This window comes from Trichosurus vulpecula, chromosome 3, assembly GCF_011100635.1.
Source record: "Trichosurus vulpecula isolate mTriVul1 chromosome 3, mTriVul1.pri, whole genome shotgun sequence".
Classification (NCBI taxonomy): Eukaryota; Metazoa; Chordata; class Mammalia; order Diprotodontia; family Phalangeridae; genus Trichosurus; species Trichosurus vulpecula.
In genome coordinates, this window is record NC_050575.1 from 240,688,009 (window position 1) to 240,958,557 (window position 270,549).

At 39.1% G+C, this 270,549-nt stretch overlaps 2 protein-coding genes across 6 annotated transcripts; both read right to left on the minus strand.

Annotated features, from left to right (window-relative positions):
• Positions 1 to 5,021: 5,021 nt before the first annotated feature.
• DCDC2C (doublecortin domain containing 2C) lies at positions 5,022 to 201,278 on the minus strand. 3 transcript variants are annotated; one of them, XM_036752673.1, is made up of 15 exons: positions 200,455 to 201,278; positions 196,087 to 196,138; positions 163,950 to 164,026; positions 152,729 to 152,860; positions 143,532 to 143,669; positions 129,485 to 129,527; positions 98,244 to 98,285; positions 97,950 to 98,076; positions 92,051 to 92,151; positions 81,029 to 81,094; positions 69,801 to 69,842; positions 44,125 to 44,185; positions 27,578 to 27,634; positions 10,906 to 11,158; positions 5,025 to 5,329 (listed from the first exon to the last, which is right to left on the minus strand). In XM_036752673.1, coding segments are annotated over exons 1-14 (1,236 nt in total). In that variant the 5' UTR covers positions 200,751 to 201,278; the 3' UTR covers positions 5,025 to 5,329; positions 10,906 to 11,156. The 3 variants fall into 3 exon arrangements, with proteins under 3 accessions (XP_036608569.1, XP_036608568.1, XP_036608567.1); XM_036752672.1 differs by lacking the exon at positions 27,578 to 27,634 and adding an exon at positions 7,702 to 7,805 and having other exon boundaries at positions 200,455 to 201,255; XM_036752674.1 differs by lacking the exon at positions 27,578 to 27,634 and having other exon boundaries at positions 5,022 to 5,329; positions 44,121 to 44,185; positions 200,455 to 201,254.
• Positions 201,279 to 205,760: 4,482 nt separating this feature from the next.
• ALLC (allantoicase) lies at positions 205,761 to 255,828 on the minus strand. Of its 3 annotated transcripts, none has more exons than XM_036749143.1 (12): positions 255,733 to 255,828; positions 250,759 to 250,853; positions 240,888 to 240,938; positions 239,596 to 239,683; positions 232,730 to 232,855; positions 230,051 to 230,130; positions 228,541 to 228,673; positions 221,131 to 221,286; positions 216,484 to 216,557; positions 213,669 to 213,777; positions 207,870 to 207,994; positions 205,761 to 206,145 (listed from the first exon to the last, which is right to left on the minus strand). In XM_036749143.1, exons 2-12 carry the CDS (start codon positions 250,846 to 250,848, stop codon positions 205,915 to 205,917), a joined length of 1,263 nt encoding a protein of 420 aa, XP_036605038.1. In that variant the 5' UTR covers positions 250,849 to 250,853; positions 255,733 to 255,828; the 3' UTR covers positions 205,761 to 205,914. The 3 variants fall into 3 exon arrangements, with proteins under 3 accessions (XP_036605038.1, XP_036605036.1, XP_036605037.1); XM_036749141.1 differs by lacking the exon at positions 255,733 to 255,828 and adding an exon at positions 251,160 to 251,243; XM_036749142.1 differs by lacking the exon at positions 255,733 to 255,828 and having other exon boundaries at positions 250,759 to 251,066.
• Between the last annotated feature and the right edge of the window lie 14,721 nt (positions 255,829 to 270,549).

A 270,549-nucleotide genomic window follows, 5' to 3' on the forward strand; every position in this document is an offset into this window, starting at 1 on the left:
TTCAGTTGTGATCTCCGTTAGTCAGTCAATCACAAACATTTATTATTTACTATATGCTATGCACTGTACTAAACACTGGAGATTTTTAAAAAAGCAAAAGTCCCTAACCAAAAGAAGATCACATCCTAATAGGGAGACAATTGCCGATAAATAGATATTTATAAGCTATATACAGGATTGATGGAAAGTAGCCTGAAAGGAAAAGGCAGCACTAGCAGCTGAGAGGACTGAGAAAAGCTTCCAGGAGAAGGTGGAATTTGAACCGAACACCAAAGGAAGCCAGGGAAACTAAGGCGGAGATGAGGAGAGAGAACATTCCGTGCATAGAAGACAATCAGTGAAAAGACATGGAGTCAGATGAAAGATTGCATTTGAGGAACCCAAAGTAGGCCAGTGCAGCTGGATTATAGAGTGCATGGAGGGGCATAAAGTATAAGAAAATTGTAAAAGTAGGAAGGAAGTTGGTTATAAAGAATTATAAATGCCAAAAAATACTTGATATTTGAACCTAGAGGTAAAAGGAGCTTTTCTATTTATCAAAGAGGGATGTGATATGATCAGACCTATGCTTTAGGACCATCACTTGGACAACAGTATGGAAGATGGATTGAAGTGAGAAAAGGCATAGGCAAAGACATCGCTTAGAAAGTTACTGCAATAATCCAGCTGAACAGTGATAATGACTTGAACTAGATGGTATCTGTGTGAGTGGAAAGAAGGGGATGTATGTAAGACATGTTGTGGATATAAAAACAACAAGGATTAGCAATAGATTGAATATTAGATGGAGTTAAGATTTGAAGATGACCGTGAAGATGACCTTATGACCCTGAGTGGTACCTAGGATGGAAGATGGTGGCACCCTTGTCAATAATAGGGAAGTTCAAGAAGAAGTGAGGTTTGGGGGGGGGAATATAATGACACTTTTCATCTGGATTCTCAGTTCTGTTTTGGACATGCTAACTTTGAGATGACCATTGGGCATTTCTAGTAATCAATATCCAAAAAGCAATTGCTAATGTGGAACTGGAGCTGAAAAGAGACTTGTTGCTCAGTTTCTCAGTCGTGTCCAAAACTTCATGACTCTATTTGAGGTTTTCTTGGCAAAGACACTGGAGTTGTTTGCCATTTCTTTTTCCAGTTCATTTTACAGATGAAGAAACTGAGGTAAACATGGTTAAATGACTTGCCCAGGGTCACATAGCTAGTAAGTGTCTAAGGCCAAATTTGAACTCAGATCTTCCTGACTCCAAGCCTGGCACTCTATCCACTGTACCACCTAACTGCCCTGGAGAGAGATTAAGGTTAGATAACTAGATCAGGGAATCAGCTACATGGAGATAGATGGAAACTAATGGATTTACCAAGTGAAGGTAAAAGTGATGAGGGCCCAGGAAAGAACCTTACAGGCTCACCCACAATTGGTAGGCATTTAGATGGAGGAGCAAAGGATACTGAGACCATTCATATAGGTAGGAAGAGAATTCATGGACAGCAGTATCAGGAAAACCTAAAAGAAAATAGTACCATGAAGGAGAAGGTGATCAGCCGTGTCACATGCTGCGGAGAAGTCAAGAAGGATGAGGACTGAGAAAAGGCTACCAGATTTAGCAATTAAGAGCATTAGTAAATTTTCAGAGATCAAGGCCAGACTGTAGAGCATTAAGAAGAGGGTGAGAGGAGAAGAATAGGCAACTAGTGTGGCTGTCTTTCTGAAAAGATGGAGGATAAAGCACTTAAGTGTTTGCTATGTGCCAGACACTGTGCTAGGCAATGGGAATACAAATACAAAAAAGTAAGGTAGCACCTGCACTCAGGAACCTCAAATTCCAACAAGAAAAGACAAAATGTAATGGAGAACTATGAAAGGATGACAGGGGGTATGCCCACAGAGACATTATTAGAAAATGGACAGGAAGTGACATGAAAGTCTAAGATGAGGCAAAAGCTTACCTGTACAGGAGTCCAGGGTAAACCCAAGAGCCAAGTTCAAGCTTCTCATGGGACAGGATAAAGAGGACAAAGATGTCCCAAATACAGGAGGCATCAATAGGGAATGCTGGCAAGTTTTGCTAAGAAAAGGAAGTGGGATATGAAGCGATAACTACTATGAATGGACAACTCAAATAAGAAATTTTTAAGGATGGGGGAGACATGGGCCTGATTGCTGGAGCTTCTACACTGATTAAGGTGTTAGCATATCTCGGGTGAAAGCAACTCAGAGAATTAAAGGAAAGGAAACTGAGACACAGAATAATAGAAAGAGACTTAAAGGTCATCTAGTCCAGTGGTATCAAACTCAAATAGAAAGGGATCCATACCTGCAGGCCACATAATTTTTTAGAATACCACAAATCAACATTATCTATGTTGTACAGTTTTTATTTATTTTGTTAAACATTTCCCAGTTACATTTTAATCTGGTTTAGGTAGCACTAGAAAGTTTTGCTGATGAGTTTGACATCTCTGATCTAGTTTGACCTCTTGTCATTAACAAATAATTTTCTATTAAAAATGAAATTGGGTGGAGGGGGGGGAATCCACATTTGACATTGGATAGAGATTTATTTTTATTAAGTACGTTATTACTAGTGATATTTTCCAAGCTTCCAAAAAAATACACAATAATTGTACTTTCCAGTAGATACTATTAATAAGTATTAATTAAGTCAACAAGCATATATGAAGTGTTTAATATATGCCAGGCACTGGGCCAACTGCTAGAGATAAGTAGGACTTCCTGTCTACTGGGTGATTCCCTACTACCTACTACAAGCACTCCCATTTTCTCCCCCATCCTCAAAAAATCCTTATTTGATCCACCCATTACTGCTAGCTAGTGATCTTTTTTCTTGTCTTTTCTCCTGTTTGTACCTGAATTCCTTGAGAAGGCCATCTACAATCAATACCTACACTTTCTTTCCTCTCTTCTTAGCTCTCTGAAGGCTGGCCTTTGAACTCATCATCAACCAGAACTGCTATCTCTAAAATTATTAATGAACTCTTAATTGCTGAAATTAGGGGCCTTTTCTCAATTCCCCATTCTTGTTGGCTTTGCTACACCCTCTAACACTTGATCACACTCTCATCCTTAATACTCTTTTCTTTAGGTTTTCATGACACTTTCTCCTGGTTCTCTTCCTCCCACCCCTTCTCTGTTTCCTGTGCTTGATTTCATCTCCATAAGGCCCACCAACCATGAGTATCCTTCAAGGCTCTCTCTTGTACCCTATTTCTATACTATACTAATTCACTTAAGTGATATTATCAGCTCCCATGAATCCAACTGCCATCTCTACACTGATTCTCAGATCTATTTGTCCAGCCCTAACCTTTCTCCTCACCTCCAGCCTCACGTATCCAAATGCCTAGTGGGCATCTCAAACTGGATGTCATGTAAACATCTTAAACATGACATGTCCAAAACTGACCTTATTACCTTTACCCCCAAACCCTCTCCTCTTCCTAACTTCCCTATTACTCTTGAGGTTACCACCATCATCTCAGTCACTCAGACTCATAGCCCCTAGGTGTTTATCCTTGATGCCTCACTCTCTCTCTCTCACCCTCCATATCCAGTCAGTTTTCAAGTCCTATCATTTCCATCTTCTCAATGTCTCTCACATGCCTTCTTCTCTCCTATGACCATAAAAACATCCTGATGGAAGTTCTAATCACGTCAAGCATAGATGACTCCAATAGCCTGCTGGTTATTCTGGCTGCCTCAAGTCTCTCTCTAGTCCATCATCCACTCAGCTATCAAATTGACCTTCCTGAAGTTCAAGTCTGACCATGTCATACTCTCCTCTCTCCCCCATTCAATCAACTCCTGTGGCTTCCTATTGCCTCCAGGGTCAACTATAAAATCGTCTGTTTGACTTTTATAGCCTTCCATAACTTGGCCCTTCTCTATCTTTCCAGCCTTCTTTTAACTTATTCCTTCCCTTTCAACATGCTCTACAGTCAAGTAACACTGGACTTCCTGCTGTTCCTTGCACACAGTATTGGGCTGCCCCCATACCTGGAATTCTCTCCCTCCTTTTCTCTGCTTCTTGGCTTCCTTCAAGTCTCAGCAAAGTTCTGCCCTCTACAGTTGGCCTTTCCCAGTCTTCCTTAATCTTAGCACCTTCCTTTCTAAGCTAATCTTCAATTTAATATACATATATATATATATATATATATATATATATATATATATATAAAATGGACAGACAAACTTGTTTGTAAGATAATTTCCAATTTATGAGAGAGAGAGAGAGAGAGAGAGATTTTCAGTCATTTCAATTGTGTCCAACTCTTCATGACCCCATTTAGATTTTCTTGGCAAAATACTGGAATGGTTTGCCATTTTCTTCTCAAGCTCATTTTACATATGAGGAAACGGAGGCAAACAGAGTTAAGTTACATGCCAGGCACTTTGCTAAGTACTGGGGACACAAAGAGAAACAAAAAATCCAAACCCTCCACAAAACCCAACCCCCGTTACCCATCGCCCCTCAGAAAACAAAACAAACAAAAAACAAAACAAAACAAAAAACCAGTCCTTGGTCACAAGAAGCTCACAATCTAATGGGAAAGGCATGCAAACAGCAATATACAAAGAAGTTTGTCTCTCCGTATAGATGGCATAGCGGATTAGAGTGCTGGGCCTGGAATCAGGAAGACCTGAGTTCAAATCCAACCTCAGACACTTACTAGCTGTGTGATCCCAAGCAAGTCACTTAATAAGTACTTCTTCACGCCACACATACTGATAATAGGAATCCTCTCTCAAAATTTAAATCCCAGCCAATTATATGCAATATATTTGTATAGAGAGAGAAATGAAATGTATGTGTCCTGATAACAAAAATCCTAAGCATTTTCACATACTTATACAAGATATAACAGGAAATAATGGAAGCCCCTTTGTGAGAACATGGAAAATCCAAAGTGACGTGAAGTGATACCTCACCCATAACATACCTCCTGGAAGAAGAATGAGGTGTGGAGTTCAATAAAGTTCAATACACATTGGTAGTTTTCTGGAAGAGTTTTCTGGAGTTTAATTATAGTGACCGACATTTCATTCTTTTAAATGTTTGGTAAAAAGAAATATTACCAAGGAAGAGAATTAGAGTGATTTGGGACATGAAAAATCTGAAACCCTCCTTGTAAGCTGAAACTACTGCTTTGGGGCTCGTTTCCCCCCAGGCATGATTTCCTTGCTGTTAAGATGTCTGAATGTGAGATGGAAGCAACTATGATAGGAGAAAAATTGGCTTCAAGTAGATTTAAAGATGATTTTTGTTGTTGTTGAAAAACACTGGTTTCTCATTCCCAAGGCCACCTGAAAGACACAAATAGAAGCAGATGCCAAAAAATTCTTGAAGGGTCATATAAGGCAACCCACCCCCTTCCCTTCTGCTGCTCCTTGGAAGAAGAATGCTTGGCTCTAATGACATGTTGCCTGTATCAAAGACTATTAGACCTGCGAGGGACTTCGGAAGTTATGTGGTCCAAATGCCTCATTTTACAGATGGGTAAACTGAAGCCCAGAGAGGATAATAACAGTCATAATAGTAATAAACAGCTACCACTTATATAGCATTTACTACGGGCCCGGCACTGTGCTGAGCATTTTACAATTGTTATCTCGTTTGATCACAACACTGAAAGGTAGGTACCATTATTATCCCCATTTTACAGATGAGGAAACTGAGGCAAACCGAGGTTAAGTGACTTGCCCAGGGTCACAAAGCTAGCAGGTGTCTGAGGCCAGGTTTGAACTCAAGCCATCCCAACTTTATGCTCAGCATTCTATACACCTTGCTACAAAGTCACACAGGTAGTAAGTAAGCGTTTGAACCCAGGACCATTTGATTCTCTCTAGATTATCTAACCCTTAATTAAACAGACATCCCCTTTAAAACACTGCTGGAAAAAAAACTATGAAATACCTATAGTTATGGGAAATCCACTACCTCCCAAAAGCGAACTATTCTACTTCTGACTTCAATACATCTTATATTCTTCGTTCTCCAACCTAGTGCTGTATTGTGGATGTGGGACACAATCCTGAAGTTCTGCTTCAGTCCAAAGCATGGTTAAGTCTTCTACACCCACATGATCATAGAATCAAAGCCAGAAGAGACCTTCAAGGTCATCTAGTCTAGAAATGGTAACCAAGGCCCAGAGAGATGAAGTGACTTCCTTGCCTAAAGTCACATAAGTAAAAAGCATCAGAGGTAAGATTTGAATCCAGGCCCTCTGACTCCAAATATAGAACACTTTCCACTGTACCATACCATTTCTCTCACTTAATTAAAGTACTTGGGTATTTAATTAAGTTTGGTTAAGGTACATTCAAGGAGAGATAGTATGATGTAGTGGATAAAGAGATGACCTCAGAGTTCTAGAGACCTGTATTGAAATTTCACCTCTGATGATTTCTTTGGATGTGACTGAGCCAGTCACATAATCTCACAGTGCCCCCCAGGTCACTTTCTGAGACTAATTTGCAGACCAGAGACTGACTTGAATTGATAAGAGGAAATTTCCTCATTGAGCGTTCCCAAAATCAATGAAATCATGTGTCAGGTTGGAGAAGAAAAGGTGCAATCTACATCTGAAGCATGTAATAAATCTCACAAATTCAGATGTGTAAAAAACTTGAGGGGGCCTCCCAAATCAGAAATACAAATTTTCTATTTAAAGCAAATTGAATTATAATATCTAATGGTCCCTCCTCACATACCATATTATTATTATTATTATTGTTAAAATCTGACTTCATTTGTTTAAAGTTTTTTGTAATCATGTTTGTATAGTTCCTGTGTTTGATAAATCATCTTAAGAGGCAGCATTTCATAGTGGAAAGAACAAGGGAGTTACATTCTGAAGGCGTGGCTCTGCCATTTACCAGCTGTATGATTTTGGGTAAATCACTCCCCTTGATAGTACAGTGAAAAAGTACTGAATTTCGAGTCTGAGGACCTGGATTTCTTCTCCTCCACTGCTTGGAGGGCTTTAAGCACAGGTTGGATAATTTGCTGTTGTTGCTGTTCAGTCATTTTCAGTTGTATCCAACTCTTTGTGACTGCATTTGGCAAAGATACTGCATTTGGCCAACCACTCCAGAAACTTAATGGTTTGCCATTTCTTTCTCCAGTTCTTTTTACAGATGAGGAAACTGAGGCAAACAGGGTGAAGTGACTTGCCCCAGGATTGCACATCTAATAAGTATCTGAGGCCAGATTTGAACTCAGAAAGGTGAGTCTTCCTGACTCCAAGCCCAGCAGTCTATCCCCTGAACCACCTAGATGCCTCAAATATCAACTAGCTCTGCTTTCAATGAGCTCACAGTCTAATGGGGGAGTCAGCATGTAAACAATTATATTGTTGCTATTTTTGAGTCATGTCCAACTCCTCATGACCCCATTTGGGGTTTTCTTGGCAAAGATCCTGGAGCAATTTGCCGTTTCCTTCTCTAGCTCATTTTACAGATGAGGAAACTGAGACAAACAGGGTGAAGTGATTTGCCCAGGGTCATACAACTAGTAAGTGCCTGATGCCAACTTGAACTCGTGAAGATGACTCTTCCTGATTCCAAGCCCGGAGCTCTACCAACTGTATCACCTAGATGCCCCAGAATACTTATCTGGTATGTTATATCAGGGATTCCTTGTAAGTATAGATTAGACTGGATGCCAGCTGAGGTACCTTCCAAACGGCAAATTCTGTGGCTCTGAAGTTTCAAATTCTGACTCCATCACTGTACAACCATGGGCAAGACGCTTAACCTATCTGGGCCCCAGTTTCCTCATCTGTGAAATAAAGCATTAGACTAAATGACTTTTGAGGACCCTTTTAGCTCTAAATCTATGATCTATGATCACTCCTTGAGTTTCAGCTTCCTTACTATAAGATAGTAATATTAATGCTGCCACCATGTATGAGGAAAGCAACTAGCACATAGTAAAGCCATACAGATGCTAGTTCTGTTGGAGAATAACTCAACTTACTGATGGAGAGGCAGCATGCAATAGTAAAAAGAATGCTATACTTGCAATCAAGAACATCTTGGTTATTAAGACCTCCAAATCACACTTATTAATAAAGAAATAATCCGTAATCCCCAAGAGAGGTAAAGCTAAACAAGGGGTCTTGAAAGTTTATTGACTGAATTTTTGAGATATAATAAAAGCTAAAATATTTTTGAGGAAGTTGACTCTTTAAGAGGTTCTATCCTGAAAAAAAAGGCATTTCATTTTTACCATATGCTGACAGACAATATGGTATGGTAGAAAGAGAACCAGAGGGAGCCAAGAGAGAATTGTGTCAAAATCCTATCTCTGATATAATTTTTGTGGGCCTATGTAAGTCACTTAATTAGCCTAACCCTCAGTTTTTGAATCTGTAAAATGGAAATAATCAGACTTGCCCTATCTGATCACAGGGTTGCCATGAGGAAAGCAAGGGCTTTATGTAAGCCATAAAATGTAAAAAAAATGTGAGTTATTATTACTTGACCATTATAAACAGGATCCAAATCTAAGACATTGATGATTACCTGAACAGAAGGAAAAGTGAAACAGAAATCTCATTTCATTCATATGAGGTTTTTCCAAGCACTAAAAAAAGTTAAGCATCACACAGAACACTTTGTTCCAAGCTAGAACTTTGTGAATTGACCAAATAAAACCAGGTTTAGGATGTAAACTGAAGGTGACAAGAGGAAATTTCTTACTTTGTTCTCCATTAGGAAGCTCTTTAAAGAGTGACACAAGTTGTCAAGAAGAGACCAACAGCTAGCACAAAACCAAGAGAAACCTGAATATTTTTCCTTTCTTTCACCATTTGTGCCAAATAGGTATGAGTCATTTTTCCCTGAAGCACCTTCTCTGATAGCTCTAAGAATTATAATTCAGGTCTGAAACAAAGTATAGAGAAAGTTCCAGTTATCAGTATCCACGATCAGAGGCAGCTAGGTGGTTCAACAGACAGAGCACTGGGGGGAGAGTCGGGAAACTCCACGTTCAAATTTGACCCTCAGACACTCACTAGCTGTGTGACCCTGGGCAAGTCACTTAACCCCTGTTTGCCTTGGAAGTAGCTAGGTGGCCCAGTGGATTCAGTGCAGGGCCTAGAGTCAGGAAAACCTGAGTTCAAATCCAGCTTCAGACACTCACTAGCTGTATGGTTTTAGATGAATCATTTAATCTCTGTGTTTGTCTTAATCTACTGGAGAAGGGAATGGCCAACCACTCCAGAATCTTTCCCAAAGAAAACCTCCTACGGGTTCACAAAGATTCAAACATAACTGAATGACTAAACGGCAAAACCATGGCTTCATTGCTTTAAAACTAGAAGAAACCTTAGAGGCAACTAAATTCGATCCTTTTATTTTACCGATTAGGAAACTGATGTCTAGACATGTTAAGTGTCATACAGCTAGCTAGTAGGCAGTAGAGCCAAGATTTGAACCCAGGTCCCCTGACTCCAAATCCAATATCCTTTCACCTAAGGAAACCAATTCTTCTCCCAACAGAGAGATGGGGGTCTTCCTCAAGTATTTCCAGAAGCATTCTGATACACTGCAGATGCTATTCAGTTGAAGACAGCTCACATTCATGAATATTGGCATTTGTTTGGCCCCTGCCCAGGTCACCTAAGATGGAGAGATGAAGACACCGATGAGGGAAACACTAAGGACCTACTTCTAGAAGACAGGAAAATAGGTACAGGTATGGATATTCTTCACTGGTTTACCGCATGGCAAGGAGCATCCTCTTTTCACTGGCTGCATATCCAAAACCGTCTGCAATTTTAAAACCACCTGACTGGGACATTCCTTTTTTTCTGGTAAGATCCAGGAATGAAGGATTGATGCACTCACAGAGGAGACATAATGAAGTAAGCCAGGAAGGGTGTGACAGCCAATTTTCCCTCCCCTTAGACCATGTGCCAGAGAAATAGTCTTGGGTTTTGAGTCTCTTTTGTTTGTCCTTTTCAGTTGCAGGTGGAGGAAGGAGAGTTCAAGCTGTGGGGATCTTGGTTATAAGTCAGTTGCAATAAGCCCAGCAGGGAATCCCTGAGAAGCTAGGGCCCCAGGGCCAATCCCAGACTTGAATTTGGTGGTGCTAATGCTATGTAGGAGTTAAATTAATCTATGAATCTAATTTCCCTCCAGTCCCCAGAGACGAGTAGAGTAAGATAAGGGAGATGATTATGGTCCTGAGGCATTTGGGGGAAATATTTGTATGTATCTTCTGATTATGCCTTTGAAGTAAATAATCTGATTGTTAAATGGAACTGGGATGCTCAGACTCCAAAAACTGGGGGGCCACAATCAGTGGGAGCTTAAACCAATAGTAGAGATAAGAGAGTACTCCTAGACCCTTAAGGGTATCAGAAAACTTTAGAAGAAGAGTGAAATGTAGCATACCTGGCCTTCGGGCAATGGGGAAGGGGAAAGACCAGAGAATCCCTGTTACATATGTATCACACTTTAAGGATTATAAAGCTTTTTCCTCAAAACAACCTGGCCAACAAGCAGAACTAGGTTTTTTATACCCATTTTACTCATATGAAAATTGAGGCTAAGAGAGGCTTGCTAAGAGTCAAAGAAATCTCAGAATTCTAGCAGTGAGAAGGATCTCGGCATTTATCTAGTCTAACCCGTTCCTGGACAAGAATCCCCTCTCCAGTGCCCCAACAAGTGATCATCCTTTGCTCTAAGACTTCCAGTGAGGGGGCCTCCACCCCCTCCCAGGGCATTCCATTCCACTACTTGGATAGCTGTGTTTGGTTAACAATAAAGTATCAAGCCAGGATTCAAACCAAGTCAATTTCCACTTTCATAAAAACCACAATAAGCTACAATTATAAACTATAATTCCAGGAGAGAAAATTCTGATGTCATACCTCTTTAGCTGGTACAATATGAGGTCGAGTGTCAAGTTGTCTTGTCAGTTGTTTTGTGATTATTTTCTGTCCCACGGCCAATGTGCCTGGTAAAGCAGCTCTTTTTTGCCACAGTACGGTTTTCCTTGGTACTTTGTCTGTTGTCCAGGGTGTCTTGGTCCCTTTGTTAGTTGTGATTCTTGGTATTGTATTTGGTCACGTGGTTGCTTCAATAGTCTTTCTTTTGCCTTGAGGGAGGTATCAGACTTGGCTTCTAATTTGGAGTAAAGAAAATAAAACAAAGCCCACATTAGCAATGTTTTAAGACTGAAACACATAATACTTTGTAAGAATGTCCTAGAATTTGACTACGAAGTAAGAAATAATAAATATTGGGCATTCAGAGGAAAATGAAAAGGTTTGCATGAACTGATGTCTTGCAAACTAAGTGGAACCCGGGCAACACTATAGACAGTGACTACACCAACATCAGTGAAAAGGTCACCAAGAGAAATTGGGTTTGGAATAACAGAAAAAGACAGTGAAGGTCCTAGAAAAGAAATCTTAAAAAGATAGCTCATCCCTGGTGGCATCACAGTGGGGGAACTAGTACGATGGACTATTATATATACTGTCAAAGTTTTTGACACTGATAAGCTTTTGTTTAACTTGATGGTGATCTGACTCTTTCCTGCCCAGCTTCTGATTCTATGAAAGAGATTGCTAGAAGAGGAATAACCTCAAAAGTTACCTTGGTTGGGAAAATACTAGGTAGACACTAACTTAAAGTTTGAGCCCATTCTCCCAAGGGATCGAAGTGGTGGTATAGGGGAGGATGTACTCACAGATGCTAGAGGGAAGGTGTTTGTACTTCTGTTCTTGCTATATCTTTGTAGGAAATATTCCTTTGTGAAAGCTAATTGATATTAATTGGCTGAATAATTTTTATGAACTCAACTCTTACAGCAGAAGAATGAAATGATCTGTTCATCTCCCTTTCCTTCTCTCAAAAAACAGTTTTTGTTAAATTAAAGCACTTTCTGACAGTGGGGGGTGGGGCAAGGAGGGTGTCAAGCTGATGATATTAGAGAAAAGACATCACTCAGGGGTACCTTGGGACCCTCAGGGCCCTGTGTTAACTCTAGCCTTGCTCTGATAGAGGGAGTCCAGAGTCTTCCTGAACATTATGCTCCATTTCCCATCTCTCTCCTTTGTGCACACTGCCTCCCCCACCATTCATGGAATGCACTCCTTCCTCATCTCTGCCTCTTAGAATCCCTATTTCCTTCAAGTCAACTCATATACTACCTTTTTATGTGAACCCTTTTGTGATTCCCCCTAGATGGTAATGCCCCATCTTAAAAAATTACCCAGTATTTATTTTGTGTAATATATAGGACTATGTAAATTATAAGCTAAAATATTATGTCATGTATATATATGAAATGATATCGTGTAAATATGTGTGTATATGTACATATATGTGTGCAATAGGCATATCTATTATAGAATGAAAACTTCTTGAGGGCAGAAACTATTTCACTTTTGTCTTTGAAAACCCAATGCAATGCGCAGTATTCAATAATACGAACATAGCACTTCATACTTATTGATTACCTAATTGGTGCATATTCCATAGTGAATAAAGAGCCAACTTGGAAGTCAAGAAGATCTGGGTTCAAGTCCTGCCTCTGACATACTGGCTCTGTGACCTTGAGTAAATCACTTAATCTCTCAGTCCGTTAATACAACTTTCTAAATTGCTCAACAGTTGCCAACACGTATTGTTAGAGACACCTTCCCCCCAAACATTCCCTGAAATGATGAAATCACAAATTGGAGAAAATATACATATATAATTTGGACACATAGATAAAAAAGTTCTGGAAATTTGAGGATACAAACGTGCCATGGCAATTACTGTGATTTGTGTTAGCAGTCATTCAACAAATATTGTAATTACAAGATTCCCATAAGGCCAGATCTGGAGGAGGCCTTAGAGAACATTTAGTCTGATCCCTTTATGTTGCAGAAAAGGAAACTAATATCCAGAAAGATCACATGACTTACTAAGAATCACATAAGATTAGGAACAGAGTAGAGACTCAATGGGGTCTTCTGATCCAAGACTCATGTTCTTTCCACTACACCACAGTGAGATCTCTTCTCCCAACAAAAAGTCACAAGGTGGGCTTCCTACAAGTAGTAGATAATTCCTATCCCCAAGGACTTTACCTGAGGAAAAGGAAAACCCAACACATGGTATAGGGGGCAAGTGTTGGAAGCCCAACATCCCAAGACCCAAGGGTTGGCCTTCATCAGTGTGCATATACACATATATACACGCATGCATGCATGCATGCATACATACATACTTACATACACATTTTCATTCATTTGGGGTTTTCTTTCTAGAATAGGTCAGAATAATATGTTGCTATAGGAAGCCATTAATCAAACAATGAAAAGCAGAGCTCTGAGTGATAACTACACAATTCTTTGATAAGAGCCCATAGACACCAAAGAATCTCAGAGGGCTCAATCATTAAATATGTATTAAGCACAATAAATGTAGAGGAGATACATCATCCTGGGACAACCTATGATAGAACCATAGAAATTCTGAGGTGAAAAGGACTTTAATAATTATGTAGTTGAAGTATACAAGAAAGGACATTGAGATAGCCCAGCAAAACTAAGCAATTTACCTTGGTTCACACAGCTCTTCAAATGATGAGCTGAGATCCACACTCAGTTCTCATGACTCTTAATTCAAGTGCTCAACTCATAACACCATCCTCCCCAGGCCCAAAGAGGAAAATCAAGCAGTAGTGTACTTACTAAAACATGAGTAAAATTGCTAAGACAAAACAGTTGAAGAAAATTACAAACTTTCACAAATCCCAAAATAAAAAAATGCATAATCAAAAAAGGGACAGAGAACAATACAGTGAGTGATGGAGGAAATAAGAATTTTTGTTGTTCAGTCATCTCCAAGTCTTCATGACACCATTTGGGGTTTTCTTAGCAAAGACCCTGGAGTAATCGGTCGTTTCCTTTCTCTAGTTCATTTCACAGATGAGGAAACTGAGGCAAGCAGGGTTAAATGACTTGTCCAGCATTACACAGCTGGTTAAGTGTTTAAGGCCAGATTTAAACTCAAGAAGACGAGTCTTCCTGACTCCAGGCACTGTGCCCTATCTACTGTACCACCTCGCTCTCTTAGGAATAAGAATAACTTACATAGTTTATAGTAGTATAGTTTATATAGGTACTTTGGTTTACCAAACGTTCTGTGTATAGTAGTCAATCAATCAATAAACATTTGTTAAGTGCCTGCTATGTGCCAGGCACCCTTATTTTCTCTTCAAAACAACACTCTAAGGGAAGTACTACAGGAATTATCACCCCCATTTTAAAGAAGAGGAGACTGAATTTCAGAGATATTTGGCCTGCCTCTTGTCAAACAGCTAGTATTGTAGCTTTCGAGTTGGAAGGGACCTGAGAGGCCTTCTAATCCTACCACTACATCTTACAAATGAGGAAAGACAGACCAAGCGGTTAAGTAACAAAGATAGAATTCGAACCCAGATTCTTCAACCCCAAGCCCAACATTCCTTCTACCATCTCTATCTTGCCCTGAATTCCCACCAGAGCAAAGAGGCAATAGCCCCTCTGCAGAATGACCAGGGATAGATACATATATTTACAGAAGTTTGGCAGAGAGAATGAAGAAGAGGTCGGCTTTTAATATGCATCACACACACACACACACACCACACACACCACACACACCCCCTACACTCACACACACACAAAATCTGTTAGAATCTCTTAATGAGGAAGGTGCCATAGAAAAGCAACTCTCTCTTTTCCCATGAGTCATGATGTGGTTAGAGTGTTTTCAGTAAAGTGAAGAAAACAGATGCCAGAGTGGAGGAGATCCAGGAATAGAAACAGGAGCCCAGTTGTATAAAATCAGAGCAGGAGATCAGTTCCAAAGAACCCGACAGATCCAATAAAATTTCCACATACCTAGAACAAAAACCCGATTTGCCAAAATCACCACCTAGCCTAACAACCATCTATATTCCCTCAGGCTGGAAATACAAGACCTACCGCACTGATGAAGTTTTCTTAGGCCAACTGTCCAGTTCCTTTGAGGACAAGAATATCTGGGAAAAGCTGCTTTTCAAGGTTGGTGGCAAATGTAGGAAATAGAAAGAGGCCTGGACTTGGCATCCAAGGACTTGGGTTCAAATCCCAGCTCTTATTGATTACTAGCTCTATGACCTTGGACATGTGACCCTCTTCTCTGGGCTTTAGTTTCTTTCTCTGTAAAGGAATACCTGTACTATACTCACCTTGTAAATTTTTTATGAGAATCAAATGAGATAATGTATATAAAGTACTGACAGTCTAGTGCAGTACAGGGCAAGCTGGTCTTAGACTTTAGAAGGCCTGGATTCAAGTCCTGTTTGTGACCCTGTGACTGTGTAATTCTCAACTTCTAAGTGTCACAGAAATTCTCTAACACCGTACTCTACAGAGGAGTTGTTAATCTGCAGGTGTAGGAATTCCTCATACCAATGAAGAACAGTGCCTGGCACATAGGTGTTGTTTTTTTTTCAGTTGTCTCAGTTGCATCCAACTCTTTGTGGACTAATTTTGGATTTTCACGGTCAAAGATATTGGAGTGTTTGCCAGGTCATTTTGCAGATGAAAAAATTGATGGTTAAATGGCTTGTCCAGGGTCATACAGCTAGTAAGTGTCTGAGGCTGGATTTGAACTCAGGAAGGTGAGTCTTTCTGACTTTAGGTCTAGCACTCTATCCACTGTGCCACCTAGCTACCGTGGCACATAGTAGGCTCTTAATAAATGTTGACTGATTGATTCAATGATTAAAATCAAAGCTCCAGTCCAAAATAAATATATAGGCAAGTCCAGAGTCCATATAATAGCCAGCTATACAACTAGGATTGAGGCCCCAAACACGGGTTGGGGAAAATGCGTAAATTTTCCAGGGTCCAGAAAGCCAGGGGAATTAACTCATGGTACAGTCTATTACCATGAGAAGAAAATTAAAATGTTGGCTAAACTTCAGGCAAAGTGATATATAATATAACCGATATGAGGCCTGTGAGCCTGGAGTCACTCAGAAGCAGGGTAAACACCATTTCAACAAAGTTACTGCCTTGTCTGAGGGTTTGTAAGGCTCTAGGGGGCATTCAAAGATGAGACACATAGCTCCTGCCTGGGAGGAGCCTACACTGTAACTAAGGAACAAAACATATCCACAGAATAGAGAATACAGAGTCTGATGGAGCAAAGAGGAGATTCTGGGGGGAGGGGGAATGAAAGAGCACTAGCAACTGGAGGGGTCATCAGGGAAATCTTCATAGAGAAGGTGATAGCTCCGCTGACGCATAAAGGACAAGAAAGATTCTGAAACGCAATAATATGGAAGGAATTCCATTCTAGGTATTGGGTACAGCTTGTGTAAGTACAGGGACACAAGAGTTGGAATAACAAGTTCAGAGTGTAGCTAATAATCCCAATTAGCTGGAATAGATAGTTCAAGGAACTAAGACCACAAGGGTAGATTAGAACCATATTGTTCAGTGTATCAGGCTAAGGAGTTTGTATTTTTATAGGATCTTAGGTTTAGAGCTGGAAGGGACTTTAGAGATAAACCATCTAGTCCAATCCCACTTTCTTCATAAATCAGAACTCACAAAACTTGGAACTGATGGGAAATAAGAAATGGAAGAATCAAAGATTGATCCTGAGGTTTCAGGAGAACTGTGGAATAATCAATAAAAATAGCAACACTGGAAAGAGGGACAGGGTTAGGAGAAAAGATAATGAGTTTATCTTGGGACATGTTACATTTGAGCTGCTGTAGAGACAACCAGGTGAAGATATGACCAGCAAATAGTAAGAGACATGGGACTAAAGCTCAGGAAAGAGATTATTTGGAGGTAAAACATACAGACGCGGGGGGCGGAGCCAAGATGGCGGCTGGTAAGCAGGGACTAGCGTGAGCTCCCTGCTGAGTCCCTCCAAAAACCTATAAAAATGACTCTGAACCAATTCTAGAACTGCAGAACCCACAAAACAGCAGAGGGAAGCAGGGCTCCAGCCCAGGATAGCCTGGATGTTCTCTGGGTGAGGTCTATCCCACACGGAGCTGAGAGCTGGGAGCTAGGAGCTGGGAATGGAGTGGAGCAGAGCCCAGCCTGAGCGGCGTGGACCAACAAGACCAGCAACCGGGCAGAGCATGCCCTAGCGCCCTGAATCAGTGAACTGCGGCACTTACGAGACTTCTCAACCCACAAACACCAAAGACAAAAGAGAAGGTTAGTGGGAAAAGCTGCGGGAGTGGAAGGAGTTCGCGGTTCGGCTTCCAGCCCCGGGGGGGCAGCGGAGATGGGGCAGCTACGGCTGTTGCTGCTTCCAGCTCCAGGCCCATCTGGTGGGAGGAATTAAGTGGCGGATCAGAGCAGGGGTGCACAGCCTGCTGAAGATCTAAGCCCAGTTCGGGTTGGGGGTTCTTGGGGAAGGAGCAGTGCTGGTGTGGCAGAGCTGGCACCTCCCCCCCAAACATGAAACATAGAACTCTCTAGTCTACAAGCAGTCATACCCCACCAAAAAACTCAAAGGTCAAGTTAGTTGGCTGGGAATATGGCCAGGCAGCAAAAACGCACCCAGATTCAGACTTTGCATTCTTTCTTTGCTGACAAAGAAGACCAAAACATACAGACAGAAGAAGTTAATAAAGTCAAAGAGCCTACAACAGAAACCTCCAAGAAAAACATGAACTGGTCCCAGGCCATGGAAGAGCTCAAAAAGGATTTGGAAAAGCAAGTTAGAGAAGTAGAGGAAAAATTGGGAAGAGAAATGAGAAGGATGCGAGAAAACCATGAAAAACAAGTTAATGACTTGCTAAAGGAGACCCAAAAAAATACCGAAAAATACACTGAAGAAAACAACACCTTAAAAAACAGACTAACTCAAATGGCAAAAGAGCTCCAAAAAGCCAATGAGGAGAAGAATGCCTTGAAAGGCAGAATTAGCCAAATGGAAAAGGAGGTCCAAAAGACCACTAAGAAAATACTACTTTAAAAATTAGATTGGAGCAAGTGGAAGCTAGTGACTTTATGAGAAACCAAGATATTATAAAACAGAACCAAAGGAATGAAAAAATGGAAGACAACGTCAAATATCTCATTGGAAAAACCACTGACCTGGAAAATAGATCCAGGAGAGAGAATTTAAAAATTCTTGGACTTCCTGAAAGCCATGATCAAAAAAAGAGCCTAGATATCATCTTTTAAGAAATTATCAAGGAGAACTGCCCTGATATTCTAGAGCCACAGGGCAAAATAGAAATTGAAAGAATCCACCGATCGCCTTCTCAAATAGATCCCAAAAAGAAATCTCCCAGGAATATTGTCACCAAATTCCAGAGCTCCCAGATCAAGGAGAAAATACTGCAAGCAGCCAGAAAGAAACAATTTGAGTATTTTGGAAACCCAATCAGAATAACCCAAGATCTGGCAGCCTCTACATTAAGAGATCGAAGGGCTTGGAATACGATATTCCGGAGGTCAATGGAGCTAGGATTAAAACCTAGAATCACCTACCCAACAAAGCCGAGTATCCTGCTCCAAGGCAAAATATGGATTTTCAATAAAATAGAGGACTTTCAAGCTTTCTCAGTGAAAAGACCAGAACTGAATAGAAAATTTGACTTTCAAACACAATAATCAAGAGAAGCATGAAAAGGTAATCAAGAAAAAGAACAAGAAAAAGAAATTGCAAGGGACTTACTAAAGGTGAACTGTTTTGCTGACATTCCTACATGGAAAGATGACGAGTATGATTCATGAGACCTCAGTATTAGGGTAGCTGAAGGGAGTATGCATACATATATGTTTATGTATATATATGGGTGAATGTGTATGTATGTATATATCTATGTGTGTGTGTGTATATATACAGAAAGAGACAGAGAGAGAGAGAGAGAGAGAGAGAGAGAGAGAGCAGATACAGGGTGAGTTGAAGATGAAGGGAAGATATCTAAAATAAATAAAATCAAATTAAGGGATGAGAGAGGAACATACTGAGAGAGGGAGATAAGGAGAGATAGAATGGGGTGGATTATCTCGCATAAAGGTGGCAAGAGGAAGCAGTTCTGTGGGAGGAGGGGAGAGGGCAGGTGAGGGGGGAATGAGTGAACATTGCTCTCATCAGATTTGGCTTAAGGAGGGAATACCATACATACCCAATTGGGAATCTTACCCCACAGGAAAGAAGAGGGAAGAAGATAAAAAAAATGGGGAGGATGATGGAGGGGAGGGCTGATGGGGGTGGAGGTAGTCAAAAACAAACACTTTTGAAAGGGGACAGGGTCAAGAGAGAAAATTCAATAAAGGGGGATGGGTTGGGAAGGAGCAAAATATAGTTAGTCTTTCACAACATGAGTATTGTGGAAGGGTTATACATAATGATACACATATGGCCTATGTTGAATTGCTTGACTTCCTAGGGAGTGTGGGAGGGAAGGGAAGAGAGGAGAGAATTTGGAACTCAAAGTTTTAAAAACAGATGTTCAAAAACCAAAAAAAAAGTTTTTGCATACAACTAGAAAATAAGATACACAGGCAATGCGGTGTAGAAATTTATCTTGCCCTACAAGAAAGGAAGGGAAAAGGGAATGGGAGGGGAGTGGGGTGACAGAGCGGAGGGCTGACTGGGGAGCAGGGCAACCAGAATATATGCCATCTTGGAGTGGGGGGAGGGTAGAAATGTGGAGAAAATTTGTAATTCAAACTCTTGTGAAAATCAATGCTGAAAACTAAATATGTTAAATAAAAAAAACATACACACACACACATGTATGTGTATATACATATACATACACACATGTACATATGTATGTATATATGTGTGTAGACAGATAGATAGATAGATAGATACTGGATATAACAGAGATAATATTTCAACTCATTAGAGGAAATGAGATCGCCAGAGTAATGTGTGGGTAATGAATAGGTCCCAAGGAACCAGCTTGGCGGAACACATTTAGGAGGAAAAGAAAGAGAATAATGAACCAGTTAAGGAAATGGAAAATATTAAGTTCAACACGTAGGAAGACCAGGAGAGAGCAGGGCCATTGAAACCAAGAGTGAAGAGAACACTCAGGAAGAGGAAACAGTCAACAACTATGCTAAATTCTACAGAAATGTTAAGAATAAAAACTGAGAAAAAGGTAATATATTTTTTAATTTATTAAATAAAATGTAAATATATCCTAGGAACAGACATGGGGATTTATATTTCCCTACACAATATGTACTCGTATATACTCCTTGGGTACTTGCTACCACCAACACTAACCATTGACCAATTATTATCAATATGTTGACAATATTAAGTCCAACAGCCCTGAGACTACCAGTGCCCCCTCCCACAGACCACTGGTCCTGCTTCCAACCTGGCCCTGGAACCCATCTTCCAGGGAAGCTTCTCCTATGGAGATGGAGCTTACCAGCCCCAACAACTGCTACTCATAAGATGGGAAAACCAGCCTAAGAGAAGCAGCAAAGCACTCTGAGGGAGAGAAAGAAAGCAGCATGGGATAGGCAAGTCCAATAGCCATGGCCATTTTCCATAGACTTTTATGTTGAAAACCTGGGCACAAGAGCCAAGGGGGAAAAAACTACCAACTCTACCTCCTGCCCAGCCCCCAAAAGCCATTAGCCAGAGAACCAACCCTTGTGAGTATGAGATGGGGCAACTGCTTCTATAGGTGCTCTAACCCTGCCTCCTCAGCAGCCAAAGCTACTAAAGACCTGAAAAATAAAGTTCTTCCCACCAAAATCCTTGGCACTATTAAACTGTTCAGCTTCAGAAATGGAAATAGTTTTTTCAGCTGTTCAATTACATGAAAGATGATATATTATGGAATTTCTGTGGCATATGATGAACAAGATGGAGGACCAGTAACTTTCCTCTTTACGATCTCACAAACCTCTCCTAAACAGGAATTACATGTAAGACACAAAGCAATTTCAGCTATCTCCACTCTCTAAGACACCAAGAACCTTAATGAGGTAAAAACCCAATGAACTAATAGTGGAGAAGACTAATCCCTAACCCCTCATTGGCTCTTTCAGTATTTCCTTGTCTACCACCAGCCACTACTTACTAGTAGATTTAGAATCCAAGATAGTTAACAGATATATATGACCAAAAGTCATATCTCAATAGATAAATGGTCAAAGGATATGAAAAAACAGTTATCAAAAGAATTGCAAACTATTAACAATTACACGAATGTTCCAAATCACTAATAAAAAGAAAAATTCAAATCAGAACCACCCTGAGATTGAACCTAACTCATTGCTAATCAGCAAACATGATTAAAGATAGGAATAGTCAATGTTGAAAAGATTAGGGGAACACAAGAACACTACTACAATATTGTAGAACTGTTACTCATTTTGAAAAATAATTTGAATTATGCAAATAAGGTGACTATAATATCCATACCTTTTGACCCACAGATTACATTACTAGGCTTATACATACACCTCCCCTCCAAAAAAATTTACAGCACCACTTCTTGTGAAAACAAAATAAATGCCTATCAATTGGGGAATGGCTAAACAAATTTTAATATATGATGTAATGAAATATTATCATACTATAAGAAATTAGGAATGTGATGAGTACAAAGAAGCATGGAAAGATCTGCATGTACTGACACGAAATGGAGTAAGCAAAACCAAGAAAAGTAATATGTACAATGACTACAACAATGAAAATGAAAAAAAAAACTACCAAAAAAAGCAAATACTACAAAATTGCAAAGGACAAGTATGGTTTGAAAAAAGAGCTATAAAAAGACACATCTACTCTATCCCAATGCAGAGGAGTTCATGACTAGGATACACTGCATTTTAGACTTTTTTGACATATTGATCCATTATAGGCAGTTATATTCACATATAGACTATATGTATATGTGTGTACGTAAATGTATGCATGTATACAAACAGACTCTGAGAGTGTATGACTGTAAGTGTATCTCACAGTCAGGTGGAACAGTGAATACAGCACTGGACTTGGGAGTCATGAATCTCTGAATCCAGTCTCAGACAATTACTAGCTGCATGACCCTGGGCAAGTCATTCAACCTCTGCCTGTTTCCTTATCTGCAAAACGAAGCTAATAATAACGCCTAAGTCCCAGGGTTGTTATAAGGATAAAATGAGACAATATTTGTAAAGCATTTCCTAACTTCAAAGCACTACTATAAATGCTAGGTATTTTTTTTCTCGTCTTGTTTCATCTTTTAAAATATTTATTATGTGGTATGACTCTCCAGGAGGGTGAACTTGAAGGTACTGAGGTCAATTATGGGAAGGGAAAGGAAAGGGGAAAATGGGAAGGAAGGAAACAAATGTAAGGGAGGGGAAGGGAAGGAGGACATAAATAAAAACCTAAAAAAAAAAAAGATAATGCCACCATCTGCTTTGCTCCTGAACTCTAACAACGGTGCCTTTCCATCTAAATGGCAACTGAAAGCCCTTGAGATTAGAATTGTCTTACTTTGTCATTTGTAAACACAATGCTTAGCACAGTGCTTTGCATTTAATAATCATTTAATTTATTTATATTCATCTGTTACATTTATCTATTCATAGGATCAAATTATCCTTGGGGAAGGACCCAATACATTCACTCAAGATTTTACTAAGCACCTACTGTGTGAAAACCACTATGCTAGTCCAGTTGGATAACATCTAGTCCCAAAAGTCAGTAGGCTTACAAATCAAATAGACTCTATGTAATCAGTACTAAGCAAAGTCTTTGAAGATTCCACATTACTTTCTCCTTTTTTAATGGGGAAAACATTTTTAACATTTAAACTTCTAATAACTTCCATATGACAATGACATAAGCCAACCAAAGCATGAGTCTAGTTTCAATGTGAAATGAGTAATTCCAAAATCTTCAGCTCTTTTCTTTTTCTTTTCTATAGTGTGTTGGACATCTGATCTTTATGATCTGAGCAGGGTTATGTTGATATGTTGGCAGTGTTATATCAGGACTGTCATTGACTTGACATCATGGACCATCAAATGCAAATATCTCTGAAAGGGTAAAATTCAATGTATGCATAAGAACTCTTATAGGACAGTGACCAGAACAAAACTACACAGAGCATTTAATGCAACAGTAGACCTCAGATTTTTACAGGAGTGGGGCCATGTGTTGCCCACTAGGTCCTCAAGTGAGACCCTTATTCTGAATCCAAACTTCTCAGAACAAATCCCCTTAATAGAAGGATTTGTTCCGTAAAATGTGGACTCAGTCAAAAGGCCATACCCAAAGACCTAAAAGGCCACAAGTGTCCTCAAGGCCGCAGGTTACCTACTCCTGCCTCAGAACAATTAGTAGCTACTGCCCAATGAAAGAGAAGGGGCAAGAATGGTATCTTCTATGTGAAAAGTTAATATGGGGCCACTATCCTATAATTTCTACTTGGGAAAAAATTGGCTACATTCTCCAGCACCAATTTACAATTCTTTATTAAATTAAGTCTCTCAAAAAGACTATTTATTTTTGCCAAGGGGAATTTGAGGAAAATATATATATCTGCCCCCCTGTACATGCATAAATACTTCACATATATGCATGTACGCATTAATGATGATAAAAGTAATGATAATAGTAATAGCTAACATTTATATAGTGCTTACTATATACATCAGGCACTATGCTAAGTGCTTTACAATTATTATCTTGTATGATCCTTACAACCACCCTGGGAGAGAGATGCTATTATTTTCCCATTTTACAGATGAGGGAATTGAGGCAAAGAGAAGTTAAACAACTTGTCCAGAGTCACAATCAAGTAAGTGTCTAAGGCTGGATTTGAACTCAGGTCTTCCTTCCTTACTCCAGGGCCTGGTATTCTATCCACTGCTATACATAGCTACCTAGTACATATGTACACATATACAAACAACATAGGGTTCAGAGTCCTAAAAATCAGCTTGTTTTAGAGGGACATGATTTGGATAATTTTTTAAGTTCCTCAGAAGTAATAAACTAAATATACAGAATGAGACACACATTTTTTGATATGGCTAATGTGGGAATTTGTTTTTCTTGACTATGCTTACTTTTTACAAGGGTTTTTTGTTTTGTTTCATTATGTTTTCCATTAGGGAGGGAAGGGAAGTAGGTGGGAAAGAATATAAATGCTTGTAGATTTTAAAAATAATAATTTTTAAAAGTTTTTCAAGGAATTATTTTAGCTGGGAAAAACAAAATGGCAAAACACAATAATCCATGACATGTTAAAAGATGTAAACAAATCATCCTGGGTAAGTTTTGCTCTAACTTCAGACTAGAAGTTTTGTTTTTGTTTTGCATAGGGTCAATTCTTACATTTGAGTGCTCTGATAATCCAAACTGGGCAAAAAATTAAGGCATTTATTCTTTTTTCTTCTTTTCTGGTGTTTAACCTATTTTCTATTCTATTCTAGTATTCTGTTACCATTTGCTCCTGCTTCTCTTTCCCCACTCCCTTTTTGGTGTGTACCAGAGTCCTCTCTACCACAGTTCTGTTTACCTGATACCCAAACAAAACCTGTCTCTTCTGGGAAGGAGCATTCAGGTATCCGTTGTCAGCAGGGTGTCTAACCTGCTTCTCAAGCAGGCTGATCATTTTGACAAGTGCCTAGCACTCCATTCTTCCCCTACCACCTTCTCTTGGGGGCCAGCTTGGGGAGGGGGGAGGAGAGAGAATGTCTTGCCCTTATGTTTGTCCTAGACTCCCAAATGGATAGCTTCTATTTTTCCTTTTCCTATTTAGTCTTTTTCTCTTAAAGAGGCTCAGTCTGATCAGAACTTATATGTGACTGTTGACTTTTTCTTCCAGCCTGACGCTGGTTTGGCAAAATACAGATCACTGTGGTAGCAGCTTTCTTTCTCATTTGCAGTGATGGAGCTGGGATCTTCCTTAGAAATCTTCTTACCCTATTTCTTTTTTCTAAAAGTACAATCCAAATCTGTTTTGCTCAAAAAAGAAAAATCCTCCCCTTTTTAAATTTCATATAGCTAATATTTTTGAGGACTTGGTCTTCTCTTGCAAGCTAAATTATCTTTTCTCCTTGTGCTCTGAGGAATCTTTTGCTTCTTGTCCATGGTAATTATTCATTTCAACAAGAAGTGGATTAAATTCATCTTGGTGAGCAAGCCAGTTGTCTCATAGTTAGCTGATGCTCCAAACCCAAGTTGGTTGTTTTTAACTTGAATTATAATATATTCCATGGCCTTTTTGAGTCCTGGCCTAGACCCATTCTCTTGGACCATCCTATCTTTTCCAAGAGTTTTTGGCCCAATTTGGAATTATTATTCCACACCACATTCCTTGGACCCATAGACCACTTCTGCTTTTTTGGTGAAGTTACAGCCCCCAAAATGAAATAAGAGTTCGGACTGACGGTCCACATGTTGTGAAGTGAAATGAAACAAAACTGAGATAGAACTAGTCCAAAGGGAAGGAAAGGTCACATCTATACATATGCACATCTAGGTCCTCCATGATGTATAACTATAAGCATTATGATACTTGAATAATATAAATGTAATCACATGGCTGGAATTGTAAATAAAACAAGGAAAAATCAAAGGAACCAAGTAAAGAGAAATAAAATGGCACCTGTCCAACTTTTCTAATCCAAACAAATACCTAACAACTGGTAATGAAAAAAGTTGGTGCCAGACATGTCATATAAAAATTTCACTGATCTTAGAATCCTAGAATCATAGCGTGAATGAGTTAGAAGAGATCTCACTTAGCATCTTCAAAAAGATAGTCACATAATATCACCAAGAGCAGAAGACTAGTTTATAAAAGTGGAGAAAGTAAAAGTATTAGTCTGACACTTCCCAATTCCCACATTGGTACAGATTGAGCCTAGAGGCTTGAAATGATAATGGAAGGACTTAGGCAGACATGAGATCAGTCTTCAAGTAATTAGAAAGAAGAGACTGGAATTGTTCTGATTAGCATTGAACGTAGACCCAGGAGCAATGGAAAGATGTTACAAAGGGACAAATTTAGGTTCACTACCATGAAAAGCTTCCTGGCAATTAAACGAATGAGCTGCTTCAGAAAGTAGTGAGTTCTGGCTTACTTAGAGTCTTCAAGCAAAATCTGCATAACATCTTGACAGGCGTGTCCTAGAGGACATCATTTTTAGGTATGGGTTAGATTTTCAGTTCTGGAGGTCCTTTCTAACTCTGAAATTCTGATTCTGTCCAACCAAAAATTGTACTATTTGATGTCCTTTTAAATCTCCTCCTCCTGAAAACCACCCTATTCAGCAGGACTCAGCTCAATGATCATGTCTTCAATGAAGCCTTCCTTGATCTGCTCCTCCAGTGAAAATTAATCTTTTTTCCTTAAACCTTTCACAGTATTTTTCTTATAAGAGTAACTACTCAGATTTACATAGTACTTTAAAGTTTACATAATGGTTTCCTCATGACAGCCCTAGGAGGTTGGTAGTCACACTTTCATGTACTCTTGTATTGTATTATATAGTTATATGCATATATTCATCTCCCTTATTAAACGTAAGCTCTTTGAAGACATAGAAAGAGTGCTGGATTTGAAGCCAAAGGTTCAGAATCCACATCTAACATCACTATCTATGGAATCATGGCAGATCATTTAACTTCTCTGGGCCTCAGTTTCCTCACCAATAAAATTAGGGTGATGGTAGGAAATAGATAATCCCTAAGTTCCCTTCCAGCACTAAATTATGTTCCAACTTTATACACCTAACAGCCAACTCAGTGCTTTGCAGAGATTAGAGGTTTATTAAATGTTTGTAGAATTAAATAAGTGTGGAATCTCCCAAAGTGAATTCATCTATAAAATGTATGTGGACATGTTGGTCCATTAAAAAAATCAAAGCATCAAAAGGAGGAGAAGCAAGACCAATAATTTAAAAGTCCCCCAAAATATAGAAAAGTAAATAAAAATAGAAAGCTTTCATGATTTGTGATCTTTTGTGCATGGAATGGGATTTTGGAGAGATTGCACATTATCTTACAAATCATGGCTTTGGGCTAGGAAGGGTGGGAAGAGGAAGAGCCCAAAGACATGACACTGGTCCAAATATATAGTAGTTTATATTATAACCAGATACATGACTTTAAAAAACCAAATAAAAATAAATGCAATATAAGAATATAAATAATGAATATAATAGTTGATATTAAATCCAGAAAATGGCATTTTGGCACTGGGAGCAGGGAGCCTGCTAAAGGAGGCATATTCATTTTTCATGAGAATTGAGAGCCATCAATGTACATAATAATGGGCTCTGGGCTGTGGTTAGAATATAAACATTTCTGTCAGAACTCTTCTGTAGCTCCAATAACTAAAGCCTGAGAAAGTTTCTCCATATGGAACTGAGCAAGAAACAAGAACAATTTACATCTTCCCTTCCCCTTCCTGCCTCATCTCTGATGACCATCCTCAATTTCTTTCTCCCGTCCATTGGTCCTATGATTATGACTTTATATTGAAGTAGTAGAGAAAGTGCTAGCCTCTGAGTTAGAAGGAATGTGGGTTCAAATCTTGCCTCAGATACTTACAGTACATGTCACCACGGGCAAATCGCTTATTCTCTCTGTGCTGCAGAATTTTCTTATCTGTAAACCAAGGATAATAATACCAGTAGGCCTTATCTTACAAGGTTATCAATGAGATCATGTACATAAACAGTTTACAAACCCTAAAGTGCCAGATCAATTTTAGCTTTTATTATTGTCCCCTATTCTTACATAACAGCTATGTGCATATGTATCTTTCTTTCCTATTAGTTTGTAAACTCCTTGAAAGTTAGGTTTGTATTGTACATATTTTTATATTCCCCAGTATCCTGGGTACTCAAGAAATATTTGTTGAATGAATGCATATAATTAGAGAAATATTATATGTGCACCTACAGGGTTAACTCAGTTCAACAAACAGTGCTGTATGTTACAGGGCATTATGCTAAGAGCTCAGAATGGAAAGATGAGTGAAACAAGATCCCTGTCCTCAAAGACTTTATATATAATCTATCAGAGAGAGATAAAATGGGTCCACAAGTAACTATAATCCAATGGATAGCCCTAAAGAGTACGGCAGGAATGAAATGCTAGGAGAATTCACAGAAGGGAAGAATTATTTCTGTATAAGGAAGAATCAGAAATTTTTTCTTTCTCCAAACTCCCAAAAGTCTCTTTGGTAACTCTCATATTCATTGATTATACACAGTCATCTGTGCGGTCATCTCTCTCACCAGACTTAAGATCTTTGAGGGCAGGGACTCAGTCCAATTTCATCAGAATCATGGATTCTCCCCTCGGGGTTAGAAAGAATCTGTAGTCATTTAGTCTAGCCCATTATAAGATCGTGTCACAGAACATGTTGTTGCTTTTGACTCATATGGAGCTTGCAGTCCAATAAATCTCCCAAATCTTTTTTTCTCTTTCTAGCCGTACTTCCCCCATTTTGTTCTTATGAGGTTGATTTTTGAATTCCAGTGCTGGACTTTACATTTATCCCTGTTAAAGTTATCATATTAGGTTTGATCTGACACTATTTTCACCTTTTGAAATCCATCTCAATTTCAACCATCCTTGGTACTGTAGGCCAGGGTGTTTCAACCATCTGGGTCCTGAAGGCTTGGTGTTACTGTCAAATAAAAGTCAGTAAAGGATTTTCATTTTTGCTTATGTCCCTGACTGCCATGATATACAATAGCTGCTAGTTATGAATTTAGATGTCCTGCACATACTTGAGGAAACAAATAAATTGTAACTGACTTGTCAAAGTCAGTAATACCTATGCAAATATAGGCCACCCTAAGACAACATGTTTACTAAATAATTAGAAACAAATTGGGAATCCATTATAAATTAATGTTTTTTTATAAAGCCCAAAAGCTACACCACACTACAAATATATGGACCTTTTCCACCACAATAATAAAATTCTTCACCCTGGAAGTATTGAAGCATATAGATGTTTATATCCCCATATATACATGCACATTAAAATAGGAAAACAGTTGTTCTCTTGGAGCTGCACATTCCCAAGTCGTATGCATGACAAAATTCTCCTTGACACAGTCTGCACACTTAGAAATATTTTAGCTAATAAGTATTTGCGTTTAAACTACACTCAAAAGCAAAATAAAGAGACTCAAACTCTTTTGAAGGCTAGACTTTCTGGCATACAAAAAGAACAAGATGGGCAAGAGCAGCTGGGGGAGCTCACAGTCACTGAAGGAAGAAATTCAAGAAGTGGTTAGAAGAGTTGATTGGAAAGATTAAACCGCTAACAGGAGCAGCTGGGGGAATTTTAAAATTGGAGCAAGGAGAAGGGAATGGGAACCAAGAGTTTTAAGACAAGGCAGATTTTGATTAGAATAAGATTTTGTCAAGGGGCCGCCAAGAACCTGCCTGAACGGCAACAGCTGAATGAGGTCAGGAAAGCTTCTACTTTGTACCCACCATGGATTACACCAATTGGGCATTTTCAAATGTACCCTAATTTGCACATGCTAGAAGGAAAGCATTCAACACCAGGCTTAAGACATGGATTTTCATTTTTGCTTATGTCTCTGACTGCCACGATACACAACAGCTGCTCGTTATGAATTAAGACATCATGTAGAAACTTGAGGCAACAAATTCTATATTTTGGCTTAAGGTATAATTAGTTTTGAAATTTTAGAAGCACAGTGTGGGGTAGCATTTTTCTTTTGTATTTGGTAATAATTACCTAGCAATGATTTGTCAGCAGGCTAGAAATATGAAAAGTTGTTTCACAAAATTAAAAAATTCAGTAAGAAAGGGATTGGATCAATATTAAAAGATTAGCCATAGGATCATAAGAGAACTAGAAGGGAGTTTAGAGATTACCTACCCTACCATTATTTTACAGATGAGGAAGACTATAGAGATTAGATGATTTGCCCAAAGGGAAGAGAAGGGAATAAGCATTATATAATACCTTTCATGTGCCAGGCACCAAGGGAAACACTTTTGCAAACATTATGCCATTTGATGCTGGGAGGTAGGGGCTATTATGAGCCCCATTTCACAGCTGAGGAAACTGAGGTGGACAAAGGGTAAAATGATGCTGCCTCAAAAAAAATCTTTTAAAAATGATTATAGAACTTATCAAGGCATCTAGGTGGCTCAGTGGAGATAGAGTAGCAGGCCTGCAGTCAGGAAGACCTGAGATCAAATATGACCTCAGATACTAGCTGTATGACCCTGGGCAAGTCACTTCACTCTGTTTATTTCAGTTTCCTCCCCTGTAAAATGAGCTGGAGAAGGAAACGGAAAACCACTCCAGTATCTTTGCCAAGAAAAACCCCAGACAGAGTCATGGAGAGTCTGATACAAGTGAACAACAATAACAAACAGAACTTATCAAACCCTTCATTCTACCTCTTTATTTTTCCTCTTATAGGTCATAGGATAGTAGTTTTAGAGATAGAAAAGATCTTAGAGGCCACTGAGTGCAACCCCTTCATTTGACAGATAAGAAAACTGAGGCTGAGTATAGTTGAGTGACTTTGACCAGGGTCACAGACATAACAAGTATCTTGAAAGCCCATTCATCTGGTCCTGAGTCCAGCACTCTCTCCAATGTTGTGCCTAGCTGTTTCTTGGGATAGTAAGTTACACAATCCTGTCGCTCACTATATGAAGCAATTATTATACTTTTCCTAAACCAGGGGTGGGAAACCTATTACCTCAAGGCTACATGTGGCCTTCTAGGTCCTTTAGTATGGCCTTTTGACCGAGTCCAAGTTTTACAGAACAAATCCTTTTATTAGGGGGATTTGTTTTGTGAAGTTTCGATTTAGTCAAAGGGCTGCACTTGAGGACCTAGAAGGCCACATCTGGCCTTGAGGTTGCAGGGTCCCCACCCTACCCTTGTCCTAAACCTTTCCCCCTCCATAACTGCCCTACGTTGATGCCTCACTGTGTCATAAAGGAGACACTGGGTTTTCAAAGGCAAGGATAGCAGAGGACAAACCCTGGAAGGTTCTACCTATCTGGAAAGGCTTCAAGAACAGTCTCAGTGACAGAATTTGTCTGCTTTCCAAGGACCAGTTTAGCTAAGGATAGAAGGCTCAGCTCCAGTTGGACATGAGGTGATGGATTATTTGGTCATGGCAACTCACAAAACAAAGAAAAATTTCAAATGACCCTCTTCAATCTACTCCCACTTTTCTTCAGTCACAGTGGTGGAAGAGAAGGCAGAGGATTCTAAAAATCAAGTAGCCAACCATCTATCAGCAGTAATTTAACTTTCGGTACACTAAATGTGAGATCCTTATCCAATTACCAAGTACTTGATCTACTGCTAAAGGTGGTGAAGTGTATTAATGTTGATATTCTCACTATGAATGAAATCAGAAGATATAAGGAAATAAATAGAAGAATATCTTAAAGGTTCTCATTAGGAAGGCAAAAAAAAATTAGTTAGGAAAGTCAGTTTCATTGGGCATCCAAAGACAACAGGAAACACCATTTCATGAGACATTTGGTCATTTTTCAATACAGTGTGTTATAGGGTCCACTAAACTATGACTGCCATAATTCGTTTCATAATAGCCAGCTTATATACAAGGATATATTTGTTTCTTAGAATTTTGCAATTGCCAATGCTATCATTCATCTAAGAAATATAATTGAACTGCTTGCTACGAAATGTACATATGCATATACATATTTAGACAACTCATAATAATTAAGATCTTTCTCCTATGTTATTATCTTGTGTAACAGAAGTTTATTCTCCCTTCTTAACAGAATCTGAATCAGTATCAATATGTAGAATCTGAGGGGAAAGGAATGAGGGGAAAGGCTTTTGATCCTTATGCTGAGAGGCCAACTCAAGACTACCCTCCTGGCACTGAACAAGCAATTTAGAATTAGCTAATATCCTTTGAAGTTGTAATAGCTTATTGTCTTCCTTTGTTTTCACCCCTAAGACCAGCCAACAAAGTCTTGTCACTTCCCCAATTCTAATTTCATAAATAGCTATCTATTTAGGTCCAAATGGCCCTTGTACAACTTGGGATTATAGATAAGATCCTCCTTATTCCCCCTGTTAACCAACTTTTGGTAAATGAGGAAATATTCCAATCCCATATTCTCACATCCTTCAACCAATTACTGTACTCAAAAGAGCCCAAAAATAGATCTGGAAGTAAAAGTAATAAATGGCACCCTGTTCCACACCAATCACATCCTGGAACCACTAAAAAAGATGGAGTATCTCTTTACACATCTCAAAGATGAGATTTTTTCCTATACAAAAGAGAAAGTTGGGAAGCCATCCAAAGGAAGCTGCCATACCACTATCCTCCTTTGAATGGAGGTCTGATAGTCCACAACACCCCCCTTCTGATCTCCAGCCAGTTGGAATATCCTCAAATAAATCTCTTTTGGGCATATAAGTTGTATGGAAGTTTTCTCCTTTGTCTTTTTTAGGTGCATATTGTGGACAACCACAAAAACACTCATTTGGAGAAGCATTTGCCTCCAGAGGAACTGAAATGGGACGAAGTTGATCAAGCCTTCTCATCTTTAATATTCTTTGAACTCTCAAAGAGAGACCTCATCCTAATTACTGCAATGATTGGTCTTAATTTAAAATGTTCATGATAAGCATGCGCCACCAAAAAAAGGCATGTGGTACATGATAAGAGCCTGTAAAGTCAGCATATATGTTTTATAGTTAATAACTTCAATGTGAAGACGGGAACAGGTGAAAACCAAATAGCTGTTGAAAATATGGTTCAAGAATAAGAATGAAAGAAATCAAAGGTTACTCAGAGGACACATTCCTATAATATTATGAATAGCCCCTTCAGAAAGAAAGTTCATAGAATATCATTTTAGATCTGAAAGGGACCTTGTTCAACCTCCTCATTTGCCAATGAGGAAATTGAGGCCCAGAGATATTAAATTAAAATCAACACTAAATTAGGAAAATGAGAAGGAACAGAAGACGCTTCTTGTGATGATAACATCTCCAAACTGACCTACTGAAAAAATCATGGATACTTTAAAATGATTCATGGATAAAGAGAAAGACCTTAACTCTGATTATCACAGTTTCCTGCAGAAGCTTTCCGTAGCAGACCAAACCTTCAGAGTTGAGATGAACTGTCTAGAATAGGGCTGTCCAAAATGTGCCCCCCGCCACAAGCATGGAAATTTACATAAATACTTTAGTAAAGGAAGCCGAGCTACCACAGAGCTCTCACTAAAATGGCAAATCAAAATATGTTGTCTATTGTTTCAATGAAAACCTGAAGTTGGACAGCCCTGGTCTAGAGCTATGGTTGTTGTTGTTGATCAATCATTTCAATTGTGTCCTACTCTTCATCACCCCATTTGGGGTTTTCTTGGAAAAGATTCTGGAGTGGTTTGCCATTTCCTTCTCCAGTTCATTTTACAGATGAGGAAACTGAGGCAAACAGGGTTAAATGACTTGCCCAGGGTCACACAGCTGCTAAGTGTCTGAGGCCAGATTTGAATTCAGGAAGATGAGTCTTCCTGACTCCAGGCCCTGTACTCTATCCACTGTACCACCTAGCTACCCTATGGAGCAGTGATGCCAAACTCAAATAGAAATGGGGGCCATCAAACTATACAAAAGATCCCTTTGGAATGCATATTGACTTAGAAAACCACATATTCAAATGATCTATATTTTATTATATATATTTTATTTATTTTGTTAAATATTTCCCAATGATATTTTAATCGAGCTCAGGCTGCACACTAGTATTACAGGCAGCTGCCTGCATATCTGATGCCTCTGATGTAAAGGATACAATTTACAACCGGGTTTGGTGACTATAAAAAAACATTCGACTTAGGAGAGCAAAATGCAGTCTTAAAGGCTCTTCTTCAACAACATATTTAGATCATACAAGGTGATCTTAAGATAGCTGCAACCATAAATATGATTTTAGCAACCTTCTTATTAACAAGAAAAATAAAGGTATAAAATAGAGACAGGCTCACCAAAGGTGTTCAACATTGTCATGGAGCATAGCACATCTAGAATTAAAGCAGAAGAGGAATTCTCTATAAATTGTGAGGTACCCCAGGTGCTCCTGTTTGCGGATTTTACAATGCTGATTTCATTAAACCCAGGAGACTGTATACATCCTACTAAAGGAGATACCTGTCAACTAGAAAGCAATCAATCAAAAATGTATTAAGCGCTTACAAATGCCAAGCACCATACTAAACTCTAGGGCTACAAAAACAAAACAAAATAAAACAAAACAAAAAGATACCTGTTCTCAAGCAGCTTATTTTCTAACAAGAGAGAGCAGATGGAAGGAAACCTTAGAGGGGTTGGGTATTAGCATTTGGGGGACCAGGAAAGGCCTCCCAGAGGAGGTGGCCCTTAAGCTGAATTTTAGAGGAAGCCAGGAATTTTAAGAGTTGGAAGCCGGGGAAAAGAGTGTTTCAGGCATGGGAAGACATCATTGAAAAGGCACAAAAATTGGAAATATGCAAGGAACAGGAAGTAGGCCAGCATGGATGAATTGTAGAATAGAGGAAAAAAGTATAAAAAGTTTATAAAGAATGAAAAGACAAAGCTTGTGAAAAGCTTTAATGTCAAACAAATGCCCTTATATTGGAAATGAGAGATAATTGAAGGCTATTGGAGTTCAGTTGGGAGGAAGGTGATACCATCAGCTCTGTGATTTAGGAAAATCACTCCAGTCACTATTTAAAGGATGACTTGCAATTGGGAATCATGAAGGAGGAAAAACAATTAGAGAGCTATTGTAATATTCCAAACAGGAGGAGATGAGGACCTTAACTTGAGTAGTAGCTGTATGTGGGAGAAGGGGATAGATGCAAGAAATGTAGGGGGGGGAAATCAAAATGATTTGGAGAGTGATTAGATATGTAGAATGGGACAGGGAGGAGCTGAAGATGACACTGAGTTTTCAAATCTGGGTAATTGAATGATAGGGCAGCTAGGTGGTGTAGTGGATAAAGCACGGGGCTTGCAATGAGGAAGTCTCGTCTTAATGAGGTCATATCTGGCCTCAGACACTTACTAGCTGTGCGACCCTGCACAAGTCACTTAACCCTGTTTGCCTCAGCTTCCTCATCTGCAGAATGAGCTGGAGAAGGAAATGGCAAACCACTCCAGTATCTCTGCCAAGAAAACCCCAAAATGTGGTCACAGAGAACAGGACAAAATTGAACAAACAACAGCAAACTGTGTAATGGCGCCTTTGACAGTAAAAGGGTAGTTCATGAGGAGAGGGGATCTACAATGTTCCAGGTAAATGATAAACCAGCTTCTCTTTATGCTAGCTACTCTGTATAAACATTTCTAGTAACTGGAAATTCATTCCTTTGAGCCACGGTTCATTCCATTGTTGGACAAATCTAAATGTTGAGAAATTACTGTTTATGTAGAATCAAAATCGGCCTCCCTGCACTTTATAGTGTGTTAAGATTTGGGCCTAGAAGGAAATCTAGGCCCAGCCCCCTTATTTTATAGATAAGGACATTGAGAGATAAAGTCAACTTGCTCAAAGTCACACAACTAACAAATAGAAAAGCTATTTCCACTTTGTGCCCCTCCCCCAGTCCCACTGCTTTGGACCACATTGAATAAATATAGGGTGTCCCAGAAGTCATAGTATAGTTTTAAGACAGATCACAGAAGCCCCCTAACAATTAGAAATGCCCAAAGGCAAAATGGACTGCCTCATGAGGTAGTGAGCTCACAGACACTCAGTCTTCAAGTGGACTTTGGATAACAACTGGTCAAAGATATTGCAAAAAGGATTTCTACCTAGGTGTGGGTTAAATGAGGTGGCCTCTGAGGATCTTTATAAGCTATAAGATTCTGTGATTCTGTGACTAGGCACAAAACCCGTCTGCATCACAATTATGCCTCAGGCAACCTTGATAAAGGCTGTCAAGGGACATCAAGGAAAATGGGCACAACGTGACTTGGGCCCGTCACCGTAAATTCACAGAAAGACAGAAGGAAAAGGAGAGCTTGAGAACATTATAATTAATTTTGCTTGGAGTAGGCTGCTTCTGCATGTCACAGGAGGCTGTCAAAATAGACAGCATTTATAGGAAAGAACAACAAAGCCATGATGTGCTTTTTGAACTAGAATCAAAAAGGAAGTCAGCCTCATTATGTGAATGCCTCACTGGTTACAACAGGCCTCTCACTGCCTGTTGGGCCCAAAGAGTTAACAACTGGCTCCCTGAGTGACAGTCTCCCATCCAGGCCTCAGAACACCAAATGGATTGGAAATTGCAAAAGCTGTTGAAAACACATCTTTCGTTTCACCACTCCCTGGGTTCTCAGTCTGGCTGAAATCAGAGCAAAAAGATAAATAAATGAGAAGAATGACAAGACATGAAGGTAGAAAAAGGATACTATGTTGGTATTAGGGCTCCTCTGAGAGCTCATGGCACTATCTGGCACTCGGGCTTATGACTCCACGAGGAACAGAAACAGAATGGAAAGACTCACTTGCACCTGTTCAGGAAGAGAGAAGCAGGTTGGTGAAAAGGACAGAAACACACAGGCCACAGGGCATCATGCAACCTCATCTGTCTAACCTCACCTTTGCCCCACAGCTGCCTTCATGGAGTAGTGACAACATCCCCAGAGTCAGAGCCAGGAAACCTGAATGTGAATTCTGGCTCTGCTTCTTACTACTTATGTAACCTTGAGTACCTCACTCTATTTCTCATTGCCCCAGTTTTCTCATCTCTAAGTCCTATTATCAAGAGCCATAACTAGAAACTGTTGCACCTGGAGCAAATGCACAGGCGTTTGCTACAGCCCACAGTTTCAGAATTTTCTAGTTGGACTAATTATTATTGCTAACTTGGTGCAACCCTGTGCTGATGCTAATCTATTGAAGGGCTGCAAGTAGTCAGCATCCTTTAAATTTGTCACCCTTAGGAAAAGTTCAGGCCTCTCTCCACCCTAGTTACAGCTCCGCTTAGAATTCTAATTTCCCTAGTCACTATAGGCACAATCACAATGGAACAAGGAGAAATTAGTGGAAAACACAATAAAAAAAACTATGGACTTGTTTCTTGGCTAAGAACAAATTGGTTTTGGGTTTTTTTTCCTTTTCTTTCTCTCCCCTCTCCCCATCCCCAACACACATAATGCTAAATAAGACGGGAGAAAAAAATCCCTCCTAGTCAGCAGAATAACTCACTACAATTGAAGGATGTAACTTTAAAATGCCTTATTTTCCCTGACAAATTACACCTGAAGTATCAGAAGGCATTTTTAACGATATTCCTATGGTAAAATCAAGGATTTTACAGTCCTTTGGATGAATATAATAGAAAGAACTCTGTACTTGATTTTAGAAGACCTGGGTTTAAAACTAAGTAGCACAGTGGGAAAAAGTCTGACCTGAGAATCAGAATGCCTGGGTTACAGTTTGACTATAACCCTATCACCCCCCACCCCACCCCATATAGCTGGGTGCTCTTGGGCGAGTTACCTAACCTTTCTGAAATTCGGCTTCTTTGTCTGTAAAATAAAGGGTCCTCAGAGGTCATCTAGTCCAGACCCATCATTTTTCAGTTAAGGAAACTCAGGCCCAGAGAAGGAAAGTAAGCTGTCTAAAGTTATACAAGTAGTATGTATCAGAGATAGGATTTGAACCCAGAGCCTCTGACTCCCTATACCACACTGCCTCCCCTATTATAATATTTGTACTATCTCATAGAGTCGTTGTGAAAAACCATAGATTAAAACTGATCAGTTGAGGTAATTTAGGTAAAGGTAAAACAGTTTTTAAAAGTAAAGTTTTACATAAATGTTATTGATCATTATAGCATTTCAGAGGTCATGTGGTCAATTGTGGTTATATACTTCAAGAGAAAAAACTCATTCATTCACATGGTTGTTACTGAAATGCTGCTCAAAGATCTAGCAGGCTGAAATTGTACTACTTGTAAATGACACTGTGGGGTTTTCTTACTCAAAAGGCAACCAGATCACTAAAAAAGCTCAGGAAAAGTCAGAGTGGAAAATAATGTAGAATTCAATTTAAAAGGGCAGCAGCATCCATGAGTTTTGAAGGAAGGTAAGAGTATGAGTTGTAACCTCTGTGGGTCTTGTTTTGGTTTGGCTTTTTTTCCATCTTTCATCTAAGAGGATATGACTAGATGACCTCAAAGTGAGACAAGGAAAAGTCTGAGAGATAGAGTTTCTGGGTAATTAATAATCAATTTATTAATTATGCTAGCTGATAATAAATAAATCGATGGTCAGTGGCCTCTCTCAGTAACCAAAGACATCTAATGAAGATATTAAATGCCTTTATGTGCTTTTAGAAAAGGGGGTGCGCCTGACAGGTGAAAACCAACCCTGATTGGAGAACAATTAATGCGTGGGTAGACGCCTTCAGCTCCTCCTGCTGAGAGCATGGCTTGTTCATGAGGTTCCACAATCTGGACAAAGGAATCCATCTCTACCCAGACCATTCTGGTTAGTTTTCTCCTTCATTAGCTGGGTTACCCTAAACTCCAATGGAAGGGTACAATGACATGGGCATAACACTTTGGGGCTGGAATTCACCTAAATTTGATTCTGTTTACACTCAAAACAGAAATAAGATCTCCTAGATGGGTGGGGTCCTGCCCAAGATCTAGGAGCATGTTCGCAATTTGGGCAATCTCACCTATCAGCAATGTCCTTCAGAGACTTATTTATAGGGGCTGGTCCCTGAATGAGGAAATAGAGAGAAAAAGCCCTTAATTCTAATTTAATAATTGCTTATTAATATAATATAAAATAATTTCTCCCAAAAGCTTTCCAACCCTATGAAGAATAAGACATTTTACGATGGAATTCTATTATGTTATAGTGTTTTTGCTTTTTAAAAATGTATACTATAGAGTGCTGATAGATTTTGTTTCTCACAAAAGTTAGGTGACTGACAGCCTGCAAAGAGGGGCCTGGATTGGAACGTCTGGCCTCTTCCAAGCTTAGAGTAAGCACGGGCAACTCCCTATGAGCAGAAAGCCCTCTTACCATACTCTCACTTATTCACATGTGATCTGTAGCAGAGCTGCATCCTAAAGCTTGGAATTTATAGCATGATAAGTACTCCTTAAGGGAGGCAGTGAAAAGACCCCATAAGTCAAAGGACTTGGGTTCAAATACCTCCTCTTCTCCTTAGTACCTTTGTTAAACTTGGAGTGAGTCACTTAAATTGCATTAGCCTCAGTTTCCTCATCTGAAAAATGAGGGTGTTGGGTTGGACGGAGCCTCTGAGGTCCTTTCCAGATTATGTGTATTCTGTCCAGCACTGGGAAAAGAGCTCTGGACACAGAGTGGGAAGAACTGGGCCATAGTCCTAGCTTTGGCACATCCTAGAGTCTTTTGTAAAACTCATCTATAAAATGAGGGTTTTAACACTTCTGTTCACCTACTTCATAAGTTTATTCTGAGAATCAGATGAGATACTATGTGCAAAGTCCTCTATCTTTACAATGTGCTTTATAGGGACAGTGTATTAATATGATGACCCCAGGTTAACCTATCTGATTAGTTTTGAGAATCATGCTCTGGGGCCTGGGTCTATCAATTCTAATGAGAAGACAGCACAAGGAAGGACACCCAGAAGTCTCTTCTAAAAGCCCAGAGGTTCTTTGATCTAAAATGGAAATCAAACATCTTCTGAAATATCCAAAAAGTGTTCCACCAGATCAGGGCAGAGTAACCCAGTGGAATGAACCCTGAACAGAGATTCAAAGCAACCATGGTTCTATTCTTCATGCTGCCACTAGTTGCCTGTGTAATGTTGAGTAGGTCATTCTCTCTCTGTGCCCCAGTTTCCCTAGGTATGAAGTGATGGGGCTAGTTAGATCAGGTGACCTCTAAGGTCCCTTCTTGCCCTAATACTCTATTAATCCACTGCTAAAGCTCGTTTGGTACCAATTCGCTCATTCTCGCATCACTAGATGGTGCTGTGGAGCTGAAATGTGATTCTGCTCACATAGGGTGACAAGCTTCCTGGATCACTGCTTCAAGGTCATTACACTGATTACGAAATTATTTGATAAACTTCCCTTGCCATCAAAGTGGTTTCATTTTTAATTCTCCAATATTCTTGTTAGGAGCTCTCAGGATGGAAGGATGAAAGTGTTGCCGGCTACCCAGTAATAAGTGGAAAATCAGTTACAGGCCTTCCAAGTAGGATGTTAATGAGCAGTCCAAATCCCCAGCCATCCCAGGCATAGACTAGAGCCTGAAGAATGCAGAAAGATCCTGAGAGGTTAAGAATCGAACATAGGAAGGAAAGTTAGAGACTGGAGTCTGGAATACCCATGGATCCAGGAGGACCCCAATTAGGCTCATTGCAATTCATAGGTGATTTTTCACCCAAAACTGAAGAGAGAAATGCTGCTGACCCTAATGTCATCTTCCCAGAGTCAATCCTCAGTTCTGCCTTCTCTATTTACAAGTTTTCTGTTTTCTTTTAGGGAGATGAACACACTTCAGTGTATTACAAAGGCAAAAAGGAGTGGAAGAGGATACATTACAAGCACTCCTCAAACTCCTACTTGGAATTCAACTTGACCATATAATTCCCAAGGCTTTGAAAGTCAAAGTAGATGACTTCCCTAGGCTTTCAAACACACCATGTACTCTCCAGCCTGTGCCACCGCTACAGATGTCTCTTATGCCTAGAATCTCCTGACTCACTTCTATTTATCTATTATTCCTTTAGGGGAATCCTCTTTTTCACCCTTGGCCTACTAATGAAATGGAAGGCCAATGCCTCGCATGTAAAAGACAGACAACAAATATTTGTTGACTGAAAGCAGGAAAATCTATCTGGCCCTTTTTCCTTGCAGTGCTGTGCCATATAGGTCCTGAGCAGTCAGGAGTCAGTCTCCCACAGCTAGCTAGCATCTTAATGACCTCATTATAAAAAGACAAATTGTATTCTTAGGACAATATCATAATTAAAATGCAAACAATACAGACAAAAACCTAATCTATTAATCTATACAGGAATGTAGATCGCTATCAGTTTATCTATATCTATCTAGACATTCAATGATCCTTAGACTACAGGGCAATATACAGATGCATGAATTCAAGTTCAAAATATTAAAACACAAGTAACTATTTTTTTAAAAACAGGTGTTGTTAAATAGATATGTGTCCTTGAAGAAGCTATTTCTTCTCCTTGAACCTCTGATTCATCTGTAAAATGAAAGGTTTGACTAGATAGTGTTTATTTCTCTTTACATTCAGTCAGTTAGTGACCTTGTTCACCGCTGTGGCATCAATAGCCACTTCTATACAAATGACATTTCAACCTATCTATCCAAGCCCAGCCTCTTCTCTCTGGTTCAACTGCCAGCTGGACATCTCTCCCTAGATGTTTTGCTGGCACATCCCATTGAACATATTCAAAGCCTGCCCCTCCTCACAATGTCCTGTTTCTCTTGATAGCAATTCAATTCTCCCAGTCATCCAGGCTGGAAACTTTGAAGTCCTAGTTGATTCTTCCCTCTTTGTCATCACCCATACCCAGGCAGATGCCAAGTCAATCAACCAGGAGTTATTAACTTGCTGCAAAGACAGTAAGTTAAAGGAAAAGGTAAAAGTCAATTAATCCATTTATTAAGTGCCTATTATGTGTCAGGCTCTCTGTTTGGCACTGGGAATATAAAGACAAAAAAAGAAGCTTACGTTCTGTCAGAGGAGATACTTTGTACATAAAAATACACATACAAAATAGAGAGAGACTAGACCTATTATTTCTTTCATGTAGGGAGCACTTGGTGAAGAACTTTCTCTAAAAATCTAGGTCAACACCTTCTCTTCAACTTATAAAAAGCTGCCTAGATTCTGGAGGGCAATTTGGAACTCTGCCCAAAGGGCTACAAAGTTGTACATACCCTCTGACCCAGCAATACTACTACTAGGTCTGTACCCCAAAGATATCGAAGGAAAGGGAAAAGGACCTACATGTACAAAAATATTATAGCAGCTCTTTTCATGGTGGCAAAGAATTGGATACTGAGGGGATGCTCGTCAAATGAGGGATGGCTGAACAAGTTGTGGTATATGATTGTGATGGAGTACTATTGCACTATAAGAAATGATGGGCAGGAGGCTCTCAAAAAACCTGGGAAGATTTTTGTGAACTGATACAAAGTGAAATGAGCAGACCCAAGAGACCACTGTGTACAGTACATACTATAGTATGTACAGCAATACTATATGATGATCAACTGTGAATGATGTAGCTATTCTCAGCAATACAATGATCCGAGAATCCTAAAAGGACTCATGATGAAAAATGCTACCTCCACAGAAAGAACTTATGGAGTCTGAATGCAGACTGAAGCAAACTTTTTTTTACTTTATTATTCTTGGGGATTTTTTTAGTCTGCATTTTCTTTTGCAACATGGCTAAGACAGAAATGTTTTGCATGACTGTACATGTATAATCTATGTTGAACTGCTTGCCTCCTCAAGGAGGGGGAAGGGATGGAGGGAAGGAGAAACTATGGAACTCAAAAATTTTTTAATGGATGCTAAAATGTTTGTTTACATGTAATTGAGAAAAATAAAATAAAACTTTAATGTAAAAAATTTAAAAACATAAAATGGGCAACCCCATTCTAAAAATGAAAATAAAAAGTTGCCTAGAGCACTAAGAAGTTAAGAGACTTGCCCTGGGTCACACAGCCAGTGTGTGTCAGAGGTGGAACTTGAACCTGAGTCTTCCCTGGCTCTGGGTTCAGCCCTCTGTTCACTCTACTACACTGGGAGAGACAGAAAGAAAAAAAAAGGAGAGGGAGAGAAGAAGGGAGGGAGGGAAAGAGGGAAGGAGGGAGGGGGAAAGGAAGGAAGGAAGGAAGGAAGGAAGGAAGGAAGGAAGGAAGGAAGGAAGGAAGGAAGGAAGGAAGGAAGGAAAGAATGGGTGGACAGATAGATTGCTAGATGGATAGATAGATACAGAAAGATAAAGAATGAAAGCTATCTTTTTCTCTATATCTATGCAACAGATATAAGGTAAGTTTTTGAGGAGAAGCAGCTAGAGGGATCAGGAAAGATTTCATATAGAATCTATAGGTTTGACCACCACATCTCCCTATTCAAAAATCTTTAATGACTCTACTGCTTACAAAATAAAATGCAAACTCCCTAGCCTAGCATTCAAGACCTTCCACATTCTGATTCTAACCTTCTTTTCCATCTTTTAGCATTTCCTTTTATACATTCAAATAGAACTGTTCACTTTTCCCCAATCTCATAATACCCCACCTAACTTTCATCTTTCTGGCCATGCTGCCTCTCATAGAGAGAAGAGACCCACCCATCCCCTGTGAAAAATCCTTCCCATCCTTAAGAATCCCAACTTATATTCTACCTCTTCAATTAATCAATCAACAAGCATGTATTAAGTATCTACAATGTGCCAAGCACAAGTAGAGATGATGATGATGATGATGATGGTGATGGTGATGGTGATGGTGATGATACTAATAAATAATATTTATATAGGAGATTAATATTTGGAAATCCCTTTAAATATATGTCCTCATTTGGAAACACTAAAGGATTTGGAGCTACACATTTTAATTTCAAATCCTGAGTACCTTCTATTGCTTCCTGTGTGGGCTTACACACATCATTTAACCATTCTGGGCCTCAATTTCCTCATCTGTAAAATGAGGAAATTGGCTAGATGACCTCAAAGAATCTTTCCAATTCTCATATTCTATAATCACATGAACTCCAATGTTTATAAGGTACTTGAGGGCAGAAATCACATCTAGATTTAATTATGTACTTCCCCTATCCCCTAGCATGTGCCTTATGCATTTAACCAATACTTGTTGAATGCAGGGAAAGGATGAATGAATACAGTAACTGTGTTTCAGGAGATGAAATCTGAACTGAATAATAACCAAATTGCTTATAGTTAATTATATCATCACTCTATCATTATTATGTCATCATGTCTCAAAAAGCATTCTAACCCACATTTATATTTCATTAAATTACTAGGGAAATAAGTACACTCCAATTCTTTACCATCTATATAACATACCTTTGACTTTTGGTCTGAAAAAAAAGCCAAACATCTTTAACGGCCATCCTTTTTTGTTTCCCTGCAATAGAAATCATCGAGGTTAATAACTGATTTCATCTTTTAACTCTTAGAAATTTGAATTTTCAGGATTATAATATTCAGCTATAATTGGATCCTGGGAAATGAGATATAATAATATAAAAATTGGCATTAATATAGCACTTGAAGGTCTATGAAGTGCCATATGTACAATGCACAAGTTTCACTTGTATTTATATACATTATTTCATTGTGATATAATTATTACAGTTGTCATCTCCATTTTGAAAATGAAGAAACAGGCTGAGATTAAGCATTTCAATCATAGTCACATAGCTAGTAGGTATCTGAGGTGGGACTGAAACCCAAGGTCTCTCTGACTCTATGTTCAGTGCTCTGCCCACCATGCCATGCTACTTTCTCTTGTAAGGAAGGTTAGAGCCCATTAAAGACAGTAAATTAATTTATAACAAGAGAGAGTGTGTCAGTTACCTCTCTATTCCACTGCTACAGCAGTCTAGTTCTGACTCAGAATGAAGGGAAGAAGGTGAATTCTAAGACAAAAATAATATTCATCATCTTAGGTCACATGTCTATATGTGCTTTCCTAATAACCCTGCAAGGTTTATAACAATACCAATATTATTGGTACCAGTTGGTACCAATACCAATACCAGTACCAATATTGGCACTAATATGATAATACCAATATTATTATCATCCCGATTTTATAGAGAAGGAAACTGAAACTCTTAGGCTTTAAACTATTTGTCCATGTTCACATAGTAAATTGCAGAGATGGGATTTGAACCCGTCTCCTGACTCCAAGTCTATTACTCTTTTCCACCTGACCATGCTTCCTAGATAATGAAGCATTTGAGTACCATATTCCAGTCCAGAGTGGCCCTGAGAGGTCTAATCTGGTCTCTACCACTGATCCCTTTTTTAAAAGGTCAGGGAAATTGCACAGCTCCAGGATTAAAACAATGTTTGGGACCCAATAGAACAACTGGGTCTATGGATTCAATTCTGACTGAGTCCCTGGGGTCTACCTAGAACACCCTACAAACATTATCTCCCCACTCCACCCCTCCCCAGGCAACTTCATGTTCAAAGATGACCTAGAGCAAAACCAAAGGTCAGGGGTAACTCAAATCATATCAGCTTCTGACTCACCAAAGGCTCAGCCCAAACTGTAACCATCTCCAGAGGTTTGAGGAGAGGCAGCATGAACCCAGGATGCTATGGTAAAAACTCATTCATCTGACATTCATGCAGCAAGAATTTATTTTTTTAGATTGTTCTAGAAGTTAAAATTTATTATTTATCATTGTTAAAGCCATACAGAACATATTAAAGATATGCAAACAGTATATAAAATCAGCCTTCTATAAAAAACACAAACTATGAAGTAAAGCTATGCAGTAAAACTATGCGAAAAGCTGCAAGTGCCATTGTTTTTAGAAATAATTAAATATCTAACGTATATTTATGTACTTCTGAAAGTTTAACCTATTCATTTAAGCTGCAACATAGGATCAAGAAAATGGCGATCTTTAGCATCATCATACATCTTCAGCAAACATTTATTAAATACCCATAATGGAGGTGCCTTAGCGTAAGTACTAAATACCTATCGTAAGTGCTAGCAAATATACAAAGATAAATAAGACATAGTTCCTGCCCTCAAGGAACTTTGTTGCTGTTGTTGTTGTCGAGTTGTTTCAATTGTGTCCAACTCTTCGTGACCCCATTTGGGGTTTTCTTCGCAAAGATACTGGAGTGATTTGCCATTTCCTTCTCTAGCTCATTTTACAGATGAGAAAACTGAGGGAAACAGGGTTAAGTGACTTACCCAGGGTCACACAGCTAGTAAGTGTATAAGGCTGGATTTGAATTCGGGTCCTCCTGACTTCAGCCCCTGCACTCTATCTACCGTACCACTTAGCTGCCCTCAAGGAACTTAGAATTGAATAAAGGGAGTAAAACACATACCAACAAGACATTAAGAATACTTGATAATAAGAGAGACCATTTCCACCTTGAGGGGAGGAAGAATCAGGGCAGGTTTTACAAAGGAAGTAACATTGGAGTTGGATTTTAAAGATGGGTATGATTTGAATGTGGAACTGGGAAAAACAAAGGGAGAGAAGTGGCTGGGTAAGGACAGAGGGCAGAAGGCTACTTACCTAGCAACCTCAACTATAAGAAGCAATCTGGAAACAAAAGCAACTTCTCTGAAGAACCAAAACAGATATTACAAAAACTATATATGCAAGTATAGTCCCTTTATTCAAAGGAGAGCCCCTAGTCCTTCATTCTTATGATGTAGTTCTACCAAACAACTCATTTCTCTAGCACTTTGAACTTTACAGGATTTTCCTCACAACAACTCTATGATGTAGTACACAAATTTTTGTTATTTAGTCAATTAGTTATGTCCAACTTTTTGTGACCCCATTTGGGGTTTTCTTGGCAAAGATACTGGAGTGGTTTGCCATTATTTTCAATCACTATTCATTGGAAAGAAAAGCCATCCACCAATCAACCACTAAGTATAGATCTATAAGGTAAATCTTTGAGGCAAAACAGCTAAAGGAAAGATTTCATATAGAACATACAGGATTTGAACCTGGGGATTTTAGAAGACCTGAACTGAATCCCATCTTACTGCTTCAGATAGAACTTTAAAAGAGTTTCCTCACAAAAAAGTTCTAAGAATACAAACCAGATAAAACTGAGAAGGGTAAGAGGTGGCTATCTGCTTACATGTAGCGCCTTGTTGCCCAAGAAGGCTGGATAAATGAGCTGTGGCTATATTTTCATATGACCAAATCATCCCAACTGGCACAGGATGCCCTTTGAAAGCTTTTGCAAAGCAATTTGTAAGCCCTGAATTCCAACCACTTAAAATTAAATACTAGGAGGGCTATTAGTTACAAACCAGTCACTTCCTTTAGTGTGTCATAAAAGAGTTTTCTAAAACATTCCACAAAAGCAGTGGGCTGCAAAGATGGACATCCGATGACAGAATGGTGCTTTATGGGCTTTTCAGGGGCCAACAGCAGCAGTTCTTATTCAGAATTGACAAATGGTCTTTTTTGCCTCTGATCAACAAAGTATTGTGGCTCTGAACTAATAAAAGATCTCCTGAGACATAAGGCCACAGATCTAGGGTGGTAATGGATCAGAGAGGACATCTAATCCAGCCTTCTCATTTTACAGAGAAGGAAACTGAGGCCGGAAACATAACTTGCCCAAGGTCACAGAGAGAGAAAACATCAGAGCTGAGATGTGAACTTCTGACTCCTGGTTCAGCAAGCACGTTTTCCACTGGACCAGCCTGAAGCCAGTGCTTTACTTCCCAGATTTTAGCCATGCTTAACATAGGAGGGATTATAAAGGATGAAATTATGTAGACAAACTAATTTCTTCTTGTTGTTCATCCCAAACCATGAACTGATCAAAACATTCACTCCTAACTTCCTCTTCCACTTCTACCATAGTGAGCTCTGACCCTGACACACAGTCTTAGCAGCTTCAGTGAGGAGAGTGACCATCTACATCCAAGCCATAGCTAGGACAGGGCAAGTGGGGATTTGTCCCAGAATACACAAATTTCAAAGATGTTGACAGAGCGTACAGATAGATTATAGCAGCATTATCAATCAAAAAATGCTTATTAAACCTGACTCATTAAATATCTATGTACCAGGTACTAGGCTCTATTCCAGACATATAAAGACAGATGCAAAATAGTTCCCTCCCCCAAGTCCTCGAGTTTACATTCTAATGGAGATACAATAGATACACACAAACACACACACACACACATACACACACACACACACACACACACACACACACACACGAATGTGTGTCTATATATTACGTGTAGGTATGTGTATGTTTGTATATATGTATGTGTTGTGTATCTGTGTATATATACAAATATATGTGAATGTGTATATATACTATTATAATAGTTAACATTTATATAGCACTTACTATGTGAACTAGGTGCTGTTACAGTTAAAGAAACTGAGGCACACAAAGGTTAAGTGACTTGCCCAGGGCCACATAGCTACTAAGCTTTTGAGGCTAGATTTGAACTCAGATCTTCCTAACTCCAGACCTGGTGCTCTATCCACTGCACTACCTAGCTGCCCCAGTGTGTGTGTGTGTGTGTGTGTGTATCAGAGACAGAAAGCAAGAGAAAGAAAAAGAGGGACAGAGAGAGAAAGAGAAAGAGAAATGGTGCTTAGACTGAGTCTTGATGTAAACCAGGAATTCCAAGAGCTGGAGAATAGCAGAGAATGTGCTCTAGGCATGGAAGACAAGAAACATGCAGAAAGGAGAGATGGAGTGTCACAGGTGAAGAGCTACCAAAGGGCAGATTGGCTGGATCATCGAGCACTTAGAGTGGAGTAATGTGTAATAATGAAGAAAGGTAGTTTACAAAAAAAGGCAGAAAGGCGGTGCAGCAGATAGAGCCCTGAGCCTGGACCCAAGAAGTTTTTATTGTTGTTCAGTCACTTCAGTCACATCTAACTCTTCATCACCCCATTTGGGGTTTTTTTGGCAGAGATACTGGAGGGGTTTGCCATTTTCTTCTCCAGCTCATTTTGCAGGTGAGGAAACTGAGGAAAACAGGGCTAAGTGACTTGCCCAGGGTCACACAGCTGGTAATTATCTGGGGCCAGATTTGAACTCAGGAAGAGTCTTCCTGACTTCAGGCCTGGCTTTCTTCCACTGGAGTCAGGAAGACCTGAATTCAAATCTAAGCTCAAACACTTACTAGATGTGTGACCTTGTGCAAGTCACTTAACCGCTGTCTGCCTCAGTTTCCTCATCTGTAAAATGAGGAGAATAATTGTACCTACCTCCCAGGGTTATTGTGAGGATCATAAGAGTTAGTAATTGTAAAATGTTTTGTGAATGTTAAAGTGCTATATGAATGCTAGCTTTTATCATTATTATTAATAGTATTATTAGAACTAGAAAGATCAGATGGGGCAAAGCTGTGACAAACTTCGCAATAACAAGGAGGAGTTGATATGTTATCCTGGAGGCGATAGGGAGTCAATAGTGTTTATCAGGAAGAGAGTTGATATGATCAGATATGTGCTTTAGGAATATCAATTTCACTTGGGCAGCAGCTATGTGGACACAGCTAGGACTAGAGCAAGGATATTTTGTACTATTTGCCCTAGGTGCAAAATGTGCCAGTGATGGCTCTGGTTCTTATCATACTTACAGTCTAACTTGCAATTCCCATGTAGCTCCTGGGTACCCCTAATCCTCTATTGCTTTCTCTCTATTTCTTACGCTGGGTGAGAAGGAAATTGAGAATGAGATAAGACTCCAACCAATAAATAGGTATTTTTATAATAAAACTCTGGTAAATGCTTTGGCTTAAGAGGAAATTAATCATTTCAATTTATAAAAAATTTTATATTATTTATTCATTTTACCCTCAAAAGAACCCTGTGAGTTCAGCATGTAAGCAATTAATAGGCATTTTTTCACATAAACAAACTGAGGTTTTTGAGAGGTGACATGATTTACCCAAAGTCACCTGTTAAATAAATGGTGGACCACCACCAGTCAGAACACCAGATTCCAAATCCTGTGTTTGTCCTTCTCCAAATACCACTATACCACAGCAACATATGTACCACAACAACCTTCCTACTTGGAGCTAGCAACCTAAATGAAATTGTTCTAGGATTATAGATTTCAATTAGTCTTTTTTTTCTACAACATAAGTTCTTACAATTATAAGTTAACTATTTATTTGTCAATCTGCTGCCAATGTCCTCCTTCTCCCTCCCAAACTACCTTTTATTTAACTGCTTTGTGTGTGTTTGTATACATGTATATTTATTTGTTTTCTATTGATGCTAAGTATTTTATACGTACTTATTATCTCTCCCATTAGAATCCAAGATCTTTGTAAGTAGGGATTGTTTCATTCATTATACTTGTAATATCTCCAAGACCTAGCACCATACCTTGTACACAGCAGGTACTTAATAAATATTTGCTAACTGTTAGTTATTGGGTTTTGGCCTTTGTGTTCATATTTCTAAACAGTACAATGTGACCATCTTATCAAAAAAGGCCCATGAAGCATACATCACCAATTGCTACTGTCATTAAATGATTTACTATAAAAAATATTCTATTATAAGCATCTATTCCAGTAGATGTATTTTTAAATAGTACAAGGGTTGCTTCTAAGATACCTTTGGTACAAAAAGATTCTTGCTTGTGCTTCATGTATTCTAATGGCTGTGAGTCTTCCCCTTTATTTTTCTTTAAGGTAGATGAACTTAGATCTTTTTACAGTCAAAGTCCTCACTTCAGATAGCCAAATTATTTGCTGTGGAAATGACAAGAGCTCAGTAAATATTAATTGATGATAATGGATGACTATGTCCTCTTGGGAAATTGGTGACAGGAGCAATAAGAAAAACGTTTCTGAAAAAAAAATGTATCTGTTCCCACTGCTGAGTCTTTCCTTTTATAGATAGACTTTCATCCTGAGAGTAGAATTTTTAAAAAAAATCAGAAACCAGAAAAGAAAAAGCAGGAAATGAGATAATGTGTGAGGCCTAGAGAGAAATGGCAAATGACTGCTTAAATACATTAGGCACAAAGGAAGGATTAAGGAAAACACTGCTTCTTTGTGAAACATGAGAAAAATGTTCGGTTTCATGGACACTGAAAGAACAAAGTCTTGAAAGGAAATGAGAGAGAGAACATGGAAGGGAAAATTACAAAGAAGACCTGGATTCAAGGCCTAGTTCTGCCATCTATCTACTAATGTGACCTTGAGCAACTCACTTAATCTCACTGAGACTGGGTTTCATCCTCTTTAAAATGGGGATAATAATATCTACTCTATCTATCTACCTGCACTATCTACCTCATAAGAATTTTTTGTGGGAATGAACTTCAATCTCTTCCATTTTACAATGAGGTGTTTAGACTAGATGACCTCTGAGGTCCTTTCCCACTTCGAATCCTATAGTATGATATGTAACCACCAAGCACTACATACCTAGAAGCTACTATTAGTCTTGTTTTCCATCATTATTCATTGGAAAGAAGAGTCATCCACCAATCAACCAGTGTCTGTTGTGGAAGACTGTGTTTGACAAAATGGAATATTGTTTCTGACCACATGGTTAATAAGACATGACTGATACAAAACAAGTAACAAACAGTATATAATTAAGTGCTAAACTGTAGGATCACTGAAACTTCAAGTAGCCCAAGAAGCCTTCATGACTCAAACTGAACCTTGAGGACAGGATTGGCATAAGAGGAGAAAAGAAGGAAATACATTCCAGGTAAAAAGATCATAAGCCGAGGTTCTGAAGGAAATACATCCCAGGTAAAAAGATCATGAGCCAAGGTTCTGAAAGTGAGAATGAGCACTGTATATTGACGGAACAGAGAGAAGAACTGCTTGATTAGAGCAGAGTTCCCATTAGGGAACTGTGAGAAGTACCGTTAAATTGATAGGTTGAGAGGAAATTACAGAGGCTTGGCCAGCCCAGAAGAGGAGATTACAGAATCAAAGAACCAGAATCACAGAAACTCAGAGATGGAAGAGAACTCAGAGGCTATCTATTCCAACATAGACCCAAACAAGAACACTCGCTGAAGGATTGTTGACAAGTGGTGATCCAACCTCTACGTAAAGACCTCAAATGAGATCTCTTAAAGCAGCCCTTTTCGTATTTGGAGAGGTCTAATTATTAGTAACTCTTTCTTTACATCAAGCTGAAGTGTTATTCTTTGCAACTATTACTGATTGCTAAGAGTTCTCCCCTCTGGAGCCAAGCAGAACAAGTCTAACCTCTCTTAAGAATAACAATTTTTCAAATACTTGAAGACAAGGTGTTATGCACAGCATCACCCCCTTCTTGTCTTCCCTTTCCAAGATTAAACATCTCCATTTCCTTTAAATGACTCTCACAAGGCACTGTTTTGAGGCCCTTCATTATCCTGATTGCCTGATATGTCCCCAAAAGACTATATTGTCATAGAATATCTGACCTACCCCAATTTCAAGGAGGAGTTTGAGAATAAGCAAGGAACATAAAGAAGGAAAGCAAAGTAATGAAGAGAAAGGTCTAGATATCTTGTCTGCCTCTCCCTTATGGTAACAGAGGATCATAAATTTAGAGCCGGAAGAAGTAGCAGAGGTCCATCTAACTTCCTCAATTTACATCACAGGATATTGAGGGATGTCACATTTGATAAAGCACACAAAGGCATGTGACCAGAAAACCAATAGGAGATATAAAATTTAATGTGAAATGTGACCCTTGATTCAAATAAAATAAGCACAGATTCATGTTTCTTGGCTCTACACAGAGACAAGGTAGCATTGTATCTCAGACTTAGTGAAGCTTTCTTTGTTCTTTTGACTTGAAGGCTTCTTAAAGCCTCTAGGCCTGACAACCGTCCATCAGGACCATATTTATCTAAACCAGGAGTTCTTAACCAAGAGTCCACATACTGCCACGGGGTCCATAGACAGATTTCTGGGAGGTCCGTGAACTTGGAACTTTTAATATTTTGGTAAATGCATTTGAATGTCATTGGTTTCCACTGTAATACTAGACATTTTATTTTATGCATTTAATAACATTATTTTGAGAAGTCTTCAGCAGATTGCCAAAGGGATCTATAACATAAAAAAGGCTAAGAAACCCCTGATCTAAAGGATATGAATACTTGGTATCAATGGATTTCCAAGATTTTATATTAAGATTAAACTCTCTTTATGAAGAAATTATTTCAAAACGTTGGCATGTTGTTTTTCAGCTAATATTTCCCCCAAAGGAGTGAATTTATGTTTTAGTCCAGTGTGTTTCATTAAATATGGAATTTGATTCAACATATTTATTAAGTGTCTATTATGTTTACGGTGCTAAGAATGCAATGTGTTAGGCCCTGAAAATACAAAAATGAAAAATTACAAAGTCCTTGCCCCCAAGTCCCTATTTACAATGAAAAATCTCCATGTGAGATTTTTCAGGATAAAATCTATCAAAATGTGTCCTTTCCAGTGTCCAAAGGCCTCTTCTACATTTAGAAGATCATTTATGCTAAAGAATATGGAGAGTAATTTGGAAGAGATTCCTGGAAAGACTTAAGCAGTTTTCAAAACATGGTACCTAGAGATAGCGTAAGAAGGAAAAGGATAAATCCAAAATGAAACTATGATTTTAGGCTTGAGCAACCTATGAATGACATCACAACAAAGTCAGGGAAGTTGATAAGGGGAACTCATTTTGTAGTAAACAGTAAAGATGATGAGTTCAGATTAGAACATACTATATTTAAGTAAAATTCTAATCCCACTTCTGACATTTAACTCCTTTGTGTCTTAAACCCTAGAACAATGTCCCTGAGAGGTGAATCTGCTCATGTAGATCTTTTTATTCTATGACCCACAGAAGGGGCCCCCACGAAGGGGAGTTTTGCCATCATTTCAAAGTAATAGATCTTTCAAATATTCCTGTATCTAACAACAACATAGTATGAAACACAGGACTGGTGCCAGACAGGACTGAAGATAATAGATCTAGGAGTCATCAACATAGATGGGTTATCTGAAGCCTTGAGACTACAAGGGTTCTCTGAGAGAGAGAAAATTAACCCTGAGGAATAAGCCATGGGAAATACCAAAGCTAAGGAGACAGAAGAGTTAAAAAAGATCAAGAGGAAAAACCAAAGCAGTCAGAGAAATAGGATGAGAACCAATATAATATAGAATCATGCTACAGAAGAAGAAACCTCAAGAAATGGGAGCAGGGATGGTGAACAATATCAAAGGTGGCAGAGGGTTCAAGAAGAATGAGGATAAAGGAGAGGCCACTGGACTTGATAACAAGTCACACATCCAAATCTTTACCAAATCTTCTCATTTCTATCTCTACCTCCCTCATATACACCCCCTCCTTTCCTACCCCTGACACAGGTATCAACCTTGTTCAAGCCCCTGTTACCTCTTACCTGGATGACTCTGATAGTTTTCTAATTGGTCTCCCTAGCTCGAGTCTCTCTCTACTTCAATTCACCCTCCATTTGCCTATCAAAGTAATTTTCCAAAAGTTCAGGTCTGACTATGTCACCCACCTACCACTCAAAAAAAAAATCCAGTAGTTCCCTATTATATCAAAGATTAAATATAATCTCCTCTGTCATCTAAAGCTTTTAATAATCTAGCCCCTTGCTCCACTCCCAGTTTTTTACACTTTACTTCTCTCATATAGTCTATAGCATAGCCATACTGGCCTACTTCTTGTTCCTTACACTCAGCAGTCCATCTCTCACCCCTGTGCCTTTCTATACTGACTCATCCTTCATACCTAGAATGCTCTCCTTGCTCATATCCACACCTTTACTATCCTGGGTTCTTTCAAAACTCACCTCAAATCTTACCCTCTCCAAGAGGCCTTTTCTGGTCCCTTTCACCCCAGCTGTGATCTCACATTCCATTTACTCTGTGTGTATCTTCTATGTTATTTTCATGTTGTCTTCCATATTATAATATGAGTCCTTTGAGGATAGGAAATATTCTTTACCTATCTTTATATTCTTGGTGTAATAATAAATAGCTGGTAACCATACAGAAAGTTCAGTTTCAGGAGAATGGTGGATATGAAAGCCAGCAAGGAGTTAAATGAGTGAATAGGTAGAAAAATGGAGGTAGAGTACTACTACATTGGCAAAGTTTGGCAGCCTAAATATCCAGCACAGAATCTAGCACATAGTAGGTGATCATTTAATATCTATGGAAGGAAGGAGGGGAAGGTTTAAAAATAGGGAGGAAATAAGAGTGGATTACAAGGTTCAGTAAGTTTTTGTGGATTTAGGAATCCAAATTTGCTGAAAACTAGATGATGGAAACCAGTTGAGAAGGAAAGATTGAAGATGTTGACCAGGGTGAGATAAATGAGAAAGAATCAACTCTCTTAAGAATCAGAAATACGATCTAGGGTTGATATAGATAAGTTAGCTCTTAGGAGGAAAAAGGATGGCCCTTCCTCTGAGACTAGGGAAAAGATCCAACTACCGGAATAGGCAAAACCTAAGAAGGGAAAGCAAGAAGCCACCCCCACCAAAAAGAAATATCCTTGAAGTTACCAATGACCTGAACAAAGGGAATCTGTCTAAATCTGCAGGGTCAGATTTATATCAAAAGATGCTGAAAGATCTGTCCAAAATCAATCAAAAGGTACCATTATATAGCCCTAAGAACTTCTAGCAGACAAGTGATATGACTGAAGGTTGGAGGAAAAGTCATACAGAACACCTATCCTTCAAGAAAGAGGGGGGAAGAGACATCCCTGGAAATTGGGGACATGTCACTTTGAGTTGTGTTACCAGAAAGAGAAAAATCATAGGGCAGTATCAAAAAACATTATGATTGAAAGTCTTTGAAAACTCACAATTTGAGAGCAAATACCAACATGGCTTTGTTAAGGATAAATCCGGCCAGATTAATCTAATGAGATAAATTAATTTCTGAGATAAAATGGTAGATTGATGGAAAAACAATACCTCTAACTTTTCTCTAAGAACTCTTTTGATTTGCTCCTAAAATCAAGAAAACAAGGAATTTACACTTGAGGGCTTACTTTTAAAAAACATAAGAATGATTTCTGAGTTCTGAAATCTTTGTAACTGACTAGCCACATGAACTTAGACAAGAACCTCTCTGAGGCTCGCTTTCTCCCTCTGCAAAATGATAGGATTAGATTCTATCATTTCAAAGTCCTCATTTCAAAATTCTACTAATCTATCATCATTTATATATTAAGTTCTTATTGTGTACTCTATAGCAATGAAATCACAGGTCCATTCTTTATTCTCTATCCTACTGTGTACTTGGTACTGTGGGGTGTGCATGTGTGTGTGTGTATATGCATACAGACATACACACACATATAGATATATACACACATATTCGTATGTATATACATACATATATGTATGTCATGTATTCACGTGTATATATTGTGTGCATGTGTACTGTGTGTATGCATATGCACATTATATATAATAGTAATTAAATTGATAAAAAATAATAAAAATAAAAACATGGGAAAATGTTAAAACTTCTATGAATATATGTATGCATGTGTGTACATATTATGTTTTAACCCATTTTTCCATGTTTTTATTTTATTAATTTGATGGGGGGAGAGAACCTGAATTGTGACTTGATTTGGTATAGGAAATCCCCACTACCAATACAGAATGGCAACTGCTATGCAAATTAATGTCTTAGAAAGTTGCCTGGGGGCAGCTAGGTAGCGCAGTGGATAGAACTCAGCCCTGAAGTCAGAAGGACCTGAGTTCCAATCTGGCCTCAGACTCACTAACTTTGTGGACCCTGCTCAAGTCACTTAACTCCAATTGCCTCCAAAAAAGAAAGAAAGAAAGAAAGTTGTCTGGGGACGCTGAGGGGCTACATTAATTTGTCCAGAGGCATACATGTATCAGAGACAAGACTTCAACAAAGGTCCTCCTTATTCTAAGGCCAATTGTCCATCCACTCAAGCCTCTAAGGGCTTGCTTTAAATAACATATACCTTTCTTGGAAAAGTCACCTGTGCATCAAATGGAGTCATTTTTCCATTAACCCAGTGCATTTGAAGTTCTGCATTCTCATTTCTGATTCATCCTCATTTAGAAAAGTTTCCTAACAATCAAGTCTCTGTCAAGTAGTTAATGATCTGTAATATAAACATTTATATGTATCAGGAAATCTACTACATCAAAGACCTTGGATAAATTGTCATGTTGAAAGAAAAATGACCTTTTCCTATGCCTTCCTTTACAACGTATCTATTTCATAATTTTCAAACCTGACCTATGGCAAAGTCTGAATTAAGAAAATTTTCCACCAGAGGAGGAAGCACCATAAATTAAGTGTATTCATCCCAGGGGCAAACAGCACAAAACTTGCCCCAAACTAGGGGAGGGAGAAAGAGACCCCAGGACACAAGATTGTGGCTAAGGAAAGAAGAGAGAAACCCGAGCAAGGTGAGGGAGGAGTTCACAGTAGCTTCCTATTTTAATTAATTTGTCCTACTAAATAGGTGCTAAACTCTGCTTAGCTTGCTTCTACTCTGTGCAAAGGTTCCCAGCACCCTCTAAATTCATCACCTTGGAGCAACGCCCACAGTCTCCCTGCCCTAGTTTTGATAGTATAGGTATTTACTATATGTGTCTGTTTCTATAGAGAGAGAATATATGTATGGATGTGTGGGTATGTGTATTTATTTATTATATATTCATATATATTTATATGTGTTTCTATACAAATTACATCTATATATATATACACATATACACACAGGATGTCCCAAAAGTCTTAGTGCAATTTAAAACTTTAACACACACATAGATGAGGTGCAGCTTGGTGGAAGGGATAGATAGTTGGCCATAAAGCCCAAAAGACATATATATGTGGTGTGTATGTATATATGTATGTATGTATATATGTACATATACATATATACAAATACTTGGTGGGGGGTGGGGGTTTGGTGGTCATTTGTTTTTTTAACAGGAGAAGCAGACTATGTGATTTGAGTCATCCAGCCTGCTCTGTTAATCAGATTCAATAGGCCTGGAAGCCAGCTGCTATTCTAACACAACTTATTCATTAGGTCCAAGTACACAGGTTACGGTTAGCCAGACGGATGAGATAAATGCAAGGATCTCTGTGCACAAGGTCTTCCTCTCGGAAGAATGAGCACTCCATTTGGGCTAATCACAGACAGGAAATGAAACCAAAGCATAATTTAAAAGCATCTTCATGCCAACATCCTCCAGAATAACAAAAAAAAATCCTAATTTTGGAAAAAAAAATCCACGTTCAGGCTATGCCTACAATATGTTCATCAAATTTTAGGTGTGTTTCTGAATGACTATAAACAAGCAGCTCACATTTCCTGCAGCCACTATGGCAGTTTCTAAAGGACAGTCTATTTTTCATTCCAGCTTAATGGGCCAACAATGTAATCTGCTTTCATAAGGCTACTTTTTTGCACAGGCCTAGAGTTTTTTTCCCCCTTCACCTTCAAATATCAATATAGACAAACCCTAATGATTAAAAAATGGGAAAATGAATGCCTTGGCTGGGGTAGGATATTATATGGCTCCATGTTATAGAATCTTGGTGCATTCTGAAGAGCAGAGAGAGACCCCCAGTCCCTGCTTACCACAGCGCTGCTATTTCTCATCTTGGCTTTCTCTGGGGGGAAGACTGCCAAGTTCATAGAAGATATGTGCAATGAAGAAAAAGGGCTCCTGAAAAATCTAATTTGTCAATTCTGAGTGCCTGTGGACCTTCAAGCCTCTTTCCGCCTCATGTTTCTGATTTTCTTTTCCTCGAAACTACTCAAGGGAAGGAATTTTTTTTCACCAAAATGTGGCTGTCAATTTAGAGAAACCAAGTAATCAATTCACCTAAAATACCCTCCCAGAGTGGGATCCAGCCTGCCTATCCAAACTTCTCATAAGCCACACAAGTCGCAAATTTGAAGGATTTATTTCTTTTCATCTCTTACTAAAAATTCTATTTTAGGTTCCAGTGACATGTCAGAAACCCGAAACCTAAGTTGTTTGGTCCCAGGAACATAAATAGTTCTCTGTGTGTGCACGTGTGTGTGTACGTGTGCATGAGTGTGTATGTGTGCGTGTGCCCACGGGCACATGTGCACGTGTCCATTGGATTGGGCTGGACCTTTGTTACCCTTGCTATGCAATCTCCCAGGTAAGGAAACTTCCTGAACTAATGCAAGACAGCACTGTCTCTGAAACCTCAAGTCTTAGAGAAGCCGCTAGGTGGCACAGTCGCTAAGATGACCTGGAGCAAGGAAGACCTGAGTTTGAATCCCACCTCAAACACCTGCTAGCTGTGTGACCCTGAGCAAGTCACTTAACCTCAGCCTGCCTCATTTTCCTCATCTATAAAATGGGGGTAATGATAGCACCTACCTCCCAGGGTTATTATGGGGATAAAAAAAATCAGATAACATTTTATTATTATTAATATTAACATTAGAAGGTTGCCTTGAACACTGAGTGGTTAAGGTCCTTAACCAGGGGATCACACAGCCAATACATATCGGAGGCAGGACTTAAATTCAGGTGTTTCAAGCTTCAAGGCCAACTATCTATCCCACCACCAAGCTCTATGTGTGTATGTGTGTACATGTATATGTGTAAATACATACATATATGTATATTGTATGTATGTATGTATGTATACATATACATGTATAGTTGTTTTTCAATCATTTCAGTCATGTCTGACTCTTCATGACCCCAGTTGGGTTTTCTTGGCAAAGATACAGGAATAATTTGCCATTTCCTTCTCCAGCTCATTTTACCAATGAGGAAACTGAAGCAAAGAGGGTTAAGTGACTTGCTCAGGGTCACACAGCTATTAAGTTTCTGAGGGCAGATTTGAACTCATGGAGATGAGCTCTAGCCACTGTGCCACCTAGCCACCCAAATATGTGTGTGTTACATAGATAGATAGACAGACAGATAGATAGATACAGATATAGATACATACACCCATATATACATACAGAGAGATATGAAGGCATGTGTATGTATATACAAATGTACATAAGTACAGACATATAGATACATGGCACTTATGATTTCATAGGTATAAGCAACTCTCAGGGTAGAAAGTCCTTCCACCAATGCTGACCTCTAACACATAGCCTGGAAATGCTGCCTGGAGCAGTGAAAGGAAAATAGGACACAGGTAAACTGTCAGAGGCAGAAGCCTGAACTCAGGTCCTCCCCATATCAAGACTGGCCCTCTACCCAAGCTGCACCTTAAAAGATCCAAATGACTGAAAATGTTTCATGTTTCTATCATATGGTAGGTATCAGGTATCATATTTCTAACTAGATCTCTGCTTAAGTTTTGGCTTAGACTTTTTCGAGAGTCAAGGTTTATTTTCCTACGCATTAAAAATGGCATGACCAACCCACTGGATCCCAGGAATGGGTCAGAGGAGAACACGACGTTTATATCAGGCAGATGTGGGTGGCCAATGCATTTTTATTCAAAATCTGGTGAGCTATAGTTTGGGTTGTTCAATGAAAACAATGTTTGAATACAAATCTGACCGTAGGTGCAAGTGGCTAAAGGAATATGAGGATATTACTACTCAGTGGAATTAGGAATATGAATTCAGCTACCCTCAAAGAAGACAGGATAAACCCGACTAGACTAAAGCATCTCCTATAAGTCAAAAAGTGGGCATTGAGGTGAATTAAAGTACTCTTTCCATTCCCCTGTGCCCTATTCTAACTCCTTGGATATAACAAATTGGTCACAACATTCTAGAAATATTTTAATATGCAATATACACACCCCACCCCAGTGATCCTAGAGGAATTTCTTAATAGGGGTATATTCAATTTCCATATAGACAGAATACTACTATGGTCCTATACATGCTTTGACATGGGTTAAAATAGATGACCGAGAGTGACAGAAATGTGTTGGTCTAGTTACAAGGACAGCAGCTAGGTGGGTGCAATGGTTAGAGAGTTGGGCCTGAAGTCAGAAATACTCATCTCCCTGAGTTCAACAGACACTTACAGGCTATATGAGCCTGGCAAGTCACTTAACCCTGTTTGCCTTAGTTTCCTCATCTGCAAAATGAGCTGGAAAAGGAAATGATGAATCACTTTGCCAAGAAAACTCCAAATGGGGTCGTAAAGAGTCATACACGAATGAAATGACTGAACAGCAACAACTGTTACATGGAATTTTCAACAAATACTCCTATACATAATGAGTCGGGAAACTTTGATCTGTGACAAGTATGACCATACCTCTGCTTATTTAATCTAGTTTCCTAAAATTAGAGGTAGGTGGGAAGGTAAGGAGATACTCTAAGTCACATGCCCTTGCCCTCCTTTCGTCAAGATCAATTCTAATGCTTTTTATGTGTATACTACTTTGAAATGTATTCCAATTTTACATCCATTACCTTATACAGAACACAAATTATCAACCCCATTTTACAACTGAAGAAACTGAGGATAAATTGCACAAGTTCCTAGAATCACAGGGTATAGTAAGTAGTAGAACAAGGAGAACCTAGATCACCTAGTGGACTTTTAAGTCCACAGTTTCTTTTCTCTAAAGAGGAGTTCCAGTGGTAAAAAAGTCAGGTTCAAATGCCAATGATGACCCTTACTAGCCCTTACCAGAACATATTTCTTTTGCTCTAAGATGGCAATGATATCTTCACTATCTACCTCATAGATAGGTAGAGAGTTGTTGTGAGGGAACTGCTATGAAGTCCAGGGTGTTATTTTTGTTTGTTTGTTGTTGTGGTACTGACCATTTTGAACAATTGACATGCCACACAGATTTTGCTGCAATGGAGCACTCTCTTGTGCTACTAGATGTCCCACTCATGCCAGTTCAATAATGCAGCATCATTTAAGTAGTTTAAATATCTTACAGCTGAACTTTGCATAGACTTCTATATTATGTACCATTTTGAACTTTCGAGGGAAAAATTTTATGAATAATTTACATAATATCCTAAGTCTGAGTAATGGAATTCATGTCTTATTTTTCTGGTGACTTGTAATCTCTAAGACTTTCATTACTTAATACTTAATTCACCAAGATCCCACTTAGCATTATCGATGACTTACACTTAGCTTTTTGAGTCTCCTACCTTGATCAATATTGACCTTGCTTCTAAAGGAAGTCATAAAATACTTAGCTGTGGTGACAGGATAGTATCAAGATAATAAAAAGAGGGAAATAGTAAAGATATTGTGCAGGCAATGAATTTTAAAAATCAATACAGGGATCAATGTCGCTATCATTTTTATCACAAAAATCCTAAGCCAGAGACAATACTCCATCACAAAGAAGCCTGGTTTTATTGGCAGTTCTGGCAATGCTAATTAAATGGAAACCCTCTACTGACTGACTGATAAGGCATCCAAGAAGAATAAATTATTGTTATAGGCTTTTGTATATATTTTAATTCACTAAGTTGCTGTAACCAACTTTTCCATCAGTATTGGCAAACACTGGAAAATTTTCATTTATTCACTCCATCACCATGTCTTTATTGACTGTCTATTCCATGCAGAATGATGTGCTGGGCAATGGGAGAGATACTAAGATCATGAATGACCTTTTTCTAAACATCATCCTTCTTGAACTCCCTGTGATTTTTGACACCGTTGACCATCTCCTCCTTCTGCATACTGATTTCTCTTGGTTTCACTCTCAGCTATCTGGTATCCTTGTCAATCCCCTTGACTAAATCATCATATTCTTCCCTGTCTACTAAGTGTGGACAGCTTACAAGGCTTCATCCTGGATCCTCTTATCTTCTCTAATCCCCATGACTTCAATTACCATTATTATATAAATGGCTAACAAACCTAGAATGGTAGCCTTAATCTCTCTCCTGAACTGCAATCTTGTATTACCACTACACATCTGTAGGCATTTCAACTCAACATGTCCAAAAAGTTGCTCATCAGATGCTCCCTCAAATTCATTCCTCCTCCTAAGTTCCCCATTTCTATTAATGGCAACAAAATCCTTCCGGTCACCTAGACAAACTTGAAATCATTCTTAACTCTCCTACAAACCTCCTATCCCATCAATTACCAAGTCTCACCAATTCTACCTTTGTACCATTTCCTGTACCCACCCCCTTCTCCACACCCAGAGTCTCTACCTTAGTGGAGACTCTCATCACCTCTCAGAAGGAATATCTAAATGACCTCCCAGTTAGCCTCCATCCTCTTCCTTTTGCCATCCATCCTACACACAGCTACAAAATTAATATTTCTAAAACACAGGTCTGGCTATTTCACCCAACTAATAAAAAAAACATTCAGTACTCCTACGAAATACAAAATCCTCAACCAGATTTCTATGGGCTGGAACAAATTCCAACTTTCAGAAAAGTAAAAAAACTGAAACATTTCTCTTGCTTAGAAAAGGCACCAAAGAATGAATGAAAAACTGGAAGTAACCTACATGTTCAGCATTTGGGGAACAATAATAGCTAATAATTACTAGCATTTATATAGTGTTTTAAGGATTGCAAAGTACTTTACAAATATTATCTCATTTTATCCTTGCAACAGCCCTGGTAAGTAAGTGTTATTATTATCTCTGTTTTACAGATGAGGAAACTGAGGCTCAGAGAGGTTCAATAACTTGCTCAGGGTCACATTGCTACTGTCTGGGGTGGGGCTTTAACTCAGGTCTTCTTGACCCCAGGTCCAGCATTCTATGCCAAGTGCCCCTCAACTTCCTGAATGTCTGAACAAATCAATTGCGTGAAATTAAAAAAATATGAGGGATAGAAAGACATTAAAAAACACAAATACAAGAAAACAAAACAAAGAAAGCAGAACTAGAATAGCACAGTATAAGCCTATAGTAGAAAAATAAAAGGTTTTCATGTATACAGTGATAAATGTAAGCAGATCCAGAGAGGCAATAGATTGGATTAGTTCTTATGGTATATTTTGTATACTAGAGCATAATTTTTTAATGCCAAAGTATATTTTGTTGTGAATAGGTCTGTGTATATATTCAAATTAGTTTTTTATTCATTTTTAAATTTGTAACAAAAACATTTTTAACTAAGAAAAATAACACAGCACGTATTTTAAGACTTCAAAAACCTATGATTGATTTCCTCAGTATGAGAACTCATTACACAGATGGAAGTTTAGTAGATGGTGTTGGAGAATAACTGTGGCCAAAAATGTTTTCCTCCCAAAGTCAACCTTGTTATAAGGTTCTCTGTACTTAGTAAGTCAAGTCAAAAAACATTTATTAAGGACCTACTATGAGCCAGGCACTATATAAAGGTGGAAAGCCCATCCACAAAGTCTTTTCTTCTAATCAGGGGCTGACAAAGCTTGGGCTCCACTGGTACTTCAAAAACCCTGGGTGATTTGCAAACTGTGATGAAACATCAGGACAGAAATTTAGTCTGGAGAACTTCCCAGCAATAACTCATTTCCTGTTAGATGAGGGAAATTCATTGCTGGTGATTTTTTTAACAACACACATAATACTAAGCAGGGGTCAGGAACCTGTACAAAGAAATTCAGTAGCCAAAATCTTGGGATCATCCAGTATTCCTCATACTAAAATCCTTGCTTTAAATCTCCATCTTAGGTGTAATTGTGTGTGTTGTGTCTTTTGTATATGTATGCATGTTGGAGTAAGGGAAGAAGAGGAAGCAGATTAGGAAAGAAGCTTTCCTGAAGGGGATGTTTCTATGGCACTGAAGAGAGAGTGAAAAGCAGAGATGCAACAAGCATTTTTCATGTCCTGGGCAATATTCACAAAACATACCAGGGACAAGCTATAATAAAAGCACCCTCAAATCAATCTTTTAAGACAAATTCAGTTTGGGAAGATGTAACAGCAAGCACCCTGGCATACCCAGGAAGGCCTTCTAGCACAGGCTCTTTGATCTACTTTTCTAAAGGCAAACATTAAAAGGGTCAACAATCTTACTTTAATCATATTCACTAGTTCAGGGGAAGGGTCAGCACCCTGAACATGGAGAAAATACAAGCAGAGAAATTAGTACAAAGATCAACAGACAGGACTCCAACTGTCTGAACAAAGTAATACAACCACCTACACACACCATTAGATGGGGGAGCACTAATATCTGAGTAGTCGGGGCAGGGGGGGTCTTAACAAAACAGCTACTCAGAGTCCCCCGTCTAGGGAATCAAAAGGTCCTTCTCATGAATAACCTCCCAAAGCAAAATACCAACCTCATAATATATATACACTTCTCAGAGCCAGATGGTATTACAACCCTTGTGACTCAGCGCCTAATTGGATTAGTACCAAAAGGTGTGAAAGCCTTCCTACAAGCAAGACTCCCCTAAGCAAGCTTCCTTTTAGGCAAGTTCCTACCCCAATGGGCTCTATGTGACTCAGGATGTGATGGAACACATGTGGTCACATAGGCCTATTAATAGACAAGAAAGATCTTCCTATTCCACTAATATTACAGAGGGGACCAGGAAACAGAGACTCCAGAACACAGGAGGTCTACTCCACTCAAGAGTTAGGAAAGCTCAGCCTGGTGTGAGGCTATTAGTGAGGACGAATCAAGAGCCTTCATGTCCCTCAATAGTTTAATTATTCCTTCTAATGAGGTACTAAACTAAGTTATTTCTTTTCTACTGAAGGAATGTAAATGTTGTCAGCATCCTCTCTGTTTGGATATCCAAGGTCAATGCCCCACTCACGCCACCCTAGCTACAGTTCCAGTGAACCATCAGGGCTAGAAAGCCAGTTTGTGAAATAAGAGACTACAAAGGCTAGTATGAAACATAAGAGTTAATAAGCACCCCAAAGAGTTTGTGAAGAAAGATCAGGGCCAAAGACTGATCCCATTCCCTGGGAGAGTCTCCCTAATAAAAAGGGGAGCCATATGAGGAATCCTGGGTTCTTGTAAAGTACACCTCAACAGCTAAGGAACCAACTTACCCCTCTATTTATCTATTCACTCCTTTTTCATAAAACTGATACTGTCTGTTCCAGTTTAGATACCCAGAACTACTTGATCAAGAATTTCTCCGGATCAATAAAATTGAATCAGGAATTTGTCAGCTCATGCTTGGTATATCACGATGTGTAGGAGAAGATATACAAGACTCACCACTTCAAGTATGTCTCCCATTAGTCCTAGAGCAAATAACCTGGAACCTACAATCAAGAATGTATCTCAATGCTTCATCGCTAAAGCATTCAAGGCCCAAATCTGAATAAAGACCAGAGAGGAGGTACCATCAGAACAAGAGGCACACAACTATACACTTAGACACAAAGTAACTTTACTCAAAGGACAAGGCTCACTAATTGGCACAAGTAATTATCACCATTGCTTCAAAGTCATCTTTTATCATTCCTCAAAGGCAAGGGTCAAATCTTTATTTCCATCTCCAAGTATGATGCAATGGAAAGGCCACTGAACTTGAGAGTCAAGAGGACCTGAGTTCTAATCCCAACCATGCTACTTCCTACATATGGAACCATGGGTAAATACTTAAATTTCTCTGGGCCTCAGCCTCCTAATAAAATTAAAGGGAGTAGGTAGCCTAGAAGACCTATAAAGGTCTCTGTTAACTGTAAATCCATGATCCAATGATCCGAGCCTTTATTCCCCCAATTATGTCCCTAGGACACTTAGACTATTATTATATACATAGAAGTTACTCAATAAATGTTTAGTGTTCAATCCTAAAGATGAAAAATTTTTTGCTATAGTCTCATTCCTGTGTCTACATATTTAATATATTTTGCTTTGATTTCATTTTAATTATCTTTAATATCATCATGAAACTTGCAAAAAGTAACTCTAAAAGGTAATATAATGCTTCATACTTTCATGCTCAATGCAAATGCTAAAATCTTAAATTATGGGGCTTTATTACCTAATAGTATGCACATGATTAATCAGAATTATAATTGTTTTCTTAGCTTTGGCAAGAACTTTTTATAATTCACATTTCATTCCTATTATTTTTCATACATAACCTGGTACCTTTTGCAATGTCTCTCAACACTTGGAAGTCAGAAATGATTTATATATAAGAACATTAACTATCATAGAAACAATTGAATATCCCAAAATATTCCTAATGTTCTTTTGTTAGCAAATGTTCTAGCTGCTGAAGGTGACAGTCTAACATTAAGTACAATACTTTAACTTTGGGATTCATCCTTCCAAGTCTTAGCTCCCTGCAAAGCCTTTTTATAAATATGTAAGGATAGCATATATGAAAACCCTTCATAACCACAAAGTACCATATAAATATGCAATTATTATCATTACCATTATTCTCTTCACTTTCATCAGCTATAAAATGGAACTCCACTTAATAACTCTCGAGATCAGACTCGTTCACAATAATCAAGTTAAATATTTGCTACCAAGTTGTCAAGCTGTAGTTTTCTATGCATTAAGAGAGCCATGAATCTGCTGACGGACCACAGAAGAGCATCTGAAACACGTGAAGCCAGTAGTAGTTTGGGCTCAAAAACAGTTCCACTAATAATACAATTTGTTTTGAAGGTTTTGTGAGTTTTATCTATTGTCAGTGGTGATGGGTTGAGTTTTTTGTTTTTGTTTTTTTGTTTAGTTTTTAGTTTTTTTTAGTTTCTGCTTAGCAATTTTCAAGCCAATTCAACTGGATATAATGTACATTTTGAAATACATCAAAAAATAAGAATTTTTAAAAGTATGTTTCATATTGATTCAAGGTGTTTATTCTACTTCAGGAGGTAATTTTTAGCCTCCATATGTCAAAGAGCTATAATAGTTTAAGATGCTACACAGACAGGTAATGAAAGATTCATGACCAACAAATCGTCAGATCAACAAATATTTCTTTATGGTGAGGCTACTGTGCATGATGCACAAAGAGTGGGCTAAGGGATTAGGGAGGAGGGACAGAAATGAAATGTACTTAAGTATATAGTACAAACTCCAGAAGAGCTTACCATTTAGTTGATATCAAGATAAATTCTCCTATACCTTCTTTTTCAAAGAAAGAAGGACAACTTCATCAAAATTTCTGATTAATAGATAGCTACTGTACCTATCTTATACAACTTATCCACTTCCCCTAAAATTTCTTCAGTTATTCAATAAGCATTTATTAAGAGCTACTTTGTGCCAGACACTGTGCTAACTTCTAGGGAGACAAAGAAAAGCAAAACAAAGCAAAACAAGACAGATTCTGCTCTGAAGGAGCTCACAGTTTAGTGTATAGCATATAATGTTCTAAAAATCACATTCCCATTAAGGATCTCCTTTAATCCCCGCAATGACCTTGTGAGGTAATCAGGGCCAGTATTATCTTAATTTTACAGAGGAGAAAACTAAAGCATAGAAAGTTTATAATTACTTTCCTAAGGACACTGAGTAAGTTAGTGGAAGAACAAAAACTAGACCCTGCTGTCTTCTCTCTGATCATGGTCCAGTTCTCTTTGTAGTGCCTCCCACTTACTAAACATGTGTTTGTATGTGTATATATGCGTATGTATATATGTATGTATGTACACACAAATATATGCATATACACATATGTGTATATATGTATGTGTATATACGTGTATATGTGTATGTTTGTGTATATGTGTGTGTGTGTGTGTGTATATATATATATATATATATATATATATATATGTAAATGGAGCCAGGAAATAATACTATGTTTTAGTTCTGTGACAATAACCAAAAATGTCAACAAAAAATCATAAATAAGTATGATTATAATTTTCTGAAATAGTACTACTGACTAGGCTTAGGGGAGGAAAGGGCAAAGTACAGGGAGAAGATAATTATCATCACCTTATTATTAAATAAGTCCCTGTTTCAGTTTCATCAGGTTCAAGGTTTCCTGCAGAACTGCTCGAAGCAGCATTTTAAAAACGGAAATCTGCCCAGTGTGTTTTTAATCTACTGCTATAGAACATAGCTACCTAGCTGCAGCCATCATCCTCCCCCAAGGGTACCATAACCCCTGAGAGCTATATGGCAATCTATTTCCCAAAGCTTAGTCCATTCAAATGCCCTTAGCATGATGGAGAGTTCTGGAGTTCAGGTTTTATGACTACCCTAAACATGGCTACCACAATGATGGGGATCCCATCATTGGGACTATTACTCCATGAGATGCTGAGCTTGGGCATAACTTATGGTGATGGCTGTTTAATGCACTATGTAGGAAGGTTTCCACTTTTCTGCTTTTCATTCCCCTTCAGAGTGAATTGGCCTGCCCATTTTAAATGCTTTAGCTTTCCTTCAAGTTCACTTGCTAATTCAGGAGAAACCAGATGCCAGATTTAGGATGAAAGTGCGGAAGATTATACACATAATGTGTTCCTGGCTATTGTCAGTCACCCACAGATTAACAACAGCAACAACAACCACAAAATAATCATAATGATAATGTATTTGGTTCTGTTACAGAACATAGCTACCTCACTAGAGTTATCATCTTCTCCCAATGGTACCATAACCTTTATAACATATAATATGTAATATGAATATTGAGTATTAGTACTATCATCATCATCATCATCATCCTCCTCAAAATGCTTTTCTGGATCTGTGATTTCATTGGTATAGGAAACTGCCCATAAAGAAAGTCCTTCCACCAAAGCAGATCTTCAACAGTTCTACACCTTTATCTTAGAGAATTCCCCAGGGCACTAAGCAGTTTAGTGATTTGATCAGGGTCACAACCTGGTCACTGTGTGTGACAAAAGTGGGACTCAAACCCAGATTTTCCTGATTTTAAGGCCGTCTGTCTATCTGCTATAGTCCACTATATAATAATTAAGACAGTTATAATCATGAGAGCAATGAGAAAGATACTAGTGATAATAACAATGGCTCAAAATTATAGCATGCTTAACTCTCACAAAGTGCTTTTGTAGATATTACTCCATCTGACTATTCTACCATATACAGTTTAGAAACCCAAATCCCCCTCTTCAGTAGAGGAGAAACGAATCTGCAGAGTGCGTGAATACAAACCTTTCTTTCAATCTCTTCATATGCTCTTTCTTCTTCTGTTTCCTGTCACAGAAAAAAAAAAGTAGCAATCAACTATCTTGCAAAAGGTATGTTGGAAAAGGAGCAAAAGTTTTTATTTATTTATAAACACACATACACACACACACACACACACACACACAGCTTTCCTTTCTGTTTTCCCCTTGGGGATAGTAGAGCATTGACTATTTTTTCATGGCTCTGGTTGATCCTGCCCTTGCTACTGTCTGACCTCCTTGTTCTTGTTTAGTCCTTTTCAGTCACATCCTGGTCTTCATGACCCCATTTAGGGTTTTCTTGGCAAAGATACTGAGTGGTTTTGCCATTTCTTTCTCTAGCTCACTTTACAGATGAGGAAACTGAGGCAAATAGGGTTAAGTGACTTGCCCAGGGTCACACAGTTAGTATCTGAGGTTGGATTTAAACTCAGGTCTTTCTGACTCCAGGCCCAGGGCTCATAGCTGCCCTGTCTGACTCTTAGAACATTTTCTTCACTCTTCATGTTGCAAATACCCTTCCCTTCCTCTTCCATTCCTGATTGCTACTTAAACATATTTTTGAGAACTCTTTAACGATGAAATTTATTTCTAGCACTTCCAGTCCTACAGGGACTCTCAACCCTAAAATCAATGAGAATTTCAGAATATAGAAGTGACCTGGCTATAGATGTCTTCACATCCCTCCAGGAGTGTTGTAAAATTCCCAAGACAAAATTAAGTTTAAGTACATATGTATATGTATGTATGTGTCTGTGAGGGTATATACATATACATACATATACACATCCACATGCACCATTTTTAGAAATGGAAGGAAAAGGTACTTCAAAAGCCACAAATTCAAGTCCATTCAGTAAATATTTACAGAGTACATACTCTGGGCATCACCCTGTAGCAGATTCTATGGAGGACACAAATGATGAAAACCAACACAATTTCAACCTCAAGGAGTTCATGATCTAATAGAGGGGACACAGGTACACCAATAGCAACTGTGTAAGAGAAAATAAATTGTGCCAGAAGAAAAGTAAAAATTAAGTGAGCTCAGAGGAAGGATGGATCACATCTGTTCGAGGAAATTCAGGGAAGGCTTCATAGCAAATGTAAAGCTTGAACTGGATGGGTAGGCTGCTTTCCCCTGACACTGGAGAATCCAATAGAACGTTTGAGCTGTCCATCTGGCCTCCCTCTCTTGAATAGGCAAAGATTAGTGGGGCTTCAGGGGAGGGACAGTACTATAGGATCTAGAGCTGGAAGACATCATAATATCATAGATTTAGAGAAGAAAAGAATCTTAAAGGTCCTCTAATCCAACTCCCTCATTTTAAAAATGAGGAAACTGAGACCCAAAGAGTGATTTGCCCAAGCCCATATCATGATTTGGACCAGGGTTCTCTTATCCCAAATATAGTGTTCTTTTTTATTACATCACAGTGCCTCAGGAAAAGAGAATAGCATGAACCAAAGCATGGAGCCAAGAACGCAAGGAGTGTGTTTGAGCCATTCAGATTCATGAGAGTATATAGAATTCAAAAGGGATTAGTGAGAAACAAATCTAAAACCAATACCTTTACCTTTCCAAACTCACCCCTCTGCTTATCTTCCCTATTTCAGTCAAGTCTTTCAGGTTTGTGACCTTTTTTTATTTATTCCACATATCCAATCAGTTGCCAAATCTTGTCATTTCAACCTCTATAACATCTCTTACATCAAACTCCCTCTGTACTGACAGCCACCACCTTCATTCATCACCTCCTGCCTGTACCATGACAATGGCCTTCTAATGGTCTAGCCGAAGCCTCTTCCCTCTCTGATCAATACTCCACATTGCTGCCAAAGTAACCCTCCTTAAGTGTAGATGTTACCATGTCACTCCCCACATTGGGCAAGTCACAATCTCTCTAGGCCTCAGTTTCCTCAACTGTAAAATGAAGAGTTGAATTGGATGACCAATAGTGTCCTTTCCAATCTAAAATTATAATCCTGTTGTAGAGGGGATCGAATTCCATGGCATAAGATTTTCCTCATCATTGGAGTCTGATTATTCAGTGATCAATACCTGCATGATGGGTGAGCTATTGAGAGCTTGGGAAGAGAGAACTCTTGAACAACTTCTCTACAAGTCAGCTTTTCCCCAGAGTCATTCATCCAACTTGTCTGTCTGTCTGTCTGCTGTGTATCTCTCTCTCTCTCTGTATCTCTCTCTCTCTGTGTATCTCTCTCTCTCTCTGTGTATCTCTCTCTCTCTCTCTCTCTCTCTCTCTCTCTCTCTCTCTCTGTCTCTCTCTCTCCCCCCCCCGTAAAAATGTGCTGCTTGCTTGTTAGTTCAATTTCACAAATATCTACCTTTTCTTACATTCTGCAAAGTCAACAAATCTGAACACAAAGAATTAGAGGCTAACGAATTTCATCTCCTTTTCCTCCAATTTGTTTTCATGCATTCAATTAAATTGAAATTGTGTGTGGTTAATGCAATTAGAAATGAGTAAAAAAGGAAGAAACACAAATGTTTTCATTTTTATTACCTCACAGTTGTGTTGTTCAAATCAGTTAATTAATGAATGCTGATAACATTCAATTCAGAAGATGAAAAAAAGTGAATACTCACTTTTCCTCAATTTGAATTCCTCAAGCCCAGAGCACTATCAGAAGTTGCGAGGACGGGGTAATTCAATACTGAAGGCATTTTTTTTTATTTTTTTGGAGCAGGGAAGGCAGGGCAATTGGGGTTAAGTGACTTGCCTGAGGTCACACAGCTAGTAAGTGTGTCAAGTGTCTAAGGCCAGATTTGAACTCAGGTCCTCCTGACTTCAGGGCCAGTGCTCTACTCACTGCACAACTTAGCTGCCCCAAACTGAAGGCATTCTTAAGGTGAAAAGGTATCATGTGAAAAAATAAGGACTGTGTTTACTTCTCTAACTTCCGAAAAAAATCATTGTACTTTACCTGTGCCTGTGTTACAGACATACAGAGTAGTCAAAAAAAAAAAACACTTGCTGTTAGGTCCTGCTTTTTCTGATCACAACCTGGACTCCCATTTCAATAGTTCCTTTCTTCTGTAGAGCTTGAATATTGTCAAAGAATGACTGAACTGAAACATCTGGCTGACTCATTAGAAACATGATAAATAAATAAAAATTATCATCGTGGCACAACTCTACATGGTAGTTGTCATTATAGATCCATTGTACGAGTAAGTTGGGTGAGTTAAGCAACTTACTCAAAGTTGCATAAATCAATTTAATAAATATGTAAGTTTTCTCAGTGAAATACAAGCTTCTCACAGAAAGATACCAATTCCATTCTTGTCTTTGTAGCTGCAGAGACCAGCATAGTGCCACATAGCTCCTCAAATAAATCTATGATCTCATCGGTTTGGATGCTTGCTGCATAATGCACACAGGAAGTCTTATCTGCCTGTGCCTGTGTCTTCTCATAGTTCATGACAGGTGGTTCAACAATTGTACTTGAGAACATTCTCCCTTACTCCTGACATTGTGAAGACACCAGTGGGGCACTCAAACTGTCCATGTGTTACTTCTCTAACCAGAAATCCAGCTCCTCTTCTCTTCTTATCATACATTTTTCTGACATTATCTCTTATTCTTGATCTTCTTTGAAGTTCCTCAATGGTTATATGTTTCTCCTACCTACCATATACCTTTCCTTCACCTTTTATACCTTCAGAAATGGTTGTGTTCCAAGCCTTGAAGTCACGTACCACCACCGATAAAATATTGGTTTGAAAAGATGAGTCTTTGTTTCTGGAATGTAGTTTCCTTAAAGCAATCTGCTCACTGGCTCTTGTGTTTATTCTGGCACCAATTTATCATCTCTTTATACTATCCATCCCAGATAGATATATACATACACACACACACACACACACACACACACACACACACACATATATATATATACATATATATTATATATTATATATACATATATATTATATATATATATGCTGTTGGCTAAATTCTGTAGGTTTTTCATCTAATTTTATGCCATCATCTGGGTAATATATGTTCTTCATCCACTTGATCTTTCCTGGGTGGATGGCCAGGCAAAACTCTCTTCAGGCATTACAGATTATTCCCAGGAGGCTCCACAATGCTCTAGGGTTTGTTGCTACTAGCACAATGTCATCCGCAAACAAAAGCATGTGGAGGACCTACACTGAGAGTGGGCAGCTAGATTATACTACTTCCTATTACTCTGAGACCTTACTTCTTGCCCTAATGATTGGTAGGAAATCCCCCTTCAATTAGGACTACCATTCTGGATTTCCTCCACCCAGTGGCAAACACTTTTGTTGAACATAGATATCCCTCTTTTATACCTCTTCTGATATTTACGATAAGCTGTTGGTGTTCTGCGGTTCTTTACAACCCCATTTGGGGTTTTCTTGCCAAAAATACTGCAGTGGTTTGCCATTTCCTTCTCCAGCTCATTTTATAGATGAGGAAACTGAAACAAACAGGATTAAGCGACTTGTCCAGACCCACACAACTAGTAAGTGTCTGAGGCCAAATTTGAGCTTAGGTCTTCTGGACTCAAAGCCCAGTGTTCTATCCATTGTATCACCCAACTGTCCAAATTTATGATCAGAGGGTCATTGAATTCCTGATGTTATATCTTTCAAGTAAACTTAAATGATTATGATGTAGGAATGAAAGATACCTTGGAAGAGGTATTTTGCTCTATTGAATTAAATGGGATTTTTTCTATAATCAACAAAATAAATCTTTCAATAAATTGCATGATAGTAAAGTTGAGTTTGATTATTTTATATTACTCATAAAAGACTGCCTCTTTCCTACTAATATCTTCGTCAATTATGGCTCAGATTCATGTAGAAATGAGTCTCATAAAGACTCACATAAGGCATCTTGCACATAGTAGGTTTGCTGAATTGAATAGCTAGGCATTGTGGGAAATATTTATTCTTAAAAAAGGGTAGACAAGGTCCCTCTTTCCATTAATTCAGTCAGTCAAAAAAATCTTTATTAAACATAAATATTAAACATTCGCTATTTTCAGAAAATTATGCAAGACAATGAGAGAAATATACCTACTCTTGTGGAACTTGCAAGTATCATCATCATTATTGTTACAGGAGAATAAGACACAAACATTGGGTCACACTGCAGTACAAAATGTGCCCAAGAAGTGCTTTGTGAAGGTTATTACCACTAGGGGATGTGGTTCAGAATTAGATTTATGGAGGAAGTATCCCTAGAGCTGGCTTTAAAGGATAGGTAGATATCCAGCAGGCAAAGAGGGGAGCAAGGGGACACTCTGGGCCTCAGAAACAACATGAATAAAGATGAGCACAAGATTTGTCTGGAACAAAGAGTCCACTTTGGCTAGAGTATACAGTGCATGAAATAGAATGTTATAAAGCTAAAAGGGCATGATTGTGCCCTATTGTGGAGGTCTCAAATTTTAGACACAGGAGTTTGAACTGTACTAATGGGGAGTCACTAAAAAAGAATAATAGGACCAAACCCATGCATAAGGAAAATTAATATGGCACTGATATGAAGATGGAGTAGAAGAGGAAGAAACTAGAGGTGGGAAGACCTATGAGGAAACCTTGTACCAGAGTGGTAGGAGTGCAGATAGAAAGAAGGAGACAGATGTTAGAAGCGCTACAAGGATGGGATCAACATGAACTTGACAACTGATTACGAATGAAGGGTAAGGAGAAATGTAAGACTCAAAGACAACTCCAAGGTTTTAAACACAAAAGACTGAATACACCAAGAACCACTAACAAAGACAGTAGAGCAAGAAAAAAAAACAAAAAATAGTTTAGAGGGAAAGATTTATAAGCTTTGTTTCAGAGTGGAAAAGTTTTTGGTATATTTGAGATATCTAAGTGCAGGCAGTTGGAAACATGGAGCAGCTTGGTGATGCAGTAGATAGAGTGCTGGGCCTGGAATCAGAATGACCTGAGTTCAAACCTGACCTCAAATACTAGTAGCTGTGTGATCCTGGAAAAGTCACTTAACCCTGTTTGTCTCAGTTTCCTCTTCTATGAACTGGGGATAATAATAGCACCTACCTCCCAGAGTTGCTGTGAGAATCAAATGAATTAATAATTATAAAGTGCTTAGCACACTGCCTGGCACATAGCAAATACTACATAAATATTAGTTATTATTATCTTCATCATAATTATCATAGATTTAGAACTGGAAGGGACCTTAGGGCTGATCTAGAACAACTCCATCATTTTAGAAATAAAGAAACTAAAGTCCAGACCATCTAAGTGATTTTTCCGAAGTCATATATATATCATGTGGCATGGCCAAGATTTGAACCTAGTTCCTCAGATTCTAGATTTTGTGCTCTTCTCACAGTACTACATTGCTACCACAATAGATCTGGACCTTGAAAAAGCTAAGGGGTAGAAATACCAATTTGGAAGTCATTTACCTAGCAGGGACTGCTGGGGTAATGGGAACGAATAAGAAAGTGGAGGAAAAGAATATGAAGAGAAAATAAAAGGAGCCTGGGGACAGAGCCTTGGAGGACACTCACCTAAAGATGTCAGAAAGAAGATTAATAGGCAGAAAAAGAGGCAAAGAAGGGGAGAGTTCAGAGAACCAGAGAAATAAATTAACTCTGACGCTAAGAGAAGAAAGAGCATCCCAAAGGAAGAGTAGTCTGCCATTGTCAAATGTCTGAGTAGCCTAGAGCTTTGAGGACTTGGGCGGGTAAGTGGGGGTGGGGAGAGAGAAGACCATTGGTTTCACTATTGACAAACTATAAAGGAGCAATATTTAGTGGAATGATGGGACTAGAAACCATGAATGCATTAGACTGAGGATAGCAATGAGGAAATCAAGGCAGTGCGTGCAAATGATTTTTTCAAAAAGGCATTTGATAATAAAAGACTAAGTGGAGTTGAGAGATGAGACAGTGGTTGAAGGGGTTAGACAGATCAGAGGGACTGTGAGAAGGAACCTGTGGAGAAAGGAGGAATTGAAGATGTTTGAGAGAGGAAAACTGATTAATAGGACAGAATCCTAGAGAGAGAAGATGGAAATGAGATCAAGGGGACAGGGAAAACAATTAATCTTCAGAGGAAGTTTGGATACCTGTCTATTTTTAAATGTATTTATTTATTTTTACTTTAAAACATTCAGTTCCACAAGCTTTTGAGTTCCAAATTTTCTCCCCTTCCCTCCCCTCTCCTTTCTCCTCCCCAAGACAGCATGCAATCTGATACAGGCTCTACATTTTCACATTAGTCGTGTTGTAAAGAAGAATTATAAACAATGGAATGAACCACAAGAAAGAAAGCAAAAAAGAGACTGAGCAAACAGTATGCTTCCGTCTGCACTCTGACTCTGTAATTCTTTGTCTGGATGTGGATCATTTTCCATCATGAGCCTTTTGGAGTTGTCTTAGGATACCTGTCTCTTCTGTGACAAGAAGGAAGGATAAAAAGACTGGGTGCTGATACTAAGAAGTTTTAAGTGAAGGAATCTAAGGTTCTGCTAGATGGTTTCAGTTGGTGAAATGAGCTAAACCATCTATTAAGTGTAGGGATTGTATGTTGTACTTGGGGACTTGTAAACAGAGGGAAAAATTTGGAAAAGTTGTTCAGGATAATGAAATAAGGAGTTGATAAGAGTAGAGTAGGACTGTCAAGAAGCCTATGGCAGGAAAAACCATTGTTGTGCTTCAACTACAAAAACTAATGACTAACCTACCCAAAACCCATTGCAGTTGAGGGGCCAGCTAAGGTTCGCACCTTAAATCTGCATTGGACAAAATAACTTCAGTTCCACTATTTTCTCCAGCATGCTTAGCAATCCAATAGTTACTGTTGTTCAGTCATTTCCTCTTTGTGATCCTGTTTGGGGTTTTCTTGGCAAAGATACTGGAGTCATTTGCCATTTCCTTCTCCAGCTCATTTTACAGATCAGGAAACTGAGGCAAACAGGATTAAGTAACTTGCCCAGAATCACACAGCTAGTAAGTATCTGAGGCCAGATTTTAACTCAGGTTTTCCTAATTCCAGGCTCAGTGCTCTAGCCCCTGTGCCATCTAGTTGCCTTGCAACCCAGAAGTAGGAATGGAGAAATCAATCGCTTGGAATTACCCTGGGAACAAACATACATCATGCTCAAACTATGACTTCCCAGTCATCTCCACATAATATCTATATCCCACCAGAACCTTGAACTCTGTACATCAGCTGCTCCTGGGACTCCAGAGTCTGATAAGTGACCTTTCTTTCTTGCCAAGACCCAGGCCTTCAAGCCCCTTCCTGACTATTCCTACAACATGCTGCGGAATCTGTTTACCCCTCTTCCTCCTTTTCAGTTCACCTTTGTGCGTTGTCTTCCCCCATGTGAATGTAAGCTTTTTGAGGACAGGTCTTGATTTGCTTGCTTACATCTGCATTTCCAATGCACAGTGCCTGGTACATCCTTTCTCTCTATATATATAATATACAGTTGAATGGGCAGCTTATTGAGTTAGCCCATCAACATAACTTGAAGAACAGCAGATGGACAATGAGCTGAGCCCAGAACAGAGTAGGAGGGAAAGAATGAGATGGATTGCTTTGGGAAACTGTCCAGTGCATTCGATGATCACAAGCTGCTTGTTACCACAAATATATGTGTGTGTGTCTGAGTGTGTATATGTGTATATATATATATATATATATATATATATATATATATATATATATATATATGTATATATGTGTATGTGTGTGTGTATATATATATATATCTTGACACCACTAATCTTCTGGTGATGTTCTAGATGTTCTAAAGTAATAAAACATGGACCACCATGACATGAGAGAAACCAAAATTACAAATAACTCAAATGAAAATGCAAAGATGCATGGTGGAAATAACCAGGTTGTGTCATGCAACAATGATTTAGACTAGAGAAGCGGATTAAAAGACTTTATTAAGGGTGTGTGTCACCAGTAAAGGAGATGGAGCAGCTATGTAATGTCAATGAGAAACAGTAGATGGAACAGCCAAGTGGCATGCTGGAAGCCCTGAAATTCTAAAGGAATACTAAAGAGAAAGGCTTCCAGTGCTAGGTAGATAGCATATAGAGAATTTTGGGGGGAAATCCTCATGAAGATTATCTCCATAGGGTCCAGTTAGGGAAAAGGACATGGATGGTCTCTTTCTAACAGAATACCAGATAGGCATTTCATTTTATTAGCATACCAGAGATATTGCTCTCCTATCATGGAAGATGGTTGGTTTTTGGTCTCATATTCAAAAGTAAAAGACCAACCTTAAGAATCTTAGAAATAAAATAAGGAAAAAATAATATCCCAAGAAAAAAAATTCTAAAATTCTCTATCTATTTAAATAAAGCTATGTTTCGTCAAGAGCAGATCTTCACTGAAGGAAACAATTTGGTTTCATCATTTCATGGAATCTCACAGGAATTCTGTCAGTGACACACTGATGAGACTAAAATGCCTGGATTGGTAGCACAACTTTAAAAGATACAGACACATCAAACAAAACCATAAAGTATATGGTGAATTAGAAGTCTTTACACTTGCTTCTACTGCCACCTACAGAGCATATCCAATTCAGACTCAGGATGTCAGCTCCATTTACGCAGCCCTCTGTAACCACAAACCTAACTAAATATAGGACACTGGAAGGGAAGGACACTGGAGATCATCTTGTTAAACCCCCTCACCTTAAAAAGAGGGAAACTTCAGCTCAGAGTGGGAAAACGATTTGCTTAAGGTCACAGAGGGAGTGAGCAGCAGAATTAGTGTATGGGCCCATTTTTTGACACCAAAGCTGATACCTCAGTACACTACCTCCCTACATCTGTGCTAGACCACTAAGCCTGCAGGGATATTTCACCCATCCTGACTAAACAGGATGCAAAGGAGGGAGAGGGGACATAAAGAACAAGACCCAGACACAGTTGCTTGACCTTGAGTTTACAATCCAGTAGGAAACGTGAGAACATGGACGTGTACAAATACACTGTTATATAAAATAAATGATAAATGCCTAAGGAAGGAAAATCAGTGAACCCAACAGTCCTAAGACAGGGATGGCTCATTAGTGATGAGGGAAGCTCAAGGAAGACCACTGTAGATGTGTTATATTGGATCTGTGTCTTAGAGGATTTCTACAAAGATGGAAGGGGAAGGATTTTCAAATATAAGGAATAGCTTTGAACAAAGACATAGCCATGAAATACAGGAAAGACAGGTTGATGCTCATTAGTGAAAGGCTATGATTGCCAGGCTAAGGACTCTGGTTTTTATTCAGTAAGAATCACTGGAGGGTTTTGAGCATTACAGTTGCAATAATCTGGTCTGTGCGTTAGCAGGATAAATCTGGAAGGGGTGTAAATGACAGATTGGAGGTGGGGAGAGACTCTGGACAGAGCAACTAATTCAAAGAGAAAATGAGTCCAGGTGAGAAATAATGAGGACCTATGCTGGAATGATGACAGTGGGAATGGAAAGGAACAAATTCTAGAGATCTTTGGGAGATAAAATTGGCAGAACTTGACAAGAGATTGGATGAAAGTGGTAAAAAAAAAATAGGGACAATTCATCCAGAAGTTTTGATTGTGTGTAAGTGGTTGAAAATGATAACAATAGTTTCACAGATAATGTATATTTTAAGAAACAAAATCTGAGATTATTCAGAGAGGAACATAGTATGGGAAATGGTGAATCAGGAATACCTGGGTTTGCATCCTTCCTCAGATACTTACTAATGGTATAAATCTAGGAAAGTCACTTAACCTCTCTGTATTCATTTCCCCATCTGTGAAATGGGGATAATAATAGCACCTACCTCACAGAGTCATTGTGAAAATCAAATGAGATAATGTAAGTAAAGTGTTTTGTTAACTTTAAAGGACTATGTAAATGGGAGCTATTATTTTTGAAATTAAGACAGATTCCCTATGTCACTAAGGACTACTGATACATAGATATTTTATACACTAAAGGAGTTATGCCCTAGGAATCGAATTACCAAGGGCAAAAATATATGTAGAAATGAGATATTGGGTTTCCAATCCTATGCTAACTTTGATTCTCAGATCTGTAATTTGACTCTTACTCTTTCCCACCTTTTTCCTCCCCCATGCAGAGAAGTGTGTCTGATAATTAATAATTGATAAGGCATCCCCATACGCTCTAGAATGTCAAAAAGGACATAAACCTACTTTGGCATCGTGGTCACTGATTATGTCAAAAATATCTTCATCATCTTTAATCTCTTCAGCTGGTCTCTAGAGGGAAAAAAATGGTAATTAAAGTAAATACATGTATATTCAAAACGTCAATGTCCAAAAAAATCCAATAGAATTCACGATATAGCATGACTTAGGGGTTTTATTTTTGCTTTTAATTGAAGTTGTTACCTCAACTACACATTAGGATTATAGGATGCAGAATTAGAAGAGACCCTAAAGGTCTCCCAATCCTACCCCCCTTTCATTTTATAAAAACTGAAAGCCAGGGAGATCAAGTAACTTGCCCAAGGTCACATAGACAGTGACGGTGTCAGCATTTGAACTCGGGTCCTTGGACTTAGAATCCAGAATCTATTCTGCATCTGGTTCTACTGATGAATTATTGTCTGACAGAAATGTCTGAGGAAAATTTCAGGGGAAGTATTACATCAAGGCTTCCATAAAGGTAGGATTTAGGAAGTGAACAAATGACTAAGACGACATATCTTAAGAAGAGGACTTAACTTTCTTCAAATCATGATCCAAATACAGAAATGGCAGGTTGGAGCTTATTTAAGGAAGACTGAGAAGAAAGTATTTGCATGAAGATTGACTGATGTGACTTAAAAGGTGTCAAACTGAAATTGAGTGGCCAATGAGAGCAGCAAGGAAGAACAAGACCCAGGCACAGTTGCTAAATCAGATACCACACGGAGCAGCAGAATATGGCGCAAGCAGAAATAACGATGGAGCGTCTCAGTAATTCAAAGGATATAATGATATGGAAAAGCAGAAAGAATTCTTATCAATGCAATGACCATCCATGATTCCAGACGACTGATGATGGAGCCTGCTACCTACCTTCTGACAGAAAGGCGATGAATCTAGGGTGCAGAATGAGACATAATTTTTTAACATGGCTAATGAAAAGGATTTATTTCGCTTCATTATGTGTATTTATTACATGGAATTTGTTTTTTTCCCCAGTGGGGTCAGGGATAGGAGGGAGAGAAAATAGATTTATGCTAATCTTTAAATAAAAGTTAATTTTAAAAAAAAGAAATAGCATGTGAAGGAAAAGAGAACCAACCTGGGAATCAAATTATCTGGGTTCAAGTCCACAAGTTGCCCAAGGTCACGTGACTATCAAGTAGGGAAATCACTTCCCTCTTCCAGCCTCATGTCCCCTATCTATAAAATGAGTAAGTGGGACCAGATGGTTTCTAAGACACCTCACATCTCTAAAGGTTTATGAGCTTATTATAATTCTTTATCATTAATGATCAGATCAGAGCAGGAATTTCTGGTCAGCAAGTTATAACTTAGTTATTTCATTTAGTTTCTGCTTAGGAACTCAAGCAAGTAGCTTTGTTCTTTTCCTCCTTTACACAACATTTGCTGTGTCTTCCATCTTCGTGAAATACTTGGCTGATTGTATTACTCTCACACCAGTCTATCAATTCTCTCTTCATCGATTTTTCCCCATCCTTCATAGCTCTGTCAGGTGTTTCTGATGGCAAGAGAATGATGATGATAGACTTTTCTGGTACAACACAATGCAACTCCCTAACAGGGGAAACAACTCAACCTCCTCTGTTGGGATAAGCCTGGTGATCCCTTAGACAGAGCTACTGCTACCTACTCTATGACCCAAGTATTTTCTAGGAAATAACTAATTTTACATTTAAAAATAAAAGGAAAAACAGCCATAACCTATAAATTCTGGATGTCTGATCATTCAAACAGGACCAAACAGAAATATACTTGTAGCACATTGGTTGGCTGTTGTCCTTCATTCTCGAAGAAAACCAAAGTGACATCACTATTTTAGAGTCAAGTTACAATGTGTCTGACTACGGCTGATCAGAGCGATACAAGTTTAGAATGCTCTACCACAATCCATGTGAATTATTGGGGTGGATTCTCTAAATTTGTACATCTTGCATTTCTTTTGAGCTACTTCAATTCTGCTTTGCTCACAGAGCACACTACCTTCTTCAATGCGGGCACACCATGCTGGGCAGTCCTATGCTAGCAGGTACAAGGACAGCTCCCATGTCATGCAATCAATTCCAAAGTTCTTCAGAGAGACCTTGAGAGTGTCCTTGTATCACTTCCTCTAACCTTCATGTAAGCACTTGCCTTGTGTGAGTTCCCCGTAAAATAATCTTTCAGGCAAGCATACATCCGGCATTCAAACAAGGTGGCCATCCCATTGGAGTTGTACTCTCTGCAGTAGAGTTTGAATGCTTGGCAGTTTAATTTGAGAAAAGACCTCAATGTCTGTCTGGTACCTTACCAGGTGATCTTCAGAATCTTCCTAAGACAATTCAAATGGAAGTGATTCAGTTTCCTAGCATGGCACTGGTAGACTGTCCAGGTTTCACAGGCATATATCAATGAGGTCAGTACAACAACTCTGCAGACCTTCAGTTTGGTAGGCAATCTAATACGTACCTTCTGTGAGAAGGGGGAGTCTCTGTTACTTAATGCCTGTGTGACCTTGGGCATGTTACTTAATGGTCCCCACCTAGGGTTCAGTTTCCTTAGGAAAAAAATAAAAGGAGGAAACCTTCTAGCTCTCACTCCTTTGATTAAGGGAGGCATGGTATTAAGTGGAACAAGTCTTGGACCTGAAGTCAGGAGACACCTGGTTCTAAATCGCACTTCCAATACTCACTGGCTGGACATCCCTGAGCAAGTTACTTAACTATTATGACACTCACTGCCCGGAAGCCAACCTGGTGATGATGAGACTCCTTGAACTATATTTGTTTTCAAATGTAACACACCAGCACTGAGCCGACACTTAAGGTTTTCCCAACTTATTAGGATCTAACAGCATTTATATTCTTCTTGCATAGCCTTCAGCCCAGGGTTGCCTCTCTCTGCCTGTGCCACAGTGTCCTGATCCGTGAAATGAAGGAGTCAGACTAGATGGCCTCTGTGGTCTTTTTCAGCTTTACATTTATGACCCTATGTTACCAGAAGACATAGAAGCCCAATGTTACTCGAAGTTTATTAACATTAGAGGAAGATAAGCTAGTATCACTCTGGCCTTAAGGACTATCTAGCCTAATTCCCCTCAGTTTGCTGATGAGAAAAATGAGGACTCAGAATGTTAAGTGACTTGCCTAGTGTCACACAGCTAGTGAAAGGCAGAGCCATGATTTGAATCTAGTTCTTCTGACTCTAAGCCCCATGCTCTTTCTTCCCTACAATGGTATTTTTTTTAATTTAAATTTATTTATTTATTTATTTAACATGTTTGGTTTTCAGCATTGATTTTCACAACAGTTTGAATTACAAATTTTCTCCCCATTTCTACCCTCCCCCCCACTCCAAGATGGCTTATATTCTGGTTGCCCTGTTCCCCAGTCAGCCCTCCCCTCTATCAAATAAAAACTAAAACTAAATGTCATTGCTTAAAGAGAATAAAACCAGAAATAACGACCGATAACGTAATCTGCCTATATGAGTCTGTGATACTCCATACATCAAACAGTAATGATTAGCTTGAGGGGATGTAGAGAAGGGTAAGGAACCCCATATCAAGGCTAAAGACAGATGAAAGGCTAAAATAAACTGTTCTCCAGAAAGTTCTTTTTTAAAAGTGTAAAAGAATACAGCAGCTCAGAAACAGATGAAATTAAAGGCCAAGTATAATCAAAATCAAAGGAGATGACTGTGGAAAAAAAATATTCCCATCGTATAGAAGCAAAAGGACACATTCTATACTGATTTTGTAGCCAACAGTTTCAATCCCTAACAACTTCTCCATTTCACTTTCATTACATTTTCTAGGAAAACAAGATTTGTACCCCATCCGCCAAACAAAAAGGGACAAAAGGCCTTTGGTGTCTTTGAAGTTTTAGCACTGTTAGATGAACCACCAAGATTACTCAGTTGATGTAAGATGTAGTTTTGCTAAGAACAATTTCTACTCTCTCCATCATGGTGCGTTCTTCCTCAACGTATTATGAGCCTGAAAGTTATGGGATTATATGAGGCCCCACATAATTATCTGTTAATGTTAATTTATTTAGGAAGTTTGAGTGGGGAGGGGTTTACAGAATAAATTTATTTTCAGGGAATGGAAAGTTTTTCAGGAAACTTTCAGGAAAGTTTTCAAATTTATTTATAGCTTTTTGTATACCACCTACTTTTCCAAACACATCCCTCCCTCCTTCCCTACCTAGAAAGCTAAGCTATCCCTTGTAATAATAAAAAGTAGTAGTCAAAAAAAAGTTAAGTACAAATATCACAATATTAGCATTACTCTGCACCCTGAAGTCCCCCACCGATGCAAAGAGAGAAAGGAGGTGTGTTTTCTTACCTTTTCTTTGGGGCCAAGTTTGGTGATTATGATTATGCAGCATTCAGTTGAAGAGGTTTTTGCTCCTTCCGTTGATATTAGAACATTCATGGACATTGTTTTCCTGGTTGTGCTTAATTCATTTACTTTGTATCAACTCGTGTCTTCCCACACTTCTCTGTACTTTTCACAGTCATCCTTTCTTATGGTGGTAATATTCCACCCCATTCCCATACCACTGTTCATTTAGCCATTTCCCAAACAAAGGGCGTCATTCTGTTCCTAGTTCTTGGTTACTACAAAAAGTTACCACTGTATTTTGTTGTATCCATATACCCCACAGTGGGATTTAACTGACGTTAAAAGGAGACATTACCATCTGCTTTGCCACTTCACCCTAAGGACCATAGGACCTTTCCAACTACCTTGTAGCTGAAACAGTGTATATATGTGTGTATGTGTGTGTGTGTCACACACATATACACATACACACATATATACATACATGTGTGTGATGTGTGTATGTATGTATATGTGCATGTGTGTAAATATACATTACAATGTGAGCTCCCTGTCCCCAAAGCTTAACACAGTGTTTTACACAGAGAAAGAGCTTAATAAATTCTTTATTCAGTCATTCATCCATTCTGGATCAGGAGTATGAATGGGATTGGCTTTTAATACTGGGAACTCTCAAGCATTAGGGTGAATCTTCCAAAAATTGTGAGGAAAGCAAAGGTTATTATAGAATTCAACTATCAGTAGTAAGAGGTCTGTTGAGAGAAAGCTAAGTGACTAAAGCTTGAGGGAGATAGGAAAGGCTGAAATATTATACACACATACATATATGTATGTATATATATATATCGTTACTGACAATAAATGATTGATATATGTATAAAACATTTCAGTCTTTCCCTTCTTCCATATATATATATATATATATATATATATATACACATATACATATATATATATACACATATACATATATATGTATGGAAGGTAATTATATATATAATATTACTGCTGTAAGAAATGATATATGAAATATTTCAATCTTTCTATGTGTGTGTGTATAAAATAAAGACCTCCCATACCGTGAGTAGCTAGGGGAAAAACAATTTTATACCAGAACCAGAAAAATTGAGTAATTTTCAGAATCAGAGGTACAAGGTCAGAATTTATGATTAATAGGCATCCTGGAATGTCAGGGCAACTAATTCCTCCAGCTACTGATGACTGATCTGTAAAGGCAGAGTTTCTGACACCCTCTGCCCTCATGAGGCTAAGGAAACAGACACCAATGGGAGCTGACCCCCTCTTCTCTATAAGGCCACAAGTATTTCTGGAAATGACTTGAAGGTGTCAGGAGGAAAACTGTAAGGCCCTGGAGTTGAACGGGGGGTTGAGGTTGGGGGATGGGGGGGAGGGGATTGAGATGAGGGGAGGCAGAGCTAATGGCTGTAGATTTAATGCTTCAAAATAGAGCTATTTGCCATCTCAGATTAAACGTGAGATTGCAGGACTCAATTGAGCCTGGCTAGAGAAATGCAATCTGCTCTTTTTTGTTTAGAAAAACCTTAGCTTTGGCTCTTGTTCTTGTGCACTTCTAAAATGGGTGTTAAATCATTCTGATTTATGCTGTGATGGAAGAGTATAAGTATACTCCAACTTAAGTGTGCTCCTTACTGAGTACTGCAATCCTCTGGGCTTTGGTGTATATTATACATATTTATAATGTAACGTCAGCTGTTACACTGGCATATTGGATTTAGGGGAGATTCTGCCTTCTTGAGCTCCTTTCTTACAGTGCCTTGCATATAAGAAGCGCTCAATAAATATTTGCTGAATCTGAATTCTCTCTCGAAAGCCCTACTACTGGCTTCATAAATGTATTCTTTGGGTATTAAAAGTCCATAATATTGCATTACTGATAGGAGTCACAAAGCTGCACTTGAAAAAATGCTATCAGCTCCAGAGCTACAAGAGACCTTAGACCTTGGAACTAATTCCATCCTCGCTTGTACAGATGGGCAAATTGAGACCCCATCCGCTCAACGTTACATAGGTAAAAAAAATAGCATAGCCAGGATTAAAAACTGGGTCTTTTAGCTATAAGGTCAATGCTCTTTTGGCCCTATCTCACTATTCCTTTTATAGTACACTCATAATAAGACAATAAAACAAACTAATCTAAAAAAACTTCCCTCTCCTTCCCCTGCCCATTGTCTAAGTGGTAGAGCAATGTTATAAAATACTATGTTACCAGATTGTCTTCTTCAATAACCCCAGATAACAAATTCCTGGCTGCCTTTCTGATTATTTTGCCTTTCATAAGGTAGGAAAAGCAATCAGAGGAAGGCTACCCTGGGTCTGATGATCTAGTAAGGAGGAATTGGTTGGTACATTGGAAATAAAAAGAACTTGCCAGCTTAAAATTCATGATCAATAAGGAATGCCTCAGACATAATACAGATTACCCAAGACTTCAGGAAAACAGATTTCAGTGAGTTCAAAGAAATGATGGATAGGATCCAATGGTCTGAGACTCTAAAAGAAGTATAGATTCAAGAGAGATGGGAAGCTCTTAGTTCAAAAAGCAATTGTTAAGGCCCTACTGTGTGGGGCTGATTGTACTAGTTCTGGGAATACAAACACAAAACAAAAAAATAGTCCTGGCTCTCAAAGAGCTTACATTCTACTGGTGGATTATAATGGGCAATCAAAATACTCTTTATTAAGTTTGGTCACCTATGCTCAAAGGGCTATAAAATTGTGCATACCCTTTGACCCAGCGTTACCACTGCTAGGTCTATATCCCAAAGACATCAAAAAAAGGGAAAAGGACTTATTTGTACAAAAATATTTATTGCAGCCCTTTTTGTGGTGGCTAAGAATTGGAAATTGAAGCGATGTCCCTCAGTTGGGGAATGGCTAAATAAGATGTGCCATGTGATCTGCTATAAGAAATGACAAGCAGGATGATTTCAGAAAAATCTGGAAAGACTTACATGAACTGATGCATAAAGGAGTGAACAGAACCAAGAGAATGTTGTACACAGTAACAGCAATATTGTACAATGAAGAACTTCTCTATCCTCCGCAATATAATGATCCAAGACACTCTCAAAGGACTAAAGATGAAGCATACTATCTATCTCCAGAGAAAGAACTGATATTGTTTGAATACAGACTGAAGCAGCTGTTTTTCACTTTCTTTATTCTTTTTCTTTTATTCGAGTTTTCTTGTACAAAATGACTAACATGGAAATGTTTTACATGACTGCACATATATAACCTATATCTGATTACTTACTGTCTTAAGAGGGAGGGGAGGAGAGGAAGGAAGGGAGGAATAGATAGAATTTGGAAGTCAAAACAAAAAAAAATATTTAAAAATTGTTTTAACATGTAATTGTGGGAAAATGAAATATATTTTTAAAAAGTAGAGGGGAAATGTGCTACAGTTGTGAAATATTGTATGAACTTTTGGGTGCAGTCAATATATTATTAGTTTTAATTGACCATTCTATTTGTTACAAGAGACCTCTCATGAAGTAGAAGTAATCTGTAAACGTTTGTAATGTAAAAACAAAGCACCTCAATAAAACTCAAAGTGTTTAAAAAAAAAGTTTGGTCACCTCAATCATTTTGATGAGATTACAGGGTGAGGCCTTTAACACAGACCTTTGACTAAGACACAGATTCAGACACAAAGGGTTGGGACATGGCAGTGCTTGTGCTTTAGAAAGATTATTTTAGTATCGATAAGAAGGACAACAGCCCCTTGGTGGTGTGACACAGTTAATTCTGACTGGTCTCCTGAGATTGGGGCTGCTTCGTGATGACTGGTGACTGTCAGGGAAGCTGGATTATTATTGGAGGAACTGCCCTCCCACTGTGGTCTATAATAGTGAGTGATCAAACTGTTCAACCCTTTTTGAACCATTTTTAAGGCTCTTTAGGCCCCTGGGTTTCAGGACAAGAATGGAACAAAAAGGGGAGGGAAATTTTTTTGTCACCAATCCCCTCCCCCTGCTCAGGAGCAACGATGAGCCACATAGAAGCGTAAAAGGCCTGAGAAGGGAGTCTCTAGACCTCCCACTCCTAGATTCCTTCTTCTACCTTTCTGTTCCCTTTTCTGAGACTAGATCAGTGATTAACAGTCTCAAGAAATGGACCGTTAGACAGATAATACACAGGAGGCACTAGAGGCTTGGACTTCAGCCTCTAATAGTCAGACAGGAAAGACAGCTTCAAAGGGGTTAATAATAAGTTTTATTCTAGTCTAGTCTTCTCTAATACAGTATTGCTGATAATGGAAGCACTACAAACTCCCTTCTTGTAGGGGCCAGTGAGAAGGGAGGAGCAAGTACCCCTACGTCTCAATGGGGTCAGTCAAGACGGGCACAACTTGTGCATGCAACCTTTAAGGGTTCCCCTAAATCCCCTCAAGCCTCAATGGGGGCCAGTTGAGGCAAACACAGATCCCCCCCTCCCAAGCCTTGATGGGGGCTGATCAAGGAGCACAGCATTCCAGCTTGTGCATTCAACCATAAAGGCTCCCCAACTCACTGACCACTGACCACCTGTTTTATAGGGCATCAGACAAAGAAGGCATATTGCCAGCAGTAGCCTCACAAGTTTACTTCACCTCGTCCCTATATCTCACTGCGCAGTCGCAGTGGATGTTTACAGTTTCAGCACACACGTTTATATTATTTATCGTTATGTAATGCTGCACAAGTGTGGTGGAGATGTTTTGAACCAAGAGCCTGGAAATTCCTATCTAATAACTGGGAAACAGAGATTGTTATGGCCACAGATCCTGGGAAACTGAGGTTGTTATGGCCATAGATCCTGGAAACTGAACTCTAAGAAATAATAACAAAAATCCACTTTACACACACTAAAATCTACCTAACACTAAAATTTACCTTACTTACATGGACATTTCTAGTTTTGGGGATTACCTTGGGTATAATCCTAAATCTTACTGTTCCTAAATTTGAGTCAAGCATCAACCTCCCAGAGGCAAATTTCCTTAATAGCACATTTTAGCAGAGGGATTCTGCAGCTTAAAAACTAAAGCCGTGGCCTGTCTGCGCAAAAGATCTGCACTTTGCCAACCCTCCATTATAACTTCTCTGGGTTGCTTGAATAACTTGAGTCTGAGAGGAATGGTAAATATCTGCTCAGCAGTCCCAGAAAGTCTTTAACTTCTGGGGCAATATAATGAATGTCATGGGCAATCTGGGTGTTTTATTTTTCCTGCATTTAACCACGCACACAAATGAATCCTCTGCATTTTATATAGTTTCTGTGGTAGAGAAAATAAAAAGCTATCCTATAACTGATATCTGTGTGGTACGTTGAATGCCTTTGTGGAAAGAGACCTTATTAATCACTTTTAGAAAAATTCTAGACCCAAGCCTATGTTTTGTTTTAGACTTCTCTGATGTTTTACTCCAGGGTGGGAGTAAAACCAAAAAGATAACGTGACTACTTGGTGGTCAGACCCCCAGAACCAAACCCAGATCAAAATGAGCCTCTGGACTAGAATTCACATAAATACAATAAAATTTTAGGGGGAAAAGAATATTAACAAGTAGGAGACAGAGAAAAATCCTCCAATTTGAGTCCTGAGTCTGAGAAACGTACATGACAAGGTACACTCCTGACCTAGACAGCCAGGACAAAGACATGGCAGGAGGAGATGGAATGCTGATTTGGGATAATTAACAAGGAGGCTAATTTGGCTGGATCTGAGAGTGTGAAGGGTAGTGAAGTAAGTCTGGAAAGATAAGTTAGAACCAGATACATACTGAGGGGCTTTAAATTTTAAGCTGAAGACATTAGGTGACAAAGAAGTACAATTATTCAACATATGAAGCTCACAATTCCTTCTCTCAAATCAATTCAACAAACACTCAAGAGTCTACTATGTGAATTTTAATGAGCTACAGCAGTTATTTGTAATTATATCTTAATATCTAATATATTAGTCAATAAAAATCTAATATGTGATACTTGTATTAATTAGAAGTTAAAATAAGGATCTACTTATTTGAGACATTAGTAGGAGAAAATTCTATTACAGGTTATATCCCATTATAATAAATTTCAAAGGTACAAATTATTTGCAGGTACTATATGGTTTATGAAATATGGTGTAAATATGGTTGGCTACATAGCTAGATCTTGGGAATATTTTCACTGTAATTAAGCCCTCAGTAAAATGCTACCTGTTTTAATGAGATTTTGAGTGTCTATACTACCCTCAGTAGGTGGCAGAGCGAACAAGAGCACTGGACTTATCGTCTAGATGACCTAGGTTCACCTAAGTGTCTCAGACACTTCCTAGTTATGTGACCCTGGGCAAGTCACTTAACCCTGTTTGCCTCAGTTTCCTCATCTTTAAAATGACCTGGAGAAAGAATGGCAAACCCAGTATCTTTGCCAAGAAAACCCCAAATGGGGTCACAAAATTCAGACACAACTGAACAACAACGGTTTTCCACGTATAATCAGTGTCATGTTGCTTGCCTTCTCAACGGATAGGTAAAGGATTGGCAGGAGAGAATTTGGATCTCAAATTTTTTTTCAAATGAATGTTAGAAGAAGAAAAAAAAAGGAAACACATAATAAGACATTTCCCATCCATCCCTCCACCCATCTATTTCCATACGTATTACCTGATCAACCGGTAAATCTATTTTCACATTCTTATCATCTTTCACATAGAGTGCTCCTTGAGTTTCTTTTCTAGGGGTGCGTGCTTGATACACATCGCCTTCTGGAGTAAAAAAAAACATGCACATACACACACATACACATACACATTTAGGGAACTACATTAAGTCACTGAACTACATTTACATTTGCCTTAGAGAGGCAGCCTGACATTAGTGTAAAGCATGCCAGCCCTGGAGTCATCATGCCTGGGATCCTCAGCAAATCACTTAATCTTTCTAATTTTAAGTTTCTTCATTTGCAAAATGCAGATTGTACTTTCACTACCTACTTCACAGGGCTGTTGTAAGGAAAACACTTTGTTCAACTTAAAAATTTGATAATGTATGAAGTTACCATCGCGTTACTCCTTTAAATCGTAGTATAATAGGAAACGCACTTACTCTGAGGTTCAAATCCCACTCCTGATAATTATTACCTGTGTGACCTAAGGCAAATCACTTAACCCCCTTTGACCTCAGTTTCCTCATCTATTAAAAGAAGGGGCTAGACAAGATGGCCTCTGAAATCCTTTCCAGCCCTACATCTGTTGTTAATTAGTCATGACACAGAATAGCAAAATGTGCCTTCTTTTTTCTGTGAAGCAAACAATATAAATTATAGTATAATCTCACTAATTCAAAATAATTGAAGGGTAAGCTCATCAGACTAGGTCAAAATGTCATTTATAGATTATTTTAAAATAAATGCAGTTTTATTAGTTCCAAGTATATACAGAAACTCAAAGAGGCTTAAGAAGGGGTTACCCTGCTTTAATGAATGTTATCAGTAATGTGCAATTGCTGAGCACTGAGACCTAAGCCCTGGTCCTGTGCTGCCCCATAAAGACCCTGTCTTTGCTCCTGGAAGAGCTGAAATAAGGTATCTGCATACCCCAAGAGAGGTAAGAAAAGTAAGGCTCTTCAATGTTCCTGCCTCTATGAATCTATGAAATTTTTTTAAACATTTGGTACAGTGCAAAGAGTGACAGGTTTAGAGTCAGAGGATTTACGTTTGAATCCCAGCTTTGCCCACTTATTACCTGTGTGACAATGGACAAATTACTTAACCTCTCTGGGCTTCCATTTCCAGTCAAATGAGAAAAATAAACTAAATGACCTCTGACATTCCTTCCAGCACAAAATCTTCGATCTTATAAAGTTCTACTTAAAAATAGACTCCAGTGACCAAGCATGACCTCACAGGACTAATGATGAAGCGTGCTCCCATTCTTCTGACAGAGGGGTAATGGACCCAAGGTACAGAACGAGACATACGTTTTTAGACATGGCAAATGTGTGGATTTGTTTTGCTTGACTATACTTGTTATAATGATTTTCCCCCTTTTTTACTAGGGAAGGAAGGCTTGGGAGAAAGGGGAGCTATCAATAGTGTTGCAAAAAAAAAAGACAAAAAGAAAAATGAGTCATTGAAGCAAATTTTAAAATGTACAGAAGGGAAAAGAATGTAGTTCAAAGGGGAACACAGACAAGTAGGACAGCTTTGAAAGTAACATGCTGAATTTATTATATATATATATATATATGTATATATATATATATATATATTTTAAAACAAGCTATATATCAAAAGTTCACTGTTTCACATATAATTGTCATTTTCTATTCTACTTTCTATATGGAAATGCCCTTTTCTGAGGATTTGTTGAATTCAGAATAAACAAGCAAACAAATAAACAAATATAAATAAACTCCTACATGCCAGAGAGAGGGAAATTCTCTGATATCAAAAATAGGTACAACGTTGAGTAATTTTTTTAAAAAGTTCTTCTCTATGTTCTTTCCTGCTGCATGTTATATCCTGGGTAGCTTCTCATCTCGCCTAACCCTGGTTCTGTTCAGTAGATACTGAGCTCTCATAAAGCTCAGAATCCCCATGATAGTCAAAACAAAACTTTGTTATCAAGTTATGCCCCACTAACCAGTATCTACCCATTTTTTCTTGTCAAAGACTTCTCATTTGAGGAATGTGGCCTAAAATTAGGGGTATCCTACCATTGGATTAATAATGTCATTTCCCTACTGATGGCCTGCTGCGGATATGCCACCCAGACCTGAGAACACGAAGATTAAAAGAGTATAAAAAAAAACCTGATGAATTGTGAGTAGTGGTTAACCCTCTAATTAGCATATCTGAGGGCAATGCCAGTACTCTGAACTGCATCACTGCTGAAGTAAACAGTTAAGTGTACAAAATACAGTTTCCTAAAATTTCAGAGCCTGCTGAGCCACTTTTTTCTTCGCTACTTCTTTTGTTTCCGGAGTCAAGAAGACATGTCTTCATGAGTTCAAATCTGGCCTCAGTCATTTACTGGCTGTGCTACCCCGGGCAAGTCACTTAACTCTTATTCTCTCATCCTAGTTTCCTCATATGAAAAATGATCTGGAGAAAGGCATGGCAAAACACTCTATTATCTTTGCCAAGAAAATCCCAAATGGGGTCACAAAGAGTCAGACACAACTGAAACAACTAAACAACAACAAAATCCCTTCTTTTGTTCTCTTTTTTCCCATCTCTCTCTTTTCTTCCTTTTTCCCTCTATGTCTTTCTCTAATTACCCTTTACACCTTTCTCTCTCTTTCTCCCTAAACCCACCTCTCCTCATCACTTTCCTCCTTCTAACGAGGGCCCTGTCATCTTTGCATTCACCAAAGCTGACAACTTCCTTGACTCTTCATTTTCCTCTCTCGACCATAACTGATCAAAAGCCAAATCTCATAGAGTCTATCTACCTCTCTGATATCTCTCCACTTCATCTCTTTCCCTCCACTCACCCAGTCACATGCCAGATTTTGAGTTCAAAGATGTGGGTCTAAATACCTGTGTAACCTCTGGCAAATAACTTTCATCAATTCTTCATCAGTAGAATGAGTCAAATGTACTAGATGGCCTGTGAGGACCCTTCAACTGCTATTATCCTTCATTCTATGATTGTGTGGTCATCACAGTAGGTCAGGCCCTCATCACCTTTCACCTTCTGCTACAGCCTTCCTGCCTCAGGTCTCTTCTTTCTCAAATCTATCTTCCATGTACCTAAAACTGGTAATCCTTAGGTACAGATTTGATACCAAGTCAATCACTTATCCAAGAAACTTCAGCAGCGCCATATTACTTCTAGGAGAAATGACAAATTTCACTTTTTGGCATTAAGAGCCCTACCTTTCTGGCTCCAACGTTTCTTGTCATTCTGATTTCTCATGACTCCTCCTCAAAAACTCTATGTTCCAGTCAAATTGGCATACTTTCTCTTCCCTATGTATAACATTCCATCTCCCATCCTTTTGCATTTCCATAGACTATCCCCACTTCTGGAGATATTTTCCTTCTTCACCTCCACCTTCTTGGACACCCTTGGTTTCCTTCAAGACTCAGCTCAAGACTCATCTTCTACAAAAGGCCTTTTGTGTTTTCCCCAATTCTAACATCCCCTCAAAGAAATTTTCTAATTTTAATGTACTTTGATTTATTCGTCTGTGTACATGTTGTTTCTTCCCAGTAGAATGTAAGCTTCTTGAGGATAGCAATATATTTCCTCTTGTCTTTCCATCTCTAGTACCTAGTATAGTGCCTCATGTAGTAATAATAGCTACCATCTCTATAGCACTTTAAAGTTTGCAAAGGGCTTTACAATTATCTCATTTTATCCTCACAATAACCCTGAGAGTTAAGTGGTATGATTATTGCCATTTTACAGATAAGGAAACTGAGGCTGAGAAGATAAGTGACTTGCCCAAGGTCACACAGCTAGTAAGGATCCGAAGCAGAATTTGAACTCAGGTCTTCCTGATCTCAGGATCAGAGTTCTATGAATGGCATCACTTGGCTGTCTCCTATGGTGTACACAGCTGGTGCTTAATGAATGGTTTTTCTTGTTGCTTTTCCAATTCCTACCTCCTCCTTATAGATCATAAGTCATAGGATTTAGTGATGAAAGAGATCTTTGTGATCACCTTGCCCAATACCTTCTTGCTGTAGGTAAAGAAGAGCAGCTAGTGACTCAGTGGATAGAGCCTAGAATCAGGAAGACTCATCTTCCTGAGTTCCAATCTGGCCTCAGACACTTACTAGGTGTGTGATCCTAAGCAAGTCATTTAACCCCATTTGCCTCTGTTTCCTCTTCTATAAAATGAGGTAGAGTAGGAAATGGCAAACCACTCCAGTATCTCTGCCAAGAAAACCCCAAATGGGGCCATGAAAAGTATGATACAACTGAAGAACAACAAGGTTAAATAGGTTTATTTAAAAAGTGAAATAAAATTCAAAACTTGAGGACCAAAGAGGGCCAAAATTTACATGGCTAGTGAGCAACAGAGCAAAGATCCAAACCTAGATATTCTGAAATGAGAGACAGTACCTGATCTTTTCTTCTCCATCATGCTGCTTCTCTCTTAACTGGCCATGGTGTGGAATCAAAGTATGTTAGCAATATTATTTGTATTTAATTAATTGCTTCCAATTAGATAGTGTTATCAAACTCAAACAGAAACAAGGGCCACTGATCCCTACATAAAGACCTTGAATATTGACTAAGAAAACCACATATTAACATTATCTATGTTCTGTTATATTTTTATTTACTTTATTAAATATTTCCTAATTATATTTTCTTCTGGTTCAGACCACAACTGGGAGTATTACAGGTTACATGTTTGATACCTCTGACACAGAGGATAGAGTGCTGTACTTGAAGTTGTAATGACCTGAGTTCAAATTCTGCCCCTGGTGTTTCCTAGCTATGAGACTGAGCATGGCCCTTAACCTCTCTAAAATTCAGTTTCTTTCACTGGGAGAAGACAAAAGTAACCATAATGACAACACCTCATCAAAAATGTCACTTATATTTTCTATTCTTAATTAAAAAGGCAGATAAATTTAATCTTATAGATGTGTTTAAAAAAAAAAACCTTAGCTAATTGAATAAAATTTGTTTTCATCAACTGATTTTTCCTGTGGACTAATGGATGTGTGTGTGCATATGTGCATGTGCAGGAATGCACATGGTGTATACAGCTTTGAAGCTTAAAAGACCCAACACCCTGTACATGTATGTACATATGTATACATATGCACATCAATATAAACATATACTTATGTAGCCCCATTTTTATGTTTTTCGGTTGCTGAGTAATATAATAGAGAGAGTGCTGGACTAAAAGACAGAAAGTCTTTTAGAAATGCCTTAGGCATCTACCAACCAGATGATTCTAGGCAAGTCACTTATCTGCTTCTCAGCCTTAGCTCCCTTATCTGTAAAATGGATAATAACAGCACCATCTCCCAGGGTTGTTGTGAGGATTAACTGAGATAACATATGGTAAGTGCTTTGCAAACTTTAAAAAAGGTGAATAAATCCTAGCTGTTATTATATATAATAATTATACAGAATATGGTATAAACCTAAATTATCATGAAAATAATGATTTCAATTTAAGGTACATATAACTCCAAAAAACACCTCTTTTTGCTCATCATTAATGGCCAATAATGGAAAGCCAAATGTTGTTATAGAAATATTGTAAGTTTTATATGGTATTTTATATTAATATATTTTTATTTTCTTTTATATATTACTTTTGTATTCTCCTTCAGGCTGTTGAATGCCTCATCACTCCTTTCAGTCTCTTATTTAGAAGGCCTGTCCACATTTTTCAGTATTCATCTTGTGGCTTTCTGTTACCTGTGAAGGTCTAACTCTGGTTATTGGAATTTTTTCTCAAATAATACTGGAAATACACAACTAGAAATCTTATCAACATTTTTTTAAATTTATCTGATTGAAAATACCAAAAAAAAATACTAACATATTTGACTACATAAAGCAAATATAAGATTTCGCCTTACCTGCACCACGTAGAGTTAAAGGCTCTGTATAACTTGGCTTCTGCTCTATTTTTGCATAGTACACTGAATTCTTACTGTTTTTCTGTATTTCTTCATATAAGGGATGATCTACTACTTCTTTTAATTCCTGGTTAAAGCATACATTATAAATAAAATGGCATTAGGTAAACCTCATGGTCCAATAAGTCTATAAACAGTCAGTCTCACTGGTTTAGTTTGAGGTACGAGATTCATGAGAGTAAGCATTAGAAGTTGGGGGTTGGGGGGTGTCAGTCACCTCTGAGGAAACCTCACCTCCTCCACTGGCTTGATCCCAAAGGGCCTTGTACTTCCCACCTGTAAAATGACAATAATAATTCTGTCATCCCTTCCCTTCCAGAGATAATACAAGGGTTAGCTAATTACTAGAAGATACTCTACCTCTAGTCAGATCATGAGTGCCTCTAGAATCTAATATCTAGCTTGGATAAGAGAAGTTCTTTATGAAAACAAAAAAGTTAAGTGAGAGACTTCTCTCATTTTTCTGAGCCTCTCTTCAAATCAAAGTAACAAAACTGTTTAGAAAAGACCCAACAAGGAACTTCTCTCCAGGCATCTGAGTACAACAAGCATCTTTGGTACAGGAAAAAAATATGTGGCATATACATTTGGAGGTATACTGAAAAAGAATTAAGATGGTTTTTTAAAGATATTTATAGATATTAATATTCTTCTAGATATTTATAGAAAAGCATAATTCTTCATTATATTAATATGTAGTATATAATAAAACATATTAATCAGATAATATATTAATGGAGCTAATGTAATATTTTACCACATTCTGTTTTAAAAGGTTATCTAAAACTACCCTGCTGAATGTAAGTTCTTTGAGGGCAAAGACTATTCTATGTCTACCTCCGTATTCTCAGCACTAGCTCAAGGCTTGGTACATACTAGGTACTTAACAAATATTTCTTGATTCATTGTTTTTATTGTGGTCTTCATTAATACATTTAAGCACATAACATGACTTATGTGTGTATACCTAAATATAAGGCATGTGTTTGTTTCTTGAATTGCAGCTGTGATCCTATTGGGGAACTCCAGTAAAGAAATGACTTCTGCCAATGCTAATCAGTAACTTCCACACTTTGCATTCTTAAAAGAGTTGTCCAGATCACTGAGAGATTGAGCGATTTAGGGGGAGGATGTGAACTCAGGTCTTCCTAACTCCAAACTTGGCCCTCTGTCTGCTATGATGTGTTACCTCATGAATATGTACACATAAATGATGATAATGATGATGATGATGATGATGATGGTGATGGTGATGACAATAACTAGAATTCATATAGTACTTTAAGGTTTGCAAAGCTCTTTACGTGAATTGTCTTATTTGATCCTCACAACAACCCTGTGAGGTCTATTATTCTCCATTTTATATTTGAGGCTGAGACAAGTGATTAACCTAGGTCCAGTTCACAATTAGTAAGTGTTCTGAAGCAGGGTTCAAATTCAGGTCTACCTAACTTCAAGTCCAACACCCTATCCACTGTACAATAGACAGATAGACAGATAGACAGAAATATATACATATATACATATATTTCTCATATATATGCACATACAAATAATACCTATTTGTCTATATTATAAATGTATACACATATATGTGCATGTACATACATGTGATGGATTACACATTTATATCAACAAGTATTTATTATATACTTCCTTTGTGCCACATGCTGTGATAATTGCTAGGGATATAAAAACAAACTAGATTTTGCCCTCAAATGGCTTACATTCAATGGATATAAAATGTATGTGTCTAATATGCATATTAGACATATACTTCTGTATATGTGTATCAATACGTATAAATATAAGAATATATGAAATAGATACAATGAATACAGCTAACTGGGGGAGCCACTGTTAAGTGACTGAAGATATCAGGGGAGTCCCTACATACAAAGAAGCATTTGAGCTGAGATTTGGAAGAGGTAGACCCAAGATGAAAAGACAGGAATGCATCCAAATTCTCCCAAATTTCCCTCCAATCAACTTTAATGTAATTTGCCCCAAATCAAATTCTGGAGTGGCAGAACCAAGAACAGGTTGAGTTAAAGGTTGGGTTCCTAAATGTAGGAAGTCAGCAGGAAAGATGTCTCAGCAGGGTGATGGTCAGACCTGGAGTACAGTGCAGCGCAGGCTCCCAGCAAGCCAGCAGCAGACTTTGGAGATGGCTCCATCATCAATCAATAGCAGCAACTTCCGGAGCTCTTAGACCCCGGAAAAATGGGGGTGGTTGGACATCTGGTCAGAAGGAGATTACAGGGGACCCTTTACTGGCACTAGGTACAAGACCCTGTGGGAGACTATTTTCACTTTTGCATGCTTGATACATCCGGCATAAAGGATAGAGTGTCATACTTGAAGAGTTCAAATCCTGCCTCTGGTGTTTCCTAGCTGTGAGACTATGAAGAAGGCCCTTACCATCCCTGAAATTCATTTCTTTCACTGTAAGAAGAGGATAAAAATAACCATAACGATGACTGATACCTCACTGGAAAATGTCAGTTATTATATTTTCTTTTCTTAATAAAAAAGAAAGACAGTTATCTCTAATCTTGCAGATCTGTGTTTTAAAAAAAATCTTTGTCCATACACAGTTCCAGGTCAAAGTCCCAGGGCAAAGAGGAACACTAGAGCTTGCAACCACAGGTGAACAGGGATCCTGGTCACAGTTTCAGGGAGAAGAAGAGAGCTTGTGGTAACACTCAGGCTAGGAGATCAGTGACCACACATCTCCTTAGTTCATACTTCCTTGGAAGAACCAAAAACTTACAGATCCTCAGAACTAGCTCTGAAAACAGCAGGATGAAAAACCTGAAACTTCGGACAATGCCTCATCCACCCTGGAAGCAGTGCCCAACTTTAACATAAAGTTAAAAGTCAAGAAATAGGCTGGGAAAATGAGCAAACAAAAAAAATAACTGACCATAGAAAGTTACCATGGTGACAGGGAAAATCAAGACAGAAATTCTGAAGACAAAGAAGCTAAATGTGAAGTCCCAAAGAAAAATATGAATTGGACATAAGCCCAAAAAGAATTGCTGGAAGTGCTCAAAAAGGATTTTCAAAATCAAATAAGAGAGGTAGAGGAAAACTGGGGGGAAAATGAGAGTGACACAAGAAAATTATGAAATGAGAGTCACCAGCCTGATAAAAGAGGCACAAAAACTACTGAAGAAAATAATGCCTTAAAAAACACAAATTGGCCAAATGGTTTTTTAAAAAGTCACAAAAATCCACTGAAGAGAAGAATTACCTTTTTAAAAAAAGCTAAATTGGCTAAGTGGAAAAAAGAAGTACAAAAATTCACTGAGGAAAACAACTCTCTAAAAAATAAAATTGGCCAAATGGAAAAAGAGGCATAAAAGCTCACTGAAGAAAATAATTCCTTAAAAATTAGAACTGGACAAGTGGAAGCTAATGACATCAAGAAACAATAAAACAAAATCAAAAGAATGAAAAAATAGAAGACAATGTGAAATACCTCATTGGAAAAACAACTGACCTGAAAATAGATCAAGGAGAGATGATTTAAGAATTTTTGGACTACCTGAAAATGATCAAAAAAGGGGCCTAGACATCATCTTTCAAGAAATTATCAAGAAAAACTGCCCCAATATCTTACATCCAGAGGCAAAATAGAAATTGAAAGAATCCACTGATTACCTCCTAAAAGCAATCTCAAAATGAAAACACCCAGGAATATTATAGCCAAATTCCAGAACTCCCAGGTCAAGGAGAAAATATTGCAAGCAAACAGAAAGAAACAATTCAAATATCATGGAGTCACAGTCAGAATAACACAAGTTTCTACAGCTTCTACATTAAAGAATCTGAGGGTTTGGAATATGATTTTCTAGAAGGCAAAGGAGCTAGGATCACAATGAAGAATCACCCAGGAAAACTGATGATAATCTGGTGGGGGGGGGAGGGGAAATTGGAGGGAGGAGGAAGAATGGACATTTAATGAAATAGAGGACTTTCAAGCGTGCCTAATGAAAAGACCAGAGCTGAATAGAAAATTTGAATTTCAAAGACAAGACTCAAGAGAATCATAAAGAGATAAATACAAAAGAGAAATCATAAATGATTCAATAAGATTAAGCTATTTACATCCCTAATGGGAAGATGATATTTGTAAGTCCTAAGAACTTTCTCATTATTAGGGCAGTTAGGAGTATACGTAGACAAAGGGCATGGGTGGGAATTGACTATTATGGGATTATTTCAAAAAAATATAATTAAGGGGTAATGAGGGGAAAACATTGGGTAAATAGGGAAGGGAAAGGTAGAATGCGGAAAATTATCTCACAAAAAGAGGCACAAAAGGAAGTGGAGGGGAAGATGGGGGTGGGCAACACTTAAACCTTACTCTCATCAGAATTGACTCAAAGAGGAAATAACATACACACCTAAAGGGAAGTAAGAGCGGAAAGGGATGGGGCGGGGGCAACAGAAGGGAGGGATAATTAAGAGAGGCAGCAATCACAAGCAGAACTGAGATTTCAAGCAAACTAGGAATTTTAAGGTGAGGAAAGTGCGTGGTGAACAACTTATCCAAAAAGATAGAAACTAGAGATAGAATGTCTTATGTTAAGAAATAGCAAGATGGCCAGTTTAACTAAGCCTGAAAGGTGTAGAAAATGGTAAAATGTGTACTATGGCTGAAAAGACAGTTTGGATCCACATTGTAAAGATCTTTAAAGACCAAACAGAAGAGTTTGTATTTCATCTTAGAGGTAATAAGGAGCCACTAAAACTTATTAAGCAGGAACTGGTCAGACTAGTGTTTTAGAAATATCATATTATGTAGAAGATAGACTGAAAAGGAGAAAGACTGGGAGCAAGAAGAACAATTACAAAATTCTTGTAATCGTACAGTCAAGATGTGATGAGCACCTAAACTAGGGTGGGGGCCACGTGAAAGAAGAGAGGGGGATTATTGATTATAAGAGATGTAATGAGGTAGAATTAATAAGACTTGGAACCTAATTAGATATGTAAAGTAAGAATGAGGAGTTGAGGATGACACCAAAGTTATGAACCTATATGACTAGAAGGATGGTGGTACCTTGTACAGAAATTGAAAAATTAAAAAAAAAATGGGGGTTTGGGAAAAAATATGAGTTTTCTATTAGACACATTGTAGGCAGCTAGATGGTACAGTGGATAGAGTGCTGGGCTTGGAGCCAGGAAGACTCATCTTCCTGAGTTCGAATCCAGCTTCAGACACTTTCTAGCTATGTGACCCTGGGCAAGTCACTTGACCGTGTTTGCTTCAATTCCCTCACCTGGAAAATGAGCTGGAAAAGGAAATGTCAAACCACTCCAGTATCTTTGCCAAGAAAACCCCAAATGGGGTCACAAAAAGTCATACACGACTGAAAGACAACAAAAATTGGACGTATTATATTTGAGATGCCATGGGGACATCCAATCTAAATGCCTAATAAGCTGCTGCTATTGCAAGACTAGAAGTGAGAAGACAGACTAGGGGCTAGATATATAAGTCTGGGAACTTTCTGTGTACAGATTATAAGTGAGTCCATAGGAGTTGATGAAGTCACCAAAAGAGAATATAGACAGAAAAAAGACGAAGTTCCAGGACAGAACCTTATAATACACCCACAGTCAGCAGCAGTATTTGGAAGATGATTCATTACAGGAAGCTTAAAAGAAGTTATCAGGCAAGCAAGAGGAGAAACAAGAGAGTAATGTGATGAAAACCCAAAGAAGAGAAAGTATCAAGAAGGCAAGAGTGGTTCACAATGATAAGTGTTGCAGACAGGTCAGAAAGGATAAGGATTAAGACTAAGTCAATTAGACTGTTAAGAAACCATTAGTAACTTTGAAGAGAGCAATTTTAGTTGAGTGAATAGGCAGAGTTCAAAGGATTGAGAAGTAAATGAGAAATGTTGAGTCAATAAGTAGACACAGCTTTTTCTAGGAGTTTGCCTATGAAAGGGAGGAAAGATAAAAGATAGCTTAAACGGACGGTAGGATTAAGGAGGATCTCGTAAGGACGGGAAGACCTAGATGTTTGTAGGCAGCATGGAATGAATCAGTACATAGGGAGAAATCAGACTGGACAGAAGGGGATAATGGTGGGATGGGGCAGACAATCTGCTGGAGGTTAGTAGAGGGCATAGGATCAAGTATAAAGCTAGAAAGATCATGGAAAGGAAAAGGACCTACTCTTTGATAAAAGTAGGAGATGATACGAAAAAATTTATAGAGTAATCAAGAAGACTTCATCGTGAATGACCTCTCCACTAACTAAGGTATGAGGCAAGGTCTTTTGAGGAGGTGGAATAGTGCTTTAGTACAAGGATTAAGGTGAGAAAAGCAGGTCTGGAATGGACATTTGAGGGATTATGAATCAACTAGGAAGGAGCAAAAGGATTTCCTTGCTGCATTGAGGATCCAATTGAGATAAGATAGCAAAACTTTGCCGTAGACTCAGTCAGTATGGCATACCTTCCTCCAGCATCATTCAGGTGCTCACCAGTAGGATCAGAAAAGGCAGATAGTAGGAGGAATCCTGAGTTGAGGAGTAGCGAGGCATGAATAATAAGATAAATGGGCAAGAGATTCCAGAGCAAATGTCGGTGTTATGGTGAACTGGTTAATGACAGAATCAGGATTCATTAGGTAAGACAATGAAGCTAGAGTTAAGAACAATGGCCTAGAAGACTCCTGAGGGGTGGAGTTGTAGTTTACATGAGAAGGAATAATTGGTTTAGGAGGAATGAGATGGAGAGAGAATGTTAGGAGATTGTGGTCATATAAAGGAATTTCAGAATACTTGATCTGGAAATGGAACGCTTTATGAGCGATTTCAAGATCCAGAGAAGACTGTCCGTGTATATGCTTGAAGCAGAATGGAGCAGGTTGTGGCTACTTTTTTCAGTTGAAATATATACTGTAAAAAATAAAGTCACATCTACAATCAATCGTCGTATGCTTTTACCTTACAATGAGAATAAACTCAAATATGAAAGGATAAGGAATCCATAACGCAACAAGTTCAGACAGGCACTTGTCTTCCCCACTTCATTACTAGAAGCCACCCCTAAATTGCTTTCAGCAGTGACCACAAACAAAGCAGTAGTCAGTGAAAATTTAGTGATGGGACCATGAAGGTTAGTTCAATTTTCCATTTCACTCAATATTACATAGTCAAACATTATAAGCCATGAAATGCCTCATTTTTCTTATCTTACTGAACTCCTACAGTTAATGAAAATTATTACAAAATATTCAAACCTGTCCATTTTTTCTTATTTTTCTTCATTTTATTAGAGCACCAACAAAGATATTTTTAGAAAACCAAGTATCGTTTGTATATATGTGTACATGTTTGTATATTTCTCTCTCAAACTGTCCCTGTCACTTAAAACATCTAACAATCCCCCACCTTGTAGCATTAATATATACATATACCATGAAAAACCACCTCGTTTTTTTTTGCTTGCAAAAGTAGAGTGTGAAAACAGCCCTTCACCCTCATAAAACCAAGTCCAAACAAATCTATCTATGCTTAGATTTTACTGTAACATTTGGGAAATTTTCACACATACAGGAAACAAGATTTTAACAGAGCCTTTTATTTTTTTACAAACAGGAAATGGAATGTAGGTAGGTGTTTGTGTTTGTTGGTCTGGGGGAGGGTGTTGAGAGGAGAGACAGCAGTTTGGCTACGTATAGTGAATCCAAACCTTGCCAAATTTTGTCTGTGGTTGTGCAAATTTTTTCTATTCTTTACTTCAAAAACAAAGTCTAAAGACACCAAATATTTACCTCCTTGCCTATAAAATAAAATTAAAAGGACAATGACTCTCATTAAGAAGGGAAACCATGGCAGCCTAATTCATCTTAGTATGCAGTGCATAGTCTATGGGGAGTAAATATGTACAGACACAGATGAAGAGCACAGTTGTGCTACTGCTGCATCAGATATTTCATTCCAGTGTTAACTTACTATGAGTGCATGAAGTGCCTCAGAAATCTTCTCCCCCCGTCTGTCTCTCTTCTTCTCTCCCTACTCTCATACTCTCATTCCCACTCTTCCTCTCTTGTTTCCCTCCCTCCCTCCATCTCACCTTCCTCTCCTTTTCCCTTCTTTGTCTTTCTGATTCTCCCCCACCCTTTGTCTCTATGGTCCAATTTATCTCTCCTCTCTGCCCATCTTCTTTGTCTCTCAAGCCCTCATCCATCTCTCTCTGTCTCTCTCTCTGTCTCTCTCTGTTTCAGTCTCTCTCTCTCTGTCTCTCTCTCTCTCTCTCTCCCCTTTCCTTCCTTTCTCCCTTCCTTTTTCTCCCTTTCTCTTTTGTATCTGATCTCCAAGGACTAGTTTAGTTAAGAACAGAGAGGCTGAGCATCCCTTAAGTGATGAATTTTTTGACCATGTCAACACAACACAGACAAAAATTTTAAATGCTCTTTAATCTTGTATAAACACTTTCCACTTTTGCAGTCCTGGAGATCAATCAGTGCAAAAGGCAACAAAGGGTGCTCTGAACTTGCTGTTGCACATTGCACATACGTGACTCTATATCTCCCATTTCTATGCCTTTGTTCTGGCTAAGCCCACCCCCCAATGTTTGGAATATACTTCTTCCTCACCTCTGCTTCTCAGAATCCTTGGTTTTAAGACACAGTTCAAGCATCACCTTCCACATGAAACCTCTCTTGATCCCTGCCCCCAAGCTACTATTGCCCGACCTTGTATTCACTTCATATATATTATGTATAAATATGTGTGTGTATACACATTGTCTCCACTATTAGAATGCAAGTGCCTTGAGGAAAGAAACTTTTGTCTTGTTATGCTCAGTGGCTTAACAGTGCCTAGCACATAGTAAGTAGGTGTATAATACTATTGGTTGATTGTGAATTCCACAGTCTGATAGTCTGATTTACAGCAGTCTGATAAATATAAACTTAGCTCTTAATACTCTTAAATGTGAACGCCTTAGAACTTGACTGGCTTTTCTACTGGGAGAACTGAACTGTATCAGTATTGATACTCTAAGAATTTGCTTCTACATAGAAAGAAGGCTCACCGGTTCTTACATGCAAAGTGAATAAAGATGCTGGTAGACTTGGTTCCTTCACATGCACAAAGGAACAAAAAACGTCACTTAATGAGACACGATCACCTCATCCATAGTGCTTATGCTGCATATATGCAAAAAAGATCACCTATAAGATAATCACACTTTATATGCCAATTCCCTTCTGGAAAGGGTAAACAAATAGAGAAATTCAATGAAGAGCATAGAAGATCCTCCAAACCTAATCAACCTGATACACCTTGATAACTGGCCACTTCAGTATGAAGAAGAGTACAGAGGGAAATCATTTGGGGTAAAGAAATCGGGAAGTGGGTAGTTCATAAGCCTCATATCTATCAAGAATTATTTCTTTCAAGAGAATCAGAATGAGATGAACATGACAAGTACCAAACAATGACAGGCACACAGAATGAAATTGACTACATCTAAAAGATAGAAAAAGACAGGTTGTAGATGTGAGACTTATTCTAGAATCCGTTGTCATATCATTGACTAGTCAGAATAAAAGTCAACATTAACATCAAGGTAGAAGAAGGAATAAGTATTACAAGAAGCTCCAATACCTAATTAAACAAATTGTTGCCTAAAAGGTGGGAAATGTCAAAGGAAAAGATGCTGACTCTAATGATTACCATTTCTTGGAGGCACTGCAGGAGACCAAAAGAACCCCAAAACTGCCTCAACCGGCAAATATTTGATTTCCTTTTCAAAAGAAGTAGAAAGAGGAGCTGTCTATAGAGTGAATTCACAAGAAACCTACCCCCCAAAATAGATTTTTTAAAAAGGTACAGAGAATGGAAGCAAGGAAAGGTTAAGGCAGGTATAAGTTCCGAAGCATGACACAATCCTATAAGACTGTCAGGCAGAGAGATGGTGGACTCACAGTACAGAATGAGACATACCTGTACTTTTGGACATGGCTAATGAGAGAATTTGTTTTGCTTGACTTTACATCTTTATTCCAGAGATTTCATTTTTCTGTTTTTCAGTGGTGGAGAGATATGGGGGGAGGGGGATCAAATTTTAATTGAAAAGAAATTTTAATTAATATAGTCAGGAATATTAAAACAGCCTCCCTTCCAGAGCTACAAATGGCTACTTTAGAGAGGGAGAGACAGAGATGCGTTGCAGGCGCATATACTTTCAAGAATATGAACTTTTCGAAAGGAAAACATTTTGTTCAATAAGAGATGTCAATAATAGAAAATGGCAGAGCCTTCTCAACAATGTGGATCCAGAATAAGATTGAGCCACATGTTTCCACTCTTTAGAAAGAAGAGGGATGGGCGTTTCCTAGGCAGTTCTAGTAACTCAGGAAAAAATGGATCTAGAAGCCCAACCTTCTCCCATAGAAAAGGGAGAAAGTTTCTGGACAGAGCCAGACTCTTGAAGAAAAGAAAATCCAGAGATATTACCCTCTAGAGGGAAAAGGGAGTGTTCATGGACAGTACCAGCCTCATGGAGAAAAGAGAATAGAACATGCGATCCCAGAGTTAAAAGAACAGTCAGGGACTGAGACGTGATATACAACAAACATTTGAACTTTGCTTTCCACTATTACCCTAAGCTCTCTATACTTGGAGGTAGGGGGAGGGGTTAGCTAAGTGGCACAGTAGAGTGCCAGGCCCAGAGTCAGGAAGACTGATCTCCTTGAGTTCAAATCTAGCCTCAGACACTTACTGGCTACATGACCCTGGGCAAGTCACTTACCCCTATTTGCCTCAGTTCCTCATCTATGGAACGAGATGGAGAAGGAAATGGCAAACCATTACAGTATCTTTGCCAAGAAAACTCCAAATGGGATCACAAAGAGTCATATATGGAGCAGCTAGGTGGCACAGTGGATAGAGCACTGGCCCTGGAGTCAGGAGGACCTAAGTTCAAATCTGGCCTCAGATACTTGACACTTACTAGTTCTGTGACCCTGTCCAAGTCACTTAACCTCAACTGCCTAACAAAAAAAAAGTCATACATGACTGAACAACACAACACAAAATATCTATGCTATACTGGAAAGGAGGCAGCCTCTATAGCAACCCTCAGTTCCTTTCATTCTGTAGGAGTCCAAGACCTGATGGTAATAGCATGAGACCAGCAGCCTTTACAGATTCCTCAGGGAAGGTAGGACTTAACCTAAATGTTAAGGGTTGCCTCACATTCATTGCCTCAACTTCATTTTTCTTCTGGAAGATTCCAAACCTTTACGGTAGCAACATAAGGCTAGTAGTCAATGTAAATCTTCTTAAGGTGGAAAGTGAGACTTACCAAACAGAATGTGAGTACCTTGATGGTGTGTGGGCTCCTGTAAATTCTTTGTGTTCTCTGAATTCGTCTGTGGAGTAAAATAAAGGCCTTCCTGTACTCTATAAATTGTTGCCTTGAGTGCATACATTAGAACTGAAGATTTTACTCAGGTTCATGGAGGTCTAAATACAGCTTATACTTTTAGGTTTTCCAGAGGAAACCTTCAATTAGGACTACATGAAACAAAGAATGATTTTGGGACAATTTCCTAAGATTGCACTCAGTCAATGTAGTCCCCACAACTTTGGACCCTAGACTTTAGGTCCATAGACTATAGGGGAATGAGTCTGAAGAAAGTTTGGTGTTACACCAAACTAAGCTGGATTATTCCAAGAACATTTATAGATGAAAAAAAGAGGTCAACAAGTAGATGTCAATGAGAACAGATTGGTCTATTTCTATTAATATTTAGTCTCATAATTGACAACAGTGGAACCACTACCTTTGTACTCAGTACCCAATATAAGGAATTTAAAATGACATTCAAACAGCTGGATCTGAGCAAATAAACTCGGAGTGGGGGGAGGAGGGAGTGTTGGTAGATACTCCTTAGTGATTGCTTTTCAAGACATCTTAAAGAAAGAAAGATTCCGAAAGAAATTAAAAGATCCCAAACAGTATGAATAATGAAGACATTAGCAACTACTGGCCTACATGCATACTTTTCTCTACAAAGATCTTCCCTAAAGTGTCCTCAATGTTTCATAGGATCATAGATTTAGAATTAAAAGAGACCTTAAAGGCCATATAGTACAATTCCTCATTGTACAGTTGAGGAAACTAATGCCCAGAGAGGGCAAGTGGTTTGTTCAGTGTCACACAGGTGGCAAATGACAGGGGCCGAATTATAACCCAGGTCCTCTGACTCTAAAGTTAATGCTCTTTCCATTCTGCCTCTGCATGAATCAAGGGTGTCCCTGATGAGAATATGATAAGGGGACAGACAGGCCTTCACAAATGATTTTCCTAAGTAGACCAAACCCTTTAGAGTCACACAACTGGCTGAGAGGAGCACAGGATACATTATATCTGTGTCAATTACAAATAAAATTTTTTAAAATAAAGGTATTCAATACAGTAGAGCCAAGCATCTCTTTAAAAATCATACTGCACTGCAATAAGGATTATCCCATGCATGTGTTAAAATAAGAAGAGGGGAATATACATTTATTAAGTGCCTACTATGTACCAGGCACAATGGTAAGCACTTAAAATTATCTCATTTTTTCCTCACAACAATCCTAAGAAACAGATACTATTACTGGGTAACTGAGGCCGACAAAGGTTAAGTGACTTCCCCAAAGTCACATCTAGAAAGTGTGTGAGGGAGGATTTGAACTCAGGCCTTCCCAACTCCAGTCCTAGTACTCTTATCTCCTGTACCATTTAGCTGCCCAGGTATAGAATCTGTTATCACATTTAATATTTCTTTGATTATCAGTATCCGTCCTTGGCCCTGTTGGTATAGACAGAGCCTCTCCTAAGCATTTACTATGTGCTAGATACTATGCTAAGCAATGCAGATACAAATCTAGGGATTCTTCTGTCTTCTGTCCTCTGTCGTCAAGAAGCTTAGACTCTAATGAAGGAAGATACCCATAAAAGGGAACTGGAAAGAGTGAGCACATGAAGACATTCTAGACATCACATATTGTGATGATATGTAATGAGACCATCTAGGAGACAATTGAAGAAGATGACCTATATGTGCAGTGGAGATCTGGATCCAGGCAAAATAAAGCAAAAGCTGGCCCATAATAGCCCAGAATGGTTCCAGGGGACAGAATCCAAGGTTACGGAGGGAGGAAGTAATGAATGAAGATGACTAAGAAGCTCTTAACAAACTTGTAATAGCACAAGACTAGGAAGGACAGCTACCACTAGATTACATAAGATCAAAAGAAAATTTCAACAGACAAGAACAATGGGTTCTTGAATCTAATAAATCTAATGAATAAATCTAAATGAATTTAATAAAATGAAATTTAATCCAACAATCCAATTAAGAACAAGGAAAATGGATACAAATATGAAACAAAACCCTTTCCTGCCCCCAAGCAGTAAGTTACTTTCTACTGGGATTAATGTTTTTTGTTTTTGAGTAAATCACTGTGATTTCATCAGTGTTGAGAGCCCCCAGTGAGGAACTCCCTCAACTAATATAAATCAGCACCAGCTCTGCAATTTGTAACCTTAGATGGTTGCCTGTGGGCACTGAGGGGATAAGTGATTTGTCCAGGAACCCAAAGCTAGTATAGGAATAAATAGTAAAATGGTGAACAAAACAACTGAGGCTTACAGCCATAAAGTCACCTGCCCAACATCCCTCAGCTAACGTCACAGCCAAGAACTGAAGACAGGTCTCCTCACCCTAAGTCCACCATTCAACCCATTCCAACAAACACAAACCATTCTCAAAGCAGGCACACAAGAATTTGTTTTAATTGCTGGAATGAATTCAAAGTATTTCACATACACATATCCTTTGTTCTGGCAAAAATTTTCAGAGAGAATTAACCACTGTGAAGTAACACCCTGGTATTTTGCCACATACTTCATGGATGCCAAAAAATAGCATGATGATGTGTAATGAGGCTGTCTCAATTTGACTTGAAGGGAGATGAGAATAAATACACCTCTAGCATCTCCTCCTCAGACCCTTCTCTAAGGAGACTTTGGTTCCTGCCCTGAAGGGAAGCAGGAGACTAGGGCCAGAGGTTGTTCCACTCTCCTCAGAGTCTAGAATTATATCTGTTTCCTAGTACTAGCATAAGGGATGTAGGCTTTGGGTTCAAGCTAAACTCCTGATTGTTATATCTTAATAGGAAAAAGAGGCCCCTAAGCTTTATATCCAAAACTTAACCTTAGCCTGTGTGCTAGGCTCTGAGGATACCAAAACAAAAATAAAATAGCCTCTGCCTTCAAGGATTTTACATTGTCTATTTTCTTTCCATAGATAAGCAAGCCCCACGCCTTTCCAAAGAAGCAACATGGCATAGTCGATTTGGATTTTGGAAAATTTGAGGTTTGCATTCTTGCTCAGCTACTTACTGCCCGTGTAATCATTAAGCAATAAGCATTTATTAAGCACATACTATTTCCAGGAACTATACCAGGTGCATAAGATACAAACAATGAAAGAATTCCTCCTCTCAAGGAGCTTAGGGAAAACCACTAAACTTTTTTTATAAAAAAAAAAGAGCAGAAACTGCATGATCTCTAAGGTTCCTTGCAGCTTTAAATTTTATGATTTTATGAGCCTGTGGCCTTCCACTGCCATCAATGGTGGAATCAATTTCCATGACTTACAACCTTGAAGATATATTGGACTTCTCTCCTCTGATTCTCAGAGTCTATCTGTCCCACAAGTTGGGATGACTTTTTCCCTTTCTTCTGTCTGTTGAATTAGCCCCTTCCATTCAGTTTTTTAAACAACCCAATGGTAAGAGGTGGACTAAAGGACCTTTGAGGTCTTCACATCTCTGAAATTCTCCAACTTGACTTCCACCATTTCCCAAGAACTCCTCAATTTTGCTCCTGAGTGATTTCTTATAGCCCATAAGCTGGTTATTTTATCTATTCTTTTTATTTATTGACCAGTAGGCTCTCAAACCATCCCTATGGTTAGTGGAGCCAAGACTCAGACAGGAACTGTAATTAGAAAAGGTATCTCAAGCTCTTTAAGGAAGCTGCCTAATCATCATAAGCTTGCCTAATACCAAAAGATTGATTCCTGTCCCCACCCCCAAGTCAATTAGGAAGTAACAAGTACATCCATAACATACAAGACATATGGCAAGGGATATATTGAATCCCTCAGTAGAATGTAAACTCCTCAACAGCAGGGACTGCCTCATTTTTGCATCTGTATCCCCAGTGCCTAGTACAGTGGCTGACACATACTGTAGCAGGTGTTTAATAGGTACTTGTTGATTGATTGAGGGGGGAAATACAATACAAACTCACATACCACTCCCCTAGCTCCCTTCTTAGCGGTGGGTGGTCTGTGGAAAAATACAAAGTGAGGTGACAACATGTTTACAGGGTTACCAATCTCATTTGCATTTCCAATTAACTCTGCTATTTAGACTTGAGCTTATTATATAACACAGCTGACACACCAACAAGCCAGGCTGTCTGCCCCAGAGTCTACCCCCAAACCTCCAGGCTAGACAGGATAAAATAGATTATACCAGAAGGTGAAGGAAAAGGATTTCCCCTAAGATCAAAAGAAAGTAGAAATCCTAATACCTGGGAAAACTAGCCAAGCTAACTACTTAACCATTTTCCTTCCTGAGACAATGTGTGGAGTATAGTGGGAAAAATATTGGACTGGGAATTCAAAACCCAGCTCTGACGCTGACTCGTATTGTAACCAAGGGGAAAGTATTTAATATTGTAAGCCTCAGTTTCCTCTTATGCAAAATGGGGATATTAATACTTGTATCCCCTACCTCAAAGAGTTGTCATAAAGTACTTTGTAAATTTTAAAGTACTATAGAAATATGCATTGTTACTGTTATTGCTATTCAAGACTGCGGATTATAGACCTGCTGATCAACGTTAAATGCTCCATCTGCATATTCTAGCAAATATGTGAAGACTGCAGCAACAGAAAACCATAAATGGCTGAATCCAGTCTTAGTGGAATTAACAATGAAATAAGGTCATCCCAACTTACCAGGCCTGGAAGAGGCTGACCAGATCCAAGATGAATTCACCTAGGTAGGGATGACTATATAGCTCCATTCTAATCCCTCTTCCAAGTGAGAGGTCTTCAAATACTTCAAAATGACTATCATTTCATCTCCTAAATCTTCTCTTTCCTAACAATTTCAGTAACAGAGAGGAAAAGATATCTGGGGGAGGATTTATGTGCACATCTAAACTGTAATAAAAGGTGACATTGGAAGGTGAGCTTAGGGGCCCAGTGGACACAGAAGGGGTCTGTGGCAGATACTAAAGTGGTTTGCCATTTCCTTCTCTAGCTCATTTTACAAAGATGAGGAAACTGAGGCAAACAGGATTAAATGACTAGCCCAGGGTCACAAAGCTGAGGGCAGATTTGAACTCAGGATGATGAGTATTCCTCACTCCAGGCACAGCACTCTATCCACTATACTACCTAGCTGCCCTGTAGAAAAACATAGCTAGACAAAAATTCCAGTGAAAAGAAAAACCTAAAGAAATTTTAGTGGATTGTAAGAACAACATGAGTCAATGATGTGATATGGCAGCCCAAAAAGTCTAGGCTGCATTGAGTCAGTAAGGCAGTAAGCATTTATAAGCACTATCAGGTACTGTGTTAAGTGCTGGGGATAAAAATACAAGCAAAATCAAAAACCATCCCTGCCATCAAGGAGCTTATATTCTAATGGGGGAAGATAACACATAAAGGGAAGCTGAGCATTAGAGGTGACAGGAGAGAAAGTTTGCATGGGAACATATTAGGGGAGTGTCTAGAGAGTCAGAAACAGAACTGGGAAGGAAATGAAATATGGCCATCCTGAGCCCATCTCCAAAATGGTGGTTCCCAGAAGGAACTTACCAATGGGAGAAGGGGGCTGGCATTATGGAGTATGCTCCAAAGTGAAAAGTCCTAAGAAACAGATGGAAGTTCTGGGGTGAGAAGACAATTCTAAGTCATAGTAGTAAAGTCCAGAAGAGTCAAATGCATAGGTGGAAGGGAAATGTTTCTCTACATTAAGAGAATCATTCTGTCCAATACAAGAGAAGTGGTAGTATTAGTGGCATTTTCTGATCATACCATGTCTGGAATATTGCATTTAATTCTGGGTACCTTGTTATAGTAGGATCACAGATAAGGTGTACCAGATCCAGAAAAAGATGAATAGGATTATAGGAAGATTAGAGATCAACTGCTTGAATTTTCTTTCTGGGGGCGGAGCCAAGATGGCAGCTGGTAAGCAGAGACTAGAGTGAGCTCTGTACCTGAGTCCCTCCAAAAACCTATAAAAAATGGCTCTGAACCAATTCTAGAATGGCAGAACCTACAGAACAGCAGAGGGAAGCAGGGCTCCAGCCCAGGACAGCCTGGATGGTCTCTGGGTGAGGTCTATCCCACACGGAGCTCGGAGCTAGGGGCTGGGAGCTGGGAGCTGGGAACGGAGTGGAGCGGAGCCCAGCCTGAGCGGCATGGACCATCCAGACCAGAGGCCGGGCGGAGGGGGCCCTAGCGCCCTGAATATGTGAGCTGCGGCGGTTGCCAGACCCCTCAACCCACAAACACCAAGGACTGCGGGGAAGGTTAGTGGGAAAAGCTGCGGGAGTGGAAGGAGTTCCGGTTCGGCTTCCAGCCCCGGGGGCAGCGGAGGTGGGGCAGCTACAGCTGTTGTTACTTCCGGCTCCAGGCCCACCTGGTGGGAGGAATTAAGTGGCGGATCAGAGCAGGAGTTCAACAGCCTGCTGAAGATCTAAGCCCAGTCTGGACTGGGGGTTCTTGGGGAAGGAGGAGTGCGGGTCTGACAGAGCTGGCACCTCCCCCCCAAACGTGGAATATAGAACTCGTTAGTCTACAACCAGTCATACCCCACTGAAAAACTCAAGGGTCAAGTTAGTTGGTTGGGAATATGGCCAGGCAGCGAAAACGCGCCCAGATTCAGTCTCAGACTTTGGATTCTTTCTTTGGTGACAAAGACCAAAACATACAGCCTAAAGAAGACAACAAAGTCATAGAGCCTACAACCAAAGCCTCCAAGAAAAACATGAACTGGCCCCAGGCCATAGAAGAATTCAAAAAGGATTTGGAAAAGCAAGTTAGAGAAGTAGAGGAAAAATTGGGAAGAGAAATGAGAAGGATGCGAGAAAACCATGAAAAACAAGTCAATGACTTGCTAAAGGAGACCCAAAAAAATACTGAAAAATACACTGAAGAAAACAACACCTTAAAAAATAGACTAACTCAAATGGCAAAAGAGCTCCAAAAAGCCAATGAGGAGAAGAATGCCTTGAAAGGAAGAATTAGCCAAATGGAAAAGGAGGTCCAAAAGACCACTGAAGAAAATACTACTTTAAAAATTAGAGTGGAGCAAGTGGAAGCTAGTGATTTTATGAGAAATCAGGATATTATAAAACAGAACCAAAGGAATGAAAAAATGGAAGACAATGTGAAATATCTCATTGGAAAAACCACTGACCTGGAAAATAGATCCAGGAGAGATAATTTAAAAATTATTGGACTACCTGAAAGCCATGATCAAAAAAAGAGCCTAGATACCATCTTTCAAGAAATTATCAAGGAGAACTGCCCTGATATTCTAGAGCCACGGGGCAAAATAGAAATTGAAAGAATCCATCGATCTGCCTCCTCAAATAGATCCCAAAAAGAAATCTCTAGGAATATTGTCGCCAAATTCCAGAGCTCCCAGATCAAGGAGAAAATACTGCAAGCAGCCAGAAAGAAACAATTTGAGTATTGTGGAAACCCAATCAGAATAACCCAAGATCTGGCAGCTTCTACATTAAGAGATCGAAGGGCTTGGAATGTGATATTCCGGAGGTCAATGGAGCTAGGATTAAAACCTAGAATCACCTACCCAGCAAAACTGAGTATCATGTTCCAAGGCAAAATATGGATTTTCAATAAAATAGAGGACTTTCAAGCTTTCTCAGTGAAAAGACCAGAACTGAATAGAAAATTTGACTTTCAAACACAAGAATCAAGAGAAGCATGAAAAGGTAATCAAGAAATGGAAATTGCAAGGGATTTACTAAAGTTGAACTGTTATGTTTACATTCCTACATGGAAAGATGATGTGTATGATTCATGAGACCTTAGTATTAGGGTAGTTGAAGGGAATATGCATATATATGTATGTATATGTTTATGTATATATACAAGTGAATGTGTATGTATGTATATATCTATGTGTATATGTATGTATGTGTATGTGTATATATATGTGTGTGTGTGTTTATATATGTATATATATACATATATATGTAAAAGAGAGAGAGCAGACACAGGGTGAGTTGAAGATGAAGGGAAGATATCTAAAAGAAATAAAATGAAATTAAGGGATGAGAGAGCATCATACTGAGAGAGAGAGATAGAGAGAGATAGAATGGGGTGGATTATCTCGCATAAAGGTGGCAAGAGGAAGCAGTTCTGTGGGAGGAGGGGAGAGGGCAGGTGAGGGGGGAATGAGTGAACCTTGCTCTCATCAGATTTGGCCTGAGGGGGAATACCATACATACTCAGTTGGGTATCTTACCCCACAGGAAAGAAGAGGGAGGAAGATAAAAAAAAATAAACAAATAAAAGGGGGGGGATGATGGAGGGGAGGGCTGATGGGGGTGGAGGTAGTCAAAAACAAACACTTTGGAAAGGGGACAGGGTCAAGGGAGAAAATTCAATAAAGGGGGATGGGTTGGGATGGAGCAAAATGTAGTTAGCCTTTCACAACATGAGTATTGTGGAAGGGTTATACATAATGATACATGTGTAGCCTAGGTTGAATTGCTCGACTTCTTAGGGAGGGTGGGTGGGAAGGGAAGAGGGGAGAGAATTTGGAACTCAAAGTTTTAAAATCAGATGTTCAAAAACAAAAAAAGGTTTTTGCATGCAACTAAAAAATAAGATACACAGGCAATGGGGCATAGAAATTTATCTTGCCCTACAAGAAAGGAAGGGAAAAGGGGATGAGAGGGGAGGGGGATGATAGAGGGGAGGGTTGACTGGGGAACAGGGCAACCAGAATATAAGCCATTTTGGAGTGGGGGGGAGGGTAGAAATGGGGAGAAAAATTGTAATTCAAACTATTGTGAAAATCAATGCTGAAAACCAAATATGTTAAATAAATAAATTTAAATTAAAAAAATGTAAAAAAAAAAAGAGATCAACTGCTTGAGGATTATTTAAAGGAAAAGGGAGTGATTAGCCTAGAAGAGGTAGCCCTGAAGTGAGAAACACAATAGTCTTCAAATATAAAGTCTGTTCATGGAAAGGAGGAGGGAGGCAAAGAGAGGGTGAACCAGGAGCAAAGGTTAAAAGTTGCTGAGATTTAGGCTTTCTATATTGAAAAAAAAATCCAGACAATGCAGGGTTGTTCTTCCCATACTCTAGAGTCTTAACTAGGTCTTACTATTTCTCTACAAAAAATCCAGACTTCCAAAATGTCCAAAAGTGGGTCACCCTAATTAGATCAACCAGCTCTAATAACAGCCCTTCTTCCTTCTAGCTACCACCCAAACAGCTTGGTGCTGTCCACAGCTTCAGTGCTGAACCAGCTGGTTTTCTCAGCATTGCTACAACTGCTGGCTGTGATGATGAAACTTCTTTGATCACAACAGTGCTAACACACTTTTTCAAAATAACTTGGAATATATTAGATAATTTGTCTAATTACCAAGCAGACTACTTGGAAGCTGATCCATTCTCATATGTAAAGTTACCGAAGCTTTTGCCAGAGAAAGCATCAATCACCTCAATCTTGCTATGCTAGTAGAAATCAGGCACAAAAGAGTTAACTTTGATCCAGCTTCCAAATTGTATATTAAGACATTTACAATCATGAATTCAAAGCTGGTATACAGAGACTGGTAAAAATATTTTATTTATTTCCCATCCTTTTAGCTCAGTGGGAAATGCCTTTAGGTTCAACTTGGCATCACAAACAACTTTACAAATATTTGTACAACTAGCAAGGAATAATATCCCTATATTTTCCAATCAAATTTTAAAATCCAATTCATTTAGTTGTAAATAACCAGATAGAAAGATTTGATGAGCATGGATCACTTGCAAGTCTTCTTTGAAGATATTAATTATAATTACAATTTGCTTCCCCCAAAGGTAAATGAATTTTAGTTGGCCTATACTCTGGTAGACTAAAAAGCTCCAGGGATATCTTGAAGAACAGGATTCAAATTTCCTATTAATTTTACCTGGTCTCCAAGCAAGCAATCACTGCGGAATTCAGATAATTTTAAATCTAGCTTAGCCAGAGTATGCATAAATGAATCAAGATACACAGCACAGAAACATCCTGGAACCAAATCTGAGCCCTCTGCTTCAAAATTCTCTTTCAAATGTGCTTTCTTCCATATATACACAAGCAATTCTTTCAGCATTCTTTCTGTAATACTGTACCTCCTACATCCTACTTCATAAGAGTACTATGACACTAGTTATTTACTCCCCTGCTACCATAAATGTCTTGGTTCCAGCATTCCCACCCACCCCATGCTAGAATGCCTTCATCTCAGACCAGTCTCCATCAATGTCCAGCCTTTGACAATGTTCGATGAATAATTGATGTGATAGCCATGCCCATTGAATAATTTTGACTTGATATTAACCTGAGTGGACATGTCCCATAGGAGTTTAGTTTGAGGACTCATTCTACTCAGATTTTTAGAGTGGAAATTAATTGATTGGTTTATAATTGACTTCTTTAAATGGTTTGTCAATAATAACCATTACCATTTTTAAGTATTTTATTCTGAAATAGCACAGTCTTAAGATGCTATTTTTCATATAGAGAATAGTCCGGAAAGGCAGTGTTTCACATCAGAAAGGGCACCAGACTGGGAGCAAAGAAACCTGAGTTTTAGTCTCAGTTTTTTTGGCAAACCACTTAATGTTCTGGTTCTTAGTTTTCACATCTGTAAAATGAGGGCACTGGACTGTATCTCCATCAATTTTGTCATTTCCTGCCCAATATTTCTGAATTTGTATAATGCTTTAATGCAATTGAGTTTTGCTTATTGGTTACATATATAGTGCACAACAGTTCTCTAGGATCATTGTTAATTCCTCAACCTAGAAGCACTCTACATACATGATCCCTGGTACCATCAGCTGATATGTACTGTGGATTTGATACCTGAAATAGACAAAATAGAGAAAGAAAAGTTATAAAACTACCTTGATGGGAGAAATGCACAGGCAGAAATATATTCACCTTTGGAATCATTAACTTACATAACTTTGCCAGGGAAAAGATACTGATTCTTTCATATTCCAAAATCTCTCAGGGTCTAAAAAATATCACAGTTCAAGCCAAGTCAGTTCACCAAATGTTTATTAAGCCCTAAAGCAAAGCACTGTGCTGTGCCCTGGGATACAAAGATGAAAATGAGACAGTCTCAATTCACAGAGAGCTTACCTTGTGTAAGGAGTGAAACCATGTGTGCACAAATACATACACACACACACACACACACACACACACACACACACACGTGTGTGTGTGTGTGTGTGTGTGCGTGCCATAAAAGGCAGGGTATAGTGAAAGCAAAGGAGAGATTGACACAAAGTACTCTATGAAATTTGAGGAGGGAAAGAGTATGTTTTTCCATTTTCCTTCTGGGGACATAATTTACTGATTTTATTTCCTTGCTATTCCCTAAATCATACTTATTTAGTTCAGATAAAGAAGCTGGGAATCCAGGTAGATATCATTTGACTTTAAATTCCAAAGCATGTAGCTTTCATTTCCTATTTAAATAAAAATGTGGCTAACTTCCCTTTTGTCCTATTTTGTCTCAGAAAAGATTCATGCAAAGTTGCACTTCTTTCTCACCCCCAGAGACCCTGTTCAAACTTGAGTTAAGCAGGACACAGGTATTGAATTTTCTATGGTGCTTAGTAAGTAACAAGTAGAACAGGAAAGGGGAAAATTTTAATCCAAATGAAGTGAAATTTTATATTAGTGAATCAAATAGAATTACAGAGAAAGTCGATGCTTTAGAATGTGTTGGGAGGACCATGGTTTTTTTCATGTTGAGAACTCTAAGTATGACAATTCCTTCCAATGATGCAAACTAGGAACTAGCCTGTATTTTATACTATTAGAAAGTTGCCTGAGATAAGTTACTTTCCCATAGTCACATAAGTAGTATGTGTCAGATGCAGAAGTTAAATATATGTCTCCCAGACTCCAAGGCTACCTGTCTTTATTCACTACACCATGCTGTCCCTCATTTGTCTCTGTACCTCTGTTTACAAATTCTTTAAGATTGATATTATAGAATATAGAATATGACTGTCAGAAGAGGCCTTAGAACATAGAGTGTCAGGGCTGAAAGGGACCTTAAAACAGTAGCATCATACTCAAATAGGAATTGATCTCTGTTGGCTGCATATTGACTTAGAAAACCACAAATTAACAGTATCTATGTTATGCTGTATTTTTATCTACTTTGTTAAACATTTACCAATTGCATTTTAATCTGGTTCAGGTAGTTGTCTCCTTAGTTTGACACCTCTACCTTAAATCAAAGAATGTTAAAGCTGGAAGAGATCTTAGACTCTAAGGCTTAGAGGTTCTCTAATCCAACCCCCTTAATTTACACAGGAAGAAACTGAAGCCCAGAGAAGTTAAATAACTTGGCCAGAGTCACCCAATTAGTAAGTAGCAAAGCCAGGACTTGAACCTCATCCTATGATTCCAAGTCTGACTCCTCTCTTTCCACTATTCCATCCTATTCCTCATTCCCCTCTCGGCATCTGTGTTTATAACTGCCTGGGAAATTAAGTGTAAGTTCTACTTACAAAGGCAGAAAATTTGTTATTTTGTTGTGGTCTTTTAACTGCATTGTATTAACCTCCCACTCTCTATTTAAAACCTACCATTTACAGAAAATAAATCCAAGGAATGCTGTGTTTTGTTCTTTGTAGCACTCTAAGACATATTATTAATTTCTATCCTGAGCCTATTTCAATCAATCTTGTTATAGTTTAATGCTATTGTAATGGATTATCTTTCTCAGGCACATGAAAATCAGTTTCCCAAGATAATTTGGACTGAATTAGATCATTTGTCTAATTGAAGAATAGTAACAACCTATCATGGAATCAATCCATCCTCATGTATAAAATGACATGAGCTGCAGGCAAAAGGCATTTCGCTTTTCTCCCAAGTGGATCTGTTGATTCCAGAGGGATTTGTGAGATTCCAGTGCAGGATCTGAATATTTATTAAAGTGGAAGCTTGCTAACACTTGAACTCAGGCATTGCATCTTTATGCTGCCTGAAGATGACAAGGAACTCTTATTGTGAAGTACTGCTTCAGCCTTGGAATTATTAGCCTGAAAATGTCAATTGCAAAGTATTTGTTTTACCCTGAACTTTTTACATTGTATACTCCATTATTAAAGCATGGTTCTGTTTTTTTCACATACACTTTTAAGTGTATGTGTGCATATGCACTGGTGTGGTATTTAAAGGAAACCAGGAATCCAGTGGTGGCTATGAAGAGGAAGACCATACAAGGCATAAGGGACAGCCAGAAAAAAATTCCTAGAGATGGAATATCTCGTTTATAGAACAGCCAGGATGTCAGTATCACTGGATCAAAGAGTGTGTCGTAGGGAGTAAGGTGTAAGAAGACAGAGAAGGTAGGAGGGGGTTAGACAATGACAGGCACTGAAAAAACAAAGAGGATTTTGTATTTGATCCTGGAAACAACAGGGAACCACTGGAGTTTATTGAGTAGGAGGATAACATGGCCAGATCTGTGTTTTAAGAAATTCACTTTATTTTGGCTGAATGGAAGATGAATTAGAGTGAGGAGAGACTTAAGGCAGGCAGAACCACCAGCAAAATGTTGCAATAATTTAGGCATGATGTGATGAGAGCCTGCACTAGCATGGTGGCCATGTCAAAGGAGAGAAGAGGGCAAATTTGAGAAATGTTGCAAAAGATAAATTGACAGGCCTTGGCAACAGATTGGATACAGGAAGGGTGAGAGATAATAAGGAGTCCAGGATGACTCCTAGGTTACAAGCCAGGAGGAACTAGAAGGGAAGGTAAACAGCAGGAAGGGTTTAGGGGGAAAGATAATGGGTTGCATTTTCAATATGTTGAGTTTAAGTTGCCTACTGGACAACCAGTTCAAGATGTCTAAAAGGCAGTTGCAGGTGCAAACTAGAGATCAGCAGAGGCAGGGTAGGTAGTCTTGAGAATCTTCAGCATGGAGATATTAAATCTGTGGGAGCTGATGAGTTCACTCACTGAAATAGTAGAGAGGGAGAAGAGAGGAGTGACCAAGACAGAACCCTGTGGAATATCTACAGTTAGAAGAAATCTGAATGAAGATCCACCAAAGGAGACTGAGCAGGAGTTATCAGACAGGTAGAAGGAGAACCAGGAGAGAGTAGTGTCCCAAAAACCTAGAGAAAAGAGAGACTCATAGAGAGAGCTATCAACAATGTCAAAAACTGCAGAGAGATCAAAAAGAAAGCAGATTGAGAAAAGGACATTGGGTTTGGCTACTAAGAAATCATTGGTAACTTTGGAGTGGGCAGTTTTAGTGGAATGATAACATCAGAAGCTGGATTGTAAGGGGTTAAGAAGAGAGTCAGAGGACACAAAGCATAGGCCCCGAGTGTAAATGACCTTTTCAAGGAGTTAATGACCACAAAGGACAGAACAGAGATGAAACAACAGTTAGCGAGGATGGGAAGATCAAATGATGATTTTTTTTTCATGATGGGAGAGATACGCACATGTCTGTAAGCAGTAGGGAATGAGCCAGTAGGCAGGAAGAGATTGCAAATGAATGCCTGAGAGTGGCAGAAAGGGAAATCTATTAGAAGAGAAGGGGAGGAATTGGATCATTTGAGCAAGCACAGGCATTAGCCTTGGTAAGGAGTAAGGCCATTTCATGTGAGATAGAGTAAGAAGAGATAGCGGCAAAAGACGTCTGAGAGATATGAGATGAGGAAGTGGGGAAAAGAGCGGTCTCATAGAAAATGACTTCAATTTTTTTCTGTAAAATATGAGGCAAGGTTCTTAGCTGAGGGGGTTTATACCTCTGCAATCCTTCCAAGAATAACTAAGACTCCAGGTATTAGCCTAACTCCTAAAGCATACTTCATAAGAGCACTATGACCCCAGCTACTTGCTCCCCTGCCACTATGAATGCCTCAATTCCAACTTCCCCTCCAAGTCTAAGCTAGAATGTCCTAGCCTCAGACCAAGTTCCATCAGTGTCCAATCCTGGTTGAACTCCACCCTCCCCCTCAGTCTCACTCATTCACGGTCAGAATAGCAACCATTACAGCTCCCACTATTTTTGGGACATGTAGTATTAAGTCAAGCTCAGTTGTGGAGGTGGGCTAGAAAAAATGATAAATGACTGCTGACCTACCTTATCACCTCTTCTAGAAAAGCCCCACCTACCCTAATCCAGTCACAGAAAATGATACCTATACTTTGAAAGAATTAAAAACAATTTTTTTCAACAGTGAGGCATTCTTATTCTTATAGTCTAGTTTCTTCATTCAAATTCATTCTTAAAATATGTTTCACCTATTAAGTCCTTCTTTAAGTATGACTTTGATAGCTTTGACTTAGAAGGATTGCCTGATGTCAACTACTTCATTAGTAAAAGGCTATATTACCCATCTTTCTCTGGCAGCATTCTGAATTTCAGTAAGTAATGTATCTAGCTGTCTCTTCAACAGAGACTCAACCACCATCATTGTTGTGTTTGTCCTTCATTTTTGACGAGGACCATGACATCAGGGAAATGATGGCATGACTTGCAGTTGACTTTGATTTGAGTGAGGGAGGGCTGTGCAAAGTCACCAGCCTCACTTTCTCCTCCAGAGCCATCTGGGTCCAGTGACCAGATATTCATCAGGATGCCTGGGGATGACCAAGGATGCAATGGGAGATCCTGGCCCCTTTAGACTAAGGCCTTTCCATGTACTCACTTAGACTGAGGTAACACCTACATTAGATGTTGCCATGTATATATGATTTCATGATTCAGCCAATATTATGACTGTTTGTCATAACAACTCATGAATATTCTCTACCAAGGTATGAAGTTATGCTCTGAAATGGTAGAGGGAGGAGCCACACTGACAACATCACAGAATAGTACAGTGGAAAGCACAATGGATTTGAGGTCAGGGGACTCTAGTCCAAATCTTGCCACACACAATGCGTATGACGTCAGGCAAGCCTTACTTTCTCCAGGCCTTAATATTCTTACTTTAAAAAATGAAGTTAGACTAGATGACCTCTAAAGTCCATTCCATCTCTACATGTGTGATCTCATAGAGAAGTTTTATCTTTGAAAATATCAAAGTAAATAATCCTCTGGCAACCAGGCTTATGGTGTGGGGGAAGGGAAAGAGGAAGGGAAGAAGCATTTATTAAGCACTTGCTATGTGCCAGGCACTACGTTAAGTGCTTTACAAATATTGTCTCATCTGATCCTAACGACAGCCTATGAGGTAGGTGCTATTATATCCCCATTTTACAGCTGAGGAAACTGATACAGACAGAGGATGAGTGACTACCCAGGGTCACACTAGTAAGTGTCTGAGGTCACATTTGAACTCAGGTTTTCCTGACCCAGGGTCCAGCACATTATTCACTTATGCTATGTTAGCTCAGTGCGAGTACAAGCTATAAAGCACAAGGCATTTTCTCATTCCCCTGGTTGTTAGTGCTCTCCCCCAAACCCACCCCCCAAATTACTTGGTATTTACTTCTCTGTGTACATCTTATTTCTCCTAATAGACTGTAAACTCTTGGAGGATAGAGAAACTTTTATTTTTGTCTTTGTATCCCCCAGCACCTAACACAATGCACAAACTACTTTGGTACGTCATAGGCACCTAAGAAGAATTTGTTGAATTCAATTGAGATCATCTATTCAGAGTTTTTGTTTTGTTTTGTTTTTCTACCAATGTACGTTGGCAACTATTCTGAAACATGTAGTCTTAGAGTTGCCTGGGATACTGAAAAATCAAGTGACTCAGGTCTTATCTTGTCTCAAAGGATAGTTACCTATGTATTATGGTGCACTGGCTCTTACAAGTCTTCTTACATTTCTTACATTTCATTTTCTCCACAAGGTGCCTAATTCCTCATTTTTTCTCTTCTTCATCCAATTCTACCTTGGATTAGCTGTACGTCTTAAGCTCTTTCCCAGTCTTACACTTCAGAAATCTGATTGCTGATCATCTCCTTCCAATTCTATTCACTTAGTTACCATGACAGCAGCAAAAATAGTTATGAGGAAAAGGCATCATCATTCACTTGCAGGGGAAATTTGATCCAGTTCAAGTGCATCCAAGCATTAGCCCTCAGGGGTATCTTATTGTTTTATTCATAAAAGAATGCTTGGTGATGATGAAAGATTCATACTACAACAGGACTGCATTGGGCTATGTCTTCCCATAAAATCTGTATAATGCTAAAAGCAAACAAGGTATAAAAAGGCCATCTAGACTTAGTAAATGTTACATTTGTGATTTTTGCAAAAGAAAGGCCAAACTTGGTTTCAACCAAATATTTTCATCTGGACTTTGCATGGGAACTGAAAACAACCTTTATATATATATATATATACATATATATATATATATCTGTATCTGTATCTATACCTATATATATATATATATATATCTGTATCTGTATCTATATATATATATATCTGTATCTGTATCTATATATATCTGTATCTATATATATATATCTGTATCTATATATATATATATATATCTGTATCTGTATCTATATATATATATATATATATATTGCCGTAATTCAGAATCCCCAAATGTCTACATTTTCATAAATAATCTTCAAGACAGGAAGTCATAGAAACCTCAGCTTATACTTCTTCCCAGATACCTTTTTTTTGCACACACAAGACTTCCCTGAAAGAGGAGCCCATTCAGAGGTCACCTTGGCTTAGAACCACAACCCTCTCTATTCCCAAGAGCAGAGATTTTTAACCTGTGATCCACGGAGCCCCAAAGGATCACCAGAGAAATTTTGGGAGATCTGTAAACTTGGATGGGAAAAAACTAGATCTTTATTTTCACTAACCTCTAAATGAAACTTAGAATTCTGAGAAGCAGTCTATAAGTATCATCAAACAACCAATGTAGTCCTTGACTCAAAAAAGATTAAGAACCCTTGATCTATATGATATTTTTTTCATTTTTCATCAGATTAGGTGTGAAATATCCTGCAAAGACACTTGAAAAATTGGCAGCAGCTATCTTGAGTATAGTGTAGTTTGATATGTTTGCTTTGGATCTCGGAAGCAAATGAATTATTCAGGAAAGAGAAAATTAAAAATAGAAGGGTGGTAATGGGAGCAAGTTGCCATGTGGTAGTGGTTCTAAACCCTGAACCAAAAGTCAAATTAACGACACTGAGAGTCTAGGTCTACAAAAGGCTCAAGAAGGAGTTTCTGGAAAGTTTCAAAGAAGGAGGGATATCTGAATTAGATGTTTCCCGAGCCGTAAGTATAGCCAGCGGGAACCCTCTCCCAACTCCATCCATTTCCTTCTCCTCTCCATCTAGGGAGCAGAGTCCAAATCTAAGAGATTAGTCATGGTGGCATCTGGCCTTCCCAAAAGTCTCCTAGGTTAGCCTCTATGGTTTTGCATGGGGTCACAGCCTTGCAAAGATAAAGCTGGGAGTAAAGGGTAAAAGAAACAGAGTTTGATGAAAAAAAGAGTGAATTTGAAATCAGGATATCCTAGTTCAAATTATGAGTCCTGCCAATTACTAGCAATATAACTTTAAACAAGTCATTGTTACCTTCGTTGGCTTACCTCTCAGTTTTCTAATCTATGACCTTAGAGGATTAAACTAGATGATCTCTAAGGTCCCTTGAACTTATGGGGAATAGTAATGGATTTTCCGTCATCTTAGACATTTGGTATCTTTGTGACCATTGGCAAGTCACATAACATCTTCTCAGCCTCGGTTTGCTCATCTGTATGTACATAAAACTCTAACATGCAACATAAAAATTCTAACATACAATATTAGCTATCATGATTATTGCTGTTTCCCAAATTAGAGAGGCTGCTTTAAGCTCAATATTTGGAAAAACTTGATAATGACTAGAGCTGTCTAAAAGTGAAATGGTCTTCTTCAGGAGAAATGGATTTTCCATCACTGGAGGTCTTCACACAGACAGATGACTACTTATTAAAGATGTTATCAAAGGGATTCCTTTTCAGGTATGGGGTTAAATTAGATGAAATCTGAGGCCCTTATCACCTCTGAAAGTCTGTGGTTCTGTGAATGGCCACAGCTGGTTCTGTGGACTTCGAGTGGGATGCTCTTCTGTAGATTCAGATAAGATTGTAGGAAAAATACTAGCCACCACAATGAAACTTTTAAGTACCATGGAGACCCAGCAGCCAGGATTTGTTAAGCTATATACCAAAGTATAAACGATTGGCCTTCCGACTAACCTAGAGCTCAAATATCCATAATGTATAAGTTTAGCCTAACACTCTGACAATCAGCTTCATGTAGGAGATGGTGCCTGAGCTAGATCTTAGAATATGATCATGCACACTTCCATATTTTATATTTCCAGAACATTCTTCCTCTTCATAAAATATCTATAGTGTAATTTAAATTCTATTAATGTCTCCTTCTGTTGCCATCTCTTGGTGCAAGGGTGATCCTGGACCCTCAAAGGCTTTGGAGTAAGCACAAACTCTGGAAGGTGCTAATGTGCTAGAAAAGCTTTAAGTGTGTGTGTGGCTATGGCTATACATCGGCTGTGCAAAGAATAGCCTAGATAATTGTAGGGAGGTTCATTAACTGAAGAATTATTTTGGCCAGAGCAACTCATAAAACCACATACATATGTTAAGCCACTAAAGAGGTTGCAATCTCATCAGAAGAAGGAGTACCCACACAAGGAAATCATGGGTCTTTGAGATCTTAAAGTATGATTTAGTTGACTATAGCATGTTTCTCACTCTATTATAGATAACCCTTTAAATAGCACAGCCTTGATCATGAAAATCTATTCCTCTCCAACCAGGCAGTATTCCTCAAGGTCATATTAGATGGAACTAGGAAAACTACAATGATGGGAGCCCATTTTGAGGGATAAGGATGAACATAGAGTACATCTCAGCCTACAGAGTCTTAGAATGAATAAGCTAGTAACTTGCTCTGAGTCTCAAATGAAGTTAACAGCAAAAGGTTTATTATTGTCCGATTGTTTAACCAAAATGTTTAGTGATTCTCCTGAAGAAGCCAGATAGATTTGAGATAATGACAATGATGATTACAATGAAGACAGTGATAAGTACTTCGAAGAATTTTTTTTAATAATACTTACTTTTCTCTTTCTTCGTTGAATCTTTTCAAATTCAGCATACCTTCTAAAACACAAAGAATGTGTCAAATGGAAGTTCAGAATATCTTAAACATATCTTTTATAAAAGTGTTCACAAAAGCTCTTCCCTGGAACACTAACTTGACAGACATAATTATAATTAAATAGTGGCGGGGGGGATCCTCAGTGGTGCTGGTGTTTCAATGGTTGTTATGTTGTTATGTCCTCTTCTCCTCGTCTGATGGTCAAAGATACCATCAGACGAGGAGAAGAGGACATAACAACATGGAAAGCAAATATGCTTGACCATCTTCCTCAATCTTTGCAGGAAGCTCCATTGAGGGCAGTGAGACAAAAGGGGCTTAACTGTGGCGTAAAGGCTTTAGGATGGAAATAAGACATCACTACTTACAGAAACTGATAGAGAGTCTGAGAAAGTTGCTGAGGCAGTCAATGAAACCGTCTTTCTAGAGATTTGTCCAAATAGGATGGATTCTTATGACCAGAGGCTTTCTCATTTATAAAATAAGGGAACTGGACTAAATAGTCTCTGGGATCCTTCCCAGCTCCAAATCTTATTTAATAAAAACTTTTTAATAATTTAGGTATCATCTGGCCTAAAGACAGGGACAAGTCTATCTCAAGATCTCTTCCAATTCTAAAGTTCTCTCATTTTCCCTCATCAAAGTCCCACAAACACATTCTACACCTGGGAGAGATGCGAAGATGATCATCCTATATTATATATAAGGCTCTTATGTCCATAAGCACTGAAAATTTAGCTATAAACTTTTCTGAAATGAAAAAAAATTATACTATACCAGATTATAAAATTATAGATTTTTCTATAATGGACCTCAGAAAGAATCCAACCCAACCCCTTCGTTTTAATGCTTAGATAATCAAGGCATTTCAATAATACTTGTATATTACATATGAAACACTTTCTGCCACATGATACCCAACTAGAAGAGTAATTCTTTTGTCCTTTTTTCCCTTGAATATTAAATGTGCCTTAATCTCTTAATCATAGTGTTTGGTCACAAAAAGTCATCTCAATTTATGTCGACATCTATATTATCTCCTTTGGAGTGTAAGCTTTGTAAGGCTAGAGGTCTTAACTTTTTATTCATGCCTTCTCTCAATGATCATTTACTAAGTACCCACTATGTGTAAAACACTCTGATATGGACAAAAGAATCTACCAAAATAATTAAGATATGACTGACTCCTATGCTCATGTGGTTTATAATCCAGTAAGGGAGGTAGGGACTTGATACATATACAAATATGTAATAACTATATGAATGCCATCTATATGATCTATTTCCATATAACCTTAATCAATTCTAGAATATGCTCAGTAGTCTAAGATTTGTACTATACTGAACCCTGTGCTATGCTTTTAGCATGCATTAAGCATATTCATATGTCAGAAATAATTTTATTCACTTTACCTTGAGGTTGAATTTGATTCCCAGTGACTGACATTTATAATCTTCCCTATGGATTTACCATAGTTAAATGTGGGTTGTCCCTTTGTAGTATAGTCTGTCAGATGTATATGTGTGTGTATAATATCTTACAATGTAGGATATGCATATGCATATTTTATATATGTGTAATGTATGACATAATGTATGAGACATACCATGCATATTATACATGATGTATCATATATATTATTTACATATATATGTACATCATATCTCTAAGATGCAAGTGCATCTGACAAGCTATACATACAAGTGTGATTGTCTCTTGGAAGTATAGCATGTCAGACATATATGCATATACGTATATAGACATATAGATATTTAAAAGATGTATGTGTATATATACATATGAAAGATGCATATGTATATATTTATAAATATACCTCTCACAACCTATTCTGGAAAGAGACAATCACATTTGTGTGTATACTTGCCATATGAATATATATATATATATTTGTGTGTACATATATACACACATTAGTATGCACATACATATACCAAGTATATAAAGTAGTATTATTTACATCGTACAAAATGTTTTGAGATAATGTGGAAAGTGAGTGCTCCCAAATGCTTCCATCCTTGATAGTTACTTTTCTACCAAAGTTATGTGAGCTTAAAATCCAACTGTTTCCTCACCAAAACTTTATGCTTATCTGATCAATTCAATGTGATAAGTAATTATTAAGCACCTGCTATATGCAGTGCATCATGCTGAGCAGGCAGGGTACAAAGCAAAAATTAAATAGTCCCTGCTCTATAGGGACAAGGAACATTAACACAGAAAAGTAAATATCATTTCAAGAGATGGAGAGAGTACTAAGAACTTAGGAAAGGCCTCATGTCAGAAGTAGCACCTGGGCCAAGTCCTGAAGGAAGCTACATGCGATGGATAAGGGGCAGAGGTGAGAGTGCAATACCCTCACCTAAACATGAGGAACTAGACAAAGAGTGATGGCATGTCATGTCATGTACGTGTACGTGTGTGTGTACATATATATTATCTAATCCTCACAGCAATAGGCAGGCCAATTATTTTCATTTGTTTTTTGGTGTTTTTTTTTACAGACTCTAAAAATCAGGGAGGAGATTGTATCTGGACACAAGTTTTGTAGGTATTAGCAAAGCTGAGATTAGCACCTACCTACACTGTTTAAATCCCAACCTAAGGGTCAGTTCACTATACCACATCATCACTTGGAGAAATATGTCATAGTCATAAATTTAGAGCTGGAAGGAACCTTAAAGCCCATTAAGTCCAGCCCCCTTATTTTACAAATAAGGAAACTCAGCCCCAGAGAAGTTAAGTGGCTGGCCCAAGATCACACAGATAATAAATATTAGAGCCAGGATTTGGTGGAGGCTTCAGACTCCAAATCCGGGTGCTCTGCCACACAAGTAAGTGAAGGGAGGTGGCAAGCTCAATGTAGAGCAACTGAAAAGAGCAAGATAAGTTTTCTCTAGGAGTTAACTGGCATTTACCAAGTGCCTGCTGGGATAAAAATCATAGATACAAAGAAAGGTAAAAGACAGTCTCTGCTCATAAGAAGCTCATATTCTAGCAAAGGAGTGAGAAAGGAGGGGAGAAGAGTACATAGAGAAAGGACCATTTGACTTAATTCTACAACCTCAACTAATCCTGTAAGGATAGCATTTGCACACCACTATCCTATGACAGGAGAAGACGTAGTCAGCAATCAGCTAGTCAGTCAAGGCAATCAGCAGTTGACAAGACATATCTGAGCTTGTCAGGCAGGCTGGCAAGGGCCCCGACCACCTGGCTGGAAATCAGACTGCCAGAGGACTAACCATCAGGAGACGCACAGCACCAGGCTGCCTTAAAGAGATTTTATTGCAAAAATATTACCTAGCCTAAAGTAGATAACATAAAATAATGTAGGCCAACATGAGGACAGGATCTCCCGTGGAGAAACCAACCCTGGATACTGTGCCTACAGTGGCATTTCACACTTTCTAAATGTACTTTCCACCCCAGAGAAGGCCCTTCCTGAGCACAGCTGAGCTAAATAAATATATAAGCCAATCACCCACACACACTGACTATACTACAAATAGGCTGACCAACCTAAAATCATCCATCCATTGCCACAATCAGATGGAAAATGACAGATATTTTTCTTTCTTTGATAGAATGACCATTAAGAAACTTGACAGAAAAAATAGCCATAGGAAAAGGCTCCAGCAAACCCACTAATGCTTCCACTATATTTCAAACACACCAATCAAGGCCAAGCAATCTGCAGCCCACAATTCCACAGAGAGACTTTACAGGAACTGCTTAACTCAGCAGAGCCTGAAAGACATGAAAACCCATCACGGGGTGAGAATGGGGAGTCAGTGCCTATTTGTTCTAAATTACATGAGATACAGGCTAAAGCAAGGAACCCTCGGGCTTGGCCTCACCGGCCAGTTTGAGGCAGAAAGCTAAGAAGTGATCCAAGGATGCTGGTATTGCAAGATAGAGTCATAAAGGCAGAACTGTGGGGGAGGAGAAAGAGTACTGGCTTTCATGTCAGGAAGCCTAGATTCAAGTGCTGGCTCTGTTGTTAGACTTTGATACAATCTCTGGTCATCTTTATTCAGGCACCCCCTTCAATAATGCTGTTCACAACCCATCCCAACTCTTGTCCATGTCCTCCCCAAAATCCTTCGGAAGGCATTAAACCAACAATGTGCTAGAGGCTTTCCTCTTGACATTTTATGGATACCAGTGGTATCTCGACACTTAGCACAGTGCCTGGCACACAGTAGGTTGCTTAGTAAATGTGTATTGACTGACTGACCAATGGAACCTGCAGCTGTCCAGTGGTGACCCCTTGTTCTTAGAAACAGAAAAGTCCCCTTCTCTCTCTAGATCTTAGTTCCCTTATTTGTAAAGTGGAGATAAATATATTTCTATAAGCCAATTTATAAGGCTGATGTGAGGAAAATATTTGGTAAAGTGTCATGCAGTTTCTTCAATCAGACCTGCGATTTCACTGATATAAGGAACTCCCAGAAAGGAAATTCCCTTTGCCAACACAGATCAGCACTTGCTCTGCCACTTAAGAATTTGAGAGATTCCTGGGGCATTATGATGCAATGTCACTTGCCTAAGGTCACAAAGCCAATCAAGAGCTGAACCTAGATTTTCCTCTGAGGCCAGCTTCTCTATCCACTATTTGTCTGATTTGCCTCTTAAGAATAAAAATCCCACCATTCCAAAGTAGGTAAAATGTTAAAAGACTCTCAAGACAGATGCCCCTTCCATTATGTAAAGATATGGTTCCATTAAAATCCTACTCTAGCACCTTAGTGGAAATTACATCTGGTTTCTCCAAGACTCTACTAGCAAAAATAGAGGACATCCCAAATGTAGGCTATACCCCTGAAGTGAGGACTCTTGAAAAGAAAAAATCATATATAATCTGTCCCATTTAGGGTAAATGAATAATGTCTCTGAATGGATTGTATTATTTGAATTCTCACTGTATAGTTCCATTTGGCTGAAACTACTATGTTACAAATTTTTAACTTCAAATGATGCTGATTCAAATACATGTAACCATGGTAGAAAACTCATTATTCACACTAATCATGACCTAGCTATACAGAAGAGACAGAGTCCCAAATAAAGGCCACATTCAGGTTTTATACATACCAGATTTAGGAAGAAAGGCTACCCAACATTCAAACCAATACAATAGTAGGATCATACATTTCAAGCTTAGAAGGAGTCTTAGAGGTCATCTAGCTAGTTCAAGTCCCTTATTTTAGAGATGAGGTACTAAAGCCCATGGAGAGAAAATGACTTGCAAGGTCATACCAGTAATAAGGAGCCAGGATTCAAATCCAGGTGTTCTGACTCCCAATCATGTAACCTTCCTACTGCTTCCCAGTGCAGTATATTTAAAGTTATTTGACCAAAATGCATAGTGTAGGTGGCTAGTTTCTGTACTGTATGTGTCATTCAAGTTCCTGGTGTGAGTTTGACTCCCAATTAATTTTTTTAAAAAACAACCTCTTTCCTTGATGTGGGTCAACAAATCAGTTGAGATGAGGAGCCTTGTGACCCGTCTGGGATTATGAGCAATTCAAGGGTTTACTTTGGAATTTTCAAAGCTGACAGTTTTGTGCTGAAAACTGGCCTCACCTAAGATTAAATCAGTGAGTGGTTGTAAGGTTAATAGTGAATAAAATCTCCTCCACCCATCAATAGGCCTCATGTGGAACCCATTAAGGGAAGCTTGCTTGCTTGTAGGAAGGCTTACATACCTTTTGTTAATTTCTAATCGGGCACAAAGCCTAAAGAGTATATATTCTGAGAGGTGAGATTTTGCTTGGGGGGTGAGGTTCCTTATGAGAAAGATGTTGTGACTCCCTGGTTGAGACTCTGAGTGGCCATATGATATGTTCAGAGCTCCCCGACTCCTCAGAGGTAAAGGCTCTCTCGATTCAGTGGTGGATGTAAAGCTTTGATTCAGGCAGCAGAGCCCTATCTGTTAGTCTTTATTTCTCTTATCTGTATTTCCTGTGTTTGTATTTTATATGATTAAAAAAAGAAAGGTTGTTGACCCCTGAAACAGCTATCTTTCCTTAGTAAAGCAGATAAAAGAACCTGCACTACCAGCCATCCTGGGTATGCCAGTGTGGTTGCCATTACAGTGGTATAATTGTTTATTATTAAACATATTCTCATATGAAATTCAATTCAACCAACATTTATTATGCTCCTACCACATACCCAGCACTGTGCTAGGGGATGAAAACATTACAAATGGCACAGTCCTTGTCCTGAAGGAGCTTGCAATTGATGTGGTGGGCATGACTTTTTCAGAAATAAGTTTGAGACATTACCAGCAGAAATGCAATATGATCAAATAAAAAAGCCAGGCAGAGTGCTCTAGGAAAAATTCAGGAGAGAAAGAACACATCATCTTAGATTGATGAAGGAAAGCTTCATGGAGGAGGTGATCCATGAAGAGAAGCCTTTCAATAGGCCAAGATGAGAGGGGAGTGTACTACAGGCATGGGCAACATATGACCTTCATGAATTCAAGGCATTGAATAGAAGTTACTAGCGAACAGCTAACCATCAAGTCTGGCTGGAACAGGGTGGAGAAAGAATGATGGAATGAAGTATAGCTTGAAGAGCAGGTTAGAGCTAAATAGTGGGAAACCCTGAATGCTAAGCTAAGGAATCTGTATTTTACCCCATAGATTTTTTTAGAAGAAAGGTGGTATTATCAGTCCTATGCTTTAGGAAAATTGTATTAGTAGCTCTATAGAGAATAACTGGAGAAGAGAGAAAATGAAGACATGGAGGGAATAGGGATAAAGTCTGGATCTTTGATTTTGTTCGTACATGAAACTACTGAAGAAATGTCTTCTACCACTAGAGGCTAACATCTTCTCTGAAACATGAGGCATTAAGAGGTTAAGTGATTTCCTCAGGGTCACACAGCCAGTATGTGCAGGAAGTAGGACATAAACATCTTTCTGTTCCTGAGGCTAGCTCTCTGTCCACTATCCCACACTGCCTCCTGGTTGGAGACAGAGACTAGTCAAAAAGTTCTTACAAGGCAAACAACTCTGAAAGACTTAGGAACTCTGATCAATACAATGGAACCAAACACAGGTCCAAAGGACTCATGATAAAATGCACCATCCACCTCCTGATAGAGAAGTGATGGACTCAGATTGAAGCATACTTTTTTTTAGATTTGACTGATGCATTACTATATATATTTGTAACAAGTTTTGGTTTTTTTGCTTTCTCAATGGATGTGGGGAGGAAGTAGAAAGGAAAAATTCAGGATTAAAAATAAAAATTGAATTTTCAAAAGTTTTACAAATTTGAAAAGCAAAACAAAATTACAATAGTCCAGGAGACAAGTGATGAAAGAAAAGTTGTGACAGTCAGATAACTTCAATTATATTCTCACTAGCAGGGCCATAAATAGATTTTTTACTCGGAACAAGTAGGGGATAAGAAAGAAAAATAAAGCAGGATGAAGTCACCTAGGATGAAGCTCCCAGAGGTAGGAAATATACCCGAAGACAATGCTGAACTGCCCTCTAAATTTTGATCTCCTAAGAGAAAGTACCTGTTGCCCTGATCTGCTTATTCCTCTATTCAATAGGTACTGAAGCTCTTAAATTAACAAGGATAGAGTTTTTGTTTTCCTCTTGTTTTCCTAACCAGTTAATAGTCCAAAAAAAGAATAAATCAAAGAAGGAGTTTTCCAAGTTCATTTCCTTCTCCTTTGATAGATGAGATAAGGAAGATTGAAGTTTGTCCTCTGCTCAAAAGTCTATCATAGAAAGAAAGAGGGGACAAACAGGGCAGAAAATGTATTCTAAATTAAAGCATACTCTCTAGGAATCTATCTGCTTGGCTACAGTGAAATTTCCTTACAGATGCTTCATCTGTGATTCTGTCCTCATCCCATAAATCAAACTGCTTCATTACATTGCTTTCAAAGGACAGTTACTTTCAAGTAGGGCTCTTGGGAGACAGATGAGGAAACAGGCTCCTGGGTTACATGACTGCTAGTGCATGGCATTGGGGAAGCAACTCCAAGCTCAACTGGCTTAGCTTTTCTGCCTCAAGGTAAAACCATTAGGCATACCTCATGCATGACTTTATAAGAGGAACACTGACCATTACTCATACTTAATTACAAGCTCCTATTTGATCTAGTCTATAAGCTAAGCCTTAGAGTGACCGAGTTGTCAAAGAAAAGAAAAGGCAGTTGCCTTTCTCACAAACATTGGGATTGGAATTCCTTGCTGTGTGCCACCTATTCCCAGCACCTTCATTTCCATAAAGATTCTCATAAACCCTAACCAATGAAATCATTTGGCAAAGTCTAGCAACTACAATAAATCACAGCTTCATTCAGTATGAGCACTGTCAACCAGTGTAGGCTCAGAATTTTAGATAAAGTTAAGCAAGTCAACTTAAGAAGGCAGCATTTAAGGTAGAAGGAACATGAGAAAGAGAAAAGGAGTCTTGGGTTTTTGTCCTAATTCTGTTACAAACCAGTTATGTAACTTTAAGCAAATTATATCACCTCTCTAGCCTTCAATTTCCTTATCCATAAAATAAGTGGGTTAGAGTAGATGATCCCTAAGGATTCTGCAAGGTCTAAAATTATATTCTTGGCTATGGAAGTGGTATTTCCATTATCCTTTGGACCACCTGCAATTGTGATTCATCTCAGATTGTGGTGTTACATGATTCCCAGCTCTATAGCCATGCTAAGGAAATATTGATGTTAAACCATGGACTTATTTAGTTAGCAGCTTATCTTCATTGCTTTTACCTGTGCATGTTGTATGTTAGCAAGCTGCAGCATACTGCTACACATACTGATGTGTATAAGAAGTGGCACAAAGCAGCCTTGGTCCCAGAGAACAGAAGACAAAACACAAATCCCACCTCCCATAGAGAGTGAGGCTATAGGGCAGAATGTTATACATATCATCAAAATCATACCAGAGAACAGAAGATAAAACACAAATTCCTCCTCTCATAGAGTGAGATTACAGTGTAGAACATTGTAGACATCATCAAAATCAATCTTTTAAATTAACTATATTTTGCTTTTAAAAAAAGATAAGTTATATGGTGGGAGTGGGGGAAGAATGCCTGGAAACAATTATGGTGTAAAAAACAAAAGTCTTCAATAAATAAGGGACATGGCACAGGACTGGAGAAGGACAAAGTTGTCTTGATTTTCAAAAAAGGAAGAGTCTGCAAATTATAAGCCAGTAAGACTGACATCAATTTCTTGGGAAGATTTTTGACCAGGTTATTAAAGAGACAAGTAATGAACACATAGAAAATGAAGTGGTTTAAAAGAGCCTGTATTGCATTGCCCAAACAAATCAGTATAACCTCATTTCCTTTTTTTGACTGGTTACTTGATTGGTAGATAAGGGGAATAATATAGATATAGTTTACCTAAATTATAGTGATAAATTTAATAAAGAATTTCATGCTGTTATTGTGGACAAGATGGAGAAATGTGGACTATATAAGGATACAGCTAGATGAATTCAGAACTAGTGGAATGCTAGTCTCAGAGACCAATTAGTAATGGTTCAATGACAATTTGGAAGGCAGTCTCCAGTGGGGTGCTTCCGGAATCTAGGCTTGGCCCTATACCATATAGCATTTTTATCAGTAACTTAGATGAAGGCATGCTTTCAAATTTCCAAATGACACAAAGCTTGGACGGACAGCTTACATATTGAATCACAAAGTCAGAATCCAAAAAAAGAAATTAAACTAGAGGCATTATAGCTAAAGCCATAATCCTAAAACCCAAGTTTTTAAAACTGACCATGTCATTGTCCTGCACAAAAAGCTCCAGGGTTCCCATTGCCTCTATGATGAATGTGAATGTTTGAAGGGACATCGGAGATGACTGAGTCTGTAATCACTATGTGAATTATCCAATATTCATGGATTGTTTAACTTTTAGCAATTTTCACAAAGTTGGTCTCTTGGTGCTATTCTGAATTGTCCAAGTTAAGCATTTCAGTTCCTGCAGAAATTCAAAATGAAGGTTCTCACTTGGATTCTGGGGTTCTGCCTAAATGTTACTTTAAAAAAACATAAAGATGTAAAATTTCCTAAACCATCAGGAGAAGGTGACATTCAAAATAGATGTTTGTCAGATCTAAAACTTCCATCTCAAATATGTTTTTAAGAAAAAAACTGAATGGAAACTATAATAAACAAATTTGGCCTAAAAGAAATGAGAAGATACAGCTCCTTCCTTTCCTTGCAGGGGTGGAGAACTACAGACGTAGTACAGTGGGTATACTGCCAGATTCTGTTGATATGTTGGTTACTTGTTGGTTACTTTTTCTAACCTGCTTTTTCTTTCTTTCTTTTCAATTATTTATTACAAAAGATTACTTGATCTAAGGGATCAAGCAATCTAGAGGAGGAGAGAATATGTTTAGAAATGAATATGCTTTGAAAACAAAAAGGAATCAATAAGAAAATTTAAAATTGAACACAATATCATTTAACACCACCATTCTCCAAATAAGAATATTGAGAATCATTGAATACTATATCTAGATGAGCCAGAGTAAGTGGAGAGATGAACAGTGGATAAAATTACATAATACCAAAGTTAACTTATATTTTAAAAGTGATATAAAAGCCTACACTTGCAATAGACTCCTAATTGGTCTCCTCTGCCATTTGTCTATCCCTTCTCCAATCCATCCTCCAAACTTTTGGGACTGGGGCATGGAAGTAGGAAAACCTGAGTTCAAATATATTCTCAGAAACTTCCTAGCAATGTGGCCCTGGATGAGTCATTTAATCTGTCTGCTTCAGTATCTTCAACAGTAAAATGGGGCTCATAATAATAATCATAGTAATAGCACATCTAATAACCCAGAGTTGTTGTGAGGATCTCAAATGAGATATTTGTAATATGCTTAGCACAGTGCCTGGCAATGGTAAGTGCTTAATAAATGCTTATTTCACTCTTTTGCTTCTTAATTTCTCTGGTTTCCTGTAAGACTCAGCTCAAATCTCCCACTGTTGTAACAAGCTTTTCTCAGTTCCCTCCTCTTTCCCACCTACCCCCCTTCACTGTTAGTGCCTTCCCTCAGAGATGACCTTCCATCTACTCTGAATGTGTCTTTTGTAGACATAGTTTTTTGTCAGTTGTCTTCTCCCATCAATTATAAGCTCCTCGAGGGCAAGAGCTCTATTTGCCTATCCTCAAAGCTTATGGTATCTGTGGCTATTGTGGTGGTGGTTTTTGGTTTTGTTGTTGCTGCTGCTGCTGCTGCTGTTGTGGTTGAAATGTTGAGGCAGGTAGGAGGTGCAGTGGATAGAGGGCTGAACTGGAGTCAGAAAGATCTGAATTCAAATCCTGCCTCAGATCATTACTAGCTGTGTGAAATTGAGCAAGTCCCTTAACCAACTTCAGTCTAACTATACTTTATAGATGAGGATAATAATAGCACCTACCTTCCAAGGTTGTTGTGAGGGTAAAAGGAAATAATATTTGTAAAGTGCCTCACAAACTTTAAAATGCTAGATAAATGCTAGCTTTTATTGTTGTTATTTTATGCCTAGAAAATGGTGAGTCGAGCACGTAGTGAAAGCAAAGGATAACAGATGGATACTGTGGTGCAGTGGAAAGAATGCCGGCTTCAGAGTCAGAGATTCTCCACTAAAATGCTCACTACTTGGGAGTTATTGGATGAGTGACTTAATCTCCCTGGCCTTCAGGCTCCTTGCCCATAAAATGAGAGGCTTGACCTAGGAGACCATTAAGTCCCTTCCAGCTCTGAATCTCTGATGCTATGATACCCCTGCCTCCAGTGTGGCAGACTTCTCTCCAAAATATCAGAAAGAAGAGAGGAAATCATCCTATGTTCTAAGTGAATCCTCTCTGAAGGCTCTGTATGAGGATATGGAGGACAATCGCCCAAGGTGAGATACAGATGGACCATAATCTGTACCAGCGCTGTATGACCCCAAATCAATGAGTTCACAGACTCATATGAGCATCCATATGATGTTTTTAGCACCCTTCAGAGATCTAAAGTCACCTTTTTGGCTGAGAATGAAAAAGTATCATATATTTAGTCATAATTTTATCCTGTTTAATATGTGTAGAGGTATAAAATGACAGAAAAAAATCAGGAATATTTGAGGAACCATTTTGCCCACTCTATCCGTTCCCTCTTCAAAATTGAGAGTAGGGAGAAGAAATAAGGTCTTTGGGAGTAAAATGTAATTTTTTTCTGTTTTTTCCCATTGTTCCTAGGGCCTCCTGAGTGCTAGTCCTAGCTCTGCTACTTAACTTGTATGACTTGAGAAAGTCACTTCCTCTCTGTGGCTTCAGCTCCCTCCTCTTTCAAATAAGGGAGCTTGAATTAATGGTCTCTGAGGCTCCTTCCAACTTTTAACAATCTGTCCCTAGCCAAAGAGCAATAGTTTTCAATGATGACCTTAGATATGCACTAATAAAGTCAGTACAATGCTAACACTTACAAAAGATGTTTTTCTTGTACTCGATGAACACTAACAGATCAGAATTACTTATCCAAACAAAATGTCTTTTACACTCACTACACTATGTTGGATTTTATCGCTATGCATTACATTAAAAGGAAAATAATGAAAGCAGAAAAGCAGGGCAGAGATTTGAAGTTCGGTATTGCTTATTCATAAAAACATGTTCAGTTTGAATGCAAATTCATTCTTCCCTCACTATACACAAATAATCCAAAAACTGTCACAAATCACAGAATCTCAGAGGTGAAAGAGACCTCAGAGGACATCTAGCCAAACACACGTGACCAATTCAATCCACAAATATTTTGGACAATAAGAAAAACAGGATCCTTAATAGAAGGTTCAGGAATTAACTCTGAATCCATTTTCCTAAATAATTCTCAAACAGCAGGGGAAGGCAAGGTGTCAAGACCCCAAGAAATAATCACCCTGAGATTCCAAGGAAGTCAAATAGACGAAAATGTTAGAAGTTCCAAAGGCGACTTGCTGAATGGAATGACTGCTTCTTCGCTTCTTGAGCTTCCACCTTGCAGGTTCTTCCTCTCAGATTTAAGAGTTGCCAAAAGATAAAGAGAAGCATCATGGTATAGTGGCTGGGGGCCAGTCTCAGGGTCAAGAAAACTAGGGGTCCAGTGCTGCCTCAAGCACATTCCAGTCATGTGGCCATAGGCAAACCACTTGACCTCTAAGGTGAGTCTCTAGAACCAGATAGGTAGAGAGATTTTTCAGAAGGGTAGGTCCTTACTGATAAAATCATAGTTATAAACAGCCCCCCCCCAAAAAAAGATGTAAAGGAATATTAACATTAATTATTGATAGTAATACCTGTAAAACATACTACAGGCTTCTTCAGTTGTCATGGTAACCACTGGACTAGCCTAAGAGCAGATGAAACTGGTCATAGGATCATAGATTTCAAGCTAGGAAAGGCTTCAGAGTTCATCCAGTCCAGCCTCCTCATTTCACAAATGAGGAACTGGGACCCAGAGAGATTAAGTGATTTGTCCAATGTCACACAAGAAGCAGAGCGAACATTTGAACTAAGATCTTCAGACTCCAAATCCAGTGCTCTTTTCGTTATATTATCCTACCTGTGTAAATAAGGAGCAATGAACTCTGGGTCACTTCATGTTTTGATTTTTATCTAATACCACAATAAGAATAAGTTGAGGGCATCTGATTTCATTTCAGTCTTGGAAATCTATCTCTGGACTCTAGATACTAACATTCATGGACACTTAGCAAGTCATTAAGGAGACCAGAGACATATTCAAGCCCTTCCTACCATACTCATGAGAAGACAAAAGAAATTTCCCTCAACTCCTGCCAATAGAGTCACTCCATTCCTCATCCCTAAAATTTAAGAAATCCAAACTACCATTATTTGCCAAAGCAGATCATCACATTCCAGTCCAAAGAATTTCAAATAATCCTGAAAACAATTTTTTGCTAGACACCAAAAAACAGAAGAGTAAAATGTTCTTACTTTTTGATGTCATGAGGAACCTTCTGTGTTTCCCAGTAGGGCAAATGTTTAAAGGCCTCCAGTCCTGATGCAACATAGTAATGGTGGTCAATCAACTCACTCGAGCCATCCAGAAGAAGTCCATCCATTGTATACAGTCTATAAGCAGAAAAAGTAGAAAAAAGCCATTATCTCTTGCTATAATATTCAGTGTAATATAGTTTTGATATTCTAGTATTTAATGCAACTATTATTTATGTCAAGGAAATTATATATTCTCATACAAGCAAACTTGAAATGGGAGCAATTATGATGGTATAGTGGCTGCTATTCTATAAGGTGGTTTTATTTTCCCTGATGCTACCCCTCTTAATTTTTAATTATTTTTTAAATCACATACAAAGGCAAAAGGCTCTTGGGAACATTTTTAAATCTCACAGTTGGTGCTCAGTAAATGTTAAATAATAATAGCTAAAATTCATATAAATTGTCTTATGTTATTATTAATACTTGTTTGATAGAGTAATACAAATTAAAATAACTCTGAAGTATCACCTCATACCTATCAGATTGGCTAATAAGACAGAAAAGGAAAATGACAAATGTTGGAGGGGATGTGGGGAAATTGAGACACTAATACATTGTCAGCGGAGTTGGGAACTAATCCTACCATTCTACAGAGCAATTTGGAACTATGCCCAAAGGGCTATAATACTGTGCATGCCCTTTGGCTCAGCAATAACACTTCTAGGTCTGTACCCCCAAAGAGTTCAAAGGAAAAGGACCTATGTGTACAAAAAATATTTATAGCAGCTCTTTTTGTGGTGGTAAAGTATTGGAAATTGAGGGGATACTTGTGTAACGAGTTGTGGTACATGATTGTGATAGAATATTATTGCATCATAAGAAATTATGAGAGGGTGGCTTCAGGAAAACCTGGTAAGATTTATATGAAGCTGATGCAAAGTGAAGTGAGCAGAACCAGGAGAACATTGTACACAGTAACAGCAATAGCATAATGATGATCAACTGTGAGTGACTTGGCTATTCTCAGCAATACAATTCAAATATAATGATCCAAAACAATTCTGAAGGACTTATCATGAAAGATGCTATCCCCCTCCAGAGAAAGAAGTGATAGATTCTGAATGCAGATTGAAGCATTTTTTAACTTTATTATTCTTGGATTTCTTTGACTGTGTTTTCTTTTGCAACATGGCTAATATGGAAATGTTCTGCATGACTGCACATGTATAATCTATATCAAATTGCTTGCGTTCTCAAAGAGGGGAAGGGAAGAGAAGGAGACAACTTGGAACTCAGAATTTTTAAAAACACATGCTGGATGGAGGGCGGAGCCAAGATGGCAGCTGGAAAGCAGGGACTAGCGTGAGCTTCCCACCAAGTCCCTCCAAAAACCTATAAAAAATGGCTCTGAACCAATTCTAGAACTGCAGAACCCACAAAATAGCAGAGGGAAGCAGGGCTCCAGCCCAGGACAGCCTGGATGGTTGCTGGGTGAAGTCTATCCCGCACAGAGCTGGGAGCAGAGCAGAGCCCAGTGTGGGCTGCGCGGACCAACCAGACCAGGAGCCAGGTGGAGTGTGCCCTAGTGCCCTGAATCAGTGAGCTGCAGCAGTTACTAGACTTCTCAACCCACAAACACCAAAGACAAAAGAGAAGGTTAGTGGGAAAAGCTGCTGGGGACAGAGTAAAAGAAGGAGTTCATGGTTTGGCCACCGCCCCACGGGCAGTGGAGGTGGGGCAGCTACAGAACTGCAGCTGCAGTTGCTTCTGGCCCCAGGCCCACCTGGTGGGAGGAATTAAGAGGCAGATCAGAGCAGAAGTGAAGAGCCTGCTGAAGATCTAAGTCCAGTCCAGGTTGGGGGTTCTTGAGGAAGGAGGAGTGCTGGTGTGGTAGAATTGGCACATCCCCCCCCCAAGCTTGGAACATAATTCTCTTTACTCTACAAGCAGTCATACCCCGCTGAAAAACTCAAGGGTCAAGTAAGTTGGCTGGGAACATGGCCAGGCAGCAAAAACGGACCCAGATTCAGTCTCAGACTTTGGAATCTTTCTTTGGTGACAAAGAAGACCAAAACATACAACCAGAAGAAGTCAAGAAAGTGCAAGAGCCTACACCAAAAGCCTCCAAGAAAAACATGAACTGGTCTCAGGCCATGGAAGAGCTCAAAAAGGATTTGGAAAAGAAAGTTAGAGAAGTAGAGGAAAAATTGGGAAGAGAAATGAGAAGGATGCGAGAAAACCATGAAAAACAAGTCAATGACTTGATAAAGGAGACCCAAAAAAATACTGAAAAATACACTGAAGAAAACAACACCTTAAAAAATAGACTAACTCAAATGGCAAAAGAGCTCCAAAAAGCCAATGAGGAGAAGAATGCCTTGAAAGGAAGAATTAGCCAAATGGAAAAGGAGGTCCAAAAGACCACTGAAGAAAATACTACTTTAAAAATTAGATTGGAGCAAGTGGAAGCTAGTGACTTGATGAGAAATCAAGTTATTATAAAACAGAACCAAAGGAATGAAAAAATGGAAGACAATGTGAAATATCTCATTGGAAAAACCACTGACCTGGAAAATAGATCCAGGAGAGAGAATTTAAAAATTCTTGGACTACCTGAAAGCCATGATCAAAAAAAGAGCCTAGACATCATCTTTCAAGAAATTATCAAGGACAACTACCCTGATATTCTAGAGCCACAGGGAAAAATAGAAATTGAAAGAATCCACCGATCACTTTCTCAAATAGATCCCAAAAAGAAATCTCCTAGGAATATTGTTGCCAAATTCCAGAGCTCCCAGATCAAGGAGAAAATACTGCAAGGAGCCAGAAAGAAACAATTTGAGTATTGTGGAAACCCAATCAGAATAACCCAAGATCTGGCAGCCTCTACATTAAGAGATCGAAGGGCTTGGAATACAATATTCCGGAGGTCAATGGAGCTAGGATTAAAACCTAGAATCACCTACCCAGCAAAGCCGAGTATCATGCTCCAAGGCAAAATATGGATTTTCAATAAAATAGAGGACTTTCAAGCTTTCTCAGTGAAAAGACCAGAACTGAATAGAAAATTTGACTTTCAAACACAAGAATCAAGAGAAGCATGAAAAGGTAATCAAGAAAAAGAACAAGAAAAAGAAATTGCAAGGGACTTACTAAAGTTGAACTGTTTTGTTTACATTCCTACATGGAAAGATGATGTGTATGATTCATGAGACCTCAGTATTAGGGTAGCTGAAGGGAATACGCATATATATATGAGTATGTATTTATGTGTATATGTATGTGTATATATATAGAGAGAGAGGGCACAGGGTGAGTTGAAGATGAAGGGAAGATATCTAAAAGAAATAAAATCAAATTAAGGGATGAGAGAGGAATATATTGAGAGAGGGAGATAGGGAAATATAGAATGGGGTGGATTATCTCACATAAAGGTGGCAAGAGGAAGCAGTTCTGTAGGAAGAGAAGAGAAGGCAGGTGAGGGGGAATGAGTGAATCTTGCTCTCATCAGATTTAACCTGAGGAGGGAATACCATACATACTCAATTGGGTACCTTACCCCACAGGAAAGAAGGAGGAAGAAGATAAAAAAGGGGAGGATGATAAAAGGGAGGGCAGATGGGGGTAGAGGTAATCAAAAACAAACACTTTCAAAAAGGGACAGGGTCAAGGGAGAAAATTCAATAAAGGGAGATAGGTTAGGAAGGAGCAGAATATAGTTAGTCTTTCACAACATGAGTATTGTGGAAGGGTTATACATAATGATATGCATGTTGCCTATGTTGAATTGCTTGACTTCTTAGGGAGGGTGGGTGGGAAGGGAAGAGGGGAGAGCATTTGGAACTCAAAGTTTTAAAAACAGATGTTCAAAAACAAACAAAAAAAGTTTTTGCATGCAACTAGAAAATAAGATACACAGGCAATGGGGCACAGAAATTTATCTTGCCCTACAAGAAAGGAAGGGAAAAGGGGATGGAAGGGGAGTGGGGTGACAGAAGGGAGGGCTGACCAGGGAACAGGGCAACCAAAATATATGCCATCTTGGAGTGGGGGGGGAGGGCAGAAATGGGGAGAAAATTTGTAATTCAAACTCTTGTGAAAATCAAGGCTGAAAACTAAATATATTAAATAAGAAAATTTACTAAAACAAATGTTAAATTGTTTTTTTACATGTAATTGAGAAAAATAAAATTAAAGGTCAAAAAAATTATTCAATTTTAAAAGATATTTATATGACAAACTAATTTCTGTCAACACAATGTACTTTTCATAAACTCTGATGAAATCACATCATTCTCAATTTCACTCAGGAATTTTTCCCCTAATAAATTATTCATTCATTCACACAGTCTGTGTAAAATGGATTGTACTCATTGCTGAGTGAAATATAAAAATGAACATAAGTACCTTTTGTCAAGGAACATACACTGTAGTTTTAAAAACAAAACTGAAAATACAAGTAACTCTAGAACGCAAAGTGCCATCAACACTATACAAAGTACTGCTAGGAATCAAAGAATGGGGCAATCACATCCAGTTGGGAGACAATCAGAGAAGGAGGTAGTATGTGAGCTAAACCATAAAAGATGAAGAAGATTTCAATAGGTAACATATGGCAGGGAAAGGAAGAAAAAACACTTCAATTTAATTCAATAAGCATCCAATAAGTATAAGTCCTGTTTCTGGCATGTAATGGTTAAGTGACCAGGTACAATTCACTTAAGCTCAGGCAACTCCCTAGGATTATAAGGTACAGATAAGCTGCTAATCTGCACTGGCGGAAGCAGCATCCACACTGGAAGTTTCCCACACAGACGAAATCATAGGTTCAGATTTTTTTAAAGATAGTATACTAGGTTTGGAGAATACAAAGACAAGGATAAATTCCCTTACCTCAAAGTCCTTCTATAGTTCCTTCTACAGGTACATATAAGTAAATACAACATGATTTAATGAAGGATGAAGCACTAACAATTGGGGAGGGGGTCAGAGGAGCAGGTGAGGTCTGAGATAAACTCTGAAGAAAGTTAAGGATTCCAGGAGGTAGAGAAAAAGAAAGTATTATATTCCAGGCATAGGGATAATACAGGATGTACTCACATACATCCAAATTGCAGCCCACTCAATATGATGGGGCTACCAATGATCTGGAGTTGGGAGGAGGGGTAGGGGAAAACCATACAGATTGGGGAAAGGTTTTCCCAGTTTCTGTGGACTGCCAGTTGCTTCAAAAACTACAACTTCCTTCCTCAGCTTTCCATTCCTTTCCCCTCTTTTACTTCCAAGAGATGCTGGTGCAAGAGGAAGGAGGAGGCACCTCAAGTGCAGTCCAGAACTCCTCTATAAGCCTCTTCCAGGCACTCTCCATGGTGCTGCCTCACCTTCTCCAGTGACATTTCTTTTTGGTGAAGCCATTTCTGTCAGGGTCATCTGGGTTGGTTTCCATACTTCTTCCTACCCCCAGGAGAACTTGAGTCTACTGCTTCCCAGGCAGGGAAAAATCAAAACATTTTTGTTCCCCTTTGACTCCTCTGACCACTTTGCTTTCCATGATTCAGCTCATGCTAAGTGGCCCTTGTTGGGATGCATGAGAAAAGCAAAAAGGTTAAAATTTTACATCTTAAAAATATGTGTAGTCATTGTTCCTTAAACACTACCACTGATGCCTCATGTCAAAGTGCAGGGTTAGAGTGCAGAATATGGCTGAAAAAAATTTTGAGCCAATTAGATAAGATAGAAAAGGTTGTTCTATATTTTAGGGGAAGAGTATGATCTAGATTAACAGGAGCCCTTTGTAAAGTTTCTATTTTTAAGTATCCTAATTGTTCATTTTTTAAAATTGTTTAGCTAAGTTTGCAGTTAGAAAAAAAATTTTTTTAAACGGGAAGATACAGCTGAAAAAGTTTTTCCATATTTTTAGGAGAAAGGAAAGGATTTGATTAACAGTGTCTCTTTGTAAAGTTTTATTTTTAATTAGTTAAGTTGTTAGATTTTTTTTAAGTTACTTAGCTGTCTTAGTTTTTTTTAAATAAAAATATTTTACATGTTTAAAAATAAGATATCATGGATGCATATCCTAATGAAAATGCCATGCATGTGTCCATGATTTTAGGCTTTGAGAATGGTCTTTACAATGTCCCAAAGGTAGGAGGTGGGAACTTTGGGATTCTGGCACTGACACTAGCTAAGTGATTATGAACAAGTTACTTTGCTTTCCTGGGCCTTAGTTCCCTTATCTGTAAAATGAGGATGTTGACCTAGTTCGGGGAATGGGACATCTTCAGAGGAATCATGATCTAGAGCTGGCCAAAAGTGTAATGGGATGCTTCAAAAAGTAGTGGGATTGCTACCCAAAATCTCCTTAGAATTCTTCAAGACTGCTATAGGGCAGGCAAGTCAGCCTAGCTAAAGTAGCAAGGTTCCCAGAGCAAGAGACAACCAGGCAATACCAATGCCAACTGCTAACCAACTACAAAGCACCCTATGAAAGAGAGAGAAGGTAGCATGTGCCAAGTGGGTAGAATCGTTGCAATCACCACATCCTATCAGATCCTGGTAGAGACCGTACAATACCCTAAAACAAATGGATCAAATCACCACAATAATAATTATTATTGTTAATTCTTAATTAATAATGTATATTATATAATTATACTGACTAATATGTTAATATTGTTATGCACTAAGGTTTGCAAAATATCATTAATTCCATCTCCTCTCAGCCCCCGGTGGAGGCAGTTCAGGACCCTAAGCCCAAGAGTCCCAAAAATCACAGTGCCTTCCAGATCACCCTTGTGCAGAAATACATTACCAACACATACATACCATCTAATCAATAGTGACTGACAGGCAGGTAAGCCCAAGAACTCCAGGAACAGTAGTATACCCAGAGCAATGACCCTGCTTTCAGTCTGGCTCCAGCAATCACCATCCAGGGGAACAACTCTTGTGAAGAAAGGGCTTGTCATTCCTTTCATTGATACCAATGCCAACTGCTAACCAACTACAAAGCACCCTATGAAAGAGAGAGAAGGTAGCATGTGCCAAGTGGGTAGAATCGTTGCAATTACCACATCCTATCAGATCCTGGTAGAGACAGTACAATACCCTCAAACAAAAGTCCCTGGAATAGCAGGGTCAGCTAGACCACTGGCCCTGCTTCCAACTTCACCCTTATAGCCATCATCAAGTGGAGTAATCCTTATATACAGAGAACCTACCATCCCCGCCACCACCACCCAACTGCCACTGATGGATAAGTACAAACACAAGAGTCCTGGGAGCAGCAGCACCCCAATACCACTAGCAGCCCTAATTTTAGTCTAGCCCTTACAGTTTGGGGAAGCAACCCTTGGAGAAATTGTGCCCGGCAACTTCCTTCCTCTGCAAGTGCTGCAATCCCCATTTCTTGAGCAGCCACATCTAAGGAAGACCCAGTTAGGCCTTTCTTGACACAAAAGTCCTTGGAGCTGTCAAATGATTCAACATCAGAAAATTATATGGATTTATTAATGGAGATGATATTTAAGAGACATATTATCATCTGTTTTGCCACTTTGTGGGCTTACTGGTGCATAGACTGTCTTGCTTTTCTATTTGTATACCCTGCACTTAAGGCAGTGCTTTGTGCATACTAAACACTTGAGAAATTATTTTTTATTCAATCATTCAAGCAGAAACTGAAAAACCACTTGCCAGGGATATTATAGGAGGGATTCTTTTTGTGTATAGATGGAAGTGCCTTCCATCAAATTCTGTGATTCTATAATTCTGTGATACTGGGGTCAGAACATGGAAGTCTTTAAAAGTCGGGAAAAGGAGTTTGAATTTGATCTGGTAGGCAATGGAAAGCCATTGAAGATTTTGAAGTGTGAGGGGAGGAAGAAAGACATGATCCAAACTGTTCCTAGGAAGATAAATCTGGAAGTTGTGTGAAGGATGGATAGGGACAAGACTGGAGTCAGGAGGTTGTTATAATCAACAGAAAAGAGATTCCACAATACTATGAAAAAGCATCAAGGGGACTCAGGAAACCTGGTTTCTAATCTTAACTCTTTTACTATTTTTAATTATCTCCCCATTTCCCTATGCCTAACTAGTTCTTCCTCCCAGATTCCAAGTGGGTATTACTAGCACCACTGTTCTCTCAGGCTTTCAGGTTCTAAACTTTAACGTTCTCTTCTAAGAGTGCTAGTCCTAGGGAGAAGACAGAGTTTTGGATCCTGGCACTGATACTAGCTAAGTGATTATCAACAAGTTACTGTGCTTCCCTGTGTCTTTGTTGACTTATCTGTAAAATGAGGATGTTGACCTAGACAACTTTTTTTTAAATCTGGACCTGTGATTTCGTTTTTTGTAGGAAATTCCTAACCAAGAGGTAAAACCCAAATTCAAGTCTAGCTGTATGACCACTACACTATGTCACTTTTCCTTGTGTCTTAAGAATTATTCATGAAAGTATATGTATATATATATACATATATATACACATACATATATACACATACATATATGTATGTATACGTACATACGTATGTATAGAATTAATGAAAGAATCTTGATTGTAAATCAATTTTGCCTGCTTCCTTTTTATCCCTAGGAGGACCTTGCATGACAAAAACAAAGAGAAATAGTATTTACTGCTTTGGAGACTAATTCAAGAGAAATAGAGGGCTAATTCAAGAAATTCAAGAAAAAGCATTGTGTATACATATATGTGTGTATGTATGTATACACACATACATATATATTCTATATATACATACATATTTTATATATATATATTCTATACAATGGGAACTATATATACATATATATATATATATTAGTATATAGAACTAAAGGGAACTAATCTCTTTAGTTCCAATGTCCTCACTCTGAGATTATCCCCAGTTTATCCTATATATAGCTTGTTTGCATGTTGTCTCCCACCCCTGCCCCCTCCCAATGAGACTGTAAGCTCCTTGACAGTGGAGACTGTCTTTTACCTTTCTTTGTAACCCTAGCACTTAGCACAGTCCCTGGAATATAGCAGGCAATTAATAAATGCTAACTGACTGATTGACCAAAAGACCCGTCTCCAAGATTACATGACAAAGATATTTTAACCTATGCAGGAGAGTCTTTCATAGAAACATGAAGACAATTCCTCTGAGCTTTGGGTGGCCCTATGGGGTCAGTACTTTCCTTACCTTCGAACACCCCCTGAGTGGGGGTGAACTTTTTCTCCAATCATGGCCAGGACATTATCCCAATCATATAGAGTGAATCTGGGTATAATTAATTTTGCAGGTGGAATGAACAGATTCCCATTTGTGAAAACACTGTCAAAAGACAAAAATATGCACATGCATCAAGAGGGTACACTATAGAGAAAAGGGGGAAATTGTGGCTCGGAGAGGAAAAAATTAAATACTTCAACTAGAGAACAATACAAAGTTACAGTGTCAATTGGTAACATTCTGTCATGGGTCCTCGGGGAGCTGCACTGCAGATTTTTCAATGTTATAATTTTTAAACACTTTTAACCTAATTTCCCATAAAATATAAAATGCCTATACACACAAACACATTTACAGCTGACATGATAGGTGAGTCAGAAGTAAATTTTGTCCACTTGGAGAGCACAGGAAAAATTTGGTACTTGAAAATGCAGTTCTTTATCCAAGACATCCTCACAACTCCCTGAGGAAATAATGTGCCATCCTTTTAAAAAAATGGAATTGATTGGGTTTTCCTGACACTACTTTTTGAAGGCAGTTTCTGCTTGACCTTGGCAGGTTTGTTTGCTTATTCCTTGCTTTTCCTGGGCATTTTGGATTGATAGGTTTTACTTTTGTCCGAATTCCATGTAAAGATACTGGTGCTCTCTCCACCTGATACATCACGTCCTGGCACTCAACACCACCTGAGAAAGGGGCGCCACTTTTGCCTTCTCATAGGATCATAAAGAGATCCTAGATTTAGAGCTGGAAGGGATGTTGCCATCCCATCCAACTCTTTCATTGTACTAATGAAGAAACTGAGGCACAGAGGAATGATCTGTTCAAGGGTTACACAGGATTCCAACCCAGCTCTTCTGACTCTAGGTTCAGTATTCTGTCCAAAGTACAATTCTAACTCTTCCAACAAATGATATAAAAGGAAAGAGAGTTGCATAACTCCAAAATGTCTACTGAGCTCATCAGTTTGGCTTCAACAATGTATGTTTGATTACTCATAAGACCCCATTTGGCTTCTCAGGGCTTTCTAATACACATTTGTCACTGTTTGCATCTTCTCATCCCCTCTTTGAGTCTGAACTCACTAACTTGAGATCCTGAAAATATAGCTTGCAGCAATCACAAATTAATTCTTTTCTCTCCATCCAGCATTAAAATACAAGAATATAAGAAGAGTCTATGATTTTGTCACAATAGGAAGCATCTATTGTGGGAACTCCTTTCAACATAGATCCTACTGAGAGAATCCAATCTATGACTATAAGACCTAGAAAGTTATTTCAGTTATAGAGAGGTTTAGTGACTTGCCCAGGATCACACATATCTTCAGCAGGATTTGAACCCAAATATTCCTGATGCTAAGCTCAACACTAAATCCATTCTAATAAGAGCATAATGATAGAGAATTCAGATTTGAAATAAATGTGACTAGATATCTATGCTGACTAAAACTTTCATTTAAACAGCTACTGCCACTAAGTCAAATAGTTTACTCCTTACTTATCCTCACCACCACCCCAGGATCATAGAGGTAGAAAGAACCTTAGAGTCCCACCCCCTCATTTTACAGGTGAAAAGACTGAGAAGTAAACAGAAGTGGCCTGGACAAAGCCATATTGATATTAAGTAACTTAACTAGAATTTGAACCCATGTCTCTGACCTACATAGGATCATTTCTAAGAGCCCATAACACCACATCCATAACCAAGTATTAAAAACTTTTCATCAAAGCAAATTTTTTAAAACTACCATTCCTATAGAAAATAACAGGGCCATTAACTACCTTTAGAACACTGATATGACTTTTTGTTTCTTTCCAGTTAGTATCAAAATTTGAAGATTTTAAAACTCAAACTCTGTGTGAAAAGGGGAAAATTTATCTTCACTTTACACTTCAATAAATTATATTTTCAAGAGGTAGAGAGGTCCCTTATTGCCCACAATTATTAATAGATGAGGAGAGGAAGGGGCATCAATCTCCATTTATTTTTTAAAATATTTTAAAATAAATTTTATTGACATCCTTTGTTTTTATTTAACCTAGATTTTCTGCTATATTTCTCCTCCTTAACTGCCCCCCTCCTCCAGAACCATCTTATAATAAATAATTTGTTTTTATAAAGAAAAAAAAGGAAGGAAAAAAATCAGTAAAGTAGATCAATATATTGAAAAAAAATCTGATGTTACATGTAATGTTCCATATCCATGGATGCAACCCCTGCAAAGGAGCAGAAAAATCTTTTCATGTCTCTTCTTTGAAGTCAAGCTTATACTTCACAATTTTCCAGCATTCAGTTTCAACTGTTTTGTGGTTGATTCTCTTTACATTTACATTGTTAAAGACATTGTGTACATTGTTATCCTGAACTCTGGCTACTTTCTTTTGTATCCATTCATTTGAGTGTTTCCATGTACCTTTGTTCATCATATATCATGTCTTACCACACAGAAAGCTTCCATCACATTCATATTCCACAATTTATTTAGCCATTCCTGAATTGATGGGCATCTACTTTCTTTCCAATTCTTTGCTACCATAAAAAGTGTTTTGTAAATATTTTGGCGTATGTGGGTACTGTCTTTTTATCAACGATCTCCTTTGGATAGAAGTCTAGTAATGACATCTCTGGGTCAAAATATGAACATAGTCTCTTTGCATAATTCCGAATTGTTTTCTGGCATTTTAACCCTTATTCTTCTACCATATTACATCTCCTTCATAGGAAAGTGACCAGATATACTCCTTTCTACAGAACAATCCTAGTTTGTGAATTTGGGCCTAGAAAAGAAAAACAAATGTGGAGTGTCATAAGGCCTGTAGCACCAGGTAAACAGATGGACCAAAAGAGATGGTAACAGACGGGAGTGAGTAAGAATATGGGGCTAGAAAGGAGAAAGAATGGTCAAGAATCCTCAGGTAACAGGGCAGGTTTTGAGGGAAGGGGTCGGAGTTCCATGAAGAAGGGAATACCAACACTGAGCCTTGAAGAAAGGGGGAAGAGTATTAAAGTATTAGAGACCAGGGGTGGGGAATCTGCAGCCTCGAGGCCATATGTGGCCCTCTAGGTCCTCAAGTGCAGCCCTTTGACTGAATCCAAACTTCACAGAACACCCCTTAATAAAAGGATTTGTTCTGTAAAAGCTGGACTCCATCAAAAGGCCACACCCAAGGACCTAGAAGGCCATATGTGGCTTCGAGGCCACAAGTTCCCCACTCCTGTAAAGCGGCATATAATTTAAGGTACTATTTTTATTTTAATAGCCTATGATTTAATCAAGGGGGTGAATTTTGTAAATAAGCACCTACTAAGTACAAGGCAAAAAGCAGGACAGCACAGTAGATAAGAGTTCTGGACTCAAGTGGGGTTTCAAATTCTTTCTCCGTAAACATGAGCAAACAACACTGTCTGAGCCTCAGGCAACTCTCTGAGACTCAAAGTTATAGAATGGTTTTGATTTTCATCAACAGAGAGAATTCCCCACCCCCAGAACTGCCACAACAAAATCACCACAGGCCTTAACATGCGTGCAATGCATTGGGCAACATACAAAGATAGAATTTATAAATATTGTTCTCAAGGAACTTACAATTTCATTTTCCCTTAAAAAGAGACAGAGTAGTCCAGTTTGGCTAGAATATAAAATACATGAAAAGAAACGGTCAGTCCACAAACACTTATTAAGTGTCCCAACTATGTGCCAGAAACTATGCTAAGTGTTGAGGATACAAAGAAAGGCAAAAACATGGCCCTTGTCCTCAAGAAATTCACATTCTATCAATCAATCAATAAACATTTATTAAGTGCTACTATGTGCCAGGCACGAATGGGGGTGAGGATGTACATCATGAATACATGTAGGTATATAAAAGAGATATACAGAGGAGCAAAAATATCTTAGAAGGGAAGGTCCTAACTCCTGAGGGAACCAGGAAAGAAGACCTGCCTTTTTAGGGGCTGGTAGGGGCATAGTGAATTGAGCCCTGGGTCTGGAGCCAGGAAAACCTGAGTTCAAATCCAGACTCAGATACTTATTAGCTGTGTGACCTTGGGCAAGCCACTTAACCTCTTGTTTGTCTCCATTTCCTCAACTGAAAATGGGGATAATAACAGTACCTACATGCCAGAGTTGTTATGAAGCTCAAATGAGATAATACTTGTAAAGTGCTTAGCACGGTGCCAGGGTAGGCACTATATAAATGTTAGCTATTATTATTATTCTTGCAGATAATGGAATTTGAGCTGAGGCTTAAAGGAAGCCAGAGAAACCATGTGACTGACTGTTTCAGGACTGGGGGACAGGCAATGCAAGAGACTGGAGATAAGAAATTTGAGTGTAGGGGGCAGCTAGGTGGCACAGTGAGTAGAGTACTGGGCCTGAAGTCAGGAGGACCTGAGTTCAAATTCTGCCTCAGACACTTGTCACACAAACTCTGTGACCTTGGGCAAATCACTTAACCCCAATTGCCCTGCCTTCCCTCCTCCAAAAAAAATTTGAGAAATTTGAGTGTCATATATAAGAAACAGCAATTAGGCCAATATTTTAAATCATAGAGCTCATGGAAAGGAATAAAGAATAAGAAAACTGGGAAGATAGGAAGGAGCCAGATTATAAATATCTTCAAAGGACAAACAGAGCCCTTTCTATTTGATCCAAAGGATAAGAGAGAGGACTAGGAGTGTACAGAGTGGGAGGATGGGGTGACACTGTGAACCTACACTTAAAGAAAATACTTTGGTAGCTGAGTGGAGAATAGATTGGAGAGAGGAAAGACTTCAGGCAAGGAGACCAATTAGGCTGCTGTTGTAATGGGCCAAGCAAGAGATGATGAGGACCTGAGCCAGAGCAGAGGCTATATAAGTAGAAAGAAGATGGCATATATCCTAGATGACATGAAGGTAGAAAGGACAAGATTTGGCAGAGGATTGAATATATGGGCCGAGTGAGGATGGCGAGTAGAAGATGACAGTGAGATTGAGAGCAGTAGACTAGGAAACTGGTGGTACCCTAGACAAAAACAGGGAAGTTCAGAAAAAGAAATGGGTTTGGGGCAGGGGGGAGATAATTAATTTTGTTTTAGATAATTGAATTTGAGATGCCTTTGGAACATCCAGTTCAAGAGCAGAAGATAAGTGTAGAAACCAGGCTGGAGTCAGAATGTAGAAAGCTTTGAATGCTAGGGTTGTGACTACCCATCTTATCTGATTCCTAATGTGGAACCACTAAAGGGTTTTTTTGCATAGTTGCATGACAAAATGAGAGCACAATGTAGGAAGATCAGTTAGATAGTAATTTGAAAGATGGATTGGAATGGGACTATCCTAGAAGCAAGAAGACCAATTAGGATGCTATTAGGAATCTAAGCAAGAGGTAATGAGAGTCTGAACTAGGGTGGATACATCAGGAGTGGGAAGAAGAGGATGGATTTGAGACATATTGCACAGGCAGAATCAGTAAGACATTGCAATTGATTAGATGTGAAGACTGAGAAATGACTCTGAGCTCGTGAGCCTGGAAGACTGTAAAGATGGATAGTGGTGCTATCAATAGAAAGAAATTAGGGGGAGGGTCAGATTTTAGGGAGAAAGGTAATGAGTTCCATTTTAAGTATGTTGACCTTGAGGTGCTAGTGGTTCACCTAATGGAAAGAACCAGCAAGCAGTTAAAAATACAGACCTGGAGATTTCAGAAGGTAGCACAGTATACCAAAGAGCAATGGATTTGAAGTCAGAGGTTCTGGCCTTGAATCTCAGCTCTGCCATTTACTGAGAGAACTTGAGTTGGAATTAATAATCTCATCTGAGGCTCAGTATGCTCACCTGGAAAATAAATGGCATTGGACTAGTTGGTCTGTTCCATTTCTAAATCCTATAATCTTATATTATTATAATCAAAGCTACAGGAGTAAATGAAGTTATAAAGGAAGACAAATGAAGAGAGAGAAAAGACAAAACTGTAGACAAAACCATAGTGTATAGCTATATCTAAGGGATAGGAGGATGATTAGGGAAAAAAACTAACAAAAGTAGTGGAGAAAGTGCTGTCAATGAAATGGGAGAACAAAGAGAGCATAATGTCATGGAGAAGAGAAATAGCAAGAAAGACTATCTACTAAAGAAAAGGAAGTCAACACTGTCAAATGCCACAAGTCAATTCACTTTATGGAAACTATTTTCCCTGCTGTAAGATCAAAAAGGTGATTCTGAATGGTTTACAGGTCAGGACTACATCAAACTTCTTATCCTAACAGCAGGCTTCTTATCCAACAAATTTGGTGGGAAGAAAATGGTACACGGGGCCTGAAAAGGACAGGCACACACAGAAACAGGGCAGCCATTTCTGCCTGTCCCGTTTCATAGCTGACTACTGATTGAAAAACAGATGGTGGAAGGAGTCAGTGCTCTATTGTTGTCAGGTAAATTAGAGGCAGAGAGAAATGCTAGATCAGCATGGCTGCTCTATATCTACTCACACCTCTTACCAGGACCTGGCTTTTGACTATAACAAGGCAGGAATGTGGAGTAGAGAAGCTGGTTGTGACTGCTTAGCTTGGATGATCCATCACCACCTCTCTTCAAGTTCACTCGTGCTCAAGAACTAGCTTGCATGAGATCCAGAGCTACCAAGCAATAATGGCTTTAGTTATTACCCAAATTAAGCTAAAAAAATCTGCTAGGCAGTCAGGAAATTTTGGTTCTTACCCAAGTTCTGTAAGCAGCTAGGTAGCACAGTACATAGACAGTAGTCCGGAAGACTCATCTTCCTGAGTTCAAATATGGCCTCGGACATTTTGTAGTTGCGTGACCCTAGGAAAGTCACTTAACCATATTTGCCTCAGTTTCTTCATCTGTAAAATGAGCTGGAGAAGGAAATGGCAAACCACTCTAGTATCTTTGCCAAGAAAACACCAAATGGGACCATGAAGAATTGGACACGATTGAAAGAACTGAACAACAATAAATTGATTCTGTCATCAGCTCACTGACACCCTTCCCTAGTGTCCATTTCCCATCTGTACAATAGGAAATTTACAATATTTTCCTTCTTTACTTAACCAGGGTGTTTTGAGGATAATATTAGATAATAGCTAGAATGTTTGCTTAAAGAAAAAATGTGTTTGTAGATGTTCATCAAAATGGTAGTTGTTATATATGCATTATTGTAATACTAGTTTTATTAAAGGAAAAAATTTGTATTGAGGGAAAGCTTCCTCTGAGCTGTGATTTTCAGGCAATGTAGATCAAAACTGGAAGCAATTTAAGTTGACATTTCATTCTGGTCTTGATCATTACTCATCTTTGAAATGAGAAAGTTGGGCCTGAATGAATGAATGAATGAAAAATCATGTTTTAAATATTTATCAAGGTCCCTTCTACCCTTTTATGATTGGAACCAGTATCCACCAGGACATTCCGGCAGCAGGCAGGGCTTTAGAGGTGTTTTTCCACCCCTAATATAGTTCTTGGGCCTCAGTTGCCTTCCTTGTATTGATTATTCCAATTTATCCTGTGTAAATCTTGTGTGTTCAGAGTTGTTTTATGCTGTCCCCCCATTAGACTGTGAGCTTCCTTAAGAACAGGATTGGTTTTTTTTTTTGCTTTTCTTTGTATCCCCAGCACTTGGCACAGTGCCTGGTACATAGTAGGCCCTCAAAAAATGCTTACTGACTGAGAGAATGACTGATGAGAAACTGAAAAACCCCGGGCCAAGCTACCCACTATGACACATGCATTCTAAAGGAATGGACAAGTGACTATTTCTGAAAGATATTTAAATAAAAACAGTTTACATCCCAAAAATTGTAATCATATCTTATATGTCTTTTTTGGAACTCTCAAGGAACATCTTCCTCTACCAATGTACCTTCTTTGGCAACTTTTCATCAAGAGCTGTCTAGGGAACTAAGATATTGAGTGAACTGCCCAGGGTCATATGGCCAGTATGTATCCTAAGCAGGACTTGAATGCAGGTCTTTCTGACTCTGAGGTCAGCTCTCTATCCATACCACATTGCATTTTTTTAAAGCATCCTGCTAGAGCCAGTGTGGTATAGTATATAGAGGGCTAGCCTTAGGAGTTAAAAGACCTAGGTTCAAATTCCACCTTCAAAACCTCTAACCAAAGTTAAGCTGATGAACTTCTCATTGCCTTAAGTAACTCTCTAAGACTTTAAGTTAAAGAGGAGGTACTGATCAGCATCAGCAGGGGAATTGCCACACAGGGAATTTCCCCACACCAGTGGCACCACTGATCTAGGTATCTTACAAGGAGTTTAAAAAAAAATAAGCACTTCCACAGCCATTATCTCATCTTTTATACAACTTTGGATAGGAATTATCCATTTGACAGGTGAAGAAAATGAGATTGAGAGGGGAAATGAATTGCCTGAGGTCATGCAAACCATTTTTTTCAATCCTTTAGCACATAGTTCAGACAAGTTAAACTATGACAATTTACAATTCAAAACAAGCTAATGTTGTCATCTGGACAATTAGCCCACCATTAGGTTCCACTTTTGCCTATACTCCTGCCTTAACACTTAACCTAAGTCAAGTTATTTCCCTTAGTGAAGTTTTCCATATATAAAGTAGAAGCAATAATTCTACATCCCTCTTAATGTCTTAGCTTATTAGAACTAACATAACCAGTTTGGGGTTGTGTACTTAGGATGTCAAGTCTCGAGATTGTAAGAAATTGGATTTGGATGGCTATTTGGGTCCATCTAGTGGAATTTTCAGGGCACTTTTATAAAGCAAGGACCACACAACATAATAGTTCATTATTTTATGCGTATGGGGGCAGGTTATAAGGAAAGGAACCCCAATCATGCAATATTTTTAAGTTATCAGTCTTCAGTTTTTATGCATAAAAATGAGGCATCATGAATATGCTAACTTGTGAGCAAGAACCCATAGTTTGTCTTGAAAGTTCCAATATTTATTCTCAATCAGAAAAGGGTCTTTTTTTAGTTCAGTAAGAAAAATTTTATCTATTTCCCAGCAGAATATTAATCCCTTGAGGACAAGGACTATGTTTATGTTTTCCTTTTGAATCCCCAGTATATATCAGAGTGCTTTGCACATAATAGGCACTTAAATGATGGTTAGACTGGTTTGAATTTGTTTTAGAATGGCTTGGTATTTCTGCATGTTTAAGGGTCCTATAACCATACTTTCCATGCATTAAGTGAAACACACAGGAATTTCAGCCAAAGTTTAACATAACAAACTGGTGATATTTGTCAATAAAATCCTTCTGATACAAAATTAACTGGTCCACAGAGCAGATCAATATTTTTCAGTCTTATATAAACCTTGTCAAAAATCTGATTTCACTAAACTTTGACCTTGGCATTTCAAGGAGAGCGCATTCTCTATAGAATATTTCTTATGTCTGCCTCAGTCTTTCCACTCACAAGGCTTTACCACCTTAATTCAAGCCAAGAATGACACAAAGGTTGCAAACTTGAATGTCCAGAAAGATGGTGTTGCCCTTGACAGGAGAAAAAGTTCCGAAGACTTATGGATTCGGGGGAAAGATAATGAGTTCTGTTCTGATCTGTTGAGTTTTAGAGGCCTATAGGACATCCAGATGGAATATTTCAATTCACATTTGGTGATGTGGGGCCTAAAGAAAAAGAATAAGGTTGGATATATCAAAGTGGGAGATATCTGGGGCACCTAGGTGGTGTAGTGAGTAGAACACCAGCCCTGGAGTCAGGAGGACCTGAGTTCAAATCCTGCCTCAGACACTTGACACACTTAGTAGCTGTGTGACCTTGGGCAAGTCACTTAACCCCAATTGCCCTGCCCTCCCCCTTCCAAAAAAAAGTGGAAGATATCATCAGAGAGATGGTATTTGAACTCCTGGGAATTTGTTCTGACAGCCAAGGAGAGTCCAGCTTCACTCTATAAAGAGCCCAGCAGAAAAACTACTACATACCTAAGGTGAATGTCCTGAGAACTACAGCAAAATGATTTCCAGGGACTGTGAGTAGCTTTGTAGCTTTGCTACATGTTCTCTCCAAGCCTGAAGCCCACTTTCCCTTGGACTCTATGTTCTTATGGAAAAACGTGTCACAGACATATTCAGATGTTTGTACCAATTGTTCTTAGACCTCAGTAAATCTTCCATCCTAAAAATCTGTCTAAGCTAATTGATATCAGCTGATAATTATGGCAGGCAGCACACTGCTGGGGGCTTGGGAGTTGTATTTCTAGAAAAAATACCCCTGAACTCCTTAGGATTACCCCTGGAACCCTAAGGGAGATGTAGCAGTTATGCTGATTCATCAGTGGCAGTGAGAGTTAGGATTGTGGCTCCAAAGTGCATGCTACATAAAGTAACAGATACAGAATTCAAACTCAGGCTGCTATCACCATTCCTTCTACCCTTTCTTACTGCCTTACAGAGGTAGTGTTGTCAAAGAGATGTTGCTCACAATAAGACATCTCTTGATAATGAAAGCTCCTATACATTTAAAAAAACTTCCTTTTGACATCAATAGATACAGCCACTAGATGTGAAATTTAAAGGAACCAACAAAAGCCACCAAGTATTTATTAAATACCTCTTAGAAACAAAGTCCCATTCGCTCCTGCCCTCATCTTTTCCTCTCTTCACAAATGCTATTAAACAAACATTTATTGTCTATAATGAGCACTGTGCTAGGTACTGGCTAATGGTCTACTGAAAGGATGCCTGATTATGATGGTATTTTAGAAGAATAACTTTTCAAAAGGCCAGAATGGGGAATAATCATGGTTCTTCATTGGGAGAAATAAAAGGAAATGTGCACTGATCAAGAGATAACAAATATCAGAGAACTGAGAGGGAGCTCAGAAGTGATCTATTATTCCAAACCCCTACCAAATACAGGAATTCCATTGAGCACTGGGTTTAGAATTGGAGGACCTAAAGTCAAATCATAGCTCTACTGCTTGCTTCCTGTGTTGGCTTTTCTGAGTCTCAGTTTCCTCATTTGTAAAATAAGGAGGCTGGACTAGGTGATTTCTAAGGTCTAAATCTATGCTCCTACTAATATCCCCAATGAGTGGTCAGTCATTCAGCTTCCCCCTTAAAAGAGCTATTGAGGAAAATGAGGAAAACATGCAGGAGTTTTTGCCAGATGAGAGACAGTCACTTTTCGAGAACCACAAGTCCTCACAATCACAAATAACAATATACTTACCTTATATGGCGTGGCTTTCGATGAAATATTTGCCACCTAGAAGGCACAATCATGTCACTGTGCACAACTGGTCTGATCTGAAAAGGTGGGAAAAGCACAGAATCAGGGAATATTTCAAATACTTCTAATTTCTCTCAAGAGTTCCTAGTAACTTCAAAAACTCAGTATCCGAAGTGAGAACACAAAGTAGAGAGTGTTATTCATGTGTGTCTGAGGAAATTATAGGATCATAAATGTAAAACTGAAAGGAGTCTTAAGAGATCTAATCAAATCTCCTCATTTTTCAGACAAGGAAACTGGGTTAGAAGACCTTGGCTCTCACATATACTCACTATATGACCTTGAGCAGTTCACTTAACTTCTGACCATCTTAAGCAACTGTCTAAGTCACTAATGAGTTGCTAATCTACAACTGTGGAGAGTTTTTCCCCCACTAAGGAGTTCCCTCCACTGATGAAATCACAGGTCTTGACCACACTGTGGCCTACCCCCAACAGCGACGATAATAAAAATGTTGTTTTGTTGTTATGTAGGATATCAACCACAGGCAAAAACAATTTTTTTTCTCCTTGTTACTCCCCATGGGGACATGATTAAGGAAAGAAATGTTTCTAAAAAGGGACCAGGGAATACAAGAAGCTAAAGAGAGAATGACCCCAAGGCAGTCAGTAACAGAACAAGGAAGCTGTCATCCAGAAGAGAATCTGCAGCTAAGGGTATCTTCCTACATAATCACCTCTCTGTTCTGATGCTGGGGGTGCTTGTACTGATGATTTTTCTTTTAAAGCTGAAGATGCATTTCTGAGGTTCAGTTTTCTCTTTAGTGATATTCACCTACTTATAAAACTTTTCCGGTCTACTACCAGGATCATAGGAAGGAACCTTACAGCACAGAATATTATAGCTAAAAAGTCCTTAGAAATCTAGTTCCCACTCCCTCATTCTACAGATGAGGAAATAGAGGCCTGGGACAACCAGACCAAAATCACAAAGGTGCTGAGAGGAAAAGCCAGAATCTAAGTCCAGGTCTCTGAACTCAAAATCCAGCACTTTTCCACGAAAAGAAAAAAGAAGTACCTGTGATTTTAGGGGTCCTAGAAAATCCTCCCAAGTCTAGCCCCATCTCCATAAAAACCTTTGACACTGTCTCATTCCTACTTCCTAAAATTTTACTTAGGAAAATAATTTCTTCAGCTTATCAGGAGTGGCCACAGCTTAGCAGCCTCAAGGCCACATGTGTCGCAGGTTCCACACCCCAGTGTAAGGCTTTGCTTTGTCCTCTGTTAAAATGTGAATGGTGGGGGGAGGAAAACGGAGGGGGCAAGGAAAAGGGAGTGGGGGAGGCCGGGAAGTCTCACATAAACAAGAAGGGAAACTAGACATTTTTCCAGTTCTCCAGAACTCTCATAACTCTTGAAAATAAGAATTACACTCAGGAAGTAAGCAATTAAAGCTGTCTCCACAAGCTGAGACACCAAGAGCCCTAACAAAGTAACAAACTGAAATATTATCAGCAGAGAAAGCTAATCCCCAATGGTTCACACCAAGCACCCTCCCCCCCACTCCATAAGTTCCATGACATACTTTCACACAGCCTGTGGGTTTATGCTCTGGTTTCATTCAGCAAGTTCTTTGCTGCTATTATAGTCTCAGCCAACACACCCCACTCTTACCCTCATATCATCATTCTGTGTCGACAAACAGCAGAACACTACTACCTACCCTACTCTAGAGGAGAGGAGGGCACATACAGGAAAATGGACTTACATTCTTCTAGGGGAAAGAGAGGCAGGAGAGAGGAAAGCAACATGCTGGAACAGCCACTCAAGCAAAAAACTAACTAATGGAGAGAACTGGAGCAGGATACCAGCATGTGGGGGCTGTACCAGGCCTGAAGAAAAGGAGACTATGACTAACCTGGAGCCAGTTCTGTCCCTGCACCCTGCACCACCAACACCCCCAGAAGTTAGTTGGGAAAAGGACTGAAACCTATAAAAAGTGAATTCCCCAACAGAGGAGGAGGCTGAGAAAGCTTTGAGGTCCAGCCTTCAGAGATACACCATCAAAGTGGAACGAGTCAGAAAGTGAGCAATAGAGGAACATAAGAAAAAGGACTGGAAATTACAAAAGATCACAGAAAGAACTTAAGCATGAGCAGACAAATCAACAGGGGCAATGTTAGTAACAGAAGGGAAGATGACGTCTATGCAAATCCAACTATGTATAAATAAATACTGTAAAACAAAGGAAATCAAACCAAAACCTAATGAGGAAGATAATCCTGAAGATTACCAAGAGAGTATAGAAGGATATGAATAGTTCAAGAAAGAAATAAGAATCAGGGGCAGCTAGGTGGCACAGTGAGTAGAGCACCAGCTCTGGAATCAGGAGGACCTGAGTTCAAATCCAGCCTCAAGCACTTGACACACTTACTAGCTGGGTGAACTTGGGCAAGTCACTTAACCCCAATTGCCCTTCCTTCTCCCCTCCAACAACAACAACAACAAAACAAACAAAAAAAGAATAAAATTTAAAAAAAGAAATAAGAATTATAAGAGCAGAATTTATTATATACATATAGCAGAGATAGTTGGCAAAGTAGAAAAATTTGACTTGACAGTAGCTAGGTTCTCTAAAGAAGGAAAAAAAAACAAGTGATTAGGTATGCAAATATAATGAAGTTAAGAAAAATGTGGAAGAAAAAAGAAGCAAAAAAGCACTAATGTTAAAAGAAAACATGATCTCTATGCCCCCAAAAAATGTATTAATCTCAGAGACAGAATATGCAGAGAAAAATTAAGAATCAAAGATTTCCCAGAAGAACATGACAAATCTGCAAATTTAAACAATATAATGAAAGAAATAATACAACAAAACTTCCCAGAACTTTCAAACACAGAAAATAAAATGCCAATTGAATCTATAGATTTCCTCCAAGGAAAAAAAATATGATGCAAATTCCAAGACAGATTAATTAGTTAAACTTAGTAATTCTAATGACAAACAACAAATTCTGCAAATGACTAGAAGAAAAATCTTGAAATATAAGAGAAAGAAAATTTGTATAACACAAGACAATTCTACACCACTAGAAACCAGAGAAGGTAGTGGAATATTGTATTCTGACGAGCAAAGGAATTCAAAATGCAACTCAACTTGACGTATCCTATAAATCTGAACCTAATAATTATTAACAAAAAAAGATAAATGTTCAATAAAAAGAGAGCATTGAGAGAGAGACAGAGAGACAGAGAGAGATGAGCAGACTATTCACTTTACAAATACCTGAGACAACAGGAACCCAAGGAAGGCAAATAAGTATAGCTACCAAGGAAAGTACAAATAACAAAATAAATTTCCCTATGTCTGGATGTCTATTAAATAGAGAAATAAAAACAGAAAGAAAAGGGCCCCTATGGGGTTTAAAAAACTCACAACAACAAAATAACAACAGAAGAAGACTTCATGATGATGATTGACGATGACTGATGGTGATGATGATGATGATGATGATGATGATGATGATGATTGACAATGATGATTGACGATGATGATTGACGATGATAAATAGGACTTACTATGTCAGGCACTAGGCTAAGTGCTTTACAATCATTGTCTCATTTGATCCTCACAACAGCTGCCTGGGAGATAGGTGCTATTATTATCCCCATTTTATAGATGGGGAAACTCAGGAAAACAGAGTTTAAGTGACATGCCCAGGATTATATGGCTAGTAAGAGTTTGAGGACAGATTTAAATTCAGGTCTTCCTTATTATAGGCCCAACACTCTATCTGCTGCACCACATAGCTGCCCCAGTAAAAGATTTCAGTAAAAAATATGCAAGGAGATACAGATGAAAACAAAACTGAAATAGAAGTAATGGTGGCAAAACAGAGCGAAAACACCATGGACTAAATAAACCCTACCACCTAAACACACACACACACACATACACACACACACACACACACACATACATACACACACATGCTTGTACTGGTGAATTAATTGTTTTAGTGTGAATGAAACTAAGAATGGAAGTATAAAAGGGTAGAAGAGGTAGGAGACAATGTATATTATTAACTAGTAATCTAATCCATTTAACGATAATGAATAAAAGAAAAATTACTCCTATAGTCACTCAGGAAAAAGAGAGGCACCTCAGAAGACTTGGTAAAGAGAGAGGGATTGAAAAGGGGAAAAGAATTAGAGAAATCTTGGTTCAATAGTGGGAGGGAATCCCACTGCAAAGCACAACAACAGTAGGAAGAAACAGTCTATAATGAAAGTAACAGTGTTAAAATAGGTATAATCTTCAAGGATTTTGGTGCTCAGAGTGTCCCCTAATTTGGAAAGTATCGTGCCTCCATCCCTCAGAAAAGGAATCAGAGTTTCCGAGGGCAATCAGCATCCAGAAGGGTGAGAGGGCATCTATTCAGAAAGGAGATTTCATGGCAAATAGAAAAGAAAATGGTCATGGGGATGGTAGGAAATGGAAATGGAGGAAATATTAGAGACACGGGAAAATTCTATCATAGGACAATAATTTTCTTTATCTCCTACAAGAATTGATACCTCTAAGAGTGAGACACAAGAGGAAAAAAGGGGAAAAGTGGAAAGACCCATAAGGCAATAACAAAAATTGTTTAGAAGAGGGAACCCAAAATATGTACCTTGGCAGCTTTAATTCCATGAATAACAGGGAGACTAAAGAAGAAACATAGAAACTTAATAAGGACCATGAATCAAAGAACAAAGGTTTAGAATAGACAGAAAGAGAAGAGAACTAATGAAGAGAACAAGATAGAAATCATTTTCAGAAAAAGGTGGGAATAAAGGAAAAATAAAAGAAGTTGAAGGGAAAGAGAAAAGGCAAGATTTTTATTAACAGTTTGAGACAAAAGGGTGGACAAATTATATAACTGGATAAAATGGAAAAAGAAAAGGAGTTAATGTTAATAAAATTCCAGAACTAAGGAAAGGGGTGACAAATGGAGGGAATTGGGGGTCAGGGGGCAGAAAGGCTTTAAGGATGAGGGGAAAAGAGCTGGGAAAATAGGCTTGGCTTCAAGGTGAGTAAACAAAAATAACTGAAGAAACAATGTACTGTCTTTAAAGAGGAAAAGGAATGAAAACATCCCAAATTGAGGGGGGAAACAGTCAAATGAAAAAATATATATATATATATATAAATCTGACTCAAAACTTAAAAGATGAATGGATTAAATAATCAAAATAAGATGAAAAAATTGACAGAATAAGAAAATAAAACCCTACAATCCCTTGCTTACAAGAAGCAGATGTACAAAACAAAAACATACTTAGAATAAAAATGAGAGTCCAGAACAAAATTAACTATGCATCATTGAATCCAAAAGAGCAGGAGTTGGAATCATGCTATTGGACACCCAGTATGTTAAAAAGATACAAAAGGCAAGGACTGGTGAACTAAATTTGCATTTTTAAAAATTACAAAGTCAACAAAAATTCACAGACCCAAAATGAACACAAAAGAGAGAGGCTGAAAGAGGAGAAATAAACTGGAAGCTAAAAAGACTGTAGAAATTATAAACAAAACTTATAATTCTTATGATTCTTTGAAAAGATGAACAAAAGTGATAAACCTTTAGCCAACCTGACTTAAAAAGAGGGCAAAAAATTAAATAAATAAAATAGTGAATGAACAAGGTAAAATTACCAGAAAAAAATAATGAAAAGAATTGTCAGAATCTAACATGCACAGTTGTATGTTACCAAAACTGAGAACCCAAAAGTAGAGCAATACCTAAAAAAATATAAAATTTTCATACTAGCAGAAGACAAAATAGAGATCTTAAATAACCAAATACCAGAAAAGAAAATAGAACTAACTGTAAGGAACTACCAAAGAAAATTCATTTCTGCTGCTGATGAATCAATTCAGAGGAGAATTCTATTGAACTTTTTAAAAAAATTAGTACTAATACTACACAAATTATGCCCAAAAAATGAGAAAAAAACCACTCTACCAGACTCCATTTATAAGACAAAAGTAGTATGAATATCTAAACTAGGTGAAGATAGAGCAAAGAAGTAAAACTATAGAACAATATCATTAGTGAATATTAATTTTTTAAAATTAAATAAAATTCTATCAGACTTTGGTAAATCATCCAAAAAATCATTCATTATGACTAAGTTGGATTTACACCAGGGATATGAGGATGGTTCAACATTAGGAAAAGAATCAACAGACTCAATCATTTTAGAAACAAAAACACCCAAAACCACATGATTATATCAATACATACAAAAAGGGCCTTTGACAAAGTAGAACACTCATTTAAACTATAAAAAAACAAAGCACAAGCGTAAAGGGATCTTTTTTTGACATTATCAAAAGTATCTACCTAAAACCAATAGCAAGCATCATATACAATGGGAACACACTAGCAGCTTTCCCAATAAATATAGGAGTAAAGCAAGGACACATGTCTCACTGGAATTATTTTGTATAATTCTAGAAACGCTAGCAAGAATAAGGAGAAAAGAAGGAAAAATTAATGATATAAAACAGGAAAGAAAGGAAATAAAACTGACCCTATGCTGGTATTCTAATGACATGATTTATCTAGAAAATCCAAGGGAATCAGCAAATATATTGAGATAATTAATAGCTTTAGGAAAGTTGTAGCTACAAAATAAACCCTCAAAAATCAGCAGCATTTCTATATGATAATAACAAAATCCAAGGGGCAATAATAACACAAGTGGAAATGTGATTCAAAATAACTAAAAGAATGCATAAATTTTTAAGAATCAGTCTACCAAAGCACACAAACTACTTGTATAGATTCAATCACAAAACTTTCCTTAAGTAAATAAATAACTTAAATAGCTGGAAGAATATTCAGTACTCATGCCTGGGCCGTGCCAAAATATGTTATTTTTTAAATGACAATATTACAAAAGTTAATTTGCATTTTAATGGAATACCAAGCTGCCAAAGGGATACTTTATAGAACTTGATAAAATAATAAAATCATTTAGAGAAACAAAAATTTAGATGATCAAGAGAAAATAACGAAAAAAGACAGAGATGAAGGAGTAATAGCACTTCCAGGTGCCAATTATGTTATAAAGCAGCAGTCATCAAAACCATTTGGTGTAGGTTAAAAAACAGAGAAGTAGAAAAATGGAACAGACTAGAAAAGGGAAAATCAAAAACAATGGATATCTCAATATCCCAATGTTTGATAAACTCAAAAATAAGTTACAGGGGAAGGGAAATCTCCCTATTGATTAAAAACTACTGAGAAAGTAGTCTGGAAGGAATTAGGCATAGGCAAACATTTCATACCATGCTCTACAATAAATTCTAAATGGGTATATGGACTCAATATTAAAGATAGTATTTTTAACCAAGCAAGAAAATTTTAAAATTACAACAGGAAATGGATAATTTTGATTACATGAAATTGAAAAGCTTCTACACAAACAAAATTAATACACCTATGTTAAGGAAGAAAGGAGTTGAACAGGGGAAAATTTTTATATCAAAATTCTCAGATAAGAGTTCTGTATCATATTGTGTGTTCATATATATATGCATATGTATATACATAATATGTCTATACATGTGTGATGAACATATATAAATTGTATGTACATATAACAAAAATCCATTCCCCAGTAGATAAGTAGTCAAGGGAAATAAACAGTTCTCAAAAATAATTGCAAACTATTAATAATCAGATGAAAGAATGTACCAAGTCACTGATAACAAGATAAATGTAAATCAAAGCAACCCTGAGGCTTTGTCTCATAGCAGCATATGATTAATGACAAAGATGGTGGGGATGTGGAATGATAAACACATTAGTGCATTGTTGGAAGACCTGTGAATCAGAACAGCCATTTTGGAAGGCAATTTGGAATTATGCAAATTAAGTAACTAAAATGTTCATACCCTGTGACCTAGAGATTCCAATAGTAGGCACGTATCCTAAGGAAATCATTGATAAGAAAAAAGTCCCCATATACACTAAAATATTTATAAATCACTTTTTGTGATAGCAAAGAACTGGAAGCAAAGTATATGTCTTTTCAAAGGGGAATGGTTAAGTACATTATGGTACATGAATATAATACAATATTACTGTACTATAGGAAACAATGCATATGATGAATACAGAGAAGCATTGAAAGACTTAGATGGACTGATAGAATGAGTAAGCAACCAGAACAAGAAAACAGTACACACAATGACCATAACTGTGTTAATGAAAAGAACAGTCATAAACCAATTGAAGGTGAATGTTACAGAATTGCCAAGAACAAACATGGTTTCAAACCAGATATGAGAAGCTATTTCCCCTTTCTCCTTTGCAGAGGTGGGAGGTCCTTATGTGTGGGACACTGCATATGTTTTTGTACCTTTTCAACGTATTGATCAATTTTGCTGATTTTTTCTCTTCTTCCTCTTTTGCTCCCTTTTTTTCTTCTAAAAATATTCTTTGTTATATAGGATATCCTCTCTAGAGGAAAAATTTAAGTAATGCAAAAACAAAAGATATAAATAAAAATTCTTTTTTAAAAATGTTTTCAAAAATAAAATATTTTCTCTCACATAGAAAAATATGATGTAATAGAAAGATAATCTGGGTTCAAATTTGGTTCTGCTTTTTATTACCTATATGACTTTGGCAAGTCACTCAACCTCTCTTACTCTACCTTTCTTCTATAAATTAAGGGGTATTGGCCTCGATACTCTCTAAGTGATTTAAGTTCTTCTAATTATGATAGCTGGCACATAAAACCCTTTATGGCAGTTCTGCGAGAAAGGTACCACAGGAATTATCCATTGGATAATCCTCCCACAATCCCCAAATTTTTGGATGGGAAAGAGATTCATAGAGGTTAAGTGACTTGCCTGCGGTAAGACAACTGCTATACACCAAAGGTAGGACTAAAAATTAGATCTTCTCCTGTGTCTAAATCCAATACTCATCTACTCTACCACATTGCTTAACTGCCTTTTGAAGGTAGATTTGAGTGGTGGCATGCCATTAAACATTTAACAACCAGTTCTCCAAAAAAAGATGTATATACAACATACTTTTAATTTTGATCTGCATCATAAACATCTTTTCCATCACTTTATTAACTCTAGATAATCAACAAAACAGTCAATCGAGTCCTGATTTATAGAGTTTGCTCATTTCTGAAAGGTAAATGTTCTCACTGAAAATGTAACAAGCAGTTTTTATAAGCCAGTTCAAGCTGGGTCCCACAACTCTGGGAATTAAGAAAGAGAATCATAGGACAACAGATTTAGAACCAGAAGGGACCTTGCAATGCATCTTACCTAACCCTCCTTTTGTAGATGAGAAACTGAAGCCAAGATGGGTTAAGTGATTCGCCCAAGGTCACACTGGGAGTAAAAGGAATAGAACTGATATTTGAACCCAGGTGCTCTCACTCCAAAACTGGTGCACTTTCCCTAAGCTATTCTGAGTGACTCTCATCTCAACCAACAATGGAGTGGGTAAAGAACTGAAAGGCTAAAGGCTTCGATAACAAATCATTTACCCCCACCTCTATTCTCTCCTCTCTCCAATTTGTCCCCTACATAGCTACCAACCTATATTTCTAAGGGGTAGATCTGACCATGGCACTCTTGATCATGTCACTATAGCTCAAGATAATAGAGTGAGTCCTCACTGCCACTGAGATAAAACAAACTCCTCTGTTGGGCATTTAAAGCTCTTTACAATCTGATTCTAACCCATCTTTCCCAAATTATTTTCCTGACCTATCTGCTGCTCTGCAGACAAAATATCCCATCCTTTCACTATGGTGCCTTGTACAATCTGTCACCCACACGTGGAACTCTCTCCTTACTTATCTAGCTTTTGGAATCCCCAATTGATTCAAGGCTCAAGGCTCAATTCAGATCATTTCATAAAAGCCCCCCTCCCCATCACTGGTGCTCCCTCCCAAGGAATTATTTGGTTATACACACACACACATGTATGTATGTATGTATGTATGTATGTATGTATGTATATGCATGTGTATAATTTATTTGAATAGATTTTCTTTTCCCCCAGTATAATTTAAGCTCCTGGGGGTAGGGATTGTTTCTTTGGCTTTAATCTAATCTACCAGCCTCAATGTCCCATGGCAGTATTACCACACCTGGCCAACATATGTTCTATAACGAAAACATTTCAGCTGAATTTATATCTTGTTTAATATAATTATGTCTATATTTAAATAACAAAATAAAAAATTAATCAAATAACCTAAATTTTCCCAAAAGAATAAATGATGATTCTCTTTTCAGAGGTCTTGGATCGCTTATAAGGAAGGTAGAACTAAGTGACATGAGATTTCTTCCAATGTTGATATTCTGAGACATCAGAATTTTTTCTGAGAGCAAATTTTGATGGGAGATGGCGAGATGAGAGCAGGGAAGTAGTATGAAGGGAAAGTGCCCTAGGAAGGGACTAGAACACCTCTAAAAGGGAAGGCTATGCCTTTGAAGTATTCTGAGAACACACAAGTTTGTTTAGAGAGCCCTCTGATGTTTCAGGAGCCACAATCACCAGGTGGACACCAGGTGAGAAACTACAAATGAAGAATAAAAAGCCAACACCATTACCAGCAAAAAATCTATCTATGCATATATATACATATACATACATATATGTATGTGTACATATGTGTATGTATATATATGGGGGGATATGTGTGTATGTATATGTGACCTGAAGGGCATACTCTGATAAATGGTATAATAGCAGCATCATTTATACATAGGATCATTCAGAGATCATCTAATCCAACTGCTGTATTTCACTGATGAGGAAAATAAGGCCCAATGAGGGAAAGTTACTTAGGATCATAAAAAGCACTAGGGCTTGGAAAGGACCTCATAAGCTTCCTAGTCCAAACTTCTCATTTTATAGACGAGGAGACTGAGGCCCCAAGAGGGAACGTGACTAACCCAAGGTAACACAGGGAATAGGCGGCGGAGTTTCAATTCTAGCTAGGCCTTCTGAATCCAAATCCACTACTTTTTCTACAACACCTATGACTCAGTCTGGAATCTCAAAAAGTGACATTAGCATCACAGCATACATAAAATGTGCTCATACCATGCAGATAAACGCCATTAAAATTTTCACAGCCTTTGCTTAAAAGACAGAAACACAGGGCCTATATTCTTTACAATCTTAATTAAGGTACCCAAATATTAAGAAACAGCTTTCTGCCTGATTGCACAAAAATATGGAAACAATGAACTAATTGCTCTTTTGATGTGCTAATGAGTCATTAACCTCAAAATCATCTGCATAATTAATACCTCCAGTAATTAGACACAGGATTCTTGGGCTGTTATTGTTTTCCCTCCTATTCCTTTACAGCAAGCTATTGGGAAACGTCAAGACAATGCACTTTTCAAGCCACTTCCTGATGGGAATAAGGGTTTCATTTCACACCTGTCAAAGCAAAGGACTTATATCATTGGTCTTCCCCATGAGACTGAGTGATCCAATAGGCTTTCGGCCCCTTGCTCTAATAACCAGGGGTGATTACTGAGCTGGGCTGAATCAGTAATAGTGGCACTTTCCCAAACGCATACAGTGCTCTCAAGCTGCCATTTTATCCTCATCTCCCGTACCCTCAGTGAACACACCAAACTCCATATTTTTCCCATACCACATCACATATGGGGGGTGGGGCGGAATGGCAATAAATAGCAACAACTTTACTCCTCTTCCCTTGACTTCCGCCAATTTACCAAGATGAAAAAGTTCAGTTTCAGACTCTGCCACATACCTTGGGAAGTCACTTAATTTCTCTTAGTCTCAGTTTTCTCATTAAGAAAATAATGGGGGGAGGAGGGAGGAGCTAAATAACATTTAATGTCCCTTTCCGTTCCAAATACTATGACACTATGAGTTATATTTGATTCATTCCACTCCCTTAATGCTCTCCCCCTCAACTTCTCCTCCATACCAACAGAAACGAATCCTCCCAGAAATGTCTCTAGCTTTGGTACCCTCCCTCTCAGTCTTACTGCTCCTACTCTGAGTCTTTCAGTACCTATCATATAAACTATAATAATAATAGCTGCCATATATATGCACGTTAAACCTTCAAAGAACTTTGCATATATTCTCACTTGATCATCACAATAAGCACATGTGGTAGGTGCCATTATTATGGTAGGGCAGTTTATGTGGGACAAAAAACACATATTACAAGCAAGAATATGCGTAGGAAGGAAGAAGACAATGACACTTCGCCCTCTAAGCTTAGCTTTCGTGCTAGCTCAGATTCGTTTTTATACCAGGCCCACAGGCCTCCCAAAAAAAATTGCAGTTGGTCAGATATAGCTCTGTAGGGATTTTTGGGAAAAGTCTTCAGACAATGGGTTGGGGTGGGGGGTGGGAGTGTTGAACGGTATCTCCATGAAGTAATTAATCAGAGAGGTAAAAGAAATTTCTAATGCTAAATCAGAGCGAGGCTTCCAACAAAGATCCTATTCTTAATGAGCAGAAAGTCAAAGTTAAAAAAAACAGACTAAAATCTGTTGTCACTAGCTAGCTTTTCTGCGTTTCAGAGAGTTTAGTTTCTGGAACAAGGCCTCTCCTTTTGGAAAGGAAATGTTCATTATCACCAACACTTGAAAAATAGCCCCTTTTAAATGAAAGGAAAAATAACTAAGAGTTTTTTTTTTCCTAGTCCAATGATATGGTAGGTGAATGTGCTGCCTTTTGTAGAGTGCTGGCCTATAGTCATCCTCCTGAGTTTAAATTTGGCCTCAGATATTTACTAGCTATCTGACCCTGGGCAAGCCACTTAACTCACTTTGCCTCAGTTTCCTTATCTGTAAAATGAGCTGGAGAAGGAAATGGCAAACCACTCCAGTATCTTTGACAAGAAAATCCCAAATGGAGTCACAAAGCATTGGACACATCTGAAAATGACCGAACAACAACAAACAAAAAAGACTATTTCTTAAGCTGAAAGAATGAAGACAGAACCCACTCTTCTGCTACATGAAAAAGACAGTACCTCAGCTGAGGACTCCAGCTGAAAGCAGAAGTTAGACACAGAAGGACGCTCCATAAACTTGTACCCTGTACAGCCATGTCTCCATATTACTGCAGGACCAGAAGAGCAAAGTTATGCAGCTACCCCCCCCCAAAAAAAGGAAAAGGACATGCCCAAACAGGATAGAAACCACATCCATAGGTCCAGGAGAGACTACACACCCACAAGTACTATGCCTTGCAAGTCCATCAGGAAGCAGGTCCAACAGAAAACAAGAGCATACTGAAGCACTACATGTATGAGTTGCCCCTCTACACAATGCCCTGGCCACTCATGTTCTCGATCTGTGAAGGCAGCTAGGTGGTACCAGGTACAATGCCAGGCCTGGAGTTCAGGAAGACCTGAGTTCAAATCCACCCTCAGACACTTACTAGCTGTATGATGCTAGGCAAGTCACTCAACCTGTTTGCCTTAGCTTCCCTCACAAGATTGTTGTGAGATCAAATGACATAATTTAAAGCACTTAGCTCAGTGCCTGATAAGCAAGTGCTACATAAATGTTAGCAGCTATTATTGTTGTTTCATTACTGTTATTAAATGTATGTGCCTTTCCGTGTGTTCCTTACTATCGATGCTGTGTATATTTTTGGGAAAGTGTATTCTACATCTCTGGGGGAAAATATCTTATAGCTATTTTTCTTACTGTAGTGGCCCCTCTGGAAAACCCTCAACTCACACTTTTAGAATGGGTCTCCCAGGGAGTAAATCCACCAGGTTCAAGGTTTTCCATGGGGGTGCACTCCTTAAACTAGCTTCTGAGCCCCCACTGATGTGTTTATGTCCCAATAGTCAGCCAAAGGACACATTTAGCTCAAAACAATGGCATTTACTGAAATAGCATTATAAGACCAATAGCAGCAAAGAATCTTCCCCATAAACCAAGAGTACAGATTTACAGAAATATACTCAGTACCAGCACGTACACATAAGTGTCATGTAAATAAGGAATAAATTCAGCCAAAGAATGTGTGAAGAGGAGCAACTCATGCCTCTGATGCTGCAGGGTTACAGAGCTACTGATATCCTTGCATGGTTCCCAATGACGTGGATCTCAGAGTCTCTGCCTGGCACTTTTTCACAATCCCTTCTGGACACTGCTTGACTACAGGCCCCTCCATCTTCAGCTTGTGGCTCAGTTATATACTCAGTGGTTTTGTGCTCCAAATAGGGTGCTGACCTTCCAAAGACTGAAATGCAGAAGTCATATAGACTATCTCCTTTCTCTAGGCAAGAGGATGCATAAGAAAATCGATCTCTAGAAGATCTAGTAACTGAAACTCTCGAACTCAGGAACTCTTGACTATGAAGATACTCATGAGGTAACTTGCAAAGTTGGTACTGCCATGGAAATTTCCTTTCTCTGCTAAAAGGCTAGATTGAGACTCGATACCAAAGAAGTTTAGCATCCCATTGCCTCTACACAGAAGGCTTGGGTTCAGCAACATGTTTGCATTCCCTTCTCATACTGCATGTAAATACTAATGCTTTGAAGTGGATGGAAAGGCAATAACTGAAGACATAAATTCAGAATTGTTGACATCCTACTTTGTTTCTATTTTCTCTACAAAGAAGAATGATCTTCAGACTGAAAGGAATAGAATAAATGTACTCAAAAAGGAAAAATAGGATAAATAAGGAAATAAGTATTAAAGTAATCAGACTCAGATGAACTGCCTCCAAGATAGTGAATGTATTGGATATTAGCATAAAAGTGATGAATATGAAGATTTCAGAGAAGTGTGCAGTCTTATGCAAACATATGAGCGAATAGTAAGCAGAAAAGAAACAATCACCATACCAAGGTAAACAGAAAGAACCAAAATTTAAAAACCAAAAACTGAATGTTGTAGAATTATAATGACCATGCTTGTTCCCCCAAAGAAGAGATGAGAAAATGCACCTTGCTGCCATCATTGGAATGGATAGGAACTATGGGTGGGAAATGAGTCCACTACATTCATACCCTGTCAGACTCCAGTGATGTATTAGAAAGTTTTCCTGAATTGCACTTTTTGTTGTTGTGGTTGTTGCTGCTGCTGTTAAAAGGGGAGACTTGATCAGAAGCCCAGAAAGGAAGAAGATATTAAAAAGTATCATGTAAAAAATTGTCTAAAAATAAACCCATGGAGAATAGGTAGTGTGATGCAAGGCTGGAAATGGACAAACAGCGTTCAGGTCTTCAAAATGAGGATGACCCCAGACAATAAGCTAGTGAGTTTGATAAACTTCAGTTGTTAACAATATTATTCAAACACCCAAAGGGGATTTTTTATAAATATTCAGAAAGCATTGGTTCATTAAGAACAAATCAGAGCAGGCTAACCTCATCATTTTTTTCTACGGCAAGATTGGTATATCAGTGAGGGGCACTGACAGAATATACCTGGATTTCAGCAAAGTAATTGGCAAATTATCTCAAGCTATCCTGGTGGACAAGAGAAGTGTAGGCTGAAAGAGAGCAACTAGGCGACTTTGGAACTGCCTGAATAACAAGTCTCAAAGAGCAGTGATTAGAAAATCAATGTCACTGTGGAGGGAGATCTTTATAGGGAGGCTACAGTGTCCTCACTGTCCTTGATCCTGCTTCACTTGCTAGCTTTATCAATGACTTGGTTAAAAGCATAACATATGCATATCAAGTTTGCTCATGCCTTGAGGCTGGAAAGAGGAGCTAACACATTGGATGACAGAACTGGGATCCAAAAAGGTCTTCATGGTCTAGAATAATGAGATGAATCTATTAAGATGACATTTAATAGGAATAAATTTAAAGCCTACATTTAAGGAAGACATCATTTTTGTCTTCATATATTTAAAGGTTTGTCATCTGCATGAGGGATTAATACTTGTTCTGCCTAGACGCAGAAGACAAAACCAGAAGTCACTTATGGAAGTTATTAAAAATCAAATTTTAGCTCATCTTAAGGATTGGGAATCTAAGAGATGACATTCTGGATGTGATGTATGGACAACAACTTTACCAGGCAGTTCCAAAGCCCTGAGCAAGGTAAAGTTGATAGCATGGTACATCAGACCTGGATGCGTGATAAAGGTCAGGGGGAAACTGGTATAAATTTAGGAAATTTGGGAGTTGTATAGCCATCAGATTATTTTCTAGTGTTCCAATTTCTGGTAAATTTCATGCTATTGGTGGTATGATGGAAAAAAAAAGAAAAAGAAAAAAACGATCTTGAACCAGAAGAGCTGGATTCAATAACTGGCTCCTTCACTCATTAACTAAGTGACTATTGGAAAGTCACTGGGACCCAAACCCGGTGCTGAAGTTGGTAAACTAAGTTCCAGGGCATGGGAGGAGACAGGAACAAGGATTCTTCTAGAGCTGCATCCCTTCCGAAACGTTCCTGGATTTTTATACAACAAATATAACACTCCTAAATTTTAAATTTGCAAGGATTCCTAGGCCAACCCCTTTATTTCATGTTTTTCAGGGAGTGTAGCATCATAATATTAGAAGACTTGGGGTCTATGCCTGGTTCTGCTACCAAATAGCTGGGTTAGTTTCTCTGAGCCTCAGTTTTCTTATCTTTAAGCTTTTCTGTCCCTCTAGATATCTTGCTTTGCTTTCTTTATCAGAGAAAGGCAACCCTTTAAATACAAAATAAACCTTTGAAACTTAGAGCTAAAGGGAACCTTGGACCATAAACCGTCAGAGCTGAAAGGGACCTTAGACTGTATAGGATGTCAGAGCTGAAAGGGACCTTAGAAGATAGAACCACAGAACTAGAAGGAAAAAAAGCTTAAAAAAACAAAGAAGTAGAAGGACCCTTAGGACATAGAATGTCAGTGCTGGAAGGAACTTAAGAGAACGCAGACTACTAGAGCAAGAAGGGACCTCAGAGACCTAGTCTTACCCTGGAGCTTTACAAGTGAGGAAATAAAGTCCTAAAAAATTGCCCAAAATTCACCTTTTTAGTTAATGGACAAAAGCCAGAACAAGATCTTGGTCTTCTGACCGCCAGACTAATGTTCCTCCACTACATTGTAAGCCACACATTTCTTGGCACACAAGTATTTCAAGGTGTCCTTCAGTTAATCATCTATTTAAAAAGAGGGTAAATTTTGAATTAAAATATAATCACACCTGAATGATCTATCTTGTACTGGGCACCTATATTATTAAAGTGACATCTAGTATTATCAGTGATATCAAGTACTGAAAAGGCAACTTGTAATAGAAAAAAAAGGAAACAGGAAAAAACAAGAGGCAGCCATGTGGCATTGTGAATGGAGTGCTGGACCTGGAGTTTGAGCCCTAACAGCACTGTTGCATAGCCCCCTGTAAATATTATCCCCTCATTAGAAATAAAAGAACTGGGGGCGGAGCCAAGATGGCAGCTGGTAAGCAGGGACTAGCGTGAGCTCTGTACCGAGTCCCTCCAAAAACCTATAAAAAATGGCTCTGAACCAATCCTAGAATGGCAGAACCCACAAAACAGCAGAGGGAAGCAGGGCTCCAGCCCAGGACAGCCTGGATGGTCTCTGGGTGAGGTCTATCCCGCACGGAGCTGGGAGCTGGGAACGGAGTGGAGCAGAGCCCAGCCTGAGCGGCGTGGACCAAACAGACCAGCAACCAGGCAGAGCATGCCCTAGCGCCCTGATTCAGTGAACTGCAGCAGTTACGAGACTTCTCAACCCACAAACACCAAAGACTGCTGAGAAGGTTAGTGGGAAAAGCTGCGGGAGTGGAAGGAGTTCGACGTTCGGCTTCCAGCCCCAGGGGCAGCGGAGGTGGGGCAGCTACGGCTGTTGTTGCTTCTGGCTCCAGGCCCACCTGGTGGGAAGAATTAAGTGGCAGATCAGAGCAGGAGTGCACAGCCTGCTGAAGATCTAAGCCCAGTCCGGGTTGGGGGTTGGGGAAGGAGCAGTGCTGGTGTGGCAGAGCCGACACCTCCCCCCCAAACGTGGAACATAGAACTCTCTAGTCTACAAGCAGTCATACCCCACTGAAAAACTCAAAGGGCAAGTTAGTTGACTGGGAATATGGCCAGGCAGCAAAAACGCACCGAGATTCAGTCTCAGACTTTGCATTCTTTCTTTGCTGACAAAAAAGACCAAAATATACAGCCTAAAGAAGTCAGTAAGTGCAAGAGCCTACACCAAAAGCTTCCAAGAAAAACATGAACTGGTCCCAGGCCATGGAAGAGCTCAAAAAGGATTTGGAAAAGAAAGTTATAGAAGTAGAGGAAAAATTGGGAAGAGAAATGAGAAGGATGCGAGAAAACCATGAAAAACAAGTCAATGACTTGATAAAGGAGACCCAAAAAAATACTGAAAAATACACTGAAGAAAACAACACCTTAAAAAACAGACTAACTCAAACGGCAAAAGAGCTCCAAAAAGCCAATGAGGAGAAGAATGCCTTGAAAGGCAGAATTAGCCAAATGGAAAAGGAGGTCCAAAAGACCACTGAAGAAAATACTACTTTAAAAATTAGAGTGGAGCAAGTGGAAGCTAGTGACTTGATGAGAAATCAAGATATTATAAAACAGAACCAAAGGAATGAAAAAATGGAAGACAATGTGAAATATCTCATTGGAAAAACCACTGACCTGGAAAATAGATCCAGGAGAGAGAATTTAAAAATTCTTGGACTACCTGAAAGCCATGATCAAAAAAAGAGCCTAGATATCATCTTTCAAGAAATTATCAAGGAGAACTGCCCTGATATTCTAGAGCCACAGGGCAAAATAGAAATTGAAAGAATCCATCGATCACCTCCTCAAATAGATCCCAAAAAGAAATCTCCCAGGAATATTGTCGCCAAATTCCAGAGCTCCCAAATCAAGGAGAAAATACTGCAAGCAGCCAGAAGAAACAATTTGAGTATTGTGGAAACATAATCAGAATAACCCAAGATCTGGCAGCCTCTACATTAAGAGATCGAAGGGCTTGGAATACAATATTCCAGAGGTCAATGGAGCTAGGATTAAAACCTAGAATCACCTACCCAGCAAAGCCGAGTATCATGCTCCAAGGCAAAATATGGATTTTCAATAAAATAGAGGACTTTCAAGCTTTCTCAGTGAAAAGACCAGAACTGAATAGAAAATTTGACTTTCAAACAAAGAATCAAGAGAAGCATGAAAAGGTAATCAAGAAAAAGAACAAGAAAAAGAAATTGCAAGGGACTTACTAAAGGTGAACTGTTTTGTTGACATTCCTACATGGAAAGATGACAAGTATGATTCATGAGACCTCAGTTTTAGGGTAGCTGAAGGGAGTATGCTTACATATATATTTATGTATATATATGGGTGAATGTGTATGTATGTATATATCTATGTGTGTATATATATATGTGTGTGTATGTGTGTGTGTATATATATATATATATATATATATATATATATATATATGGAGAGAGAGAGAGAAAGGGAGAGAGAGAGTGGACACAGGGTGAGTTGAAGATGAAGGGAAGATATCTAAAAGAAATAAAATCAAATTAAGGGATGAGAGAGGAACATACTTAGAGAGGGAGATAAGGAGAGATAGAATGGGGTGGATTATCTTGCATAAAGGTGGTAAGAGGAAGCAGTTCTGTGGGAGGAGGGGAGAGGGCAGGTGAGGGGGGAATGAGTGAACATCGCTCTCATCAGATTTCGCCTAAGGAGGGAATACCATACATACCCAACTGGGAATCTTACCCCACAGGAAAGAAGAGGGAATAAGATAAAAAAAATGGGGGAGATGATGGAGGGGAGGGCTGATTGGGGTGGAGGTAGTCAAAAACAAACACTTTTGAAAGGGGACAGGGTTAAGGGAGAAAATTTAATAAAGGGGAATGGGTTGGGAAGGAGCAAAATACAGTAAGTCTTTCACAACATGAGTATTGTGGAAGGGTTATACATAATGATACACATGTGGCCTATGTTGAATTGCTTGACTTTTTAGGGAGGGTGGGTGGGAAGGGAAGAGGGAAGAGAATTTGGAACTCAAAGTTTTAAAAACAGATGTTCAAAAACAAAAAAAATGTTTTTACTTGCAACTAGAAAATAAGATACACAGGCAATGGGGCGTAGAAATTTTATCTTGCCCTACAAGAAAGGAAGGGAAAAGGGGATGGGACGGGAGTGGGGTGACAGAGGGCAGGGCTGACTGGGGAACAGGGCAACCAGAATATACGCCATCTTGGAGTGGGGGGAGGGTAGAAATGGGGAGAAAATTTGTAATTCAAAGTCTTGTGAAAATATGTTAAATAAATAAAAAAAATAAAGTGGATACTGAACTAAAAAAAAAAAGAAAAAAAAGAAATTGTCTTTTCAAAAAAAAAAAAAAGAAAGAAAGAAAGAAAGAAAGAAAGAAAGGAACTGAGATTCCGAGAGTTTAAATAATTTTGGCTAAGATCAGACCTAGATCCTCTGGCTCTACAGCCAACCTGCAAGTGGTTTTTGTTCAGTCGTGTCTGACTCTTCATGACCCCATTTGGGGTTTTCTTGGCAAAGCTACTGCAGTGGTTTGCCATTTCCTTCTCCAGTTCAGATGAGAAAACTAAGGCAAACAGGGTCAAGCTAGTAAGAGTCTAAGGTCAAATTTGAACTCAGGGAGATAGCTTCCTGCCTCCAGGTCTGGTGTTCTATCAACAATGCCACCTAGAGGACCAGTAAGTGATAGAACTGGGATTTAACCCTATATGCCTTCATTTCCTCATCAACAAAGTGATGGTGTTGCCGGGACTATGTAATCGCTAAGATCCCTTCTACCTCTAAAACAGATGATGCTTTGGAGAGGCAGTATGATGAAGTAATAGAGAAAAAGGATCACCTTGCAGTCAGGATGACTGGTTCACTTCCTACTTCTGACACTGTTTGACCCTGGGCAAGTAGCTTGGGCAATTTTCTAATACTATAAGGTGCAGAACAGTTTCTGATCTGCAAAGTAAAGAGAATTTCCTAACCAGGAGCCCTGAAGATAACAAAACAACAGGAAAGAGAGAGAGAGAGAGAGAGAGAGAGAGAAAGAAGGGAGGGAGGGAGGGAGGGAGAGAGGGAGGGAAGGAAGGAAGGAAGGAAGGAGGGAGGGAGGGAGGGAAGGAAGGAAGAAAGAAAGAGGGGGGGAGAGGGAGGGAGAGGGAGGGAGAGAGAGAGAGAGAGAGAGAGAGAGAGAGAGAGAGAGAGAGAGAGAGAGAGAAAGGCAGGAAGGAAGGAAACTGTGGCTCTTAATTCTCTGTTTTCCCACTATTTCATATCTGCCAAGAAACAGTACAGAATTTTGAGTCGAAGCTTGGGTTACAATCCTATCCCTGCTACTCATTTGCTTTGTGACCTTAGAGAAGTCACTTTTCCTCTCCAGGTCTCAAGTCTGAGATTCTGTAATTCCACCTGCTTGATCTCCAGAAGGCCTCTGAAAAAAATGTAACTAAATTTTGTTGTCATTGTTCAGTCATATCCAATTCTTTGTGACCCCATTTGGGGTTTTCTTGGCAAAGATACTGGAGTAGTTTGCCATTTTCTTTTCCAACTCATTAAGAAAGTGAAGCAAACAGGGTTAAGTGGCTTACCTAAGGTCACACAGCTAGTAAGTGTCTGAGGCTAAATTTGAACTCATAAAGATGAGTCTTCCTGATTCCAAGCCCAGTGTTCTATCCACTGTGCATCTGGCTGCCCCTGTGGAAGGAAGGAGAGGATAAAAAGGAGGGAGGAGGAAAGGGGAAAGAGGAAAAAGCTAGAGCAAAGGGAATCTCACCAGAAACAAACTTCTCCCACTTAACAATTCTGCCCAAATCAATTGTTGGAAGCTAGAGCTAAGAGACAATGAAATCTTACAGAGGCACACCTGAGAAAGTAGGTGTTGTCAGGGATTCAACTGTTGCTGACCTTCTAACACAGAATCGACACCACCGGATTGCTTTTTGTGTTCCTTGTGTCTCAGACTTCAGGCAACCTGGAATCAGTGATCCTTGCACACTAGAGTATCTCCTAAGGCATACACACTTCACATGGGGGCAAAACACTCAAGAGACACAGAGAAAAATACCCCTGGGATGCTTGAATCCCTTACTTGCGCTGCTTTGAATATTGAATCATTAGAGCTAATTTCAACCATTAGAGATGAAAATGCTATCTTTTGGCACATGATGAGAGGGAGTTTGCTGCCCTCCCTCTTCAGGCTTATTGACCATAACTACTCCTTTTATTACACCCACAACTCGGTTACCTTCCTTACTACTATGGTAATATTTCCTCCTCCCTTTCTCCCTTCAGACCAATTCATTCCTCTTTAATTAAGCTTTTTTGACAGCAGGCTTGGAGATGGGACAAACAATGCTTGTGAGCATCCCAGTAATTTTATCAATGACCCCTACCCCCACCCACCACCATTGGAAGGGAAGGAAAGATGAGATGAAATGGTTAGAAAGGGCTCTTGAACCAGGTTTTTATTCATTCAAAAGTTAGGAGGCAGAATTTTAAAAAAAAGAATGAGAGTAAGGCTTTCTCTCTTTTTTGCCTTTACCTTACAACACTGTTTTAAGAGGATGACTGATGTCTCCTTCATAGTAGAATAAGTATAACCAATGTTTACAATTATCCCTTCCACACTGTGAGGGGGAAAAGGGTGGAGGTTAGGGGCTTAGTGCCCCCACAATCTGGAAAATACACATAAATATTTTTGACTCTCTCTTTGTACCAGAGATGTCTGATATTTTTTCTTTTTCTTTTATGGTGTGTTTAGAGTACCTTGTTGTAAAATTTGGATTAAGTATTTGGTCATAGGCTATATGTAAGTCAATGTTAAGTAAAAATACTGTATGAAAAAGAACTTTTTCTGTTTGTCTGCTGACCTTCACATGTCATCTGTGGCTTCTGCAAAACTCCCCCCAAAATTCCTATTTAATTTCTTATGCTGACCTGACAAACATCAAAACCATGATGGGGAAAGTCGTGATGTAGAAGCAATAATTGTATATAGTGCTTTAAAGTTTACAAAGTGCTTTCCTCCCAATAACTCTATAAGGTAGGTGATGTCAAGCAGCAGGGCAGAACCGCAAGAGCACCGGATTTAGAGTGAGAACAGGGTTTAAATCCTAGTTCTATCATGTACCTACCTGGTGACCTTGGGCAAAGTCACCTTGTTTCTCTGAGCTTCAGTTTCCTCAACTGTAAAATGAGGAAGTTGGATTAGTTGTCCTCCATTATGAAGTCCTTTCGAGCTCTAAATCTATAACCTATGACCTCCATTTTGCAGATAACAACACTGAATTTCCAAGAGGTGAACATATTTGTCAGTCTCTGAATCCAGGTCCTCTACCACCACATCCACAGAGGATCCAGAAGGAATATGAAGCATAAGATTGGATTTGAGGAAGGGGATGCAAAAGCTTGGAGCATAAATTTTCCTCCAGAGACATCATGTTTAGATTAAGGGACACTTCCTTGGGGAACCTGGGCATTGAGATAAGAGCTGGTGGGTTGAGGTTTGGGGGAGGGAAGCTGGAGAAACTACTATCAATTATTGGAGCTAAAAATCAAAGCCAGGTCTTCCAACTCCAAGTTTGACATGATCAGAATGAGGTCTGTCCCTCAGAAGAGCTGGGAACCCTCCAGGAGAGCGGTTCTTAAACTCTGTGGTGTTTCGTAACATCCTTAATGGTCTCCTGAAACCCATAGACCCCTTCTCCGAATTTTTTGCCCACATTCATAATTGAAGGAAACTCTCAATTTCAATTAGAGATTGCTGAAAATAAAGATGTAATACTTTTCCCATCCAACTTCACAGACTCTTTTAAAATTTATCCATGAACCCTATGCTTATTTGTGGAACCCAGATTGAAAAGTCTTTCTCTACAGAAGGGTTCAAAAGAGGTCGAAGTTTCTGGACTAGGCTGGATATTCAGCTATGTGGTACCCACTCCCTTAAGTCCTGCATTCCACATTATAAAGGCACCTACTACTGCAAATGGAGAAAAAAGGAATTTACAGCTTGGAACCAACATTTTTAATGCTTCCCCAAATGCTGAATCAGCTTGTCAAAGGGTAGCCAGGTAGAGAAAACCATCAGTAAAAACAAGCTGCTGGGAGAGATTTATAGGGGCCTTCTGGCTATCCTGGCAAGTACAGAGTACAAAGCCAATCCGCTCCTGAAGTCATAGATCAACCAGAGGGAAGAAGTGGAGAATTTCAACCCTAAATTTTCAAAGATTTGGGGATGTATTTTGTAAACAAAGCCAGGCTGACCATATATGCAAGGATTACCCCATATTTCAGGGCCTAGCCCCATTTTCCACTCCACTAAGTACCCATAATGATCTTATATTCTACACTGTCAGTTTGATGCCCTTTGTTTTTTATATCACAGTCATTTCCTAATATAATCCCCCCACTGACCTCCTCTTCCTCCTCCCCTCTAACAAAGAAAATGCTTAAATCGAACCAACCGACACAGAGACTAAATCTAATATTGTAGACAGCCTTTCACACCTCTAGTGGCCCACCTTTCTGCTGAGAGAAAGCATTTTTCACGTGAAGGAGAAATATTTTCTCTGCCTCTAGCCTGCAACTATAAAAACCCCAAAAGGTCCATTTGGTTCCCTGAACAACCCTTAATCCATGACTAGCACCTTCCCCAATAAAGAGGAATAAGACTACAGTAAAATTGATAAATTTTGTCTCATTAAGTCAACTACTGGGTTTTAAGTTGTGTTTAAATTCCTATCAAGATGTATTTTGTTATGTTTGGGGGATGTGTTAATATCATTTTGTGTTATGCTTCAGTTGTTCATCTGGGTATTCAATTTAATGGTGCATAAAATTGAAAAGGAGAGCGTATGAGATGGCATTTTGGGGGATAAATAATGAATGATTTCAACAATCCCAAATTTCTTGATGTGAGATCCCATCTTTGTAACATAAATATTCATCCAGTAATGTTACAGAATATGGCTGGAAACTATGAAAGGCTACAAGTTTCAAAAAAATTAATATTCTGCCAAAGACCAATTTAGAAAGGCACAGCCATGCACTCATGCAACAAACACACTGTGGACAAGCTATGTCACTGATGAGCATGCCAGTCATGTGGTGAATGTGCTATACGAACCACCACTCCACATGATGACCGTGCTATTTCATGTGACAAACATGCCACATCATGCAAAAACATAACATACTGTTATGTGACAAACATACTACATCATGTGACCAACAAGACCAGTGACTGATAGGTTACATAGCATACTACAGCATGTGACAAGCATGCCATTTCATGGGATGAACATGTCATGTGACAACAGTGCCACATCATGTGATGGACATGTCACCCCATGTGTCAAATATACTCTCGTATGACAAACACATCGCAATGCTGTGTCATATTATGTACACGCTACATAATTGAACATGTCATATCATATGACGAGTACACCATGTAATACATTGTGTAACATGTGTCATGTGATGAACATGCTACACTGTGGCAGGCATGTCATAGCATTGATAGGGCATGCAACATCATTATATAATCATGGCATGTAATACACTGTCATATGATGAACACACCATGCCATGTGATGTACACACTATATCATGTGCCCAGCTACCACTTCATTTGGTGATCATGCTGTGTACATGTAATGTCATGCGACAGACATGCTGCAAGAAGTGACAAACATTCCACTCTTGTGGTTGATGCACTGTCATATGATAGGCACTGCACCATGTGGCAAACATGGCACCTCATATGATGACATGATTTTGTGTAACGAGTATACCACATCATGTGATAAACATGCCACATCATGTGACAGACACACTTCACACACTTTTGATCTTATGTTCACACACACACACACATCTTTTTAAAAAATTTATGGAATAAAACAAGCTTTCCATAATATAGTAAAATAAAAAAGGTGATTGCACATGAAACTACAATTCTATTATGTACAATTTGCTATTCATTTTAAATATCTAATAAAGTCATCATGTAAATTTCTTTTTTTCTTCCCCCTCTCCCCTGCCCTAGAGATGGCTACCATTAGACAAAAATAGGTGTGTGTATATGTGTGTGTACATATATAGATATACACACACATATACATAATATATACACACATTCATTCTATACATACTTCTATTGATCAGTTCTTTCTCTGGATACAGAGAGCATCTTTCTTCATATGTCCTTTATAGTTAATTTGAGTATTTATAATAGTCAACTGACTTATTCACTCAAAATCGTTCTTAAAACAATATTGTTGTTACTACATACAATGTTCTCTTGGTTCTGATCATTTTACACACACTTCTGATCACACATATCCTACCTTTTTATCCTACCACCACCCACACTTCTAATCTCAGACACACACACACACACACACACACACACACACACACACACACACATCCCTGATCCCACAGTCATTCACACACATTTCTGATCCATCAGTCATATACACACTTCGGATCTCACGCTTTTGATCCCACAATCATGTGACAGACATCACATCATATGCCACATGTCAGATCATGTGGCAAACATGCTATGCACTGATATGACCATACTACATAACACATCATGTGACAAACACATTGTGTCATTGTTAAATTGTCAGTCATTTGATGAATATGCTATGTCTTGTAATAAACATGCTACACAGCATAGTGCATCATATTATGGGCTGCCATATCATGAAATGAGCATGTCCTGTCATATGATGAGCACATTGCATAACATGCTATATAACATATTGTCATTTGGTATCATTGTATAGTATGTGATATACAACATATGATGGGCATGCTATGTCATGTTATAATCCTGCTACATTGTATGTTATGTCATGTTTTAACACTCTGTGCCATGTGGTGACATGTTATATCATATGACAGACTGCTACTTGACATGTTAGGTCATACGATAACATGCAGGATCGTGTGACAGACATATCACACAGTTCTGATCTTACATTCACAGACGTCTGATCCCATAATCATAAACAGAATAATGATCTCATAATCTCTCTCATGCACACACACACACACATTTCCTATCGCACAATCACACACACACACATACTTCTGATCCCACAAACATGCTTCTGATCACACAATCATGTGATGGACATGTCACATCATGTGATAAGCACAATACAGCATGTAAGAGAGATACTATGTCATGTGACAGACACCATGTTGTGTGGCTGCCTTGCTGCATCATGTGATGGACATACTATGTCCTGTAATGACACTGTGTAACATGCTGTGTCATGTGATAAGCATGCTATGTCACACTTTTTATGTGTTAAGTTTTGTTGATGTGGTTTTTTACATTTCGAACATTTCTAGAGTACTCCTACTCTATATGAGCTTTCTGGTCACAAAGTAGCAGAAATCTACTTTCTCTCCCTCCTATTCCTTCCCACTATTGTGTTAGTTCATACAAGCGTGCCCATGCTCCTATCGTTAAGGGCTATTAAAGGGTCCCATGAATTCATCTTTTTGATTTGCCGTATTTTCCAGAGACACTGGACCCAGAGCATGCAGGAGGACCTTCCACCCCACACAGAGCTGACATAATTTGTTGCTTGCGCCCCAACCTGGATTCTCTGTGTATCCTTAGAGGAAGCAAGACAGGTGCCAGGCTGGGAAAAATGGCTTGTGCTGCTGGGGTCCTTTGCAGATAAGTGGACCTTCCCATCTCCATAGCCTATCAGTTCCCAAGGGAAAAGAATATGGCTTTTGCCAACACCTTGCTCCTCCCCTTCAGGTTGGGTTCTGTCCTTTTCCCACCTTACTGTACCTTTCCCCTCTCATGTCACACCCCTTGCTTTCTTTGTCTTGCTGTTATAAACATGCAAATTTCTGTGTGAGCTGTGAATTCTTTGGGTTCCACATATATGTTCATTTCTCTTGTAATAAGCCTGTTTTCACATGTTTCATGATGTTGTAATTGCCTGTTGATATGCCCACAGCAATTTGTGTGCGAAAGGTGCCACCAAAGCAAAAGCAAGGGATTAATCTTCTAGGGAGGATTTGTGAAAAGACATGTACAAAAACTGCACAGGATTAGGAGTAAATGCACCACCATGGAGAGCCACCATGCCAAAAAAGAACAGCAAGTGGTTAAAATAAGAGTCTCTTCAACATTTCACGGGTACAAATATCGTCTACTCAAAGTCGAAGGCAGTTACCAGGCTTTGTGTTTCTTGGGATGACCAGCAGGTGGGGAGCACTCTACACTCAGCCGCGTGGAGGCGGACTCCTAGAAAATGAACTCTGACTCATCTGTTAGAAGAGCTGTCTCACTCGGGGGGCTCGTGGAAAACAATTTTAATTTACCAATTCCTGTGCGTGTTATCAAGGGGACTAGCCAGGATCTCTAGGCCTAAACAAATCCTTACAGATGATAAAGATGATAAGCTGGAGCCTATTGAACTGTAGGAAGCCTCTGGAGTTCAAATGAGACTTTTCTCATTAAAACAAATGTGAAAAGCCAGCAATAAGCCAAGGCCCCAAGGGTGTTTACCTAAAGTCTTCCTCTACCCACCCATCCTAGTCCTCAATTAAATGAAATGTGATTGCAAATGTATTACACTACAATATTTTACAAATCATGTCTATGGGCTTCATTAAGTGTATAAAATGGTTTTCTAATTAATTGTAAGTGAAGTTCTATACTCAGTCGAGGTCTCTGGGGCTTTGTCTTCAATTTTTCCACTAATACATTTTTACCCAAACAGAAAGTCAATGAAACTGAATGACTCACATTCCTACCATGTTTCCTGAAGTACATGGAAACTCTTCCTTCAACAAACCCCTTGAATGTTAATTGTTTCATTTTAGCAAAAGGTGGATGGACCACGGTGTTTAGATCATCTAACTTTCTTCCATTTAAATTCAAATTGGAAAACATTCACTGGTTACTAAAATGCAAATGTCTGGAAGGCAGGGACTTACACTTTAGTCTCTAGTGATCCCTATAGCACCTAGGACAGAGCCTCAAATATGGCAGGTGCTTAGTAAATGATTTAACAACTGATATGTGGCAGCTTGGTGGCCCAGTGGATAGAGGACTGGGCCTATTGTCTGGAAGACCCAAGTTCAAATCCAGCCTCAGACATTTTCTAGCTGTGTGATCTTGGGCAAGTCACCTAGTCAAGTTCAAATCCAGCCTCAGACATTTTCTAGCTGTGTGATCTTGGGCAAGTCACCTAGTCTCAGTTTCTTTAACTGTAAAATGGAGATGATAATAGCACCTACCTCCCAGAGGTATTATGAGGACCAAATGAGCTAATATTTCTAAAACACTTAGCCCAGTGCCTGGCACATAATAATTATCATGAAATCACAGTGAAATTGAAAGACATGTGCATGTAATCAGACCACCTCTGACCCTAACTGCTGGACAAAGTCATTTTATCTCTCTCAGACTCAATTTCCCAAACTATAAAATGGGGACAATAATACACTATTTACCTCATGAGGTTTTTGCAAGGATAACAGTTTAGAAATATGAAGCCTGCATAATGCCTATTATTGGAATCCAGACCAAGAGACCAAATCATCAATGAGTTTTTTCAGGTATTTGTAGTCACTAAACATATAGGGTTTAAGGTAGTCTTCTGTTTTCTGTTTCTTTCCCTGAAACTACCCTGCAATGTTTGCATTGAAGGTCTGGTGTATAATCCTCCCTCTGGCATTTACTACTTATATGACCTTGGACTAGTCATTTAACTTCCTTAGGCTTTGGTTTTCTGTAAAATGAGGAGGCTGGATGAAATGACTTCTGAAGTCACTTAGATCTATGATCCTATGGTTAAGAATCATTAAATTCCTTTTAACATTAAAATCAAGCACACAGATTCAGGGTCTTCAACACATCTTAGCGCAGTGTCTGGCACATAGTAGGACTTTATGAACTTCCCTTCCCTTCCCCACGTCCCACCCAGAGGATTCCTCTACACTAGTCTGAACAGCTTGTAACAAGCTTACATTCCCATCTAAAACCTCCAGGAGAGGCCCCATTCCCCTAGAAATGTGCATCCATCCATAGAAATGTGCTTCTCCTACGAAACTCTAAAATTGTATAAAGTCAAAAGGCTGTAATTTTAAAGGAGCATGAAGGTGTTGCTCTTAGATCATCACAAAGAGATACATCTTTTAAGTGCCCGCCTGTCACTAACACTGAGAAATGTATTAGGAGTGAGGGGGAGGAAGTGAATTATTGTGTCAGATCCTTAGAATCACAGAATCTCACAATTATAAAGGACATCAGATATCAACTAGTTCAACCTAGACCTCCATGGGAATCTCCTCTATGACATCTTTGGCAACTGATTATCCCGACTCTGGCTTCTAAGGTCTCTTCCAGCTCTGACAGTCAATGTTCTAAGGTTCTTCCACTTCTGACATTCTATATTCTGTTCTTTCATCCCTAATATCCCTTTCAAACGGACAAGTTCCAATAAATGCATATGTTAAGTAATCAAGGAGTGACTTTGAAAAGTGCTGTGTAGCAGGAATTGAATTAGAACATATCCCATGGAGCATTTATGGAGCTGATCTGAGCCCCCCACCCCCCACCCCCAGCCATTTTCAGCAGCACGTGCTCAGTGCTGAGCACTTCATGCTTTGGAGTGATGCAGCAATCCCTTGGTCCCCATGACCTCTGCAGAGAAAACGGAATGTGTTAAAAGAGGGTTGGTCACTGAATCAGAAAGAGCCAGCCACCTATCAAAAGCCTTTAAGAAATAACTTCCTCTCTTGCTATATTCTTCCTTTCCCTAGAACTTGAGGAAGGAAGCTCCAACTCCTACTCCTCCTTCTTCTCTGTCTCTCTGTGTGCATCTCTGTCTGTCTCTCTCTCTCTGTCTCTCTCTCTCTCTCTCTCTGTCTCTCTCTCTCTCTCTCTCTGTCCTCTCTCTCTCTCTCTCTCTCTCTCTCTCTCTCTCTCTCTCTCTCTCTCTCTCTCTCTCTCTCTCTCTCTCTCTCTCTCTCTGTCTCTCTCTCTTTCTCTCCCCCCCCCCTCTCTCTCATATACCAAGTCTGAGTCAGTATCTCAAGGTCCTGGCTGAACCTTCTATTTTCTGTTTCTTTCCCTGAATATAGGTAACTTAATAGAGACATTTCCAGAGAAAGACATTTGCAGCTAAGGAGGTCACAAGTTTGAGAGGTAAGAAGCTCCTGGCTCTCTCCGTCAGTGCCAGCTACACTGTAGGAAGTGCTCTCCATAACTACCACAACACTTCTCAAAGGAAAAGATAGGAAGATGATACCAGTAGGAAGATGAACCCAAGCCCTGGCACACCAAATGGGATGCACTTTGAGTAAGGGATTTGTTTGAATGCTGCAGAGCTAAGGTAAAGGTAAAAGCTCTGTGAACAGTCTCACTAAATGTTCCATGTTTTAAGTGTCAGCATTTCAGGAGAATATAAGAGTCATGAGCTACTGAAGCATATTCTAAGTCTTTATCAATGTGGACTTATAAGTCTTTTGTGTTTTAAACATTTCTTTTGTATTGAGGAAATAAATAACTAATCTTCATTACATATTGAACAATATATCATATATTGTGGAGAACTTAATTTAACCATGATCCAAAGTTGAGCTCTAAGTGATTTTTTCCTGGAGGTGACCTCAGGCAAGTTTCCCCTGTAAAAAGCATTAGATGACCTCAAGGATCCTTTTAAATCTAAATCTTTAGGTTACTAGGATTCAGAATTAGTCACCTTATTCACCAGTCTAACTTAATTTTTCCTGACATCCATCCTTCTGTATCTTAAACATCAAATTTTAAAAATTAAGTTTTTATAAATACTGATCTACAGTGCCTCGCAGAGGGAGTTTTAGTAACTATGGTAAGGCAGGGGTTTTTATTAATTCCCATTATCACTGTTACTTTGAAAAATATGACAAAATTACACAGCTAATTCTGATCTTGAACTTCAAACTTCTGTAAACATTCCCCGTGAAACACGGTCAGTGCTTCTAAAATACCAAGGCACTTGATGCTATGTTTAAACTTCTATGATAGTCTAATTCCACACTTACTAGTTAGCAGTATACACTTACTTCCTTGACCTTTTTCATCTTTGTAGGTTTCCGAGGAGCTATGTGGAAGTAACTGCAAATAGAAATAAGTATAATTAGGAAATAATGTTTTAGTAAATGGACATAAACATGAATTGTAGACTAAGCACCCTTCCTAACATGAAAACAATTGGATTTCTGTTGGTTTGGGGGTGAGGCGGGGTTGAGACTGAGTCTCTTTATCTTGCCTGAGTAGGAAGTACAGCTTTCACTCATAGGCCCAGCCCAAATGGGTACAGAAACTTTAATCTCTGTTCCCAGAGAATTCACCATATTGGTGCTGGCCTTAGTGCAGACATCTCATCAGCTTTACCCCACTTTACCCCCAGAATTCCCCAGCCCAAGCAATCCACCAGCCTCAGCCTCAGCCTCCGCCAGTTGTAGAGACTACAGATGGCTGCTACCATACCTGGCTTGGTGTGACAGTTTTAATAATGAAATAAACAGCATTTTAAATTCCATTAACTCATGTCTCTAAGGTTTAGGCATTGTTTAGCCTATAATTGCAAGTTTTATATAATGTTTTCCTAAGAACAACCCTGTGAAATAAACAGTACGAGCATTCCAATTTTATAGAGGAGGAAAGAGGAATTCCAAAAAGTTAAGAGATTTTCCCCAAGTTAAATAGAAATTAAGGACAGAACTGAAACACAAACCCAAGCCTCCTGATTTTTAACTCACTGGTGTTTTCACTACCAGGTCATTCCACATCCCAGTTGTTTTCAAAACATGCTCCAGGTCTCCTTCTGAGTTTCCTCCTCATCCCCTTCTTCCAACAAAACCCTGGACCCTGCCCCTGGGATTCTGGGCACTGAGAGGTGAGTTTCCACCATATCATGTCCAGAAGCAGGTGTCCACGTCATTTCCCAAACACATTCAAACCAAGCTGTCAGGTGAGTGTGCCACACACACCCCTTTCTAGTTCCCCTTTATGTATAGTCTTTCCTCATTTGCTGGTAAACTCCTAGAGGGCAGGGACTGCCTAAATTCCCTAAATATTTCCATCACTTAGCACTGTACCCGGCACAAAAGAAGGGCTGGATAAGGGCTTTATCACCATGCATTCATATATTCAGTTGTTTGGGGCTTTTTTTAGTGTTTAAATCACTTCAAACTCTGATCTGGGTTTTAAGGGTATAGCTTCCTTGCTTAAAGAAAAAAGCCTAGGATTCTAGGGAAATGAAACTGCTACCAAAAAAAACCAGTCGTAATTATGAGCCTACAAGTTTTTTGGAAGGATGAAAAAGCTTTTTCCCCATTATTTACCAAAGATTTTCAAAGAAGTCCTCTATAATTAATTTAGTCTAGAGGATTTGGACAATGATTGGGTATTGGATAGATTTTTGTAGTTTTTGTCTTTCAATTTAGTCTTTTTAAACAATTATTATGAGATGTAGCCCTGGGGTGGCTAATATTATTACAGAGCTTCACTTCTAAGTCCATTTGCTGGTCTTAACATTATGATGAAATTTTCTGAGAAGTGAGAAGTTATTTAAGGTGCTTAGTGGCTCAGTAATTATAAAATATACATTTCCAACCAATTGTGCCTCACTGATATAAATGAAAATCAAAAGTGTATGCAGGGTCTTCTTCACAAAAATGGAATTTTGAATATTATTTACATAAGAAAAAAGTTAAGGAAACATTGAAAAACAAATTATTATAAATGCTGGAGTTCCTCTTCAAGGTCAGTATTGTTTGCTCATAAAGAATAGAAGCAAACTATGGTATAAAGAGCTCTGGACTCAGGAGACCTGGATTCAAATCCCAGCTCTGCCAAGCGTACAAACATTATAATTCTATGAGCCTATGAAGAGGGGTCAAAGGTCATACATCTCATCCAGAAACAAGATTGTTTCCTTTTCCATGGAATCACAGAATGTCAGACCTAGAAGATGCTTTTGAAATCACTTGATCCAACATACAGATGAGGAAAACTGAGGCACAGAGAGGTCAATTTGACTTGCCTGCTATCCTCAGTTCTCTTAGCTTTCCATTACAACATGTACTTCCATTGAAATCTCGAGTTGCCACTTTGTTCTAAGTTCATGGCATCCATCTTGTTGTATGACTAATAGCATCTTTGTTCCCTTTCACAACTTCTCTTGGCTGAATTTTGCAATCCGTCACCACTTCTGGACAGCTCATCTTCTGTGCCTGGAATGCACTCTTCATCACTACCTCTTCAAATCTAGTTTCCCTCAAGGCTAAATAAGGAACTTTTCTCTATTCCGCTAATGATTTGTGCCCTCTCCCACCTCCTCAGATTATCATGTCTATATCAAGTTATATTTTTATATTATCCCAGTAGAATATAAGCTCCTTGAGGGCAGAAACTGGTTTTCATTTTGCCTTTTTTACCCCCAGCACCTAGCACAGTGTCTTGCACATAGTAGGCACTTAGGATCCTGGATATAGAGCTGGAAGAGTTCTTAGAGGTCATCTAAATTCAACTCCGCTGCTCTTTTTACAGATAAGGAAACTGAGGCCCAGAGAAGTTAAGTAATTTGTCCACATAAAAAGTGGTAGAACCAGGGTTTGAACTTAGGTCCTCTGACTTCAAATCCACCATGTCATGTTGCATCTCACAATAAATACATATTGAATTGGGTTGGATTAAATGGGACAAAGGGATGTTAATATAATTTCACTTACAACTGAATAAATGACTGGGATGGGGGAGAAGGTTTCAGCTTGAAACACTGTTATTAGATCCCATTTTCTCCTTACCTGGAAAACATTTTTGGAAGGATGAGAAAATAAATTCCCTACAGTCTTTTTATATCAAGTATAATGGACCCAAAAAAAGGAGAGCTATAAAAAAATTGTCAGGAAGTAAGGCAGAAACAAAACCAGCTAAAACAGCACAGGATAAAGTGGCAAGTATTGTATTAATATAGTAAAATGTAATTTATTAAATGCCTACTTAAATTCTTGCTGATAGATGACTTATGTTTTACACTTTACATTGAACTGCTTTATAGTTTTCTAAGTACCATATACATACATACACACACACACACACACATTCACCAACCCCATGAAGCAGACAGTAGCGAGAATTACATCCAATTTATAGATGAGGAAAGGGAGGCTCAGAATGGAAAAGTAACTTGCCCAAGATCACCTGAATTATAAGCAGCAGAACCAAGCCTCCAGTTCAGGTCTTATTCAAGTCCAACCCGCTTTCCTTAGGCTATGCTACTCACTGATTAGACTCAATAAAATATTAAAAGTAAATGGGATCTAGAACATTCAGTGTCAAAGGTGTAAGAGAAAATAGGATGCAGAAGGGACCCTAGGGTTCATCTAGTCCAACCTCATATTTTACAGAATTACAGGATTCTTGGTGATCAGAAAAGGTCAGAACCTGTAGAACATTATAGAAGGAAGTGAAATGATTCCTGGCTTTATATAGTCCAATGGAAGAGATAAAGCATGGCACCGTTACACTGCAGTCTATTTGTCAGTATATGGTGAGAGCAGTCAATAGAGAGGAGTCAGGTTAATCAGAAGGTTCTGGGTGAGTTTTGAGCAGTATTTTGAAGGACTGAGGTGAGGAAAACACTTTGTGAAACACTATAGGAATGAGAACTATTATTATTATGAGAAAGGAGACATAAAGAGAATAGAGAGGAAAAGATTTGGGGGAGCCTGGAGTCAGGAAGACTGATCTTTATGTGTTCAAAACCAGCCTCAGACACTTACTAGAGTCCCTTAACCCTGTTTGCCTCAGTTTTCTTGTCTGTAAAATGGGCTGGAGAAGGAAATGGCAAAATACTCCAGTAGCTTTGCCAAGGAAATCCCAAATGGGGTCAAGACTGAACAACAAAATAAATTGACAATGAAACTATAATCCTCACTACCATTAGGGAACTGAATATGAGTTATCATAGAATATTAAGAGAAAGATCATCGAATCTAGCATTGGAAAACCTGGGCTCAAAACCCAATCTGACTTCCTAGTCACATGTCCGTTCCCAGCCTCATTTTTCTCATCTGTTAAATGGGCTCAAATCCCAGCCCTGCTTCTTAACTCTCACGTTGTCACTTTCCCTCTCCCCAGCCTCATTTTTCTAATGTGTTCCATGAGAGGGTTGGACCAGATGACCTCTAAAGAGTTTTCTAGCTCTTAATCCTCGCTCAATACTGTGTATTAGACACATAATCCAGGTGCTTAAATATTTTCCCTAAGCAGTTCCCTTACTGAGGAACAAAGCTGAAGCCAGTAATGATGTCGACTCTCCTTCAATCCCCAGAACCGTACCAATCCATTTGATCCAATCACTCTGTCCTCTCTACTTACCCTTCCCCGCTCCCCCCCCCACCCCCCGCCCCCGGCCGACTTACTCCAGTTTCCTGAACCTTTCTCTCCCAGCTGCCACATATTTGCCCCCTTGCTGCAGCTCTTCCAGGTCCTGGACCAGGTGTCCATTACAGGGCGTGTAGAGCCGCCTCACTCCGAAGGGCACTGCTACCTTCTCATTCAACTGAGTCATCAAGGCTTCAAAGCTGGGAACCCGCTTGCGGTTGATCACAAACTTCTTGCCCACGTAGAACTTGTCTCCGTTACGGTACACCAGGATGGTCCTGGCTGGGGTGGTGTCCAACAGGTTGTGAGAGAAGCAGGGTCTTTGGGTGCCCATGGTGGGTGGGGAAGGGGAGGCCAACTATCCAATCAACTAAGAGACATGTACCTCGGAAAGGGCCACTTCTCCTGCCCTTCAGCCCCCAGCCCTCCAAAGTTCCAACCCCTGTGGGGGCTGAAGAGCTGGGAGGGGTAAGGTTCTGAGCGAGGGGCAGCAGTGGAGGCAGCTCTCCCAGAGAAGCGTTTTGGAGAGGTTGGTTTGGGCCTTGACTTTTCCTTGCCTTCCCTTCCCTTCTCTCTCTGGGTGGACTGGGGGTCAGGGAGGAGAAGACTAAGCTGTCTAGCAGCAAGAGCAGGAGCAGGAGCAGCGCCTGAGACTCTGGTCCCTGGAGCATCACTTCATGCCTGCGGCCGCGGGGGTAGCCCCCAAGGCTGGGGAGGTCTCTCTCTTGCCTGCAAATCCGCCCCCCGGCCGCAGCAGCTGCGCAGGATGCCGCCGCCAGCTGGGATCTCGGGTGGTAACAGGTCTGGCGGTCGGGCGAGGATAGCGGCAGCTCTACCTAGGCTCCCACCTGTCCCCGCCCATGGGGGGCCGGGCATTGACGCGGGCTAGAAGCGATTGTGACCGCTCGCTCGGGTGGGACAGGCTAGGTAGAGAAAGAGAAAGGAGAGGCACCCCGCGAGGGGGTGCACAGAGGTGAAGGAGGGTGGGCGGGATGGAAGGCACAAGTGGTGGGATTTAGCGCACGGAAGGAGCTCTTGTATGTGGTCTGATCCAATTCCTTACCGTCCCACTAGAAGGGCATACTGAGGCTTGGACCTGATCACACTGCCAGATGGTAATGGAGCCCATTCAAACTGGAGGGAGACAGAGAGGTGCCCCGTAAAGAGCACCGAACTTGGAAACCCTGAACCTTCGTCCAAATCTTGACAGCCTAATACCAACATGACCCTGAGCAAATCAGTTCTCTCTAGGCCTGTTTCTTCATATGTAAAAGGAAGTGCAGCTAAGTGGCAGTGGGGTAGAGTGCCTAGCCCGGAGTCAGGAAGACCGGAGTTCAAATTTGACCTCAGACACTTTACTAGTACTAGCTGTGTGATCCTAGGCAAGTCACTTACCCTCGTTTGCCTCAGTTTCCTCATCTGTAAAATGAGCTGGAGAAGGAAATCGCAAACCACTCCAATATCTTTGCAAAAAAAAAAAAACCTCAATGGGGTCAGAAAGAGTCACATACAACTGAAACAACCAAACAACAACCAAAAAGAAAAAGGAGAGGGTTGACTTCTAAGGTCCCTTCCGGTTCTACATCATTCTCTGAGCCAGGGCAGGGATGTGAGCTCAATTTGGAACCAAAGAACCCTTTCGTTGGCAACCTTGGGTACTCTGAGACTTTGGACAAGTCTGTCCTCGCTCTGGAAGAAATTTTCAAAATCAGATGTTTCATCCAATTTCTCTATCCCTCATTTTTCAAAAGAGGGAAGTGAGGCACAAAGAAATTAAACGACTTGCCAAGGTCACATCATTATTAAGTGCCCAGATTTTCTGCCCACTAAGACTAGTGCTTCTATTCTTGTACTGCCCCGGGAAGAACAAAACTGCAAAAGAGAGGAAATCTGGGGCTACTGGGACATCAGTAGAATGACTATCAAGAGCTGGAATGAGTCTGGTTTAAGAGAGAAGAGATCCTGAGTTGCGGTCACAGTGATGACCAAAGACAATGCACTTCATCTGTTTGAAATTTCCCTTTCATTCAGACTTGAGCCAGGATCACCCCTGTCCCAGAAAACCAGGGCAGGTGGTGACTTTCCTGACACAGAAAAATGGCCTGATGCTTCTAAACTGGCTTCTGTTCTGCCTCTCATTTGCTTCATCTGAAGCCCAGAAAGAGAAAATCACTTTCCTAAGGCCCCCACATATGTTAAGGAATGTTAAGGAATGGCCTAAACTTGTCTTTTTGAGGTGCCATAGTTTCCAGAAACACTGGACCCAGAGTATGCAGGAGGCCCTGAATGCACCCAGAATGAAGTCCCCCTCCCCAGCTGACACAATGAGTTGTTTGCACCCCAAGCTGGATTCCCTTTGTGTCCTTGGGAATCAAGATAGGTACCAGTCAGTCTGCCCTAGGTTGAGAAACTGCTTGTGCAGCTGGGATCCTTGTAGATAAGCAGACCATCCTCTCTCCATAGTCCAGCAGTCCCCAAAGGAAAAGAATTTGGCTTTTGCCATCATCTTGCTCCTCCCCTTCGAGAGTGGTTTTGTCGGTTTTCCACCATTACTACACAATTTCCATGTCCCATATCGTGTCCCTTTAGGTGGAGATGTATGTTTTCTCCTTCTTTTGTCCTACTGTCATAAATATGCAAACTCCTGTATGGATTGGGAACTCTTTGAGTTCCACAAGCATGTTCATTTCTCTTGTAATAAACCTAATTTTCACTTTGTTTCATGAAGTTATGATTGCCCATTGACACATAGTAAGTACCAAAGCTAGAATTCCAATCCTTTTCACCTCTGCCCAAAGATAGCCTATCTTTGGGAATAAGTGGACAATGGCCATTCTAATTTTACTTTTTAAAGTAGAATGCAAACTTCTTGTGGCAGGGAATGTTTCGATGGGTTTGTTGTCTTGTATCTCTCTAGCACCTATTATAATTATACGTATGTAGGTATGCATGATGTTTGTTGTTTTAAACAAATACTTCATTTCCATAAGCTAAATTGGATTCAGAGAACAGATTCTTCAGAATTGAGTTCTAAAGAAACAGAAATTATGCAGGAAGCAGAGGACAATGGAGAAAGTGTGATGGGATTGAGTAAATTTCAGGATATTGTCAATTATGACCTACCCACAATGAATAGAATGAGAAAAAGCATCTAGGAAATGGGTTGTCAGAACAGGTGGTAGGCTGATCCTGTATTGAGAGATAGGGGTTACAGATAAATAGTTCAAATGCAGCACTGGAAGGTCAATACAACGTAGAAAGACCTTGATGGGAAGGAAACCTTCAGTTAGGGATGTTGCTGGAGCCACATCCAACCAACTCAATTGTTAGATTTTCTCTGTAAGTATTTATACCAGCATGCCCCTGCTTCCAGCACATTGGGTAAATGCTTTGTGGAGGCTCCAGGGGAAAATATGTCCAGGAAACATCCAAGATGAAAAGGTGTGAGTAGGCTGTGTTCTGTTCCAAGGGAGGAAATGAATACCAACATCAAAGACATTCTGAGTTCCACTGAAGTAGTTCAAGTTCATAAGCAGTAGTTGTTCAAGACCTGAGTAGATTTCAGTCACCTGAGGCGTCACAAAACTTAACAGATACCTCATTCAAATTTTATAGCATATTAAAGTTTCAGAAACACTTTCTTCATCAGCTGAATGGAAGCTCCCCCAATAAAATGTAAGCATCTCCATGGCAGAGACTGTTTAATTTTTTTGTCTTTGTATCATAGTGCCTAGAACAGTGCCTGACACATAGTGTAGGTTCTTAAGAAACGGAGAGTGAAGGAGTGAATGAACGATAACCCTGTGAGGCACAAAGAATAAAAATTATTGCCTCCATTTTACAGATTAGTAAACTGAGGCTCAAAGAGCACCTTATCCAGGATTATATAACTACTGCATAACAAGGCTGGGGTTTTTGTTTTCTGCCGCCGAGGTGTGGAGTTCTCAACCGGCTTTGTTGCTTCAGCTATAATAACCTCCATAGAACTATTTTCTTCACCAAGCTGCTTGAAGGAAAAGGCCTATCTAACCTTCTAGGCAACTAGGTGGATCAGTGGATAGAGTACAGGATGTGAAGTGAGGAAGGTCTGAGTTTGAATCCTGCCTCAGACACCTTAGTAGCTCCCTTACTTACCTACCCCGGACAAGTCATTTAAGCCCTCTGTGCCTTTGTTAATTGATCTGCAAAATGGATATAATAAACACCACTTACCTCATAGGGTTTTGTGAGAAACAAATGAGTTAGGTCATGTAAAATGCTTTGCAAACCCTAAAGCACTCTATAAATGCTAGTTATTATCATCATCATAGATTTCTTCTCTAAACAGAAGTGCCAGAAGAGTGTTATACAGACAATTGGTTTCATAGTTTCATAGGCTTAGAATTGGAAGGTCCCTCAGAGTCCTTCTATTCCAACTACCTCATTTTAAAGATGAGGAAACTGAGATCCATAGATGTCAAATGACTTATCCACGTGTCATACAGGTAGCAAGTGACAAGTTCAGGATTTGAACCCAGGCCTTCTTATTCCAAATCCATTACCTTCTCACTGGCTTTGTTGAATAAAACAAACTCCACTAAACTATTTTTGACCATAAGCTCTGTGAAGATCTATGCCAACAGAATGTCAGAACCGACACCTGAATCCGGGTCCTTTATCTCCAGACCATACTTAATGTTTGTTGGATGAATGAATTATATACATACAAATATATATATTTACATATGTGTGTATAATTATGGAATGGAAGTATTCTATAATTACATATTTCCTATAAGTGAAAAAAAAGTCAGCTAGGTGACCCAGAGTCAGAAAGACCTGAATTCAAATGTGACCTTACATACTTACTAGCTGTGTGACACTGGGAAAGTCACTTAACCACTCTTTGCCTCAATCCACTGGAGAACAAAATAACCAATCCAGTCTCATTGCCAAGAAAAAGCCGTGGACAATATTGCCATTCTATGGTCTATAGCAGGGGAGAGGAACCTGCAGCCTCAAGGCCACATGTGGCCTTCTAGGTTCTTGGGCGTGGCCTTTTGACTGAGTCCAAGTTTTAGAGAACAAATTCTTTTATTAAGGGGATTTGCTCTGTGAAGTTTGGATTCAGTCACAGGGCCTCACTTGAGGACCTAGAGGGCCACATGTGGTCTAGAGGCTGCAGGTTCCCCACCCCAGGTCTATGAAGTCACAAAGAGGCAAATACAACTGAAAAACAACTGAATAACTAAAATAAGTGAAAAAGAAAATTCCCTTACAAAGCCTCACATTACATTTCCAGTTGCATGAAAACAGCTTCATTCCAAGATAACCCAAGTCTACACATCCATCCAGAATACATGAATCTCTTGGAGGTGGGGAAATGTTTTATTATGTCTCCAGGAGTCATCTCGATCGCAAAGAGATAAAAGCACAAATGTTTCTAAAGGTCCAGGTGTTCAAATTGTTCCGAGAAAGCACGTTACCGCGATGCTTAACATTTAACTACTATCCCAATTTCAGGTGATTTTGAAGGTAGAATTCATTGCTTTCAAAGGCACAATCACAGGGAATCGTCTGGAGGACATCACTCTTTCACTGGGCCGTAGGAGACAGATAGAGCTGGGGAAGCCCCACAAACGAAGACGGCTCACTCCCCCATCTGGAGCAATGGTAATTTTCACATGGGTTATGACATTTTGCAGCTGGAGAGCAACACTATCAAATAAATGCTTCTTGTTGGACGACAACTGAGGAAGAGAATCAAGGACAACAGAAACCTGGATGAGAACATTGCTGGTGGTTTTGAAAGAAATGATTATTTCTCTCTTGTATTAATATCAGAGGAAGAAGGCAGAATCCAGGGCTTTTTTTTCCCCTTTCTATCTCCTCATTCAAAGCCCAGTCTTAAGGACATTCCAGACCTTACCCAAAAATTTACCCTACCTAAACCATCTTAACCAGGTGGAATTCTTACCCCGCTATGATTCATTGTTCACTGACTGGATGGAAAATAGATCCTTTTGTATAGCTTGCCTGAGGTGGGAGTAGTCTGGCTTGTGATGAATCTCTCTCAGTCCACGATTGACATGATCAGAGATATATACCCAACCCCTCATTAGAACAGGATTATACATTTAGAGCCACCTAGAATGTTGAGATTATCTAATTCATTTTTACCACAAGGCATCCAAAGGTATATTTTTCAAATGCCTTCCAGATCTAAGGTCTGGTTAAACTCCACTTTAGCTCGGAGAAAAACTACTGACCCTCCCTCCTGGCTTCCTCTCAAGTAGTAGTCAGAAGAGCTATGCACTGGGATGGGAGTGGGATGAAGAGAAGAAGGGCAGCATTCTCAGAGTCCATTTTAGTTGCAGAGCTATGGAGAGAGGGAAAGAGGAAAGGGAAGGAGAAAAAAGAGGAGAAGAAGGAGGAGAAGGAGGGGGAGGAGGAGGAGAAAGGGGGGAAGAAACATTTATTAAGAGCTAAACACCTGACAAATATTAATTCATTGGATCCGCACAACAACCCTGGCAGGTAGATGCTATTTGTTCTCCCCATTTTACAACTCAGGAACTGAAGCAGACAGACATTATTTGACTTGCCCAAGGTCACACAGCAAGTATCTGAAGCCAGATTTGGACTCAGGTCTTCCTAACTCCAGGTCCAGCACTCTATCCACTTCACTACCTAGCTGCCTTCTAGAGGGGAAGAGTCCCCACTTATGAGATCACAAATCCATTGAAGATGAATCTATGAATTGTTTGTACATACTAGCTTTCAAAATAAAAGCAATTATTAGTAAACATGAAAGTAAAGAAATCCAGGATCCACTATGTGCTCATCAATCACATGAATTTCCAAATGGACATTGCTATTCAAATTTAACCTAAGAAACTCTCTACCCATTTAATTCTCTTTAAGAGGCAACAGCTAAGTGGCACAGTGGATAGATCACCAGACTTGCACTCAGGAAGACCTGAGCTCAAATCTGGACTCAGATACCTACTAGCTGTAGAACCTTGGGCAAGTGATTGACTCAGTTTCCTCTACGGTAAAAAGAGGAGAATGATAGCATCTGCCTGCCAGGGTTATTGTGCGGATCAAATGAGATAACATTTGTAAATTGCTTAACACAGTGACTGGCACATGGTAGATGCTTAATAAATGCTTGTTCCATTCCTTCTTTATATTTATTCTGTATATATTTATAGCCAAGTTTGTTGTCTCCCATTAGAATGTAAGCTTCTTAAAATTAGGGATCACTTCATTCTTTGTATATGATTCCTCTCTAATACAGTATTTGGGTCCTTAATAAGTGCTTGCTGATTGATTGATTAAAGTTTGACTTCACTCTTCAGGAGAGATCTGTGGTCAAGTCATAATTTCTCCCAAAACAGGCATTTTAGCCAACTACTCATCTGTGCTATCCTATCCATTTGGTAAAATAACAGTATCTAGAGCAGTCACTCACCTTTGTGACAGAAAGTAGCGGTTTCCACTTGACACTTGGTAAATGCCACTTTTGCAAAATACCTTCTTCTTCCTCTTGAGTCGTTAGAACACAGCCCTCAAGTTTGCAGGTATCTGGGTAATTACCTAATAGAAGGGAATGGAGACATAGGCAGTATCCTACTTAGTCGTAAATGCAGGGTTCTTGCTGATGGCAGACACAAAACTTTTTGCTTCAAGGCAAGGTAGGGGTAATCTATCTTTCCAGGCTTGAATTTGAGATAGGGAATGGGGGGGGGGGCGGGAAGGGAAGAGAAAGAGGCACAGACAAAGACAGACAGACAGAGAAAGAGAGAGAGTACACAGATAATTGTCAAAGTGGGTCGCCCAGTATATGCCCAGGCTGCCATTGCCTCAAAGAATAAATGAGGATATGTTTTTCTAAGGCATGAAGAATGGCCTGACATATGCTAATTGTCGGGCACATTAAATTTAAATGAATAATATTCTATCCTTGAAGGTGGAATGTGTTTGATAAACTTCCTAGCCTACAAATTTAATCACTCTCGTGCTGCTGTTTGGCACATCTGGAATTATCATGAAGCTGGGAAAATATTTTCATGGTAGCATCATATTTTCTAATGTGACAATAAAATAAGATATATAGGGCTATGATAACAAATATTCTACATAAACAAAGCACACTGTAGTCAAGGGTTTCACACTGTTCTGCCATGGTCTACCCGTTTGTCAAGAATATCTCTCCATTTTTAGGGCTTTAGTGAGAGCTGTGTATGTAGAAGAAGAGGACCCAGGAAAGGGGACCCCAATATTTTTTGTGGGAAGCACCACCTTTTTCCAAGGCCTTGGGGGAAAGAAGTGAGGATAGGGAGGGTTGTGATGATGGTGTGGATGGTGGAGGAAGAGAGATATATCAGGTGGTACATTTCTACCATCCCAGTGTATCTATCAGGTGTGGAAATAGAAATCAAAGGACTTGAGGAAAGATAGTACAATGTAAGCAATTGGTGACATGGTAGGACTGGAGCTAAGGAGAGGGACTTGGGCTGGATATGTGTGTGTGTGTGTATGTGTGTGTATGTTTGTATGTATATACACATCTATATATACATATGAATATATGAATATACATATATGCAAGTCATTTGCATAGAAGATTATAAACCCACAGAAGCTGATAAAGTCATAGAAAGAAACATAGAAAGAAAAATTTAAAAGGGCCCAGGATAGAGAATTCAGTATTATATCTTTGACATTTCAAATTGGTTGTTTCAGAGACATCTCAAACTCAGTGTGGCCATATCAGAACTCATCTTTCCACAAAAATAAACAAACAAAGCCCTCTCCTCTACTAAACTTGCCTGTTTTGTCAAGGGCACTGCCATTCTTCTAGTTACCCAGGCTCACAAGCAGTGTCGTCCTCAATTCCTCACCCTCACTCATCCCACATAACCAAGCTATTGCCAAATCTTGTCATTTCTCCCTTCATCACATCTCTTGTAAATGTCCCCTTCTCTCCACTCACATAGCTACCACCCTAATGCAAATCCTCATTACCTCTTACTTGGATGATTGCAATAGCCTCTGAATTGGTCTCCAGCCTCTAGTCTCTTCCTACGCCAACCCATCCTCTACTTAGGTGCCAAAATGATTCCTTAAGCACAGGTCTGACGTCACTCCCCTGCTCCATAAACTCTAGGGGCTGCCTACTCTTTCTTGGATGAATAGTGGGAACTCTTAGGACCACAGATTTAGAGCTCAAAGGAACTTTAGAGGTTATCTAGTGCAACCCTCTCATTTTTACAGACAAGGAAACAGAAGCCCAGAAAGGTTACTTGACTTGCCCAAGGCCACACAGGTATTAAGTGGCAAAGCTGGGATTTGAGCCCAGGGCCTCTGATTCCATGTGCAGCAATTTTCCCATTGTACTGTGACAAGGATTCATGGTGCCTCCAGCCTGGGCTTATTGTTGTTCAGAAAAAAACAATCAGGATGGTGAAAGCACTGAAGAACATGCCATATGCCACCCTTTTTGAAGGAATTGCAATGTTTATACTGAAGAGAGGATGACTCAGGAAAGGCATGATAATTGTTTTCAAGTATTTTCAGGGTTGTCAAGTGATAGTGAGATTAGACTCATCCTGCTTATTTATTCCAAGGAGCATAATGAAGACATAACCAGTCTGTATGAACCCTGTGGTCCCTCCCAATTCTGAGACTCTAATTTTCTTGTGTGTTGTGCATTAAGTCCATCTCAGAAGGAGGACTTGAAGTACAGCTTGTGGTCTTCCCCTTCTTCACAGAGTTCTTCAGAAGTCAGAGTCTGAGGATTTGGAATCTTGAAGATCATATAGTCTGTTCCTTTCATTTTACATAAGGGGAAACTAAGGCCCAGAGAGAAGTGGCTTATACAAGTTACACAATTAAAAAGTAACAAATCTGGGATACAAAACCAAGTCTATAGGAGGCAGTAAGAAATTATAGGAGTTAGACCTGAAAGAATCCTTAGAAATCATCCAATCCAATTCCCCCACTTTACAGATGAGGAAACTGAGGCTCAGAAAAGTTAAGGCACATGCCCAAAGTCAGCCATGCAATAAATAATAGATCCAGAATTCAAATCCAAGTCTTATGATACCAAATCCAATGCTCTTTTCATTACTGCCTATATGAGTCTGGGAAATCCAGCTCCTTATTAAAGCAAGGCCCTAGTAAGCTCTCAGAGAAACTTAAAGAAAAGTAATAGGAAGTTCTGCCAGTCTTTAACCTGCCTCCAGGTTCTCCAGCCTCAGGAAGCCCAAATGATAATGCTGAGATGAATGATAATGCTGGGGTTGAGAACCTGGGAAACTAGAAGAATGGTGCTACTGACAGAAGAAGAAAAGTTTGGAAGGGGTGGAGGGAAGTTGGGCAGGAAGATCAAGGGGAGTTGGGTCAAGAGATGATGAGTTCTGCTTCAGACATGTTGAATTTGAAATGTCTGTAGGACATCCAGTATGAAATGGTGGAGGAGCTTCCCTGCCTGCTACCAAAATACCTTCTTTTCTCCAACCCCCACTGATACCTGAGATTCCTTTATCAAGGAAGATAAATCCATTTATTCCACAACTGGAGACAAGACTTAAAACGTAGATATCCTTTGGAGAGAGAACACATCACCTTATATTTGCATTAAGCTATAAATGGCTGATATGAGATCCTTTGCGAATTCCTACTTTTATAGGGAAAGAGTCCTATGTGGTTGGAGGGGATTTTCCCAGAGAAAAAAAAAGAGTCTGTAACAACCTGATACATTTGATACCTAGGATCTGGTGTAGGAAGGAGGCAGGGAGGTGGATCCACCTGATCAGACTATCCTGTGGTTCTTTCCACAGTACTAGAGACCATGAAAGGTGACAGTGGAACAAGAAACATTACAGAAACACCAGATTTAGGGTTTTTCTCCCCCATTAGACATGAAATTCCATAAGCACTAGAAGCACCCAGTGACTAAACTCCTGATGCAGAAACTTTCTCCAGCAAAGCACATCAATACCTTTTCTGAAATGTATAATCTTAGGGAGCTAGTTGACTGAGACAGAGAAAGATTAAGTGATTTTCCCGTTCCCTGGGTCACACAGTCAGGATGACATAGATGGGACCTGAACCCAACTCTCTAGCCACTTCTCTATAGATATACATACTATTAATACCAGAAATAATATTAATACCCTTCAGGGCACACAGGGATTCGTTTTGAGATCTCAGCCTCCATGTCTTAATTACAAAGAATGCCATGAACCTTCCTGTGAATAGTCACAAGAAAATTGCAGTTTTTGGCCTGGAATACACAAATGGCTCATCCAAAATTTCTGTCCAGACCATCGTTGGTAATGCATATATGCTGTGGCAGGTGAAATATGAAATGACTGAGGAAACAAAGGTCTGAGCTTCTGAGTATTTCGATTTCTTAAGCAATGTGTGCCAATTACCTAACAAATGGGGACCAGGCCTCTTCCTCAGCTTAGGGCTAGAACCCAAATACAGGGGAAGACAGACTTTTACACAATAAAAATAATCAAATAGTGGAGCTGCTCTCTTACTCACAGCAGTGGTGGCGTGCATAACTCTGGGCCAGCCCTTGTTCTGAGCTCCTGGGCTCAACCTAGATTTAAACTTGCTATCACAGACTTCCATGGGTGGAGCCAAGATGGCGGCTGGAAAGCAGGGACTTGCGTGAGCTCCCCACCACGTCCCTCCAAAAACCTATAAAAAATGGCTCTGAACAAATTCTAGAACTGCAGAACCCACAAAATAGCAGAGGGAAACAGGGGTCCAGCCCAGGACAGACTGGATGGTCGCTTGATGAGGTCTATCGAGCATGGAGTGGGGGGGATTGGAACTCAGTGTGGGAGGCAGCAGGACCAGCCAGACCAGGAGCCGGGCAGAACAGGCCCTAGCACCCTGAATCAGTGAGCTGTGGCAGTTACCAGACTTCTCAACCCACAAACACCAAAGACAACAGAGAAGGTTAGTGGGAAAAGCTGCGGGGGACAGAGTTCGGGGTTCGGCCACCACCCCAGGGGCAGTGGGGGAGATGCAGCTACAGAACTACAGCTGCAGTTACTTCCGGCCCCAGGCCCACGTGGTGGGAGGAATTAAGTGGCGGATCAGAGCAGGAGTGAAGAACCTGCTGAAGATTTGCATCAGGTCCGGGTTGGTGGTTCTTGAGGAAGGAGGAGTACTGGGGTGGAAGAGCTGGCTATATAGAAATAGCTCTGAAATCAATGGTGCATCCCCTCAAGCTTGGAACAAAGTACTCTTTGCTCTACAAGCAGTCATACCCCGACAAAAAAAACTCAAGGGTCAAGTAAGTTGGCTGGGAACATGGCCAGGCAGCGAAAACGCACCCAGATTCAGTCTCAGACTTTGGAATCTTTCTTTGGTGACAAAGAAGACCAAAACTTACAGCCTGAAGAAGTCAACAAAGTGCAAGAGCCTACACCAAAAGCCTCCAAGAAAAACATGAACTGGTCTCAGGCCATGCAAGAACTCAAAAAGGAGTTGGAAAAGCAACTTAGAGAAGTAGAGGAAAAATTGGGACGAGAAATGAGAATGATGCAAGAAAATCATGAAAAACAAGTTAATGACTTACTAAAGGAGACCCAAAAAAATACTGAAAAAAAAATTGAAGAAAAATAATCAAATAAGATCGAATAATTAAAAGGAAACAATACAACATGGGTAATCTGATTTCTAATTGAAGGAAAGATTAGGCACTTTCCAAATTGGGAGGGAGAGAGCAAACAGGTACAATTTCCTGACTTCAGAAAAAGATGTGTCCCGCTCCCCCCCCCACCCACTAAGTATCTGTAAACAATCAAAGGAATATGAAACCAATAAGTGATTGATCAATATGGAACCAGTTTTCAGATAAGACATATGGGTTGCTCGAGAGAAACAATTGTGAGAAAAATCCTTGCATAAATCTTTGTATCTGACTGGGTTTCTGGTCAGCATAAACTAGGTCCTTGGTTAAGAGTCTCTAAGCAACAGGTAGAGGTGGTCTAGCTTCCCAGCCACTCAGGGTTAGGTTCAAACAATGCAATCATTTTCCCATGATTCCCATAATTGAATAAAGCTTTCTTATAAGACAGAAATTGGACTAGATCCATAACTGAACAGAAAAGAGAACTGAGCTAGCTTCAGAATTGAGTCATAAGATGGAGTCAGTGTGGTTCACTCATTTCCCACAATTAACCATTTGCTGTCCTAATCCCCTCATTGCCTTCAGTGCATATACTAATGGAATTTTATTTACCTTTAAAATGATGTGTGTCTATCTCTATTTGAGTGACTACACCAGGATGTGCCAGTCTGAAAATCGCCCATTCACCACCAGGTACCAGCAGAACTCCATTATCATCAGTCTGTAGTTTGAAAAGAACAGATACACTTGAAACCTTCTTAAGATGCTAACCATAAAAATAAGCAGGAGAAAATTAAGATTCAATTTGAAAGTTTGAGTATTTTTCTATGTTGTTCTCTTAGTTTTAAATCATGGAAATCTCAAAGTATCAAAAGATATTTCCATTTCAGTGATTTTCTATAGTTTAATCTGTCTGTAATTTCATCAATATGGGCATTGCTTCTAACAATGTAGATAGAAATTCCTCCTTATGTTTTCCATACTGTTCAGCATTATTATTCATATCTTTTCATAAAATGATATACCCAATTATTTGAAAGCTTCATTTTGAAACTAAGGTACATCTGACAAATTTTGCTTTGAACTTGATTGGAAATTACTTGGAAAGGAGGGCTATATCTTCTATAGACAACCACCCTCCCAAATCCCCAGGTCCTGGTCATGACTCAACCATGAGTATATTCAGTAAATATCAATTAATGATGAATTGTTTATGAGTCATATGTAAACAACCTCTCACATGGCAAGTTTTTTCCTATTTAAATCTATACACTGAAATGGTCTGTCCTTAAGCTTCCATATAGAGGAGGCAGATATTCTATACCATGATCTTTACCATATGGAAAAATAAAGCCCATCCTAGAAAGGTATAGGGAAGAGTAGGTGTCAGACCAAACAAAACAGAAAATTTGTCTTAACATTACAAATACAGAGAACAGTTGTTTTATTTTGTTTTTCTTTTGTGGACCTCTGGGGCAGTCCGCCTCTAGATCCTCATTACAGTATGGAGATGATCCTGAGAGCTTTACCAGCAAAGGACAATCTATAGCAGATCCTACCAAGCTGAAAAGTCTTCAGGCAGAGGCCTAAGGATTAATTGGCATATAGTCCAATGCCTGAGGACCAGCCTCAGCAAGCTCAACCACATAGAATGGACCACCAAGGAATGATGGGTGTTTGGAGTTTCATTTTCAGGCACAATTTATAGATACAGAGGCATTGGAATCTTTACCAGTGGAAAGAATCTTTAGCAGATCCCTGAAAATAGCAAAGAATATTTGCAATTCAATGATCTCCTATATTTCAGTGTATCTGGGATCTCATCAATGTGGGCACTACCTCCAAAATAAACATGGTGACTCCTCCACATTTTCCCATATAGTTAGTTCAATATCCTTGTTCATATCTTTCCATAAAGAAAGGGATATGCCCAATTCTCTGAAGGTCTTCCTCTATCCAATGATTTTAAAAAAAGAGTAATTTAGTGAATTCTAGCCACCATAACCACCAATGATCATACTATGTATCATTTTCCCAAGCCTGTCCAGACATGTGATTTTATAGGCATGAGGAACTCCCAGTATAGAAACACCCTCTATAGTGTAAATTAACCACACACACACACACCCCCAGAAAAGATACCCTTAGTAATTTGTAGCCTCGGGATCATTTCATCTCACACTGAGTTCAATGACTTGCCTATCATCACAGAGTTAGCATGCATCAGAGAAAGGACTTGAGTCCAAGTATTCCTAACCATAAGTCCTAGTCTCTATACCATACTCTCAGGTGTTTCATAATTAGGTATCCGCAAACATTAAGCAACATCAATTTGAAGGGGCTTTTCCCTAAATCTGACAAGTAAATTTTGTTATCATTAAATTGAAGTGTTGCTTAAAAGTTGATTTCAGAAGCAATAAGCATAGAATTATACAAGAATAGTAAGCTCCTGATGGTAAAAGATTATTTTTGTCTTCCTAACATGAGTGCTCAGCATAGTACATAGAACATAGTAAGCATCTGAAAAATGCTCGTTGATTGATTATCCCAAGAACATAGTAATAGCATCAACTGTTTCTTGTGTTTCAGTTGTACCCGACTCTTCATGACCCCATTTGGGGTTTTCTTGGCATATAATTAATTTGCCATCCTCTTTTCCAGTTCATTATACAGATGAGGAATCTGAGGCAAACAGGGTTAAGTGGCTTGCCCAAGGTCAGCCAGCTAGTAAGTGTCTGAGACCAGATCTGAACTCCTTAAAGACTCCAGGCCCAGCACTCTATCCACTGTACCACCATCAACAGTAACCAGCATATCTGGGTTCAGAGTTCTTCCAAGTGTTTCTCAAAATCCCTAAGTGCTTTGTAATCCCTAAATTTCTACAAAAAGCATTTATAGCAACTTTGGACAGAACTAGGAGTTTCTTTTACTTTTTTAGAAAAAGCTTTATTAAGAATTTTTCAACTTCTTGAACACTACTCCCATCCACATATGTTCCAACCAAACTGCCCTATTTGCTATTCTCCTGAACTTGGCATCCTATCTCCCACCTCCCAGCCTTTGCTTAGGTGGGCTGCTACTCCTGGACTTCATTCCCTCATCAATGATACCTCTCCAGAGTCTTATTTTCTTCAAGGCTTAGTTCAGGTGCTACCCACTCTTATGGAAAACTTTTCCTGATCTAGTTGTTGGGGCTTTCTTGATCCTCAAAATATACTGTATTTGCTTTTTATAAAACATTTATATTTGTGTAAATGTTGTATGCTCTCCCAGAACCTTCCAAATAAAGCTCAAAAGAGTACAGAGGACTATCTTTGTTTCTCTGACTCCCCAGGGCCTAGTCCAAGGTCTCACATATTATAGGTGCTTAACATATTTGTTGAATTGAATCACATTTATAAACCACAATCACATTTCATCTCCTTACTTCTATTATTGGTGGCCTGTCTAGTCTTCTTGCAGTTTCCCAGCCATCAGCCATGGACTTCGGCTTTCCTATACCTTATTGAAAAATAATACGCAGCAGCATGTTATATGATTTTCTTTCAAAGGTAACAAGGCATTCATAAGGGGTAATTCAACTACAAGCTCTAGCTTATAATTTAACCACCTAAGCATTCCAGCATATATTATTTGAATTTTAGTTAATGAACCTGTAGAATCAGACATAACCACAGGGCTAATGTTATTTTATCTTTTAGTTCAATGACCTATGCCAAAAATTAGGAAAGAGTGTTACTACTATAGATCTGCTTCATATCATAAAATCACCTGATTGGTCCCCTAGGTCAATAACCACCTACCCTCTCAGACCTCACATAGGACTTTGAACCTCTTTAAAGTGCTTAACATGTAATATTGTATACTGTGTTATAACTCTTGCTAAGTTCCATGACCTCAGAGGCTTTGTCTCATCTAAACTTTATGTCTCCTTCAGTGCCTAGTACAACATTCTGCATACCCAGGGTGTTTAATAAATGTTTGTTGAATGAGTGGGAAAGTGAATCTGAAAGATTATAAATACAAAAGGGTTCCGTTCTAGCCCATCGCCCCACCTTCAGACGGTCCATTTCAACTAGGGACAAGCATCCCCCAAAGCCTGGGTCTTTAATGGTTAAAATATTTCTGGAAGATCCCATTCAACTTTAGGGGCCACAGCAACTGTCTGAGTATAGAGCAAGTATATATGATTTTCCTGGGCCTTCCAATAATAGAATGGAAGATCCTTGAAGGCATTTTTTGTGTGTGTTCTCAGTACTTGGCAAAGTATCTAGCACATAGTAGACATTTGAAAAAACTTATCATTTGGTGGATTATTTATCAGGTGGCTATAGAAATTGGTGACTCAGGCAGGCAGCTAGATGGGAAGAAGCAACTCTGGTTGGTGCTCAAAGAAGACCTAAAGCCCATGGGTATACAGTCAGGTAAACTCACTCTCTTACTATTACCTAGTTAAGAGGTAGTACTGTTCCCTCCACCTTTCCACACAATGCCATATTTTGGCTCTTCCCTGCGTGTGTGTGTGTGCGTGCAGGCACACACACACACACACACACACACACACACAACTGCTTGTAATTTCACAGAAAAAAAACTGTTGAGTGAGAACTGGGAAATAACAGATGAATTTATTCCACTCTTTGCACGTCCCTAAGCATAGCCCTGTGGTCAGTATATTTTAAAATAGATGTTGAAAAGCTAGAACAGATAAGACTAGTTAGAAGAATCAGAAATGGTTCTTTTGGAGAAGATTTAGTGGGAAAGACCCAAAATCTGTCTTCAAATGTTTAAAAAGCTCTTTGCCTGTACTATTGCAAAAACCTAACCAATTTCTCTGTCTCCCATTTGACTCATCATGATCATAAACATGAGAGGGAGGCAGAATCATCCTGTTCTCTCTATCATCCAAAGGATGGACCTAGGGTCAGTAGGTGAAATTTACATGGATGAATATCTTGGTAAACCTCAGTAATAAGTTTTGACCAGATCTGTCCAATAATAGCACAGACTACCTTGGAGAAAGTGAACTGAATATGTCATGAGAAGTGTTCACACAGAGGCTAGATGACCATGGCCATCTCCAGTCATTCTGATGTGTATCTGGCCACTGGACCCAGATGGCTCCAGAGGAGAAAATGAGGCCGGTGACTTTGCACAGCCCTCCCTCACTTAAATCCAATTCGCTTGCATGTCATGGCATCACCTCCCTGATGTCGTGGTCCTCTTTGAGAACGAAGGACAAACAACAACAGAAGATGACCACCTATCAGTAAGCTAGTATAGGAATATACCAGAAGAGATTCCAGCCTAAGGGTTAGACTAGACAACCTTTAAGGTTTCTTCCAGTCTGAAGATTCTATGAGTCTATTTTAAAAAATGGGCCACCTAGTTGCCCCAGGTTCCTGAAAGTATACCTGAGCTGGTGACAGACCAGTGAAATGACCATGTCAAAAGGGGACTGAAGAATTATCCCCAATCTTCATATAATAACTGTGAGGAAATTCTCACTTCCCCAGTATTATTCACTACCTTATCAGAGAGTTGTATGCTCAAAACCACACTCTCAGGCACCTAGCCAGACCAGTCTGGGACCCATTTTCACAAGCAAATATAAGCCCTGGGAACCCAAGCCAAATGTGTTGACCCATAGGGAACCACTCCACCTCACACTCACACATAAATACACACACACACACACACACACACACACACACTGAAATCATCTATAAAATGGGAATAATGCCATGTGTTTATATGTGTGTAGATGTAATTTATCTCAAATGACCGTTAGGTAGAACAAATGTGATAATACATGAAAGGTGCTTTTCAAATTGTAAAGGGCTATACAAATGTCAGCTGTTATTAAAGTGCTATATAAATGTCTCCTATGGTTATTCTGTTAATCATATTATCCCTAGAAGAGACCATAGAAGTTACATGATCCAACCCCTCACTGTACAAATGAGAAAACTGAGGTCCAGAGATTTGAAGCAACTTACTCAACATCACACAGCTAAAGTTACTAACAGCCAGGATGAGAAACCAATTTATAATAAGGCGGGCCTTACTGATTCCAAGTAGGACCAGCACCTCATCTGTGATTACAGTCAGAGCTTTGATGTATGGAACCATAATTAGGGGAGGGTGACTGGTACTTTGCCCTAGGGTAGTGAAATTCAGAGGGTACTGACAGCACTTATATTCCTTAAGCATCCAAAAACAATTGAACTTTGTAGCTAACTCTTTTATTAGTAAGTTAAAATATTAAGCTACCAGATGACCTCACTCTGGCAGCAGCACCCTTACAATGCAGCCATGGTCTATACCCCCCTTCCCTGATGTGGGGGAACTCTCCCAAAATGGCCTCATAATATCTAAGGGATCTCTGTTTTCAATTCATGAGGCAGTCTCCTGGGATCTCTGCCTACCTCCAACTGAATTTGTCTTTAAAAGTATACTGGAGGGCATGGTTCATACTCTTCACCTCAATGCCAAAAATCATTCATTTGGACTCTGGATTTGTGGGAGACAGCCTCCACCTGTGCCAGCTCTGTGTCCCTGATCCCCGGGATAGCCAGAGAACTGCAAATAGCTGTTAGCCTCTGAGCCACTATCAACAAAACCTTGTGTTTATTGTTGTGAAATTAAAGGTTTTAAAGCAGGAAAGGACCTTAAAGATTATCTAGTCCAACAATGCCAAATTCAAATAGAAAATAGAAAAAGGATTTGGGGCAGGGGGAGGGTGGAGACTAAACCATATATAAGGATCCCTAAAGGCTACATATTGACTCAATTTTAAATGTAATATAATCTAGGTTTAATAGTATTTTATCTTGTTAAATATTTCCCAATTACATTTTAATCTGTTTCCAACAGTTGGCTGCCCTTGTTGTTGGGTGTCAATCTGATCAAGTCTAACTTCTTGATTTTAAGAAGCAAAAAACTGGAACATTGTTACATTGCTGGTGGAGTTGTGAGATGATCCAGCCATTTGGGAGAGCAATTTGGAACTACGTCCAAAGGGCTATAAAAATGTTCATACCCTTTGACCCAGCAATACCACTTCTAGGGTTGTATCCCAAAGAAATAACACAAGCGGGAAAAGGACCCATATGTACAAAAATATTTATAGCAGCTCTTTTCGTGGTAGCTAAGAATTGGAAATCAAAGGGATGCCCATCAATTGGGGAATGGCTGAACAAGCTGTGGTACATGAAGGTAATGGAATACTATTGTGCCATAAGAAATGGGGATGATACGGACTTCATAACAACCTGGAAGAACCTACACAACATAATGCTGAGTGAGTGGAGCAGAGCCAGGAGAACATTATACACAACCACAGATATATGGATTTTGTGAAGACCAACCCTGACAGACTTCGCTCTTCTCAGCAACACAAAGTACAAAGACAACTCCAAAGGACTCACGATGGAGAATGCTATCTACATCCAGAGAAAGAACTATGAAGTATGAATGCAGATTGAGGCACACTTCATGCTCGCCTTTTTCTCCTCCTTTTTTTTCTTCTCTTTTGTTTTTGTTTTTGGGTTTTTTTTTTGGTTCTGTTTCTTCTTTCTCATGATTCATTCCATTGGTCATAATTCTTCTCCACAACTTGACTAGTATATAAATTAATTCAATGCGAAGTTATTCATGGTAGTTATATGAGATTCCATGCCATTTTGGGGAGGGAGGGGGGAGGGAGGGGAGAAAATCTGGAACTCAAAATTATGCAGAACTATGTGTTGTAAAATAAAAATAAAAATTAAAAAAAAAGAATTCAATGGATTCCAGGGTTTGTCTTGGTCTAAGAAAGACAACCAAATGACCATCTTTTATTAATAATATGCTAGCATTATTAATAAAGTGATTAATTACCCAGAAAAAAAAGAAGCAAAAAACTGAGTCCCCCAGAAAGGAAAGGCAACTTGCTCATGTTGTCAAAGGCAGGAAGGAGGAGAACTAGAATGGGAAAGCAGCTTCTAGGACCCCCAAACTTTTCATTATGATTTTTTTCCAGATTCTAAATTTTTTTAAATTAAAAAACAAACCCCCAGAACTATTTACTTACCTATAATATTTTTTGGATGGCCAAAATGGGCATTACTATAGCCCACACAAACCCCTCCATGCACCATTGACACAAGATCAATCAATTCTTTAGGATCTGCCGAAGACCAATCCTTTTGTCCAGTACCATAGACCCGAAGGCGTGCAATTCCACCATCTGAAAGAGAAGGGGAAAAAAGCAAATCACTTTGTTTCTTGGGGTTTTTTGTAATCCCAAATTTTAACTATCCCAACCAGTGTCAATTTTTCAGCCTTTGCACCTTTCTAAAGTCACCAGAAGTTTACATAATATGGGACAGAAATGTTCCCTTGATTTCATAGAGTTGACCATAGATTATTCATAGATTATTTGAGCTAGAAGAGACCTTAGAGATTCCAACAACTTCACTTTATAGATGAGTAAATCTAAGTCTAGAAAGGAGAAATCACTTGCCTATGGACACATAGGGCATTACTGGAAAAGCTGGGACTGTAACCCCAACCTCCAGACTCCCAATCCAGGGTGCTTTCCATATAACAAACTACCTCCACATGGGATAAAGTATTGACATCACCTGAAAGTATATATATATATAGATATAGATATAGATATAGATATAGATATAGATATAGATATAGATATAGATTTAGATATAGATATAGATATAGATAGATATATATGATATTCTGAGAGTTCATTTTCTTATTACTTAAAATACTACTATCTACCAGACTACTGAACATTCGTAGCAAAATTGTGGCCAAATCTAGATTATAGTGAATCTGTTAATAGAATTAGCACTTGAAGACAGCTTAGAAATGATCTAGCCTCAGATGAGGATACCGAGAGCCAGAGGGGAACAGTGACTACAGTTATCCCTTCCACAACACAATTTTCTCCATCGAAGTCTCGATTTATCTCGGGTCTGCATAAGAAATTAAATGGGAATTTGGGAGGAGTTTTACAGAAGCCACAGAAAACGTATGAAGGCCAGTAGAATACAAAGAAAAAGTCTGGAAACTCATATGTATAGTATTATATAATATAGCCTATGACCAAATACTTAACCCAAATTTTACAATAAGGGACAATAAACACCCCATAAGAGAAAAAGAAAAAGAAAAAAAAACTTCATATTTCTTCTCTGATATGAGAGAAGGGCCAAAAAAATTTACACAGATTTTCCAGATCTCAGGAACACCATGGCCCAAACCCTCATGATGTGGAAAGGATAACTGTATTAACACTCATACAGGTAGTTAGTAGCAGAGCTGAGATTTGAACCCATACATGGGCTCATATGGTGATGAATTCTTTAGCCACATTTTCCTCCATTTGAGTTTCTTATACACAGATCCCACAGTCCATCTTCCTGCCTGTCAGTGATCTGCTGTACTCTCTAGATAAGAGATTGTGCCCTGGGAGACTTTTAACCCTTTCAACACTAGAACTCCTGCCATGGGGCCCATGCTAACCTGATTGGTTAATATGCTAATCTGCCTCACCATATTCATATTTCACTTTACCCCACCCCCAGACATCTTCTTGCCTGTTGAAAGGGGTATAATGCTCCCCCATCACCTCTTTCCTGCTCTGGAACCATAACAAAATCAGTACTATCATTGCTACTGCAAAAGATGTATCTAGAATCTGTTTCCCTCTAACTCCACTTACTTTCCATCTGACTTTCCAAACCAAAAAAATCCCTCCTTGGCCAGCAATCCTCTATATGTATTGTCTCCTCCATTAAAATATAAGCCCCTTGAGGACAAGGACTATCTGGTTTTTGTATCTCTATCCCCAACACTTAGCACAGTGCTAAACACATGCCAGGAACATGTCTTATAATAAATGTTTTCATTCACTCATTTTTTCATTCATCCAACATAGGGTGTTTATCTCAAAAAGGTCTTCATGAAACATCAGTGACTAGGTTTTATCTATATACTCCTAATTAAAACAACAACAAAAAAGAGTGTCACCTCCACTTGGCTGTTCTTTTTTGTCGTTGTTCAGTCAAGCAGGGAAGATAGTCCCTGCCTTCAAGGATCTTCCATTCTAATGTCACTCAGTTGTGTCTTTAAGACCCCATTTGGGATTTTTTGGGGCCGAGATACTGGAATGTTTTACCATTTCTTCTCCAGCTCGTTTTACAGAGGAGGCAACTAAGGTAAACAGGGTTAAGTGATTTGCCCAGGGGGTCACATAGCTAGTAAATTGTCCTTAGAGACCTGAGATTCAACATGGGGGAAAACAAACTTATCTTCCCCCTCAAACCAGCTCCTTATTCTGAATTTCTTGTTTCTTTTGTTGGCACCACTATTTTATCCAGAGTGGAAACCTTAGTGTCTAATCAATCATTCAATGAATAAATTTTTATCATGCACCTGCTACAATGTGCCAAAGCACAGTAGGAATTGCTAGGGATACAATGAAAGTAAAAGACACAGACCTTGCCCTCAAGGAGCTCACATTCAAATGGGTGAGACAACATGCAAACAACTATGTACGTACAAAATTTACACCATATAAATGGGGAGTGGGAAGATGGGGGGAGGGGTGCGGAGGAGTGACATGGCCAGACCTGCACTTTAGAGAGATCACTTTGGCAACTGAATGAAGGATGGCCTGGAGCAAGCAGAGGCTCCAGTCTCCAACCCCAACCAGAAGGCTATTCCACTAGTCCAGGTGCGAAGTGAGTGCCTACACCAGGATGGTGGCTTTGTGATGGGAGAAAAATAAATTTAAAGGAGAGATGTTATCATCTTTGACTCCTCTCCTCTGTACTCAGTCAGTCACTATGTCCTATCTCTATAATATCCTTCATGACCCATCCTTCCTAACATTTCCCCGCTTCCACCCTGCTAGAAATGTGGACTCCACCTCTTGACCACCCTAGATTTTGATTCATGAGTCTTCACCCTATTTTAACTGAATCCAGGCCTCCACCTGACCTCCTTAGCACTCGCATTTAACTTTCTTTATGTATCTTCCTCATTATAATGTGAAGCAGCTAGGTGGTGCAGGGTGCAGTGCATACAGTGATAGGCCTGAAGTCAGGAACCATCTTCCTAGGTTCAAATCTAGCCTCAGACACTTACTAGCTGTGTGGCTCTGGTCACTTAATGCCATTTGCTTCAGTTTCCTCATCTGTAAAATAAGCCAGAGAAGAAAATGGCAAAGCACCCTGCCAAGAAACCCCAAAGGACAGTGACAAAGATACGACTGACAACATTAGAATGGAAGCCCCTTGAGGGCAGGGACTATCCTCCTTGCTTGTATTTGTATCTTCAGGGCTTAGCACCAGGTCTGGAACATAGTCATACTTAGCCATATTTAAACAATCATCCCTGCACCTAGTACAGACAAAAAGAATTTAATAAATATTTGCTGAATGTATGAAAAATAACCATAAAAGTTTGCATTTACAGGGCTCCTTTATGGTTTACAAAGTACTTTCCTCACAACAGGAATCTGTTGCTGGATATTAGTCTTCCTTATGCACAGATCTGATCACACCCCTCCTCTGCTCAAAACACTTTAAAGTTTCCCTAGAGATCTGGTACAGAGGTGTAACTTTTAATCAATCAATGTAGGGAACTCCCAGCGTGGAAATTCCCACCCCTAATGCAGAGCAGCAACTCAATTGTAAGTTAGAGACTTATTATACTGAGCTAGCTGGAGTGCTGAGAGAGAGCACTGAAAACTTAAGTGATCTAGACAAGACTTGAACTCAGGTATTCCTGATCACAAGACTGGCCCTCATTCCACTATGCCAATGTTCTTGCTGTTTAGTCATTTCCTAGTCATGTCTAACTCTTCATGAGCCCTTAGAGGGTTTTTTCATGGCAAAGATACTGGAGTGATTTGCCGTCTCCTTCTCCCAACTCATTTTACAGATGAGGAAACTGAAGCAAATAGGGTTAAGGGACTTGCCCAGGGTCACACACCTGGCAAATGTCTAAGGATAGATTTGAACTAAAGAAAAGGAATCTTCCTAACTCCAGGCCCAGCACACTAACCACTGTGCAACCTACCTGCCCTAATGTTCCTTATTATATACTAAATAAAATGCAAACTCCTTCACTTAGCATTCAGGTCCTCCAAAACCTGGTGCTGCCCTACCTACCCTTCCAGTCTAATCTACCCTCACTCACCACTCCTCCACTGCTTGCTTTCTACATCTTGTTCTGGGCACAGTAGTCAAATCAATAGTACATATGAAAATGGCATGCCAATTGACTTTCCTCATCATAATTTCACCATATCCGTGACCTTCCCAACCAGCACTCTCCCTTATACATATTGTCTTCTCCTGTCAAAATGGAAGCTCGTGGAGGTCAGGGACTTTTTATATTTCCATCCCCAGCACTCAGTAGAGAGCCAAGAGGGTAGTAAGTGCTTCATAAATGCTTTTTCCATTCATTCACTCATTCAGACATAGAATATTCTTCTCCATGCTCAGACAAATTAGACTTGACATTTCCAGAGATTTTTTTGTTTCCATGCCTTTTTCAACACTATTCCTTATACGTAGAATGCTCGAAATTCTTCAAGATCCTGTTTAAATGCCACTTCCTCATGAAATTTCCCAGATAACCCTAATCAGAAATCCTCAAATAGCACTTGTTGGCACCTCTTTCATCCTTTTATATTTTATTCAGTGTTATATTTATTTGTGTGTGTGTGTGTGTCTATTCCTTTTACTAAATGATGAGCTATATCATTTACCTTTGTATGTTTAGCACATATTAAGTACTTTCTATTGAATTTGAATTTCCATTTCATTTAAATGTCTCCTACAGTTGCCACCATGAATCTTAATATGAACACTCAATAAAATTTCCCTGACAATATATATTCTTTATACCTGCTTCTCCTGCAATAGTCTTCATTTATAATCCATTACAGCCCACTCATGTTCATCATTTATCTCTCCATTTGCCTTTGGACGATACTCAATTTTAGTTTTTCAGAGACTCCTGAAGTGTCCCATGTCTTGCCATATAAACCCATCCAAAGAATGTTAATTTTATGAAAAAAACGTATCATTGTTTGAGGCTATCATAGACAATATTTATATAGTACCTACTATGTGCAAGGCACTATGCTCAACACTTTACAAATATTATCTCATTTGATCCTTGCAACAACCCTAGGAAGTAGTGCTATCTATCATGCTCCTTGTTCTACAGATGACAAAACCAAGGTCAGCAGAGCTTAAGAGATTTGCCCAAGGTCCCACAGCTAGTAAATGGTGTTTGAGGTCAGCTTTTAACTCAGGTCTTCCTGACTCCAGGCCCAGCATTCTATTCACTGTGACACTTAGCTGCCATGAGAGAGCAAAAAGAAAATAAAAATACATGGAAAGGGCACAGAGACAGCAAAGGATAACTAATATACACGCTGAGCGTTCCGTTGGTGTCCTTGCAACGTCAAGAGAGAAAAACACACACACACACACACACACACACACACACACACAATACCCTCCAGCACACCGATTAGAGTCCCTATAGAAGATTGTTGGGAGGACATGAGTTACATAGGTTGGGTACATTTGGATGAATATAATTGGTGGGACCACCCACATCTATAAGAACCCAAAGCAATGAAAATATTAGGTACTAAAAATAAAAATGAGGAAACTCCTTTATATAGTCAAATTCTTCTTTATACTCTAGGTACTAAATATGTAACAAAATAAAAATAAAAATTTGATGAAACTGGACCTGAATATTGGCAAGTGTAATTATGGAAGCCTTGATACTCACAACATATAAAATTAAACAGTATTGGTACGAAGAACAGGAAAATATGGTGTAAGAAGTAAATCAGCAAGACAGGCCTATAAAAGTAATATCAGTGTTCTGGATCACTGACCATCATGACTGGTCCTAATGTTAGAGAAGAGATTCCTTTGCTAAAAGTAAAGACACTATCGTGTAACTTTAGAAAGTTAATATCCTCTCTCATTTTTTAATCAAAACCATCAAGGACCCCCAAACAACTCGAATATCATTCCATTTGCCAACTTCGGTATTATACCATGTTATGATTGCCCCCCGTCCTTTCTATCTGTAACACTTTATTCGCACTCTCCCCACAAATCACTGCCATTGTAATCCTTCCCTTTCCTCTAGGCCCAAATCAGATGCCACCTCCTTTGTGAAAGTCTTCTCTGACCTCTTCAGATGAAAGAGATGACTCTCTGCTCAGATTTCTCATAGAAAGCTCCCTGGGACTTCTCTTGTAGTTTATTTTATTGTCTTCCCTTGCAGCTAGTTGTACGTTTGTCCTTCCCGTTGCTATCGTTGTTCAGTCATTTCGGTCATGTGCAACTCTTCATGACCCTATTTAGGGTTTTCTCGGTAAAGATACTGGAGTGGTTTGCCATTTTCCTTCTCCAGCTCATTTTACAGATGAGGAAACTGAAGCAGACAGCGGTTATGTGACTTGCCCACGGTCACACAGCTAGTGAGTGTCTGAGGCCAGATTTTAACTCGGATCTTCCTGATTCTAGGCCCAGAGCTCTATCCACTTACTGACCCACCTAGCTGCCTCCTATGTTACAGCCAAATTAGCGGCCACCCCCCTAGTTTGGCTGTAACACAGAATGAATGAAAAGAAGTAATAACATAAAATAATAATAAAATAAGTAATACGATAAAATATGAAATGCTTCAATGATCCTACAAACTGTCTCACATTATGATATTTGAGCCTCAACCTCCCAGATGTATAATAGTAGTTATAATATTGCTACTGCTTGCTTAAGTTTTTCTTGTAATGTGTATTAGTGGGCCTTATGAGTATTTATCGTATCTTTTGTGTAGAGGAATTAGATACCTGTCCTATGCCTGATTTGAACTGTACAGTGAATACTCTCTACTCCCCACTTTTTGAGAGATGCGAGATGTGGCTGAACCTACATTTTAGACAATTTCCCCAAGGGTTTCAGAGAGGGTGTATAAAGAGCCAAAGAGGTTGAGAAAAAGATACTGCTCCTTCTTTCTGAAGGCCAGAATCCCTCAGGACTGAACCCAACCCAAGCATACATAGATCTAGAACCTCATGAGAAGGGCCTCTTAGTGGACTCAAGAAGAGGGTGAACTCCCCATCCACCCCAGACCCAAAATGCGGGTTGGTTCTTTATTAATCATACAGGCAATGCCATTAAGGACTAAAACTCTAAATTGAAGATGCTAGTGCATGGAGGTCGTTCAGTTCAATCCGACAATTAAGTACCTGCTACAGGTAAATCAGGTAAGTCCAATACATACTTATAATAAATCAATTAATAAGGATTACATTGAGCTCAGAGGGGGTGAAACAATCTCAAAATCTAAAGATATAGAAAAAAGCCATTTCTCTTTTTTTTTCTTTGAAACATAAAAAAACCATAGAAATAGAAATGAGTGCCAGTGTTACCTGGAAAGATGTTGAGCCTTAGATGGGTCCATCTTTGGTGAGAAGAGACAGGAAAATAGTTGTGATTGGTGCCTGCATATCCTGGTTTGAGTTTTTCTATGGGAACCAGACATTGCCAATTGCTTGACTCCAGCTAGTGAGAAATAGCAATATGTTAAACGCAGGATTCTTGCTAAAGACAAATTGCTCCATCTTACTGACTTGTGGGACATGATGGAAAGGAAGCTTTAGTTATAAAAATTGAAATTCAGATGCCTAATGGAATAGGGGAGTAGAAATCGGTAATCAAGATTCCAAGGGTTTATTAATAATAGATGAGGTAAGGTATAGGACTGGACTTTTGATTGTTGTAAAGGAAATTCCTCCCTGGGAACTCTCTACCAGTGTGGATCAGCATCTTATTTCCAACTTAAGAGCCTTAGAGAGTTGCCTAGAGCACTGAGACTTGCCCAAGGTCATACAGTCAACTTGTGTCAGAGGCAGGACTTGAACTCAGGTCTTTTGGGCCAGCACTCTATTCACTACATCATGCTGTTCTAGATGGGGTAAATAGAGCTATCATTGGCAATGTTTGCACCTGGGGAAGCAGTATTAAATATGCTCTCTATCAAGCACTGTGGGGAAGGGGTGAATGGGAGGAGAAGACACCAAGTCAACATCATACAGAAGACCTTGGAACACGATACCATGATACCATTGCTATGGAGGAGCAGGAAGGGTCCAGAAATTCATCTAGTGTAAATTTTTATACCATCTAAATTTCAGGGCAAAATTCCGGTTTTCCCCTGACCATGCACCCCACTAAAGTGTGGCATCTCCTTTATTCATTTATTTTATTACATTGTGTATTAGAGGTGGATGTGCTGGAGCCAGGTGGAACTAGCTAATTTTCAGTGTGAAAATGTATGCCTCAGAAATCAGCAAATCGGGGCTTGATTATTGGTTTTTTGTGATTGTCTCAAATTAAGAAAGTAGTGGAGAAAATGTTAATAATGCAGATTAAACTGAAACGTGCACTTAGACATACATGGAGAAGGTGGGGGACAGTTAATTGTTACACATTTACTCCCGGATTTACAGCTATTGTAGGCAATGCCTTATGCCCCTATTAGATGATAAGCTCTATGAGTCTTTTCTAAATTTTGTATTCTCCCACCACCACCCCAGCTCCTCTCAATACTCTGCTTAGTATTGAGCACAATGAGGGCTTAATAAATTTGGGGCATATTTGTATTGACATTCCATGAGGTTCTCTCACTTTCAAGTCTTTTCAGGAATAGAACCCTGGGACAGAAATGAAGAATTACAATATCTTTTGTGGCTATTTCCATGAGCCTGCCCAAAAAACTAGGGCAGGTCAACTGATCTCACTTTGTAATATTTTCCTCTTATTTTTATAAAGAGGACCATGAAACTGTATTAGGTGAGGGCTTTAGGGAAGATTTAATGAAATAATGATGAATTTATAAAAAACACATCCCAGAGCCCTTTCAGATCTTTGGTAACATACCATCTCAATGGCTTCAAATTCTTCCTCAGTGGCGGCACATCCTAATTTTGCCCCTCTTGGTGGTATGTCTGGTATCTCCTCTGAAAGAAACAGAACCCAAAAGGCAATGATGATCTTCATCTCATCACTAAATAACAGAGATTCTTTTGGGAATTTTAAATATATAACCTTAAATAAATGATCAACTCAAGTACCACAGTTTTAGCCTAAGAGGGGACACCTCAGAGATCATCTACTTCAATTTTACAGATGAAACCAACACCTAGAGATGAGACATCTTAGCCTATATCACACTGCACAGCTTGTTAACAGCTAAACCAGAATTCAATCCCTATTCCTTTAACTCCAAATGCAGTGCGGGTTTTTTTTCTACTGTTCCATGCTGCCTATAAGGGGACACTCACATTGGTTAAATACTTGGGATAGCTGTGGTATGGTGGAATGTTCCATTTGTCTGGCACTGAGAGGGCTTTGGTTTAATCCCTGCCTCTGACATTAACTACCTGGGTGACCCCTGAGCAAGACTTTTCACATCTATGAAACTCAGTTTCCTCATCTTTAAAAGGAGATTAGACAAACTAATGTCCATGCTTCCTTTTAGATCTAAACCCTGTAGCCTTTCTTCATTGTTAAAATATACATTTATGATGAAATAAGCTAATAAAGTATATTTTACAGTTCACTGCTTGTCAAATATATTTAGTATTATTTCTTAGTTGTGTCTCAGTTATTACAAATCTGCACACATTTTCCAGGTTTTGACAAGCCAAGATTTTGTATACTGAAAGGTGAGTTACAGAAACAAAACTTTCCCTATGCAATGTTTCTAGAACACCCGTCAGCAGCCAAAGACCCATCCATAGATGGATTTTTCAACATAGACCATTCACTTGAAACTTCAACACATCACATTTTTGTATTTCTGTCTGATGCCATCACTTAATTGCATTCATATGTCCCATCTCCCCAACTAGAGTGTAAGCCCCTGGAGGGCAGAAATTATGTGTTATGCTTTTCTGGATCTCTCCCTCTACCCCAAGACACTGTCACAATAACACACACATAATATATGTACAATAAATTAAACACCCCTGCTTAAATGTAACAAGATAGAGGTGGAAGGAGAGAGGTATTTCTAGTAATATACAGCATCAGATGTTGTTACCTAAAGGCATGTGACATTGTCTATCGGCAAGTCGCTTAACCCAACTGGGCCTCAGTTTCTTCATTTGTAAATTGAAAAGTTTGGACTAGATGGCCTCTGAGCACCCTTCCTGCTCTAAATATCTGAGTTTATGCATGTAGTGAAATCACAGGTATAACTCGTGACTCCACCGGGAGGTAGAGGCAACAAGGCCCTTCAGGGAGTCTCCAAGATACTGGAACAAGGGCCTCTTACATCTATTTACAGCATCACCAAACTCACTGGAAGCCAGTGAGAAAGCCAGTGTAGCCAATATATGACTGTGTGCTTATGATTAGTGTAGTCTTAGACAAATTCACCTCTCTGGGTAATGATTTCCCCATATGTAAAATGAAAGAGTTGCATGAGACTATCATTGAGTCCCCATTCAAATTCCACAATTAGAATCCTTTATATCAAGAAGCTATATAGAAGAGCAAAAAGAACCCTGGTGTTAGAGGTTTGGGATTTAAATCCCAGCCTGGTTGTTAATTCACTGTGTGACCTTAGATAAGACACTTCATTTCTCTGGGCCTCAGTTTCTTCATACATAATATAAAAGGGTTGGACGAGACGGTTGCTAAGATCTTTTTCCAGTTCTAAATCTTATGATCCAGCAACTAGGACCAACTTCCAAGTTTCAAAATTTTCCTGAATAAAGCACCCAACAGTATATTCCCTGCCTCTACTTTCTATCACCTTTGGCCAGCTTACTTCCTCACCCCATGGATAGTCTTCCTCACTCCATGAGGGTCTCATGAATAAAGTCTCAAGAATAAAGTCATGTTAAGTGAGGGGAGCAGAACCAGGGGGAACATTGTGCACAACCACAGACGTATTGCTTCTGTGATGACTAACTTTGATAGACTTGGCTCTTCTCAGCAATACAAGGTTCAAAGACAGCTCCAAAGGACTCATGATGGAAAGAGCTATCTAAATCCAGAGAAAGAACTATGGAGTCTGAATGCAGATTGAGGCAAACTGTTTGCTCTCTTTTTTTCTCTTCTTTTTTGGTTTTGTTTCTTCTTTCTCATGATTCATTCCATTGGTCATAATTCTTCTTTACAACTTGGCTATTGTGTAAATAAGTTTAATGAGAAGGTATATGTAGAACTTATATTGTATTCCATACCATCTTGACAGGGAAGGGGGAGAGGAGGGAGGGGAAGAAAATTTGGAACTCAAAAACCTGTGGAACTGAGTGTTATAAACCAAAAAATAAAAAATCTAGAAAAAAAAATAAAGTCATGTTACCAAAGGAAACCTAAGGAATACAAGGAATAGGAAATTTGCCTTGTAGAAAATTCTTCAGCTACGAATTCTAGAGAGTGGGAAGGAAGCCTGGACTCTTGGGCTGGTTCTGCCATTAACTGTGTGACTGAACAAGTGATTTCACTTCAGTTTCCTCATTTGTAAAATGAGGAAGTGGGGCTAAAGAGTCTCTATGGTCCCTTCCATATCTTCATATATTTAAGACAAAGTTTCCTATTGTATACCATTTTGTAAGCATGCTGCCTGTATTGATATTCTGGGAGCGTGGTTTCCAGTGAAGAAAGCAGTGTCTATATCAAAGCCACGAATAAGCCCTTGTATTCCTAGTTGGATGATACACCAGTCATGACCTATGAAACACAAACAGCAAATACATGTTGTTTACATCGAGTGCAGGAAGTAAAAGATTTTTTTTCTCCAATTATGTTTTTCAATTAACAAGCATTTATTTTCTCTCCCTCCCACATTCCCCACCACTGGGAGCAAAACAACAAAATCTTTATAATAAATAGACAGTCAAGTAAATTCTCACATTAGCCGTGACTATCTAAAAATGTTTCAATTCAATACAAATCATCAAATATTTATTAAGCCCACTGTGTTAAATGCCAGAAGACAAAAACAATGCATCCTCTATTATCAAGCAGTTTATGTTTTTACGAAGGGATACAACATGTACATAAGTAAATATAATAAAAGGTAATTTGCAGAGGGAGAGCACTGGGTTCAGAGAAAAATCTGAGAGAGTTTCATGCAGAAGGTGAACGCTGAAGTAAGGCTTAAAGGAAGATAAAGATTCAGAGAGGAAGATTTGAAGAGTGCTTAGCAAGCATGGGATACAATTTTAGAGGATACGTAGAAATAGAAGAGGAAATGTCTGGTTCAGGGAACAATGACTTCAATAGGAAATGGAGTGATTAAAAAAAAGTAATGGTAATGAAATAAAATCGGAAAGATAGTTTGGAATGAATCCATGAAGAGTCATTAATGCCAGATCGGGAAGTTTACACTCTGTCCTAAAAGCAATTGAGAGTCAATGAAGGGTTTTGAGCATGTCATTGTCATGGGAAGATTTTTTTGACAGCAGTGAAAAGAGGATTGGAGAAAGAGAAAACTATAAACATGGAGATCAATCAAGGAGGGGGATATTGTTAAAGAGGTTGAAGGCGTGATCTAGGATGGCAGCAGTGCCAGCAGAGAGAAGAAGAATTCAAGAGACGCTGTGGTAGAATGAGCAGGACTCAGCCACTAATGGGATGAGTGGGATGAAAGAAAGCCGGAAGGCAAGAATGATTCCAAGGTTATGAAGGATGGTGGTCCCATCAATAGAAATAAAGAAGTTTGAAAGAAGGAAGGATGCCACAGGGAAAGAGGATAATTTTGGTTTTGGACATGTTGAATTTCATTCTGGTACAAAAAGAAAACAAGCATTTGGTTTCCTTGAGTTTTAATGACAAGGATTCTCTCCTGCTCCCATTTTTTTGTTGTGTTCTTGTTCAGCCATTTCAGTCATGTCTGACTCTTTGTGAGCCCATTTGGGGTTTTCTTGGCAAAGATATTGGAATGGTTTGCCTTTCCTTCTCCAGGTCAGTTTATAGATGAGGAAACTGAGGCAGGCAGGGTTAAATGACTTTCCCAAGGTCATACAGCTAGAGTAAGATTTATATAAAATGAACATAATATTTTTTCCCAGATTTTATGACCAACTATAATCTGATGACATCTTGCCATTCCCTTTTATTTTTTCATCTAGACCTATGATTTCATTACTATCAGGAAACTCCCTCTAGCAATTCAGATTGACAACAGTTCCGCAGCTTATTGTCTAGAGAGCTTCAGGGGCACCAAAAGGTTAAGTGATTTGCCCAGAGTCACACAGATAAAATGTTCAAGGCAGGATGTGAACTCATTATCCTGAGTCCTCTGGAATACATTGACCAAGACCCTGAAAATGCTGACTGGTGGGGTTTCAGGGCTTCTGACACAGGTTCTGGCAAGGACGCTCATGCTGCTGACTTTATAACATAATTATCACTGCCTAACCTTTGCCGTACCTAAAGCCTTGGGCATGTCAAAAAGTATCCCAAGATCTGAATCTTCCTAGGGATACGTACAACGCAGGGAGGACACAAACTCCAAACCACAGGGTAAGCCACCCAGAAAAGTAAACATCTTGCCATTTTATTAAAGGGTCTTAGTCGGGCTTCTTTCCTACTCCTGCACACACAGGAAGCTCTACTCCCGGAGAATAAGTAAAGGCCAGTTAAGAAACAGTTCAAGAACGCAATCTCGCACGAGGGAGAGGCAGGTAGCCAGTGATTATGAGCAGTGCTGCCCAGAACCAGCCCTCTACACCGTTTCCTAATCATGATAACAAGCTACCACTTCCATCACCACTCTTCTTCCTAGCTCCCCTTCATGAATTTATTGTCTTTCCCCGTCAGAATATTAGGGTTTTTTATGACAGCTTACATTTATATCTCCAGCATTTAACAGAGTTCCTAGCACATAGTAAGCACTTAATAGATGCTTTCTCTATCTATCAGATGAATATCATCAAGTGATTTGACTGATTAAACATTGAATACGTACCAGGCACCATGCTAGGTACTAGGGGTATAAAGACAAAAAAAAAATTTCTTATCCTCCATGAGCTTATATTCTACTGGATGAGTTGGGCCCTAAGTTGAATCAAGGAAAAGCCTGGCTCGCATTTGGGAAAATCACAAGCAATCGATTGCTTTCAACAATCCCAAGTTGCTTCTTGGTATAAAAACCCCTCTTTTTAACCTAGTAAAGCTGGGTAGTGTTGAATCTTAGGATATTATAGTCTCTGAAAAGTCAAGGTTGAAGTGAACCAGAGGATATAGCATATTTCCAGTGATCTATCCACAAAAAGTAGCATAGGGGAGGGTATCAAGAAAATGTATTATTGGAAAAGGAAATGGGAACAATCATATGGCAAGAGAGAAAGGTAAGAGATGGACAGCCCAAATGTTACATTTTGTGATATCCATAAAAGGTAAGGAGGCCTAGAAGGAAGATTCCATCTGGATGAATAGACCCTCCATGAAGGACCTATTGGAGAAAATGGGTAAGAATCTCACAGGATGAGAAGGAATTTGTACCAATGTTAGAGAATATCTACATCAGTGAAATTGCAGAAACTCTGAAATATTAAAGTATTAAGAAACACTAACCCAGATTCCCAGATTCTACCTGCTTTTATCTGCTATAACTATCTATGACAGGGGTGGGGAACCTGTGGCCTCGAGTTTTATAGAACAAATCCTTTTATTAAGGGGATTTATTCTGTGAAGTTTGTATCCAGTCAAAGGGCTGCACTTGAGGACCTAGGGGGCCACATGTGGCCTCAAGGCTGCAGGTTCCCCACCCCTGATCTATGACATCAGAGAAATGCAGACATGTTACAGTGACGCTTGGGAAAATAAGACTGCTGCCTTTCTGATCCCACAGCTCAATTGCCCTGCCTTCTTCCCTCCTTCCTGCGACAAACAGTCAAGACAGTAAGACAGATGGACAGACACATAGACCACACACACACACACACACACACACACACACACACACAGAGTAGAACAAAATTGTGCTCATCATAGCCTATGGCATGTCCCTAACTTTGACCCAGAATGCCTTTAAATAGTAGGGAAGGAGTCCCAGATGAGTCAGATACACAGCCTCCACTGACCCTGAGACACACTCAGAGGCTACACCACCCCTCCCCCCCAACCCATCCATCCACCCACACATCTCCAGGCTGTGTTCAGACTCTGGAACAGAACAAACACCACTTTAAGTACATAAAACATGTGGAAAGACACACACTACTCATTTTCTTGGTCGTTTTCCCAAGAAGGCCAGCCAACAAACAGAAGGCAGATACCCAGCACCCAAGGACTAACAGGGCGAACACTGCCGAGCTGTTCATATAAACCCTACCTGACTCTGTCCTTTATCACCTCTTCACATAAAACCACTCATCCACAATAGGATCCTCTGAGTTGGTTTCAGTGATTAAAGAAGCAACACCAATGATATTGATAGCTCCCTATGACCTGACTACACTTGACTATAGTGCCCAGGAATTCTTCCCTCTGAAAAGGCCGTGGCGCCTGGGCTCCTATATCAGTAACACTCCCTATTATGGAGGTTTTCTGTGCCTGTATTGATGCTGTCCATGAACACAGATATTTGTCATGTTTCTCCCTCTCTCCCTTCTCCCTATCCAAATCCTAATCATCCTGTAAAGGCCCTGTTCAGGTTTCTCCTCCTCCTTGACTACTCCAGCCCATGTTGTGTTCTGGGGATGTCTGGGTGTGAGATGATGGGAGTTTGCAACAGTATCAGAGTTGGGGGAGCAGGGGGAAGGAGAATATTTGAGAGATGTTTCAAAGATGAAATTGATAGACCTTGGCAACAGATGGTATATTGGAGGAGATAGGTGAGTTATTCCTCTCAGGTAAAAAACCCATTTTAAAGTGACCCAAATTAGTTGGAGTCATCCGGTGCAATTTTTAAATTATAAATTTAAATTTTTAAACCTTATTCAATGATTCATACCATGAATGTAAGCAAACATGCATTTCTATAATATAAACATATTTCTATAATATAAATATTCATCACAATTTTAAACGAAATCACTTCCTTAAAGATTGATGGGAAATAACAGTGAATGAAATATTGTTGTGCTATGGGTGAGGATCATGATGAATTAAGAGAATCATGAGATTTGTATGAATGAATAGTGAAATAAGCAGAAACAAAAGAACAATATACACACTGACTATAATGTGAATCATATAATGTGAACTGACTAAAAAGAAGCTCAACTCTGAGTAACATACTTAATAGATAATAACTAATTTTTGGTCCAGGAGAACAACAAAATATTGTTTTAGCACAGAGATAGGGGGGACTGGGGATAGAATGATATAACATATCAGACAAAGTCACTGTAGGGCTTCATTATTTTTCTTTCTTACCAGAAGGCTCAATTTGGGGAAGGAGACATGGGATATAGACAGATAGACAGATGATAGATAGATGTATATATGTGTGTGTGTATACATATATATATGTGTGTGTGTGTGTGTGTATAAATATAGAAATATCTGGAATAGCTGTGATGTGAAAGGAACAAGCATCAGTAAAACTCATTTTAGAATAAAATTTTAAAATACCAATAAAATGGGTTCTTTTCTAAAAATGATTTTTCAAAATGAGTAGATTGGGGGGAGGTTATAAAAACATTTCAATATTTCAGAATATTTGAGATTTCGTCATTGTGGACAACTCCTCCCACTGGTGCGAATCGCAACCTTTTTGTGGTTTTGTGGGTGGTGTCCAGTGCTTCTACAGCCAGAAACATAAAATCCTCAACCCGTTGCCAAGCTTTTTGGTGATATGGCTCTCCACACTTAGCTGATCTGGTTCCAGGACAGCCCATTTACTAACCAACAACTGAAGCCTTTTAGAAGGACCTGGCAAAGCTTGCCCTTTACTGTCAGTCAGTCAATAAACATTTTGTAAGCAGCTATTTTTGTACCACGCACTGTGCTAAAGGCCAGGGATACAAAGAAACACAAAAGATAGTCCCTGACCTCAAGGAGCTCACAATCTAAGGGGGAGGTTTTGGGGGAGAAGGGTGGTAACAGCAAGCAAAAAATATATATGCAAACAAGCTCTATATGGAATATGTAGGAAATAATTTACAGAGGGAAGGGATTAGAATTAAGAGAGGTTAAGAAAGGCTTCTCGTAGAAGATGAGATTTTAGTTATGATTTGATGGAAGCCAGGGAAGCCAAAAGGCAGAGATGAGGAGGGAGAGTATTCCAGGCATGGAGGACAGCCAGAGTCAATGCTTTGAGAAAGATCTGGTTTGACTTGTTTGTGGAACAGAAAGGAGACCAGTGACACTGAAATGAGAATAATTGGAAAGCTGGGGGAGGAGCAGAGTAGAGAATGTGTGTGAAGGTGTAAGGAGAAGACCAGAAAGGGTAGGAGGGAGTGTGCTAGGTTATAAAGGGCTTTCAATGTCAAAAAGAGGATTTTCTGTTTGCTCGCGGGGGCAATAGGGAGCTACTTGAGCTTACTGAGTGGAGTGTGATATGGTCTGAGCTCAGCTTCACTTTGGCAGCTGAATGGAGGGTGGATTGGAGTGGGGAGAGACTTGAGGCAAGCAAACTCAACAGCAAGCTATTGCAAAAGTCTGGGTGTGAGATGATGGGAGTTTGCACCAATATCAGAGTTGGGGGAGCAGGGGGAAGGAGAATATTTGAGAAATGTTTCAAAGATGAAATTGATAGACCTTGGCAACAGATGGTATATTGGAGAAGATAGGTGAGGATTGTAAGGAGTTGAGGATGGCATCTAGATTGCAAGCCTTGGGGACTGGCAGGATGTTAGTGAGCTTGACAATAACAGGGAGATTTGGAAGAAGGGAGGATTTAAGGGGAAAGATAATGAGTTCAGTGTTGGGAGATGAGTTTAAGATGTTTGCTGGACATCCAACTTGAGATATCTGAAAGGCAGTTGGATATGAGAGACTGGAAGATTGCAGAGTGGTTAGAGCTCGGTGGATGGATCTGAGAATCATCAGCATAGATGACATACAGATTATGAACATAGTCACCTCGGTGCCACAAAAGGCACAGAAGGACTTTATTTAAAACAGATACACTAAATAATCCCAGCCTCTTGGCTGCCCAGGAACAGGATTCAGTAGAGGAACAAAATCAACACACTGACAAAATATAAAGTTGGGTTCAAATTGAAACCACATCTAGTCACAGGTCTAAGTCTCATTCAGAGGTGATACGCTCTATTTTCACATTAGCTTTCTCGGCTTTCAACTCAGATGGCAAAGAAACAAACAAAAACAATCTTGGAAAATACCAGCCAAAATGAACCAGTAGAACAGACTTGTTCAAAGTGGTTTGGAGCACCCCTAGACCTTACTTTTAAAGCTACACAATACTGGACATCTCTATCCCTATTCCTCTATCAAATGCATGACAGCCTAGCAGTTTCCAAGAACCTTAATTAACCTCAAGATGACTTTATTACCTGGAGTTCTCTTCCTTCTGGTCTCCCAGCCATCCATCCATTTTCCAAACTCTGTGTATTCCTTTGGCTTATAGCTTGGTCTGTGTTTCTAAAGCAAATGTGTAAAATAATTTTTAGAATTAATATTCATTAGTTCCCAGCCATGGGGAGGCAATATGGGACTGGAGAAAGAATCAACCACATTGAGACTCAGGAGACCTGTGCCCTCACCCCAGCTTTGTCACTAGGAAGCTGAGTGACCTTGGCCGTGTTCTTTGACCCCTGTAGATTACAGTGTCCTCTTTATAAAATGAAGGGATTAAATTAAATGGCCTCCAAAGTTCATTCTAGCTTTATCACACTGTTAGTCCATGACTAGTTTTGGTAGTACAAGAAGAGATAGAAAATATAAACATAAAAACTTAGGACTAGAAGGGTTCTTTTAGTCCCTGCTCTAACCTTTAGGGACATCTACTATATGGTACTATACTGTCTCAGATGGATGAAAGTCTGCTAAATTTTTTTAAATATCTAGAGAAGAAAATTCTACTCTTTCAAAATCATAGCCTCTGGATTTTAACCCCTATTGACACTTGTTAATAGAAATAAAAGACCCTTATAATTAATTCCACGGGAATCTTCAAATTATTTTACAGTCACTCCCCAGCTGCCATTTTGGTTGTTCCCTCTAACCTTGAGAAGAAGGTAGAGCAGGTATTATCCCCAGGAAGCTATAGATCAGAAAAGTTAAGTAATGTTTTCATGGTCCCACAATACATAAGTAACAGAGCTGGGTTTGAAACCCAGATCATTTATCGCCAAGCCCAGTTTCTTTTCAATCCACTATGAGTGTTCTTGGAAATTAAATAGAGATTTCTCAAAGCTTTTCTATGTTTTTGATCATTTGAAAATTTTATTATTTTTGATTGGTTTTTTCAAAATTAGGTATTATTTTCATAATATAAAATTATTCAAATACACAAATAAAATATGTAAACAATATAAAAATTTTAAGTAGCCCACTGATAAGGTAGAAAAATGCATGAGTTCAGTATTTTTCCCAGAAAGTGATGTATCCACAACGAAAACTGTGTTGAGAAATTAAGAGTATCCATGTAAATAAAGCAAGGAAAAGTTCCATGTTTTAGCAAGAAAAAAGGCTAATTTTTGTATCTTCTTCTAATGTTCTGCCAGTCTCATTCACTGGCACACATAGTTCCCATCACAAATGTACTAGTAGATTTTAATTAACATGTCTCCATAGATCACTTCCATGCCAACCCTCCAAATTGCACGATGTCAATTTACTATACCTTTAAAAGGTTTTCCGCAGGAGCAAAAAAGTCATCTGTTGCAAATAAAACCTAGACAAATAAAAAAAGAAGTAAAGATAAAATAACCATAAATTAAAAACCATTTTATTTCACTCCCTAGTGAAACATTAGGAGCTGCAGTAAAAAGAAGATGCGAAATTGCCCTAGGGGAGAGAAACAATCTGCAGTTAGGAGATGGTGCTTTTTAAATGTTGAGATTGCTTTGCTAGCAGACAGACACATCCTATTCTCTCCTCTCCCACCCTTTGTTCACAATTCCCCTTAACCATCTGGATGCAGAGGCCATAACTTCTTACCCTTTGCAAAAAGAAAAAGAAAAGCCGGGTGGAGGGGAAGCAACACTCTCCTTTTTAAGAAGCAAGGGCTTTGTGGAAAAGAAGCAAATGCGTTCCCTGCATCAAACCCACAGCTAGCCAGGCCCAATTACATTCTTAACAGTGGCACCAAGCTCCAGTCATGAGAAAGTGAGCTCACTTTCTTACAGGGGCTTTACGATGTACTAAAATTTCCTCAGCCCTTGGAGATAGGAGGAGCACATATTGTTTATCCCTATTCTATAGGTGAGGAAGCAAAGATTCAGAGTACAGCTAGCAGTTAGATCTCCAACCCAGATCTAAGTCCAGGGCCCAGAATACTCAATAAGAAATAATACCATCTTTAAAAGGTATTTATTATTTTAAAAAAAGTCTAAAGACCCAACATGGAATTTTCATTAGGTATTATTACACATTTTATCAAACTTATGCAAAATAAAGTCACACTACACATTTTTACTCAATTGTCACATCAGAATTGAATCTGTGCCTATGTGAAAATGTTAAGTGTGGGCCAGGTAGGTTCAACAGCATGGTATAGTGGATAGTACACGGGGGCAGCTAAGAGGCATCATAGTGGATTAAGTGCTGGGCCTGGAGTTAGGAAGACTCATCTTCCCAAGTTCAAATCCAGCCTCAGACCAGCATCAGCTGTGTGACCGTGGTCAAGTCACTTAACCCTATTGTTTCAGTTTTCTCATCTGAAACTAAACTCATTCAGTAAAATGATCTGGAGAAGTAAATGGCAAACAAACAGCTCCTGTATCTTTACCAAGAAAATCCCAATCACTTATGAAAGGCTGCCAACCTCGCCCCTAGTTTATCTGAACATGTCCTAATAATGAAGCATCAATCAGTTGTTTGGTGGTGGGATCATAGGCCTATTGGTTATGAGAGGAAGTGCAGAGAAGGGGAGAACCACTAAGGCTTTGTTGGTTTCAGGCAGGTTGAGAGCAGATGGTTGTTTACCTCAATTGTCCCCCAACCTCAGGTGACTCTGAAGACATTCATCCAGAGCTTTAAAGTTTCCACGATGTCATTTGACTCACCTACAGGGTCATTATCTCAACTCACCTTCACAACAGAGTATCCCACTTCATAGATAAGAAAACTAAGTTCCAGGAAAATTGATTTACCCAAGGTCACACAGTTAGTAACTGAAAATCAAGGATTTTGAACCCAAATTCTCTAATTCTATGTCCAATATTATTTCCATAAGTCACAGGCAGCTCCAGGTATAACTGGGCCAGAAGGAAATATTTAATTCCTTTCTACTTAGCGGATGGAGTTCAGGATCTTGAGCTAAGAAGACCCAGGGTTGTATCTCATCTCTTGATACTGTGTGACCATGATCAAGTCACTAAACATCTCTCAGCCTCAGTTTCCTCATATGTAAAATGGTGAAGATAATATCACCTATGAACACCTACCTCATAGGGTTGTTGTGAGACCCTAATAGTAATAATAATAATCTATAAGATTTATGTAGTACCTACTATGTGCCAGGCACTGGGCTAAGCACTTCATAAATATTATCTCATTTGATCCTCACAACAACCCTGGGAGGTAGATGTTGTTATTATTCACATTTTTACAGTTAAGGAAACTGAGGCAAATGGTTTAAGTGACTTGTCCAGGGTCACACAGCTAGTGAGTGTCTGAGACCAGATTTGAACTCATGTCTTCCTAATTCCAGGTCCAGCACTCTAACCATCAAACCACCTAACCGCCTCTGAATAAGATAACAAATAAGACAATGTATAGTATGAAACACTATATAAATGAAGGTTCTTATTATTACCCCTGCATATAGGAACCCCAGGATAGCAAGTATCCCACCCAGTGACCATATGCATGCTCCCCCATCTAAGCTCCATGAGGGCACAGGCTGTTTTATTTCTATCTTTGTAACTTCAGTGCCTATATCATAGTCTCAGATTAAGTGTTTAATAAATACTTGCTCATGGATTGATTGATTGATCAGAAGAAACAAGTGGGGAAACCAGCTTCTTATAATGAAGTGAGGTTTTCCAGTTGTTTGTCAGAGCCAATCCTGTCCCACTTCTCCCCTTCTCTGCACTTCCTCTCATAACCAATAGGCCTATGATCCCATCACCAGCACCAATTGCATTCTATCCATGCCGTCATGTCACATACAGTTTTTAATCTGTGTTATTCCATAAATCCTCTGTAGAGGATCAATAGAAAGTGGTAGGAGCTTTGCTCTGGTTCCTTCAATATTTCATAGATACCATAGCAACCTGAGCAGACCACTTTCTTGTCAAGTCACACACAGCCTCGATGCCATCTTCAAGACCACTTAACTTGCTCAAACCATCATTAGAAAAATGCTACCGCCTCCTATGCACCTTCTCCACTGCCCTCCAGCTCACCTGCATTTGGGATTCTTCTGATATCACAGTGGCCACGTTTCATAGCCACAAAGTATCACCAGGAGAATATCATTGTTAAAGAAATGGGCTTTTGTGGCAGTGAGCAGCTTGGAATCACTGGAAGTGCTGTAGAATTTCCCAATGGGGAACATGGCTTCCATCAAAAACACACCACAAACCACTTAATGAACCAGAATTTCTCCTTGATATACGACTTTTCCTAAACTGGCCTAAATGTTCTTTTCTTAAGCTGTAAGTCTTATATCATGCTGAATATTTGCTCTCCTCGCGTTTTCAGCTGTACAAGGTCATAGGAACATAGGATTTGTATACCACAGATTTAGACCTTAAAGATCTGGAACCAAGAATTCCAAATTCACCAAGGGCCACCAGCAGTTATTGGAAGGACCTGCAAATTCTTGTATGCACCAAAATTTGTTAATTCCATCTGAAATGCTACCTTTAGACAAAAAAGTAACATGAGTGAACTTTTATAAAATCCCCAAGTACTACTAAAGGAGGACTTGCCTGTTCCTGAACCAAGATAGGGCTAGATTAGAAACCCTGTTAACAATGTCCATAAGTTCGTACTCCCAGATCTGGCATCAAAAGAGCTATGTGGCTTACAAGAATTTTCATGTGACAAGTCTTTAAAACTAATCTTCACACAAAAGCACCAGGCTAATTTCAGGTTCCACATTCCTTTTGAGCATTCAGACCATCTGGTAAACTGTGAAGTACCCGATGCCTTTTCCCACAATATAGGTTTGTGAAAGTGAATTTTCTGCCCTTGTGGCATTGAAATCTAAATTCCAAAACAAGATGGTTGCAGAACCAGATCAAAGGTTGAACCTTTGATTACTTAGACCAAAGATCCAATCTCTGGAAGTTACAAATCTGCACTAGCTCCTTAAATGACTCAGGATAATAATAACTTACATTTCTAAAGCATTTTAAAGTTTACAATGAGACAGGGGTACCTAGGAGTCTAAGAATCCAGGCTTGGTGTTGCAGCCTGACCAGCAACAAAGCCCTGAAGACCAAGAATCTTGGATGCTTGCCCACTGGGGTCTGGGACCTGGTGGAGTAATATCATGTAGAATCTGAGCTAAACTGTGAGCTTTATCTCCAATTTCTCAGAGACCAAGGAGGTGTAGGAGGGGAATTATGTCCTTCAGGTATCGGGGGGAAATGTTTAAACATTTGTTCTTTTTATATCTTTAAAATAAACATCTCTTTGGAAAAGTTAATCTGATTTTAAGTGGTTAAATACAACTGGGGTGGTGGGGTCTCTAAAATGGGGGGAACACATTCAATGAGGGCTCAAGCCAATGGCAGAGGCAAGAGATTTCCAAAGTCCTGAAGTCCCTGAGAATCCTAGTGGGATTGGGGTGGGAAGGGGTGTAAAATGTAACAGACCTGGCCTGAGAGGGTGCAGCCAGAGTGAATCATATTACTTGAGGATTCTAAAAGGTAAACTAAGAAGAGAATGCATTCCAGTTGGGAAGGACAGATTGTCCAATCCAATGGAGACAGGACCAGTGCAGGGGAACTATTAATAGTATCATTGAATGTATTGTAAATTAAGCACATTATGAGTAATGATGTAAAATAAGACAAACTAGACTGAGGAGTTTCTATTTTATCCTAGCTGCAATATGAAGCTTCTGCAAGCTTCTGAATAGGGGAGTGCCTTGGGATGAGACAATCCCTACCTTCAAGAAGCTCACATTTTACTGCCTGAGGTGAGGGATACAATACATGTACAGATGTTAATAATGACGAGATTAATTGTTTAAGGACAAAGGAAAGATCTAGACAAAGTTTTATAGGAAAACAAGGAAGAGGAAAAAACACTAGTAACTTGTTGGTGAGAGGGGAGAGAGCGGGGCAGGGAAGAATTCATGGAAGAAGTGACACCCAATGTGATTCTTGAAAAGATGGGTTTTGAAAGGCAGAGATAAGAAAGCAGGGAATTTTAGACATAGGAAGAAGAAGAAGATGGTGTACTGAGTCTGGGAAACAAAGATTTCCATCCAGTATGGTTAGAGAGTAGAATGAATGAAAAAGAGAGAAATGTAAAAATATACTGGCAGGTTGTATGCAGATGGTAGAGGACTCTTAAATGCTGTCTAGGAAGTGTATATTTTATCCAAAAGGAAAAACAGAATCACTGAAAGCTTTTTAGTTGGGGGAGGAGGAATAGGGAAGAGTGGAAAGTGGTCATATGTGTGTCTTTGGAAGATTATTTTGGAAGACATGTGGAGGTTGGTTTAGAGAGTAGACAGCCTAGAAGCATGGAAACCAATTACAAGGTTCTGACAATAGTCTAGATAGGAAATGATGAACAAGACCTGAACAAGGAGAGTAGTCATGTGAGTGGAAAGGAAGAAACACATGTGAGAGATGTTCAGTATACACAATTGACAGGACTGGGACTTAATGGATGTGAGCAATAAGGAAAAGGGAAAAATCGTGGATGACACTGAGGTTTCAAACCGGGATAACTTGAAGTATGGTGGTGACACATCAACAGAAAAAGGGAAATTGGGAGGGGAAAATCTAGAGGAAAGAGGATGAGTTGCCCATTCCTCTATTTTAGAAAGCCCTCACCATTGAGAAAATTTTCCTTATATCAAACCTAAATCTGCTCCTTTGCAATTTCTATTTTTCTGCTCCCTGGGGCCAAAGAGAACAAATTTAATACCTCTTCTGTTTAAAAGCTCTGCCAATACTAAATGTTAGTGAAAGGAAGGAAGGAATAGATGGATGAATGGATGGGTGAATGAATAACAAAAAGCTGTACTTATCCTACTTTAAAAGCTCAATAAATACACAGTTGTCTTTGGAAACACTGGTTCCCAAATCAAAACAAGAAAAACGTCCCGATTGAAAACTTCTTAAAATTTAATTTAGAATGGAAAACCTTGAATCATCAAGCAGACCCTAGAGTTAACTGGTTGAGTATAAGCCCTCTCCCATCCTTAAAGTGTGTAGAGAAATGGAGGGGTGGGGGGTGGGGAGGGATTTTTCAATTGGTCAACAAGCACTAATTAAGCATCTATTATGTTCCAGGCACTGTGTCAGATGCCAGGGATAAAAAGGATGGAAGGAAGGAGGGAAGGGGGGAAGGAGGGAAGGAAAGACTAGATCCCTGCCCTCAATTGTTTTTAAAAAGAAGCCCTATAGCTCCCCACACTTTTTGGTAGCTATTTTACTGATAAAAGTAGAGGTCAGGGCAATGGGGTAGCATAATTGAGTCAAAACCATGGTAAAAGTCTCTTACCTAGACCAAGCATTGTAAAGTGTGCTCAAGCAGACAGACAGATTCAGTTTGTAAAGAGAAAGAGCAAGACTGTCATTCCGGGTCAGACAGGAAGCATAGCCTACCAACATGGAGGAAGCAATGAATCTAGAAGCTCCCTATTTTAAATAATTATTCTTACTAAGTGCTACTTTATGTTTCTAACTGTTTCAGAGAAAACAACCAGTTATCAGGGAAGCTGGTCCTTGCTCAGATAATTAGAGTAGATGATTCCCAAGGTCCCTTGCATCTCTGACGATTACTGCATCTACACAATGCTAGATACCTGTGGGAAATACTTATGCCTCCCCTTATTACTTCCTCTAAATTTCAGCACTCTAGGACAAACCTCCAGTTGCTCCACCCGCATATGGCTCTCACTTTAAAAGAACGAGAGATCACTTACTCTAACCTCCTCATTTTACAGATAATGGATAAGGCTGGTAGATTTCTGTCTCCTGCTGCTGAGAGAATGGACCAGGGAACTCCAAGAACAATTCATCTACACTACCTACATAGACTGGCGGGTTGGTAACAGAGGTACTAGAGGTTATGGACATCTAGGCCTCTCTCTTCCTAGATCCATCCAGCATGATAAGGCTTGATAGCAGAGATATTGAAATTAGAGAGGATCTTGAGTTGAATACTGGTCAAGCTACTTATCTCTCTGAAATAGCTTCTTCACCTGTAAAATGGGGAAGTGAGTGCTGAACCAGATCATGATATAAGTTCCTTTCAATCCTAAATCCAGTTTCAGTTTCTTTAACTTTTTGGTCAAGGACTTAGAACTATTAATAGTCACAGAAACCTGATGAGAAGGGAAAGCTTCTATATTTCTTTCCCCAAATTAGAGACAAGGAATGGATAAATATGGCTTGAGAGGCATGATAATAATAGCTCACATCTCTCTTGTGCTGTAAGATTAATGAAGGTCTTCCTCACAGAAAGCCTATGGGGGAGGTAGTAAGATTATTATCGTTCCCATTTTCCTGATGGTGAAACCAAGCCTCAGAGAGGTAAAGTGATTTGTTCCAGCTCACACAGCTAGTAAGAGCCAGAGCCAGGATTCTGACCTTCACTCACCCTCACCACCACCACCAAGCCCAGGGCTCTTTCTCCAAAATAATTACTGTTAGAGAAATGGAAGAAAGGGGAGAAAGTGTAAGAGAAAAGGGGGCAGAGGGTTATAAAAGAAAGGTTGAAAAGTGACCTAAAAGGTTATGTTTGCTAGATTATCCAAACAAATTTAATACACCTCAGAGTATAGATAAACTTGGAAAATTATCTGAACCTTGAGATGTTTATCCAAAGTCAACCCAAACTCTGAACCCCTGGAGATTAGCCAATCAGAGGTAAAAGTCAATTTGTATGCAAAGAGCTTGGAGGCAAAGTGCACTCTCTACTTATGTTTTCCCATTTCTACAAGACTTTTTTTAAGGATTCCTGAGGAGACTGAGGGTAGAGACAAGGGGTATTGATCAGTTAAGGGTGTTGACAAATAAAGAGAAATTAAGGAATGTCCCAAAGAAAAATTCTCCCTTCTTCTTGCCATACTCATATAATGCCTTGAACATAGCAGATGCTCAATAAATGATATTGGATTTGAATTTGCCATATGTTAAAGACAACAGGCCTTCCTAGAGCAAGGACTCCAATGCATTGGGTAGACCCCTTCTACAATATTTATGAAGGACGTGGAAAAGAATGATACAGGGTGAGAAGGTGTGGCTGGGTTACAGTCTGCTCTGCTGGAGAGTATACTCACATGAGTGAAATCACAGAGCCATCAAAATATTATGCATAGAATTACTATTTTTAAATAATTGCCTTGGCATGAGTATGATATATTATTTATAATATATTATTAAAATTAGAAGACATGTGATCTTAGGCAAAGCATTTCCCATCTATGGACCTCAGTTTCTTCATCTGTAAAAGGAGGGAATTGAATTAGATCAGGGTTTCTTAACCAGGAGTCCAAGGACCCCCATGGGATCCATGGATAGAATTCAGGAGATCACTGAACTTTGAGAAAAAAAATACATCTTTATTTTCACTAACTTCTAACTGAAACTTAGCATTGCCTAAAATTATGAATTTTTATTTTATTTTTGGTTTATGTAATTAAACAAGCATTTCTATAACATAGTACAATAAAAAAGACAATTGTACATGAAACTAAATCTACTATGCACAACTTGCTATTCCTTTTAAATGTGCAACAAAATTATTATGCAAGTTTCTTTTTTTCACTTTTTTTCTTCCCTCCTCCCCTCCACCCTGTCCTAGAGATGGTTATCATTAGACACAAATAGGTATATATATGTAAAATTATTCTATACATACTTCTATTTATCAGTTCTTTCTCTGGATGCAGATAAGCGTTTTTCTTCATATGGCCTTTATAGTTAATTTTGGGCATTTATAATAAACAAAATAACTTATTTGCTCAAAGCCATCCTTAAAACAATATTGCTATTACTATACATGAATTTTAAAAATCTATATATTTTCTGAGAAGTGAAGCATAAGCTTTAGCAAACTGCCAAAGAGGTCTATAACACAAAATGAAGAACCCCTGAACTAGATAATCTCTCAGGTCCCTTACGCTTCTAAATCCTATGATCTCATGAAATTCATTCATTTAAAAAGCATATAGTACATGCTCTTTCAAGTAAACACTTGTTAAATGTCAATGTGTGCCAGGCACTTGAGAAGATATGAAGGTACAGTAAATAAGACATTGTCCCTGCTTTCAAAGAGATTAGAGTCTAGACGGGGAGACAAACACACATGAGTAACTATGACACAAAATAGAAAATATTGAGGATGTGACAAATGTACAGGTAAGGTACTATAGAGTTTAAAGACCATTTCTGACTGGTCAATCAGGCAACATGTCACGGAGAAGGTGGCATTTGAGTCAAACTGGGAAACACTGCTAAAAATTTAAACAGAGATAAGGGAATTTAATGATCAAAGGCAGAGAAGCTAGACAAAGCAGGATGAACTTTCAGGATGAAGACTAATCCAGTTGGCTTTACTATATACTGATAAAACACAACAATACACCTAGCTAGAGTCAGTTCAGTGTAGACAGCAGACAGGCGTTGGACTTGAAGTCATAAAACCCGTTCATGTCACAATTGCACTGCTTACTAGCTATATTTTCATGGTCCCTATCTTGTTTCAAGTCTCAGTTTCCTCATCTGTAAGATGGGGCTAATAATATTTGACCTACCTACCTCATAGGGCTGTTGTTGAAAGGAAAACTCTGTGTGGATAAATAAAAGGAGTTTTTCCACTCCTTTAACAGGGTAATCGCAGGTGTACACCAAAAACAAAACAATTCAATTCAAATTAATAAATAAAACTATACAGCCTGTTAATCTGTATTAGTAGCACCAAGCGTCCAATAGTCACCCAAGAATCTTTATTTTCTTTTACCTATTCCACATAATCCTGCCATCTATGACTGATACACATTTGGTTTGTGCTGGGCTATGCTCAGCCAACTGATGTGAGTTGGAAATAAACATAATTGGGGTTGGGGGGAGGGGTGGAAGAACATTATCTTTACAGATACTTAATGTCTGTAAAACTTATAAAAATGCAACATGAGTGCTCAATATTATTGCCCATTTTAGGAAAAGGGGGGGAGGGGGCTTCTTTTGACATCCTTAGAGATAATGGGTTTGTTCACGGGGAATAATAGGCAGACATTTCCTACAGCCTGATTCTTATGGTTCTAATTATGCCTTTGCATCGGCTCATTTCTGTCATTAGGGTGAGCACACTCAATACTTGATGGTGCTAATAGGACAGCAAATTCCACTTACCTTTCCTCCTACATGTTCAGATGCCAACTCAGTCAGCTGGATAAAGTTTGGAATTTCATCAGTTTTGCCTTCCTTAGGATAATCAGCCATTCTTCCTACAAAAATAACAAAAAGCAAGAATAAATAGCCAGGACTACTGGTTCTTGCAATACCATACAATCAGTGAGTAGATGGATAAGCTCTCATCCTCCACATCTCAGCCCATGCAAAAGACTACAGGGGGGAAGGGAGACTGTCAGAAGACTGGATGGGCAATGGGCAAGTTGCATGTAGTGAATCTTCCCTCTGGTTTTAAAGAAATGAGAGAACTGCCCGCCCTCTTTGATTTTCTTTTTTGAAGTAGGGAGCCTTCATTTTCCTTTTTTTTTTTAAAGACAAAGATATAGAAAGAAAAATGTGACCTTGACTCTGAGCCTCCGTTTCTTCATCAGTAAAATGATGGTATTTCACTAGATGATCTCAAAGGTCCTGTCTAGTTTTAATATTCTACAAACCTTAAACAAAGTTTGGTTTAAACATTAACAGGAAAAACAATGTTGTAGTTTGGCACAAAATGTCTGCTTAAGTTTGGCACAATAAGTGGGCTTAGGTTTTTTAATAGTAAGAAAACATTTGGAAGCAAGGAGCCTTCATTTTCCTTGTTTTTTAAAGAGAAAGATATAGAAAGAAAAATGTGACCTTGATTAAGCTACTTCCTACTCTGGGCCTCCGTTTCTTCATCAGTAAAATGATGGTATTTTACTAATGATCTCTAAGGTCCTGTCCAGCTTTAATATTCTATGAACCTTAAACAAAGTTTGGTTTAAACATTAACAGGAAAAGCAAAATATTGTGGTTTGGCACAAAATGTCTGCCTAGGTTTGGCACAATAAGTGTGCTTAGGTTTTTTAACAGTAAGAATGTTTGGAAAATATCAGATCAAGACCCACAGGAAGCTAGGTTCTCTCACGTCTGCCTCCTACAGAAGGATAAGTATTTACCCTCAATTTATTTCTTTTCTTAGATTTTTCTTAAACATTTTGGGGAATGGCATAAATACTTGACCAGAAAATTATGTTTATAAATTAAACATAATGGAGTGATAAAGTTGGATTGAATTGATAAAGGTTGGAATGAATCCATTTGGATTCCAGCTTTGCTGTTTACTGGCTGTGTTATCACGAGCAGGTCATTCAGCCTCACTTTGCTTAACGTAGAAAATGCAAGTCATAATAGTTATAAGTACACTCAAGCATTATATGTAAATTCAATTAAATTTAGCAAGCATTTATTGGGCACCTGTTATGTACCAGGCACTGAATTAGGTGCTGGGGATACAAAAATTGAAATGAAACAATCTCTTATAGGAGTCTCTGTTTTCTTAACCTCTCTCAGAGCCTCAGTTTTATCATCTGTGGAATTAGAGGAATGGACTTGATTACCTTCAGAGTATTTCTAGGCCTAACCTTTCTTACAAGTTTTCTCCTTCTCTAGATACTCATACCTTCTTCTACCTCTTACCCTTCTCCCTCCCTATATCTACCTTACCCTTTTCAGGAACAATTCTCCACACCTGTCCCCAATTTGTCTGGAAACTTCCATGCCCTCAAGGCAGTGAAACTGGCTTCCCTGCTGTTCCTCTATCTCCAACTCCAAGCATTTTTACAAGCTGTCCTCCATGTCCTGAAACTTTCTTTCTCTTCATCTCCCCCTTCCGGCTTCCCTGTTCTCTTTCAAGTCTCAGCTAAAGTCCTACCTTCTGCAAGAAACCTTTCCTGGTCCTCCTTAATCTTGGTGCTTTCCCTCTGAGACTATCTCCAATTTATTCTGCCTATTTCTTGTTTGTACATAGTTGTTTGAATGTTGTCTATCCCACTGGACTGTGAACTCCTTGAGGTCAGGGACTGTTTTTTGCCTTTCTTTGTATCCCCAAGGCTTAGCATAGTGTTTGACACATAGTAAGTATTTAATAAATGCCACCTGATTGACAGGTGGATGTGAACAGTCACCTGAGGATAATGGCAACTTCAGGTACTTTAGAAAGGCACCAATCCTCTGAGCGCAGAAAAAAATTTCAGCTAAAGAGGACTTACCAAGGACTTTACAAAGGAAGAAAGGACTTCCAGGAGCAGGAGTAGGAAGCACCCCTTCACTACCATTATACTTTCAAGTTTACACCCAATCTCCTCAGATATCTTGTTATAACAACAACGTGGCTAGCAGCTGCTATGGAGGTGAAAGACCAATAACACCAGCACATAGGAAGGCTGCTAGCACAACCTCTTTGATCTGCTTTTCTAAGGAAAACAACTTTAAGGGGTTAACAATCTCACTTTAATCGAACATACATATTTCATTCACTTAGTTCAGGAGGAAAAGCCAGCACCCTGAACTTCAGAGAGAATACAAGCAGAAATTACAGAGATAATATAAACAGAACAGGCCTTGGAATCAGGAGGACCTGAGTTCAAATCTGGCCTCAGACACTTGACAGATGTACTAACTGTGTGACCTTGGGTAAGTCCCTTAACCCCAATTGCCCTGCCAAAAAAAAGAAGCAGAAAAAAAATTGAATGGAGTTCAATTGGCTGATTAACATTGGGAAGTATCATACCAGGAGCTGTTCACACTAATAGAAACCCTAGCCTTCAGGGGTTACCCCTAGATCCGAAGAAAGCACTAGTCAGCCCCTCTCTGGGGACCCAATCTGCCAAATCAAGCAGTAATTGGGAGAGTGAACTCAGTGGGAGGGAAAGGGAATTAATATAGTACCGACTATGTGTCAGATACTAAAATAAGGACTTTTTTATAATAATTATCTCATTTGATCCTCACAATAACCCTGAGAGGTAAGTGTTGTTATTATCCCCATTTTACAATTGAGGAAACTGAGGTTAAATAAATTGGCCGGGGGCACATAGCTAGTATCTGAGGCTGGATTTGAACTCAGGTCTTCTTGACTCTAGGCCCATTGTTCTATCTGCTCCCACCTTCTACAAGAAATTTCTACCTTCCCTCTGTTGCTTATTTCCAGTTTATCCTGTTTATGCATAGTTGTTTGCATGTGGTCTCCTCCATTAGATAATGAGGTCCTTGGGAACAGACTGTCTTTTGCCTATTTTTGTATCTCCAGCTACTTAACAATCAGCAGCCTTGGAACCTTAGGGTGTCCTCATGCTGAGGAACATTGGTCACAACATCTTATCTAGTCCTACTCTTCCTTTGGAACCCCAGGCTCTGGGTCTACCTACCCATACCCCTAAATTCAATCTTTAAATCTTACCTCTCCCTAAAGATATAGGTTAAATCAGTTTAATAGCTATAAGCAGCACTGAGGCATAGTTGAAAGACAGCTGGGCTAGAAGTCAAAAGACTGAGAAGTGGGTTTGTATTCTGGATCCTCTATTTCTTAGCCGTGGGACCCATATGCTAGTCAGCTGGCCTCTCTGGGCCTTGACTTCCTTGTCTTTAAAATGGCAGAGTTCATAGAATCTAAAGTTAGAAGAGCCCTTAAAGATTACAAAGCAGGGTCTACCAGAGATGGGGAACCTGAAGCCTCAAGGCCACATGTGCCCTCTAGGTCCTCAGGTGTGACCCTTTGACTGAACCCAAACTTCACATAACAAATTTTCAGTCAACAGGCCATACTTGAGAACCTAGCAGGCCACAAGTGGCCTCAAGGCCACAGATTCTCCACCCATCTGGCCCCTTCATTTTCCAGATGAGAAAACAGTCAGAGATACAGAGGTGGAGATTTATCCAAGGTCATACATAAAACAATTAGCAGAGTTGCAATTCAAACCCAGGGCTCTTTCTAACACACTACGATCACACTAGATGACCACCAAAGTATTTTCCATGTATGTGATTCTATGATCTTACCTTCTGGAGATCTCATGGGCCACAGGATTATTAAAATTAATTCCTGTTAAGACATTATTAATTTAAAAGTATATCCCATTTTTTAAATTATTTTTAAAAGAGAGAAGGCAATGTCTTAACCTAGCATAATGTAATTGAAAGAATAATGAACTTAGAATCGAAAGATGTGAGTATTAAGTCCCAACTTTGGCACTGATTATCTCTATTTGTGAGACCTTGGGCAAGTCACTTCTTTCTGGCCCTATTTTCCTCACCTATGAAATAAGAGTGTTGGACTAGGCAGTGACAACAGTCTACAATTATGTGAAAACTTCTCCATTGGTAGAAATTTGAAATCTCACAGGAAAGAGAAGGAAGAGGTCAAGGAGCTTTTGGTGGCCAGGGGGATGATTTCTGGTCACAGCCAGCTCCAAGTAGAACATGATAGTAACACCAATTTAAAAAAAAACACAATAGTAACACCTCTGGCCTCAAACAACTCATTGCATTCCACAGAGTTCTGCAAATCTAAGTATTTGTGAGTAAGGCTCAGGATTTCCAAGTACATCTCTGAGTCAGATGACAGTGAGTTGTCTGATCCTCAGTAGATTCAGAAAAGCTATGAGTCTGTGACACAACCAGGACAGAGACCAGACCTAGAGAAGGAGTCTGAACACACTACACAGGACAAGCTCTTTATCCCTCATCATAATTCTATTTCTGCCTAGGCTGGCAGAAGGGACTGCCTTCCCTTAGTAAACAAACCAATTCATTACTTTCTGCAAACACCTTTCACCTTAAGGTATTGGATTCTTTCCCTCTCTTAATTTCTTCTCTCCTGTGATACTGCACAGTTACCCCTTGCTAATGTTATTGCTGGCTGCATGCCCCACATCCGATTTCACCACTTTTTCATTAAGTTCTTAGCAATAACCTAAATGCTTGTAAACAGAATCATGCACCCAGGGCTCATTCAAAATTCTATAATGTCATCCTTTTAAATCTAATTGCTGGTATCTGGGCACCTTTTGCATACTATGGCTCTGCAAAAAGATGAGACAGACTGGAGGGCTGAATTTTAGTCCCAAATCAATTTGATTATTTTCTCCTTCATTGTTGGTCCAGAAAACATACCTTCTGTCCAGCAAGATGAGACGTCACGTCACATCTGTATGCTCCTTTCCATTCCCAATGCCAACACGCTAGTCTATGCCCTCTCATCTAGACTATTGCAATAGCCTCTAGCTGATCTACCCACCTCCAGTCTCTTTTGCTCCAATATACCCTACACACAGCAGTCAGATCATGGGATTATATATTAGAGCTGAAAAGGACCCAAGAGATTATCTGGTCCAACATCATCATTTGAAAGATAAAGAAATGGTGACCTAGAAATGGAAGCAATTTGCCCAGAGTTGCACAAGTAGGGAGTGACATTCAAACTCGGGTCTGCTGGCTCCAAACCCAGTACTCCTACACATTTTTGATTACTTCATTCCCTGGCTCTAAAACCTTCACTGGATTCGCTATCCACTGAGCAATCCAAACTCAGCCTAGAATTCAAGATCCCACTACCATCTGGCTCTACCTACTTTTAAGCCTTATCACATACTGTTCTCCCTCATGTACTTACCTTACCTTCCAAGTGAATTGAATTACTGGCTGTTTTCCCAAAGACATTTCATAATTTCTTGCCCCGATGCCCTACGCTCACACAGTTCTATCTACATAGAATGCCTTCTCCTCCATCTTTGTCTGTTGAAATCCTACCCCACTTTCAAGGGTCGGTTTAAATGCTATTTCCTCCATAAAAACCTCTACCACTCCTTTCACCTAAAAGTGTTATTTCTCTGTTCTAAGCACCCATAGCAATTTTTTGTGCTGTGTCAGCATCTTAGCACAGTGCTTTGTGCATAGTAGGTACCCAGTAAAAGGTTTTTTTAATTACTACATCCAGCTTCATCTGACCCAGGACCAATCTGGGACTAAAAAAGTTTAGATAACCCAGAGGAACAGGAAAAGTTCTATTTAAGCTGGCACCCTGAGACTTCTTTACTACGCAGGAAATTTGTTTATGCAAAAAATGACTTCTTAAGCACCTTTCCTGTGCTAGACACACAAAGGATACAAAGACAAAAAAAAAATACGACTCCCTTCCCTCTAATGGAGACTCCAATGTGGTTCCCTTATAAAAACTAGTATTTTAAAATACTGAAACTGTCATAAAACTTGGTACCCTCTCTTATATAAACCTAAAAACACTACATAAATGTTAGACATTACTATTATTATTACCACATCCTCTCTTACATTGAAGTTATTTATGTTCATCCATGTGGGTTAATTAAAGAATTATCACTGTGTGTGGTACCTATACCCACCAATACTTGAGTGAGTGGTCTTCATGTGTTGCTGCCACTGGGAAAAAGAAAACCTACCCTTCTGGCCACCCTTCTGGTGGAAAGCCTCTCTGAACTTAGCCATTGGTTCTACATAACACCTAGTATTACTAGATACTTCATAATGGGCACAGGATGGTAGCCTGCTATGGAGTGTCCGCATGATGTGGTAGAAAAAGCAATTTGGAGTCCAGAGGACACAAGTTCAAAGCTCTGCTCCTTTTGCTACCTAGGAAAAATCACTTCTCTTGGGGCCTCAGTTTCCTCCTCTATAAAATGAAAGATTTAGACCAGGTGATCCTTAATTTCCCTTCCAGCTCTAAATCCAATGATCTAGACCAGGGCATGCCTCATAAGCAGGTAAGGGGCCCTTGTCTACCTCGTAATGTTTCCTCTGAATTCAACCCGTTCAGGAAACTTGAAATTGCACAATTAGCCATTTGTTCTTCAGAGATTATGAAGTTTCTCAGCTTTCTCATTAATAGAATGGGCAGCATCTTAAACCAGTTGGAGTCAGGAGAGTCCATGTTCCAGTTCTAGCCTTCGACACTTCCTAGCTTTTTTGTTCAGTCATTTCAGTTGCGTCTTACTCTTCCTGACCCCTTTTGGGTAAAGATACTGTAGTTGTTTGCCATTTCCCTCTCCAGCTCATTTTACAGATGAGGAAACTGAGGCAAACAGGGTTAAGTGGCTCGCCCATGGTCATACAGTCAGTAAGTGTTCGAAACCAGATTCGAACTCAAGATCATCATATTCTCTGAACCTCAGTTTTCTCCTCTCAAAAGCGATGATCATAATATTTGTACTACTCATCTACCTCCCTTCTAAGACTATTGTAGAGAAAGTACTTTGTAAATTTTAAGGCCTGCAATTAATATTACCAGTCAAAAACTTTAAGGGCATCATAAGGGCAGCTACACAAGGCTGATACTAGCATCTGGAAGTCCTAAGAGTTCTGAGCTGGGCACAAGCTGCCATGACTTGAGAATGGATCAATCAATAAATAAATGCACGGTATTCAGGACCCAGAAGCACCTGGTATCAGCTAAGTCTAGAGATCCTCAAAAGAATCCCTTTGTAGCTGAAAAATCCCCAGAGAAGGGAAAGAATGAATAGTCATCAGTTAGAAAAGAGGCAGATTAGAGAAATCTTTCTACCTTAGAGACTTGGCAGAGCATTTGCCAATTCTAAAAAGAAAAAGTGTTAACTATAAATATTTTATACTTATATTGGCTAAAATGATTGAAGAGGTAAGCAACAAATGTTGGAGAGGATATGGAAAAATTGGTACACTAATACAATGTTGGTGGAGCTGATCCAACCATTTTGGAGAGCAATCTGGAATTATGCCCAAAGAGTTATTAAACTGCCTATACCCTTTAATGGAGCAATACCACTACTAGGTCTATTTCCAAAGGAAGAAGAAAAAGAACCTATATGTCCTAAAATATTTATAGCAGCTGTCTTTGTAGTGACAAAGAATTAGAAATTGCAAGGTTCCCCTCAATTGGGGAATGGCTTAACAAGTTTTGTGGTATATGACCGTGATGGCATACTACTACTGTGCTGTAAGAAATGATGAGCTCGTTGGTTTTAGAAAAACATAGAGACTTGCACAAAATAACGAAGAGCAAAATGAACAGAACCAAGAAAGCACTGTATACATTAACAGCAATATTGTCTTAAGAACAACTTTGAACAACTAAGTCATTTTGACTATTATAAATACCCAAATTGACTACAAAGGACCTATGAAGGAAGACTATCTGCATCCAGAGAAAGAACTTATGAATAGAAATATATAGAGAGAATGATTATGTATATACATATATATTTATATACATATTTGTGTCTAATGGTAACCATCTCTTCGGGTGTTAGGGGGAGGAAAGAAAAAGAAAGAAAAAAATGGAATTTACATGTTAACTTTATTACATATTTTAAAAGAATGGCAAATTGTACATAATAGATTTTCAGTTTCATGTGCAATCATCTTTTTTATTCTACTATGTTATAGAAATACTTGTTTTATTTCATAAATTAAAAATAAAATTAAAATGTTAAGTACAAATGCCCAAAGGAAGCAGAAAGAATGAAGATGCTGAGTGTAAAGTAACTCACTTTCTTTCATCCACTAGGTGGCAGCAGCCACCTACTACTGAATTATAAATAAGCCATCAGTAAGTCTTGGAACAAACGGGTAGACAATATCTTTCCATGAAACTTTTAGCTCCCTGTCTAAACCCCTGTTCAAAATCTCCCATTGCAAGTAGCTTTTCCCACCTAACTGCATCCTAACTACACTGGTCGATCTTTTTTGCACCTAGCTTGGCCAGATTAGAGTGAAGGAAGGGTGAATAAAAAATGATGCTTAGTAATTGACCTCTTGTTTCCCATAAGAATATTTGGTCTCCCCAACTAAAATCATATTTTGTGGGCTGCCCCATGGAAGCAGGTGAGATTGTTCCCTCTTAGCTTGAGAAATAGGAATAACAGGTAGAAGTAAGTAATAAAGAGGCAGATTTGGCTTCCTAGGTAAGGAAAACCTTCCAAACAATCAGAACTGTCCAGAAATGGAATGGTCTGCCTGAAGACTCTAGAGGTGTTCAAGTGAATGCTAGGCTCCTTTTGTCAGGGATATTGGAGAAGGGATTGAAGCTTCATATTCAGTTTGGAATAGATGACTTGTAGCATCCCTTGCAGCTCTATGACTCTTATGTCTGATAATCAGTAAGTGTTCATTAAGTGCTGATAAGTCAATGTGTCAATACTACACTAGGCATTGCAGATACAAAGACAAGGTAAAAAGCAATGCTGCCCTCAAGTACCTTACCTTTGGTTAGGGGAATACACCCTATAAGTGGATACAAAGGACATATAAGGTAGTTTGAGATGGGAGTGGGAAGAACCAGGGGCTCTAAGGGTTAGGACAGGTCTCATGAAGGCAGTGGCATCTGGGCCAAACTCTGAAGGAAGCTAAGGATTCTAAGAGCCATAGGGGAGGAGGGAACCCATTCCAACGTGAGGGGAAGCCTGTGAAATGCCACAGAAATGGTGAGGGGAATATCGTGTGTGAAAGACAACAAGAAAGCTAGTTTGGCTGGACCATAGAGTGCTTAAGAGCAATAATATTGTAATGTCTGGAAATATAAGCTGGTACCAGTGGTGGTGTGCTTTAAATTCCAGAAAAGTTTGCATTTGATCTTGGGATAGTAGGGAGCCAATGAAACTTACTGATTAGGGGAAAGACAGAGTCAGAATTGGTGCTTTAGGAATATCACCTTGGAAGCTATGTGGAAGATGTTTGAAAAAGGGAGAGGCTGGAAGGAGGTCACTTAAGCCATTGCAACAGTCCAGGTGCAACATGATGCAAATAGCACACCTTTAAAGATACAGTTTTTGTGTCCCATCTACCTACAAAATACTTACTCAGTGCTGAATATACAATAGATATTCAAAAGATTTGCCAATGAAAAACAACTTATTTCTTCCTATGATTCTTTCCATTTGCTGTAAAGGAAGACAGCAACAATCCTGTCCCTTAGGAGAGTGGGATCCAATAGATTTTGATCTGATGCTACTGTTCTAAGGGCACCTAGATCCCCACAAGTACTCCATGAGTGTCCTTTTTATGTCAAAGTGGGAGAATCACAGTTTCTAGAACAAGAAAAGTCATAGTCCCTGTAACAAGGTCCCAATATAGTCTGCATTGATCAGGCAACATAGAGTGTATCAAAGAGTTTAGTTCTGGGAGCCACATTTTAGCTGGAGAGCGCCCAGTGGAAAGTGAACAAAATGATGAAGGCGCCTGAAATCTTGCCATATGAAGTTTGGTCGAAGGAATTGGGGATATTTATCTGGAGCAGAAAAGATTTACAGGAACATGATAGTGATCTTCAAGTATTTGAAGGGCTATTCAGTGGAAAAGAGATTAGACTTGAGAGAAGGGCAAATGGGACAGAGAAGTCAAGAAGGATGAGGACTTTTAAAAAAGGCTATTAGATTTAAGAGGAGTTTGGTGACATTAGAGAAAGAGAAACATCCCAGAGGCCATGAAGACCTAGAACTTATCAGTAGATGCTTGACCTGAGTAAATCACTTAACCTCTCTGTACCTCAGGCAACAGCCCAGGATTTATCCATCAAGTTTCTACCTACCTAGGGAGTTATCCCCTTGCTGTTTGTATCACTGACCCCAACGTGCTGCAGAAAGAAGTTGAAATGACACTAAAGAAAACAAGGAGCAGTGGACTAGACCAAGTATATGGTCACAGAGGAGGTCTGTGACCAAGGTAATTTCATCGTGAAGGTGTTAGAGCAGTGTGTCACAGTGGCTAGAGAGTCAAAGACTGGCACAGTCTTACCTTTGACATATACTGGTGAGTCTGGACAAGTCACTCAATTTCTAGTGCCCTACCTGGTTGTCCTACACTCTCTGTCTCCAGTTTAAGAGAGTTCAAAGGGTGTTTCCAATACCAATGAAATTAAGGTCTAACCCCTATCTTTGTTCCTATCCTGTTGAGATATCAGGTCTCACGATATCAAAAGAGAGGAGGATAAAGAATTAAAAAAAAATCAGGGACATAATATTGTGTCCCTCTGCCATGCAAAAAAAAAAAGTTTGGGTAACTATCAAGAAAATATCCATAGCCTGGGCTTGTCTGGTCATACCCAGTTTGCCTATCATGGAGGCATTCTTGAAAGGCCTTTAGAGCATGTCTAGATTGCCTAACATGGAGGCCTTTGCATCCCCCATCACGAAGGTAGGGATAGCCTCCTTTGATTGGCTGCCCACATCCTTAAAACTGTTAGTACTAAACCAATGGCATTCTTTTTCTCCACTTTCTGCTACTTTTCTTTTTTTTCCCACCACAACTTTTTTTCTGCTATCCTTTTTTTTTTTGGTTACTTTTATCTGTTATATCCAGAGGTAAAGCTCACCATTCACCTACAGCTTGAGTACCATGAACTGAATAATAAAAATAACAGGTTATCATCTATATAGCACCTACTATATGCTAAGCACTTTACAAATATTATCTCTTTTGGTTCTCACAACAACCCTGAGAGACAGGTGCTATTATTATCCCAATTTTATAGCTGATGAAACCAAGGCAACCAGAAACTAAGCAACTTGCTAAGTGGCACATAGTTAGTGAGTAGGTATCTGAGGCTGGATTTTAATTTAGGTTTTTTTTACTCCAGGCCCAGGGCTCTACCTACTGTTTCACCTAACTGACCCATGAGAGGAGAAGAACTTTCCTTATTCTTCCTCTTGCAGCCGGCTCAGGAAAAAAAAACGGGTCTGGAGGTGTTTATTTCTATTCTGTGTTATTTGATATCCTCCACTTCAGCCTGAGGTGACTACTAGTTATCCACATGACCTTGGAGTCAAGATCACAGGAGGGATGATGCAGCCAGGCAGCTGGGTATGGAAGCCCACAGAAGCCAGGATCCCTAGAACTTTAGCCGAAGGAATAAAGGGATGGGGAGCACAGGTTGGACTTGGAACTGGAACAATGATCTATGGGAGATGAGCTAATCTATGACCCTAATCCCTTTCTCCTCCAAAGACACTGAGGTTATGAAAAGGGAGGAGGAGAAGGGTGATTCTGTATCCCATATGTTACGGGAGTAAGTTTGTATATTTGTGACTATACCTTCTAAAGTAAATATTTCCATGTAAAAAGCTAATCTGACTGTTAGTGGCTAAATGGAACCACCCTACAATTGAGAGAACCCATGGAGCCATTTGCAGAGAGCCTAGACTTCCAATCTTCTTAAGATACCCAGAGAACCCTGGAGAAGGAAAGAAAACCTAACCGACCTGGCCTTCCAGGCCATGAGAATCATAGTAGCTTATATTATGTTAACACCAACTATTGACCCACATGCCATATTCCATTAGTTCAAAGTATTTTTTTATTTAAAAAAATCTATGTACATATTAAAAGCATCTTTGATGAAGTTATGAGAAGAAAACTGGCAAGTTTCCCCAAATTTTATTTTACAGCAGACAACATCTTTACAGAGACACAATTGACTGAAGAGTATAGAGAATACAAGATCCCACTATGATGGTTTGTTGATTATTAAAAGGCATTTTCTTTGGCACTGCAAAATGTCAGCTCTAAGGCTCTTCTTCAAAAGGGTATTTCCCATACATATAGCAAAATCATACAAAAGTCCTTGAAAAATACAACACTAGAGATGATTTTGTTTGGCAAGTCTCCTATTTATTATTATCAAGCAAAACTTAAAACAGGGAGATATAAGGCATTTGTTATTGTCAAGTCAACAAGTATTCATTAGGTTCCTACACTGTGCTAAGTGCTGGGAAAACAAAGAAGATAGAAACAGTTCCTAACCTCAAAGAGTTCACAGTCTAATGGAATAGACAATATGCAAACAACTATGTGTAAATGAGATATGTACAAGATAAACTAGAGATAACCTCAGGAGAAAGGCACTAACTAATACTGAGGGAGATAGCAAAAGCCTTCTTGTAGAAGGCAAGATTTTAACTGAGACTTGAAGGAAGCCAGGGAGGCCAGGAGGTGCAAGTAAGGAGGGAGAAATCCAGGCATAGCCACAGAGCCATGTCCCACACAGGGACCGGATGATGAGATCTTCCAGAAGTTCCTTTTTGCATGTGACATTGTGTACCATGCCAAGGAACATTGCAGACTGCTAAATAAGATCCATAATCACTCATTGGTTTTACATGAATTGGAAAAAAAAATAATATATAATTTTTTTTAAAGATGAGTGGCTTAGTTCTTCCAGGGCAGGGCCTCTTGAGAGTTCAGACTAACTATCCACATAGGGAAAAGTCTCTTGTATGTCATACAGTTGGAGGGATAGTCTTTAAGTAGGGCAGATCCATCCATGCACATATCTTGAACAGACACTACAGATGAACAATGAACCTGACCCACAACTGAACAGGAAAAAGAGAGCAAACTGAATTTCTTTGGGAAATTATATAGTACCATTAGCAAACTCCAACTGTTCCCTAAAACAAAATCCCATTATTTAATACCAGTATTCTTTGGGTGACGTTATAGGGCTGGAATATCAGTCTCCAAAGAATTAAAGCTACGCATTTCCCAGAAAGGTAGTATTTCACAGTGGATAGAGAGTTGGCCTCAAAGCCAGAGAGATCCGAGATTGAATTTTGCTTCCAAAACATCCTGGCTTTATAACTCAAGAGTCAGGGACCTCTTGGTACCCCAAGACAACTTTTTAAGCCTATAATTCAGAGAAGGTACTTACCTGCATTGGTAAAGGAAGTTCCTCATAAGGAGCTCCCTACACTGATGAAATCACAGGTCTAGTTTAAAAAAAATTACTCTAAGGTCAGAGACTCATAATAATAATAATATTTAGTAACATTTATGTATCACTTACATGGGGCTAAGACTTTAAAAATATTATCTCATTTGATCCTCACAATAACCCTGGAAGGTAGGTACAATTATTATTATTATTATTATTATTATTTTAAAGATGAGGAAACTGAAGTATACACAGGTTAAATGAATTGCCCAGGGTCACGCAGCTAGTGCCTGAGGCCAGATAAGAACTCAGGTGTTCCTGACTCCAGGCCCAGTGTTCTATCTACTGTGCCATTCATAATAAGTAAGGTCCAGATGTACCATAGTATCAATAAGGAATCAACATAAAAGAATAGAAAAGGAGGTAGACTGGTCATAAACATAAAAAAAGGGATAACTAATATTGTCCATGTTTTCTCTACTGGGGCCTACATAATGTCAAGAAACTAGAAGAATGCAGGACCAACCGGACCAGGAGCCGGGTGGAACAAGCCCTAGTGCCCTGAATCAGTGAGCTGTAGCAGTTACCAGACTTCTCAACCCACAAACACCAAAGACAACAGAGGTTAGTGGGAAAAGCTGTGGGAAGGGAAGGAGTTCACAGTTCAGCCACTGCCCTGGGGGCTTCGGGGGTGGTGCAGCTACAGAACTACAGCTGCAGTTGCTTCCAGCCCCAGGCCCACCTGGTGGGAGGAATTAAGTGGTGGAATGAGAATGATGCGAGAAAACCATGAAAAACAAGTCAATGACTTGCTAAAGGAGAACCAAAAAAATACTGAAAAAAATACTGAAGAAAACAACACCTTAAAAAATAGACTAACTCAAATGGCAAAAGAGCTCCAAAAAGCCAATGAGGAGAAGAATGCCTTGAAAGGAAGAATTAGCCAAATGGAAAAGGAGGTCCAAAAGACCACTGAAGAAAATACTACCTTAAAAATTAGACTGGCACAAGTGGAAGCTAGTGACTTGATGAGAAATCAAGATATTATAAAACAGAACCAAAGGAAAGAAAAAGTGGAAAACAATGTGAAATATCTCATTGGAAAAACCACTGACCTGGAAAATAGATCCAGGAGAGAGAATTTAAAAATTATTGGACTACCTGAAAGCCATGACCAAAAAAAGAGCCTAGATATCATCTTTCAAGAAATTCTCAAGGAGAACTGCCCTGATATTCTAGAGCCAGAGGGTAAAATAGAAATTGAAAGAATCCATAGATCACCTCCTTAAAAAGATCCCAAAAACAAAACTCCTAGGAATATTGTTGCCAAATTCCAGAGCTCCCAGATCAAGGAGAAAATACTGCAAGCAGCCAGAAAGAAACAATTTGAGTATTATGGAAACACAATCAGAATAGCACAGGATCTAGCAGCTTCTACCTTAAGGGATCGAAGGGCTTGGAATATGATATTCCGGAGGTCAATGGAGCTAGGATTAAAACCAAGAATCACCTACCCAGCAAAACTGAGTATCATGCTCCAAGGCAAAATATGGATTTTCAACAAAATAGAGGACTTTCAAGGTTTCTCAGTGAAAAGACCAGAGCTAAACAGAAAATCTGACTTTCAAACACAAGAATCAAGAGAAGCATGAAAAGGTAAACAAGAAAGAGAAATCCCAAGGGATTTATTAAAGTTGAACTTTCCTACTTGGAAAGACGATGTGTATGACTCATGAGACCTCAGTATTAGGGTAGCTGAAGGGAATATGCATCTTATATAAGTGTATATATATATATATATATGTGTGTGTGTGTATATATATATGTATATATATGGATATGTATATGTATGCATGTATATGTGTATATGTGTATGTATATGTATGTATATATATATATATATAGACAGAGAGCACAGGGTGAGTTGAATATGAAGGGAAGATATCTAAAAAAATAAAATCAAATTAAGGGATGAGAGAGGAATATATTGAGAGAGGGAGAAAGAGAGAGATGGAGTGGGGTAAATTTTCTCATAAAAGTGGCAAGAAAAAGCAGTTCTGTAGGAAGGGAGGAGGGGGCAGGTGAGGGGGAATGAATGAATCTTGCTCTCATCAGATTTGACCTGAGTAGGGAATACCATACACACTCAATTGGGTGTCTTACCCCACAGGAAAGAAGGAGGAAGAAGATAAAAAAGGGGAGATGATAGAAGAGAAGGCAGATAGGGGGAGGAGGCAATCAAAAACAAACCCTTTTGAAAAGGGACAGGGTCAAGGGAGAAAATTCAATAAAGGGGGATAGGATAGGAAGGATCAAAATATAGTGAGTCTTTCACAACATGGGTATTGTGGAAGGGTTTTACATAATGATACACATGTGGCCTATGCTGAATTGCTTGCCTTCTTAGGGAAGATGAGTGGGGAGGGAAGAAGGGAGAGAATTTGGAACTCAAAGTTTTAAAAACAGATGCTCAAAAACAAACAAAAAAAAAAGTTTTTGCATGCAACTAGGAAGCAAGATACACAGGCAATGGGGCATAGAAATTTGTCTTGCCATACAAGAAGGGAAGGGAAAAGGGGATTTGAGGGAAGTGGTGTGACAGAAGGGAGGGCTGACTGGGGAACGGGGCAACCAGAATGTATGCCATCTTGGAGTGGGTGGGAGGGTAGAAATGGGGAGAAAATTTGTAATTCAAACTCTTGTGAAAATCAATGCTGAAAACTAAATATATTAAATAAATTTTTAAAAAAAGAAAAAAAAAGAAATCAACCCTTGGAATTGGGGTAGGGGGAAGAGGGGCAGAGATACAGTTAAGGAAAACTTCACCAAAAACTCCACAAATGGAGAAAAGGACTTTCAGAAACCACAAGCTCCAAATTACCCTTTGGTCACATGTGGTCTCAAGTTTGATCCTGATGGGGTGCTTGTGCTTGGGCCCTAATTCTAATATCACATTTCCCCTTAGCCTCTGCCTGGGTGCCTGTGCCTGCGGCAGAATTCCAATTTCAGAACACATCTAGTTCTCAAACATATTCTTTCCCAGGCAGCCTCTCTAGCTAAAGGACACTGTGCCCCAAAATTATCTCTGCTTCTTCCTTAGTAAGCAGCTATGCTCAACTATAGATTGATTCAGGATGCTGATAACTGACTATACACGGATTCTAACATGTATCCTAGACATAGTCAAATGTATACTGCCTTATGTTAATCTTGTCTAACAAGACACATGATGGAATCCACCTGGATATTCCCAGTCGGCCTTGAACTTTTGGTGACTTAGTAACGTTTCACAGGCAAAACCACACCCCTGGGTAGCCCCCTTTTGGGCTATTTCCCTATGAACTCTGGGTAAGATACATGTTCCTTTAAGAACTGACCAACCCCTAGTCATGCCCTGACCACTCCCTAATTCCACCCCAACACACCAAATTGACAGGTTTCATCCCTAAATCTTGTACTTAAACTTTCCCTGTAGCCCTGTATGGTTGCAGGTTCCCTGAGAACTCTTGCCCACTTTGTTTACATGAAGCACAATAAAACTTTGCCTCCTCGATTTAAAGAATGCTTGGGCCTGCGAATTCATTCCAGGCGGCCTTGCCTTGGGAATTTTGGTTTGGGATTTCTACATCCCTGGGTTCATTTCTCCCTCTACAATCCCACTCTTCTCAGGGACCTTGTATATAGGAAGGTGTTTGGTGAGAATGTTCTGTTCTTACTCTACTATTTCAGTAAATATCCTTTTGTAAAAGCTAATTAACTGTGGCTGATTAATTGATATAGAATGGAGAGCACGCTGAGTGGGGACTCATGAATGATAACGTCAGAAGCCATAACCCCTCAGGATTGCCCCTAGAACCTGAATGGATAAGTAGTCAGCCACCCACTGGGGCCCCAGCCTGCCAGTCCAAGAGGAAGTTGGGAAGTAGCCCCAGAGGGGCTGCTACATGGGAATGGAGGTATGTGTAGGGTCCCTTCCGTTCTTTCATTAGGTTCAAATTCTGTTCTCTTTGCCTGTAGCTCTTACAGCCTTTAACTTTGAAGTCTAAAATTATACTTTTTTCTAATAAAATACCACTATCATTTTTTAGTAAAGCTGTTAATGCCCTCTGGAGTGTGTTCTAATGAGACTTGATTGTTAGACAAAGAAACAGAGCTAAAAGTAAAATTTTATAACTTGACAGTTATATAAGGCTCTCCACACAATCTGGCCCCCACCTACCTTCCCATCCTTTTTTGTGCATTTTCCCTAACACTGCAACCAAACATAATTTGTCATTCCCTGAACATACTTGACACTTTCTTTCTTATACATCTTTGTTCATTCGTATCCTTCCCATCTCATTCTTTTTTTTAATTTCTATTTATTTTGTTTTTAATTTATGGAATAAAACAAGCATTTCTATAATAGTATAATAAAAAGATGATTGCACATGAAACTGCAAATCTATTATGTAGAATTTGCTATTCCTTTAAAATATATAATAAAGTTTCAAGTAAATTTTTTTTTCTTTTATTTCTTGTTTTTATTTTTTTTTCTTCTTCTCCTTCTTCCCCCATCCTTCAGGGTCCAACAAAAACACCCCTGCCCCTCATGAAGCCTCCCCGACCCAGAAAACATCTATCCCTACCTCTGAATTCCTATAGCCGAGTCTGTATCTTTCTTAGGTAGTTACCACTTTCTATGCTAGGTTGAATAATAGCCAATTGTATATATAATCTCCTTCACTAAACTCTAAGCTGCTTAAGAGCAGGGACCAGAGTCTTGTTCATTTTTTATTCATTCCCCCTTAGCACCTACAAAAGGGCCTCATACGTAATAGTTGCTCAGTAAAAATTAAGTACTTCAATACTTCAAGCATCCAATGTGAAGTATGGGTTTCTCCCTCCAAACTAGCCCACCTCTTAGTAACTCCCAATGGGGTTAGATGACCCTTACTTGGTAAATTGTCTTCATACATTTCTGTAATTGAAAAATTCATCTGCCCTTCAATTGGGGAATGGCTGAACAAGTTGTGGTATATGAATGTAATGGAATATTATCGTGCTATAAGAAACGATGAACAGGTGGAGTTCAGAAAAACCTGGAAAGACTTATATGAACTGATGCTGAGTGAAGTGAGAGCCAGGAGAACATTGTACACAGTAACAGCCACATTGTTCGATGGCTGACTTTGATAGACTTAGCTCTTCTCAGCAATGCAAGGACCTAAGACAACTCCAAAAGACTTATGATGGAAAATGCCATCCTCATCCAGAGAAAGAACTATGGAGTCTGAATGCAGACTGAGGCATACTATTTGCTCTCTTTTTTTGTTTTGTTTTGTTTTTTCTTTCTCATAGTTCCTCCCATTCATTCTAATTCTTCTATACAACATGACTAATGTGAAAATGTGTTTAATAGGAATGTATATGTAGAGCTAATATTGGATTGCATGCCATCTTGGGGAGGGGGGAGGAGAGGGAGGTGGAGAAAATTTTTTAAAATTATGGAAGTGAATGTAGAAAACTGAAAATAAATAAATAAATTTATTTTAAAAAAGGAAAAGAAAAATTCATCACCTTATGGCCATACAGGATCACAGAGCTAAAGCTAAAAGGAACCTTAGATGTAGTCATTTCACAAATGAGGAAACTGAGGCCCAGGGAGGTTAAGTACATTGCCCCAAATCATACAGGTAGCTTCTTAGTATCAGAGGTGAGATTTGAACCCAGGTCCTCTGGCTCCAGAGCCATTCATTGCTTTTTCTGCTATCCAATACATAAAGCTGTCTAGATCTGGTAAACTACTATAATCCTCCACAGAGTCTTTCACCTGACTCATGCTTGTAGCCTACCAAATTTTTTAAGGCCTGCTGCTCTAGCTTTTGAGAATTCAAAGTCACCTATAAGACATAATAAGGCATTATAGGAGAACCTCATGGGAGATGTTGAATAAATGAATCAGTTCATTATGTTCTGTTTCAACATTCTAAAAACAGGATTTCTAAAGAGAAAGTTACCAAGTTTTCCCAGAAACAAATTATCTCTAAGATGAGACCATCACTAAAATTACTCATGGCAGAGGGAAAGCACTGATAAGTTATAAGCTGGGGATAATAATGGTTGGATGGCCTCATGTATCATGTGTCCTACTAGAGAAATGATTATTAAAAACCAATTATTGGGGAGATCCAGGGTTTTTTTTTTCTTTTTCCTATTTTCTCAAAGTCCAGTTCTCTCACCTTGGCTAAAAATTTACCCCACCTCGACCATTTTATCTAGGTGGAGTTGCTGCC

Excerpts from the sequence above, each read along its gene's own strand:
- DCDC2C (XM_036752672.1), bottom strand. The coding sequence starts at position 200,750 with ATGGGCACCCAAAGACCCTGCTTCTCTCACAACCTGTTGGACACCACC. Across the intron at positions 143,670-152,728 it reads CACTCAGGGGGTGTTCGAAG|ACTGTATACAATGGATGGAC; the intron begins GTAAGGAAAGTA and ends TTCTGCTTATAG. Across the intron at positions 11,159-44,124 it reads TTTCAGACCAAAAGTCAAAG|AAGCCAAGTCTGATACCTCC; the intron begins GTATGTTATATA and ends ACTCCAAATTAG.
- ALLC (XM_036749143.1), bottom strand. The coding sequence starts at position 250,848 with ATGGCTGATTATCCTAAGGAAGGCAAAACTGATGAAATTCCAAACTTT. Across the intron at positions 221,287-228,540 it reads AAGGCTCAACATCTTTCCAG|ATGGTGGAATTGCACGCCTT; the intron begins GTAACACTGGCA and ends CTTCTCTTTCAG. Across the intron at positions 216,558-221,130 it reads CCATCCAAAAAATATTATAG|GTATAGGAAAGCCGAAGTCC; the intron begins GTAAGTAAATAG and ends TTTTTCAATAAG.